This window comes from Dunckerocampus dactyliophorus, chromosome 5 (genome assembly GCF_027744805.1).
Source record: "Dunckerocampus dactyliophorus isolate RoL2022-P2 chromosome 5, RoL_Ddac_1.1, whole genome shotgun sequence".
NCBI classification, from domain to species: Eukaryota; Metazoa; Chordata; class Actinopteri; order Syngnathiformes; family Syngnathidae; genus Dunckerocampus; species Dunckerocampus dactyliophorus.
In genome coordinates this window covers 5934991-6182341 of record NC_072823.1, presented here as the reverse complement: position 1 = coordinate 6182341, position 247351 = coordinate 5934991, and the positions used below count along the sequence as shown (strand labels likewise).

The 247351-nt window shown below is 39.8% G+C and overlaps 9 protein-coding genes and 1 long non-coding RNA gene across 21 annotated transcripts; 5 read left to right on the top strand and 5 right to left on the bottom strand.

The window, feature by feature from the left end:
• Nucleotides 1-22673: 22673 nt before the first annotated feature.
• Nucleotides 22674-72468, bottom strand: LOC129181621 (zinc finger protein 536-like). Of its 3 annotated transcripts, none has more exons than XM_054777054.1 (4): nt 72170-72468; nt 53581-55367; nt 37369-38133; nt 22674-23401 (listed from the first exon to the last, which is right to left on the bottom strand). In XM_054777054.1, the coding sequence occupies exons 2-4, from the start codon at nt 55169-55171 to the stop codon at nt 23178-23180; spliced, it is 2580 nt and encodes an 859-aa protein (XP_054633029.1). In that variant the 5' UTR covers nt 55172-55367; nt 72170-72468; the 3' UTR covers nt 22674-23177. The 3 variants fall into 3 exon arrangements, with proteins under 3 accessions (XP_054633029.1, XP_054633030.1, XP_054633031.1); XM_054777055.1 differs by lacking the exon at nt 72170-72468 and adding an exon at nt 70753-70809; XM_054777056.1 differs by lacking the exon at nt 22674-23401 and adding an exon at nt 33505-35807.
• Nucleotides 72469-73813: 1345 nt separating this feature from the next.
• Nucleotides 73814-76302, top strand: LOC129181753 (uncharacterized). Its single transcript, XR_008570492.1, has 3 exons — nt 73814-73859; nt 75528-75617; nt 75691-76302. It is a non-coding gene; the product is annotated as an uncharacterized LOC129181753 (long non-coding RNA).
• Nucleotides 76303-78211: 1909 nt separating this feature from the next.
• uri1 (URI1 prefoldin like chaperone) lies at nt 78212-93473 on the bottom strand. Of its 3 annotated transcripts, XM_054777337.1 has the most exons (12): nt 93099-93473; nt 90473-90546; nt 90356-90390; nt 87403-87481; nt 86644-86779; nt 85670-85761; nt 84405-84468; nt 84108-84303; nt 83848-84046; nt 83628-83779; nt 83308-83554; nt 78212-80424 (listed from the first exon to the last, which is right to left on the bottom strand). In XM_054777337.1, the coding sequence occupies exons 4-12, from the start codon at nt 87403-87405 to the stop codon at nt 80236-80238; spliced, it is 1278 nt and encodes a 425-aa protein (XP_054633312.1). In that variant the 5' UTR covers nt 87406-87481; nt 90356-90390; nt 90473-90546; nt 93099-93473; the 3' UTR covers nt 78212-80235. The 3 variants fall into 3 exon arrangements, with proteins under 3 accessions (XP_054633312.1, XP_054633313.1, XP_054633311.1); XM_054777336.1 differs by lacking the exon at nt 90473-90546 and having other exon boundaries at nt 78325-80424; XM_054777338.1 differs by lacking the exons at nt 90356-90390; nt 90473-90546.
• A 1085-nt stretch (nt 93474-94558) lies between these two features.
• Nucleotides 94559-96701, top strand: zgc:112052 (protein C19orf12 homolog). Its single transcript, XM_054777481.1, has 3 exons — nt 94559-94705; nt 94913-95075; nt 95206-96701. The coding sequence occupies exons 2-3, from the start codon at nt 94916-94918 to the stop codon at nt 95469-95471; spliced, it is 426 nt and encodes a 141-aa protein (XP_054633456.1). The 5' UTR covers nt 94559-94705; nt 94913-94915; the 3' UTR covers nt 95472-96701.
• Nucleotides 96702-97525: 824 nt separating this feature from the next.
• On the bottom strand, nt 97526-99003 carry LOC129181825 (cytochrome b-c1 complex subunit Rieske, mitochondrial-like). The gene is made up of 2 exons (XM_054777480.1): nt 98799-99003; nt 97526-98260 (listed from the first exon to the last, which is right to left on the bottom strand). The coding sequence occupies exons 1-2, from the start codon at nt 98908-98910 to the stop codon at nt 97650-97652; spliced, it is 723 nt and encodes a 240-aa protein (XP_054633455.1). The 5' UTR covers nt 98911-99003; the 3' UTR covers nt 97526-97649.
• Nucleotides 99004-99196: 193 nt separating this feature from the next.
• On the top strand, nt 99197-108554 carry rxylt1 (ribitol xylosyltransferase 1). 2 transcript variants are annotated; one of them, XM_054777478.1, is made up of 6 exons: nt 99197-99439; nt 99546-99731; nt 102220-102322; nt 102399-102713; nt 105985-106155; nt 106226-108554. In XM_054777478.1, exons 1-6 carry the CDS (start codon nt 99295-99297, stop codon nt 106626-106628), a joined length of 1323 nt encoding a protein of 440 aa, XP_054633453.1. In that variant the 5' UTR covers nt 99197-99294; the 3' UTR covers nt 106629-108554. The 2 variants fall into 2 exon arrangements, with proteins under 2 accessions (XP_054633453.1, XP_054633454.1); XM_054777479.1 differs by lacking the exons at nt 99197-99439; nt 99546-99731; nt 102220-102322 and having other exon boundaries at nt 102607-102733.
• Nucleotides 108555-109953: 1399 nt separating this feature from the next.
• On the top strand, nt 109954-204082 carry srgap1a (SLIT-ROBO Rho GTPase activating protein 1a). Of its 4 annotated transcripts, none has more exons than XM_054775368.1 (22): nt 109954-110507; nt 140208-140403; nt 157242-157404; nt 164678-164740; nt 166327-166506; nt 168454-168582; nt 172097-172318; nt 172434-172535; nt 176838-177035; nt 178339-178423; nt 179887-179914; nt 182178-182283; nt 184972-185032; nt 186314-186391; nt 186532-186666; nt 187970-188075; nt 188164-188388; nt 190527-190606; nt 195697-195877; nt 197032-197169; nt 200088-200472; nt 202010-204080. In XM_054775368.1, exons 1-22 carry the CDS (start codon nt 110444-110446, stop codon nt 202415-202417), a joined length of 3333 nt encoding a protein of 1110 aa, XP_054631343.1. In that variant the 5' UTR covers nt 109954-110443; the 3' UTR covers nt 202418-204080. The 4 variants fall into 4 exon arrangements, with proteins under 4 accessions (XP_054631343.1, XP_054631346.1, XP_054631344.1 ...); XM_054775371.1 differs by having other exon boundaries at nt 200088-200548; nt 202010-202159; XM_054775369.1 differs by lacking the exon at nt 182178-182283 and adding an exon at nt 182737-182770 and having other exon boundaries at nt 109955-110507; nt 202010-204079.
• Nucleotides 204083-204169: 87 nt separating this feature from the next.
• On the bottom strand, nt 204170-208369 carry ccdc113 (coiled-coil domain containing 113). 3 transcript variants are annotated; one of them, XM_054775374.1, is made up of 9 exons: nt 208233-208369; nt 207790-207922; nt 207302-207463; nt 207072-207212; nt 206670-206780; nt 206478-206576; nt 206311-206418; nt 205235-205390; nt 204171-205154 (listed from the first exon to the last, which is right to left on the bottom strand). In XM_054775374.1, exons 1-9 carry the CDS (start codon nt 208313-208315, stop codon nt 205047-205049), a joined length of 1101 nt encoding a protein of 366 aa, XP_054631349.1. In that variant the 5' UTR covers nt 208316-208369; the 3' UTR covers nt 204171-205046. The 3 variants fall into 3 exon arrangements, with proteins under 3 accessions (XP_054631350.1, XP_054631349.1, XP_054631348.1); XM_054775373.1 differs by having other exon boundaries at nt 204174-205154; nt 206670-206783; XM_054775375.1 differs by lacking the exon at nt 206311-206418 and having other exon boundaries at nt 204170-205154; nt 206670-206783.
• Nucleotides 208370-208689: 320 nt separating this feature from the next.
• On the top strand, nt 208690-224577 carry parp12a (poly (ADP-ribose) polymerase family, member 12a). Its single transcript, XM_054776550.1, has 11 exons — nt 208690-209177; nt 211968-212103; nt 212672-212936; nt 213009-213143; nt 216064-216253; nt 219146-219302; nt 219409-219647; nt 221717-221786; nt 221882-222009; nt 223253-223404; nt 223506-224577. The coding sequence occupies exons 1-11, from the start codon at nt 208858-208860 to the stop codon at nt 223760-223762; spliced, it is 2049 nt and encodes a 682-aa protein (XP_054632525.1). The 5' UTR covers nt 208690-208857; the 3' UTR covers nt 223763-224577.
• On the bottom strand, nt 223871-235140 carry tbxas1 (thromboxane A synthase 1 (platelet)). Of its 2 annotated transcripts, XM_054776551.1 has the most exons (14): nt 235010-235140; nt 234330-234489; nt 233301-233394; nt 231588-231640; nt 231390-231486; nt 231141-231257; nt 229737-229825; nt 229516-229664; nt 228919-229049; nt 228521-228844; nt 228357-228445; nt 228145-228282; nt 227509-227671; nt 223871-227417 (listed from the first exon to the last, which is right to left on the bottom strand). In XM_054776551.1, the coding sequence occupies exons 2-14, from the start codon at nt 234422-234424 to the stop codon at nt 227328-227330; spliced, it is 1629 nt and encodes a 542-aa protein (XP_054632526.1). In that variant the 5' UTR covers nt 234425-234489; nt 235010-235140; the 3' UTR covers nt 223871-227327. The 2 variants fall into 2 exon arrangements, with proteins under 2 accessions (XP_054632526.1, XP_054632528.1); XM_054776553.1 differs by lacking the exon at nt 223871-227417 and having other exon boundaries at nt 227525-227671; nt 228145-228226.
• Between the last annotated feature and the right edge of the window lie 12211 nt (nt 235141-247351).

Genomic DNA, 247351 nt, shown 5'->3' with positions numbered 1-247351 from the left:
TACAGGTGTTCCAAGTTCTGGAGTACGTACTACCTCCTCAGTCTGCATAAAAACAGTGTTCGGAACACACTGTGGTACTGTACCCTCGTGAACATCAGTTGAACAGCATTGTACTGGAGAAAGTCATTTGTTGCTATAGAAATGGCAAGAAAAAAAGGGAATTAACAATAGAAGAGAGACAGACCATTTTAACACGCTAGAGTATATATAACTTCTTATATAACATCTCAAAGTGGCCCTTGCATCCTTTCATTTTTCAGTATGTGGCCCTTGATGGAAAAAGTTTGGACACCCTTGGTCTAAGATGTCATATTCCCTGTTATTATGTAGGTGACTATAGGGGTGTTATTTCATGCCTAGAGGGCTCTATTAATGTTAAAAAACATATTTAGAAGGTCGTAAACAGGGTTCGTATGCTCTACCCACAAAAATATTCCAAATATTTACAAATAAGGACTCCTACTTCACGGGAATACACCTATCGTGGTCAGTTCTGGAACCAATTAATGGCGATAAACGAGAGATTGCTGTATTTCTTATGAGTTGATTCATACAATTCGGTTTTCTACGGACCTTTTGGTTTGGTTTGGTTTGGTTTAATTTTTGTAATGAACTAATGACAAAAACTGACTTTCCACTGTACTGTTCGAATATGTTCAATTTTCAGTCAAAAGTGAGCATTATCATCGTCTTTTTAAAGGCACATTTTAAATCCATCTTGCTTTCACCTCATTGGGTTGTCTGTGCCTAACGTCCGCACCACGTTGTGGCCAGCACGTGTAGGCCAAAATGCACTTTGCACAATATCCTGTGGCTTGCAGTGACAGCACTTAATGTTTGTCCTCCTCTCTGACTCATTTTCTCTCTCCGCGATGCTCTTTGCCGGTGATTGATGGATGTGTCAGGTATGATGGGGCATCGTGGCGTCATGTGACTGCAGCAGATGGCACAACTGAGTATCAGAGCGGGTTCACCTGCTGTTTGCTCTCCTGCATTACTGCGATCAAATGCCGCCCAGGGAGGGAAAGGAGGGAAAGGAAAGAGCAGGCGGGGAAAGTTACAGACGAGTGACACAAAAGATTGGAGATACGATGACAAAGTTGTGGGGGACGACTTGCGCGGAGGTGATGCAAAAGAGGAGGAAACGGTGTAATTAAATGCGCAATATCAATGATCTCTGTTCTTCTTCTCTCTCGGCCAGTCTCAAATAATCATCTCATAATGACGGGATGTGCTCTAGCAGCCATTTAACACCCGTTCCAGACCAGTGGATAAGTACAGATAGAGGGGCTACACAAAGTAACTATGACTGATCACTCAGCCTGGTGTCTCCAAGGGACATCCTCTGTGTAATTCTCTTAGTGTAGCCTAATATCATTTATCCTACAAATAGACATATGACCCTGCAATAACCGTGTCACTCGGAGTTCAAGACTGCACCGTGAGTGCATTCAGAGGACACGGCGCACAATTAATATCATTGGCTGCGGTTCGTGCACGTGCATAAACACACACTGTACTTGGCGCTATAGTGCGCCGCCTGAACTCACAGAGACACAGATAAGGAACGCCATTCACACATATACATTACATATGCATAAGAGAGCAGTGCCGAGGGCAGTGCTGACTAATAGAAGCACTCTGTGAGTGCCCGTGAAAGTATTAACGTGTTATCAGTGATGAATTTCACCACGGCGACCCACCTTGACGGCAGTCCAAGCGCCATCCTCCTCTGCCGCTATCTGCCCTCTCCAGCCCCGCTCCCATGCTGTCGGAGAGTGAGTGGCAGCTGTGTGTAAACGCTGCTGCCAATATGTCACCGCTACCAATCTGCACTCCCCGGGGATTCTACCGGGAGTTCAGCCTGAGTATCACACCGCAGAGAAAACAATTTCTGCTGCCAATACTCCCACGCACATGAGAAATGTTTTAATATTTGCCGCTGCTTTATGGCCGCGCCTGTGACAGTGATGGAGAAAATGTCAGCTTTTTTCCGCCCTTAAATGCCACTCTTTGTCTCCGTCTGTTTCTTTTCATTGATCTCTGCCTCTGCCTCCCAATCAATACCGCCGAACAGTCCACCAAACAGTTTCTTGTTTGGTCCCTCTCAAACCTTTCAGCCATGCAGGTTTTCACATTTTCCTTTCTTTGCTAATTAGTTGTCCAAGAGGCGCAACAGTCTGTGCAAGGCCAAAATGGCACTTTAGTTACAGACAGCAGTGTTTTGATGTGAAATGGTGGCACACCAAAAACTACGATCTTACTGTGGAATTGTTTTTCAATCTTTAAAACAGCAAACAATTGCACACAATTTGCAAAATAATGAATTACCTTGTATAAGCCAAATAATAAAGATCATATACTGTACTCTAGCCATGATAAGAAAGTCCTCCCCAGAAACCCACATTTTTAGGTCAGAAAAAGTGCTATAAAAATAAAAAAAAATTGTATATTTTTTTCAGTTTCTGCCGTAATCACAACTATCATTTTAAAAATTCATTTTCATCACGTGTGTATTTATGCATTCATTTTTATTTCTATATATTATTGACAATTTATTCGTATTTTATCCCTTTTATTACATTTTTATCTTATTCTTATCCTTATTTTTTCCACATTTGCACAAGAGGAGACACTTGCAGCAGCCTCATCTTAGGTTTCTGCCCTGTATTTGATCAGGAAATGTGCAAATTCACCAATTTTGACTCATGAAAATGATGAAAACAAATGGGATCATAGAGAAAATATCTTTGTAATGCAGTTCAGTGGATGGATGTTAACCTTTCTTTTCTGTTATCGTTATTCTTTTTTTATTTTTCAGCAGTTTCTCATAATACTATGACTTTGGAAAATAACATCTTTTTTCTTTAGTATTTCAAATTTATGCTTCTAAAAATTACATGTTTTGTCCTCAGAATATTACGACTTTATTCTTGTGAAATTACAACCTTTTTTTCCTGTAAAATGGCAACTTTATTCTCCTGATATCATCACTTTTTCCCAACTTAATTTTCCAAAATTTGCAACTTCATTCTCTGTTTTGTTTTGTTTTGTTTCACATAATATTACAACTTTCTAAAATAACATATTTTTTGTTTAGTATTTCAACTTTATGCTACTAAAAATTATATGTTTTTCCTAATAATATTATGACTTCATTCTTGTAAAATAAACAGTATATATTTTTTCCCCTACGAATTCTCCCAATATTTCAACTTTATTCTCGGAAAATGGCTTTTGCTGTTCTTATCCTGTTTAATTGTATTGTCAGAATGTGCTGTGGGCCAATAAAAAAACTTGCGCGGGTCCCAGGCGGCCCCCAGGCCGCACTTTGGGCACACGTGTAATAACACATTAATATTCAATTCAGGTTCGCCGTAAGGTGGAGAAAAGCGCTGAGTATTCTTGACAGAGGTCCTAGAAAATAGTAGAATTTCAATCCGTTTTTTTTTTTTTTTGTGGCAACCCATATTTGAAACATTCAATTTCTATATTGGAAACGTTTTTCAAATATCCCTCAAATATGACATAATATAATATAATTATAGAGCAGTTACAGTTTTTAAGAACAAGACAACAATGCTTGAAGTTGTGAGCGTTTTGCTAAGCTGTCATCTTTTTCCCAACAATAGCAGCTCAAAAAGATCTGCGAGAGAAGGGTTTTAAGACAAAAAAAAATGTCTTCATACGCCTCGTCTCCTTCGACGCCACAACATTGCCTGTTTGGAATTTGCACAAGAGCACCAAACATGAAAGTTTTATTCTCTGATGAGAAAAAATGTAACTTTGACGGTCCTGATGGCTTCCAAGGTTACTAGCATGACAAGGAGATCCCACCTGAGATGTTTTCCACACGGCACAGTGGAGGGGCGTCATCATGATTTGGGCTGCTTTTTCTTTCAATGAAACAATGGAGCTTCAAGTTGTGCAGGGGCGTCAAACGGCAGATGGCTATGTAGAGATGTTTGGGGGGTTTTTTTGGTTTTTGAAATATCCCTCAAATATGAAATATATTATAGAGTTTTTAGGAACAGTTAACAATGGTTGATGATGTGGACGTTTTGCTAAGCTGATGTCATATGTTTTTCCAGTAACATTTTCCAAAAAGAACAGCAATGTCTCCTCTCTTCCCTCCAGCCGCTGCACAGTTGAGGCTATTGATAGTAACTGACCCAAACTTGCACCCTCGTAGGGTGAAGGGTAATTCAGTCCCTGTTGTCACCCAGACTCACTCCCCCTGGTGCTGCAGCAAAGAGAAAGCGACAAAGACAAAACAGTTTAAAGCTTCACTCGGATTCGGGATGTGCTTCATCAATTGTGGCCCCCAGGAATTAGATGGTGACGAGCGCCTGTGTCTACCCTGATCCTCCTGACAGAGTAAGTGGTCGTTTTGTTCTCTTTTTTTTTAAGTCAAAAGATGATTGAAATGTTAGGATCAACATGAGAGCAACAATAGGTCCATTTAGCTGAATCGTCCAGGGTCATTCAGGGGACATCAGGCGGAGAGATGATAAAACAAAACGCATCGCTTCCTTTACACGTTGACACCACAGATAATTAATGCTTGTCCTTTCAAAAAAAATGTCTTCCATCTCTGAGGGTCAGAGAGGGAGCGAGAGGGGAGGAGTATGAAAGTGATCCAAGACAGTGTTTATACACACGCGTCGATACATACATACACATTAAGTTTATAAAGCGTATTGCAGCGAGCCAAAACACGCAGTGAATTCATTAGCTCGTAAAATACAACAATAGATAAACGGTAAATCTTGAAGGGCATCCATAATAAAGACAGGAAGCAGATGTACAATACCTGGAAGCACCAAAAGTTGACACATTCAGCAGGTTGACGCTAGAGCAAACAGCACTTTACAGCTCACTCGCACCATTTGAATGTTTTCCCTGCGGTCCACTACAGCTCAATCAATATTTACAACATGAGCAATGGTCTTCTAAATCCTGTGTCACAGCTTGCAGGTCCGTCCTCACAGCAGTAGAACAACAACTACCATGCCGTACATCAGCAAACACTAAATGGTTCAGGGACACTCATGGTGACATACTGATATATTTTCTAAATACTAGTTTGAGCCCCACAACCTGCTAAACTCAGGTACTCACATCAGTTTTTCCTTTAGCGTTTCCAAGAAAATACGTTCCGCTACTTAATTATAGGTTATTTTCAATTTAAAATGAACTGATCATGAAAAATGATCAATTCATATTTTCCTGTTCCACAGCGTCCATCCATCCATTTTCTGGACCGCTTGTCCTCACTCGGTTCATGGGTATACTGGGGCCTATCCCAGCTGTCTTTAGGCGAGAGGCGGGGTACACCCTGGAAAGGGAACATATAGACAAACAACCATTCGCACTCACATTCACACCTATGGACAAGGTAGAGTCTCCAATTAACCTTGAGGAAGCCGGAGTACCCAGAGAGAACCCACGCATGCACGGGGAGAACATGCAAACTCCAGAGATGTTCCAATGGATATACAGTACAAACCCACGATCGCCTGACTGTGAGGCCAACATGCTCACCACTAGTACAAATATTGAGTCCATTTAACATGAAAATTCAATTGTCTGGAGCATGTTGACCCAAATTTTATTTAAAGTTATTGAAAGCTTTTTTCATAGTTTTCAGAAACTTTTGCCATCATTTGATTTATTTTTATTTTTTTTACATCACGTTTTAGTGAGTATTAAATGGGGTGCATTCTTTAATATCCACACAGCATGAAAAACAGGAAACCATCAGCTAGTTAGAAGGGTACTTAGTGGTGCTGCCAAGGTGGAAGGACTGTGGTCTGTGTATCGGCAGAAATGATTCCTGGCAAAGAACAGTTGAAAACATTTCATTTACACGGTCACATGTGCAAAAATGAAAGTGTATTCATGAAGAAAAATGAATTTGTTCTGCAGAGTCTCGAGTGGGGTTATGAAATAAGCACACACGATTGTATTCATAACAAAAGCTGAGGTACCAGAAACAGAAATTCGCTGGAATTTACAATTTTGCACTCCTGGATCTTACGAAAAGAAGAAATTGGAGTGAGACAAAATGTGTTTTGAGTAAGCAACTTATTGCAAACAAGCATTAAAGTGAAATAGGCTGTTCATCAGCTGATCAAAGGTTTAAGACCATAGCTCAAAAAGATCTGAAACCACCTCCTAAAATACAAATAAAATGTTCAAAAAAGGAGGCACTAAGGAGTGGCTGCACCATTCTTGTTAATCACCTGAAAAACTGGTTTGGGCATGCTTGATGCCAGTGTTTCCAGCAGGCAAAATCTTGGCAAAAATGTGGATTTAAAGTCATTTTCTGTCAGTTATTCACAGTGTCATCATCTCTTGATGGTAAAGGCAAAAAGCTTTCTCCCTTTGAACGAGGTGGGATTGTCGAGCTGCATAAGCAAGGCCTTTCAGAGAAACCTCTGCTGAGGTTGGACACAGTAAGACATTTGACATTTCTTCAAAGATCCTGAGGTTTATGGAACAAAAAAGTCAAGCGGTAGACCCAAAAAAATGTCACCGGCTCCGAGCTGGAGGATCCCATTGGCTGTCTGTCAAGACACGGAACATCCTCAGCCCAAATGTAGGTTGTTATTGGTGCAGAGTGCATCCCAGTAACCATCAGATGGGTTTTAAGAACAAAACAATGTCTTCAAAGGCCTTTTTCTCCTTCACCGCCACAAAATTACCTGTTTGCAATTTGCACAAGAGCACCAAAAATGGCACGTTGAAAGTTGAAAGGAGGTTTTATTCTCTGACCAAAAATGGAACCTTTATGGTACTAATGGCTTCCAAGGTTACTGGCATGACAAGGAGATCCCACCTGAGATGTTTTTCCACACAGCACAGTGGAGGGGGCGCCATCATCATCTGGGCTGCTTTTTTCTTCAATGGAACAATGGAGCTTCAGGTTGTGCAGAGGCGTCGAATGGCAGCTGGCTATGTGGAGATGTTGCAAGGGGCATTCCTCATGACTGAGCCCTCGTCTGTGTGGTAATGACTGGCTTTTTCAACAGGACAATGCTGCACTTCACAATGCCCGCCTGACAAAGGACTTCTTCCAGAGGAATAAGATCACTCTTTTGGACCATCCAGAAATCTAAATGTGTGGCTTTTTATTATTGTTTTGGGACAAAATAAAGGTCTTAACAGTTTTATATAATATAGTCTTTTGCTGGTTTTAAGTAAAGTACTTTAGGTTTTATTGTAAGTTGCTACGAGTCCGTTTTTGCAGCGGAACTCAATTCTTGGAAGGAGACGAGCTCTAGAAGTATCATGTCAACGTATATGGTGAATATTTGATTTTTAAAAAATGTAATGAGATTATTCATTCAGCTGTGGCGTCTTCATGAGAAGTATTTCTGCTCAGTAGGAGACAAGTGTGACTGAGGATGTAAGTGATGACTCAGCTCTTTTCAAGTGGGCCTGTAAGCTATGACTAGAAGCCATCATGCACAACCCTAAAACCAAGCCACACTAAACGGCTTTTTCATTGGATTTTTTTTACCGCCTTGCTGTGTAATGCTCTATGTTCAGATGTCAAAAAAGTATTTGGACTTTATTGTAAATTGTTTTCCGCTCTTTGCCGTGACGATGACCTTGTCCATCAGTTCAGACTTAATCATTCCTCCTTAGAGGTTAGTGATTTTCCATGACACACACACTGTGCCTGAGACCCACTCCGCATGAGGCCATTCATCAAGGGAACACGAGTAAGAGAAGCTGATGGTGTGTGTACACAGGGTCCTGTGAACACCACAACAAGGTGGCGCAGCATGTCAAAGCAGCACAGTGTCAGGAGACGGCAACTCTGGCGGAAATGGACCGGTCACGTCTCGGACGATGAGCCACAGGCCCCGGCTTTGCCCCCCACCCCCTGCTCTAACCCCTCCATCACAACTCCAAACAGCTGCCTGCTGCTGTCACCGTCTGCTAATGTGACTCCGCATGCACGTCTGCTTTCACTCTCTTGATGCCTATCATTCACACTGTTTTGGATTGTCAGCGCTTCATGGAACCAGACACTTTTAGTTCAGGCAAATCCTGCAAGATACATATTTTGTATAGATTTGTCATCCGTATTACCAGTACTAGTGAGTAACGCTCTTTTCCAAGGCCTGTGGTTCTATCCGTTTTCCACGCCACTTGTCCTCATTGGGGTCACGGCTGAGCTGGCGCCTTTCCCAGATGACTTCGGGCCAGTCACCAGCCAATCACAGGGCATATACAGTCGTCTCTCGCCACTTCAGTTCCGACTTTTGCGGCTCCACTCTACCATGTTTTTCAAAATATATTCATTTTAAAATATCAATGATGCAGCTAATTTATGGCTAAAAGAACTACAGTTCCCATAATGATTGCTGCTTCGGGAAGTAGTGAATATGATGAGTGACGTGGACACTAATATCAGGTTTTGAAGTCTTATGCAGCGATCGTGTTTTGATCTGACAAATCTTAAGTAAGTTTGATCAAGTGTACAAGTGTAGAATTACTACAGCTTCTGCTTGGACTGCAGCAGCTGTTGAGAAACAGCGTTTCCTGTTTCTGAGCTAAAGAGTGATGCTGGGAACGTCGAGTGGAGGATTGCAAGGTTTATAGTGTACCTTTCTGTGTAAATGTCCCATGTTACAACTTGGACACTTGCCGCTCATGTGTTAAAATATTGTTTCGTCTTTAAATTTGGAGGGTACGTCTTATATTCTTGCTCATTTTTCCGAAAAATTTGTAGTATACAAGAGTGAAATAAGTGTATCAAATGAAACAAACCGTAGGCTAGGAGTATGTGCGTCAGTGTTGCCAGGTCTCATGAGAGAAACAAGCGACTACGTCTCTGATCCAGGAAACTCTGGATCCAGGAATTTTTTAAAACATTCTTTAACATTGCGAGATAGGAGCATTTTCAGCATTTGTGCATATAACGCCACAAAAAAAAAATTCCAACAGGTTCTACAAAATATCAAAGACTGATCCAAAAAATGTAGGATTATTATTGTTCTTATTATTTATTATGTATGAATCACAATGTGGGGGGAAACTCTGGTCCTTGGCGAAGGTCTGCGCTTTCCCAGTGCTTTTCTAGTTATCAAAATGACATTGAATCCACATTTTTGTCAAGATTTGGGCCTTTAAAGGCTGTGCTCTTAAACCTTTGATCAGCTGATAAACGGCCTATTTCACTTTAAAGGCTGTTTGCAATAAATTGCTTGCTCAAAAATAGTTTTTTGCCTCACTCCCATTTCTTCTTTTTGTATTTTGAAGCTCTACTTAGAACCTCATTAATATCCAACAGTGCAAAGTGTAAATTCTTTCAAAAAAAAAAAATTTAATCAGGAGTGTACGACATTGATTCCCAACCACTGTGCCACAGCAGATTAGTGTGCTTTGGGAAATGATCCAATTTCACTTAATTGGACTAAAAATTATTGTTTATTGTATCTTTGTCCATCTATTCACGCCAGTGACGTATAGCGACAGGCAGAACGATTTAATGCTCTTCCACTACATGCTAGAAGGTACTGTGTATCCACAAATAATGTGCCTTTACAATGCTCGCCTTTGAGTGTCAAAGAGAAATTAATTTAACATATTTGTTACTCTCGCTGTAGTCGTGGTGGTGCAGAGCAGCACTGCATCATGCTGAGATGTCGTACCAAAATATTAGAAGCATTTCTCAGGCTGGGATATAACTTTATCATAGTTCTGTATCTCCCTCAAAAATCCAACAGCAATGAACTGCACATTATACATCCCTCATCTGTGACTTGCAGGCTCTTAACTTGATTGTGAGCAATGATATTTTTTCACTGGATGCCATCACTCACAATAAAAGAAAACATTTGCAAATGAGTTATCTGATGCAACAAACCATAAATAACCCTTTTGGAAAAAAGAATGTCACCATGATACAACATAGTTTCCTGTGGCACACATCTTCCTCGTATTCCCCCTAATCCTCTTTCTCCCAGTCTTGTCTGGGAAAGGCCTTTCACTCTGGTGGCCTGAGGGACATGAATAATTGTTGCTACAGAGACTGTCTCATAAACTCCTAACACTGTAATCGCACTCTGACAGATGTAGGCCCACAATGTACTACACACACACACACACACACACACACACACACACACACACACACACATACACATTGGGGGAGAGATTTAACCCCATCTTCTCTTGCTTTCTTATCCTGGTGACTCATGGCTCCTATCAGTATTATGACCACAGCAGGATCCCGCCCACAGGGTTTGAGGTTTGGAGCCATACTGGACTCTGAATAAACAATCAAGGATGTATGAGGAGTGACTGGATGTGGCCGTAGACTGTAGTTTGGACTTCCCAACATGACGCCACAGTGACTGACATGATGTAAAAACAAGTCGATGGTCTGTTTTGGCTGTCGGGACCTAGCCTTACTTTTAGCATTTTCTTTAATTGCGGTGCAATATAAAGGGAATGACATCTGTGAGCACGTACAAAACAATAGCTGGCAACCTAACCTTTTGTCCCTCGCTAAGTGGCAGCATCCTGGTATAGATCCTGCAACGATGAAGCTTGAATAGTAATTGTTTACCTGCAGTTGGTACAATGTCAACAGTCCAATCCATCACATGGACCCTGTCGACTTATTTATAGACAAGGGAATAAATCAGATGAGTGGATGAAAGTTGAAAAGACAAACACAAGGACACAAATAGGAGCACTATGGATAATCCTTTAAACATTTTAATCAAAACGTCAGCGGCAGGGAAAGATAAATGAAGCATCTATCTATCCGTAATTAAACTTGTGCATCATCATAACATGATAAACATAATGTGATAAACCGCCTGACAGGCAGCCCGATGATATACTGATGCCTATAGTGGAGTGAAGGATTCGAGCTAAATCATCGCCTGATGTTTGCATTGTGCAACTGAAGGTAAACAATTTGAGCTTTATTATCAAAATTATATGAATTGGTGTTTGGTTGTTAACCTCTTTTGCAAATACATGTATGTGCCATGTAAGCTACCGAAAAATAACGACTGCAGGAGACGACACGCCAACCAACAACAACACGAGGGTCTCCTTTATTTTACTTTTCGCTGTGTGGCACTTGGAGACGCATTTTATTCAGGAAACTGAGGACAGGAGGCATACGGACCGCTGCAGCAGGGGGGACACTGTGGAGTAGAACGCGGTAGAAACAGCTAATCAGGTATTAGAAATAGTACCTGGTAGTGCCTGTTTATGCCAGTGGAAAAGCATGGCGAGCCATGGTGAGCTGGCTATGTGGAGTGGGACAGGGCATTAGTTGTGCTTGATCAGTGGTATGATCTTCAGATTGTTTTTGCCACATCGATGGTTTCCGTAAGTGATCTCGTCTTTTCTGGATGTTGAGAAAAAAGCCCCAGTATTTTCAGATCATATGTTTTAAATGTGAAAAATAATTGTGTATCCTTGTTGAGCAATGCTGTCATTTTGTGCTTGGATTGAGTTTTAATGGTATTAATAATATGGGAGGGACATATCATTTTATTATATACATTACACGAGATTCTCAAGTCTCCAGCTTACACAGGTAGAATATGTGTGTGGGTTTTTTTAATGCATAGTGAATACTTTTTCTTACACGTCATTATATTTTGTCTTGTAAAGGTATGACTATCTCATAATTTAGAGATTTTTTTGTTGGATTTCTTCTTTTTTTTCCTTATAATATCATGACTTTATTCTTGGAAAATGTTTTGAAAAATGACAACTTTTTAATGGTGCTTTATTCTCTGAATATTTTGTCTTTTTTCTCAAAATATTACTAGAGTAGATGCCCCACATACTCTACTTACAATTCACATTTTACAGCCCTACAAATTTGCAGATTTTTGTTTCAAAAATATATTTTGGATTTTTTTTTCTTTAACTATAGGCCATTTTTTCTGCAGAAAACACACTTCATTCAAACAGAGGAATCATTTATAAATATGTGACAGTGCCAGTAAAATATAATGCATACAAAAAGCCCACAAAATAAACTGTTTTGAGACAAGGCACTTTGTTCGACAGCCCTTGACTGCACCATAGTTGTTTGCTGTGACTGGCTACACCGCAACTCCAATTCCATCTGTTCAATGATTATCTTATTTACTAACGGTGAGTACCTATACATTTTATACTTTAAATGTGTTAAATAAGTGTGTGAGGCGTGTTTAGGCCTTAAACCTGGATTGTGTCACGAGTGGACAATGGCTAGCTTGCTAGCTAGCAGCGAGTCCCTGCAGCATAAGAGTTGTGGCAATGTGAGACATAAACACACATCTTGCTCTTTTCTATGTGTTCTAAATATTGGAAAACTGCTAGCACCAGGCAGCTACTGTAATAATCTAACGTAATGGGATTCACCTACAGTATTAGCTCTCCGTTAAAACACCTCTAAAAACTCCAACAACGTTTTATGGTTCAATATACATTCTGTAACCATGTAGTGACAGGCACATTCATGATAACATGTAATACTTACAGTATTTTTGCCGTAGTCTAGTCATTTAAGCATTACCAGAACTTCCTTCCTGGGTGCTTTGATTTCACAGAGCCTATAGCAACCAACGCCACTTCCGTCAACAACAGCAGCATCGAGAGAGCGTTTGCTACCACTAATCATGGCAGGCTATGTGAGAGATACTACTACTACTACTAGTACTACTTCTTACTTTTACACCCCCCAGGCAGAGAATAACATAGCTGGGTGCTAGGCAGACCCAGCTATAGTGAAACAGCAAACCATTCTCTTAGCGTTAGCATGTAGCGCTAGTGCTAAACGTTTCATGTCCGCTCTCACTGGGATGGCTGTATCTTTCAGCTCAAGACTTGTGCTCCCCGTTGAGGTGGAAAATTCAATTCAAACTCACAGACGATGCAGCAACTCCGGTAGTTTACTTTACCTGTCTGTAGTGGCGTGAGGCACCGTGAGCGCGGCGCTGTGTCACTACGCCAGAAAAGTAGTCCTCGGGTGTTAGCCCCTACAATAACAATGTCGCTGTAGCTTAGTTAATATGCAGGTCACGTTGTGTAAATGGAACATTGTTGGTGTTTTTTGGAGGTGTTTTTAGAGGGCTTTCTAGGTAGAATAGGTGCTTCCCTTTACGTGCATTGTTAGCTGCCTCATGCTAGCTGTTTTTCTGCATTTAGAACGCACACAAAAGGGAAAGACGTGTTTGTTCATGATGATGAGTTTTCCTGTCTGACAAATTCATGTTTGTATGTAAAGTATCTGATCTCATCATGTGACTCGTTGAACATTACTCTGTAAGACAGTGGAAGACCCTCGGAAAATCAGTTTGTAATGTGTTATTCTTAGTCCCTCGGACACTTTCAAACAAAACAGTTCATTATTTACCCAGAAAATTCCGTGTATATAAATAAGAGATAAGAAAAGACGTGTGCATACTTCTGGGAAAATTGCACATTTATCAATATTTTTCCACACTTTGAGAGGAACACTCTGTGTCACTCTTTTGCTTCCCTTCAAGACATGCCGTCGGGATGTGTTGTCTCCCGAGTCCTCAAATTTATGGGATAGGAGATGGCACGACACCTTCAGACGGTTAGAAATACAATATGACAGCAGGGGAAGGAATGAAAAGACAGGAGAAAACACAAAACACCTTTAATCAATGTCAGCTGTTCCCTTCAGAGGACGGAGATGAAGTTAAATCCGATTCTTGAGATTTTATAGCGCCATGCAACAAACTTCCCATGTTACTGGGTTTGTCTATGCGCTATTGGAGAAGGGTGGCGGGGGCTAAGATTACGCTGAATGTCACCCTAGCTCCTCTCTCAATCATCCACTTTCAATCCATCGCCATCCCGGGGCTTGTGAGACAGCTTGGCGATGATGCCAGTAAAATGGGATCAATAGCATCGGGAAAAAGGGAGTAGACAATCTCTTACCCCCTTGAACTTCTGTACCCGTGATTGATTTGTCCCCTGCCACCGCAGAGGAGACATTAGAGACATGAAACATGTGTGTGTCTGCATGTGTGTGTACACCTGCGTACGTGTGTTGAAAGCATGTTTTTGTAAAAGTGCTGCATATGTGCGTGCGTGCGAGTGATTGACGATCCAAAGTGCACACACATCATCAGCGAGGCATTTGCGAGGTGTGTGAGTCAGGGGCTGTCATCCCCCTCAGTCTCCCCGAGCAGAGGCCTCCCTCGGCGGCTGATTTATAGTAAATCATTAAAATCTGCTTATTATTGCAGCAGCTCATCGCCCTCCCCCCTCTCAATGTCCCCACTAACACCCGCCCCCCCAAAAAAGGTAAAAAAAATAAAAAAGGTTATGTGACCAGCCCACACAGAGTGGTGGTCAGCAAGCTCTGGCACAGTAAATCCATTTTTGATGCATGTTGGAAAATAAATAGCCAGATGTCTTTTTTCATAAACATCGCCAATGAAAGAAGCTGGCTGAGTTCCTGCGGAACAGCTGGAGCAGAGAGTCTGTCCTTAAAAAGTGGAATTGAAGGGCTCAAGAAACTTTATGACACACACACACACACACACCTGCACAAGCCCTATTCTCCCCCGTCTATGCAAGTGTAAATGTGATGTGACTTGAACAATGACAGGTGTGTTTGTCAGGGATGTGGCTGTCACTTCAAATCAGTGGACGAGGCCCTCTTACCGTGGAGGCTTTCCACATCTCGGGCTTTGAGTATCGCACTTGTGTGCATGTGGAAAAAACAGGAAGTGTTGTTTAGGCATCCCTGTTGATGTGCCATCATTAGGGATGCACATGAAAACTCAGGATGGAAAACCCTAGTAGCTATCGGTGCCTCATTACGGTGCTAAATGAATGCCGACTCAGCCACCAGCAGCAAGTGCTTGAAGGTGATATTGTGCAAGTAAGGTCTTGTAAGTAATGCACAGAGGAACACAGAGTCTCAGGGTCTTTTTAAACTTCATTGCCGACCTTAACACACCAACAGCAGCGCTCAGGTCCAACTTTCTCCGTCACCAGCAACACAACACTTCTTATTCATCCACCAATCACACTCATGGCGAGCGAGGTGCATTCACAGACCTACAGTATCTATGTAGACGCATCATTGAGTGGGTTGGCCCGTTGCTGCGACAGGTCAAACCCGTAAACGAATGGACCGAACTTTGTGAAGCGCTTTTCTGCGTAGTCATTTCAGTTGATGCCTTTTATTCACCCATTCACACACGACACCACAATGTGATGAGATGAGTTTAAATGTTTACTCCTTTTATGTTTCGGACACAGGTAAGCACCAAACCAACAACGTATGTATTTTTCGAACATTTTCGTTTCAGGCTCGTACGCTGCAAAAATGTATCCTCCGTAGCGGATACTTGTCTAGAACGAGTATCTGGCTCATCCCTCGTTGTTACACCATATCTCCGCACAATAAGTTAGCTATGGTAAGACTCGACAACAATAGAGAGTATGGAGTGATTTTTGGTCCAGTACGAATTTTGCTTTATTCAATATTGAGGTATTTCTTGCCACTTTATATTATATATTTTTAATGTGGGATTTGCAAGTCATTTTGCCGTTTATTATAAAACCTATACATTTATTTTCATTCACTCTGTCAATGTCCACGTCTATTTGTATTTGCATGAAAGTATCCTTCTGCGATTACTAAATAGCATTATTTTAGTTTTACTTAGGTTCAGGGATTCATCTGTTTTTGCCAAAACAATTTTGTAGTATAGTCATTTCATCTGTGATTTTTCTTATTAGCTCTTGTGTGCCCTCTCCACAACAGAATATGGTGGTGTCATCTCCAAATAGTACTAGCTTTAGGTCTTTAGCGGCTTTACAGATATCGTTTATGTATAGGTGGCACAGTACTGAACCCTGGGGTACGCCGCATATTATATGCCTGTGTTAACATTTAAAGAAGCTCCAAATGAGTCAGTGCCTCACATACCATGAACTTCAGTGCACGGCACATTGTATTTACAGTTGTCCCTTGCCACATCGCACTTTGAATTTGGCGACACATTGAATGTGGTATAAACAACAAGGAACTCTCCCAATGCTAGTATGTGTGAGTCTATATTATGTCTTAGTTCCTCTTATATTGGGTCATAGCAGTGTAAAGGTGACTATAAGGTGTTACATTCCTGTTCTGTTTAACTTGCATGTCACAAAGTTTCATAGAAATCATTTGTTTTTGGACAAACTTTGTATGTTTTTCTTTGTTTACGTACTGGTTGGGGCACCCAACCCAAGCCAGAATAAAAAAAATAAATAAAAAAAAACTCAAAGCAGTTCATTTGAGCGTCGGCCTCATGAGATAGATGATTGGAAAAGTGTGCACAGGTTCTAGTGACTCACACTGTGAAGAAGAAAATCATTATCTGGGCGTGTATCCATCTGAAGACCATTAGCAGCAACAAAAGTGAGGATCAGCGTTTGACGTGCTATTCAAGCAAGTTATAAAGGGAGCAGAATGAAATGATGCTGATTATTCCTGCGAAATAACTCAAGTGAGAATCACAGCTTGTCTGTCGTCGCCTTGGTTTGTCGCACGGTTTGTCAAACGCTTTTCAATTACAGACTTTAACTTGAGGCGCTCCCGCATCCCCATGAAGTGATTTTAATGGAGTTTTGGTGCAATTGTTTGTAATGCCAGACAGGTCTTCTCAGGAGGAAGAGGAGAGCGAAGGAAAGATAACATGATACAAGCGGGCGAGCAGGGTTTTACATTTTGTCACGTCCTGTCACCGGTATTTAACTGAACATGTGTGTGATACAATGGCGTGGCCACACTTAAAATATATTATATCAACAAAAGAATGGGATTCACATACTTGATTTTTGTGTGTGCAGCTGTTGGTGTGCATTTTGGACGTGTGCATATGTGGGTGTTTCAGGTGTTTCAGTTCAAACTCGGGTGGGCGGGTCGAGCCACATATTGATAGTATCAATACCAAGGGTAGTATTGATACCAGCGTGATGACAGCAGTATTTTTCTGTTATGTTTGCTATTTTCTATGGAAGCCCATTCCCGCTACTGAAAGAAAAAGAAATATTGCACATCACCTTGACAATGGAGCATAATGAAGCCTAAAGCATTGTGGTTGGAGGAAAGAAAAAAAACAGCACATCAGACTGTACTGTCGGCATACTGGTTTTCCGGATAAAAATGCCACGCAAGATACTGTATCTGCATTTCATTGACAGCCACAGCAATTTGGTTTCACTCAGGCCGCTGTGTCCCTCTTTGCTCCTTATTGATTTACACAAAAAAACACCAGCCTCGTCTCCATTCTGCCTCTAAAGCTCTGGATGGACCAAGCAGGTGCAGGACTGCCGGGCTACAAGCCTAAAGGCCATGGAAGCTGAAACAAGAGAGGCAAGCCTGCACGCAGTCAGAATAACAATGCCTCCATTTCTCACACTGACATAATCCCCATGTTTTATTTGTCCCCTTGTAATTCTTTTTATATCTCGGGCTTATGTTCCTTGGCATCCATTCAATCCCAGCCTCGGGACACACGGCTCTAGCGGGCCCATATGTGTGCCTTGCTCCAGTTAACGCCTATTAGTTCCATTGTAAGTGTGACTAAACTGGCACGTCTCAGCCGGGAGATGGGCTAGCTTTGACTGACAGTCCATGTCTGGATCCTGTACTTTGAGTCTCATGCAGTCTTGTCAAACACAGCCTGTGCCAAAGCATCCTTCACTCCGCCCGCCGAGCACAGGAGCCAAGCTGCTGTGCGCATCTGACCACATGTCTCTCAACGACTTCACATTCCACATCGGTGTGGGATTTTGTGTGAAGCCATGATGCGTCCAGGCGCTCTTCTTTCGTGTTCCTTGCCTTGGGAGTTTTGAAGCCGGTGGAAGAAATGATACAAGATTTGACTGCAAATCAGCCAGCTTTCCAATAACAGCCTGATATTAGGACAGCGGCGTGGTGATGATGTATGTTGTCGGCTGAGGAAATCTGTTAAGTCTGTGCCACGTGACGCCAACTTAAATATTGTTTTCACAACTGTGCAAGCTAATTACCTTTAATTTTTCATCTGTGCTCCGAGGGTTGTAAGAGACGGTGATTAGCGATTCATTACTTCTCATTACCTGACCTGTCAAACTGTTTCCGTTCCTTATTGAGGCTGATTAGGCGAACATGGCCCGTCTATCTCGGTGAGGCTGAGAAAGACCTCAAGCATGATCTGCAGATGAGACACTGATGGGGTGATAATGAAGGGATGTGCATAAAGAAAAGGAAACGTGGTTTTCTGATGGAAAGAAAGAAAAATGTACATAGGCATAGACAAATGTGTCAGACGAGGCCAGACAAGACGGACACAATACGGACAAAATGTACGACTGGACATTTATAGGCAAATATAGAGTTGTGTCTGTGGGACTTACTGTCCAAAAGTGCATTTATGAAGTCAAAGGACATTCATGTTGAACGGGAGGGCCTGGCTCACAATCTCTGTTCTATGGGTTCTGATAAAGGAACCTCATTGAAATAAAAAGTCCATGAAATGCCACGTCTTAATTTAGTCATGAAAAGTCTATGTCAAGACACGACTGATTTATAGCAGGTGAGCAGGTTGTCGTCATTGGCAAAAGGTCAAAGTGAGCCAAATGCATCCATTTTCCATTTCTTGTACTCACTAGGGTGTGAGCCAAATCTCAGGCGAATAAAGAACAAGTGTTTGCTGTTTCCCTCTTTTCCTTTGTTGGTCACACAACCTGGATTGATGTGTTCCAATTTTGCTGTAGGAAGTGATGTAAATCTAATTCATCCATACTAGATACCCAAAAATGTTAACACAAAACACTTTCAGTATGGAACAATTATAGTTTTCCATGCAGAAAACAATTCAGACTCCTGATCAACATTTTAAGAGAATTTATATTTTGCACTGTTGGCTTTTAAAGGAAAACGGCACTTATTTTGGAATTTTGTCCGTCATCCACAACCCGCATGTGAGACATGAACACTCTCTTTTCTGTGCATTCTAAAGATATAAAAACAGATAAAAAAGAGACAGCTCCTTACAGCACGTAATGGGATAAACCTATGCCGCCTACAAGACACCTCCAACAAGGTTTTATATACATGCTGTGATCATGTAGTAGTAACAGGTACATTCATGATAACATGTAATACTTACAGTATTTTTCCGTATTTTAAGCATTGATTTCACATAGCAACATAGAAACGAACGCCGACACCTAGCATTCACTTTCCCAAACTCAAAATGACCATGGCGCTGACGCATTGCAGGCAAGTGTGTGGTGAAGCCAGTGGCTAGCCGGCTAGTAGCTAGCCGGTGTGGTGTGGCAAGGTGTCAATACACCAGTAATGTAGTTCCATCGGCGTAACAATGTTAATAATTAATAATGTCGCTGTAGTTGGTTTGGGCATGCTTGATGCCAGTGTTTCCAGGAGGCTAGTGGGAATGTTGCTCCAGGTGGTGAGGATGGCTTCACGGAGGGCATCCACTGTCTGGAACTGATGTCCATTTTCGTAAAATTCGCTTGCCATCTGTCCCCGAATGTTCAATTGGAGTTCGATCAGGGCAACACGCAGGATGGTCCCAAAGAGTGAGCTTATTCCTCTGGAAGACGTTCTCTGTCAAACCGTCAAGGTTCCATTTTTTTCTCATCAGGGAATAAAACTTTTGTCCACCTTTCAATGTCCCATGTTTGATTTTGTCTTTTAAATGCTGCGGTCTTAAACTTTTGATCAGCTGATGAACACCTCGTGGGAAGTGTAGACTACAGTCCATTAAAGTCTTGTATTGCCTTAAACTGTATTTGTATTTGAGTTCATTTTGAACATTGTTATGCTTGAATGTGCTTCATTTAAGCCAAGAATACATAACATTTGCTTAAATACGCATTTTTTGGACTGATAGGCCGTAGTCAACCACAAATAAATGATCATTTACCAATTTATTATTTTTTGAAGAAACGCAATAGAGTGAGGGAGCGATGTCCGAACCACGGTGGAGAGAGGGACGACTGTGTTCCAAATTGGAAGACCTGAGTGGCATGTGACATCAGAGGGTCTGCTGTATGTGAGAACAAAACAAAAACATTTCGTTGAAAAGACAGTAGAGTGTAATAATGCCTTCAGTAGCGAGACATCAAGCTACCACATTCATCACCATTAGGAGTAATTAATCCCTTGTATTAATTAAAGGCTGTTGCTTTAAGGGATAGTGTGCCTAATTAGGAGCTTTGACAGGAATGACGCCCACATCTAGTAGCCTATTGCAGGAGAACAAGCAGCTGAGCTTTTGGAGCCTTTCAAAACTCTGTGTCCTTGGTCCAACTCAGAAGACGTGTCGGTCCTGGCGTGGTTCTGAAAAAGTATTGACAGGTATGACAGGCCTCCGATTAGCTAGTCAGCTGGAGGCCCAGACCTTGTCACCTGTCAGGTAGCGAGATGAAGGGTGACTGAGCAGCACAGAGGAGACTGGCATGCAGCATAGCCGGGACTGGGTCACCTGCAGAAGTGTTCGTGAGGCACTCCATCACAAAAAAAGGTGGGTGATGGTGACAAATGCGGATCCAAAGAATCTGTGATTGGATCAGGGATTAAGGGGGTGAGGTGTCTCTGAAGGGAAGGACACACTCAAAGGAAAGAGGACAGTAAACAAACGTCAGATGGCCCAGGCAGGCAGGCAGACAGACAGAGTGGCAGAGTGGGTGGGCTTTGACAGACACATCTCACACGGGCTGACAGCGCCGTCAATAGCCCCGGGACGGCCACTCTGATTGACAGCTAGCAGGTGGCGCATGAATGGAGTTGTCAGGACGACTGTCAGTCAAAGTCACATCACCGTGGCTGTGAGGCTTCATGTGAACAGGCGCACAGCTGCCCAAGGTGATCTCTGGGTACGGGGAGAATGTTGGCACGGCAGGCGGGGGCAGCTTGGATCATATGCTGAAATGACCACAGACGGCAGTGGCCTTTGGACCTATTTAACATGAGGCGACGAGATGTTTTTACACAACACGTGATTGATCATACCAAACAAGAATTCCATGGTGACTCTCCAAATCCAGTTGTTCCATTTTCTTGGTTCCCCGTAATTGAGCATTGTTCCAGCACCAGGGCATGAAGCATAGGAGTTAATGGGCAATAATTATATGTGAGAGAGCCGTTCTCCCTGGAGTGGAATCCAGAACAAATGGAAGCTCTGATGTGCAACATTCTACTTCATTACATCTGCCGCCATGAAAGCCCAAACATCTGGCACCACATCCTGACAGATAGACAAGACTTCTGGACTGGAAGGAAAATCAAGTGATATTTAGAGAGAACGTTACATAGGCGGTTTGCTGGATGAAAGAACAAATTCTTTGGTGCAGGCAGGGTACATTCTTCCTATCGGACGAGTCTTCAACTGATAGACCACAAGCTAGTGCACAGGTGTCAAACTCAAGGCCAGATTCGGCCCGTCACATTGTTTTTTGTGGCCGGGAAACGCCTGGAAATACTGTAACACACGTCAAAAACATGTTCTGTCAATTTTATACTCTATGCAACTGGAATTTTTGTTGTTGTGGTTAGGGATGCTCTGATCAATCTGTCACCGATTAGTATAGGCCGGTTTCCGCAAAAAACACATGATCGACATATGCCGTTGTGGATCCATTCTGGGTGGGTTGCAGACAGCAAGTCAATCATTAAATGAAAATATGTAACATGCAACTGATGTCTGACTTGTGTTGAAGTAAAATTGAGCCTTATTTCAGTCATCCTCCTCCTCAATTCCTTGTGTTAAAACCTAAAAAAAAATAACACAAATAAAAATGACTTAAAAGTGTAACAAATATAAATAAAAATGACTTAATAAAAATGTTTTTAAAAAATCCATATATAACAATAAAAAATGACTTGAATAAAAATGTAAAAAAATAATAAAAAATTAAAATCACTTAAATAAATCACAATAAACAATACAAAGAAATACAAATCAAAACGACTTAAAGAAAAGTGTACAAAATAAAAATAATAAAAATTAAAAATAATTAAGTATTGAATTAATGTATTTATTTATAATTTTTTCAATTAAAATATTAATGAAATAATAAAAAAATAATAAATATAACTTACATAAAAGCAAAAAACACAAATGACAAAAGTCTAAAAAAGTATTTAAAAATAAATAAAAATACAAATGCCTTAAATATGTAATAAAAAAGAAAGAAAATTACTAGAAATAAAAATGATAAATAAAAACATTTTAGAAAATCATAAAAATAAATAATAACTTCAAAGCATAAAAATAAATACAAATTCAAAACCAATAAATTAATTAAAAGTGTAAAAAGTAGTATAAATAAATAAAAATACAAATGACAATAGTGTAAAATAAAATAAAAAACAAATAATAAAATCACTTAAATCAAAGTGTAAAAAAATAATAAATACTAATAAAAATGACTTAAATAAAAATGTTAAAATAATAGAAATAAATACAAATTAAAAGTTTGCTAAATAAAAGTGTAAAAAAGGTTCCAAATGTAAAAAAAAATTAAATGACTTAACTAAAAGTGGGTCACCACTTAAAGACCATTCAAAAAATGTGGGTCTGAGGTTGAGTTCATTTGAGAACCCTTGTTCTAAGACAACCTGAACAGTCCAGTTATGCAACAATTCAGGCAAAGCTGCAGCAACCATACTTGTAATGTGGCCCAAGGTGAAAAGGAGTCTGACGCCCCCGAGCTAGTGGTTTGGGCATGTTGGCAAAATGAACTGCACGTAATGCTATAGTTACACCTTCACATCACAGTGGACTTTATTATTATTGTCATTATTATTATATGCAACTTCATTGCTACAGTTAAATACATACTGTGGATCTTCAAGAAACACTGGAATGTACATCAAAGTTTGCTGTTAAAGGGGATCTAGTCCTCCCGCATTGCACAGCGAAAAAATATCCTAATTTCTCTGACTCGTATTTTAGGCAACTCTTTCTGAAGGAACAATGAAGGGATGATAAACAGACAGCAAGTGGAGTCTCAGTACTTAGTGTGTGAACACCCGCAAGTGTAATATTATCATAGAACGTAAGAAAGTGCATAATAGACCCCTTAACGTCTCAGTCATTCCATAACCAAAGCAATAATAATAACTGTCTGTATCCACGGTTGCTATGACAACAACATCAAGTCCCACAGAGTGGCGCTGCGTTCATCTGCTCTCTGTTCATCGCCTCTCTGCTCGGAGGCGATCTCGAGGGCCTCTGGGGCGTGTGTGAGCGACGGAGGCGGCGGTCAGGGTACAGGCTGTTGTCAAAGGGCTTGCGGTGGACGCAGATGACATGCGTCTTCAGGTTGCCCTTCTGGGAGGCACTGTAGGGGCAGTATCTGCACGGGAATGGCTTCCGAGCTACAAAAAATAAAAAAAAAAAACAAAAAAAACAAAGGTTAACAAATAAACAAACGAGAAATATGCAAAGGAATATTCCGTAGCTCAGCTTGTGGTGAAATGTATTTTAAAGGTAAATAAACAGCAGCTGTTATCCTGGCCATCCATTCACCAGAGACTGGAGTCACACTCGAATACACACTATGACTACGACTGAAGTGACACCATACACCGGCAGGCTGCAATATTTTGCCTTTCTAATGAGATCCGATACTAGAACTGTATCAAAAATGCTGTCTTTACACAAATAATAATTCTCACTTTTTATTGACACTGTCAGAGAGTTGTTCATTTAACAATGTGTTTATTGATTTTGGTTGTAGAACTGCACTCCATCATACTGAGAGCTGATTCTCATATTTGGTTACCTAAAATTCTCCCTCATGCTTGGGAATATGCTGTTACTGTCCATGTATGGGAATGAACAAGGTACAAACAGTGGCTGGACAAGTGTTTGTCCCCTTCCTGATTTCTTATATTTCTGCATGTTTGTCACATTTAAATGTTTTGGATCAAATGTAAATCAAACAAACAAATGTAAATGTTAGTCAATGACAACACAACTGAACACAAAATGCAATTTTTAAATGAAACTTTTTATTATCAAGGGAGAAAAAAAAATCCAAACCTACACGGCCATGTGTGGAAACATGATTGGCCCCTAAACCTAATGACTGATTGGGTCACCCTTAGCAGCAACAACTGCAATCAAGCGTTTGTGATAACTTGCAATGAGTCTCTTATAGCGCTGTGGAGGGATTTTGGCCCACTTGTCTTTGCAGAATTGTTGTAATTCAGCCTCATTGGAAGGTTTCCCAGCATGAAGCGCCTTTTTAAGGTCATACCACAGCATCTCAATAGGACTCAGGTCAGGACTTTGACTAGGCCACTCCAAAGTCTTCATTTTGTTTTTCTTCAGCCATTCCGAGTGGACTTGCTGGTGTGTTTTGGATCATTGTCCTGTTGCAGAACCCAAGTTGGTTTAAGCTTGAGGTCACAAACAGATGGCCGAATAGTCTCCTTCAGGATTTTCTGGTAGACAGCAGAATTCATGGTTCTATTTATCACAGCAAGTCTTCAAGGCCCTGAAGCAGCCTCAGACTATCACACTACCACCACCACATTTTACTGTTGGTATGATGTTCTTTTTCTGAAGTGTGGCATTACTATTACATCAGATGTAAATGGGACACACACCTTCCAAAAAGTTCAACTTTTGTCTCGTCAGACCACAGAGTATTTTCCCAAAGGTCTTTGGATGATGTGGGGGTTTTCCTGACCTCTTGGATGAGTTGTCGCTGCACTCTTGGGGTAATTTTGGTTGGCTGGCCACTCCTGGGAAGGTTCACTTTGGTTCTGTGGAGTCCCAAAGCTTTAGAAATGGCTTTACAATCTTTTCCAGAATGATAGATCTCAATTAATCTCAGTTATGTTTTAACAGGGGGGCAATCACTTTTTCACACAGGACCATGTAGATTTGTTTTTTTTTTCTCCCATAATAATAAAAAGTTTCATTTAAAAACTGCATTTTGTGTTTAATTGTGTTGTCACTGACTAATATTTAAAATTTGTTTGATGATCTAAAACGGGCCGCACAGTGGCTGAGTGGTTAGCATGTTGGCCACACAGTCAGGAGCTCTGGAAGATCTGGGTTTGAACCTCCATTGGGCATCTCTGTGTGGAGTTTGCATGTTCTCCCCGTGCGTGCGTGGGTACTCCTGGTACTCCCACATTCCAAAAACATGCATGTTAGGTTGACTGGAGACTCTAAATTGTCCACAGGTATGAATGTGAGTGTGAATGGTTGTTTGTCTATATGTGCCCTGCGATTGGCTGGCGACCAGTCCAGGGTGTGCCCCACCTCTCGCCGAAGTCAGCTGGGGATAAGCGGCATAGATGATGATCTGAAACATTTAAGTGTGACAAACACGCAACAAATAAGAAATCAGGAAGGGCTAAAACACAATACTACACACTTTCACACTACTGTATATATTTTTTTGTTGTTGTTGTGAATAATCATTAATTATTTCTTGCTGAGTTTTGGCTACCACTTTATGAAACCCCTTTCCTGCTCACTATAAATGCACACACACACACACACACACACACACACAGATAAATAAACACACACACACAAGTGTTGAGTTGAGGAATGACAGACGTCTGCAGCTGAGAGGAAAGGAATGCCAACACTTCCTGTCTGTCCCATGCAACCCAACCCCACTCGCTCACTTTTAAGCACGCAAACAACAAAGCAGTTAATAGCTTCCATCAGTTGATCGGACCGTAATGTAAAACAAAAATCAGCACGACGCCAAAAGCACGGAGGCGTTGTGATTAAGCCGATGACTCATGCACCTTTGTGCTTTGACAGTCATGTGTCCTTGCTCACCGCTGGGCTATTCTGGACAAGTTAGCTCATAAAATGACTTTTTCCTGTCCGTCTCACACTTCAATGTGTTTCTCAGTGATTCATGGTTACAGTAAACCGTTATGTGCTGATGTCATTTGACATCACTTCCCAAAAACCGAGGGCCGTCTCAAGCCTTGTCGCCCTCCCTCCCTCCCTCGCCTCTTTTCCCCCTCTTTTCCTCTCTACCACGCTCATCATCAGAGCGGTGGACAGCTGCAGGAAGCTGAACACTCGGCCGTGCATCTACATAAAAATGTGTTTTGGGGGCGAAATTTGGGAAAACTCACAGAAGGTGTAAGCAATAAAAGGTAATGCTCCATCTGCTGGTGTATAATAACCTGATGGCCAATAAAGGACACACACACACACACACACACACACACACACATATATACTCATCAGGAAGACGATAAAGCCTGACACGTGAATATCATCAGAATGGCGCACAAGGTTTTGTGTGTGTGTGTGTGTGTGAATGTGTCGTGTATTAAATGTGAAAGAAGGGGGCTGTAAATAGTAAATGAAAGGGTGTGTTGAGATCACTTCTAAAAGCTTTCGTCAATGAAAATGGAAAATAAGGAAAATGTGGCAATGAGGAGATAACGTAAAAGTTCCCACAGTTTTTATGGAATTCTCCACTGTCTCCCATACTGGTGTGAAATCATAAAAAAAGATGTAATTGATGCCATCTTCATAAAGTCGGGTTAAAAGGAGTCAAAAGGGTTTCACGTCGACATCGTGCTTGTCTTTCGTTCCTCCTCATGGTCCTCCTCCCCTCCCACAGGAGGAGAGGGCAGGTCCAGGAGAGGGCAACCTCCAAATAAGTTCCATTAATCACCAAGAAGAGTCTAATGTAACTAATATTTTACAATTAGAGGAGACAGGAGTGGGCTCGGAGCCATCCATCTCTTCACTGCATGATCCTCTATTCATAGGTTGCTCTCGCCGCAGCTTCAGACCACAACACACACACACACACACACAATGTACACACAGTGCATGTGATCCTATACCTTTACACATGCACACGGACAGGGGCAAATAGATTTGAGGGGAAATGAGAGAGGAGGGACTGTGTGGTGCTGACAGAAAGAGAGATGATATGCCAATAGTAGAAGAAAGGCACAATGATTGCTGACTTGGTAGAAGACAGTGACCTGTATTATGTGGAAAATGACACGTGAGAATGCATGTGGCAAGCAAGAACCTGCTCATAATCAGGTAAGAAAACACATAAGCAAGCGGAGAGAATCTTTGCAAACTATAATGTCACTTTTCATACTCTTTTGGATCCAAATCCATGTCAAGTTCTTGTATTTCAGGTTGTAAGACTGAATGACTTCCTCACTGCACAGATCCCTGTATGGAATTTACACTACCATATTTTGTGGTATTTTGTAAGGAAGACCGTTTCTGCCACTGACAAAAAAAACATATCCCAATGGTAAGTCATAATTACGAGATAAAAAGTCGAAATTATAAGATAAAAAGTTGAAATTACGAGATAAAAAAGTCATAATTATGGGATAGGAAAGTCATAATTATGACATAAAAAGTTGAAATGATGAGATAAAATGTCATAATTATGAGACAGGAAAGTCATAATTATGAGATAAAAAGTCGGAATTACGAGATAAAAATTCATAATTATGAGATTTAAAAAAAAAATCTGAATCATGAGATACAAACTGCACGTGTGCCGAGTGCCATCTGACGAAGGCTCCAGTGAAGACGGCACTATCTCACACTTTTGAGCTAAAAAGTCAAAATTACAAGATAAAAAGTCATAGCTGTGAGATAAAAGCCCGAAATGTTGAGATTAAAAAGTCATAATTATGAGATAAAAAGTTGAACAAACTGTGCATGCAACTTTTTCTTTCATAATTATGACTTACCATTTGGGATATTTTTTTCTTTCAGTGACGGAAAGGAAACAAACGGGCTTCCATAATTTTGTGATCGGTGGTAAAAAAACAAAAAAAAAGTTGCAGAAAGTTGGAGTTAAAGAAAGATACTAATCAGTACGCATCTTCTCATTGTTTACATGCGCTGGTCACTACATACCATGGAGTCACTGATTATTATCAGCTTTAAAGCCCTCACTCCACATAATCACTAGCATGTGCTCATGCAAAATCTCTTTTAGGTTCATTTTAGCTTCAAGATTTTATCTGTCAGAAAAGTCACTTCAAAAGGGTTGCACCAATGTGCTCTTCAAGCAACTTAAAAAAAAAGGAAGAAGTTGCCTGAAACCAGCTACAAAGGGGTGATTCCTGCATATGCCGCTTCAAGCGATGTCTGCATGTGTGCACGGCACATTCATTGGACATGCGGCTGTGTCATATTGTGTATTTTCCAAGTTAAATAGGTGAAAATCTATGAAATCATTTCCCTTTTAAGCCCATGAAGCTGCGTAACTGCATGTGTGTGCAAATCTGGGAGGGTTACATTCAATCATAGCGGAAGCAGGACATTTAAGTGTAGTAATGGATTCTCCTTCAATAAAAACAAAAAGACCCCGACAACTTCAGAGGTCGACCTATTTGAACATGTGGGCCACTATTTGATACAAAACAGGGAAAGAATGTTAACTGCAGTGGATTACGTTCTGGGACCACCAGCCTACGCCCGTAGAAAAGTCTATTTTTGACACAAGGCTCGCTCCTCCCCCTCCAAACCCTCCTGCTAGCTTCACGTTGACGTTCTCCTCCGATTTTGGATCAACATTTGCAATAAAAGTGTCTGTTGCAGACATTGGATTTGATTCAGCTCCAGAACCCACCCTTTCTCTCTTCAATTGCCATTGTTTACTCGCAACACAATCGAGGTTGAAGCCCCAAATATGCCTCACACATATGAAATGTGTATCATATAATAATGAATGATAATGTAAGACGATTGATGAACAAATGGAATCAGAGTCACGGTGTAGCCAGTCACAGCACACAACTATGGTGCGTTCAAGGACTGCCAAACAAAGTGCGAAATCTCAACGCTTGACAAAAAACACAACAGTGAAGCATAAAGATATGAAAATGTAAAAATAGTTTTTTACCTGTATTATCGCATATTTATAAATTATTCTCCGACTGATGGGGGAAAAAATAAAAAAAATATATTTTTTTTATCAAAAATCCACAAATTTGCAATTTGCAGGTCCGTGAATCCTGAATCACGAGTGTGCAAGGATCCACTGTGTTTTCCCTGTTTAAAAGTGTCTTTTTTTGGCACTAATCAAAGGCAAAATCCATCACAATTAATTAATAGCAAATACATTATACTAGGGATGTCTGATAATATCTGCTGAGGCCGATATCGGCATACAAATATATTAATTTCGGTACCGGTTTTCTGTCGATAAAGATATCGGCACGGGAGTGATGAAGTCGTGCTCCACTCAGCACAGTATGTCCTTTAGTACTTGGTCTGGTAATACCCTTTAAGACTTGAATCGAATTAGTTTCATTCGTGCTGCGTTCGTGAGTGACGTGTTGAATTAGCCCAGTTTATCTTTTCACTGACTGTATTAGTCCAGAGTTTCATCTTTACTTTACTTTTCACTTTACTTTGTTCTTGTAGAGATGTTTGTGCCACGTAGAAATCTGCAGCTTTCCAAATCGCATCTTTGCAAGCATTATTGAATTAAATGCTTATTTGTGAATGTGTTGAAGTGCTCATGGCACTAAAACACGTTAATCTTGTTATGCTCTTCGCGTGCGTTCATGGCTGTGCTTGTTTGCACCTGGTTGCCAGTGTGACCTGCAAGTTTTCGCGACATAAATTGCTAGCAAAACATGGATTGTTGTCAGTTCTATTGTCAGGGTCTATTGTTGTCGTTCTAGCCTAGCTTCTAGCCTAGCTTGCAGTCGATCTGTCAGTTTCAGTGAGTAAACCCGTATTTTTTTTTAGTAGATGTATTGAAGGATTCTTAGAATAATAATATGGGGTTTCATTCCAGGGCTAAATAAGCAGCGACCGCTGCTCAACTCCTATTCACTCCTATTTCAGTAGTTTATTTCTTTAAATGGTATATATGTATTTATATTATATTTATGATAGCAGTATGGCAAACATGTTATATTAAGTGAGTACTTTCATTTTGGTTTTGTTTTTTACAAACTTGGTTTTGTGATTTTGGTTTCACAAGCACTTTATTTAAGACTCACGTGTCCTACTTGTTGATACTAGGAGAACATGTTGCTTGAATTGACTATTGGTCATGACCTTTTTTATGACTTTTTTTTGTTTTTGAGACAAAATGTTTAAAATAACTATGGCACTTTTTCTTATAACCAGTGTTGCATACTGCAGTATTTGTCTTATTTTGCACAAAGAGTGTTTATATGTGACATCACAGTAAAAGAAGCATCATGTGTTCATTCATTACACAAGCTGTGACCTGACTGTATCGGAGATCGGTAAAAAAAAAAAAAGCCAATATCGAGCATTTCCACATTTAAAATGAACAGTAGTTACTTTTGGAACATCTTCTGACTTAATTACTCATACTAAAAATGTTACACAAAACATTACCTGTATCAAGATACTGTCTTGCCAAATTTGGGTTGCTCTTGGACCACTTTGGGAATCCAATTGGGTATCTGTAAGTTGAGAATTTCATGCAATATTTGTCTTTGAAGTCCAAATCTTGTCATATTAAATGTTTATGTATTTTTCTTGTGCTTTCAAGTAATAAAAGGGCGACACCGCAGTGCTGAAACTGAATCAGCCGCAGTGTAAAAATGATAAAAACGATCATGACCCGCCTTAGCACCAAGTGCACATTTGTGTGTGAGTGTGAGATAATGACCGTGATGACAGTGGCGGGGCCGACGGGGGCCAGAGGAGCTGAATGGTGACGGATGACACAGTGCTGAGCTCTGATGGCCCACAGACAGTGAGTGATGACTGCACATCCTTCCCAGCGCTCCACCCTTCATTATCTCCATGAGGAGAGGCACGGCACAAAAGAGGGCCGCGTTGCCCTCTCGCTGCCCTCGCACGACATCTGCTCACGGAGACAGGCGCACTACTGCTCGCTCCTCTTTCACCCCGCCGTCACTCCATCTATCTCCATCTGCGGCCATCTTTTCTTGCTCCTCATCTCTAGCCTCTTCCCGGCTCCCTCCGCTGAGGGGACGCAGGGGTCAGACAATGAGATAATGACTCATCTCTTTCATATGGGAGCCTTTTCTTTCTCTCCATTCTTAATCATTTCTGTATAGATCTTCTCATGTTCACCGTGAGAGGCCGGGCTTTATCAGTTCATTTGTCAACTGCTTCAAAGTTATCCAAGGGCATCTATGTTATCAAAACTGTGCTGGGAAAGATGAATGCACGCCCTAAGAAAAAGTCAGGCGCTTTCGGTGCATTTTAGTGCGGTAAATGTTGCCATCTAGTGGCTGAACCGTGGCATCGCAAGGGATGAGAGGCTGGGTTCAAAACACAAGGGATCTTCTCTGGGAGACTAATGAGCATGCAGACAAGTTCACGCAGAGGTCACCATCTGGCCAATTACCACTGCTGGCACATTGGAACCGACCCGAGCTGTCAGCGCAAACGCATCACTCCATGTCCAAAGTGCCCGGCAATATGTCAGCGTGCCACTCGACATGCCATCCAGCGTGGAAAGGATGGGGGCAAACAGAAGACAGACCCGTGACAAAGCCACCTGGTCAACGCTGCAGACAGGACAGGCTGCGGGGGCCACCTGCTTTGCTCGTTTTTGGAGGACACTCCGCACACCCTCAATGTCAGTTATCTCTCTCTGTGTCCCGTTTGACTGACAGGCCTACGAAAGAAGGCTTCAAACAATTCCTTCCAGGGGGGGTGATTGCTGAAAACGATGAAATTATGCACCACATCAGGGGTGTCCAAACTTTTTCCAGCGAGGGCCACATAGGGAAAAATAAAAGGATGCAAGGATGCAGCAACACATGTACTAGATATGCTAAGAAGTATGTCCTATATATACTTAATATATATATATATATACATATATATATATATATATATATATATATATATATATATATATATATATATATATATATATATATATATATAAATATATTAAAATGATATTATTTTTCCCCATAATAGTACAAGCTTATTGTTGTAAAATTGCAACCTTTTTTCTCATTCGATTACAACTTTTTGTCATAATATTTTGACTCTATTGTCGGAAAATTACAGCTTTTCTTTCCATTTCTGCTTTTCTATTTCAGCTTTCTTCTTGTATATGTTCTTTTCGTCATTATGACTTCATTCCCATGATATTTTGACTTTATTCTCATAATATTATCACTTTTTCCCCAACCAAAAGTTTCAAAAGTTACAACTTTATTCTTTATTCTTGTTTGTTTCTCATAATATTCATAATATTCTTGTAGAATTACTGCTGAACATGTAGTTCAGCAGTAATTCTACAAGAATAAAGTCAAAATATTACTAAAAAAAAGTTGTAATCTAACCAGAAAAAGTTGTGATTTTACAATAATTTTTTTTTTTACAAGATTTTATTTTTTCAAGTCATAATATCAGAAACAAACCCAACAACAAAAAAAGTTGTAAAATGTTGTGGAAATTAGATTGTGGGAAAAGTTGTAATGTTAAAAGAATAAAGTAAAAATATTATTGGAATAAAATCATACTCATGATAAGAAACCTTGAAAAGTTTAAATAGTTGGAAAATTAAAAAAAAAAACAACAACAGCAAAAATGGTAAAAACAGCTGTAATTTTACAAGAATAAAGTCAAAATATTAAGAGGCAAAAGTCTTATTTAAAAAAGAAAAAAAGTTGTCCATTTCACGTGAATAAACTTGTAATATTATGACAAAAGACATGTCAATTTACTAGCGAAGAGCTGCGATATTAAGAAAAAATATGTTATGTTTTAGTAATAAGTTGTAATATTATGAGATGTCATTTTTGGAAAATTAGGTTGGGGGAAAATTACAATATTATGGGAATAAAGTCAAAATATGGAAATAAAGTCATAATTACGAGAAGAAAATGCACAAGAAAACACTTTAAATAGCTGATAAATTTATAAAAATGGGGAAAACAGCTGTAATTTTATGAGAATACGGTAAATACATTAAGAGAAAAAAGTTGCGATTTTATGCAAATAAAATGATGTCATTTTAGTAGCATAGAGTCAAACAATACAAAATAAAGTTGCAATTTTTGGAAAACTAGATTGGGGGAAAAGTTATAATATTGGGGGAATAAAGTGATAATATTAAAAAAAGAAAAGAAAGTTGAAATACTTGGAAAACACAAAATAAACAACAGAAAAATGGGCCAAAAGATAGTAGAGGCCAAAATTCATACTAATAATAGGCTTTTTCTCCTACCTGTATACTGTATGACATGCAGTTTTTTCTTGAAATATATATACAGTATACAGTATACAGTATACAGTATATATACAGTATGTCTTAGCAGCAAAGTGGCCCTTGCATCCTTTCATTTTCATTCAAAAAGTTTGGGCACCCCTAAATTACCCGCACGTGTGAATGAACGGCTAGTGACCCGTCCAGAGTGTACCACACCTCTGGGCCCAAGTCAGCTGGTATAGACTCCAGCTCACCCATGACCCTGAACTGGATAAGTAGAACATGAATAAATGAATGAATGAATGAATGAATGAATGAATGAATGAACAAACACAAAGTTCAAAGTCATATATTAACATCACAATTTCAAATTCTGCTGTACTGTACGGTAGCCCAACTCCATATATCTTTGTTTTGTTTTGTTATATGACATATATTATATTTAATTTATCAGATCAGGTGTCCCAATACGTTTGTCCTACAGCAGACTTGTTTTCACCACGGGCCACATCGTCGTCATGACTGCTGTGCACCTCAAAGATGCTGTGACTGATATGTAGTGTTCTACACCGGTCACTATGTGTCAGTAATTGTTACTGTAATGATCGGTGAGACACACAAGCACCAGACTTGGTCGCCAGAACAAAAGGCTTTTATTGCAGGTTTGAAAGATCTCACAAATGGCACAATAATCCCTACTAAAAATCCCTAATATGAACACGGGCTACTGTTGTGGCGCCCACGCCAAGCTAAATTTAACTCTGAACACCTGACCTCACTTCCTGTCCGCCCACCATTCAGGTTCCCTCGGGCAGAGATTCTCAATTGGTAGGTCGCAAAGCGAAAGTGGGTCGCAGAGTCGTTTTCAGTGGGTCATGGGGTTATGCCTGGGCAAAAAAGCTAAAATGATGACCTGCTGTCCGTGAACGCACCATGCCTACTTGTCTGTGCTATTCGCTTGCTACGCAGCCACGAGGCCATGTTTGTGGGCGACTTTAGGTTAAGCTGGAGGGGAAGAACATCGAGTGGGGACTTAACCTGATGTCTGTCCGACACACAGCTGCAGATATCTGCTGGAGAAGAGCGCATCATGAAGACAGCACAGTGTCTCACTGCTACCACTAGCATTGTGTTGCAAACAGTCCCTTTAAATATCAGATATTTGAGAAGTTTGACATTAAAAAGTTGGATCGCTGCTTGTCATTGAGTGGTGATGGTGGGTCCCGCAGCCAAACCAGTTGAGAACCACTGCCCTGGGGAACACATTTAGAGCAACACACACGAGCACAAGTCTTATTTATGCCTTAAATGGCTTATTTGCTCTTATTATGTCTACTATAAGGCCGCGTGGTGGCCAAGCGGTTAGCATCGTGGTCACAGAGTCAGGAGAACAGTCTGGGTTCGAATCTCCACTTGGACATCTCTGTGTGGAGTTTGCATGTTCTCCCCATGCGTGGGTTTTCTCCTCCCACATTCCAAAAATATGCGTGTTAGGTTAATTGGCGTCTCTAAATTGTCCATAGGTGTGAGTGTGAATGATTGTTAGTATATATGTGCACTGTGATTGGCTGGCGACCAGTCCAGGGTGTGCGAGATCAGCCGGGATAGGCTCCAGCATACCCTCGCCACCCTAGTGAGGATAAGCGGCATTGATGGATGGATGTCTACTATAACGGAGTGTAACGGTGGCTACAGGGGTGCTCATTCACGTCTAGAGGGCTCTAATAATGTTTAAGAAATGTATTTAGCAGGTCTTAAAGAGGTTTTCCAATTAACCAATGAACCGTGATAGACGAGGGGTTACAGCACTACTATACTACTATATAGTTAGACAACAAAAAAATCTTCAGAATATAAAAATAAAATCATAATAATACTAATAAAATAATAACAAAATAATAAAATATATAGAGCCCTAGCTGCATGCCTTACAAGTTTTCTGTCACAATTGAAAAAAACAATTTGACACCTGTGAATCTCCACAGACAGGGACGTTGCTTGATGCCAACTGTCGTACACTCAGAAGATTCTGAAATATGAGTCCTCCGACATGTCAAGTCAGGCTGATTTGTCTTTTTGAAATCCAAATGGCATTAGGTGCAATTACGACGGCGTGACAAGTCTGAGAGGCGTTGCAGGGGAGAGGCGCCTTTTGCCATATTGTCATAACCATCTGTGCACGGTGACACACAACTACGAGTAGCTGTTCCAATCGTAAAGAAAGGGAACAGATGTGAATCCCTAATGGAGTTGACAGGCACTTTCCTGTCTTTCACGTGAACATATTGAGTTTCAGAATCAAAAAAAGGGGGGGGGGCAGAGAAGGTGTATCATGTTGCACTCCTAATACATGCATATCAAAGACCCCAGCTGTTGGATCCCCTCTCATGAGAGACAGCATTATTAAATCTGCACTCAGCAAGCGTTGCACACCAGCACAAGAGCTTTAAGCCTCTCTGTCGGGGGAGCGGGGGGGGGGGGCTCAACTGGCTTGGGCCATTTGTAACCTATCACACAAGGAGATTATATCAGTCCTTAAAGCGTGCAGGTAATCAAGCGGGCACACCTGTGTCTTCCTTAGCTCAGTTTGAATCAGTTAGAAGTTTCAACTGGGAAGAAAGAAAGAGAGAGAGAGAAAAACTTTAAGTACCAATGAAGCGTGTTGTGTATAATTGGCGTGATTCGTTCACATGCACGCTTCACACCTTCCCTGTCAGGTGATGATGGCTCGGGATCTGCCATCTGCCAAAAATACTTTTTTCGGGGAGGAAAAGTGAGGGAGCTTGTGGTAGTATCTAACAAAGTCACACATTACGCAGGAAGCATGATGTGATACTTTTAGTGTCCCCTTCCCCTCCCAAAAAAAGAGAGCTTCAATTGGGAGACATTGAACCTATTTGTCCACTAGGTGGGAGTATACGCTTTCAAATATGAGGCCAGCACTTGCAACGTGTTGGAAAAGCCGCTAACGTCATCTAATACGGGGAACAGTGAGGGCCACGTAGTGAAGAATGAAAGGATGCAAGGATCACTTTAATATTTTGTAAATCAACACATGTAGATATGCTAACAAGTTTTATATATTTCAAGAAAAAACTGCATCTCAGCTTTGTGATATGAGTGAAAAAGCTCTTTTTTACCCCCATTTTTAATTTTTTTTTCAAATATTTAAACTTTCTTCTTAAACACTCTTTGCAAATTTTCTTCTCGTAATGTTTTGACTTTATTCCCACAGTATTTTAACTTTTTCCCCAACATAATTTTCCAAAAATGCCGACGAATTAAAATTATGTATTTTTTTTTATTTTTTTTGTATTTTTTCTTTCATATTTCTACTACTACAACTACTATTTGCTACTAAAATGGCATTATTTTTCCTCATAATGATACGAGTTTCTTCTTGTAAAATTGCACCTTTTTCTCATTACAATTTTCTTACTGTTTTTAAGTATGATTTTCGGTGTTTGCTCCTTTTTTCACATTTTGGTATGACTCTTTTCCCATCATATTTTGACTTTATTCGCATAATATTGTAATTTTTTCCCAACCTAATTTTCCAAATATCACAATTTCATTTGTTTTGTTGTTTTCTCTAATTCTCATATTACAACATAGAAAAATATATTTTTTTTCTTTAATGTTTTAATTCCATGCTGCTCAAATTACATTATTTTTCCTCATAATATTACAAGTTTATTCTCACAAAATGGCAATATTTTTTTCTCGTTAGAATACAACCTTTTTTCTTAATATTTCTACTTTAATTTTTCACATTTCTCTTGTTTTTTTTTTCTTTAATTTTCCAGCTATTTAAACTTTCGGCTCGTAAATGCTCTTCTCGTAATTCTCGTGACTTTATTCCCATAATATTTTGACTTTATTCTCGTCACATCATAACTTTTAGAACATCTTTCTTTAATATTTCAACTTTAAGCTACTAAAATAACGTTATTTTTCCTTATAGTATTACGACATTATTCTCGAAAAATTACAAAATTTTCTTCTTACTTTACAATTTTTTTCTCTTAATATTTTGACTTTGCTCTTGTAAAATTACTGATGATTTTTCCATTTTTGCTTGGAGTTGCTTGTTAAGTTCAATTTTCGGCCCCCAGGGCGCAACTTGGACACCCCTGATCTAACATGTACGACATGTCAGCGCACGCTCACCTGATGTGACATTATTCACGTTCCCCCCGCCGTTCAATATGGTCCTATGGATGCTGCCGCGGTTCTTCTGGGCCCTGAGGAGAGACAGAAGGCCAGCTTGCGGATAGGGGCTCATCGGCTCTGGAGTCAGGTTGTCAGGTGAGGACATGCTTGGTTGTGTTGGGGCCCACTGGCCCATCTTGTCGTCGGCCTGACCCACATCCTTCAGCATCTTCCACTCGATGGCATCTTCACCTGACCCGTCCCGCTTCTCTTCTTCCAGGGTTGCTTTCTCAACGTCACCCGTCGAACCGCTCACGCCTTCTTTTACTCCCAAAAGGTCACACGTGTACGCTGGTTTGGCATCCAGCTCTGCTGGGTAACTGTGAAGTGGATTGAGTCCATTGCTGAACATGCCAGACATTTGGAGCAGCAACGCAGGAGACATGGTGGGATGCGAGGACACAGACAAGTCTAAAGGCTCATACTGGGACTTGTTGGTGAGAGCGGATGAAGGACTATCACTGCCTGGATTCTTGTCAGGGACCAGCAGGGGATTTTCACTGTGGCTCTCTGCAGGAAGGTATTGACTACTCGCTGGGCTCCTGTCCTCCCTGGAACGTGGTCTGGGCTTTGGGTTGGGGCTCGAGCTCCTGCTGCCGCCGGTGGGCTGCAGAGGGGAGGACAGATCCCTGCTGTTCTGCCAGGGTGGGAAGTGGTAGCGGTCCAGCTGGAAACCAATGGCGGTGTAGTCAGCGGAGGGTGGACACTTGTAGGCATTGTCACCTAATGCACACAAAAGCAGCAAACACATAATGCAAATGAAATTGTGCGCATAGTAAGCACTTTGTTCCGAGAAAGGCACACGTAGCTACGACTGTTCTCAAACATGAAAAATGTTGCAATCCCACGCAGAGCTGAGTTGAATGATTTAAGCGCTGCCCTGCAGTAAATCAAGCTTGTAATCAGCTTTCAGCTCCAGTGATCCATCATTTTACAGTATGGCTGCCACCACCACGTGCAATAAATACACCCAAAGATGTTAACACTAAACAAGATTCCTCCAGAAATAATAAAAGAGTGAAATGGTAAAACATCCAAAAGAGGGTGTTGTTTGCAGAAAGAAAGGGAGGCAGGAAATAGGGTTCACAGCTCTGATTAACCACAATGAACTGGAGCTCCATTTATTTTTGCGTCACACTTAAAAAAAAAGCGCATTCGGTTCTTCTTCTTTTGCTTTAATCCTGTTTATCTTTGAATGACGTGTAATTCGTAACGTCTCCTTCTTGTGTTTACACACAATGTAATCGCCGTAGTGATGACAGAAACACCCTCCAGGGTTAAACACACTTCAGTGTGACCATTTGGAGTAAGAGATCGTCAGCCTCACACTGTCTTTAAACAGCCCAGCTGTTTCGCTGCCATTCCAATTACAGTAAAAGTCATCCAACGCCATTAAGCCACAAATATTGGCAGTTTATTGCCCAACACTCTCTTGGCATTTGAAGGTCAGGCCATACATTATACTGTGTCTTTTAGGGATGCGTCTGGGATAGGCAGATAAACCCACCACCATTAATTTAATTCCATGCATATTGATGCCTTATTGTTCTTCTTTAATGGACTAATATCTGAGTTACAACAGTGATTCATCCCCGCCAGAGAAATATCAATTTCATACACCTCAAGATGTGACCCTGAGGTAATTCTCCAGATCTAATGATCTGAAGTTGGCGCTTCACTTTGTTTCCAACTTTAATAGAAAAACTACAATTGTGCGGCGAACGGTAATAAAAGGACGGCTCTTTTTCTTTTATGTTTCAAATGTAGAAAACCATAAAATATCACCGTCCTTGAACAAAAGACATCCCCCTTTGTACGGTGCATACATACTCACAAGCCACAACATAGGTACACACCAATACCAGTGGTGCAGCACGTTTTCTAAGACCACCAGGGGCCACATGGTGGAAAATAAAAGGATGCAAGGCCCACTTTGATATTTTGTACACATCCTAAGAAGTTATAGACGCTATTTTTTGGAAAATCTGCATTTCAGCTTTGTGATAAAGGTGAAATGCTAACAAAGTAGCAATATTTTTTCCCATAATATTACGAGCATATTCTCATAAAATTGCAACTTTTTTCTTCATCCGCTTACCACTTTTTGTCTTAATATTGTAATGGTTTAATTCATCCTGAACACGCATACAAGTCACACTGGGGCACATCACACAGCACAATTCACAGTTTTGCACATCCAAAAAGGAGTAGGAAGAAGCAATGCTTTGTAAGACTACATGACAATATAGCGCAATGATAGCAGAGGTTTATACTTACTGAAAGGAAGCTACAGACTTAATGATACTAACTGATAAAATGGTAGACAGAATGGTAGCTTGATAATGAGTGAGTACAGACCATGTACTCGCCAGAATGAAGCGTTACTAGTCAGTGTAGTGGGGGTTAGATACAGTATTGTATGTCCACAGTGGTTCACGTCTCTTCTTCTTTGTATTTTGCAGACATCGACTGCTTGTAATTGTTCTTGAAATCACTCATTTTAGTCCATTGTTTGAGCTCCTTACTCAGTCCGTTCCACAACTTGATTCCACGTACAGAAATGCTGAATGTTTTTAGTGTTGTCCGTGCATGTAAGTGTTTGAGGTCTAATTTTCCCCTAAGATCATATTCCTCCTCTCTCGTTGCTAAGAATTGTTTTACGTTTGAGGGTAGAAGGTTATTGTTGGCGTTATGCATCATTTTAGACGTTTGAAAGTTTACTCGATCCGCAAATTTTAATAATTGTGGTTTTGTAAATAAAGAGTTTGCGTGCTCTCTGTAAGCGGAATTATGGATGATCCTTAGTGACCTTTTTTGTAGCATTGTGACTTTATTCTGGGGAAACTACAGCTGCTCTTTCCATTTCTGCTGGTCTATTTCAACTTTCCTCTTGTGAATTGTATTTTCATAATTATGACTTTATCCATCCATCCATCTTCTATCCTGCTAGTGTCGCAGGGATATGCTGGAGCCTATACCAGCCAACTTTGGGCGAGAGGCGAGGTACACCCTGGAATGGCCGCCAGTCAATCGCAGGGTAATTATGACTTTATTCCCACAATATTTTGACTTTATTATCGTAATGTTAAAACTTTTTTCCTCATGTGAATGAGAAAAAGAAGTAAAATTTAAACCATGCAACTTTTATGACCCTACCTTTTAAAAGTATCGGAATCGAGAATCGTTAGGAAGCGGAACTGAAACGAGGTATCGTGAATTGGAACCAGAAATATTCAAATTCAAACAATGCCCAACCCTACCCGAGAGCGTCTACAATAGGGTTGTCCAAACTTTTTCCAGCGAGGGCCACATCATACCAACAGTAAAATATGGTGGGGGTAGTGTGATGGTCTGGGACTGTTTTGCTGCTTCAGGACCTGGAAGACTTGCTGTGATAAATGGAACCATGAATTCTGCTGTCTACCAAAAAATCCTGAAGGAAAATGTCCGGCTATCTGTTCATGACCTGAAGCTGAAACCAACTTGGGTTCTGCAGCAGGACAATGATCCAAAACACACCAGCAAGTCCACCTCTGAATGTTTGAAGAAAAACAAAATAAAGACTTTGGAGTGGCCTAGTCGAAGTCCTGACCTGAATCCTATTGAGATGCTGTGGTATGACCTTAAAAAGGCGCTTCATGCTGGGAAACCCTCCAATGTGGCTGAATGACAACAATTCAGCAAAGATGAGTGGGCCAAAATTCCTCCACAGCGCTGCAAGAGACTCATTGCAAGTTACCGCAAACACTTGGTTGCAGTTTTTTTTTAATCCGTTTATTTGACAGGGACAGTGTACATTTAATAGCATTGCTGCAAATGAATACCAGAATTAGCCAAAAGGCTATTTTTCATCTGTTGCCCCTGGACAGATGTTTCAAACTGTCTCCCTAAAACAACAGTGAAAGGATTATAAAAAGAAAAATACAAATATAAAAAAAATGTAAAACATAGATGTAACTACACAAACCCGGTTGTCCATACAAAATTGACCACACTGCAAACATTGGATAAAATAACCAACAAATTTTAAAAAAACACTTAAAACACCCAAAATACTTAAACATAAATCATGCCAACGGAGACACAAGTGACAGCACAGTTGGGATAACATGAAAGAACTGATCCTGTACTATTAATTTTAGTACTAAATAGTACTTTAGTGGTAGCAATTTTAGTTGCTGCTAAGGGTGGCCAAGCAGTTGCTAGGTTTTGGGAGCAATCACTTTTTCACACAGGGCTAAGTACGTTTGGAGTTTTTTTCTCCCTTGATAATAAAAAGTTTAATTTAAAAACTACATTTTGTGTTCAGTTGTGCTGTCATTGACCAAAATTTCAATTTGTTTGAGGATCTGAAACATTTAAGTGTGACAAACAAGATACAAAATCGAAAGGGGCAAACACTTTTTCACACCACTAATATCAGCTTTCTTCTTTAATAATTTTGGTAAATGTTCTTCTCGTAATATTATGACTTTATTCCCATAATGTTGCAACTTTTCAAAATTCACAACTTTGTTCTGTTTTGTTTAAAAAAAATCTTTCTTTCTTTCTTAAATAGTTCAAGTCCACACTACTAAAATGATTATTTTATTATTATTTATTTTAAATTTTTTTCCTCATATTATTACGAGTATGTTCTTGTAAAATTGTGACTTTTTTCCCGGTAGAATATTACTTTTTTTGTCAATATTTTGACTTTATTCTCGCAAAATTACAGCTGTTTTTTTTTTAATTCAGTTTTTTCTTCCAACTATTTCAACTTTCTTCTTTTACATTTTCTTTCTTTTACCTTACGGTGTTCCCTTGTTTATCGCAGGGGATAGGTTCCCAAAATAGTGAAAAGTGAAATCCGCGAAGTAGCCAACTTTATTTTTTACAATGATTCTATATGTTTTAAGGCTGTAAAACCCCTCACCATACACTTTATCCACTTTTCTCAGACAGGCAATAACATTTTCTCACATTTCTCTCTTGTTTAAACACTCTCAAAAAGGTTTAAACCTTCGTTTGAATTTTAATGATCAACACGAGAAATGTTGAAGTCACTCACGCATATTTCACTCCTGTGACCGTGCCTTTTCGTCCTGCCGCTGTTCCGCTGTACTGTAGCGGTTTTGGATTCTTGTTAAAACATACTGCTGCAGAGAACCAAAGATTCATTTACAAGCTAGCAAGCAAGAAAGCTTGTGATGACACAGGAGACATGGCAGGACTGCGCAAGGAGATTGATTGACAATGGTCGATAGCCAATCACGATGCAGAAAACAAAGGGCGGTGCAATGCAATTCTTCTTAAGGGGCCAGGCTCGGCCTGTAACAGCATTCATACGCTGTAATAAAAACTAAAAACATCTGCAAAACAGCGAATCCACGAAAGGTGACCCTCGATAGAGCGAGGGAACACTGTTTTCCTTTAATAATATAACATTGTTCCCAACCTAATTTTCCAAAAATGACAACTTTATTTTGTTTTGTTTGTTTCTCATAATATTACTACTTGTATGTAAAAAAAAAACAAGGTTTTTTTTCTTTAACATTTCAACGTCACGCTACTAAAATGACATTATTTGTCCTCATAATATTACAGCATTATTCTGGTTATTTCCCCTGGTTTACAGTGTCGTATATGATCCTCTTTTATTTTATTGTGTGTTTATATACAGTATCAAATGTGCATAGAAACATGCATCGCGGATGTGCACGAGCGGGAAAGATGCCACACCCTTATGTCTCCAGTAAGAGACAAAATCCAAACTGCTTAATGGAAGCCTTTGAGATGCTCTATATATATCAGTTATTTTGCGGTTTAAATTACAGTGACGTTGCCGGTCAGCTCCAAATGCAGGAAACACATATCTGACCTCATCTTTCAGCATCCTAAAGCCATTTGCCCAGCCTACATGGGAGCAGTAAAACAACATAAAGGCTGAGGATTCTGCTCCTCCACCCCCCTCCTTTGGACGGGTGCCATCTTTGTGATTGCCTGGTTCATGCTAACTTAATCAGTTTAAGATTTACTTACACTGTCGAGGCTCACAATATGTGAGGGGAGTCATTTCAGAGCTTAGATTTATCAACCAAAACTCCAATTACTGCATCATTACAAGCCGCCGCCTCTCTCGCCTAACACAGAGCGTCTAATAAAGTGATGCATATGCGTTATCTGACCTTACTGGATGCGCAGAGAAAACTGTAAATAAATATATAAAAGGCCCCGGAAAGCCTGCAAAAAAAAAAAAAAAAAAAAAAGAAAAGAAAAGAAAGCCAGCAACCAGACTTGGGCAAGTGATTCATTTCATATGGAAATTGGCTTTAAGATTTATACCCATACATCCCCATCAATGCAATCACAGCCTTGCATAGTATATGCTTACACAGCCATTTGGCAGTTATATTGTCGACATCAAACTGTATATAGTGTGGCTCTGTCTATATGTGCAATCAAGCACCTGAGATGCAAAACAGTTATTCATGGTGGCTGGCTTGGTTTAAGATGAAACAGAGTGAGAGTCGCACGCCAGACTGGTGAGAAAAACAGGGGCGCCAGATGTTCTTTGATGTTTATAATAGCATATATTATTAATATTAATTAGACCACATAGTCAATGACGCATTTGGGACGTTTCCAAGTCAATTAAGCCACATGGCATTCAGGGTACAGTGGAAACAATATTTCAGGGCAGGTGTTCAGAACTCCCCGGGTAAATCTTTTTATCTGCATGCTAGGAAAACAAGCATTTTGAGCTTAATTTGAGTCTCATATCTGCAATAATAATTAAAAAGAGGATTAAATGACAGAAGTGCGGATGAGACGCTGAAAGCCAACAGGTAATCTGGCTGCTTAAACCGGTCTGACTGACATTTATGAAAAAGAATAACACCTTTCAAATCTGATTTTTTTTTTAAAAACACGTACATTGTTGCAACGGAGCATGTGAGGGAAAAAAATGCTCATTTATAAATCTGATTTTCTAAGCCATGCCAACTAAGCAATGCAATGATATCATTATGATATCATTATGCTACAGTGCTATAGCCTGAATAATAAACAGCTGGACTACTGTTGAAATCACATTAACGTTAATGTGAAACTAACTTTGTACGGTGAATTCATTCCCTGAATCTTCACCGTAATGTTTACGTCATCCGTCACTGATGAGTCGTGAATGTGGGACTACTGTCACTGTTGATAATAATCTTACCAAAGAGCTTGGATTCATGAAGATTTATACAGATTAATGAACAATAGTCAGTGTTGTTAAATCAAAAAGGTGCAGAGTCCACACCCACTCCTGATGTCTACATAGGAGTGATGTCACTCTTTTTTGGCAGACATTTGATAAGCATCTAGATACACGGGGTACGATACGATTAAAAAAACGGATCGATTTTAAAAACAGAACAATTCGATACAGTGTACAAACTATCCAATTCGATATGATTCCATTTGATTCGATACGACCTCTGGCGCATTGATAAAAAGCGCACTTAAAAAACTGTAAATAACCACATCAAATTTTATGTAAATGGGTATCTAGTGTGCCAAAATGGGCCATTATTTTATTCAAGACACAATATACAGTTAGAAATCCCAGTTTTGCATGTTTACTGTATGTTGCGAGAGCGGTGACCTGTCCCACTTTGTTCCACGGTCCTTGAATGCCCCATCTGACTTTCTCCCACGCTGCACAGACAAACTGCTAGACTGTATTTTTCCCGTTTTTCTTTCAATTCATATTTCGTTCCAAATGCTGGTACTACGATGGAGTATTAGGGCCACACTGAAAAAAAAAAAATCTGAGATTTCGAGAATAAAGTCGTATCTTTCCGAGAATAAATGCATCAATTTACATGACAAAAAGTCAAAATAGTACGAGAAAAAAAGCCATAATATTATGAGTAAAAATAGCACAAGAAAAAAGCCATAATATTACGAGTCTCGTAAATTTATGACTTTACTCTCAAAATCACAGATTATTTCAATACTCTGTCGTAACAGGCACTGCCTGAGACAGCTATGTAATGGGGATTTATGTGACCTTTGGCCTCGGGCAAAGGTAAATGTAAACTTTATTTCTTGTATGTTTACGACTTTATTCATTTAAAATTACAACTTTTTTTCTCGCAAATTTACAACTTTTTTATCGTAAATTTACGACTTTAGTCTCGAAAATTCATGACTTTGTTTTGGAAATCTGTGATTTTTTTTCACAGTGTGGCTCTAATACTCGGTCGTATGATACCAGGTGGGAATGCGTAAAGGTAAGACATGATGGTGTTACTGAGCGCTCATGTGAATATTTTTTTGTTCAATTTGTGCACAACCTCAAGTTAATTCATGCTAGCAAACAGCAACGTATAAACTTCTCTCTGAAAAACAAACTCCAGACTTGTACTGGTGGATGATGGCTCTGTATTCATTGGGTGCTTTTAATTTGATGTTGTTCCTGTCTTAGTTTTACTCAATACATAATAAATAAGATCACTGTACCGTACGCACAGCTACTATTTACACCCATTCTCGTCGTCAGTCATGGTAATCTACGGAGCATGCGCAACAATCCTTTCGCCGGCAGCCGAGGCTCTCGCGTTATTTAAAAGACGCCCTGTCAAGCGGTTGCTAGTCTTGCGATACCCGGTGCATGTCTCTACAAGTGATTAGTCTAAGGATTTATGGCTGATTCTTATCGACCCAGGAGGCTGCTCGGGATGCAGCCGTATCTCTCGCTTGTCAAACCGGATATGTGGTCACATCGGTTCAAAACCCTAATACAGAGAGAGTTCTAGAGCAGTGGTTTTCATCTGGTGGGTCAAGACCCAAAAGTGGGTCGCGGATCCATTCTGGGTGGGTTTAAATTTACGTTCAAATTAGGGCTGTCTATATATATTAAAATATTTAATCGCGATTAATCGCATTTTCCATAATGAAGTCGTAAGAAGTTTTTAACTAGAATAAGTAGGGCTGTAAATCTCTTTGTAGTAAACTATTTCATATGCATCTATATGGATATACTGTATAAGATACGATTCAAGACCAGTCCAGGGTGTACCCTCTCTCTGGGAGCTGGGATAGGCCCCAGCATACCCCCGCGACCCTAATGAGGGCAGGCGCCTTGGAAAATGGACGGATGGAAGATTTCAAAAATTATATATTTTAAAAACACACCGATTTGATACAGTGTACAAACGATACGACTCGATACCATTCAACGATTACATTTGTTGATGTAGACATTAACCTTACATCATAAAATAAAGAAGCCAAATGTATAAAAGCGGCGTTCTTACAGTATTTTCAAACGTGTAGAAGAGCACATCATATCCCCAAGCATGCTGTAAGGCAGGGGTCACCAACCACCGGGTCGCGGGAAAAGTTTAGGAGCAATGATTAAAAAAAAAAAAAATGTATGTAAAGGGATATCGATTTTGGAAATATGGGCCATTATTTAATTCAAAAATAATATACAGTTACAAATCCCAGTTCTTTCACCTTGAATTCATCATTTGTATGCATTTATATGCGTGTCAAATTGTTTTCTGCATGTAAAACTACAATTGTGAAGCTATAAAAAATGTGTTTCGTGTTAATATTTTTGGCTTTCTGGAAAGGATTAATTGGATTTACATTATTTCTTATGGGAAAAATGGATTGGTTAGAGTAGGACCTTCTGGAAGGGATTAATGACGATAACCAAGGTTCCACTGAATAATCCCAGTGTTGGGGAAGTCACTTTACAGTAATAGTTAGTACTTACTTTCCCAAAACAGTAACTGAATTAGAAATGGATTGTTGGTAATTAGTTAGCAGGGTTGCCTTGCGTTGCATACTTTTTTGAGAAACCTTCAAATATGCAAAAGAATTGGGACTTAGCTTTGTAGCGGCGTACGCTGTTAGGAGATCAGTTAGGCAATTCTCTCCCAAAACGCTAGGGGGCAGTGTTTTCCTGATCGTGAGCAACCACAACTCTTACTGACCAGCAGCTTCCTGTGCAGTCGACGGCGACTGAAGCAACATCGAAACCGGTAACTGCATTGTAACGTTTGAAATAGCAATGAATTAGGTTGGAAAGCTACGTTCGTAACGCAACGTTGTACAGTTAATGACGGTTTCATTGAGGCAAATACTTGACTTTAGGGCGGATTCATTCTATTTCCATGATTTCCTTTGGCGAAATATGGTGTCTGAAGTCAAGCAGCGCGCTGTAATGGATTATGTTTGACTTCAAAGGTTCCAGTGTGTCGTCACATTTAAAAAACAAACAGCGATTTGACACTTGAGAACCTCAAGATGTGACACTATTTTTTTTTTCTGTTTATCGTTAAATTAATGAACGATGAAACTGCTGCACCGATGCATCTGGGAGCATGCACTAATTTGGACATCTCTGTTATTTCATCCACGTTATTAGGGATTCATCAATTATTCATAATGATAGTAATTCACGGTTCCGTCCACATTCATTCCTCTGTAACTCGAAACTATTTTGTTTACTGCTCCGTAAAGGGTAACCGTTAACCTTTTTCCTGCCGTCAGTCACACAGGAGAGAGTCTGGTAAGAGGAGCAGTTCAGGGCAAAGTGATATTCATGCATTCTTTGATAGCCGTGTCAACTGGTCAAATCAGCAGGTTTTTACAGACAATCATTATTTCTTGCTGTGTTGATACTAAAACTTTAAAAAAAACACGCTTAAATGGAAGTAATGGAGGGAGGGGTGTCCCAAAAAACAATGTTTTTCCAATTTTGCTGTTTTTTCATTTTACAAATATTTCAACTTTCTTTTTAAATATTCTTCGGAAATTTTCTTTCATTATATTTTTACTTTATTCCCATATTATAACTTTTTCCCCGTCCTAATTGTCCAAAAATGGCAACTTTAATTTATTTCTCATAATAGTAGAACTTTAAACAAAAATTTTATATTTTTAAAATTGTGAAAAATATATATTTTTTAATATTTCAACTCTGTGCTACTAACATGACGTTAGTTTTCCTCACAATATTATGAGTTTATTCTGTTAAAATTGTGACTTTGACTGTTTTTTTCTGTTTCTGCTGTTGTTTTCTTTTTCATTTTGCCACCATCTCAACTTTCTTCTTGGAAATTTTCTTCTTGTGATTATTCCTTTATTCCCATAATATTTTTACTTTATTCTTGTAACATTATAACTTTTTCCACAACCTAATTTTCCCCCCAAAAATACAACTTTATTTGTTGTTTTGTTTGTTTCTCGTCATATTACGACTTAAAAAAAAACAAACCTTTATGCCAGTAAAATGACATTATTTTCCTCATAATGTTACGCCGTTATTGTCTTACAATTATACTTTTTTCTCTTAATATTTTGACTTTGTTCTTGAAAAATTCCTGATGATTTTTCCACTTTTGCTGTGTTCTTGTTAAATTCTGTTTACAGAATGTGCCACGGGCCAATACAAAAATCAGCCGCGGGCACAAACGGCCCCCGGGCCGCAGTTTGGACTCCCCTGAATTAAGGGGAGAACGTATGAGAAGACATCATCACATGGTGTCTGCTCATTGACCTTGAGGTTAAAAGAACTAAATGGGCGACTTAATTATTATGTGTCAGAGCATTTTAGGCTTGTTTGGGATCTTTTTCCTCTAAGCTGGACCAATGTAGGTCACAAGCCTTAAGCATGCATCCTTCATTAGTTGATCATCCTAAGCGTTACTCCTATGTGCATTTTCAAATCTGCCCTGATCAGATATTGAGAGAAGCAATTTGCCTCCTATTGAAAGCAGACAGTGATTTCTAATTTAAGATGCTATTTGTCGCTTAGAATCTAAATCCAGTGCGGTATCTGAACGTATCAAACAAAGCAGCCGTCTCTCTCCCTGACAGCCGTGACTGTACTATATTTGCTATCCATATTGAGAACATCAATAACATCATGACCACCATAGGCTATAGTATGAATAATGCAGCCAGTAATTCTGGACTAATCAATGTTCCTCAAGCTGAACATCTGGCAGTGGTAATTCTTTCTCAGCATCTCCGCTCTCCTGAATTAGAAAACACTTTCTCACTTCCTCCCTCCTCCTCTTCCTCGACGTCCAACCATCCAAACAGGCAGACTTGATCAGTAACAAAACCCCCGCCCCCTCCACTCCATCTCCGAAAAACTTATCCCCCTGTTATTAAACCCTCATCAAGTGGTGCGTGTTGGCCATATGTGTAGGATTTACCTATCTGTCCTGCAGCAGACCTGAGTGTTGAGCCCGGGCCAGCAGTGTGTGATTGTGTTAATTAATCTGTCATTGTGAGCGCGGGGAGCAGCTGCAGAGGTCTCAGGGATATATTGTCAGAGCTAAACAATGCGGTGCTAAGCCCCCAGAGTGAGTCTACCATTACACAGAACTAAGAACAGAGAGGAGAGGGCAAGGCCGGGGTGGGGAGGGGGGAGCCTGCCGGATTCATCATTGACTAAAGCAATGACGCCTGACCTTTACAATGAATTAGTTTCCATGCTTAATATTGACTGAAATTAGAGTCTGATGCTGAATGTGCCATCCCAGAACTGTGTGCTCTCAAATCCGAAAAGGTTTTCTTGCAAGTGACGCCATATGCCAGGGCTGGGTCCAGACTTTTTCCACCAAGGGCCACATACGGTACTGAAAAATGAAAAGATGAAAGGGCCACACACGGAGGTATGCTAAGAGGTTACACAGTTTATATTTCAAGAAGAAAATGCATCACTATTTTGTTTTCTTCTTTCTTTCTTTCTTCTTCAATAATCTTTGAGAAAATTGTACTCGTTATGACTTTATTTCCATAATATTTAGAGTTTATTCTGATAATATTAATAAACTGCAAGTTACAAATAAATTACAACTTAATTTTGCTTTGTTTGTTTTCCTTAATATTACGACTTATTATTTTAATATTAAATATTATTTTTCCTCATAATATTACGAGTTTATTCTCCAAATATTGAAACCTTTTCTCGTTAGAATCCGACTTGTTTTCCGTTCATATTTTCACTTTCTCTCATTTCTCATTTCTCATTTCTGCTTTTTCCCCATCTTTCAACTTTCTTTTTGTAAATTTTCTTCTTGTGATAATAAGACTTTATTTCCATAACATTAAAACTTTTTCCCCAACCTAATTTTCCAGAAATGGTTTCAATATTTTCCAAAAACAATAAACTAGAACTTACAAATACATTTCAACTTTATTTTGTTTTGTTTCTCAAACTTTTAAAACTTAAAAAAATAACATATTTTTCTTTAACATTTCAACTCCATGCTTTTAAGAAGACATTATTTTTCCTCTTAATATTACAAGTTTATTCTCGTAAAATTGAAACTTTTTTTTCACGTTAGAATACGCCTTTTTTTCTCTTAATACTTTGACTTTATTCTCATAAAACTACAGCTGTTTTTTCCTTCTCTGCTGTTTACTGCTCACTTTTCTTTTTGTTTATTTTTTTCTCGTAATATTAACACTTTTCCCCCCAACCTATTTTTCCAAAATTTACAACTATATTTAGTTTTGTTTCTCATATTATGACTCAATATTTCAACTTGATGCTCCTAAAATGACATTATTTTTCCTCATAATATTACAACGTTATTCTCCTCAAATTATGACTTTTTCTTGTTAGATCAGAACTTTTTTCTCTTAATATTTAGACTCTTGTAAAATTCTTGCAAAATTGTTGCTGTTGTTTCTTTTTTTTTTTTTTTGTTAGTTTTCCTGTTAAATTATATTTCGAGAATGTGCCGCGGGCCAATAAAAAAAACAGCCGTGGGCCGCAAATGGCCCCCAGGGGCGCACTTTGGACACTCCTGGCATATGCTGTTGGAGATTGGGGAGAGGTGAAAACAAACAGCGCTTAAACTTGTTACTTAAAGCTCAACTACAAGTGGATTTGGACGAGACATGCCAAACATTTACATGTAGAATATGCAGATCGCAGTATGTGCGCACAATGTGTAAACAAACATCTAATGAGATTAGACCTGATCCATTTATCTCTGCTGTACGGCCTGGATCAAGCCCAGTCCTGCAAGAGCACATCGGACTTCCATGGGCTTAACTTGGAGTGGAAGACAAAAAGCATAGCGACAAGCTGGAAAAAAAAAAAGGCAGCAAAGTACGGTTCAGTTTGCCCTCTCTTCGCTTAACTGTTATGGCTGTAATTTAGGCCCATGATAGCATGTTAGCAGGATGCCATGACAAGAATGGCATTTACCCAGAGAGCCAAATCATCCAAACCACCAGGTGGAACAGAAGACTATCAATAAAAATACCAGGTGGTAGATCAAATCATAAAAATCACTGGGTGGTATATATCAAATCATTAAAAACACCAGATGGCATGCATTAACATCTTGTGCCCCCGTAGGCAATTGGGTGGGGATATGACAGATATAAAATAGAGGGTACTAATTATCCCGACAATGCCTATGATGCCTTTATCTTTAAAAAGAAGACGCAGTCCTTGTGGATGACAGTAAATTTGGTGGTGCTGTTGCTGACCCTGCATTCCATGTCCACCTTCTCCTAAGCATGGAAGAAAGATGAAACCACCGCCGTCACTTGGCTGCTACAATGTTTGAAAAATGAAAACATATATTTCACATTATGAGATGCAGTCATTTGATTATTTTTTTCAACCCTGTCAAAGAGAAGACAAAGGAATCAGGCAAAAAGGCACGCTAACGTGATTCAGTACTTCGTGTTCCATGAATTTGGGGGACTTGCCAGGGACGTTAAAATATGATGTAAGGGCCTACAGGCTTTGACATGCATCACGTGAACATATCTGCACTTTAAATCTGCCTTGGACATTTATTACATGTTATTCGTCTCTCTCCACTTTTATCTGCATCGTTGTCGTTGAATTTGTAGTTAAATTAATGTTCTGCACTTGAGGTTTTAATGTTGAGGTTTGAGTGGTATTCATGTAAAAATATGTATATCTATACTGGTTGGAGAACTGTGCCGCCTCATACTAATAGCTGTTTTTAATATTTCCTACAGATACGTCACCAATATCTCGCAATTCTACACCACTAACCATAATTAGAGCTGCTTCTGCCACTGGGTGGCGCTGTGACTAATTCAGGAAGTGACCAACGCTTAGCTTCAGGGTGTCATTTTGTTCATACACACCAATTATGATCAAGATCTGACACGTCAGACTGACGATCAACGTTTCTCGTCATGCCCCGCCCCATCGTATAACATACGCTAATATGCTTCGTAATTTGTCATCGCCCATGTGTCTAGTATCCATGATTTTGGTTTGGCCTCATTTGGTCAAAGTCCCTCGGAGGAGTAGGTCAAAATATGACACCTGGTTTTGGGCCAAAATGGCAGATCCAAACTAAATTGGCCAGCTTCCTGTTTGTTTGTGAACATGGGTTCTTCAGACTTTTTTGTGCATCCTGTCATGACAGAGGTCTTCACCAAATTTGGTGATCATCGGGAAAACTGGTGGCAGGAGTTTGACGCGCTTGTGAACTGGTGAGTTTCCATGCACGTTAATGCCCTCAAAAACGGAATAATAATCATAATTATAGTTTCAGTTCCAATAGGTCCTCCGCACAGATATCGCCTGGTGCTCAGGCCGTACTAATATTGGATAAGACAGTGTCAAATCTGATCTTTAATATATTTGTAAAGGTACAACGTAAGGGGAAAAAAGTCTAGATTGCAGGTATTAGATGTCCTTTTAGTGTCCACAGGTGACCCTAATGAGGACAAGCGGTATAGAAAGTGGATGGACAGATGAAAACTCCAAACCCAATGTCCTGTGTGGTTGGGCGTGAGGACTTGCTCCTACGTTTTTATATAAAATGATGAAGATGATGCAACTAATGCATTACAATACAGAACCGCATGTGTGTGGGTAACCATGAACAAAAACTGACAAGTTCAAGAGATGATTTTCCATTTTTTTTCATGTCCACTATAAATAATAGAACATAAAAACATGTAGGAAAACACCAGCTATGGCCTACTTCAGGTGCTTCTAGATACAGTTGTATCTAGAAAATACTGTGGGATACTGTTTTCGTCCAAGAAAAGTTTGCTTTTCATTTCTGGGTCTCTCTTTGTAACCTTTTGTAGCCTAAATAGCTCTCTTTAGTCACACTAACCGAAAAAATAGATTACGATGTTGGTTCTCATAAACTAAGTTACCTATAGCTGAAGCTGGGGAAGAGGATCGTGGTCGACGTTCAAGGGCACTTCGAGAGTGGGTGTTCCCGATCTCTGGGGTGACGTCGGTTGGCCCGTGATGACTCAGGCTGCCTTTACTGCTGGGCCGGCTCCCCGCGTTGGCGTCTTGGTCAGCAAGACCTGCTTTCCCGTCGTCCACAGGGAGGCGTCGCTCAGGCAGGTAGGAGGAGCTGTGCTGATGTTGCTGATCTTTAGGGTTGAACATGTGCGGTTCAACCTGCAGCCCTGGTGTCATGATCTGCCAGCCTGGGTAGCTCACTGCCTCTCTGCTGGAGATGACCTTCTGCAGATAGTCCAGATTGGCAGAGCTCAGGGGAGGGTGAAGCTGATTTAAGCCCAACAAAGAGGAGCTCTTTGCATCAGTTGAAGGGCTAAGACCAGAGGAAACCCCTCTCCCTAACATCTCAATAACCTTCAAGTCAACACCGGCCGTGGCGAGTAATTGGCTGTATTCTGTCTGGTCAGCTCTCTCTGCAGTGAGGAACCTGTTGTGAATGCGGGAGATGTACTGTGAGTAAAGGCTACTCTGATAATCTTCTGCTGGGTGGCGCATTTTAACGGAGTTGTCATGGTCAGGCGGGAGATTACCCTTAGAAGCCAGCTTATTGAGGTGAACCTTCATGTGGTTCTTGAGAAACCAGGGTTCTTTGAAGCGACGGCCACAAATTTGACAGCAGTGCTCAAAAGAGTCCTTGTGTTTCCTCATGTGACCTTTGAGGAACCAGGCTTGGCTGAAGGTCTGGCCGCAAACATCACAGGGAAATTCACCAACAGGCTTCCCCTTGTCATTGGTCCCCGCCACAGGCTTTTGTCCTGAACTCGAATCGGTGGTTATGTGTGTCGTCTCAACATGACCGATGAGCTCTTCCTCGTGTGAGGCAGCAAACTCACACAAGGTGCATTTGTAGGGCTTGTGCAGGATCCGGATGTGGCGTTCAAGTTCCTGCTGCTTCCTGAACTTGCCCTTGCAGAATGAGCAGCGGAAGCCGGCGGGTGGAGGCTGGTTGGGCTCTTCGTGGATCATCGGGACTTTAGGGGATGTGGATGATACTGGTTGGCTATTGGGGAATGGGTTTTGTATCGGGGCCTGTTGGGGTTGTTGATGTTGGGTTATTACAGATGTTTGCTGAGGGCCAACATGACTGGCTCGCATCTGCCTGTCCCTTAGTATGGCCCTTTCTTCAAGCTCATGAAGCAACCTGTTCTCCTCTCTAATGCGGCCACGGCCTTTACCCAGAATGCCTTGCTTGTGGGTCCGCAGGTGTATCTTCAGGTTTCCCTTCTGCGCAGCCCGGTGGTCACAGTAGGGACACTTGAAGGGCTTTTCACCGGTGTGTGTGCGCATGTGAAGCGAAAGGATGCTGTTAAAGCGGAATCGCTTTCCGCACAACGGGCAAGGATACTTCCTGTTCTTGCGATTGTCATCCTGGACGGCGTTGACCTGGGTAACAATGCTTTGATTGGTAACCCTCAAGAACTGCGAGAGCTCAACTCTGCCATTCATGCTGCTGAGAATTCTTGCATCCATGATTTGATTGGCCAGAAGCGCCATCTGGCTCCTAATTGGGCGGGTGGGCGGCCTAATGAATCTGTCCTTTCAGTGTCTGGCTGAAGTTACAGACTAGTGGTCAGGGGTGTGTGAAAGGTCTGCAGTGAACTGTTTGCTGGCTGGCTTGCACTTATTCAGTTTAAAACAGGATGTGGATTCATGCTGATCAGATGAAATCGCGGCTTGTCGCAGCTCAGACCTAAAGAGAGAACAAAGGGAACATTAAGTGCATTCAAATTCTGGCAAAACAAAGAGAGCATTCACAAGCAAAAATCACTAAAAAAACGATGTGTATTCTTTCCGCCACTATACATTTGACGTCAGCAGGATGACTAATTATTGTGCAAATAGCATTTGCATCTTGTATGTACAATGCCACTGATGCACTTCAAATAGGTCAGGAAATAAAGCAAAGTAGGTTATGACTCTTCTCATCCTGTTAAGTATACCTGTGGTTGTACATTAACGTTGGAGACTGCGAAACTGCTGATTAAGTCTGACCACAAAGCTGAACTCATCAAACGCATCACCTCTACCAAGGGGTGAGATGGAAATCTTTGTCTTGATCTTATTTTGCACTGACATACAATATACCACACCAGCTCAAACTTCAAAGTCTGGCCTCTTCTACTTAGCGCCTCTTTTTTGCATTTCACAAATAACCGAAACACTTAGAAAAAGAAAGATTAAAGTACAAGAGTTAAAGCGGACGCGCAGGAGTAGCAACAAAAATAAACAACTTAATGATGCAAAAAATGCAAGCTCAGTTTAAGGGGGAAAGTATTCAAATTAAAAGCTAATTTTTTTCCTCCCCGGCACTATTATTTAATTCATAGCTGCAAAACAAAGCCTCAAATTCACATGGTGCCACAATGGTAGGGGTCACATAAGCAAGCCCCTGCGCTGCACCAAAGGGCACAGAACAAAGCCTTCACTGTCCGTGCTGAATTAACACAGGCTTACATCATCCTGGGCTGCAACCTCAGTCACTCATGAAAATGATGTACACAAAACCACACTGTTAAAGGGGAAGAACACTGGGCCAAATGAGCAGCATGACTGCACCCAAATATTGATCAGCAATCTATGTAACCATACCGACCTCATCTAATCATATCTGGCAGGAACAAAGAGGAATGTGCCTCATGTTACTTAACCTTATAGTCCTTCAAATCAAGAGCACAGGTGTGTGTGTGTGTGTGTGTGTATTTAGAGACAACCTCAAGGATTACAGTAATGCCGACTATTATTGCAGAAGCCTCTATTAACATTGCTACAAGACTGCAGCCTTGGACACGCAATGTGCTAAAGTACATCCAATCTGAAGTCTGCACCCCAATCAATAATATCGATCAAACTCAAGTTCGGCTGGCTTTTTGTCATGAAAACGTGGCACGGCTGCATTTATGATTGCTTTAATAGGCAATTCACAGATGCTCTTTCACACGGCCTGTAAAAAGAGTGCAACCCCCACCATCTCTTTTGGAGATGAATAAGTATCTATCTATCTATCTGTCCGTCTGTCCGTCCGCCCGCCCATCCATCCATCCATCCATCCATCCATCCATCCATCCATTCTGATAGACCGGGGATACATACTTAAAAAGGAAAGGATGCCAGGGTCACTTTGATGTTTAATTAAAAAAACAACAACTTATAACTTCAAGAAACAAATTGATCTCAGCTTTGTGCCTTTGGTGAAAAAGTTCATTAGTGTGAACTTTGGTCTTAGAATTTTTTTTCCCCCATTTTTGCTGTTTTTGTTTTCTTCATTTTCCAAATATTTCAACTTTCTTCCTAAATAATCTTTGTAAATGTTCTTTTGGTATTACGACTTTATTCCCATAATATTTTTACTTTATTCCCATAAAATAACTTTTAATAAAATATCATCTTTTTTGTTTAATATTTCAACTCTGTGCTGCTAAAATGACATTATTTTTCCACACAATATTAGGAGTTTATTCTCATACAATTGCTCATGAAACTTTTTTATCGTTAGAATGACTTTTTTCGCGTAATATCTTGACATTATTGCCATAAATTACAGCTGTTTTTGTATTTATTTCCAACTATTTCAACTTTCTTTATGTGCATTTTCTTCTCGTAATTATGACTTTTTTTCTAGGTTTTTATTTATTTAATTTTTCTTTTGACTTTATTCTTTATTCTATTTATTTTTTCATTTTTGCTTTTTTGTTGTATTTTTTTTTGTTTGTTTTCTTGTTAAATTGTATTTGTAGAATGTGCCCTGAGGCAACAAAAAAACGTCCGTGGGCCGCAAAAAGGCCCCCAGGCCATACTTTGGACACCCCTATTATACAGTATATACAGTCTTGGAAAAACTGATTAGACCACCCTTGTTTCTTCAGTTTATGGATCCATTTTAATGCCTGGTACAACTAAGGGTACATTTATTTGGACAAGTATAGTGATGATAACAAATACAGCCCATAAGAGTTGAATTTAAGAGCTGATATCGAGCAACTTCCATGGTTTTCTTGATAATGACCAACATCACTTAAGTTCTTACATGAATAGCTATAGCATTGTACTGCCAAAAAATGGAAGTCTTATGAGCTATTTTATGAGCTATCATTGTTGTCCAAACAAAGATACCTTTAGTTGTATCAGGCATTAAAATGAACAAGAAATTGAAGAAACAAGGATGGACTAATCATTTTTCCATGACTGTATTTCAAGAAAAAATTGCATCTGTCATATAGGTGAAGAAACAAATTGTTTGTATGAACTTTGTTTTTTGCTCTTTTTCCCCAATTTGTCTTCTTAAATAATGTTTGTAATTTTTTTCTCATAATATTTGACTTTATTTCTATATTATTTTAACAATATTTCTATAACATGAACACACTACAACTTAGAAATAAATTACAACTTTATTTTGTTGTGTTTATTTCTCATAATAATACAAATTCAAAAAAAAATCTCAACTGTATTATACTATACTTTGAAATATTACGAGTTTATTCTGCGACAATTGCAACTTTTTTTCTCGTTAGAGGACGACTTTTCTCTCTTAATATTTTGACTTTATTCTTGTAAAATAAAGCTGTTTTTTTCATTTTTGCTGTTGTTGTTCTTACTACTACTTTTATACAATTTTATACATTTTCTTCTTGCAATATTAGACTTTATTCTCATAATATTTTGACTTTATTCCCATAATATTATAACTTTTTCCCAAAACCTAATTTTCCAAAATAAAAACTTTATTTGGGGATTTTTTTTCGCATATGAAAAAAAATATATATATATTTTTTTTTCTTTAATGTTTCAGCTTTATGCCCCTAAATGCTCCTTTTTCCTGTTAAATTACGACATTTTTCTCTTAATATTTTGACTTTATTCTTGTTAAATTGAAAAATTCTTGTAAAATCTTTTGCTATTATTTTTTGGTTGGAGGTTCTTGTTAAATTATATATTTGGAATGTGCCCCAAGCCAATAAAAAAACAAAAAACGTTGGACATCCCTGTGATAGACGCACAAAAATCACCTTCAGAAATCAAACATGTTCAATCCGCTGCCCCGCTACTTGAAGATGCTGTACGTAAAAGCACCTGTCTCTGCTCGGAGATGAAATCAATATGCAGCCCCCACCAAATCACACCTGACACAGAGAAATATGATATTAGCAAATAATTCATCTTTCCAAAAGTGGTCCTCACCCGATTAACTAAGCATTGCAGCACAGAATCTTCACCTGTGTGTGTGGAAATGCAAGAATGTGTGTGTAGCAGCCATCAGGTGTTTTCCTTCTGTCAGTGTGCATTAGGCTCTTTTTGGAGCAGATCCACAGAGCGCTTGAACGCTATTAAACATCATCTCACAGCAGCACCTCTCAGGCATGGCGGCGCATTGACGAACAAGGAGCAGGTGCGATTACATGCGAGGCAATAAAGGGAAAAGAAATGTAACACAAATTTAAACCAGCTACGGGAGCTGCACAATCCAGATTACTTCAGTTCTAAGCGTATCAAAAATTGCCGCATTTATTTTTACTGCTGTCAGCCAAAGGAATTTGTAAGCTATTTAATCAACAAGCAAGTGGAGATGTAATCTTTTAACTTTGTTGCTGCGGTATATTGTCAGCTAGGATGGATGGACGGTATTGTAAATCCATACTGAGGTGACACCACTGAAGCACATGAATAAAATTTATAGATCAGAAGTGCATATTTCTTTTTTTTTTTTACCAGCAGATGCAAGGCATTAATAATTTGCTTGGTTGGTGGAGCAGAACACAACATGCACCGCAAACTGCTTCTGTAAACGGCAGAATGCAAATGATGCATAGAAATTAAAGCTTTATGAAGAAAAGCAATTATTATTTTTTTGGGGAAGACAAATAGTCAGCCCGGGAAAATCATGCTCAAGTCAATCAAGCCATTTTGTGACTTGGTGACACAAAATCTGGCAATGTAATCATGTTTCTGTGAAGCGGATTTGCTGTGGCAAATATGTTACAATTTAGGACACATGATCATTACGCCTGCAGGAAATGAATATTGTATTAATAAATGTTGGTTAAAATACGGAGTATGCATGACTGTCTCCATCATGTTAAGCCACTATTCCATTTGGATATATACAGTATATAATGTATACATATTTGCTCATAAACACATTATAATGGGACTGTCGTGTAGCTTGTGGTTACAACTCTGTACAGTAGATGGCACCGCACACACACACACTGTACCCCAGCGTATTATAACGCTTCTTTTATAATACGCTTCAATATGGTGCGATATTAGATGTACAATGACGTATACATTATCTTTCAAATCAGTGCACTTACAGTACATGGAGCCCAGGAAATGTCATCAATGATTTTTTTATTAAGGCAATATGAGGCACGTGTACCGCTGCACACAACTTCATAACTTCATGTTTTGTTGTCAAATAAGGTTTAAAAACATGCAATGATGTCATACATTTCTTATGAACACTGAGTGGGAGTTTTTGAAAACGTCAGGTTTGCATCACGGCCAATTACGCAACTTCAGTGATGACATCATTTTTTTATCCCGATGAATTGGTTCCAGAACCGACTGTGATAAGTGAATTTCCGCTAAGTAGGATTCCTTATTTATAACTGAAATATTTTCGTAGTTAGAGCATAGAAAACCAGGGCTGCACGGTGGCCTAGTGGTTAGCATGTTGGCTACACAGTCAGGAGATATGGAAGATCTGGGTTTAAATCGGCATTGGGCATCTCTGTGTGGAGTTTGCATGTTCTCCCCAAGCGTGCGGGGGTTTTCTCTGGGTACTCCCCTCCCACATTCCAAAAACATGCATGCTTGGTTACTTAGTGAATGGTTGTTCGTCTATATGTGGCCTACGATTGGCTGGCGACCAGTCCAGGGTGTGCCCCGCCTCTCGGCCGAAGTCAGCTGGGATCGGCTCCAGCATTCCCGCGACCCTAGTGAGGATAAGCGGCATAGAAGATGGATGGAGCATAGAAAACTTGTTTACGGCCTTCTAAATACGTTTTTTAACATTGTTAGAGCCCTCTAGACATGAACTAACACCCCATCGTCACCTTTACACGGATATCTAGTAGATATAATAGCAGAAAATAAGAAATGAATAAGAATGTTGCTATAATTTTGTTCACTAGGGGATTCCAATGGCGGGATGGACAGGAAGTTTTAGCTTGGCGTGGGCTACGGCTTCAACAGTTGCCTGTGTTTTTATTTTATTATAATTCAAAAAGCCTACGTTGGTTGAGCCACTTTCGCAGAATACCCCCCAATAACACAAAGGTTTGCTTTTAAATAGTGTATATATTTCACATTTCTCAGCCTTTTTACAAAATAAAAAACACATATAAGAATCTCAATGTGACCCCCTTGTGTCCTCTGATTTTTCAGTATGCGGCCTTCGGTGGAAAACGGTTTGGACACCCCGGACTAAAGTGTCACCTTACACATTTGTATTTGTCGCATACGTCCCTGTATTTGTATCGCATTCACTGCAGTTAGTTGTTATCTAAAAATACACACCATGAAGTCAAAGACTATAGAATTACTGCAAAACAATGTCAAGTTGTAGGAACCTACCTCTCTTAAACCTAAATGGAATGGAACCCTAATTTATGTTGCTGTCAGCCAAACTATGTATGGTTTTACCATCTGACAAAAATGGCTGCTGTGAAAGAAGTCATTCTAACACATAAGGTATCTGTGGCTTTTGCCTAGTACAGTACTAGTACAGTACTCTTTTTAAAAAGTTGAACCTATGTAACTATTCTAAATGTATTGGTAACATTTCAGAAGAAGCTTAGGGTCGTCTAAAGTGCGGCCCGGTGGCCATTTGCGGATCGCGGCTGTTTTTTTATTGGACCGCGGCACATTCTAAAAATAGAGTTTAACAAGAAAACTAAAAATAAATAAATAAATGAAATAAAAATCAACAACAGCAAAAATAATCAATTCAAGAATCAATTCAAAATATTAAAATAAAAATGTTGTAAGTGCATGAACTCGTCGTATTATGTGGAAAAATAATGTAGTAGCATAGAATTGAAATATAAAAAAAAATAAAATAAATAGATATGATACAATTTTTTTAAATTATAAGAACATGGTAATGTTATGAGGATAAATAATATTATTTTAGCTGCCTAAAGTTGAAATATTAAATAAATGTTATTTTTTTAAGTTGTAATATTATGAGAAACAAACAACATATAACGTTGGAATTTGGGGAAAATTTGGTTGCAGAAAAAGTTATAATGTTATGAAAATAAAGTCAAAATATTACGGGAATAAAGTCATAATTATGAAAAGAAAATGTACATGAAGAAAGTTGAAATTGTTTTATCATTTATCAGTTTATTTATCTGTTTTTTTCATTGTTAAAAACAACAGGAGAAATCGATAAAAAAAGCTGTTATTTCACAACAATAAAGTGAAAATATTAAGAGAAAAAAATGGTCTTCTAACAGGGAAAAAAGTCAAAATTTTACAAGAATAAACTCATCATATTATGAGGAAAAATAATGTGATTTTAGAGTTGAAATGTTAAAGAAAGTTATTTTTCAAAAGTCATAATATTATGAGAGAGAAACCAAATAAAATAAAGTTGTCATTTTTGGAAAATTAGGTTGAGGGAAAAGTTATAATATTATGGAAACAAAGTCAAAATATTATTTGAATAAAGTCAGAATATGACAGAAACAAATGTATGAAGATTATTGACAAATAAACTTGAAATATTTGAAAATTCGAACAAACACAGCAAAAATGGGAAAAAAAAGAGCAAAGACTGAAGTTGATACTAATAATAGGCTTTTTCATCTATATCATTTTCTTGAAATATAACTTCTTCGCATATCTGCATTTCCTTTTTCACTACGTGACCCTCAATGGAAAAAGTTTGGACACCCCTGGGTTAATTATTTTACACTGTACATTTTTTATCCTGGCCCGCTCACTTAATGTACAGTATGTGTATGGGAGTGTTCTATATAAAAATCAACAGTGTAAACGAGATTTCCCTCGTGGGACTCATCAAAGAACCTTCTTGTTCTTATCATATCATTTGTGGTACAGGTGCTATACGCGTTGATGCTGCAAACTCAACAACTTCATTTGAGAAAAAAAGCTCACTGTGTCCGCCTTCCCTGCCATTATTTAACAACTGTTTTATCAAGAATTACAAAGACAACTCATACGCAGGCTGCCATGTATCATACCCCACTTCACACACGCAGCAAATCAGCCATCCAGCCACACTGTGGACTGTCCTGTCAGGGTGCTGAGGGCAGTAGTAACACAGCTGCCCAGCCTGACCCGGACAAAAGATAGCACCCATATACTTTCTGACAACCAGATTAATGAAAGCCTATAGGAGCTTCTCTGTAGGACCCCCCAAATGCCTGACGGAGATAGAATAGTCTAACCAGCGCCATTCATTACTGCAGGAGCACAGAAAGAGCACACACAGCACTGACAAACTAGCTCCTTGTGAGTAATAGCTAAAGAACTCATAAAGGAATGTACACACATTTGTTGAGGATGCGATGAATTGATGCTTTTGCCGCTATTAAAAAATGTCTGTGGCCCTTCAGTCACAAACCGTGGCTCCCCGCACATTGGCCATTCAGCATTCACTGCCCTTTTTTTTCACTTTTCTTTGTTTTCTCCGACCATAAATCGCTAGTAATTCCTAAATACGTGATAATACAGATAAAACATACAGCATACATGTACGACTGTTGGAAAGCCATTCAGCGGCCCTGGAATGTGCCACAGTTGTGTAGTGCGAAATGCAAAAAAAGTTTGTTTCACTACAGAAGCACGAGCTTCGACAGTCAATCCGGCCTTAAAACTTGCAGCGAGGTGGACACAAGTTTATATTTGATTGGAAGTCGTTACTGGAATGACAACAGGCAAGCAGTGCGGATTATGTAGACCTGGCTTGGAGAAACGCCTTCTCCAGCCTGCCAGCCTGTAGCGCAACCTTTTTGAGCTCGAGATCCCTGGTCTTGGCCGCAAACCTATGCAAGATTATATTGCATTTATTTTATTTTATTAGTAGTATTTTTGATTTTTTTCTATTTTATTTAATGACAAATGAGCCACGGGCTTCACTTTGGGCTTTTAGTGTCACATTCATTTTATACTTGAAATCCGTTGAAATCAGGTTTGAGTCACGAGTGAACAATGGTAATTGAAGAGAGAAGGGGAGGGTTCTAGAGCAGAATCCCATTTAATAATTACAACTGTCACACCAAAATCTGACAAGAATGTCACCGTGAAGCTAGCAGGGGGGTTTGAAGGAGCGACCCTTGCGTCCATTTTTATGGGCATATTTTTATTTTTAAATGTGGAATTACTCACGGTTTTTCGCCATTTGCTGGTGGCCCCGGAGTGTCACCCCCGTGAAAAGTGGGAATCTACTGTACATGCAGTCGTTTGAGAGTGAGGTAGTTAAATGCAAAGGACCTTTGGGTTGTCCATCCGTCCATCCATCTTCTTCCGCTTATCCGAGGTCGGGTCGCGGGGGCAGCACCCTAAGCAGGGAAGCCCAGACTTCCCCGTCCTTTATCCAGCTCCTCCCGGCAGATCCCAAGGCGTTCCCAGGCCGGCTGAGAGACATACTGTAGTCTCTCTAACGTGTCCTGGGTCTTCCCCGAGGTCTCCTACTGGTCGGATGTCCCCCGAACACCGCCCCAAGGAGGCGTCTGGGAGGGATCCTGACCAGATGCCGGAGACACCTCATCGATCTCCTCTCAATGCGGAGGAGCAGCTGTTCTACTCTGAGTTTCTCCCGGATGACAGTGGACAGTTTGGGTTGTTTTGCACAGTTTTGCATTTGAGTAAGTTTGTTGTAAGACGAGACTGAAAGAACTGGATCCAATCTAATTGCATATAGCAGTGAGCAGCTGCATTTATGTTTGAAAGTGTTGCATTCCCTTAAAAGCGACCGTTATGAATGACTAAAGACAAAGTGAAGCATGCATAATGTCCTAACCTTGCAACAGTGTGTCAAATACAGTATAAGCGTTGCATTCATGAGCTTCCAGGGATGCCTGCAATAGTGCTCACATAAAGTAATACAAACACTGTCTCCTTAATACTCCCTCATCAAACACAGTGTCTTTGTGCATTCAAGGACACACACACACACATGCACATGCACACACACACACGCACACACACAGTCAAGCATGTGTATATAGAATGTATTTTAAATCACTCATGTGTAAACAGTTGCTGGTGTTTGCACAGGCCACCTGTTCTTCCTGGACACAAACAAAGCTTTTGGCGTAAGATTGGCTGTGTTAACAGTGTGGCGTGCGTAGGGGATGCCTTGCGCAAGACAAGCCAATCCACATGATGCCGGCCCGCATCAGATGGTTGGGCCCCTGCAGGATGGCTGCCAACTCCTGCAGAACTCACACAGATCTCAAAAGAATGGGGATCTTTTTGGGTCGGCAACAACACACTGACATGGTTTGTGCCACTTCCTGTCTCACGGCGCAGGAAAAGCCGGAGTGCCTCTGTAAGACTCCCATCACCATTTCATTGAACGCAGCGAGTGCTTTTGACTGCATTTGCATGATGTCAGCGACGCTCAATATTCGCAAAGCAGCACCGAGATGGCGAAAATGGAGGAAACTGGAGATGCGTCGGCTTTCACTTGCCAAAGCACTCGGAGGCACTAAAACAAAAGACATTAAACGAGTCATCACAAAACCACAGCAGGAGTCGGGTAATGCCACTTACAGTATCTCATTAAGCTATGGCATCTACAGGAAAAAAATGACAAACAAAGAGTATAATCCAAGGCACATTAACTGGGCCGATAATTCAATGAGCCCTCATTTGGCAGCCATTTTGCTTTCGTGATGGTCTTTTTTTGCCACAGCAACACACACACACACACAAACACACACTTAAATGCATATTCTTTCTCTCCAATCCACCCCGTCTCTCTTTTTCAAAAACAACAAAACATCCACCATTAGACAACGGGGTACCGACGTAATTAGAAAATGACTTCCTTTGCAATCCTAGCTAAGTAGTTTATACACTGTAATTACAGGGACAAAATCATCTTTTCATCATTTCACTGATTGAGCTCATCAACCCAGTGGGATCCCAGGACTGTGCTCAGGCAACATCTGGGCTAAGAGAATTAGCCCCCGAGTTTAGCAGCACAACGCACCTCGGACACCGCCGCGGTGCAACATCCATACTTTTTTTATGTAGCTTATCTTGTTCAGGGTCTAAAAACTGGCGCCTCTTCCAGATGATGCTCAGACTATTCCATTCACACTCATGTTGACAGCGAATCATCAAATCAGTGCCATTTGCATCCCCGGGAAATAAAATTAACTGTGCAATATTTGCATATCAAGCAAAGTGCCCTGCACATCGATCTGATTGGAAAAAGCACATTTTTTGCCTGTCCTGCATTCCTCAAATTAGACTTTTATGATAATTGAAATCCTTCACAAATGTTATTTTTTACATGTGTGTGTTACGCCTGATCCCAGCTCAATTTTAAAGTTATTTTCGTAAAAAAAAAAAGCTCAAATTCACACTTTGTCCCCGAGTAGTCTTTTAGCCTAACACATTAGCCCCTCTGAAAAATGTGGAATAATCTGCAGGAAGTTGCATCATAAAATCTCAGCACTGTTCTGTTAGTTATGTTTATAAAGATATTTCTTTTTCAGTACAATATCTGTTGAATCACTGTCATGTCCTTTGTGTCAACGTGCTATCAGCATGCTATAAATAGGGTGTCTAATTAAAGCATTTATTGCGATTAATTAATTACAGTCACAATTAGTCTGTTTTTTAATCACATTAATCTAATTTTTAACCCCTAACTTTATTTTGTTTGTTATATGTCAATAGTTTGATCTGCCACAATGAATTTAGGGCTTTTTTAGGGCAATTTATTTTACGTGAGATTAAAAAAAGAGATTCATTAGATCAATTAATTACAAATCATAGTTAATTCATCTCTCAATCTTTCCTCTTTTGACAGCACAAATAGGGGTGTCAAATTAAAGCATTATTGTGATTGACTATGCACATGACAATAAAACTCTCTTGATCTTGATTAAGTGTGTTATTTTTTTAATCAGGTTAATCTCATTTTTAATCTCTACTCTTTCTGTATGTGAGTTGCCTTTTTCTAAAATCCATTTTTAAACATTCTTATAGGCTTTTCTCATCAATTTTTGTTTAGAAAAGAGGAATATGAGCTTAATTAATTGCAGATCAAAATTAATTAATCTCTCCTTTTTGAATCTTTCGACAGCACTAAGTATAAATGCCCTGGCTATATTTAATGTAAATAGCTAATTCCGTGAGAAAAACTCAGTCCTGTTACATAAATAAGTCATCTTGGCTTAGAAAACTTATTCAAAAATGAAATAAAGTTGCCTGATGTGGGCTAAAGCACATTTTGAGTACAAGTACAAGTTTGAACACACTTCCTCATGCTATTGAGTGAAAAAGCCCGTCCAAACGTTTGACTGGTAGTGTATGTCTTATCAGATTTAGAGTTGAAAAAAAGGCAAATGGCACTGATTCGGTGGGACGGCCCACCCATTGTCACAAAGCAGGAATCAATGCAAAAGTCAGCTGTGCTAAGCACTACACTACGAGTGATGTAAAAAATATGCTTTTTGGAGGGGGGGTGAGGGTTCGACAGCAAGGTCGCTGAACGGCAGCTATCTCCATTTCACACCTCCAGTGGCCTATCAAACTTTTGCTTCCTGTACTCCACCGCAGCTCGACCTTGCTGCCTTTCAGGAGGAGCTCTGTTTATTCTAATTGAGAGTGTGTGTGTGTGTGTGTGTGTGTGTGTCCGTGGCCTTGACTTTCTAACAAACACACGAAGGTGAAGTGCCTTGTCGTTCTGTGTCCGACGTGTAGCAGCTCTGTGTGTTGGCAACAGAGGCAAGTGTTTAATGTGGCAGCTGTTAGCCTCGTGGATTTTCACTAATCACTCTCTCCTGATTACTCTGATGAGTGTATGATGCTCTTAAAAAATCAACCCGCAGTGGAAATAAAAAAAAAGAAAAATAATTATCATCATCTCCCTAAGTAGTGCAGCTGCACCCGCCTGCAATAATTACAACTAGAACAGGGGCGCCTTCTCCCATCACTTACAACCACTTATTATTAGAGGTAACGCTAATTGGTGCAGTGGTGGGCGACAATTCTTGGTGGGGTTTGTCGTAAAAAAGCCAAACCTTGAAAGTTATGGCACATTAGCGGTTTTCAAGCCAGTGTACTGTATTAAACATTGCATGCTGAGAAGCGCCAATAGACTGAGCCGGGGGGGCTGTAGACGCCCCTATCAGTAGCCCCCTGGTTGCACGGACTGATTTGCCCTCGCTTCACCCTCCCCCTTCTCCGGGTATCAGCCTGGCAGAAACAATTAACATTTTCATAAAAACAATTCCCTGCCTCCAATAGTCCGATGTAATTTGTTTTCCATCTCTGTTCATTAATCATTGTTTAAATCGGCGAGCCATCCCCTCCTCTCTGCCATCTGCACTCAGCTGTGTTACAGATATGACACCTTCCGCCTTAATGGAAGCTGACAGCCAAGGAGAGGAGGCCTGTGGAAAATAGCTTCCTGCGTGTGCACTTCCACCTCACACCGTGCCAGCAGGTGAGAAAGGGGGCATCTAATAGCTTCTGATTAGTCTCAAATGCAAACACGTTGCAGCCGACAGCGTGCAGCACTCGCACGTCTGTATTTAAACCACGGTGTGACTGGAAAAAAGATTGCAAAGATGGCGCGGTGAAAAGGAAAACTAATATACTTAAAAAGACGTTGCCAAAGTTCTTTACTGCTTCTTTGCGCCTCTACTTAAATGAGTGCAGCGCTCCGACAATATGCTATTGTTTTCCTGGAATTGGGAGCAAGGTTATTAATTATTCACTGTTGTGTTCTCATATCATGGGGCTATGCTTTTCACTGTATTGCCTCATAGATCAAATACTTAGGGCCATGGTGCTCCCGGAGGCAAAATCCTAAAGACATTATTACCACAAAGCAGGCGTTTGTGAGATGACAAGTTTCCTGAAGAGTTGGTGTGGCGAGAAAAGGTTAGGACAGGGGATCTCCAACAGGTAGCTTGTGAGCTACCAGTAGCTCACGTTGCTTCAACTCTTAGTGTGTTTATTCCGGTTCCATTCAGCTATTATGCTTCTATTTCAGGGGTGCCCATTACGTAGATCGCGATCTACCGGCACTGCGGGTCGATCGCATGTGTCGCCCACGTCACAAACGTTACTTTCATATGACACGAGACAGCTGACTCCCCTCCTGATTCGCACTTGCTTTCCTCAGCCGCAAAGTAAGTGGTGAACAGACGTCACAGAAGCGACACATGGAAATGCAACTTTCAGCTTTATTATTCTGATTACGGATGAACTAACGCAGCGGTAAAATGCCTATAACAAATGTTATCCATTCACTTGTAGCGGCTATTGTTTGATGGCTCGGCTTTGTGTCCTGAACCCTACTATAGAAATGTGTGTTTTCTACACTTTAGTTTGTGAAACTATTACCTCATGATGAAATAGAAAATGTGCCCAAATGCTAGCAAATGCTACCTGGATGTAGTACATTAACTGTATGTATAATGTACGCTACATAACTATTTGAAACTGTGAATGTCAAATAGTAATCATTGGTATTTAGTAGGGATGTCCGATAATATCGGCTCACTGATATTGGCATAAAAATGTAATATCTGTATTGGGTTTTTTCCCTATAATGAAAACCGATTTAAAAGAATGCTGTGTATAGGCCTATGGGCTCCTGTATTTTCCAGCGCGCAGATGATGACCTCATCAAACCGCGTCTGTAGCGTGTAAACAACCGTGGGTGGCTGCAGTAACAAGCTAGCTCGCTCCTGACTACCGTTATGCCTTTGGTGTCTCCTGCGGATATTAAACTTGCGATTTGCAATGGCTGTAAAGCGTTGGTTATGCGGGGCGGAACCAAGACTTCTTCCTTCATTACTTCCAATTCCCAAGCTATCAATCGGAAAATCATGGAGTGTATCGCACTGGATAACCAGCCAATTTCTATTTTGCAAGATGCTAGATTCACCAAACTTGTGGAGTTCGCCGAGCCACGCCTTGCCATGCCCAATCGCAAGTATTTCTCAGATGTTTGCTTACAGTTGTTCGATGTTGTTTACGGCCACCTCAAGAAGCTACTTGATGATGCTGTATCCATTAGCTTCACAACAGATACTGTATCTACTAATTCCACGACAGGAAATATGTGATGTTACACACATTGGTATCGGTTGATATCAGAATCGGAAATTGAGAGTTGGACATATCGGCATCCCAAGTATTTAGTATAATAGTTTCAAAGTTTACCGGTTAGATTTGATATACTATATGTTAAAGTAAGAGGTAGATCATTTTGACTCAAAGCCTAGGTCACAACGGGTCGTGTGATGTGCTGGTTTTCGAGCCGCAGACCGGCCGCGCATGTTTTTTGTCATGTCAAACAAACTCTACGGGCACTTATGTTTTTTTCGAGTTGCAAGACAAACTTACGCACTTTGTACGTTTTCGTGCGTCATCCCTACGGCCAACGTGATTATCGCAGCCAACGCGCGTTCAGATATTTTGTACGTCCTCCATGCGTGTCGAGATCTTACTCCTTCGTGGGCACCACGACTATGTTCTCCACGAACAAACAAAAAAAAAACACACAGCGATTTCGGGAATGGCAAAAATCACACGGCCAAAAAATCGTACGTCCGGGTGTGACCTCGGCTTAATGAAACTTGCATGCTGACAAAGTGTGGGCGCCCCTGATATGCACTGTACACAAATACTCATATTTATAAATATACTAAATATATATACTCTATGTTTATAGTAGGCCATAAATCTTTGGGACTTTTTAAAAGTAGCTCGCAGGCTGAAAAAGTGTGGGCACCCCTGCTCTATTTAATGACAAATGACCACAAAACAACATAAAGACGACGACCGCACTGTTGGAGTGGATGCTGAATGTTACCAGTCACATAAAAAAAAAAACACAAATAGCTCACCTCTCCTTTCTTTTTGTCAAAATAGTGATGAAAATCGGAGACCCCCGCTCTCCTCAGAAGTGCACAATAACTTTGCTGAACGTCTAAACAGCTTAGGCATTTCTACTGAGAGAAAATCCGACTCAGCGAGGTGCCAAAAAGTTCAAATGCTATTCAAATCATGTGCCCTGTTCAAACAAGTGTGTCCGTCGGAGGGTGGGTGGGGGGAGAAGCTGCCAAACCCCAGCTTTGTCATGGGCGCTATTGTGAGCATAATGAGAATGAGGCTGTGATGATACACTCTCATGTCCGTGCCTTACTTCCCCTCATCGCTGTCGCAGATGTAAACGGCCTCAGAAAAGAAGAACTTGAAGCAATAAATCATATCACACACGACCCCGTGAGTTACCGAACTCTTATTTGTGGGTTGCCACGACCGTTCTAACAAGGGCAGCAGCAGCACTAGTAGTAGTGGAGTAAATGATGTGTATATTCAAAGCTGAATATTTCATGTTGATTGATCGCACTGACTTCCACCCACCTGCTCCTCCTCCTGTCCCACCGGAGCTGGCATGAGGAGAATTCAGTAATTGAGAGGAGCAGAGCGTGGTCTCCCTTTGCTCATATATGACAGATGGGGCATCATCGCTTCAAAGGAGAGCATTTGGAAACAGGAGGGAGGGGGGCCAAGAGGCTAAGGGAGGCTTTGAAAAAGGGCCGTGCCACCCTGTACAGGTGACAAGAAGGGGTGGGCGATACTGCGAATTTTGGTATCAATCCGATACCGATACTTTTTACTTTGAACATTTTCAAGCTCATTGAATGATTTTGTGTTTAATTACTTGTTATTTATTTTGTATATTATTTTAGTTTCCATTTTTTTTCCTTTTTTAATTAAATTTTATTGAAAATTAGTTTTATCAGCAGATTTATTTGAATTTAATTTCACAAAATAAAGTTGAAAGTGTTAAATAAAAAAAATACAAATTACTATTTTGCCCCCTTAGGAGTTTTTAAACAAAATATAACAATGTTACAATATGAACAAAACAAAACCATAACAAACAGATTCATGAAAATAAACATAGCCCACAACTACAAAAATATAAATGTAATCTAATCTACCCAGCCCTTGGTATCAATACTATCAATACATGGATCGATCCACCCACCCTCAGTGACAAGGAGCACAATAAAGGTATGAAGCCTCAAACAAAAACTGATGATTTGCGTGACTTCACTGTACAAATACATCTCCAAACTTGATTTTACGGAACGTTGCCATGTAGAATTCTGAGCTCAAACAAATAAAGCAGACATGCAGTCCAAACTGCGGTGCGTGTTCATAACGAGCTTCCACACACTTGCTGCGATAACGACAAATATTTTTAAACTAACTTTTAACAAGAAACTTGATGAAATGTGAAGGGAGTCTTACCGGACTTGGACAGGTGTCGTCAACTGAATGGATGGTGCTAATGCAGAGCGGGATGACTGATACTGCAAGCTTAAAAAAACGGAAGTCGAAGACAATTTTCCTTGAAAAAAAAAGTGTTTTCAATGCTGTCGCCACACGAAAAGGCGCGCAGCGAGCCCTCTTTGCTCCCTGGTATTTCCGCCGGAGAATACGAGCTAACGCAAGGTTCCAAACGCTCTCGGAATACTTGCGCCTATGAGCCTTGTGTCTCCTTCATCTGGACGCTGACGTGCAAGTGGAACAGACGTGCGCCGTGCGTAAAAATGTGCAGCGGCGAGTCCACGGCGCATCATCCATCCCGCTCTTATGCGTCTATTTGAATATTTAATTAGCTATTATGCATGTCACATTTGATAAGAGCAGACACCGGACTCTTTGTGTGTGTGTGGGGGGGGGATAGACTGGGGTGGCTTTCAGCACTTTCGCGATTTGGGAGCTGTCAATGGAAATGATTATTTATATTTTAATTATATGGGTACGTGACGTGTGTTACTGTTCTGTGGTTTATGATTTTACGGTATGGATGCTGTCATCATGACCTTGATTAACATTGTTACATACTCTGACTCAGGGGTGTCCAAACTTTTTCCAGCGATGGCCACATTGTGAAAAATGAAAGGATGCAAGGGCCACTTTGATATTTTGTGAAGCACATGCTAAGAAGTTATTTATATTTCAAGAAAAAATGCATCTCAGCGTTGTGATATAGGTGGAAAAAGTGCATTATTAGTATCAACTTCACACTCTTTGCTTTGTTTCCTCCATTTTTTGCTTTGTTCCCAAATGTTTCAACTTTCTTCCTAAATAATAATAATAAATTAAGACATTTTCTTTTTGTAATATCATGACTTTATTCCTATCATATTATAACTTTTTCACCAACCTAATATTCCAAAAATTACAAGTTTATTTTGTTTTGTTTTTTTCTCATAGTATTAAAACCTATTTAAAAAATAACATGTTTTTCTTTAATATTTCAAAATGACATTGTTTTCCCTCATTACAGGTTTTATGTTGTAAAATTGCAACTTTTTTCTTTTATTTTGACTTTATTCTCATAAAATTGCACCAGTAGTTTTTCCATTTCTGCTGGGGGTTTTTTAATCAACTATTTCAACTTAATTTTTTCTCTCGTAATCATGACTTTATTCCCTTAATATTTGGAATTTATTTTCACAACATTCTAACTTTTTCCTAAACCTAATTCTCCAAAAATTCCAACGTTATTTGTTGTTTTGTTTGTGTTATGTGCTGCTTGAGCCACACTGCTGCCGCCTTTCTGCTCTGTGTTGCATTGCACCCGAGGGGCGTGTCTGAGGCGTAGCCATCTGGTCAGAACTTGGAGCAATCTCTCGTTAGCCCTTTACAAACCTTACCTTCCTGTTCACATGTTGCTATTAGTGTCCCCCCACTTTATTGAGCTTGGCCCTTTAAGAAGAAATGCATAGTGGGAAGTTGAGTGTATCCCTCTCTCTCTCCTTCCTCTCTCGCCTGTCTGCACCTCCATTGTTTTCTGCGTCCTGATTGGCTGTATACCATTGTCAATCAATCTCCTGCCGTATTTCCTGTGTCATTGCTAGCTTGCTTCCTTGCTAGCTTGTGAAGGAATCTTCCGATCAAAGGAGGAGGACTGCGACAGGAGTGGAATATGGTGAGTGACTTAATAATTTCTTGTGCCTAACTTGGAGGTTGGTCATTAAAATAAAAAAAAAAGGTTTGAACTTTTTTGAGAGTGTTTAAACAAGAGAGAAATGTGAGAAAATGTTCTTGCCTGTCTGGGAAAAGTGTATAAAGTGTATGGTGAGGGGTTTTCCAGCCTTAACACATTTATAATTGTGAAAAAAAAAAGAAGTTGGCTACTTTGCAGATTTCACTTGTTGCTGGCTATTTTGAAAACGTATCCCCTGCGATAAACAAGGGAACACCGTATTTAGTTGCTTTTTGGCCACTTTTCTTCCTGGAATATTGTGAGTACTTATGTTAGCTTATGCTATTCCTGCCTCTTGCTCCCTTTGTTGCGTTTTACCTGTAGCTTCGCCCGGTTTTGGGTTGTACTTTGACTGAGTAGGCTTTTTGTTAACACATTTTTGTTAACAATCTTTTGGTTGTCTCTGCTTGGGGTCCAATTCTGGCTTCCAGCCATTTCCTAACCGTTTGTTTTTCATAATATTCCAACTTTTGGAAAAATGACAGTGTGCATGTGTACCAGTACAATGATACAAAAGTACATCATTCCAGCTCTGGGTTGAGCCTTTATATTGTGCTGTGCTCCACTTAAAATGGATACTGTTTGCTGCATGACAATTCACTTACAATTTGAACATCTTTCTTCACATTTGTGAAACATGGAGTTGAAGCATCCATCTCTGTATGGAGTTTGCACGTTCTCCCCGTGCGTAGGTTTTCTCCAGGTACTCCGGCTTCCTCCCACATTCCAAAAACATGCATGTTAGTTTAATTGGCAACTGTAAATTGTCCATAGGTATGAATGTGTGGGTCAATGGTTGTTTGTCTATATGTGCCCTGCGATTGGCTAGCGACTAGTCATGGGTGTACCCCGCCCCTCACCCGTAGTCAGCTGGGATAGGCTCTAGCATATCCCCCGACGCTAGTGAGGATAAGCGGCAATAGAAAATGGATGGATGGATGGATGGGTCATCTGAACATGTTTTTACACCACCCGCAGCACATTGTAAAAATATAATCTAACAGGAAAACAGCAAAAATTGAAAAATCAGCAGTAATTTTACAAGAGTAAAGTCAAAATAATAAGAGAAAGATGTTGCCATCTATCAAGAAAATGTCATAGTTTAACGAGGATATTATGAGGAAAAATGATGTCATTTTAGGAGCATAAAGTTGAAATATTAAAGAAAAAAGACAATTTTTTATGGAATATGAGAAACAAAACAGCAAATAATAATAACAAAGTCATAATTACCAGGACAAAATTTCCAACAAAGTTGAAACAGTTGTAAAATTAAAAACAACAGCAAAAATTGAAAAAACAGTTGTAAATTTACAAGAATAAAGGTCATATTCTAAAGAGGAAAAAAGTCACAATTTTATGAGAATAAACTGTAATATGATGAGAAGAAATTTATTCATTTTATTAGCATAGAGTTGAAATATGAAAGAAAAAAATACAAATGTTATTGTGTAAAAGTCATATTATGAGAAACAAAACTAAGTAAAGTTATAAAGTTGTACTGTAATACATAAAACTTCATAGCATATGTGCATGTGTTGCTTTACAAAATATCAAAGTGCCAAAGTTGCATCCTTTCATTTTTCACTATGTGGCGCTCGCTGGAACAAGTTTGGACACCCCTGGTCTACACTGTGACCGATTAGTTGTGGAACATTCAACACTTCTTACCGAACGATGGAGTTATGCAATACTTTACAGGTAGTTATTTGGTAGCATGTGCTCAAATAAGCACATATACTTGGCTGCTGTTTAATGTCCTTGACATTTACAGGTTTGGCTCCCCCCTCTCAGGCTCCAGCACCTGTCTGGATAACAATACCTGTTCGAATCCATCATCACACAACATTTGAAATCCCTCTTAAGCCCTGAAATGTAGATTTTGTGCGTTTCATCCCAGTTTATGTGCTCAGTTTCTTTGAAAAGTAGTTCTGCTCTGTTCGAGCATACACCTTCGCAGCTTAACCTACATTAAAACCATTGATCTGTGTCTCACCAGCACAACGCCAGCATGTTAAGCATTGCCTAATCTGTCTCATGCTACCTGGATTTTCATATTGGAGTAATAATCCAGACGAAGGGAAATAAGGGCCGAGTCACCTCAGGATCTGTTTAAAAGCTTCTTATCAGAGACCTGCACTCCCACCGTTAAAACTAAAAAGGCAATGATAGCCTTTCAAGCTCACAAGCTACGGATTTAATCAAAGCAGCTTGGGCTAAAATGAAGCTCGGTGGCATGTGTGAGTTCAGAATCCTGTCCGAAAACAATGCTGATTCAGTCCACACCCATGTCAGGTCACGTGTCTGGAATTCCCCCCCCCCGAAGACTGAGAAAAAGGCCCTAAAAGATAGCGGTTGGTATCACTTGACAATATCAACGACTTGCAACTCGACTTGGACTGTCACATAAATGACTCGAGACTTGAAAATACTTCAGGTTTTTAGTGTGTGTGTGCATTTATAGTGAGCAGGAGAGGGGGTTCATAAAGTGGTAGCCAAAACTCAAAAATAGTCTGCAGCAAGAAGGAATTATTATTCACAAAAAAACAAACATACCATTTTGTAACTTATTTAAAGCCAGATATAACTTTCAAAGCATATTTTGCAAAGTATCTACTTCTACCATACTTCAACTACAAGTACTCCGCAAACTAATCCTAAAATATAGTATACAGTCGTCCCTTGTTTATCGCGGTTAATTGGTTCCAGACCAATTTTGTGAATTTAAAGGAAAGTAGGATTCTATAATAAATTTAATATTTTCATAGTTCAAACATAGAAAACCCGTTTATGACTTTCTAAATACGGGTTTTAACATTATAGCCCTGTAGACATGAAATAACATCCCGTAGTCACATTTACACTCCTATTATTCTTTGTAGACATCACATTGCGCAGGCTACAGGATCACTGCAGGGACAAAAAACAGCTGCCACTAGCGTAGCAAGCTACAAAGCTAACTAGTTAGCCTCTCCAATTTACTTATTCTAAACCTAAAAAAAGTGTTTCAAAAAGAGTGGGGATGAAGGACAAAGAAGCCCAAAACGTACCACTTCCACATGGAATGAGAGAAGAACCTTTTTTTTTCCACTCAATCTCAGGCATGGGATGTCTGCGCGCCTCCATGCAGTGTGAAAGGTAAGTAATGCCTCGTGACCAGAATACTACATATAACTATGTAATTGTTTTTTTTTTTTACTAATAATAGGCCAGAGTCAACCATGAACCAGCAATCATTTATTATTTTTTGAAAAAAATCAATATAGTGAGGGAGCGATATTCAAACTGCGCTATAACGAGGGACGACTGTATAACAGAGGGGTGGATATGAGTCACCATTCAAAGTATTCAACTAACGTCCAGTTATTCCGTCCAAATGAAGAACGAGGGTGTCTATTACTTTGTGTTGTGGTGGAGGGGGAGCTGAGACGAAAGGTAAAGCTCTCAGTTTACCCGTCGATGTACGTACGTAGCCTCGCCTATGGACATGAGCTTTGGGTAGCGACCGAAAGGACAAGATTGCGGATACAAGTGGCCGAAATGAGTTTTTTCCTTTAGAGATAAGGTGAGAAGCACTGTCATCTGGGAGAAACTCTGAGTAGAACCGCTGCTCCTGCGCATTGAGATCTGGTGGCTCTGGCATCTGGCCAAGATACCTCCCAGATCCCTCTTTGGAGAGGTGTTCAGGGCACATCCGGGTGGGAGGGGTTCTCAGGGAAGAAGACCCAGGACATGTTGGAGAGACTGTCTCTCAACTGGCCTGGGAACGCCTCGGGATCTGCCAGGATGGCTTCCCTGCTTAGGCTGCTGCCCCCGCGACCCGACCTCGGATAAGCAGAAGAAGCTGGATGGATTTTTAAACTGGCATTTTATTTGGGAAACACAAAACAGTGCTTATTGTGGAAGCCCGTTTCCGCCACTGAAAGAAAAAAAAAATGTCCCAATGGTGTCACATCGTGGCATGGTGATTTGTTGGCGATGAACTCAAGATGCAGCGTCGACCCAGTGCAGGTAAAAACTATTTCTTTTTATGAGCAGAAACAAAGAAGCTTGCTGCTGGTACATGAAACAAAAAGACAAAAGCAATGCTTACCACAGTCGTACGGCAAACAGGGACCAACCAAACACATTCAATGCTCTGACAAACTAACACGCCACCGGCTGAACTAAATAAGAAGAAACCAAATTAGCAACACGTGCGTGTCATAAGAAATGTAAAGCACACCGAGGAGATAGCAACACAGGAAGTATAACAAAATAAGAGCAGGAAACCGGAATTAAGGCATGGCAGTGAAAATAAACCAACTGACACGCAAACTAACGCACAGAGCGTGACAAATGGTATTCAAGATTCAAGATTCAAGAGTTTTATTGTCATATGCATAGTAAAACAGGCAGTTATACTATGCAATGAAATTCTTATTCTGTTCATTCTCCCAAGAAAAGAAAGAAAACACAAGAAAAAGAATAAGAACATAAGAAACACAAATACCAACATAAGAAACAAATACCATCATAAGAAACATAAATACCAATATATTAAGCAACAACAACAACAGAAGAGACATTAATACAGATGAATAATACAAATAAATGAATAAATAAATAAGTGAATAAAAGTGCTATGAGTGTGTGCGTGTGTTGCGTGCGGCGTGTGTGAGTGCTTCGTTGAGAAGCCTGATGGCCTGTGGGTAAAAGCTGTTCGCCAGTCTTGTGGTCCTGGACTTCAAACTCCTGTAGCGTCTGCCTGACGGTAGGAGTGTGAATAATGAGTGTTGTGGATGTGTGCTGTCCTTGATGAGGTTGTGTGTTCTTCGTAGGACTCTAGATTTATAAATGTCTTGCAGTGAGGGGAGGGCTGCCCCAACAATGTTCTGTGAGGTCTTGATCACCCGCTGGAGTGCCTTCCTATCACGTGTTGTACAGTTACCGTACCAAACAGTGATGGAGGCGGTAAGGACACTTTCCATAGTGCATCTGTAGAAGCAATGGTATGGTATGTCAATGGTAAATGGTATGTCATAATTATGAAACTAAAAAGTCGAAATTGAGATTAAAAAGTCATAATTATCATTTAAAAGTCATAATTATGACATAAAAAGATGAAATTATGAGATAAAAAGTTGAAATTCTGACAGTCATAGTAGTTATGAGATCAATTGAAATTACGATTAAGGCAGCACATGCGCAGTTTGTATCTCATAATTTTTAGGTTTTACCTCATTATTTTGACATTTTATCTCATAATTATAACTTTTTAGCTCATAAATAGGACTTACCATTGGAATATTATTTTTCTTTCCGTGGCGGAAACGGGCTTCCATGGCTTATGACTTGTGAAGACTGGAAAATGTAATAATGACTTGGGGCCTGACTCGTCCAGTCTTGTCCTGACTTGAGACTCAGACGTCTTTACTGGAGACTCGAGATTAAAGACTTGAGACCTGCAGAACACTGACTTTCTTCCACCTCTGCTAAATACTAGCTGGTTACACAACAATGAACCAAAGTCAACTTTGAAGGATTAAACAACAATGGGGATTAGGTCAATTTGGAATTGTGAAACTTAATCTTAGAAATAACAAGTCTTTATTTTTCAGGTCATATGATCGCACTGTCTTGTTTTGAAGGCTGTGTGTATTCATTTCAACTGTGCTGCTGTTGCCGCCTCTTCTCGACAATGTTTTTAATTTATCTTTTGAGAAATACTGTCGTTAAATATTATTGTTCCGCGTAAAGTTTGCTTGCAATTCTATTCCGGGGTAGTGCAGACAGGAGAAACAATTATTAGTAATGACAATATCAGACCGTAACCATTTACACTGGGAGCAAAACTGACACGCTATTACCATGCGGCATAACATCAATTTAGTTCCTGACAAATACTCACACGCTGAATGAAGAAGAGCTATATGAACCAAGCAAGGATCCAGTCAGGTGCGCCGAAAGATTATTTCTTGCAAGGAAAAACAGACAGCATGACTTGTAAGCAAAATCATTTATTTTCCTTCCCCCCCCCCCCGGTTAATATTTTTTTGTGTCTCATCACAAAGCTAGTCACAAAGCTACACGTACATTCATTAAGCAGGTCAAGAGCACGAGAAAGGTGAGCTACAGAAAGATTACAGTCCTACAACATCATCAACAGTTGAAAAGAGACCCAACATTTCAATCATTACCTTGCTTTTTTTATACTGATCTAAACCGTGTATGTATGTATGGTGGCTGAATGATGCTAGAGAGCGTAAAGAAAAGGGGGGGGGGGGATGTTTAGGGGTTCGTCCAACAAAAAGACTGTCGGAGGAAAAAACACACAGTATCATTTCTGCTGCATCCTGGCAGCTTTGAACTTTGACACCCGTTTAACAGGCTGCTGAGGGGGCAACATGTCGGGCGCTACCTCCTCCTGTTTCCACTCTAGGATGGTGGGCAGGGCCGGCGGGGCGATGGTCAGATGGGGAACAGCCAAGGGCATTGGATCTTTTTCCACCACTGTACCTGAGAAGGCCTGCACAACAAAGACAGAAAGAAAAGGAACAGCGTGGTGTCAGTTTAAGAACCGCCTATCTGATTTGCCATTGTTATTTCCTCCATGAAGACCACTGCACTTACATTTTGAACTGTTGGATCTTGTAAGTACATTCTAAGTAGAGCTTCAAAATGCAAAAAGAAGAATTCGGAGCGAGACAAAAAATGTTTTGAAAAACATAAATTATCAAAAATTTAAGACCACAGCTCAATCAACCTGAAATCCCCTTACAGTAAAATAGAAATATAATGTTGAAAAAGGGACTCAGTAATGACTAGCTGCACCATTCTTGTTAATCACCTCAAAAATTGGTTTGGTCATGCTTGATGCCAGTGTTTCCAGGAGGCTAGTGGGAATGTTGCTCCAGGTGGTGAGGATGGCTTCACAGAGGGCATCCACTGTCTGGAACTGATGTCCATTTTTGTAATCTTCCCTAGCCATCCATCCCCACATGTTCTCAATTGGATTTAGATTAATGGAACACACAGGATGGTCCAAAATAGTGTACTCATTCGTCTGGAAGAAGTCCTTTGTCAGGCAGCCATTGTGAACTACCGCTTGACTTTTTTTGTTCCATAACCATCAGGATCTTTGAAGAAGTTTCAAATGGCTGTCTGACTGCATCCAACCTCAGCAGCAATGGCCTGCTGCTTTGCAATCAAGAGATCACGACAGTGTGAATACCTGACAGAAAATGACATGCAAGCCACATTTTTTCCAAGATTTTGCCTTTTAGAAGCTGTGTTCTGAAACTTTTGATCAGCTGTTGAACATCTGATTTCACTTTAATGCTTGTTTGCATTAAATTGCTTACTCAAAACATTGATCAACACTGTTGATCGGGAGTGTACTTTATGACATGCATAACAGCCCCCTACAGGACTGCATTGGAACAACAATGGCAAAAACATTTCTATACAGTATCTTGTGTTTAGTTCAATCAATTGGAATGTGGCATTATTTACATAGCTCAGTGTTTCTTCTACATTCATGTATTCAAATAGATTTGCAGCATCCATCCCCCCCGTTGCCACAAATAGATTACAGTCCGGTGGGAAACACTGTAGCTGAAACAGCTATGATCATCTCCTTCACACCCACTGGTGGAAGCTTGGTGAAAATGAGGCTTACAGCAATTTGTGTAAGAAAAATACAGTCGGGCTGCACAAATATTTTTGTGTTTTTGTGTGCGTGTGTTCGTGTGTGTGTGGGTGTGTGTGTGTGTAATATAAACACAATGCGCTCCGGTTTACAGAAGTAAACGAGGCGTCTCCTGGCGCATTTGTGGCAATTTCAAGAATTTTGTGCAACAGGAGTCAGGACGGGTTGTCCAACCTTTTCCCACTAAGGTTCACATAGTGAAAAATGAAAGGATGGAAAGGCCCCTTTGATCATTTCCAAATATGCTAAGAGGTTATACAGTATGTATTTCCAAAAAAAATGCATCTCTCATCAAGATGAAAAAGCACATTAGTATGAACTTTGGCTTTTGCTCTTTTCCCCCAAATATTTCAACTTTCTTCTGAAATTCTCTTCATTAGAGCTGCAATGTGCAATCGATGAATCAATTATTAATCGATTATCCAATTAATCGACAACAACTATGGTAATCGATTAATTGTTTCATTTAAAAATGTAAATATCCTGATTTCAGCCTCTGAAATGTGACTGACTGTTTTATTTCCTTAGTCATCCATGAAAGCAGACCTATTGTCTTTGTGTTTCAGGCAAAACAAGATACTCACACCAGCTTTGACTGTCAAAGAGCAATCGACATTTTTGCCTCTTTCTGATACCTTGCAAAGCAAACCCCTGCAGAGATGTGTATGTACAGCATGCGGAAGAACATTCCCATGCAAAGTATGGGATTTATTCACTTGTACTTGTGTGTAGGAAAATGCATACATTTATGCACAACTCTTACCATGCGCACACACAAAACCTAGTGGTAGAAACATTGAAACTACAAATAGCTATGGCTGTGCCTGACCAGCGCAGGCCATATCATCTTGCTACGTGCTTCACAACCTGACCATCAAACAAGGCACCACCTCTCCCTCCAGAGCAGACGAGCCGATGCCAAACACAAAGCCTTCCCCTCACGTTTATTTATTTCTTATTTATTTATTGGAGATGCACGTGTCTGTGCCAGTGACTTGTTGATTTGCAGTAGAGCGTTCGTGATGTTTGTCGGTTGATTTTTTAATACTTCTCTACTTCAATTTCGGTGTTGGAGAAATTCCTCTTCCTCATCATCTTTGCTATGATTTTGGAGAGGGAAAAAGTCCATTCATGCATTCTTAGAAGGGAGTGCTGCTAAGAGGCGGAATTTTAAAATGTGTATTTTTTTTTGTTTTTTGTTTTAATCAGATTCATCGTTTAATTGAAAAAAAAATAATCGACCGATGTATCGATTTGTAAAATAATCGTTAGTTGCTGCCCTACTCTTCATGGTTTTTATTCCTCCTAATATTATGACGTTATTTCCATAGTATTTTGACTTCATTTCGATTATATTAATACGCTACAATTTACAACTTTATTTTGTTTTGGTTCTCATTATGACATAAAAAATAATTTGTTTAATATTTAAATTCCATTCAACTAAAATATTATTTTTCCATTTATATATCATATATATTCATTTATTTCAATTTTATTCTCCTAAAAAAAATTTTTCCCCTCATAATATTACGTTATTCTCCTAAAATTACGAGCTTTTTTCTCTTAATACATATTTAGACTCTATTCTTGTAAAATGGTTGCTGTTGTTATTTTTTGTATTGGGCCACGGGCCGCATTTTGGACACCCCTAGCATAGGAGATTGAGAAGGAAGAGGGCAACTAATTCTGCAGTCCTACCTCAAATCGTCCAGTGGGATGCGGTGGCATTCCTGTCGGACTGTCCTCCTCTGTAAGGCCGTCGCTGGCACTGTTGTCGCTGGGTGTAGCCTCGTCGTGGCTGAAACTGCGGCCCAGCATGCGCCGCTCTTCTATGTCTGCTGCGCTGCTTTCGCTTGTGTCGCTGCACACGCTGTTCTCCCGGCTTCGTGACTTCAGGATGGACTTCTTGGGGATGGGCTCTCCATTCCTCACGTCCACAAACAGCCTAAAAGGTGAAAAAGCTATGAAACAAACCTCTCATGTCGTCACTTGATGGCACAGGCATGCCGGGGCTCTACCTGTAGATGTCCGCAGGGGTCTGGATTTTGTGAACTTCGTGATGAGAGTGTCCGTTATGGTGACCGTTTTTCTTTTTCCGTTTTGAATGTTCTTTCTGTTCTTTCCTTTCACTGAACTTCAGCATGGTGTTTTTACTTGTGTTGATCCTCACCTAAAGCAAACAGAGACCAATTTCGCAAGGAACCTGTGAAAGGGAGCCTGTCCCGTAGTCACACTGACCTTCTTGGGCTCGACCGTGTGAGAAAAATAAATGGTTGGCAAACTGTCGTCTTCCTCGTCGTCTTCGTTTATGTCTCCACTAGGGGGCGCGCTACCGTGGAGTCCATTCACCGGAGGAGCGGCGTCTGCCTCATTCTGCTCCTCCGAAGAAGAGGATGACGATGTGTCCTCACCGACAAGGTCTGCATTGTCAGACAACCTGAGGAAACATTTTAATGACTCAGAAAAGAAAAGAACACAGGGAGGGTGTGGTGGTGTACCTGTCACGCTCATTGTGCAGCTCCTCCAGTTTCTCAAGTTCATCTAATCGAGCCCACAACTCCTGCTGAGTCATGAAAGCGTTTGTTGTCCCGTTTTTATGGGCCTCCTCTCCACTTTCGTTACTGTCCTCTTCCAGATCCAGCACAGTGTCCACCTTCGGCTTTGAATGTGGCTTGTGAGCCACTCTATGCTTCCCTGTTAGACAGAAGAAGGTATCGGCAAAATATGTTTAAGCGTCACTGTGATCTGAGTTTGGGTAGACTCCATTAGCGTGCTGGTTAAAAATTAAAAGATACCTTTAGTGAGAGTGGTCTCATGTTCCCCAATCTCCTCTCTGATGTCAACGTAGCCCCCTTTATTCTAAAACACAAATATTGTCTGTAAAGTTGGGGACGTTTTTTTCCTGTGGTGACTTTAATGTAAAATGTAAAAATAGAACAAGAAAAGAACAAGAGAACTAAAAAAAACCCACCAAAAAATGGAAACGTCATAATTTTACGAAAATAACATAATATGAGGAGCACAAAAAATTTGAAATATTAAAGACTTTTTTAAAAAAGTCATAATATTATGAGAAACAAACAAAACAATACAAGTTGTAATTTTTTACAAATAAGGTGGCAGAAAAAGTTATGATATTCCGAGAAATAAAGTCAAAATATTACGGGGATAAAAACAGCAGAAATGGGTAAAAAAAAAAAAGGGAATTCTATGGGAATTTAAATTATGTAATTTTATGTGAAAAGATAAAATATTAACCAAAAGTTGTACTCTAACAAGAACATTTTATGAGAATAACCTCGGAATATTATGAGGAATGAGTCATTTTCGTAGCATAGAGTTGAAATATTAAACTTTTTTTGTTTGGTTTTTTTTGGTCGTAATTTGTGAGAAGCACAAAATGTATTTGTAATTTTTGGAATAATAGGATGGAAAAAAAATCACATTATGGGAATAAAGTCAAAATATTAGAGGAATAAAGTCAGAATTATGAGAACAATATTTCTAACAATAAAGTTGAAAATTAAAAAAACAGAAATGGAAAAAAAAAACAATAATTTTCCAAGAATAAAGTTAAAATATTACGGGAAAAAAGTTGTATTCTAATGAGAAAAAAGTTGAACTTTTATTATAAAAAAAGTCCTAAAATTATGAGGAAAAATAATCATTTTAGTATAGTGAAAAAAATTTTGAAGTTGTAATATTATGAGAAACAAAACAAAATGCAATTTTTGGAAAAGTAGGTTGGGAAAAAGTTATAATACAGTAATATGTGAATAAAGTCAAAATATTATGGGAATCAAGTCATAATATTATGAGAAGAAAATGTACAAAGATAACTTAAAAGGAAAGTTAGATATTAAAAAAAAAAATTAAAAAGAAACACTGCAAAAATGGGGGGGAGCAAAGATGATACTGTTAATATACTTTTTCACCTATATCACAAAGCTGAGATGCGCTTTTTTCTTGAAATGTATATATATTAAAACTTCTTAGCATAGCATAATTATATGGCCCGTGCTGGAAAAGGTTTGGACACCCCTGATGTAAAGCAACATACAGATGAGATGTTCTCCCAGTCCTTCACCATTCCGACTCTTGCTTCAAAGTTTTTCCTCGTCTTGCACAAACCATCAAGTTCACTCTTCACATCTGCAACAAAATGTTTGGAAAGATCAAAATGAGCACTGTGGGTTGATGGTGGCAGACTGATGGAGTATAAACATGGCTGCAGGCCCTTATACATTTGAACCAAACATTCAACATAATGACTGAAATGTTTAAAAGTTGAGGGGGCAAATTATGACTCAAACCGTACACAATATCCTCTGCCCTGAATACCACTCCGGATCATTAAATCTTCACAACAATTAAGCCCTTTTACAAAAAGCGAGCAGAGAGCCCTTGTTTCCATGGCGATCGGGAGCCCCTTCAGCGTGTGCATCAAGTGGAAGTGAGAAAAGGTCAAACAGAGAAGGCCTGACAAGCCCGTCGCTGTCTGACACATTTCAGCTTGCTATGTTTGCATTACAGCACTTAACTCTGTAATAGCAGGGCAGGCTGGGGCACAAAATTTGGGGGGGGGGGGGGGGGGGGGGGGGGGTGAGTGCAGATGACTGTGGATGGGTGGTGGCAGCACACTTCTGCATCACTTAACACTCTAACAATGTTCTCATCAGAGACTGTTACATACACTCACTGGATCCGATATGACAATTTAGCTCTCTTCGTTCACTTACAATGAGCAACGGGGGAAAAAGGACAATTTATTTGTGTTTAATCTTTCAAAATGCCACTTGCAGGACATTACTTGATCACAAGGATGAAAGCATAAACTCAGCAGTTTGAAATGATCTAAACAAAAGAAGTTGCGGTCACTTTTCCACGTCAGTGTTTGTGTTTCCAGAAGCGCTGCAGTGACTAATGCAACAACGCCCTCTGCTGGTTTCAAAGGAGAATCGTTTGACGTCACCATTGAGTCAATGGGATGCTTTTCGCAGGGTGTGAAACCATGGGGGGATTAAAAAGACTCACACTTCATCCTGTGGTCGACGATTTTCTCAGCCTGCTTGGCAGAGCACTTAGCAAACCAGTTGTCACCCAGCAACACCGTGACTTCGTTAGAGTGCACCAGCTTCCCGGGCATGAAGGCCAGAGGGCCGAACGGCACCTGGAAAGATGGAAGGTGGATGAAAACCATACACATGGAGTTGGAATTGTGATAGCTTTCCAGTCAACAAGCAGCCCCACAAAAACAAACACCAACTTTGTTACTTAGTATGTATCCCTAATTTCTGGTGTATGTATTAACTCACTCAATCCCAGCCATTTTTCAAAAGACAACACCTTCAGGTGGCCATTGTAGATTATTTTGACTGATTTTTCAAGGCACACAGAATATTGTGTTCTATGGCTATATAAACATAGAACCTACCAAAATAAAGATTAGACTCTCGTCTTTCATCAGAAAAAAAAGCTTGTTTCTACATTCTTCCGCTCTTTAGTAATCAGCAGTAGAACACAGGTAAGTTTCAGGAAAATATCAGCTCCCAACAAGAAAAGGGAGGAAAAGCTTTTTGTGAAAAGATACATTTCAAGCATAACTTTCACTTTGACTAAAAGTGACATCTTTTAGTGTGCAGTTGCATCATCACTTCTTTTTGCCTCTCACGCAAAAAAAAAAAAAAATCATAAAAGACGTATAAATATGTATTTGTGATCGGACGTTTGGGTTTATAAAATCATATACATATGTCTTTGGTACTGAATGAGTTAAGTAAGTTGAACACTTACCATAATGTCGTACGACACTTGGTCCGGAAGAGTTTTGAGCCGGTCTTTCAGGGCTTCATAATCACCTGAGAGCTTCTCCCTGTATGTTGATAAAACGCAAAATGTTAAGACACCTTCTGTGATAAACTGTTGGCAACTACTTGGTTTTAGCTCAGTGAAAATGACACATCGTGGGTGTGAGTAGACTTACAGCACCTTACTCAACTGACCACATACTATCGCAGTTATTCATTTCATTTAACAATAATTAGGGATGCGCCGATCAACTACTGATTGGTATCAGCCGATTTCCTTGAAAAATCATGTGATCAGCATATGCCGATGAATGCGTTTCAACGCCGGTCACCTGTGGTTAGTCTAATTGCAGCCTGCAGAGATCCATGCGTGCATGTACTGCCTTGCCCTAACCGACGTCTTGGGCACCGTCCTCCTACTTTCCTTCACAATCTGCATGCGTGCCAAAACAAAAACAATCTTGTCTGCCTTGTGGAACTTAACTGCCAACACATGCCACAAAAACTATCTTGTGGGGGGCGGAGTGGTGTCAGTGAAACGGCAGGTAACGCAGCCATGTGGCGAACCCTCACCCTTATGTGCGTGACAGTCAGAAGGCTAAGCAAATAACCCAAAAAAATAATTTAATCATTGGACGAAATGACCGGCCTTTCTCAGCGGTGGAAGACAGCGGGTTTGCCAAGTGCTGTCTCACTTAGAACCCACCTACGTGCCACTGGAAGTCCTGCTAGGGCTCCACCAATCTACTCACATCTACTCGCATCCAGTGAGAGTACATTTAAGTCTCCTTAAAGAAGGCGTCTCATCCTCTAAGTTTCACAGGTGATATACTGTAAATTCTGGTAAAAAAGCCGCACCGGTGTATAAGCCGCACCCACAAAATTCAGAGGGAAAAACAGATTTGTTCTTGTATAAGTCGCACTATTGTATAAACCACACGTGTCCACGTCATAAAGTGGCATATTGTGGCGCGCAAAAGTCCATGAAGACCAGTCAGCTCTTTATTTGACAGGAGCCAATCATGAGCTATGAATAAACTCACAACGAGTGTGTCAACCCATTGGAAAATGCAGGAGGTCATTACTCAATATAACAGTATGACTCATGGTTTCATCTTACAAACAACATTAAACTCATCACACAGCAACTCACTCAAACGTTGTAGTTGTAGTTCTGAAGCAAAGGTGATGTCAAGCGATTAGAATTTAGCCATACACTGGCTGCACAGCAGGGCTCAGAGAAAAAAGTAGCGGTTTATACTGGAATTTATGGTATGTTTTCTTGAAAAGTAACTCAAACATGTTTTTGTCTAAATTAAGGTGATTTTATGGTTCTTTTTTTCCATATCATATAGCCAGTAGCAGGGACGCAGCCAGGAATTCTGGGTCCCATGAAAAAAATAATAATTATGAATTAATTACTAACTGTTTTAATAATTACCTATTTTTTTGGGTGCCCTAGCAGTCAAGGGACCTTGGAATAGTCCTGACTTTCCCCTTTATACGGTACCCCTGGCCAATAGCACTAAATTGAAAAATGTATAATTAATACAATGTTATTTTTTAATTATCAATAATATAATTCTATAATTGCCCTGCGATTGGCTGGCGACCAGTCCAGGGTGTACACCGCCTGTCACCCGAAGTCAGCTGGGATAGGCTCCAGCATACTCCCACGACGTTAGTGAGGAGAAGCGGCATAGAAAATGGATGAATGGATGGATAATTCTATAATTACTTAATTAAAAATGAAAACCTTCATTAAATAGTGTATAATAATTATACAAAAACTTACATTATGATTATTGATAATTGTTTAAATTGTAAATACACTTATTTAATAGTAAAATAAAGCTTTTTAAGAAATGATTGCCACATACAGCACAATAAATCTGAAGATCTTTAAAAAGTTAATTATTTCAGTAGTTTGATTAAAAAAGTAACACTCATATTCTATATAACCATGACACGTTTCAAGAAAATATTTCTTAATATTTTTGGCTAATTATAGCTTACAGCTAATAAAAAGCTCCAATTCAGTATCTCAGAAAATCTGAAAAATTGTTGAAAACATTTTCAACTACTGGTTCACGCTCTAATCAGCAAATGAACTGCAAAAAAACCCTGAGCTTGAATTGGTCTCTGTGTCTGAACTGAACTCCTGAAATCAAATAACTTTTGCACAATACTCTACTTTGTTGCGATACACCTGACGCGTCGCTCCCAGCGGCTTCCCGACACTTGTTTTGTAAAAAGGTGATGTGTTTTATTTCATGACACTGTGAGTCAGACCGTAATTGTGAGTGATGCCCTCTTGTCTGTTTGTTGATGAGTTAAGACACTTGGTTGGAATGTAATTCTGGACTGATGTGGCCCAGCCTCACCCAGACTCTACCTCCAGTGGCCCCTGGTTGCCTTGCGTTTGAGACCCCTACCTTAAGACATATTGTATGGCCATCAACCACGGTCGGTAAAAAGGATGAGCATGATAAACTCACAGGTGTCTCCACTACATCTACCTGATGGAGGGTCACCGTGCGTGACGAACACCCACTCCCCGCCGTCTGCTCATGTGAAGTACCACTTGTGAGTACCACAAGTATGCACGACAATATTAATGACGGCTGGATTCCATGAGCTGCTTTGCTTCTGTTGTGACAGCTTCCAGACCAAAGCTGGAGATAATGTGATTATAAACCTGTGTTCTCCATGCTTCATGCTGAAGAACATGTTCTCTAAGTATACAGAGTTTGCAGAAGATACACTACCATCAGAACCAAGGCATATCACATCTCAAATTGCTCTGTATTCAAAATAGTTTGCAAAGTTTGTTTTTTTTAATCATGTGGGTGTGACTGTTTGAGCGTGCATGTTTTGTACAAGGAGCTGTCGCATACACACTAATGCTGAGATGGCCACTCATTTTTAGTGTTGCTTACCAATGCTGAATCCGACGGTCGCAGTCCTTCACCACCTGTTGTCGTGTGGACAAACACACTCACATAAATTACACGATTTGTGGAATGCTGAATTCAAATGTGTCTTTGGAAAATTACCTCTTCACTAGTCGATTCTCCAGTTAGAAAAGGTTTCTCATCAACTGATAATGTAGAAGAGGCTACCTATTACACTGAGAGAGGCACGCAATGCGACCTTATCTTGTGTAATTACTGAAAGTTGACTACCAACTGGTTATTGGCAAATACAATCCACAGACGTAGCAATTTCACAAATATTCCTTGAACAGCAATGTACAAATAATCAATACACTCCTGGTCAAAATTTTAAGACCAGCTGAAAAATTGCAAGAATTGGGCATGCTTGATGTCATTGTTTCCAGGAGCATTGTGGGAATATTGCTCCAGGTGATGAAGATGGCTTCACGGAGGGCATTCACTGTCTGGAACTGATGGAACTTCCCTTGCCATTCATCCTCAAATGTTCTCAATTGGATTTCGTTCAGAGGAACCCGCAGGATGGTCCAAAAGAGTGAACTTATTCTTAAAAGAAGTCCTTTGTCAGGCGGGCATTGTGAAGTGCAGTGTTTTCCTGTTGAAAAAGCCAGTCATTACCACACAGACGAGGACCTTCAGTCATGAGGGATGCGCCCTGGAACATCTCCACAAAGCCAGCTGCCATTTCACGCCCCTGCACAACCTGAAGCTCCAGAAAAAAAAGCAGTCCAGATATGATGGCGCCCCCAATGTGCCACACGGACAACACCTCAGGTGGGGTCTCCTTGTTGTACCAGTAACGTTGGAAGCATCAAGGTTACATTTTTTCTCATCAGAGAATAAAACTTTAAGATTTTGTGGCATTGCAGGAGACGAGGCCTTTGAAGATGTTTTTTGTTCTTAAAAAGCTTCTCCCACAGATGCCGTCTGATGGTTATTGGACTGCACTCGGCACCAGCAACATCCTTCATTTGAGCCGAGGATGGCCCCGTGTCTTGACGGACTGCCAATCGGATCCTGAGACTGTGACATTTTTTTGGCTTTACCACTTCAGTTTTTTGTTCCACAGCCCAGCCCTCGGGATCTTTGAAGAAGTTTTCAAAAGACTGTCTTACTGTGTCCAACCTCAACAGCAACGGCGCACTGCGAGAGGCCTTGCTTATGCAGCTCAACAATCTGACCACGTTCAAAGAGAGAGAAAGCTTTTTTGTCTTTGCCATCAGGAGATCATGTCAGTGTGAATATCTGACAAATGACATTGAATCCACATTTTTACCAAGATTTGGGCTTTTAAAGGCTGTGGTCTTAACTTTTGATCAGCTGATAAACAGCCTATTTCACTTTAATGTTTGTTTGCAAAAAATTGCTGACTCAAAAATGGGTTTGTCTCACTCCCATTTCTTATTTTTGCATTTGAAGCTCTACTTAGAACCTCCTTAAGATCCAACAGTGCAATATGTAAATCTGGCAATTTTTCAATTGGTCTTAAAATTTTGATCAGGGGTATATGAGAGCTCCATCAACAATTCTGTCTCTACAAAAACAATGCTACTCAATTTTGATTAAGACATGCACAGAAGTACTGATTAGTGGTTCTAGTTTGAAGTAGTGTAGAATTATACTTCATCATTCTGTTGCCGTTGTTAATGTTTCCAAGTAAATGCAGTGCAGAAAAACACCACGGTAGATTACAAACAATGATAACTACAGATGGTACGTAGCAAATCGACTGAAGCAAAGGCTAAATGGAGTGCACTACTTGGCTGCAACCAGCAGGGGCGCTGTGGACCCAACCTCAAGCAGTGCAGCTCTTATAAACTGCATAATTTCCCTGTATCTACAATCTCACCAAAGTTCACAGACGTTTCACCAACTATTTTATCAGCTATATTGTTATGGAACAATCCTACAGAAATAAAATGTAGATATAACTTTGACTTAAAGATATGCTAGTTCTCATTCAACTATAGTGCTTGCACTAAAAAAAAAAAACATACAAAGCAAATCCACGGGAAAAAAAACACTAATAAAATTCTACACACTGATACCCGCCAACTAGGCCACCACTTCATATGAAACAATTAAAAGGAACTAGAGGGCGACCGCAAATAGAGCTGCAAAAAGACCAAATAATTCAAGAGAGTTAAGCAAAAATATACTAGCACCGCCGCTTATAATGCATATGCGGTATAGTTAGTATATAGTATATATTCTCTATGTATTGCACTCCCCGTGTTTTTATTGCGTCTTCTGAGTGTGACTTGTAAAGTAGAGCAGGGGGCGTTGACGTTCAAGATTTACAAGCTAACGTTAGCTCCTGTAGCCAGCTGGCTAACTAGCGCAGCCCTCGTTCACTTTCGTTTACCCTCACAAAACACCTAAATGTGAAACCCGCACCGATGGCGACGTTATTTACCCCGCATAGTTAAATGAAACCTGCGAAAAATACTTTCTTTTTGTGGCGGAAGTTCAGAGGCTGCCAACAAAAGAAGGAAGGTTATGGAAAATAGAAGCGTCATCGTGACAGACAATTTAAAAGGTGCCAGGCAGCGAACATTAGTAGAGCAATATGTTTATTTTATTGTTCACTTATTGTACAAAACGCACTAAAGCTGCTGACCCATGTGGCCCAGAACACCCACCCCCCGAGCCGACGCGTGGTCACCAGCTGCGACTGGACTAGTTCATTTAAAGCCAGCTAAGTGCTTTGTGTCTTAAACATAGTTACCTTTTCGTGTTCCTCTCGGAGCCTGACAACTCCACCGGGATCTTCCATGTTTATCATATTCCTTTCAGCCGTCGTCATCCCAAGCGCACAGCAAGGTTTTTTTTTCTTTTTGTGGGTAAACAAAGCTCAGGGGTTGTTGTGAGTCCTAAAGAAGTGTTTATGAATGCAGCAGAAGCTTCTTCTCAGACCCACTTTAGCAGAAGTCATCAACGTGGCAGCGTTTATTATCCACACTTTCGGAAGTAATAACATCTCACACTCTCATTTCAGGATTTCCGCATCATTCCCCCTCCCAAAAATAGCAAATGTTTGAAGATGTCCAGATAAAATAAGTCCTCGTCGACGTCGCTCTGCGCCACGCACTTACAGGACAAGTTAACTGTAGTCGAAGTGAAACATCCGGTTTCATTTCTGCTTTCTCTTCACTACAAAATAATACGAATGGGCGCTTGACTGTATGTCTGTGGGAAAATGACAAGTTTAATTGAGTGCTGCTTTATCAGAAGAAAGTATTTCTGGTCTTGTAAAGCTGTTTTGATCAAGATTTGATCCCGCTAATATGTCTTTAACGGGTTTGTAGAAATTGGTGTACGGGCGTTCTATAGCTCTTATTTTGAAGAAACATTATCGTTTCCTTTTTCAGACCAACTTCACCCAATAGCTTGTTGAAGTGTCTCCCAGTGTATTGTGGGTAATTGTGCAAATACGCAGATGTAAACATTAACAAACAGCTTTTGCAGCCACTTTAAGCAAATTTCAGTCACACAGAACGGCGACATGTTAGGATATTGACCCATTTCGATGACTAGAGCCAAACTTTATTTTGAGGTCATATTACTGTCGGTGCTTTCTTTAGCAGCCAGTATCGTATTACATGGGCTGATTCTCACAACAGACATGCTGCCAATAACACAAAGCATGGGTACTCATTAAATCACAAAAAATAAAACTATTTTTATTAATGAACACAATAACTGCAAATATATCCCAGAAAAAAACGACTCTTACAAGAGTAAATATTGCGCTGTTGCGTAATGGGCGAACGTCAACGATTGGGGTTGAGGGGTGATCCCAACATCGACGTTATGTATGCCAAGGTTTTTTTTTTTACATTAGTATCGGATTGATATTAGCGTGATGAGAAAGTTCACAAATATTTGTTAGTATTGTTATATTTATATATTAAAAGAGGGAACCATTATGTTATTTTCTTGACTTTGTTACATGCTCCTATATTGTGGTGTTTTCTATTGTTGAATGAAAATAAGTTCGTTTATATGTTTGTCCAGCTAAAATCATTTTAATTCTAATTTAAAAAAAATAACAAAATCACTCACTTAGTTGGAATGTTTTTTTATTTTTTTAAAAAAAGCATCCGCATCGGCAATTTTTACTATTTTAGTATTAAGTTGTTATCGAAGAGATACCAAAATGTGCAGTATCGCTCATCCCTACTGACGAGTCATGAATATTCCCATCAGGCATTGCGGCCACTGACAGACAAAAGTCGCAACAGAAATGGACACCGTGTCGGAGCAAAGTGGAAACACAACAACACGATGCCAAATGATTCATCGATGCTTCTGAGAAACTAGTAATTTAATAAGGTATGTTGACATAATTCACGTTTTTCAGGAAAAGACTACTGATATAAAACAATGTTGTCAGACACTTGCTGTATGTACACCAAAACTACTGTATTTTTCGATAAAGTTATGGCAATCATACATGTGACTAATATTAGCATAAGCTATGCTAATTAGCCGAATGTTACCTGAATTATGATGATAGCTTCTATCTTTTCCATAACACAGAGAATGTGTCAGAGGCTTGAAGATGTTATGAAACTGTGCTGCGAGTTATCTGCGGATCAGCAGATTCAGACCACAGTGAAGGGGTCTGGAAAGGGGGCAGCAGCAGCCGGAGGCCTGGCCTTTGCTGGTGGCTTGGTCGGAGGTCCGCTTGGTATTGCAGTGGGTGAGTGGAACAGATGCAACAGATTCTGGTAGTTATTGAATATTGTTTTAACTCACTTGGGACATTTGCTGGAGAGATACATTTGCATGTCGGGAAGGGTAAAGACACTTTAAACCTCGGCTCTCCTCAGGTGGGGCTGTCGGAGGCCTCCTTGGCTGCTGGCTGACCAGTGGCCAGTTCAAACCTCTCCCTCAGGTCATCATGGAGCTGAGTCCTCAGCAGCAGCAGAAGCTCTACGCCGATGTCGTCGCCATCCTCGGAGACGTTCATTGGACTGATGTGGCCCAGCTAATGGCTCTTGTGTTGAGCAACAGCAGCCTGAAGCAGCAACTCACAGCTGCCCTTCTTGGCTATGTCACCAAGGAGCTTCAAGCAAACGTACACTATGTGGATTAGTGTCTACGGGTCCACTGGTTGTGAGACTTTTAAATGGTAAACCCACACTGACAACACTGGCCTTATAGTGACAACACATTCAATTGTGAATTATGAATTGTGCCATTGCATTCATGCACAGTGTTTATTGCGTCAGAACCTACAGTGAAGACCAAATGTATTCATACCCTGATCAAGCTTTGAGTTAAAAATATAATAATAATTTGGGTAATATTATTTTTAGCTGGAAATGACACAAACAACAGGCCCATGGCACATTCTAAAAATATTATTTAACAAAAAACTGTAATGAAAAAAAACAGCAAACATTTTTTCAAAATCTGCAGTAATTTTATAAGAATAAAGTAAATCAATATTAAAAAAGGAAAAAAGTCGAACAAAATCTAACAAAACAAAAAATGACATCATTTTAGTAGCATGAAGTTAGTGTTCCAAGAATAAAGTCAAAATATTGGAATGAAGTCAGTTACGAGAAGGAAATTTACAAGAAGAAAGTTTAAATAGTTGGGGGGCGGGGGGGGGGCAGCTGTGATTTTACAAGAATAAAGACAAACTATTAAGAGAATAAGTCGTATTCTAACAAGAAAAAAAGCAGCAATTTGATGAGAATAAACTTGTAATATGATGAAAAATAATCTCATTTTAGTAGCATGGAGTTGAAATATTAGCTATTTTTAAAAAGTTGTCACATGAGAAACAACAAAAAATGTAATATTTTTGGAGAAATACTGTGGGTTTGGGAAAAAGTTACAATATGGGAATAATGTCATAATATTTACAAAAATAAACTTTACAATATGAATATTTTAAAAAACGAGCAAAAATGGGGTAAAAAAAAAAGAGCAAAGACTGAAGTTCATACTAATAATACTTTTTCACCTGTATCACAAAGCTAAGATGCAGTTTTTCCTTGAAACAAATACTGTATAAGTTCTTAGCATTGTCTTACAAAATATCGGTAGTCCTTGCATCCTTTCATTTTTTAGTATTTGCCCTTCGGTGGAAAATGTTTGGACACCCCTGTATTATGCGATTCATTTAAATTTAATTGTGGCCAGGATATGAATGCTTTTGTGCCTTTTTGTGTATATATTTTTTTTTATTATCGACTACCTTTGGTATGCGTTAAGCTGTGACCCAAATAGAGCCAGTTGCTGTTATATTTACTCTCTGAACTCCCACTTTACAATGCCAACTATGATGAGACAAATAAACATCACAGGTACCAGTGGACAATTGTTTTCTTTAAAAAAAAAAAGTTAAGATGCAGTGCACTTCTACACCATTTGCAGTGCTCATAAATAAGACACCCACACGGTAACTACTGTAGATACAGCGCGCACGGCGTTAGAATACAGTATGTGCCTCACACGCAGCTCCACTGAGGACGAATAACATCACAAATTAGTTAACATTATGCGCGTCATTATGTCCCCCAAGCTCTTGAAAAGGAAAGCCATCCACCATGGAAGTGAAAAGGAACTTCCTAACAAGCTCAGAGAGTACGCCCACGAACATTGTCCACACCGTTGCGACCAACGGAAAGGATGAAGCTCATATCCTTTGGCATGTTAAAGGGTCTGCTCCTATGAAAGCGACAGTAATAACCAAGCAGGTTAGTGGTCTCGTTACTCAGATGGAAAGGTTGTGAATGCTTTGGCTGGAAGACCAGAATCAACAATGCTAATGGATTGTTGGAAAACTAAGGCGTAAGGGTGTGAAAAGTGAAGTGTTTATATCCAGTAAGGTGTGGTTTCATTTGGATAACATTAAAGGTTCAGAGTGAAGCTGGTGGGCATGATAAAGCAGCAAATGAAGTTTACTGGTGCTGTTGGCTGGGTTTACAAAAGGGACACATTTAATAAGCAGATAATATCAAAATAACAAAGCTAATGACGAATCATTTAATCACAACCGTGTCTTAAATTATCTTTAAGATATTTTTTGCTATAGTTTTTTTTTTTTTTTTTAAGATGTACGATTAGCTCCAATACTTACTACTTTAAAGTAGCAAGACAAGCTAGACATTCATAAGAGAATGAAAAAAATGCAACTGTGGTCATACTGTAGGAAACAGGTCTTTATTAATTAAATAAATCATCTTTCACCTCTTTCAGAGAGCCTATTACATTGACGCATAATACAGTAGCGGATAGATAGCCGAGCCATAAGATAGATTTATCCCACAATAACCGTGTCGTCATCAGGGAACTCGTAGTAGGGGACCTCCAGGTTAAGAGGAGCCGGCCCCTTTCTAATTCTTCCTGAAGCATCGTAGTGGGAACCATGGCAAGGACAGTAGTAGCCTCCGAAGTCACCGGCGTTGGAGATTGGCACACAACCCAGGTGGGTGCACACACCAAGAACGATAACCCATTTGGGGTTGGAAACTCGATCCTTGTCATGCTGGGGGTCGCGGAGCTCCGCGAGGTTGACGGCCTCCTCTGTTGCGATCTCCTTCTCCGTGCGGTGACGGACGAACAGGGGTTTGCCTCTCCACTTGAAGGTCATGTTTTTGCCCTCGGGGATGTCACCCAGCTTGATCTCGATCTTGGACAAGGCCAGGACGTCGGCTGAGGCGCTCATGGAGGAGACAAACTGGGTGACCACTGTCTTGGCGGCATAGACACCGACGACGGTGGTCGCCCCAGTGACCAGGTAGGAGAAGGCCCGCCTCCCCTCGCTGCTGTCCTGGGAGGACTTGTTGGGGTCTGTCACCTCAGGACGACGGTAATCTGTGAAGTCAGGGATCTTGATGTCTGTGTGGGCGAGGCGGGTTCCTCCAGGAGCTGAAACCAAACAAACGACCATAGTTGGAGACATTAATGCAAAAAAATGTGAACGTCGTTACTGTGGCTGTTTCAATTCACACACCTCTGTAATTACACTTTCACATATACACTACGTAGTTAGTTCCCGAGGGCGCATATTTTGACAGTGTTGTGCTGTCGTTGCGCTCAATTGAACTTTAATTTAATCCCTTGCATTTAAAGGTCATCCAGTCACTTCTGCAAATAAACAAATTGATGTTGACTAGTTTCGCTGGTAACGTATAACAACACCTGTTTAGCTTGTCGTGTTCCTTTAAGTCTTGTTGACATGACTTTTCGGGTGTTGTCTTTTCATAGGTCGACATCACGGTTATCGACATGTACAAACTTCCCTGTCGTGCAACAACAAAAAATACCTGCCTACGACGAATCTATGTACTGTTAGATTCATAAATTCGCCGATATGCTGCAGTATACCAAACGCACGTAGCTACATGGGTAATATACTGCGAACGTTAAATTAGCCGTTAGCATCTAACCCGATAGGAAAGCTTACCAGTAGCACACGGCAAGTCCTTAACTCCAGGTAACACCATACGTTTGACGGATTGCTTTGTCGCCTGCAGCACTGGGGCAAAAGCCCCACAACGACCGGCGATGGTCATCATTTTTCTCGATAAACGAATCCCTCACCCCGTAGTTGGGGACACGACCTTGCATCGACAACTCTTCCGTGTCCTACTGTAATATGACGTGTCGGAAACAAGTTCTCCTTGTAGAAAGTTCCGACAGGAAAACTGCGCGATTTTGGTTGGTTTAAACCTCTGTTTTAACGGGTAATAATCAGAAAAATAAAATATGCATTTCTTTGCGTTTGAGATACATTTAATTTAAATACAGATATTTAAGCATTTTAATAAAATGACTTTTACAGGCATATACCAAGGGCAACTGTATTTGCGTATCCTCGTGATGTAAACAAGGGTCCTTTCACAAAAAATGGAAGAAGAGGTGCATAATGGTGACACAAAACGGAACAAAAACTGGGAAAAATGAAAATACCAAAGCGAAAACTATTTCTTTTCATAATCTTTGCATATGTAGCGTTCTCACTCTATGCTGCGTACAATGTATTTTTTAGCAACAAAATCATCTCCCGCGTTCACAGGGTAGTGAAGAAAGAGGCAGGACCCTCAGGTATTTTCACAAAAATACGATGCACTCGCTCTATATACACTATCTGGAAAGCTAAATTATTGTTTTGCATTTAAATAACAGTCAAGGCGATCTGTTGTGTTTGCAGGAGGTGTTCGAGATGGCGGGGCTGCTGCAGTCTTAGCAGACGAATGGAATCCGTGGGAGGATGAACAGGTGGAATACAACTCCGACCTGAATAAAAAGAGAGAGGCCTTCAAACAGCATATGGCACGGATCGAAAAGAACAAACCCAAAAGATATAAAGTCCAGATTTGGGGTAAAGCAGCCATAGGTGAGCTATGTTTCAATGACCCAGGTGCAGGCTTCCTCCCACATTCCCAAAAACATGAATATGAGGTTAATTGGAGACTTTTAAATTGTCCATGGTGTGAATGTGAGCGTCTACGGCAGGGGTCTCAAACTCAATTTCACTGGGGATCACTGGAGGTAGAGTCTGGGTGAGGCTGGGCTGCATCAAGTATTGGGAGTAGGGCTGGGAATCTCAGGGTACCTCACGATACGATACAATTCACAATACATGGCTCACAATAACGCTAAAGGGCCACCTCTCCCCTGGTCCACGTCATAGCACCACTGTTAGTTCAGTGTTGGTGTTTACTTGCCCCTGTAAGTATGTATGTAACACTGAGCTTGCCCGGATGTTTCAGGCTGCAGTTACACTAGTCTTTGATGTCCAGTCGCGGCTGCAAGATACGATTTGGTGGGCCACAAATGGCCCGCGAGCCGCGAGTTTGAGACCCCTGGTCTACGGTGTGTCTGGATGACAGAGGTGTGGACTCGAGTCACAATTTTGATGACTGTGGATTCGACATGACTTTCACATCACTGACTAAGATTTAACTCTGATGACTCAAAAATACTTGAGCTTTTTTTACACAAATTTCTTCAACATGAAAACCCCTAACTGTGCAGTGGTTTTTTTTGCGTTAATGCACAAATTAAATTAAAATCTGACTAATTTTAGGATAAATGTTGTTGGTCACTGCAAACTTGTTCAGTCTCAGCTCCACTTGATGAGAGTGATGGGTTCAGCAGCCACCTTTTTCTTGATTTTTTTTTTTTTATTTTTGCCTTTAGGATCTTAAGCCTAAGTCACAATTGGACATACAGTTTTTTTGGGCCGTGTGATTTTTGCTGCATTTTTTTGTTTTGTTTCTGGAGAACGTAGCTGCGGTGACCATGAAGGAGTACGATCTCGACGAACGTGTCTCGAATGTCTAAACGTGCGTTGGCCGCACTAATTACTTATGTGGGCTGTACGTGTGGCACAAAATTGCCATTGACCAGCAAAACATACAAAAGACACACAAAGACGTACAACGTGCGTAAGTTTGTCTTGCAACCTGAAAAAAACATAAGCACCCGTAGAGTTAGTTTGACATGACAAAAAACCTCTGCCGCCAGTCTATGGCTACAAAATGAGCACGTCACACACGCGTGTGGTCCTTGCTTTTTTTGTACGTAGACCAGCCATAGGAGCCCGTGCGACCGGTTGTGACCTAGGCTTTTTTCCTAACTTTCCATAATGTTTTTTTGTTATAAACACTTGACAGTGCTTTTGACTTGTAAGGACTGGAAAATATCAAGCCTATGACTTCGGATTTGACTGAATCTGTTGTCTTGACTGAGACTTGACTTGGATTTGCATGCCTTTACTTGAGCCTTGGGATGACAGTCGTCCCTCGCTCCATTGCGGTTCGAACATTGCTCCCTCGCTCTGTTGCAGTTTTTCAAAAACGTGTTAATAAATGATGGCTGTTTCGTGGTTGACCACGGCCTATTTTTAGTAAAAAAAAAAAAGCATATTTAAGCAAATGTTACGTGTTCTTGGCCTAAATTAAGCATTGTCAAGCATAAAAATGAACTAAAATACAAATGCTGTTTAAGGCAATACAAGATGTCGATGAAATTGTACTACACTGGCCGCAGGGTTTGACGAGTAACACGAACCAGACTTGATAGCCAGAGACAGGCTTTTATTATTTTACAATTATTTATCCCACAACAGGCACAATAATAACGTAATAATAAGTCACAGAATAGTCATTATCATCATCATAATAATAACGTGTGCTACTGTTGTGGCCGTACTCCCAAGACATTTATTGAAACACACACGAGCACAAGTCTTATTTGTGTCTTAAATGGCTTATTGTATCTGATTATATCAACTATATTAGGAAATATGAGTGTAAAGCTGACTATACTGTAGGTGTGTTATTTAATATCTAGAGGGCTCTAATAATAAAAAAAATTGTATTTAGAAAGTCATAAACAGGTTTTATAAGCTCTTACTATGAACATATTCAGTTTATTAGTATTGACTCCTACTTCATGGAAATTCACTTATCACACACAGTCTGGTCTGGAACCAATTAACCGCGATAAACGACAGATTACTTTTAAGACTTGAGACTTGCAAAACACTGACTTTCTTCCGCCTCTGCCGAATGGTCTGTCTTTTTGTGCGATCGATTGGCAACCGGTTCGCGCTTCTTGCCCAAAATCAGCCAGGATAGGCTCCAGGTCACCCATGACCCCGAATAAGGGCAAGCCGTGTAGAAGATGGGTGGGTGGATGGCAGTTAAATTGTCTTTTTAAACTCTGAAACACTAAGTAAGTCTGTGTGTTAATACGCTAACCAAATAATCTCATTGTTCTTACGTTACATACATACATTTTTAAATGGTTTAAAAATCCCAGCACAATGTTACTGCGTTTTAATATGAAATGATACGGTTACCATCCCTTATCTGCAGGGCTTTATCTTTGGGAACATATTTTGGAGGGACCCCTCAACCCTACTGACAAGGTAGCACAATGGAGAGAAGGCGAGCTCCAGTCAGGAAAAATTGATTTCAGGTAACAAGTCGCACACGATATCACTTAAGTAGAGCGACATAACCACAATGTTGATTCATTTCCTCCGTCGCTTTAGTTTCTACACAGGTCCGGCCGTCGTCCAGGGTCACGTCCCCCTGGATATGAACAGTCTGGTTGTTGTCTTAAACGGTCGCGAGGAGCAGAAGGTGGCGTACTCCACGCGCTGGTTGGAGCACGTCCAAGCTCTGGTTCATTCCCACACTGTGTCTCACGTGGCTGCCGTCCTGCTGGGCAACGAGCACTGCAACAATGACTGGATTGGCCCGTACCTGAAGAGAAATGGTGGCTTTGTGGACCTGCTCTTTCTCGTGTATGACAGCCCTTGGGTCAACGACAGAGATGTCTTCCAGTGGCCCCTCGGTGTTGCCACGTAAGTTCTCCTTTTTGTCAGTAAGTACGCCACAGCTCGTTCATAATCGACAATCCTGCCTGCATGTCATGTCAGTGTCACGGTGGCCACCACAAGCTGCTCTTTAGTTGCATTTCATTTGCTTATTGATTAACTGTATGGAAGTGTACACTTCACTGCTCCAAGGGGTTTGCTTGGTTGCAGACAGTACGCACACAATGGACAATAATTGCATAGAATTTGTAGGGCTGTCAAAACGGACACTCCGAACATCAAAAGAATGTTTTATTAGTATCAACTTTGGGCTATGTTTTTTTTTTTTTTTTTTTTTTTTTTTTACTTTTTTTATGTTCAAGTATGTCAATCTTTCTAATTGTTCCTCTTGTAATATTAGGCCTTTAGTCTCATGATATTTAGACTTTATTCACAGATTATTCAAACTGTTTCCCAACGTAATTTCCCCAAAATGACACCTTTTATTTTGTTTGTACGACTTTAAAAACAAAACAAAACAAAACAAAACATATTTTGTCCTTAATATTTCAATTCTGTGCTACTAAAATGACATTGTTTTTTCTCATAATATTAGGATTTTTTTCTCGTTAGAATATGACTTTTTTTCCTAATATTTTGACTTTATTCTCATAAAATCGGTTATTTTTTTCATTTCTGTTGTTTGTTGTTGTTTCCAGCGATTTTAACTTTCTTTCTGTAAATTTTCTTCACGTGACTTGATTCCGATAACATTTTTACTTTATTCTTGTATCATTGTAACCTTTTCTGCAACTTTATTCGTCGTTTCGTTTCTCATAATATTAAGATGGAAAAAAAATGTATCTGTTTAATATTTCAAATTTAGGCTACTTAAATGACGTATTTGTTTTGTATCATAATATTACAACATTATTCTCCTAAAATTAAGATTTTTTCTTCTTCAATTGCAGCTTTTTGTCTTGTAGTATTTTCACTTTATTCACATAAAATTACTGCTGATTTTTTTATTTTGTTTGTTTTCTTCTTAAAGTACATTTTCAGAATGTGCCGTGGGCCAATAAAAACTGTAACTCTTAAAACACCTGGCAAAAATTATGGAATCACCAGTCTCGGAGGATGTTCATTCAGTTGTTTTGTAGAGAAAAAGCAGATCACCGACACAAGACTAAAGTCATTTCAACACGAAACACTAAAAGAAATGAAGAAAAACAATTGTGGTAGTCGGTAACGGTTACATTTTTAAACCAAGGAGAGGGAAAAAATTATGGACTCACCCTGTCAATTTTCATTGGTAAAACTAACATCTGCATCACAGGATTATGAAACTTCTTAAAGAAGGTAAATCATCACAGAATTTAGCAAAAGATGTTGATTGTTAACAGTCAGCTGTGTCTAAAATCTGGAACAAGCACAAACAACATGGGACGGTTGTTAAAGGCAGACCAAGGAGCCGACAAAGTGTCAAGAGAGGAAACTTAAAACAATATGTTTTGAAAACGGAAAATGTACAGCAAAACAAATGGGAGGAACCTGGAGTCAAAGTCTGTGACCGAACTGTAAAGAAGGAAATGGAATTCACATACAGAAAAGCTAAACGAAAGTCATCATTAACACCTAAACGGGAAAAAAACAAGGTAGGGGTCGGCTACCCACGGCTCTTCAGCCTTCTTGTTGTGGCTCCCTTCGCACTGCTGGAATATTTTTTAACACACGGGTGAGGAAAATGTGCATTTTTGAAAAGAGTTGAAAAATATCAGACTTTCTGTAAGACCATGAATGCATCATGGCTGAGTTCTGACTGGTCATTGGATGAGCACGAGGAAGGGAGGGAAAGCCGGTATTTGCCTGCCTGGTTGAGAACGTCAGACATGACAAAAGCAACCGCCCCCAGTAAGCTCACCATTAATTTATCCCCCCCATCTCAGAAGAAAATAGTTTTTAATTCTGCACAGATTCTTTTGTCTTCTCCGTCAACGTTGCTGGCTTACCAGTTTGCTTGATATGTGGTGAGAAACAACAAAAAACGTCGAAAAACATTTTCAAAACAAGCACTAATTTTCTTGAAAGGTAGTAATTTATTTCAAAGTACACCTACACATTCCAGTTGTCCCTGTAGTACAGCCCTGCACACGCTGGGCGACCACATAAGTCCACTGATTGATCATTAAGTCGAACAGCGTTAGCCAGCGGCTGTCAATCACTGTGCTGCACATTTTCTTTAGGCTTCCGGTAGCGAGGTAACCAAAGTACTATCACAACCCCGCTGCTTGGTATCCGTTACACGTGCACACTCTACTTACGTCTGTTGTATTCTATTGTAACAGGTAAAATTAAGAAATATTAAAACTTTTAAAATGTTATAATCTATGTTTTGCAGCTACAGACAGTTTTTCTTCAGTGGGCGAGGGGACAGAATGGCTCTTTTGATAGTCAGGGTTGCCGACCCCTGGGCTAAGGAAAAGCAATGGTGGACTGTGGATGACAGGATGAAAGACATATTCAGTGATGAATTGCGAATCTGCACTGGGCAAGGTGATGATGCCTGAGGAAAGCATGCTAGCTTCCACAGTCATTGATGATATGGGGCTGCATGTCAGGTAAAGGCACTGGAAAGATGGCTGTCATTACATCTTCAATAAATGCACAAGTTCACGCTGACATTTTGGATACCTTTCTTATCCCGTCAATTGAAATGATGTGTGGGGATGATGAAATCATTTTTCAAGATGATAATGCATCTTGCCATCGAGGAAAAAAAGACACATGTCAATGTCATGGCCTGCAAATAGTCCCGGATCTCAATCCAAATGAAAATCTGTAGTGGATGTTGAAGGCAATGGTCCATGAGGAGGCTCCAACCTGGAAAGCTGATCTGGCAACAGCAATCAGAGAAAGATGGAGCCAGATTGATGAAGAGTACTGTTTGTCACTCATTCAAGTCCATGCCTCAGAGACCGCAAGCTGTTAAAAAAGCCAGAGGTGGTGCAACAACGTACTAGTGGTGCGTTGAAGTGTTCTTTTGTTTTTGATTTTTATGATTCCATAATTGTTTTCGTCTTACTGACTACCACATTTTTTTTCTTAATTTCTTTTAATGTTTTTTAAAGCCAGAAAGTAGCCGTTTGAAATGCCTTAAGTTTGTTTTTCTACAAAATTAAAGAACTGAATGAGCATCCTCCGAGACTGGTGATTCCATCATTTTTCATTTGAAAACTGTGCATTAACTGTGCGTTAATTTGATTAAAATTTGTAATCATTTGATATTTAAATCCATTCCATTGTCTTTGATCTTGCGCAGGTACCGGCAGTTTCCCATGGTCAGGCCCAATGCCGAGATGATCACCTCCGAAAGGCCATACCTCTGCAATTTCCTAGGAACTGTTTACAAGAATTCTTCCAGAGAAACACTCATGCAGGTTCTGAAACAATCTGGCCTGGAGAAGGATTGCATTACCTCTGCCAGGGAGAAGTAAGTCAAAATGTCATTTGACTGGGACGCTTTACTTTTAAACTCATAAGCATACCTTCTGTGCCTCAAGGTGGCTCCCCCAGGAGACAGCAGAGAGTCTGAAGCGCTATCAGACGTCTCTGGCCCAGAGCGAGCTCACCCTCTGTCCCGTCGGCGTCAACACGGAGTGCTACCGTATCTACGAGGCCTGTTCTTACGGCTCGGTGCCCGTGGTAGAGGATGTGCTGACGCCCGGGACCTGCGCGGCTGGGGCCAGCTCCCCGATGCGTCTCCTGAAAGCGGCGGGAGCACCCTTCGTCTTCATCAGCGATTGGAGGGAGCTTCCAGCCATCCTGGAGAAGGAGAGAGGAATGAGCCAGGAGCAGAGGGTGGACAGGAGGCGGAGGTTGCTGGAGTGGTACGCCACCTTTCGTCAACAAATGAAGGAGAGGTTCACCGAGGTCATCGAGGAGAACTTTTTCAAAAGTGGTTGATTTTGTTACCTCAGGGCGTACTCGCACTAGGACATTCATGCCGTGCCGGATTTCCCTTTGCTTGTCCCATCATTTCTATTCTGCTACAATACTGCAAATCCCCCTAACTTTGTGGATTATTTCGAGTTGTTCCGATTATATAATTTTGCAATGTGGCGGCTGTCAATAATTACTTGCGAGACGAATGATCATATTAATTAATCACATCGTGCTGCAGGTTTTGACTTGTGAATGAGTCTTTGTATTTGACTTCTATTACTAGGATGTCCACAGTGCGGCCCGGGGGGCCATTTGCGGCCTGTGACTTTTTCTTTACCGGCCCACGGCACATTCTAAAAATATAATTTAACAAGAAAACAAAAGCAGCAGTAGCAAAAATGGAAAAAATGAGCAGCAATTTTATGAGAATAAAGTCAAAATTTTAACAGGGAAAAGTTGTAATCTAACAAAAAAGTCATAATTTTAGGAGAATAATAATATCCTAATGTTATTAGGAAAACTAATGTCATTTTAGTAGCATAGAGTTGAAATATTAAAGACAATTTTTTAAAGTTATAATGTCACAAACTAAAGAAAAAAAAGTTGTATTTTTAGGAGAATAATGTCATAATATGAGGAAAAATAATGCTATTTTAGTAGCATAAAATAATGTCAGACATAATATTATTAGAAACATAACGAATAATGTCATTTTTAGAAAATTAGATTGCAGAAAAGGCTATGATGATACAAGAATAAAGTCAAGCTATGAGATTGAAGTCATGATTGCGTGAAGAAAAGACAGTTGAAATTAAAAAAAAAAAGGCCAACAGAAATGGAAAAAATAACACATTTTATGAGGAAAAAGTTACAATTGTATGAAAACAAACTCATAACATTACGAGGAAAAATAATGTTTCAGTAGCATAGAGTTGAAATTTTAAAGACAAAATATGTATATATATATTTTTTTTAGTCATAGTATTGAGAACCAAAATAAAAGTTGTATTTTTTGGAAAAAGTGATTCATAATATGGGTATAAAATCATAATATTCAGAGAAAAAAATTGAAATATTTGACAATTTTAAAAAACTGGAAAATTGAAATAGTTGAAACTTTTAAAAAAAACTGGGAAATTAAGAGCAAAGACCGAAGTTGATGCTAATACACTTTTTCACCTACGTCAGAAAAGCTGAGGTGCAGTTTTTTTTTTCTTGAAAGTTGTATAACTTCTTTCATATCTATACAAAATATCAAGGTGGCCCTTGCATCCTTTCATTTTTCCTTATGTGGCCCTCGCTGGAAAAACGTTTGGACACCCCAGCTGAATTATATTATGACTATAATTAAAGTACTTGTGAGGAATGTTTTACTCATGCATGGATATTCCAGTTGTGCCAGAGGAGGGAAGTACGGTACGGTATGATATGCCTACTGTGAATACGCCCTGAATGTCTCAACACTGATTTATTTATTGTGTGGGCAAGTGGAGAAATGTGGTAGACTTTTTGTGTAGTGAACCTGGTGATTTATCAGTATTCTGTGCAGGCGATTTGAATAATAGTTATGTATTTTGTGAATTAGCGAGAGACTGAGACATGTTTTGGTGTTTATACAATATTTTAAATGTCGACCGTGATGGAATTGTTGAGTCACGTAGATTTATTGGAGCACGAGATGCCTTTACATGCCGAGCTCCGTATATTTTAATTGTATTTTGTACACTTAATCGCCTGACTTTGAGAAAACGCTGCAACACAGCAGTAGAAACAGATGAACGTTGTTATGTACTTGAGCATTGTTTGGAAAAATCGATTTTGTATCGGTGTGTTGAAAGTGGAGAAATGGATGTTGCATGTGTAAATTATTTTTTGTTAAAAAGTGGCTTTATTTATTATCGGTGCTGTGTTGCATGGATGTTTTTTAGTCGGTGCAATAAAATCAAGGTGAGCTTCTATGACAGCTTCAGGAGTATTATTTTGTCCTGCAGATGGCGCCACGGTCCAATGTGCGACAGGAATGTTGGCGATGAATCCACTTTACACCATAAATGAACTCATTTAGCTTCCTGCCAACGTCAAAAGAAATTCACATTATAGTTTGACTTTATTTTCGACCTTTTTCGTAACCAAATTTTCCAAAAATTACAATTTTTTTTGTTTTTTTGTTTCTCATAATATGGTTATAAAATATATTTTTCATTAATATTTTAACTTGCTACTAACATAATAAACTTTTCTTGTTAGAGTACAACTTTTTTCTCTTTGTATTTTGACTTTACTCTTGTAAAATTATTAGAGATTTTTCCTTTTTCACTGTTGCTCTTTTTCTGTAAGTTGTTATACAACATAAAGTGGCAAGAAATACCTCACTACTGAATATAGCAAAATGTGCTCTGGACCAAAAATCACTCCATACTCTCTATTGCTCTCTGGTATTACCATATCTAACTTATTGTGTGGCGATATGGGGAAATAACTATAAAAGTACATGTCACTCGCTAACTGTACTACAAAAAAGGTCAGTTAGGATCATTCATAACGCCGCTTATAGAGAACATACTAGCCCTTTGTCTAATCACTCTATAGACTTTTCTCAGACATTGCTGCAGACGAACCAAAGATTCATTTACAAGCTCGCAAGCAAGCAAGCTAGCAATGACACAGGAAACACGGTGGCACAGTGCAAGGAGATTGATTGACAATGGTCTACAGCCAATCAGGACGTAGAAAACAATGGGCGGTGCAGACAGACGAGAGAGGGAAGAGATAGACACTCGACTTCCCACAATGCAATTCTTCTTAAGTATATATATATACTGTAATAATACTGTAATTAAAAAAGCACTAAAAAAATCATCAAAATCATCCAATTATGTTACTGTCAACTATTAACCTTTTCATCAGTTAGAATTAAATATTTATTATTATTTATGATGACTGTTGTATAATTTATTTACAGTCACTATAAACATTGACTCCTATTGTACCACATTGTTATACTGCCTTATTATTTTCCTATGTATTTTAAAATTGGCAAAGAAAAAATGTTATGTTTATTGCTATTATGTTACGTGAGGCATACTAGTGGGATATATTATTTAGCTTTTATCAATGTATAGTCTTAGGGAGGGTTCCAATGGAGTGCACAGCATGGTATGCATGTAAATCAATACATGTGACCAATAAACTTGAATCGTGACTCTTGAACTTTCCTGTGTGTGTGTGTGTGTGTGTGTGTGTGTGCGTGTGTATGTGTGTGTGTGTGTGTGTGTGTGTGTGTGTATGTGTGTTGATCCCTCCCTCCCTCTCTCTCCCCCCCTCTCCCAGTCTGCCTGGCTCTAGCTGCTGAGTTCTGCAGCAGTCAGTCCACCGGGCCTTCCCACTCCGCCGGGAGTTACCAAGGGGTGAGAAAGCTTCCAGGGAGAGGGGGAGGTGTTTGCCTGGCTGTGTGTGTCCGAGCTGCAAACAACCAAAAGCGGACATACACGACAATTTAAGTGGATTTCAATGCGCGTTGACGCTGTGTTTGGGCACTACTTTCCTACGCGGTGCTAACTGCGGACGATGCTCCTCCACCAAGCCGCTGAAACTTGCGTGATTGTGTGATTTTTTTTCACCCCCCATTCTCTCTCTCTCGTCACACTGGTGGCAAAGAGATTGGAGCTGGATTTGCACACTAAGAAGGAAGATTATCAATCAAGAAGTGATCGGTTTTTTCTTTATGCTGGGGAGTTCATCATTTTGTCCTCGCTTGGGATGCATCGCTGGTTGTAGCGCCTCCAGCTTGTTGACAAGCACTTTCTGAGCGATTTTTCAACAACAACAAGCAGAAGATGTCTTCGCCGAGGTTCAAAAAGGATAAAGAGATCATCGCCGACTACGAGAGTCAAGTGAAAGGTAAGAGACAAGTGGAACGTTAGTTACAAGTGCAGCCAAGCTAGTGCATCACCGAGGCTAGTAAGCTAGTGAGTGAAAAAGTTTGGAATGCATGACCACCAGCAGTGTTCTATCCTAAAGACGCACACATTCTTTTAAAATGTAAAAAAACCCACATTAAATAGCCTGGCCTGTATACATTAGCATTTTCCTGCGGAGTCTGTTTGTGCTTTAAGGCCACTAATGTCCCTAAATGTTTCCTATCTAACCTCACCGCTCATCTAATTGTATTGTAAGTAAATGGGTCATTCAAATTGGTTGAAGTCGTCCCAGCATTGTTCCTTTCTGAAAAGGAAAAGCACATGTTGAAGCAGTACACCTGTATGGAGATCCGGTGTACTGTATTACTCAGGGGCACTTCAGAGGAGATGGTGTTTCTTTTGTTTACCACTGTTGCACAAATCCCTGCTTGGAGTACAACTTAGTTTCCCCAAAGTTTACCCAGCCGAGGCACAGACCACGCACAAAAAGTTTGGGATATTCGACTCTCAGGTGAGATTTCAGGATGAAGTTAAATTGCACCTAATTTGGCCTTCCATAAACTTCTGAAGGCACACGTCCAACTGTTCAGTGTTGCAGTATTTTTTTGCACAACTTGCTGCTCTCTAACGAGAGACTGAACAACAACATTGACAACACGTGTGTGATCCAGGAGTCCACCAAAGTGGACTGTTTAAAAAAACAATTCTAATCCAGCCAGAAAATGTATTGGTCGATTCACAGGTTACACACCCGTTGGGGAATTTGACAGTCATTTTTTGTTGTTGTTGTTAGAAGACAGCAAGTTGTGCAAGAAGTACAAAATTTTAGGTTTAAGTGCACATTTTTAGGAATCACTGACTACAATGCTATCCTAGCCTGCCCTTTTCTTTCTGACATATAACTTACTCTTAAATACATACTGACCGACACAGGAAAAAGGCAATTGGCTGCTCCAGGGTTACCATGGGGACTTGGCTTTTATGCAATCAGCTCTGTTCATCTGCAGGCTAAAACACAGTAGGACACAGGTGTCAAACTCAAGGCCACGGGGGCCAGATTTGGCCAGCCATATTGTTTTATGCAGCCCGCGAAAGCCCAGAAATAATGCACGTCAAAAAATTAGAATATCTACAGGCATGTCAAAAAGACACATATGTTTTTTTTCATTATTTAAATGTATTATTTTTTTACTATTATTTAACAAAATTATGTTTTTGTATTTTTTTTGTAATTTTTTTTTTCATCTTCTTCCACTTGTGAAATTGTATTTGTACTTTTTAAAAAATATATTTGTATTAAGTTAAAATAATAATTCTAAAAAGCCCTGAAATAATGCACGTCAATAAGACACATATTTTAAAATTATTTAATTGTATTATAAAAAAATATATACTTTTATATATATATTTCAAATTTATAATTTTTTTTTTTTTTTTTTTACTTTTGACAAGATATTTATATTAAATTAAGATAGAAACAATAATTTCAAAAGCCCTGAAATAATGCACGGCAAAAGTCACATATTTTTTAAATTGTTTTATTTTATAATTTTTGTATTATTGTTTTGAAATATTTTTTTATATATTTCAATTGTATTATTTTTTTACTGATTTTATTATTCACATATATATATAAGTCACATATTTTTAAAATTATTTTATTTGATTGATTTGATTATTTGATATTTGGTGTTATTTAAAAAAATATTTTTTCTATATTTAAATTTTATTATTTCATTCATCCATCTTCTTCTGCTTATCCGAAATTGTATTGTTTTTACTTTATAAAATATATTCATACTATATTAAGTTAAAAATAATAATAATTTCATAAAAGCCCTGAAATATGGACTTTAACTACATATTTTTACAGTTTTATTTTATTCATTTTAGTATTATTTAAATATATATATATTTATATATTTTAATTTTATTATTCCATTCATCCATCTTCGGCTTATGCGAAATCGTATTTATTTTTACTTCTAAAATATATTTATATTATCTTGAGTTTAAAAATAAAATAAAATAAATAAAAAAAAAACACTTCATCTTCTTGCTAAATGTTCTGTCAATTTATTGCATGCAATTGGAGATTCTTTTTTTTTTGTCAAACACCATTTAAATTGAATTATACTGTAGTTGTGCATTCTGCTTGGCATTTCTTTCAATGTAAGTTTGTTGGTAAAACAATACAAAATTAAAATGATAATAATCCATCCATTTTCTATACCGGGGGTATGCTAGAGCCTATCCAAGCTGACTTCAGGCAGGGTACACCCTGGACTGGTCGCCAGCCAATCACAGGACACATGTAGACAAACAACCATTCCCACCTATGGACAATTTAGGCCCTGTCCACACGGAAACGTTCCTGGGATTTTTATTTTGTGGGTTGAAAAAAATTGCGTCAACACTGTGCCGGATTAGTAAATAGCAGTATCCAGACGGGAACGCATCACTGGGTGAAAACGATGTAATACACAAGGCACACCTATGTGCGGCGCTGTAAACAGACACGCAGACGGAGCCACATGACACACCAAACTATAGAAGAAGAAAGAACGCATGCGCATGAGTCCGCCGTCTGGTTTCCAAAGCTCATCTAGACTTACGACGAAGTGAAATTACTTTGGGGTGAGTCGTGTCCTTCGAAATACTCAGATATTATGTTGGCTTGTCAACATAATATGGGATGTGGGAGTACCCGGACACCGAGGTACGAAACCATATGTTTCAGATCTCCCGACTGTGTGGCTAATATGCTAATGTGGTTTCACAGGCGGCCCTCTGAGGGTAACCGTAACGGCACTGTTAGACGCCCCTGCAGTAAAACCTCTGAGGTCAATACACTCCAGGCGGCGGTGAGCAGGGTGAGGGTCTAAAGTGAACCGTGCTGCTTGAGGAGTTGGGGTATTTGCATGTGCTTGAACAAAAGGCTGTCATTGCAAGAAATGCTGTGAGGCTGATCAAGGGATGATGATTCACAGTCATAGGGGATGTTGGTTGAACCTGATACGGCGATGAGTATCTTCCCTATTGGTCATGCAACATCAACCTGCTGCTCAGAATAGCTGTTGTCAGGTCGAAGATAGAAAATCTTGATTAATCGCCTTAGTTAATATTTATTAAACGAGAAGCATACGTACTACAAGTAAGTGGTTTTGTTCATGTGTCGTAGCACAGTTCAGCTCAGATGCACATGCACGTGGGCTTGTTGTAGATTGAAAGTATGTGGGGAGCATTTATAGTGCAGATGCATGCCGCTAGCTATTTGCTTAGAGCACCGTTTCAGCTGGTCAATATTTGACGTCTTTGAGTGTTGTCTTTGGAGAATCACACATTGTGAGGTAATATAGGCAATATTAGGGTGTATGTTGACAATGGAGACTTCCAGTGGAAAATCTGTTGAGATGAAAGCATCGTTTTATTGTTCCTGTTATTTTTCCCCACAGATTTACTGACATTGGCCTTGCAGGAGTAGATTCATGAAAAATAGCTGTGCTGCTTACTCACTGTAAAAGTTTTCCATTTGTGTGTGGCTCTCTGGCAACATAATCCATTTGGTTTGAGAGTAAAATTGATCCACAATGGACTTGTTACATAAAGCTGGTCACTGGTCATGGCTGAAGGCTGGCAGCAGGATAAAAGTGGTTAAAGATGAACAGCATATGCACTCCTGGCAGAGGTGCCCTTGAGCAAGACACACGCTGCAACTCCCCCAAGTGCTTGTCGGCTACTGGAAAGCTCAGACATTGTTTTTGAGGAAATAATTGCAAGGTTTCAGGTCCAAGGACTTGGGGATGACATGAAGTATTGTGTTTTCATAAGGCTCTTGATTTAGCTGCGGTAAAAAGTTTAATGAGTTGCAGTGGTATTATGCGCAGTGGCATCTGCTGTGAAGATACCCAGAGGCTGAGTGTGTTGAACAGACACTGTTTACTCAGGCTGGGAAAAACAAGCAACCAAGAAAACACTTTCCGGTCCATTCTCTGGTCCACTTGTTGTTTGGTCTCATTTTTCCAATGATCTAACTGTATGATGACTCCATTTGCATAACTCCATTGATTCATAATCTGAGGGCTTTTGAGATTTTGAGTGTGGACATGTGACATGTGGTCAGATATGACAAAGGAGCTATGTGACAGCATATTCATTCCTTTTTTTCTCCAAATTCTCCCCCAAAAAATCAACCAGCATCTTATTTACTACAGACAGTAATGGCATTACCTTCTGTCTAATCTTATCGGAGAAGATTACTTATACTGTTGTTAACTTCACTCAAAAATAATAAAGTGGAACCTTGGTTAGGGTCCTTAATCTGTACGGAAACGTACTCTAACCAAATACATTTTCCCCAAAACAAATGATGTAAATCCAATTCATAAGTTCCAGAAAACCAAGGACCGTAACACAAAATCGTTGTGGAATAGTGCATAATATAGACCAAATAGAGTCCTCAATTATGAAAAAAAATTCTAAAAATGCATAGAATGATGGTTGCGGAAGCTAATTGGTGATTATTACTGATGTTATCTTTAATGAATGTGTGCAGTTTGATGAGTTTCTGTCCTCTGGGAACCGATCCATTTTGCCATTGTCTGCTTTTCAGAAAGTACTGAACATCCGACGACTAGTAAGAGAGGGCAAAGTATAAATGAGCAGACTCACACCCATAAATATACCCGTAAATATTGTTAAGGATCTGTAATGTATGATGATGTTGTTTTCTTTGAGCTGTTAATTATACCATGTTACCTAAATGGAATGACTGGCATTCTTTGGTTTGTTTTTATTACCAGAGTTGTAGTTAAACTTTTGAAGTGCGCGCGCGCATGTGTGTGTGTGTGTGTGTGTGCGCGCCCATGTTTAATTCTTTTGAAGTGCGATTGAAACGTGTGTCATCTCAAGCGCAAAAATCCACACAAAAATCCCAGCACAACCTTGAGCTCATGTTACTTTTAGTATAATTTACACAGAGACAAAGGTGCAACAGGCTGCTGCACCGATAAGCCTTATGTAGCTTACTGGCACGGGCCAATAAAAAAAAAAAAAAAAGCCGTGGACCGCAAATGGCCCCCTGCTGCACTTTGGACACCTCTGGCTTAGCAGTAGGAATCGTGACACCTCCTGAAGTGGTTCTTTTGAACATCACACACCACTAACACACATACCATCTGTTTTCACTATTCCTGCATCTAACTGTGAGCGTGTCTATGGTGCATTTCCACTTTGTGGTATGGCATTGGGTGTGGTGTTGTGTACAAGCGTGTGCATGGGTGGTTGAATGATGTTATTGACAGCACCATCTGTGGCCACTCGCACTTTCTGCAACTTTAATCAACTCTGCAGAACCTAACCAAAGCCTCACTTTTCCTGCTGCGCTTCTCAATAAAGCCACAAAGGCCACCAGGACATTGAGGCGCCCCTCCCCCATCACCTCCCCCTCCCACAAAAGTGCAAACTGGCCTTTTCAATAGCCTACAGATTGTGCAACATCACTATAATAGCAAGCCCACCATCATGCACCCTACTTTTTAAAACAAAACAAACACTGGCATACACCGTATTGGCGATTTAGAATTATAAAGCGAACAGGAATTTTAGGGTTGTAGACTCCATTTCAACAGCTGCAATGTAACTGGCAAAGGTTGATTCAGTCAAACTCACTGTGATGGCACACTTGGTGGAAAAAGTTCTACTTCTGAATGAATAGTTCAGAAACAGAGGAAGTACTGTATATACACTGTTCTTTGCTAGTCTGGTCCTAGTCTCTCTGCTGTTGGTGTCGGGACATGGAGAGGGATCTCGCAACGTGCCGGTAATTAGCTGGATGAGATTCAATGTGCAGCATTGCCTTGCAGTAGCTGACAGAAAGTACCACCGCGTTAATAGAATTTGGACTGAGATTGGAGAGAAAGTAAATGGAGGAATTAAAGTGATGAGAGAAATTAACAGAAAAGCAGGGAGAGAGGGGGTCTAAGTAGGATTTTGAGAGATTTTTGCTACTTTAATTCCTTTGAATGGCTGCTGGACTCCAAGCAGATGGAGGGACATGAAGGCAGACAGACACAGTTTGACCATCAGGCCATTCTGCTGCCTGCCTCCTCGTAGTACTGGATTAGTGGCAAGGAAATTGCAGGGGGAGGGGGTGAGGCGATATGAGGTCAGTGCAAGAATAAGTGGTGGGTGTCTTAAGCTCCGACTGGTATTCATCTGCCACATTTAATATGTCTTGTGTTTACTACTGGTTTATAAATATGAGTAGAAATGTGCAATCAGCCCACAGTTTTCAGTTTTTTCGGGTCAGGCGGTGGGGGCATTCTAAAACAGCATTCTAAGAGTTATTCTATGAAATGCCATATAAATAGGGCAGCAACTCACCAGTAGTAGTAGTAATAGTAATAGTAGTAGTAGTTGTAGTAATAGTAGTAGTAGTAGTCCATTAAATCTTAAGCTTGTTTCGATCAATCGAGTAATGAGTTAGGCCCTAGACCAGGGGTGTCCAAAGTGCGGCCCCCGCAGTGTATTTTTGAATGGCCAGAGGCACAATGTAAAAAATAAATAACAAAAAAAAGAAACAGCAAAAATTGCAAAAACAGAGCAAAAGCGCAGAACTTTTACCCCCCAAAATTGCAAAATTTTTATTAGTCTTTTTTTCTTTTTACAAAAATGTTTTGATGACGAGCCACAACTGATGCCACCTGGCAGTGTAGTCATGTTTCTTAAGCCTTCTCTACTGATTTTAGATAAACATTCGCAATAAAAGTGTTGTCACACATCAGTTAGTCTCAGTTCCAGTACCACTCTCTGACAAAGCGACAAAGGAAGCTAACAAGCTAAATAGTTGACCAACGTCATGGTTTCTTACTGAGTTGACTCACCAGAAAACACTGCACTTGGGATTTGCACAGCACACTACAACGCAGATGGCATCAGAAAAGGCGGCATAATGACTACACGGAAGCATAAAACAGCTGACCAAGCAGATAGAACAGAATAAAAGAACACAAACATAATAGGTGAGAATCCGATCGATTGGCATCGACTTCCGTAATTTTGGAGGAACGGCGATCGACCGATCCTTACATATGAAACAGATCTTATCCACTGAGCTTATCTACCTCCGCAAAGGTCTGAAAATCCGCCACTGTCACCTTTTACTCTGCCATATTGGCAGCTAGCAGTTGTTAGGATGGAATATTTTCCACTCTGTTTTAGGTAAGTAACGTAACATTACTTACTTCAGAAAGATAATGCGAACAAAAGGTACCCTGTTCCTTTTAATTAATCACACACACACACACACAGTTTTGTTATGAGTCGGGCTGAGATGCTCAGCCATCCGAACCAAGGATTGGCTGTAACCAAATCAGACCAATGCACCAACAAATGGTTAACAGGACGTTTCCTGATCATTGGAACCGCCTCAGTAGCAGGTGGATGAGGAAGAGGAACTCAGTTTCACTTTAGAGATCGCTTGGTTGGTGGGCTGACCGATTCTCTCCATTGTATCCGGCATTGTATCCGCTTCTTTTTAATATATAATTGTAAACCTTACTTGAGACTCATAGCGTTATTTGATAGCTGGTAGAACAAAATAATCTTAGTGGACTTCACTCTGCTGAAGGCTAAGGTTGAAGCAGCGGTCGGCTGTTAGCACGTATGAGCGGTGAAAAGAGCAAAGCTACTACGAGGAAAATGATGGCGTTCATAGCATTGGACGACCAGCCATTTGTGCTCCTTGTGCACTCAAATCAAGTCTGTAGTGTAACCTGTTTTGTTTTTAAAATGTAGAACAATAAAGACTAAAGGAACTGATGTAATTAGTTTGGACAGCAATGGTGTAAACTTTTCATTTATACTTCAGAGACCTTCCTCATGTACAGTTAAAACAACAAGTTTGTGTTGTTTCACAAGCATTGTTCAAAGTTTTTCAACAAAATAAGGTTTGAACATTGAAGGTGTATGCTGTCCTGTAAAAAAATCATCAGGTCAAGCTTTTTAAAGATGATCAGTGTTTGACCAGAAACTTGTAATGGGTGCATCTCGGTCTATTTTCGTGGATGACAAAGGAATTTTTACAAATATTTCACGTTTGAGAGGCTGGAATCAGAGGATATTTACATGCCAAATAAATACCAAAATAGTTGTCGATTACCATAATTTCCGGTGTATAAGCCGCTAGTTTTTACTCATGTTTTCAACCCTGCAGCTTGTACAGTGATGCGGCTCATTACTTCAGGAAGTAGTGACGTGGACGAGTGAAATGGAAGCTAATATTATGTTTTCAAGTCTTATGTAGCAGTCTCTCACACGTCTTCAGTAAGTTTGATTACTACATCTTGTGTTTGGACTGCTCGCACCGCCAACTGTCCACTCACCAAACAGGTTTTGAAAGGCTGGACTGAATAAAGACGATAGCTTATGGTAAATGGCTCAAAGAGCAAGAGAGACGGACAAAGCGTGTGACAAAGGCATTGTGAGATTGTTCAATGGTGATGCTGAAGAAGATAACTTGAGTGGTTTTAGTTCCCAGGAGGAGGAGGAGGACAGCGATGAATGGCTTTTCTGGTAGGCTACTGTTTAACGATTTATGTTACACGCACTGGCGAAACAAGCATTTATTTGATCAAAAGTTTAAAAGAACTTTGTGTCACATCTTTCTGTGTACTAAATATCCCATGTTATGGACTCATATCTTATATCTCCAAATGTTCTTTCCTGATCTGGTCTGCCCCCACTACTCTTTCGCCATCCATAAACTCTTGGGAACGCAAGTTTAATTTACTGATTTTGTGACTCTCCTTTCTCCCCTCCCCCATTGTTCCTTTCTACTACCGTGACATTACGACCTAAGTGAGGCCGGCTTCTTGCCGGCTGCCCTCTTGATCAATAACCAAAGACCACCCTGTGAGGAGGACTGCTATGCTGGCTGGATGGATAGGCAGGATTTTGTCTTGTGAAAAGCAACAATAGAAATTTGAATCTCAACCGAGGGCATCCTAGACGTTGCATCTGCAATCTTCTATGTCGTATCCCTTAAATCAAGCTACTAACCTTATCTTTTACTTTCAAATCTAATCCAATGTCATTGCTAAGACTACTTTTGAAATTACATTGCTCAGCATCCCCATGACACAATCAAGGCTCCCAGTTGCATGCACAAGGCAGAGTGTGTGCTGCTATGACTCACGTCTTAGCAGCTTTGCTGTGCTTCCAGGCATGAATATACTGTATGGAGGCTTGGAGTCAAGTCAAGAGGAAAAGAGCAGATTTTGGATAAGGATCTGTCAGCCATGTTCCACTGTGTCCATTGCCACAGGTCATGCATGTTAAAACCTAGAATTCATCCGGGGGTCTCTTTTCCTCGTCTATGTCTCCAAAGTTGTTTTTTTTTTTTTTTTTTTCTACTGCAACAGGACATTGAAATATATCATGTACATTCTGGAGACATACAGTATGTAGTATTTTCAGTGCAGTTTAATACTGGTACGACTAATAGATTACTGTTACACAATATAACAGCTTAGAGCAGGGGTGTCCAAACATTTTTCACTGGGGGACACAGCGGAAAAATGAAAGGATGCGAGGGAGACTTTGATATTTTGTATATATGCAAAGAAGTTATATATTTCAAGAATATAAAAATTAAAATGGTTTGTTTCCCATAATATTAAAAAAAACAACTTCTCTTTAAATTGTCTTTAACATTTCAACTTTACGCTACTAAAATGACTTTTTGTCATCCTAATATTATAAAACTTATTTTTGTGAAAGTGCGACTTTTTTGTAAATATTTTGGTTTTATTCTAGCAAAATTAATGCAGATTTTTCAATTTTTACTTTTTTTTTTTTTTAGTTAATAGGTATTGTTTTTTTTTTTTACTTTTCAACTATTTCAATTTTCTTTTTGTTATTATGACTTAATTAATGTTTTGACTTCATGCTTGTGACATAATTTTTTTTCCAAAAAGTACAACTTTATTTGTTCATTTATTTGTTTTTCATAATTTTATAACTTTACAAAAAGAACATCTTTCTTTAAAAATTCCAATTTATGCTACTAAAATGTTTTTTTTATGCTCCTAAAATTTTGGTTCATAATATTACAACATTTTTCTCATAAAAATCTGACTTGTTCTTGTTAGATTACAATGTTTTGTTTGTTTATTCTTATAAAATTACTGTTGACTTTTCCAATTTTGCTGTTGTTTTTCTAGTTTACTTGTTAAATTATATTTTTAGAATTTGCAACAGGCCAATTAAAAAAAAGAAAAAAAAAACCTGCTGCGGGCCAAAATGTCCCCTGGGCTGCATTTTGGACACCCCTGGTATGCGGCCTATGATGTGAAGCATTGGTGTCCATTTTATTTCACAACTTGCTCCTGTTGTGTAACACTCGTCAGCTGTTTTCATGAGTAACACAATCATTTTATTGTCTTTGGACATCAAGTCATGTGGTTGTTATGCAAAGGTGATATACTGTATAATGTAGAGGAAATTGAGCTGTTAATTCCAGCAAACGTCATAGTCTAATTCGTCACAGAAGGTCAACTGTCTGCATTTTATAAACCTGCATCATTTGGTGTCCAATTTCAGCCTGTCCTGCTCCCCCTCTGTCTCACCGACTTCCTGTTGACGGCTCTTTGTCCAGGACAGCTTGACCCTTTGGTCACAAAACTACTGACCTCTGAAGCAGTCCTCAGTCGTGGTGTCTCCCTACTTTGTCAGTCTTTCACCAACACACCGGGTCTTCATTCTGATGATGTTAGTTACATTTATTGTGTTTGTTCTAATTATGCACAAAGGAAGAATGTGGAATTATAAAGATTGCCTCTAAGATGATGCTGTCATGCTTATGGAGAAGACTACAAAAGTGCTGCTAATGCTTAAGTGATGATATGATGGAAAAAAAGTCACTTGCATACAAAAGCAACGCCATGAAACTACCTTTAATTACAGCTGCAACAATTAATCAATTAATTGACAGCTGTTTTTTAATTCAATTAATCATTTTTTGATAAAAAAAAATGTAATATTCTTTGATTTTAGCCTCTCAAATGTGAATATTTTTGTTAATTTACTTAGTCATCCATAAAAGCAGAGCTATTATCTTTGTGCTTTAGGCAGAACAAAATATTCACACACATCAGCTTTGACTTTGGAAACCATCAATTGACATTTTTGCCTCTTTTTCTGATATGTTGCAGACCAAACCACTAACTGTATGCGTTTGCTTCATATTGATTTGGTCCGTCGAGGGCCTCACCGATTACTCACATTGTGGAAACGACAAGCTTCAGATTAATCTGGAGTCCATCCAGCTCACACAGGGTGAAAGGCCACGAACACCCTTGTCGGATCACCAGTCACATCACAGTCACAGGACTGACACATGCAGTAGATACAAACGATCCACACTTACTTTCAATGCCAAGTTAGCCTTCAATTGACTGAAAAGACGTATTTTTAGACTGTGGGAGGATGTCCTGTTATCCGAAGAGTTCCCTTACCAGCACAAGGAGGACATTGCATACCCAATCGACACTAGTTAGAATCCTCCTTGCAGTCAAGCAGCAGTGCTAACCACTCAGTCACAGTGCTGCCACAGAGTTACACCTTGCCACTTAGAAATCTTTGTCGTGTCATCTGTCTCTGTTGAATTTTTCATGGTAGCATGCAGTGCAGCTCTCTAAGGAGTCCCTGCATATTCGTGACAGCCCCTTTTCAGAAACTTTTTAGAGGAGCGACGTTATATACAAAGTGAAGGAAGATTTTTTTTTTCTTTCTTAGTTCAAATAGGAATTAAGTCAGGGGTGTCCAAATTTTTCCCAGCGAGAGCCGTATAGTGAAAAATGAAAGGATGGAAGGGCCACTTTGATATTTTCTAAAAACATGCAACAAAGTTATATATATTTCAATAAAAAAATGCATCTCAACTTTGTGATATACAGTAGGTGAAAAATATATTATTAGTATGAACTTTAGTCTTTGCTCTCCCCCCATTTTTGCTGTTTTTTTTATTGTTCAAATATTTAAACTTTCTAAACTTTCTCCTTAAATTAGGACTTATTTAATAACTTTATAAGTATTAATAATAATGTAATAATTATTAATTATTTTCTCATACTATGAGTTTGTTCTCATGAAATTGCAACTTTTTTCTCAATAGAATATTTTTTTTCATAATATTTTGTCTTTAGTGTCATAAAAAACTGTTTTTTCCCATTTCTGTTGTTTTTTTTCCAACAATTTCAACTTTCTTATAATTTTTTTCATAACAATTAAAACTTTATTTGTTGTTGTGTTTGTTTGTATAAAAAGTCTTTCTTTAATATTTATACTTTACACTACGAAAATAATGTTATTTTTCCTTGTAATATTATGACATTTTCATAAAAGTATGACTTTTTCTTGTTAGATTACGACTTTTTTGCTCTTAATATTCTGATTTCAATTCTTGTAAAATGAGTGTGGAGTCTTTCATTTTTGCTGTTTTTTTTAGTTTTCTTGTTAAATTATATTTTAAGAATGTGCCGCGGGCCAATAAAGTGGCTGCAAGTGGGCCCCGGGCCGCTCTTTGGACACCCCTGAATTAAGTAATATTTCTGTCCCAGTCTCTTCGAAAAACCCCATGAAAAAAATGGTCAGGATGCTGGATAACTTGCTTGCCACTGTACTGTATGTGTGTGGTAAAGGTTACGAATGTACGCTTGCTCAGTGGCCTGCTCATCTTGGCCACGTCCACGTGGACATGCCTCGTATATCTCACTTTTTAATCAGGCCACGTCGAGGCCACTGCCATTCCCTCAGGGCCCTGCGTTAGTGGTGTTCCAGGGAGTTATGATGCACAGCAACCTGGCCGCGTGTGCGGCACATGCATAACTCTGCTGCGGTCTTGCTGTCACGAAAGGCTGGCCTCTTTCTCCCGGCTCTGTGGGAGACAGAAAAGAGAAAGGCCTAGTCTTGCTTGCCATAGTGTAGAGAAACAAAGAGCACTGAAAGCTGATCTGTCTGTTATTTTCTGTCTTTTTTCCCCTCCCTCTTTGTTGCTGTGAGCAGCTGCCCTCAAGTCAATCACATTCTCTGGCCGTGGCTCCGATCGCATGCGGTAATCCAAAAGCATCGGGTGGATTTGCGCGGCCCATGACGATAACTGGCGTGTAGTTTCACCTGTCCAGTCTTGTCAGGGTTGTGCTCATGCTTTAAAGGTTACCAAGGCCTCCTAATGAGATAGTATGACAAACAAGACATGCCATCTCATTGCCTGAGAGTTAGCTCTAAGAGTTGGCTGCTGATACTCAGAAAAGCGGGAGATGATTGTCAGTTAAAGGCTCCCCGAGGGTAGGTGGGAGAAGATAACAGCGTGCAACTCTGTCACTTCCTCCGTACCGGTAGACTATAATTATGTGGATGTTTGGCCTTTAGAAGTCTCCTTGCTCTCTTATCCTCTTTCTCTGAGTGTGTATGATCATTCAGTCTTTTGTTGCCTCTGATGCCCTGTGGGTAAAAAGGAGTCATCATTGTGGACATTCCCCACGGCTTAGTTTTCACCGCAGATAGCTTGTGAAAAAAAATCAATCACTGCTGGCTGTGCCTGGGAGAGGACTGGATGGGCTGTAGAGCCTGCACACAAGGTGGGGGTCATTTAGTCTGAAACCTGAGCGAAGGGGGAAGATTTAGTTTGGGATCTTAAATGTTTGGTCTTTGAAAGCAGGGCTTGATGAGGAAAAGGCTTGTAAATGTTAAACCACATACATTTTGCATTTATACTGTGATTGTCCTTTCCAAGATTTCTTGCATGATGCTAAGGTTTGGGGAGAGTGTTATGAATTTGTACCCACAGCTCACTTCCAAACATGAAATTCAGCTGCACTGCAGCAGGCTTTCACAACCATTGCAGCCTTATTGTTATGCCTTCTCGGTGCAGGTTTGCTTCCATAGATGTTGCGTCAGACTGGGGTGCAAATTCACTCTCTGACAATTTGGAGACTTATGCTTGCAAACCTGGCTCAGGGTTTGCAACAAATTGAAAGAAAAGTGGGGGTGCGTAAAGCTGGGATTGGAAGAATTAGAAGAATTGGTTAATATTTTCGACGTATAACAATCTCCAACACAATTTATTGATGCATATCCAGAACCTTGGCTCACAAAACACAATATACAGTAATCCCTCACTTTTTTTCACACAAATATATGTATTAAAAAAAAATCATGCTGTGTTATATATACTTGAATACGGCCTTATAATGAAAAATGCATATTTAAGCAGATTTTAATATATTTTCATCTTAAATTAAGCCTCATCACAACCGGTCGTATGGGCTTGTATGACCGGTCTGTGGGCAAAAAATGCAAGAAACGCCCGGAGGGTACACTTGTGCTGATTTTCGAGCCGTAGACTGGCTGCAGACCGGCTACAGAAGTTCTTTGCCATGTCAAAGAAACTTTACGGGTGCTTGTGTTTTTTTTAAGTTGCAAGAGAAACTTACATCGTACGTCTTCGCGTGCCGTCCGCACGGCCAACGTGTGTCTTTCGTACATTTTGCTGGTGTCAGGTTTGGGCAAAATGTGAAGTTGTTTCTTTTTGGTTGTATGTCACACTTACGGACTCCGACGTGTGTCGTACGCCACACATGCACTCCACATAAGTAATTAGCAGAAAACGTCCAATACATTCTCCATGCGTGTGGAGATCTTACTTCTTCTTGGTCACCACAACTACGTTCTCCACGAACAAACCCCCCCCCCAAAAAACGCAGTGATTTGGGGACCGCCAAAAATTGCATGGCCGAAGATCGTATGTCCGATTGTGACATAGGCTTTAAGCATTTTCAAGCATAAAAATGGCTAAATGAAATTGCATACAAATATTAGGCATTCAGAAGATGAATTCAAAGACGTTGAGATGATATTATTCTACACTGGTCACTAGATGGCAGATGTTAAGATGTTGCGGTGAACTGCCGGGGGGTAGTGAGAGGCATGGACTACTTTCAATGTTACTGCAGACCTGCCAACATGTACAAATTTATCGTACTCAACATTCCTGTACCCTAGTGCGGGGGCATGACAGAAAATAATTGAGAACCACTGCTGTAATGTTCTGTGAGACACACAAGCACCAGACTCTGGCTCTTATTGGAGATTTGAATGATTTCACAACAGGCACAATAATCCCTGATGAAAATCCCTTATAAAAACAAGGACTACAGTTGGGGCTGTAACCCAAGGCAAGCTAAAACGCACCTCTGAACCTCCGACGTATAGTCCTGTAGCACCGGCACACATTTACAGAAACACACACGAGCACTAGCCGTATTTATGTCTTAAATGGCTTATTTTTTGTTATTATGTCTACTATACAGTGTTCCCTTGCTACATCGCCGTTCAACTTTCGCAGATTCGCTGTTTCACGGATTTTTTTTAAGTGAAGTTTTGCATATTTTTTTAACAGAGTATGAATGCGCATCATGTTCTGCATCCTTGTGGTGTATTAGAGAAGGGAGAACCCGCCCATTGTGTTCTGCTTTCTGATTGGCTGCAGACCATTGTCAATCTCCTTCGTGTCGTTTCCTGTTGTAGTCAATAGACACTAGCAAACTAGCTAACTGTGTGAGCTGCTTGCTAACTGCCAATAAACAATAGAAGACGCAGAAGAAGCAGAAGCTAACTGGATTAGGAGTAGGACGAGGAGGGCGATGACTGCAGGAGCAATATGTTTTAAGAAGGATACAAAAACACTGTAGCCGAACAGCGCCAGGACAAGGCACGGTCTGAGGAGTGAATACGCGTGAGTCACTTAATACTTTCTTGTGTCCAACCTAGTAGATTGATCATTAAAATTCTAACGAAATTTGAACTTTGAGAGTGTTTAAACAAGAAAGAAATATGAGAAAAAGTTAATGGGGTTTTGCAGCCTTAAAACACATACAGTATTATAATTGAAAACAAAAAGTTGCCTACTTCAAGGATTGAAGTACTTTAGGTCTTGACGTCTTTAATAATGTTAAAACAAGGATTTAGAAGGTTGTAAACAGTTGTTCTCTGCTCTATGAAATATTTTGTATTTCGTGGTACTTCACTTATCACGGTCGAGTCGAAAACCAGTGAACTCGCAATAAACAAGGGATTGCTGTGTATTATAAACAGCTTAAGGCATGCTCTTAACAACATTCAATATTTTAAAAAGAGCTTTTTAAATGTTACCATGTGGCAAACTTCAAAGCAAAAGCAGAGAGTACAATCAAAGGGTTATAATTATGCTCGTGTGTTTCTGCATTCATACTTAATGAGCACACTCTTTGAGAACTGCTGTTTTAAATGAATCAGCTCTGAGAGAAAAAAAGGCCATCCTTAGTAAATATTCATTGGCATATTAGCATCATGCAAGTTTCAAAAGTTCCCCAAATATTAAAGAAATACTAAGAACCTCATCTTTATTTTTAACCTGTTACTCCTCATGGTTCAGAGGCGGCCTGTCAGACACGCTAGCCTGCTATTAATATCTCATAAAGGTGACAGGGAAAAATCAGAAATATGTACAGCAGTGGCGGAGCCGGAAATTTTTCATTGGGGTGGCCAAGTTGAGACTAATACTCGCTTATGTAGCGGTAAGTTCAAGATGCAAGGGCCACTTTGAACACCAACACATGTAGATATGCTAAGAAGCTTTATATATTTCAAGAAAAAAATGCATCTCGGCTTTTTGATATAGGTGAAAAAGCCTATTTTTAGTACAAACTTTGGTCTTGTATTTTTTTTTTTTTTTTTTGTAAATTGTCTTTTCGTAATATGACTTTATTCCCATAATATTTTGACTATTTTCTATTTTGTTTGTTTCTCATATTACGACCTTTAAAAAATAAAGTAGTTTTTCTTTACTATTTCAACAATTTTTTTTTTCCTTATAGTATTATGAGTTTTATTCTTTTAAAATGGTGACTTTTTCTCATTTTTTTTACTTGTAATATTTTGACATTATTGCTTCAAATTTCCCAGCTATTACAACTTTTTTCTTGTAAACTTTCTTCTCGTAATTATGACTTTTTTCCGATAATATTTTGACTTTATTCTCGTAACATAACTTTTTCTGCAACCCGACTTTCAAAAATGACAACTTTATTGTTTTGTTTCTCATTGTACTACACTTTAAAAAGTCTTTTTTCTTTAATATTTCAATTTAATGCTGCTAAAATGACGTTATATTTCCTCATAACATTACCTTGTAAAATTATGACGTTTTCCCATTCCTTTACGTCTTTTTTGCTTAATATTTGGACTTTATTCTTGTAAAATTACAGTTTTTTTTTTAAATTTAGTTTCTTGTTAAATTTTTAGAATTTGCCACAGGCCAATAAAAAACTTATTGGCAGCGATTATACTTCACATTCCCAAAGTGAATATATTTACATGAGGCTGCAGACGTCTCCACCAGTGGGTTATTTCAGCTGTCACAGAATTGAACCCCAGGTGGGAAAAGATGGACTGTTTTTCCTTTGAGGACTTTGTGGGAAGTTCCTGTGCGGTGTTCACACTCCATCCACTGTTGAGTTTAATTTAGCTTCGCCTCATATGTACCCGTACGCTCTTTGTGTTCTGCACTTCCTCCTTGTTGCCACTTATAAATAGACCTGTAGCTGCCTGCTGATTCAGCATGTGCTGTTGAAATAGTTCAAACAGGGATTTCGGAAAAAGTTATTAATAAGATACTTCATCATAATGGGCAAAAATAAAGTGAAAAAAGTAACAGAGAAAGGTGGCTGCTGGAGTTTGCAGTGACCAACAACAAGCAAAATTTGTATAAGTGCCCAATTATTCAATAAACACCATAAGTATACTGCCAGGACTACAAAGCATGGTCTATTGTAAGAAAATGAAATGGAAAAGTAACATAAAAGAGGAAAAAAAGTCTGCACTCACAGTGTTCTTGTCATGAACACACATTTTCACCTGTGTAAGACGGATATTATTAGAAATAAGCCAGTGTTCTGGCAATTAGGTTCACACAGTTAATCTAGTAGCAAATATGGACCGCCCATGTTAACTGCAGGCTATACTGGGAAGCAACTTAACAAGATAGCAAGCAGGTTGTGTATATCAAATTAATGTTCATACTACACCTCCATGGAAAAACAGTGCAGCGGAATAATGGAGGACACATTCAAGAATGTATTCATGCAGAATGATTTGCTGTTAGAAGCACTATTTTCATCTCCTACATTGTGGGGCGCGGAAGTTTGGCTTTATGCAACACACCATGCACACTCACACAACTGGAGCAACTGATTTCAACGACAGGCACCGTTATTCATTGTAAATTGCCGAAAACTGTACAAAGACACTGAGTGTGTATGTGGCCATCATGAATGTTTGTTTGCCCTCCAGCCGAAGACAGGAAGAGGCGAGTACTGCCTCTAGGTGTCGTGGTTGCAACCCTGCAATTATCACTTGCAACGCTGGTGCACAAGGGGCGTTGTTGTCAGGGGTTTTGTAAGCTTATTTTTACACACGATAATGTGTCTGTGCGGTGTGTTTTATGTCCAGTGTTTGTCAAACTTGTGATGTTTTGGCTTCGGCAGCTGCTTCTTTATACAGTAGATGCAAAAAAAAAAACATGTTCTAAGATGAAAAAAAAACAGATGAGTTCTGGAGAAGAAGTGGATGCAACCAATGACGTTGATGGGAGATGGGAGAGCAGACTCTTGTTTGTTTGCACAATGAGACAGTGTCCAACGCTATTATGTTATTACCCTCTGATTACATACAGGTGCGTGCTTTCTAAAAATCATCACAAATTCACCTCTGCCCGAGTCAGCGAGTGTGTGTGTGTGTGTGTGTGTGTGTGTGTGTGTGTGTGTGTGTGTGTGTGTGAGTGTGTGTGTGTGTTGTGGTACCAATAAACATAGTTATGCTTTTGCAGCCACGTCCAGTGAGGTGCTGGTCTAGGTTTTACTGTTAGTAAGCATTCAGGTTACCTTGACAATAATATCTACACACAACCTTTCTGGTTGTACCACTCCCTTTTTTATAGCAGGCTTACAGTGAGTGCGTGTCCTTGCTTATGGAGTTACAGGCCTTGAATAGTTGGGTTGTTCTCCCCAAGCCCTCTATCTAGCTCCTCTGCTGGTTTAGCCCTATCAAAAGCCCACAAGCCACACATCCAGCGAACAGAGAGATGCTGTTCCTTGTGGCAAGGCAACGGGAGGAGTACAGCAATGGGTGGTCGGTGGTCAGATGGAAAACACACGAGCAAAGGATGCTGTTTATCTTTGCTGTGTCGTGGGTACAGAACAAGTTGTAAAGAAAGGCGGACCTTTCTAATGTGGGTTTATGGCACGTATTCAATATGCGATTGTATGCAAACTTGAGGTTTAATCACTGTAGGAAAATGTCTTTTTTATGTTTTACTCACACAAACCACACTACTCTGAACAATTATCCAATCATAGGACAAAAACTTTAACATTTGATTTATTTATTTCTAAATAAAATGTCCATGTTGGGAGGTTCAACCTTTTTAGAGTTTGAAAACCACAAGGTACGTAGTTTAGTTTTCTGTAGATTACCACAATAAGCCAGAAAAACAACAATAATTAGAATGTAACATGGTTTGCATCTTTGGGATTCTAAGTTCCAGAAATAAATGGGTTTTCATGAGATAAAATTGGGGAAGACGGAAGGAAATTGGTGCGAGCCAATGAGAGGGTTCAATGCGGATGCCGTTTCTAATTACACTGCATGCTGGGAGAGAGCCATCGAGGGAGACAAAGTTCTACTTTGAACCACAATGCCAGTCACCATGGTTGTGGTATGCCAGGAATGCCCTGCTTTGTGTGTATTATATGCTGTTTGCTCCAGGCTGTTCTAAGGTATCAATGTCAAATTTCACAAAATGTGAAATTTCTGATGAAAAACGTTTGCAGGAGCAAACATTTTTTACTGAGGGCCACATAGTGAAAACTGAAAGGATGCACCACATGTAGATATGCGAACAAGATATATATATTTCAAGAAAAAACTGTCTCTGAGCTTTGTCATACAGGTGACAAAGCGTATTATTGGTATGAACTTTATTTTTTTTTCCCCATTTTTGCTATTTTTTTTTTTTTTAATTTTCCAAATGTTTCAACTTCATTCAAAATAATTCCCCAAATTAATTTTAAAAAAATGACAACTTTATTTATTTATTTTTTTTTTCATATTAAACTTAAAAAGATTGTAGTTTTTCTCTAATACTTAAACTCTCTGCTATTACAGGGATAGTTTGGATTTTTTGACATGGAGGTGTATGACATCCCCATCAGCAGTGTAGTGCATCAACAGAGACTTACCACCCCCCTTCATCCTGTGGGCCGAGTTCTCGTCGGATTTTGGCGATGAGGAACGTAGTTCCGGTTAGTTGGTTGGGGGCATTTACGTAAAGAGTTTGGCTTCTCAAAACAATATGCGTTGAAAAGAGTGATACATTTGCATCACAAAAACGCCTCCTAACAAAACATGTGGAACACATACACAACAATGGACAGGCGGCAGCGCACGTGATACGACGGCAGAGAATGTAATGCTGAGCGATTGTGAGGTCTGATTTTTTTTTTTTGACGAGGCATTTTTGTGATGCAAATGCATTACTCTTACGAACGCATATTGCTTTAAGAAGCCAAACTACGTTCCTCATCACCAAAATCCGACCAGAACTCGGCTCACAGGATGGAGTGGAGGGTAAGTCACTGTTGATGCACTACACTGCTGATGGGGATGTCTACGACTTCATGCCCAAAAATCCAAACTATTCCTTTAAAACGACATTATAATAATAATATTAGTAATATTACATATAGTAATATTACAGCTGTTTTTTTCATTGGAATACAACATTTTTATCTTAATATTTTTATTTTATTCTAAAAAAGGCAGCATTTTTTCATTTTTAAATTTTTTTTTTCAATTTTCCAACTATTTCAACTTTCTTCTTGTAAATTTTCTTCTCGTAATTATGACCTTATTCCCATAATATTTTGACGTTTACTCTCGTAACATACTGTAACTTTTTCCGTAACCAAATTTTCCAAAAAATTGCAACTTTATTCATTGTTTTGATTGTATCTCATAATGTTACGACTTACGAAAAAACATCTTTTAATATTTCAACTTTATGCTCATAAATGACGTTAATTTTCCTCATAATATTATGTTATTCTTGTAAAAATATGACTTTTGTCAATAGATTAAAAAATATGACATTTTTCTATTTTGCAGGTTTTTTTTTTTTTTAAATGTGTTAAATTATATTTTTAGAATGTCCTGCAGGCCAATTAAAAGACAGATGGCCCCCGGTGTGCACTTTGAACACCCCTGGATAAAAGTATTGGGGAATAGGCTGAAAATTCACCTCAATTGGTACTTCCTGTATTTTGTCACTGCATCCTTGAGCAGTCAGTAATTAATATGCTTCAGACTTGTACAACCTCCATGAGACTCCATGAGTGTTAAAATAAATGTAATTTACTCGGTATGTGATATCTCTGCAGTTGCTATTTTAACACAGCAAAACTGTTTTGAGTTTAATGGAGGTGATAGTGTTTGCATAAAGGTTCTACGAAAGCCATGTGTACACAATCAGATGCAAAGCTGTAAAATATGTACAGTATGTGCGTATGGTTCGGCCCGATCCTGATTGATGCTGTGCAATCTATTACACACAATAAAGCAGAAAGCTTTCTGCATCAAGTTAAAACGTTGGGCTCTGCCTTTTTTGAATTTGCTGAATGCAGTTTTCCTCTTCTGGTTGGCTGTTTGTGACTGAGTACTCCATCTTTATCAGTGACACGTCAGCCGAAGCTGTGTTCATCACCACCTTGTCGTGAAACTTGTCTACCGCCTCCAGCTCGTAGGGATTCCATCCAAGTCTCAGGCCAGCTCCAGTGTTTCCACATTGCTGTGTGAGTGTGGGAAAAAATGGTTAAACACGTTTAAAACAGTGGTGAACAACCTGTAAAAAACAAAAAGGTAAATCTCTCCACTCCACGAGGAAAGGCGTCAACAGCTTTGGTTGAGACCAACCTGTCCAGCGTGCAGTGAAGGGAATTGACGTCAGGTGTTGCATATCTAGTCGACAGACCCGGCGGGACACCCTTCTTCCCTCACTATTTGTCAATTCATATATCCCTTGTCTTCCAAACATTTTCCAGCCAGAGCCACATCCTGAAAAATGAAAGGATGGAAGGGCATTCGATTTGCTAAGAACTTATACAGTCTATATGTCAAGAAAAAAAATTGCATCTGTCATATAGATGAAGAAATGTATTATTAGTATGAAATTTGGTTTTTACTCTTTTTTTTAATATTTCAACTACTTACTAAAATAATTTACCTTAAAACATTTGGGTTTATTTTACTAAAAAATGTCTCTTGTCAGAATACAACTTTTATGTCAATATTTTGACTTTATTTTCACAAAATTACAGTTGTGTTTTTTTAAAATTTTATTTAAACTTCCTTCTTGCACATTTTTTTCATAATATTTTCACTTTATTCCCATAGGTTTTTCCCCCAACATTATTTTCCTAAAATTGCAACAATATTTTTTTTTGTTTTTTCTCATTTTATAATGTAATGTATAATGTATAATATTTCAACTTTATGCTCCTAAAATGACGTTATTTTTCCTCATAATATTACTACGATATTCTCATCAAATTACGACTTTCCTTGTTAGATTTAAACTTTTTTCTCTCAATATATTGTCTTTATTCTTCAGTTTTGTTGTTAAATTATATTTTTAGAATGTGGAGCGGGCCAGTTAATTTAAAAAAAAAAAAGAAAAAGAAAAAAAAAAACAGCAGCCGCCCACGGGCTGCACTTTGGAGACACCTGTTCTACATATTTGAAAATAGGAAGTGGTGACTGTAGCCACAATTATTCTTTCATTTTGAAGCTTGTTGTGATGCCTTTTTTAAAGGTTTTGCCCAAAACAAAAACCACAAACTGTAAGCGCTGACGGCTTGTACAGCCCAGTCTTTTGCCTGAGGCTAGCTTTGCAGAGAAAAAGAAGCTGCCTCGACATTTGAGCTTCAGCCGCTTTATCTCCCATCACTAATATCCCCAAACAAAAGCACAAACGCAGCCAGATGTGGTTGAGGTGTTATTTTACTTTATTTTTTATCAGGATGACAACACAAGAATATAAGCCTACAGTATACAGTATCTCCTCAAAACACAGTAATAGTGTACAGTAGTGCACTTTGGGAGCAGTATTAGGAGCAGTAAATGTGACTGACAACATCATACAGAACTTTTCAATGTTAATCCACAGCTGAACAAACAACTTCTCCGAGTATTCAGCGCCCGACTCTCTCATTTAGTTTGGATCAAAACTTACCGACCACCACAATGTCACTAGTGATTGATCTATTCGCCATAGGCCTGATTTCTCAGCAGAGGTCGTCCCAGCAGCCGTGTTTGTGGGCTCATATGCCATTTAGATCGGATTTGCTGGCATTATTTGATATTTCAAACACAGGGGGATGACTTATGTGTTTTCTTGTTCCACCAGACCCATCAAACTGATGTTCTATAATTGATGTCTATTATGGTCTCTCTGCTTGATAGATTCAAACGGGTTGGAAAGTCTACTGTAGTCCTTTTTGCGTTTGCTGCCCGCTAGACTACTAGGGCCAACACGAAAGTTGAAATGAGAGAAAGGGCTATCCCAAGTGCGGCCTGTGGGCCATTTGCCACCCACAGCTATTTTTTTTGGTTAAATATAAATTAACAAGAAAAGTGAAAATAAAAACACAGCAAAAATTAAAAAATCAGCAGTAATTTTACAAGAATAAAATGAAAATATTAAGTGAAATAAGTTGTAATCTAAGGAGAAAATGTTGTCATTTTACAAGAATAACGTAATATGACGAAAAATAAAGTTTTAGTTGCATGAAGATGAAATACTAAAGAAAGATGTTTTTTTAAAGTAATTTAATGACAAACAAAACGAATTAAGTTGTAATTTTTGGACACATATGTTGCAAAAGGTTAAAATAATATGGTAATAGAGTCAAGTTTAAACAGTTGGAGAATAAAAATAAACAAAATTGCTGTAATTTTACAAGAATAAAGTCAAAATATTAAGAGGAAAAAGATGTATTCCAATGAGGGGAAAATAAGTTGCAGTTTTGAGAGATTAAACTCATAGTATTAATGAGGAAAAATAATGACATTTTTGCAGAATAGAGTTGAAACATTAAAGAATAATTTTTATTTAAGTAATATGAGAAACAAAACAAAGTTGAAATTTTTGGAAAATTAGGTTGGGGAAAATGTACAATATTATGGCAATAAAGTCATAATATTACAAGAAGATAGAAGACTATTACTATTACAAGAAGACTATTGAAGAAAAAAGTTGGAATATTTGGAAAAAAAACAACAGCAAAAATGAAATGGAGGGGGAGAGTGAAGTTGATACTAATTTTAGCCTTTTTCAATAACCTACATCACAAAGCTGAGATGCAGTTTTTACATATATTTATGTATATATAACTTCTTAGAATTTGCTTTATAAAATATCAAAGTGGCAAAGTTGCATCCTTTCATTTTCCACTATGTGGCGCTCACTGGAAAACGTATGGACACTCCTGAATTACAGCAACTACTGCATTAGTTGTGTTGTGGGTCTTTTTACGTCCTTTTCAGTTGCATGGAGAGTTGTCATTTATTGTATAGTGTAATAGTAGTACTACCATAACCGATGAACAAAACTTGCTGCTCATGTATGTCTTATGGAGTCGGTGTGCACGGGACATAGGGAAATGCAGTTTTGCACAGTCTCAGCAGTTTAATAGAAACTGAGGATTCTGGGTCAAGCTTAATTTCCACTCTGATTTAACACTCATTCTCAGGATCACAGTAGCCTGCAAATGCTTCCATTGGAAATCTGCCTGTGGTTTTGAAAGCCACGAGCATGTTAGTTTGATGTCGTAATGGTTTTTGTAGAGCCAACTCTCTAATAGTTTGTGATAAAATGCTTTACAAAGCAGCAAGTATGCTGTGTGTAGTTTGTTGCTACCAGTCACATCTACTGTTTAAAAAGGCTGTGATCCTTTACTACAAAACCTAAAGTGGGATTGATTGTGTGTGCATATACCACAGATGATAGTGACAACAGAAGTCATTGTCCGACCAAGCAAACCTGGATATCATATACAGAGCACTTGCTCACTTGCACTCGATACTTGAAAGATACATTGTAATTTTTACTAGCTATCTAACCATTTGAAGAAAAATTGGCTACGTTTACATGCTCATTTTCTGTTTTTTAAAAACCCGAATACTATCTCGTCAAAAAGAACATTAATTTGTGTTTTGCGTATGTTCTATTCGAAAGGAATCTTGTGTCTTTAGCAGGAACTACGTCTAAACATGATCACACGCAAAACCCCTCACTTTTGGAGCGAGGGGGAAACAGCCACCGCGTTAGTGTGGTGAAAGACAGGAACATTATGTCTTTCATTGACGGTAGAAAGTACAGCAATCGCCAAATCTATCAGAAGGTGAGCAAGCAGTTACAAGCAGGGTTTGTACGAACGCATCTTCAAAAGTGTCTGGGGGGGGTGTGGGGATAAAGCATGGATGTGGGATGGCCCAGCTCCAGCTCCATTTCCCATTTCTTCACGTTCTCGCCTTCCATTAGTGAAGAAAGTGAGACAGAATAGTGTCAAGTAGTGGTTGGTCAGTACCAGCACCAAAACGCAAACAAAGACATTCATTATCTACCGTGGCGGTGCTGTTGTTGTTGTTTTTGGAAACAGGAAGAAGAAGTGGAAATGACGTGCATTGCGTCATGACGTTTTCCGTGCGTTGAGACATTGTTCGTGCTTATTTTTCCCCCCACATTGCACATGTAAACGGGTTATTCCGAATGCTTCAGAAACCGGAATATTGATCTCAACCCAAATATTGACTGCATGTAAACGTAGTCAGAGTTTATGCTTGTTGTCGTAGCCTTCCATGTCTTTCCATCTGGAGAAAGTTCAGATGATAGAAGATTCTGATATTGTCGGTAGCTCCAAGAATTAAGGCCAAGAATCTCTTGAGTGTTTACCGTATGAGTCTTCCTCATCTGATAGCTTTGCTGCATATCTTTTCTTGTATTTATTCGTATGGTATCAATGGAAATGCGTGCCAGTAATCCCAGTGTTAACTAAAAATGGGTTAACCAGTAGTGCCATCTCTCCTGGAGCCATACAAGAGCGTTAACCCGGTCATTGGTCGCTAGAGCCATCTTTTCTAATTTACAATCTGGCAAGTCTTGCTTGGCGTGTCCACGTTGCGGGGGTGGGTAGCGCGGTAGCATTGGCTAAGTACAAGCAGGGACCCAGTTTCGCAGGGTATAATGCAAACCTGTTGTTAGGGATACGGCCGAAGACCAAAACAGCAGATCGGGCGGAAGAGGTCTCACCACTCAACAGCTATGAAGGCGAATGAGAGCACCTGCTTGCCTTGTTGGGAGCATCAAGTCAAGTGGTTAACCAGATCAACTTTAACCTGATTGATTGTCATTGTACAGACACTGTGAAATAAGCAGTTTTAGCCAGTTAAAAATAAGTATGAATTACTTCAGGTTCAAAGATTTGTAAACAGGACCAATAACTTGACTAGAATTAAATGTAGCCCTATAGCCTTGCCTGATTGATAGGAATGCTTAACATTTGAAAACGTATATTCAGCTTTTTTTGCCACGTTATTGTACTCACACACTCAATTGAAAGCACTGTTGGAGTGCTACGTAATTAGAATTGATGCCGACTAGCAATTCTCAAACGAGGAAAGTACCAAACCCACGAACTAAGTGTGGCAAGGCAATACTCCATCTCCTGCTGCTGAAGAGCAACTCTGCAAATGCAATCCCACATATGATGTGGTTCCACGTGTCCTAGATAGTTGCCGGTAGAGACTGTAATTAATTTGGGGAAACTGTAAAATCTCTTTTGAGAGTTTGCCTTTTCATGAAAATGCATTTCTGCTTTCACCACAAGTAATGTTTTGGAAACTGCAAGAATGAAGTATAAAATGCTGTGTCTGACAGTCCAATGGTAGGTGAACTGCGTGAAAGCTCTGCAGATGAAGCTTGTGGACGAGTACCATCTAGCTTACAAGGCAGTTTCTTGAACAAAAGAACTGGCATAGTGTCTATTTTGAAAATATTTGTCACTATGAAAGTGCCAATGGGAATTATGTGATGTGGCCTCCACAGGGACATTTGGATATCATCCAGTTACGAAACAAAGGGACTATAGTCCAACCTGATTACCACAGAGACCAAACAGTGCTCTTTCATTGTCCGTATCAACACCGTGCGTTCTCTGGGGCACACTGACTCGCAACTCTATCAGTCAGCTGGATTTGTTGCTGACAGCTTTATGGCCCGTTCTAATTCTGCAAGTCACTATCTGCTCCTGTCAACATGACAAAAATGCTACATTATAGAAGCGCACCAAGCTTGTGTAGATTGTACTGTGATAGATAGTGTTGGGAACATCAATTGTCTTTTGACTGCATTGATGTTTATCGGTATCATGGACAGTAGAGCCTTTTGTCAACACGTTTTCCAGGCAGGTGCTCTTATCTCCTCTCAACCTTCTTGTTTGAAAGGGATCACAGGAGGCTTTCATGTCGTACCCTACACGTTCTGTTCCATACCAAAATCCCTCATCACTGAGGCCTCCAGACACATTTACCATACAGAGGATGAATTGTATCGAAACAAAATGATCGATGGATTTATGACCTTGGACCGCAGGAATGCATAATGTAATAGTAGTGGAACGCTTACCATGACAAAAACACAATTTAAAAAAAAAAAAGATCTTTCTAGAAATTTGGTAAATTGTTTAAGGCCCTATGTATCATGCTTTCACATGATAAATTAAATATTGTTATGGTGCTCCCTCCGTTGCCCCAGCACAGTCGAAAGAGGGGCAGTAGACTGTGGCCATACACCATGGCTGCATGTTTTATGTAACATTTGTAATATTTGATAACTGCCACCTTGCATAATAGAAATACCTTTTTGACGTCAAATAAGCCAGCAAGTCAAAGCCCAGGGTATACTCATGAGCACATTGCAGTCGTCTCTTGCCACATTACGGCTTGAATTTCCTTGCTTCACTCTGTCATGGTTTTTCAAAAATATATGAATTACTAAATCATTTTAGTCATCACAAAAAGTCATCATATTAGTCAAAAATATGCATATTGAATCAAATTCTACATTTTTTGGCTAAATTAAGCATTTTCAAGCATAAAAATGGCTAAATGAAGTAAAGTACAAATTTGAGGCATTCAGAAGATGCTGTGAATGATATGTAGTATTCTGGACTAGACACTAGTTGTCAGTAATGTTTGGTGAGGCACACACGCACACCAGACACGATCGCCAGAACAACAGGCTTTTGCTGCAGGTTTGAATTATAGGTGACACACGTGTGACATGCTGATTTTCGAGTGATAGACTAGTCGCAGAGGGTTTGTTTCAGGTTGCAAGAGAAACTCCTGCACTTCGTACGTCTTCATGCGTTGTCCGAACGGCCAACATGTGTCTTTCGTATGTTTTGCTGGTGTTATTGATATGTAGTATTCTACACTGGTCAGTAGGTGCCAGTAATGTTACTGTAATGTTCAGTGTGACACACACACACACACACCTGACTTGATTGCCAGAACAACAGGCTTTTGTTGCCGGTTTGAATGATCTCACAAAAGGCACAATTATCCCTAATAAAAACCCCTATTAAAAACGGGTTACTGTTGCAGCCGTAACACAAGCAAAGCTAAAACTCAACTCTGGGAACACATGTATAGCAACACACACAAGCACAAGTCTTATTTACGTCTTAAATGGCTTATTTACCGTTATGTTTACTATATTGGGTAATATGAGTGTAAAGGTGACTATGGGGTGTTAGTTCATGTCTAGAAGGCACTGTTACTGTTAAAAACTAGGGGTGTCACGAGTCACCAAACTCATGAGATGAGACGATACACGAGAACACTGACTTTAAGCAAAGTGCAATGAAAAAATAGGACTGGGCAAACTTTTTCATTTAGCCGAGACACAAAACCTTGCAGGGGGGTTAGGATTTTGATCTGAGAAATCTAGAAAAATGTAAAATTACCGCAGCGTCTGCTTGGATGTTAACACGCGCGGTGCATGTTCAACTGCGATGGGGGGAAAAAAAAAACATCCACATGACACAGGAAACTTGTGCATGGTTTTGCACTCAGCTGCAATGTCTTTTTACTGGCACCATATATACTATATTATATATTCGTTTTTGCTGACATCAGTCCGGTATTAATATCGGATCAGGACACCCCTAGAGTCAGAACTTCTGGAATGGACTAATGACACTAGCCAAGCTCCCACTATTATTGTTTACAACTGAGGTGTCAGACTCTTCCAGCGAGGGCTGCAGATGGACAAAATATGCCGAGGAAAAATGCATGTACTAGTACAGGTTGTAGTCGCCCAATTGTAAATGTAATTTTCTCCCCCACGTGCCTAGCTTGGATACAAAATGGATATCCTCTGAAGTCCGATATCTAGCAGTGTGACTGTGGTGTAAGCAGTTTGCGATTCTATCCTGATGTATTGTATTTTGTGTTTGTTCTTTATCAGAGATCCGGGCACAGTTAGTGGAACAGCAGAAATGCATGGACCAGCAGACAGAGATGAGGGTCCAGCTGTTGCAGGACCTTCAAGATTTCTTCAGAAAGAAGGCAGAGATTGAGATGGAATACTCCAGAAACCTTGAGAAACTGGCTGAGCGCTTCATGGCCAAGACTCGCAGCACTAAGGACCACCAGCAGTATAAGTGAGTTGACTGTTGCTGTTTTTATGTGTGCGCTTTAGTTTAGGTTGTCACAATTCTGCGTGTGTGAGAGTGTGAGACACAGTTTTAAACAAAACAGCAACACATAAGACACTCAAACATATTTGAATATCTGCCACAAAAAAGAGTTGTTTAAAAAGCAGCCTTTGCAAGTTAGTAGAGGCAAAATATGTTGTAACAAATACCATTAGAACAGGGGTGTCCAAATGTTACAAGAATAAAGTCAAAATATTAAGAGAAAAAAGAATAATGTTGGAATATTAGGAGGAAAAATAACATAATTTTAGTAGCAAAAAAATGAAATATTAAAGAAAAAATATATTATTATTTTTGTAATATAAGTCGTAATATATTGAAAAACAGTGAATAAAGTTGTAATTTATGTAAAATTAGGTTGCAGAAAAAGTTATATTACAAGACTAAAGTTAAACTGTCATGGGAATTAAGTCATAATTATGAGAAGAAAATTTACAAAAAGAAAGCTGAAATAGTCGGCAATAAACAACAGCAACAATGGAAATGGAAATAATAAGGAAAAAAGTCGGAAATGAATGAGAAAAAACTTGTAATATGATGAGGAAAAATAAAGTCATTTTAGTAGCATGGAATTGAAATATTAAAGAAAAATCAAGCTATTTTTTAAAAGTCGTAATATGAGAAACAGTATTATATTATTATATTATAGGAATATTATAGAAATAAAGTCACAATATTATGGGAATAAAGTCATAATATGAAAAGAAAATTCTTTAAGAAGAAAGCTGAAATATTTGGAAAATTAAAAACCGCAAAAAATGGGAAAAACAGCCATAATTTTACAAGAATAAAATGTAAATATTAAGAAAAAAATAATAAGTCTTGTAATATTATGAGGAAAAATGTCATTTTAGTACCATGGAATTGATATATTAAAGAAAAATTAGCTATTTTTTAAAAAGCTGTAATATTATGAAGAACGAACAAATTATAATTATAAGAGTATAGTCAAACTGTGGAAATAAAGTCATAATATTGCGAAAAGAACATTGACAAACATTATTTAAGAAAGTTGAAATATTTAGTAAATTTAAGAAGAAAAAAAAAAGAGCAAAGTTTGAAGTTCATACTAACGGGCTTTTTCACCTTCTGTATATCACAAAGCTGAGCTGTACTTTTTTCTCAAAATATACAGTATCTAACTTCTTGGCATATCTACATACAGTATGTTGCTTTACAAAATATCAAAGGGGCCCCTTGCATCCTTTCATTTTTCTGTATGTGGCCCTCGCTGGAAAAAGTTTGGACACCCTTCCATTAGGAAATCTTCTAAGTGTAAAATTGATCAGATGACACCATTCTGATATGATTATTGTATTACCGTGATTTATGCTGAAAGTTAAGGCAGTTCATAAAGAACACGCACAAAGGTGCTAACTGCTGTAATAATTAGTCTACTTTTTATTTTTGCACTATCTCTTCCTTCTCCTCCCTCTCTTGACCCACTTTCCACTGATGAAGTGCACTTGTTAAAATGCAGACATTAGCATATTGTTTCAACTTGTGGTGAACGTAAAAATAAAACTTATACTTTTCCTTCCCTCCTGTAAATAGATTTTGCTTGCTGTACGAAGCCCCAATAGCTCCAGCAGCTGGTGTTGCCCAGTGAGCGGATTGGCTCTGTGGTTTTCATTGCATGGTGTATGGTCACAGGAGCATATTTCTTAAACAAATACAAGAAGTTGAAATAGCATTAAAAATCCTCCTGTGTGTTTTTTAAACCCCGAGGTCTATATTTTACAGCACACGCACAGTAAAGCCTTTGTGATCACGTTCTCTGGCCTGTTTTTGTTGGACAGATTTGTCTGTGGTGTGAAAAATGGCTTTTCGCTCGGTCTGTAGCCTTTAGTCTGTGTTCATATGGCAGGTCAGCTTGGCAGAGTAGCCAAATGTTAAAATAGCACCACAATGACCAGCAAAATTTCTGGGTAATTAGTCTAGACAAGCAACACTCTGTGGGGAGCCCCTGCTGGGCCTGTCAGAGGAGCAGCAATTCTGTAGCAAGTTGAAATAACATACTTTGACGTGCTCTAAGTCAATATGTGACATATATTTTTTCAGGAGGACAATTCTGTTCTTGTTCTCTGCAATACAGAAATGCTGAATTCAATGTGGAACACCCTCCTTCATACACATAAACCAGGGGTGTCCAAACTTTCTTCCACAGAGGATCAAATACTGAAAAATCAAATGGCGCGGAGCAACCCATTGAGATATGCTATGCTATATTTTAAAAAATAACATGCAATGCATCTCAGCTTTGTGTTATGGGTGACAAGCATATTATTAGTACGAACAAACTTTTTCTCTTTGTGTTATGCTTTTTTTCTAGTTTTTTTTTTCATTTTTGCTGTTTTTTTTAAATTTATTTTTCACAAATACTTTCTTTGTTTTCATTCTTTCTCTTACTCTAATGGTTTTAATATTTAGACTTTATTAGCTTTTACCCAAACTACATTTTCTAAAACTGCAAATGTATTCCTTGCTTTGTTTATTTCTCATAATACAACTGTTAGTGTTTTTTGTCTTTTAATATATCAACTTTATGCTCAAAAGTATGACTTTATTCACATCAAATTACTACTCTTATTTGTTGTTTTTTTATAAATTGTATTTTTAGAATGTGCTGAGGGCCAATGGAAAAAAAGTGGCCCCCAGCCGTTAACTTCCAGCGAGAATACATTCCCCTTATTGTCACTTTTTTTTTTTTTTTTTTTTTTTTTTTTTTTTTTTCCCCCTGTCCTGTCCAGCCTTTAAAGCAGATAGAATTGTATACCTAAATGCCGTCAAGTGCTCAACAGATTTACTCTGCCAGAGAGAAGTGTGATATACACTTCCCCTGTCATACAAAATTTATTCGACCTTGATGCTTGTTATAAAGCAAATTTGGAGCGCCCGGACCGGAGCAGGAGGGGACAGAGAAGAAGAGAAAAGGAAACGGGGGGGGGGGGGGGGGGGGGGGGGGGGGGGGGGGGGGGGGGGGGACAAAAACAAAAAAAAGAGAGACAAGAGACAAGGACAACAGCAGCAACAACAACAATTGTGACAGAACAACAGAAACATACCGAACGACATCAGCAAATAAATGTCCGTGACAACTATAAAGACGAACAAGGATAAAGGACAAATCAATATCAACAACCACAATGACAAAGCTGTCAATGACAATCAGACATAATAGCAGTCATGAAATGATGACCTATGACAGTGATCACAATGACAATACTGCATTGAAACAGTCGCACACAATAGCAGTCATGAAATGATGAATTATGATAGTGATCACCATGATAATACCGCATTGAAACAGTCACACATAACTGTAGTAATGAAATGATTATCCATGATAGTGAATAGAATCAAAGTTACTGTAATGCACATCATTGTAAAAAAAAAAAAAAATACATATACACACATATATACATACATACACATACATAAATACATATATACATATATATATATATATATATATATATATATATATATATATATATATATATATACATACACATATATACCGCACATACACACATATATATATATAGTCATACTGCTGAAATCACCGTCGCTGTAATAAAACCAACAACATAATAACACCCTGGATAACTCAGTGAGTAATGTGGGGAAGTACGTATGTACTGTGAGTGTGCATATGTACAGGTATCTCTGTATGTAAGGAAGACTTCATATATATATAAAGGTGCAGGAATGTGTGGGCGTGTGATTGTCACTGAGAGTGCATGAAAGGAAAGGGGCCGCCTTCCACCTCCCAGAGAGCCCCGCCCCAAATAGCAAGGCCGGGCCCCGGCCGCCAGAAGGCCACCAGGCCCATAGGGGCAGGCAGCACAAAGAACAGTGCCCCAAGAGCCAGCCCAGAGAGCCCCCCCCCCCCCCGGGAAGACCAGTAAGGGGCCGAAGAGAGGTAATCCCAGCCAAGGACAGGGCGCCAGCGGGCCGGAGGACTGCCAACCCCCGAGACCAGCGAGAGATCACACCCCACAAAGGCAGACGGGTACCGGGGGCCACAAACCGGCAGGCCCAGAGACGCCTCCACAGCTGGAAAGAAGCCCGCCCGCGCCGGAAGCGCCAATTCTCCCCCACCGCCACCCCCACCCCCAGGGAGCGGAGCCCGGCCCGCCCCGGGCCAACCCCCGCCCGACCCCCGACACAGGGCCGCCCCGCCAAGGGATGCAGGAGGCACACCCTCCACCCACCCGGCGGAGGCACGGGCGGCAGAGATGTATCGCCCAGCACCTGACCCCACGGAGCAAACCCCTGTATGCCCCCCCCCAAATAAATAACTAAAATAAATAAATAAATAAAAATACACACACGCACGCACATACACACTCCTACGCACCCACACACACGCACATAAACGCTCCTACGCACAAACACACCCCTATGCGCACGCTCATACACACTCTTACTTACTCAAGCGCGCACACACACACACACACACACACACACACACACACACACACACACACAGTGGTCGACTGCCCGACACCCGGAAGCCCCACCCTATCCCCCGTTGGTAACCCAAGGAGCAGCGGAGCCGGGGACCCCGGGGTCCCAGACATACGATTCAGAACCCAGGGGCGGAGAGCGCAGACTGCCGGGGAGCAGGAAGACACCCGGCCACACCCCCCCAGCGGTAGGACGCCGCCAGCGAGGCAGACAGGGGAGTCAGCGAGGAGGAGAGCGGGAAACCGAGCAGGCAGGCGGGAAAACGGGCGAGCAGCCAGGCGAACCACCACACAGCGCCAACCGAGACCCGCGGGCCAGCAAACCCCGAAGAGAGAGCGGGAGCACCACACCCCAAGCCGCAGGGAGGCCAAGCACCAGCGCCGAGAAGGCGAGACCAGCAGCCGACCAGCCGACGGCCCCCACATACCACCAGAAGCCAGACCAGCCACATGCCACCAGAGCCGACAGCGCACCACCCGCGCACCGGAGCCCCACCCCCGACAAGCCCACAGACAGACCGGGGGAGGCGAGGACACAGACAGCGGCCCGGCAGCGCACAAAGCGCAACGGCGACAGACGCCCAAGCGCCCGGCAGAGCACGACCCCCCCCAGCGAGCCCGGCCCCAGGGCACCCGCCCCCCCACCCCCACCCCGCCACCCAGGCCCACAGTACCCGCAAGCATGACCAAGCCCCAACCCACCAGCTGGCCCGGCGCCCCAGCAGCCGCCACAGCGCAGCAACCACCGGCCGCCGCGACAGCACACGGGCCACCCGAAGCACCAGCACCGCCCCCCGGAGACCGCCGAACCCGCCCCAAGAGCGCAGAGGCGCCCGCGGCACGTGTCAGTCCAGGGGGGGCACCGCAAGCCGCCCCCCCCGGCGCAAGCCCCGGCATCAACAGGCCCCAGAGGGCCACCCCAGGGAAGGGCAGGCGAACCAGACAAGGGCACCCCACAGGCCAGGCCGCCCCGGGCGAGCCACCGCGACGGCCAGGCCCCCGGCCACACCGCCGACCCTGGCGGGCAGACGCCGAGGTGCACGAGGCACCCCAATCCAGCCCGCCCCACCCGTGTATGTGATAAGGTGTGATAGTGTCTATGATGCAATTAAAAAAATAAATAAATAAATAAAATAAAATAAAAGAGGATGGTGTATCTGTGTGCATGTATATGGAGTGTATGTGGATGATAGCTAATGATGCAATTAAAATCGGGGGACAGCTGCCGCTCGGAGGGCCCCTCACCTGGCCAGCCCCCCCAAACCCTAAGTGTCTACTCTGCGATTAAAATTGGGGGGCAACAGGTCAGTGGCACAGCAGGAGCAAAGGAGCCCCGCAAGGCAGCTCCCCTCCCCAATCACGCCCGACCGTAGGCCACCCCCCAATGTCCTATATATATGTGAGGTGGTGCAGTGGCACAGGAAGGACGGGGGCCCCACACCCCAACGCCGCCCAAACCGAGCAGGGGGGGGACCAAGGACACATGACCGACCGGCCGCCCACCACAGCCCAGGCTCGGGCGTGCCGCAGGACACACCACAGGCCCTACCCGGCCCGCCAGGATGCCCAGTCCGGCCCACCCAACCCCCCAGAGGCGATACCCCCAGTGCCCCCCAACACCGGAGCCCCACCGGAGGTAGCGTTCACAGCGCCACCCCCAAACCGCCAAACACCACGGACAAGCCACACGCCCCCAAGGCAGATCCGACCGCCACCAGGACAGCGGGAGCCGCGCCCACGCGCCCCCCGCATACCACCACGGCCGGCAAGGGAGCAACACCACGACGACCACAAGAGCACCGGACCCCACATAGAGCGGAGCACGGCCGCACCCACGAAGCACGCAGGCCAGAGGCGCCAGGGAGGGACAGAGAAGCAAGCACCGCACGACCGGGCCCGCGAGAGGAGCGGCCCCCGCCCGGCGCCCAAGCAGATGCCCCCGCCCGCCCCGCCCACCGCCACGCCACAGACCGGCCACCGCCCCACCCCCCGCCCATCCACCAACACGCCAAGGGGGAAACCCCGGAGGGAGGGAGACAACCGCCGGCCCGGAAGCAAGGACCAGCCCGACACCAGCAGGCAGCAGGGACCGCCCGCCAGCCCCCCGCCAGCCCGACCCCCAAGCCCCCGGCCAAAGCCACCCCCCGACCGCCCCACCCCGGAGCAAGCATCCTCCCGCCGATCCCGGGAAGCACCACGCAGATGGACACCACGCCGCCCGCCCCACCGCGCAACCCGCCCACGGCCCCCACACGCCCCACCCACCGAGCCACAGCGGCCCCGTCCCTGAGGGGAGAAAGCAAGGGATCCCCCCCACCCCAGCACCACGCACCCCCCACCCCGAGCCCAAACCGCACATCCGCGACCCCCACCTCCGCGCCCCCCGTCACCCGGGGGACAGCCACAGGCGCCGGAGGATAACAGGCAGCTCCCACCTATCACACATACACCACACACATAAATCAGCGAAATAAAATAAAATAAAATAATTTTAAAAAAAAATAAAATAAAAATAAATAAATAAAAAGGGGCAACCCAAACCACCCTCCCACCCAGGGGAGATGGCTCCGCGGGGGCAGCCGGGCTCAGGCACCCGCGCCCCCACCAGGGGGAGAGGCCGGCCCCCACACCCCACACCGGACGGCCCCACGCGGCAGCCGAGCAGGAGGGCCCAGGGCAGTCCCCGCCCCACCCCCAGAGGCAGAGGAGGCGAGGGAGAGCCAGCGCCACCAGCCGCACACGGGCCCCCCCAGCAGCAGTAGGCGCCCGGCACCAGCAGGATGCAGCACCCCATCCACCCACCACTCCGGAGGCCAACCAACGCCGCCCCCTGGGCGACCCCCCCGACCCCGCCCCCGCCCCATCACCCAACCCGGACCCCTCCCCACCCCCACCCACCAGCCCCCCCAGGCAGGCAGCCCAGCAAAGAAGACCCGGGACACCAAGCCCGCCACCGCCCGCCCCCGAGGTACCAGGCCCACCCAGCGACCAGGACCACACCCCACGCCAGATGAACGAGACCCCCAGGGGCAGAGACAGATGCCCTCACCCCCCTGAGAGTCAGGTCAGGGAATTAATTATTGGTGCCCATATAGACTGAAATTCTGACATTTGTTCTTTAGATTCAGCAGACATTCTCTCCATAGCTATATGATCTAACAAAAGATTTTTGTAAAGAGCTATGTTCAGTTTCTTCCTTGATTTCCAATTGATGAGAATGGTTTTCTTGGCGATGCTTAATGCAGTGATGAGAAGCTGTGTTTGATTTGTTTCTACATCAATTGTGGAGAGATCGCCCAGCAGGCATAGTAAAGGAGAGGTAGGAATGGAGAACCCAAGTGCCAAAGATAGGTACTCACACACTCCGTGCCAAAAATTTTTAATGGGAGCACAGGTCCACATGGAGTGTAAGTAGTCATCTATTCTATGGTCTGAGCAGTGTGTACAGATGTTAGAGTCAGTTAAGCCCATTCTAAACATTCTATGTCCTGTGTAGTGTACTCTATGAAGGATTTTAAACTGAATCAGCTGTAGGTTGGGATTATTGATTAACCGGGAAGCATTAAGACATATTTGCTTCCAAAATTCAGGGTCACAGCTTGTAGATAAATCTGAGCTCCATTTGGAGATTGGTACTCCAATTGTGTTGTCATTTTTTGAAAGTAGAATATATAATTTAGATAATGTTTTAGGGGCAGATATTTTTAAAAATTGGTCAATAGTGGTATTGCTTTCCCATGATATGGTCCTGAAACTTGCTTTAATTATGGATTTAATTTGTATGTATTCAATAAATTTGTTATGATTTATTCCATACTGTGTAACAAGGTCGTTAAATGAGATAAAGTTGTTTCCTATAATTATATTTTTCATACAACTTATTCCTTTTTCGTGCCATGTTGGGAAATTTAATGGTTTCTTTTTAAGCAAGATGTCAGGATTATTCCAAACGGGAGTGTATTGGCAAGGAGTGAGCGAGAATTTTGTTATTTTTAAAAATTCCCACCAAGCTGTCAGAGTGTTGCTTATATTTATACTTTTAAAACAATTATTTTTTCGGAGGATTTGGCTAATGAAGGGCAGGTTACAAATTGGGATTTCGTGGCTAAGTGATTGTTCTATGTCTAGCCATAAATAATCCAATGGGTTAGGGTTGATCCATTTTAAGATATACTGTAACCTGTTTGCAAGGAAGTAGTTGGAGAAGTTTGGGAGTTCTAAGCCCCCATATTCTTTAGATTTTTGTAATGTTTTGAGACTTATTCGTGCTGGCTTATTTTTCCAAAGAAATTTATTTATATATGAGTCTAATGACTTGAACCAAATTATAGATGGTTTAGTGGGGATCATGGAAAATAGATAATTAACCTTGGGTAAAATCATCATTTTCACGGTGGATACTCTGCCTGTAAGTGAGATGGGCAAGGTTCTCCAACGTGCAAGATCATCTTCTATTGACTTCAATAGTGGAGTATAATTCAAGCGGATCAGGTCTGACAGGTTGGAGGAAATGTTAATACCCAAATACTTAATGTTCCCTGAACACAGTGGTATAGAGGGGGTGCTCTGGAAACCAAAGTTAATGGGCAGTACTGTGGATTTAGACCAGTTAATGGAGTAATCTGAGAAGGTGCTATAATTGTTAATGAGTGAGATAGATTCGTGAAGTGAAGAATGTGAATTATCCAGGAAGAGTAATACATCATCAGCATAAAGGCTTATCTTATGATGAACATTTGTGGTGTGGATCCCTTTAATATTTATATGTTGTCGAATTGCAGCTGCAAGAGGTTCGATAAAGATAGCAAATAGTGAGGGAGAGAGTGGACACCCTTGCCTAGTACCTCTTTGTAAAGTAAATTCTGGAGAGATGTGATTGTTGGTCTGAACAGAGGCCTTCGGGGTGTTGTATAGTATTTTAATCCATGTTCTGAATGAGTCTCCAAAGCCAAATTTATGTAGTGTTGCAAAGAGAAATTTCCAGTTTACTCTGTCAAATGCTTTTTCAGCATCCAATGAGACAATTGTGGTTTCTAAATTATGGATGATAGAGTAATCAATCAGATTGATTAGACGGCGTACATTGCTAGTTGAGTTTCTCCCCTTAATAAATCCTGATTGATCAGGGTGTATTATATGAGGGGTAACTTTTTCCAGCCTTATAGCTAACGCTTTGCATATTATTTTAAGATCTGCATTAATCAGTGAAATTGGACGATAACTGGAAGGTAGTGTTGGGTCCTTATCCGGTTTCAGCAGGAGACTGATTGTAGCTGAGTTCATGGTTGGAGGCAAGCATGAACTGTCTTTAATTTCCAAAACCATTCTAAGAAATATTGGAGATAGTAATGGCCAGAATGTTTTATAAAACTCGGCAGGGAAACCGTCAGGTCCTGGTGCTTTATTATTCGGCAACCGGTGTAGAGCGTTATGGAGTTCTATTAATGAAATGGGTACATCTAAGTTGGTCACCTGTTCGTCATTTAATTTTGGTAATTCTATGTTGTTGAGAAATGTTTTGATATCTGGGAGAGATGGTTTAATCTGAGGTGTATATAGATTTTTATAAAAGCTCCTAAAGACAGAATTAATTTCTTCCGGGAGGTGAGTGATGTGACCTCCTGAGTTTCTAATGGAGGAGATAGAGCTTTTTTCTTTATTGACTTTTAGCTGGTTAGCTAAGTATTTTCCGTGTTTATTGCCATGCTCAAACTTTTCCAAACGTAGTCTCTGCAGTTGGAACTGAATTTTCTTGTCAGTAATTTCTTTTAAGTCTAGTTTCAGTTTCCTTAGGTTACTTAGGATATGCTCATCCTTTGAGTCAGCATGAGCGGTTTCGAGGAGTTGGATTTTTTTCTCCAACTCTGATTCTAGTAATCTCTCTTTCTTTTTCTTATATGATGAATATGAAATGGTTTTTCCGCGCATTACTGCTTTTGCTGCCTCCCACAGAATACTAGCCGAAACACCGGGTTGGTCATTGAAGTCTAAAAACATTGTCCACTCTCTTTCAAAGTATTTTAGGAAGTCTGAGTCTTTTAGTAATGATGTATTTAATCTCCAGCATCTAGTAGGAGTGCTCATTGTTTGGTTAGTGAGAAAAAGAGAGACTGGGGCGTGGTCACTAATGGTGATAGGGTGTATGTGAATGTTTGAGATGTCTGATATGACTGAGTTGCTTGTCAAAAAGTAGTCAATACGAGAGTAGGTGTGGTGCACTGGTGAGAAATAGGTATATTCCCTGTGAGTAGGGTGATAAGAGCGCCAAGCATCACAAAGACCAAAATCATTCATGTATTTCTTCAGTATCGATGTTGATTGAGACTCACGATGTCTCCCAGCTGGGCTAGACCTGTCCACTTCTGGGTTAAATACTAAGTTGAGGTCCCCTCCCAAGATCATATTTGTATCCAAATGTGCAGAGAGAGAAGAAAAGAAGGCATGAAAGAAGGAGGGGTCGTCAACATTCGGACCATATATGTTGGCAATGCAGAAATGTACATTATCAACAGATATGTTCATAATTATATATCTCCCTTCTGTGTCTGTAATAGTGTTGTGGAGTGTAAAATTCACCCTCCTGTTAATTAAAATAGCTACCCCTCTCTGTTTGGAGTTGTAACTTGCTAAATATGTGTGTGGGAACTGTGGTGAGTGAAGTGTATGGACAGCTGACTTGGACATGTGAGTCTCTTGTAATAAGACAATGTCTGCTTGGGTGTTCTTCAAATGATTAAAAATTTTTTGTCTTTTTTCTATCGACCCAACTCCCCTGACATTCCAAGTGACAAACTGCAGTGAGTTCATCCTACACTAGCTTTTGGTGATGTGTGTGTAAACAAGATCAAATGCAAAGTATGTGTACCTGGAAGTAAAATTAATGGGAGTATATACAGTACATAATGTATGCTTAATTTGTACATAGGCAAAGTGTAACATAGTAATCCTGAATGAACTAAGACAACTAAAGTGAGGACGTGATGTGGGTTTATGCATAAGTGAGATGAGCGTGCTTGTGAGTAGTTGTGATATCCGTATCAATAGTGGAATATGATGTGTATGTGTAGAAGAATGCGTGCACGTGTGTGTATTTGTGTGAATAGCTTGAATTTGGTTCGGGATTGGACTTTGAGGGTGTATGATGTCACTGTGAGGAGATGCTGATGAAGGAGACAGCTGGCAGACAAGAGGATATGTGACAATATGAGGAGGGGAGAAAACGTGAGACAGAGGGGGGAATAGAAGAGGAAGAAATAGAAGAAGAAAAAAAAGGACAAAAAAAGAAGAAAGGCTGTGCATTTATACAGTGGGATAGAGAGAGAAAAAAAAACGGGGGGGAGGGGTAAAGTGGAAGCAGACAGTAACATTGTAAACGCTACAAGTGTGCGCGCTGCGAGATAGAAAGAAAAGTTACCTGTTTGAGATAGATCATTAGTTACCATATCAATACAGCCACGGTGTTACTTCCCGGTCGCGGTAAAGTTGTCCATTAACGAAGAGTTTATCCACCGTGATGACAGCTCGGCATCCCTCGTTGATGAACTTCCTCCGAACAGGGAATAGGCGTCGGCGCCTGTCGAGGATTTCTCGGGGGAATTGATCGTTGACGCTGAAGTCCGTCCCCTTCAGCTCCCGACCTCGGCCCTTCACCTGTTCCTTCTGCTTGAAATGTTCAAATTTCGCCACGATGGGTCTCGGCCTACGGTTCTCTGGCTTCTTGGCTCCCAAGCGGTGAACGCGGTGAAAAGTGATGTTTTGGATGGCGTCCGCTGGGAGTTTGAGTTGTTGCGCCATGAAGGCCCTCACCGCTTCTTCCGGGTCCTCCTCAGATTTTTCGGGAATTCCCGCGAAGACCAGATTGTCCCTCATGCTCCGGGCCTGGAGGTCTAGAATCGTCTCCTTCATGGTCTTGTTTTCCTGGACGAGTTGTGAAACTCCGTCGGTGAGGGACTTCACCGACTCGCGGAGGGTGGCGTTCTCCGTAACCAAGGAGACGATCTGGTTTTGGCTGAATTCCAGAGATTCACGGATGGCCTGGAATTCTTTGTGAAGTACCTCGACGAGAGCGAGGCGGCCGTCCAGGCAAATCAGCCTCTTGTCGATGGACTCAAGGATGTCTTTGATGTCAGTGCCTGGCGGAGATATTCCTCCAGGTGAGTCTTCTGGACGGCTCCGTTTGGGGTTTGGTGTCTTCGGTGATTTTCCCATAACTACACGTTCGAAGCACCCGTCGATGTACTCCTCCAGATCTTCCAGTTTGGGTTGGTTAGGCGTCTAAGGTGTTTAATTTGCTGGTTTTGTGTCGAGATACTTTGCGGATGTTTTAATAGTTGATTGTTTGTCTTTTTTTTTCCGAGCGCTATGTTCCGCTTGTCTGTATTCCGCGCGTCACGCACACTCTCGCGAGATTACAGCATCACGTCACGTCACCATCCACGGAACACCTTATTGTCACTTACTTGCAGCATCTCACGGAAGTGAGAACACCACTCAAAGTTTAGCAACCGTTTTATTATTTCTTCTCAAATACTATAGAAATTAAGCTTTGCTGTTACTTAGAGTAGTCATTGTAAAGCTTGGAAAGCACAGTAGATGTATTAACCACTAAAATGTAGCGAACACAGCGTTCATTACTAAGGAAGGACTCGCTTCTTCAGAATGTCATAGAACATTCATGTTTCCCTCAATGAACCAGAGTTCCCCAGTGCCGGCAGTACTCATGCAGCCCCAGACTGCGACGTTACCATCACCGTTCTTGACTGTTGGCAAGGCAAGACCAAATGATTTTGCTGTTCACTTGTGTTGCCACCTATTCAGACAGTAATGGCTGTGTTGAGTCTGGGTAATGTCCTGGTGTACAAGCCCTACACTGACCATAACAATAACAATCTCTCATGTCTACTATTAAAACAATTTAAGTTTAAATAGATTTTTGCTGTCTTTGCAAGGTGTTGAAAACAAATCATTTGGACTTAATTTGGGGGAAAGCATAGAAGTGAAATGTTGGTTCCTGTGCTGCAGCTGCAAAAGTTTTTTTTTTTTTTTTTTAATGAGCGACATTATCAGAGAGCTACTAGAGGACTTTGCCATTTTGTCTTGCTGTTGATAAGATCTCATGTTTCAATGTCCTGCAGTCCTTTACTTCCAGCCACCCGCTATCCTCTGGCATTCTACAATGTTGACCTCCTTGATTTACACTACGTGAAGGACCAGAACACACACTGAAAACCGTAACAGCAGTTACAGTTTAACATGGAGGTTATTTTCACTCCTTTCACACCCTTTGTGGACAGTTGTTTGTATTATAAGTGCATAGACTCTACTTATGGCCCCCCATCTATCTGTCTGTCTGACCCAGTTCCTGCTCAAGCCAAGGAGGAAATGATGACATTGGGAGATTTTCCTGGTATTATGTCGGGTGAGCAACTCCCAGTGTTAGTCCTCTGGCCAAGTCATGTCATGTAAAATACAGAATGAACATGCCCCAGTGTGTATGTAATTGTATGGTCATTGTCTCAGTTGTGTTATTTTACTTTCCTTGAAACCTTAATTGTATTGGATTCAGTTTGGGGACCCAATCGAAGTAGATGTGGACTATTTGGGAAGAAGCACGGATTGTACACTCCTGATCATAATTTCAAGACCGGTTGAAAAATTGCAAGAATTTACATTTTGTATTGTTGGATCTTAAGGACCCGCACGGTGGCCTAGTGGTTGGCATATTGGCCACACAGTCAGGAGATCAGGAAGATCTTAGTATCTCTGTGTGGAGTTTGCATGTTCTCGCCGTGCGTGTGTGGGTTCTCTCTGGGTACTCCGATTTCCTCCCACATTCCAAAACATGCATGTTAGGTTAATTGGCGACTCTAAATTGTCCATAGGTATGAAAGTGAGAGTGAATGGTTGTTTGTCTATATGTGCTAAGATTGGCTGGCGACCAGAGGTGTACCCTGCCTCTCACCCATAGTCAGCTGGGATAGGCATACCCGCGACCCTCGTAAGGCGTCATAGAAAATGGATTGATGGATCTTAAGGAGGTTCTAAGTAGAGCGTCACAAGTTTAAGACCATAGCTCAAAAAACAGAAACCCCCCTAAAATAGAAATAAAATGTTGAAAAAAGGAGTCAGTAATGAGTAGCTGTGCCATTCTTGTTAATCAGCTGAATCATGCTTGATGCCAGTGTTTCCAGGAGGCTAGTGGGAATGTTGCTCCAGATGGGGAAGATGGCTTCACGGAGGGCATCCACTGTGTGGAACTGATGTCCATTATTGTTAACTTCCCTTGCCATGCATCCCCAAATGTTCTCAATTGGATTTAGATCAGAGGAACAGACAGGATGGTGAAGAAGAGTGAGCTTATTCCTCTGGAAGAAGTCATTTGTCAGGCGGGCATTCTGAACTGTAGCATTGTCCTATTAGGAAAAAGTCTGTTATTGCCACACAGACGATGGCCTTCAGTCATGAGGGATGCCCCATGCAAAATCTCCACTTAGCCAGTAGCCTTTTGAGGCCCTGCACAACCTGAAGCTCCATTGTTCCATTGAAGGAACAAGCAGCACAGATCATGATGGCGCCCCCTCCACTGTGCCATGTGGAAGACATCTCAGGTGGGTTTTCCATGTAAGCCATCAGGACCGTCAAGGTTGCATTTTTTCTGATCAGACAATAAAACTTTGATCAACCGGTCAATGTCCCATGTTTGGTGCTCTCGTGCAAATTCCAAACGGACAATTTTGTGGCTTTGAAGGAGACAAAGCCTTTGAATATGTTGACAGAAAATTGAATCCACATTTTTGCCAAGATTGGACTTTTAAAGGATGTGCTCTTAAACTTTTGATCAGCTGATGAACAGCCTATTTCACTTGAATGCTTGTCTGCCATAAATTGCTCACTCAAAAAATATTTAGCTTCACTCCCATTTCTCGCTGTACCACAAGTATCTCATTTTCTGATAGCTGGATGCCATGTTGCCGTGTGAATATCAAAATTCCACATCTTACATTTCAAGTATTTGATTAATGTCTTAATTGCTTTTTTTGTCTCACACCCATTTAATCTTTTTGCATTTTTAAGCTCTACTTAGAACCTCCTTAAGATCCAACAGTGCAAAATGTAAATTTGTGCAATTTTTTCAACTTGTCTTAAAATTTTGATTTGATCAGAAGTGTACTTCATCCAGAGTCATATCTGTGGCCACCTGGACATTATGCATTGGCATGTGCAAAAGGAAGTATGTATTAGTAAACATACACACACACACATGTGCTATCTTTCCTGCAGAGTGGCTCAGCTGGTACATAGTGCAGGAAGGATTTATGGTAATTGCTCTTTGACAGAGGTGTCTGTGATGCTGTCCAGTAGTGTATTTTGCCATTTAGCTTGAGTCACTTCAATTATTCATTTTGTAGTGTGCTTTTTTTCTATCCTTCACTCCCTTTGCACGTGGCTAGTTTGACCATGCAGCACCAGTACATCAATCTGCCTCGGCTTTTAGCAAATGGAATTTACATCCTGTTTTTACAGTTTTTCAGTGAACATTTCACTCGTTTGTTTATCAGTTCTTCAGGAATGCCTACTTTTTGCCCCTGCAACAGATGGGGTACCAATGCTAAATGCGAGGTCAAGGCCGGGTCACTTGCCAAGTTCTGGGTTTTTCACCTGTTGTGTTGACAAGGGCTGCCTGTCTGTGTAAACTGTCCTCGTGGGGGCAGGAGCAGAGGCGATTCTCCATATGGTTCCTGTAAGACTTGACCCCTTCCAGCCTTAAAACATTCCCCAGTGACACGCACAGATATTCACACTCCTATTCTTTAGACATAGATGAACCCAGATGACGTGAGCCTTCAAGCCAGAGTGATTACAGAGCCCCAAGTCACTCTGGTCTGGATAACTTACTGCAAAACAGCTTTTCAGTGCATCACTTCGTTGCCTATGCTTCCCATGTGCCGTAACGTATTATCCATGTCTCCTGTGACAAGTCTTACACAGTACTGTATATAAGAATACTCCCACAGCTTGTCTACTAAGAGAGAATACTAGGAGTATTTAAGGTGTGCTTGGCTGCATGAGGTCTGCCCCAGAAATGTCATGGACACAAATGTGTCACACTTTATAGTGCTGTCCTTGAAATCTATTGCAGGACTTTTAGGCCCAGAGCCGCTTGTATCTGGGACATTTAACACCAAGGGAGGCCTATGACGCATTCATCCTTTTGGCCCTGTTATTTTCTGAAATCCCGCTCATTGAGAAGCTGTAAGAAACTACTAGTTAAAATTACACAATGTTCTGAATGGAAACTTCCTTTTTCCCTAGAAAAGACCAGAATCTGTTGTCGCCCGTCAACTGCTGGTACCTGCTGCTGAACCAGGTGAGGAGGGAGAGTAAAGACCACGCCACTCTCAGCGACATCTACCTGAACAATGTCATTATGAGGTTCATGCAGGTTAGCGAGGACTCCACACGACTACTAAAGAAGGTGAGGTCTATTATGTGTCTTGCATTTTTGAACAAACATTTTGCATTTCTTTACATGAAAACATCTCTTATGGTGAAACACTTATCTTGGGATTTCTTGGGAGTGTGTTTCTGGTGCAACATGGCTCAGGTTTAACAATTAGCTCATCACTAATTCAATTTCCTCAGCTCCAGAAACTTGCATAAGCTTGAATTTGATTTCAAATATATCATAAAAATATTGTTTTGGCTGTTCGTTTCTATGACACGAGCATTTTGGAGCCTGGAAACAGTATACAGTGTTCCCTCGTTTATCGCGGGGATAGGTTCCCAAAATAGCCCGCAGTAAGTGACATCCGTAGCCAACTTTATTTGGTTACAGTTGCTGTCATCTTCCTCCTCATCCTAATCCTTGAAACAAAGATTTGTTTAACCTCTTTAGCTTCTTCTTCTTCTTCTTGTATTGTTTATTGGCGGTTAGCAAGCAGCTCACGCAGTTTGCTAGTGACGGCACAAAGGGGATTGATTTACAATGGTCTACAGCCAATCAGAACGCAGAACACAATGTGCAGGTTCTCTCTTAGCCGATAAAGACTGATGTGGCTCTACTGTATATTTGGCCGGCTATTATCTGCTGTGGGTTCTTAATTGCTCATGCAGGCACATAGACTAGGTGCACACGTCTTCAACATGAGTAAACAACAATCTCTCCTGGTAGCAGTAGTAAATATAATAACAGACATTCAACAGAGCACCAATAAATCACTCTAATACACTACAATGACACAGAACACAATGCGCGTTCATATGCTGTTAAAAAAAGTCAAAGTTGCATTTAAATAACACGCGAAACAGCAACCCCACGAAAGGTGAACCGCGATATAGCGAAGGAACACTGTATGCCAACACAGGGGTCGGCAACCCGCGGCTCCTCAACCTCTTGGTTATAGGTCCCTTTGCAAAGCTTGAATATTTTCCCGAGTGCAGAAAATGCACGTTTTTGAAAAGGGTTAAAAATATTCAACTTTTTGTAAGACTGTGAATGCATCCCACTTGAGTTCTGACTGGTGATTGGATGAGCGCAAGGAAGGGCGGGGGTGGCTGCCTGCATTCGTTCAGACATGAAAGAGACATCTTCCCTCCCCCAAAAAGAAACATCTCAAGACAATACAGTGTTTACTTCTGCATGGACAGATTCCTTTGTCTTTGCAGCGATGCTGGCTTACAACAACAAAAAAACGTTGAAAGGCATTTTCAAAACAAACACTCGACATTTATGTTATGTTTTGTGGCTTTTCTTTTGTGGGCCAGAAGGCAAAATGGCTCCTTTTTGATAGTACAGGTTGCTGACCCCTATCCCAACCTGTGTTTTAAAGTCACATACTGTATGAAGTAGATCTTCGTTTTTCGCAGGGGTTACGTTCCGTGGCCACCAGTGGATGCCGGAAAACTGCCAGTTATTGATACACCCATAAAAATGTTTATTTTTGAAACACACGTCGTGACGTTGCCCTGGGATTCCGATCAATATTTGCAAAAAAAAATTGCCTTTGCTAATTATTAAATTAGATTCAGCTCCAGAGCCCTCGCCTTTTCTCTTCGATTGCCATTGTTCCCTCGCAACACAAGAGCAAACATCAGTGAATCATAAAGGCACAAACATGTAAGAATTGTAGTATAACAGTGGTTCACGCACAGCTCAGGTGTATTATGACTTAGTTATAAATTATTACTGACGTATGGTTAATGGGTGTTTTTTTTAGTTTTTTTAATATTCCAATGGTAAGTCATAATTATGAGATAAAAAGTTAAAATTATAACATTAAAAAGTCGAAATTATGGGATAAAAAGTCCTTATTATTATGAGTCATAATTATGCGATAAAGTTGAAATGAGTTAAAAAGTCAAAATTATGAGGTACACTGCGCATCTCGTAGTTTTGACTTTTTAACTCATTTTGACTTTTTATCTCATAATTATGACTTTATTTCATAATTCTGAGTTTTTATCTCAAAATTTTGACATTTTATCTTATAATTGGTCCTAATTATTAGATAAGAGTCATAATTATGCAATAAAGTTGAAATTATTAGATAACAAGTCATAATTATGAGATGTGCAGTGTATCTCATAATTTTGACTTGTTATCTTATAATTTCGACTTTTTGGCTCATAATTATGACTTTCTTATTTCATAATTATGTCTTCTTATCTCCTGAGTTTGACTTTTTATCTTATAATTGACTTTTTATCTTAGAATCATGACTTCCTTATCTCCTAATTTTGACTTTGTCATCTCCTAATTTTGATTTTTCATCTCATAATTATAACTTACCATTGGGATATTTTTTTTCCTTAAATTTCAGCAATGTAGTCTTTATCGACATTATTTCAGATAAGTAGAGCTTCTTCACTCTACTGCATGAAGACCGCAGCTTGATGACCAAAACCGGTCACCACCACAAAGATGACAACTCCCTAGTGGATTATGAGTTCCTTTGCTGTTGGAGTCACATGAACTCACCACAGACCCAAATTACAAAGTGGCTTCGCCTTAGAGGCATGCCTTTGTGTCAGCTTAGCCTGGGTGACTATTTCTATCTGTTCTGTCCATCGGTCTGTCTTTCTTTCTGGCTCTGAAGTCCTGCAAGCCATAAGTCATAAACCTTTAAACCCCCTCCCCCGTTGAGGTAAGGTTCTTTCATTAATGTCTACAGAAACAGGAAACTGCTGCTCCCATTTCCTTTTGGTGTTTAAAGTGTCACTGATCTTTTAATGGTGCCAGATTTGACAGAGCTATTTTACAGATATGTCTGTCGTTGCCCTTCCTGTTTGCACATATTGAATGCTACAAAACATGAACATGTTTAGAATGCTAGGCAAAATCAGTGGACTTTGTTTCTTAACAGTCATAGTAAATAGCAGGACAGATAGTTTGCCAGTTTACGCACACACACAAAAATAAAACAACTATGGTGATCCACTTTTTTCCCAATTTGGTTTGAGCTCTACTGAGTTATTATTCTCATAATATTCAAACTTTTAGTTGTTTGAAGTTTGAATAACATTAAGACATTTTTTATTAATATTTCAGCTTTATGCTACTAAAATGACATTTTTCCTCATAATACTACAAGGTTATTCTCATAAAATTGCAATTTTTCTTCTCGCTAGAATACAAATTTTTCTTGTTAATATTTTGACTTTATTCTCGTAAAATGGATTTTTTCCTTTTTTCCAATTTTTTAATGCCTAAACAATGCCTTAACAATGCCTTTCTTTAATATTTCCAATTATGTTATTTTTACTCATAATATTACAGCATTATTCTTGCAAAATTACTTTTTCTTGTTCGATGACAGCTTTTTTCTTTTAATATTTTGACTTTATTGTAAAATTGTTGCTTATTTTTCCATTTTTGCTCTTTCATTGCAGTTTTCTTGTAAAATGACATTTTTAGAATGTGCCGCAGGCCAATAAAAAAACAGCAAATGGTCCCAGGGCCGCACTTTGGATACCCTTGCTCTAATTAAAGCCTCTCAGAGTCTTTGATCCCAACTGAGCCTCAATAATGAGGCACAAACAACACAAAATTTCCAGATGTTACGTGGGCTCTTCCACAGTTTTGAGGAGGCAGCTGTTGTGTTGTCATCCTTGCATCAAAGAGGTGTTTTTATTTCCTGGTGTTCTCAAATTTCAAGCAGCATAAGACCCCAGAGTTACCCAGCCTGTCTTCATCAGGTTGACCCTTTTGTTATTTTCTTTCTGGATTGAGGACATTTTAAAGGAAAATACTGCCATAAATTCTTCAAAGAACAGGCGTGCATTTGTTTCTTTTCTTTCCTGCCAAGCCAGATCGTATCACATGTAGCCACTTTACATTATTCATACCACTGGTCGCTTGTTATACACTGCCCTCCTTTATTTATAGAAGTCACGTTCTGCGACTGCAGCCACCAGCTTCAACGTTTCAAGGAAGGTTGGAGGATTTCTTTTTTTTTCTTCTTCTTCTTTTTTTTTTTACATTTTCCATTGGCAAGCCACGCGATTTGTGGCTGAGGTGTGGTATGATTTGTTAATCTGAAATGTAGAGTCATATTTCACAGGGGACAGTATGTCACGAGGAAGATGGCTTTTTAACCCCTCATTCCCAGCTTCCTTAAGGTAATTTAGCAGTCAGTTTACATCTCAGCACTTATTCACGGTCATAAGTTTTTGGTAGTCAGCGGAACAATAAAATTGCTGCTAAGTGAGTTTCCTCTATAGTGCGGCTTGCACTCTTCCTCGCACTGCAACGTGATGCACTGCTGCAAGGATCCTGTGTTGAGTTTTCTCTCACTGCCCGTTGAGTGAAGCGCCCTAGAGAGAGGGAGAGAGCCTTTACTCCTTGACTGAAGCAGCAGCAGCTGAGTACATCTGCAGCTGCTTTGCACTACAATGACTCAGTTGACTCCTGAGCGACAAAAGCGGTATTGCGAGACATGCAGGACTTGTGTGAGCTTGTACCCTTTTAGAAATTTGGAGTTCAAACATTTTATGAAACCATCAATTAAGTGTGATACTCTCTGATGTGTGTCTGAATGGTTTTTGCCCTCTCAAGCTGAACTTCAGTGTCTCACACATACAGGCTATGTGGGGTATACAACCGTCAAAGATATGACAAGACAAACATAACAATGCAAGTGCGTTTAGAAATGTTTATTATGCCACAAATTCATGCTAGAAGATATTATCGTCAACTAATATTATGATATAAAAATATATCATGATGCAATATTTCCTTGAAAAGTTGTGGGCGTCTGTGACATGCATTGTCCTACTGTAATGACTACTACCTTGCATTGGGCCTCACGAGGCTCCACTCTTTTGCTGTGTGTGCATGCTAGTGGCCCCGCCCCCCCCACAGAGACAAAGCGACCGTATGGTTGATGAGGTCTGTTTGGAGGTGAGAGAGGAGGAAAACAGACACGGATGCACATGGCAATATATGGAGGCTGGCAAAATTATCGAGTTCATTTTAATTTATCGTCTGATTTAATTTATATATTATTGCGGGAGGTTTTTTTTCCCGAACAAGAAATGTTTTCACATTTTACGAGATCTTGTGACACCCCTGCAACCTCCATATAGAAAACTGACTCATAAAATCTCCTTTTTGCATTTCCTATTTTAATGAATGAGACCATATCAGTTTAATGGTACAATGGGCAAATAACAAATGCCTCATTTAATATATGCAATAAATGTGGTCATTTTTGAACATCAAAGCTTAACTGTCAGTCTCTGCCTCTGAACACATACTGAACACAACATTATGCTTGGCTTTCTTTCTTGTATTTACCTCTCATGCACACTCTCTCAGCTTATTTGATGCTGTGAAGGTCTTTCATTGAGCTCTGGAACACTTCCAAGGTTTCTTAATGGAGGCGAGTTGATGACTGTTAGATCTGACAGTCAAATGTTCAGTCCTCTGAACTGATGCTTGTTAATGGATTTTCCCTTTTGACAAGGCACGTGTCATTCCGACAAGTCTATTTTGCAAGAATGTAAAAAAATAAATGCAAATTTCTCAGATGTTGTGGTGCTACAAAGACAAAATATATAGTATCTTTGTGTCTTTTTTGTTGTATCTCAACTATAGAGGTTTCACTATAGTTAAGCAGAAATCCAATATCACACTTTGGCTCGGTTATCGACAATTGATTTACAAGTACGCGTGTGGTTGCCTGTCTCCAAGTTTGGCCTCTGGTTTATCTAGCTTTATAGGCTCCTCAGATTAGACAAGAGCTGCAAGTTGGGAAATGGTCCAGGATGATGATGCAGGCTAGTTTACCCAGCACGGTTCCTTAATTCCAGACACCAGCCTGGCAGCCTGTATAAGAATGTAATCCACTTTGCTGCGTATTGAATCGGATCCTCCGCCACACAGCTTTGTGAGGAATGTGTCGAGAGCAAGAATGCAAAGCTTGTGCATTTTTCTAGGCTTTTTCCAATGTCAATTTTTGGTGACCTGAGTTGCGTGGTGTTCGATTTTAATCATCTTAACCCTTTAAGCGCCAAAGGCGCAAAATTGCGACAAGCAGCATTGCTCAATTTAACAAGCCATGTCGTGTAGTTAATACACCGGGAGATGGTGGACATCTGTAACTTCAATCTGAGCAGCATTTGTGGGCGTTTCTATACAAAGTTTATACGTTTATTGACTTTGAAGCCCTTTGTGCGTGTGGCAGCGCGTCTGCTCGCCATGACAGTCAGACGGTGGGTTGTCAAAACAAAACAACAAAAAAAAAACGCGGAAATAGCGGCATACGCGGTACGATCCGCGGGAGACTGCTTAGTAAAAAATAGACTGCTAATAGATAGATATAATATGACCTGAGAATACAAAGACCTAGATGAATGGGAATATTCACAGGCATAATAGACAGACAGCTAGATACTTTATGTCTATCTATGTAATAATAGCAGTAATAACGGTGGTGCAGGCAGCAGTGGTGTTCAAGATCCCGCTGTAAATGACGATGATGATGGCGGGGTTTGCTTGAGAGATGACGAAGAGTATCACAAGTGGATCAGACATTTTGATGAGCCGGTATCGTGGAGACGGGGATCTGACAAATTCTGAGCCTGGTGACGTCCTAATATGCGAATTAGATGAGTAAATTTACTTCCATCACAAATTTTGGGTCATCCTGATGATTTTTCTAATTTACAGTATGCCTTTATCTCGAACCATTTTCAAGCTACCGCCTTTTGAATGAGTAATGTCAAAACTGAAAACGACTCTGGCGCCTAAAGGGTTAAAAGTGCTGTTACGCACCAGGCCACGCTCAGGATGGTGCTTTTCTGGAGTGGGGCCCAAGCAAGCGTCAGTGGTCACATCCAAACTCATTTCCCCCAACCCTGGTTTGGACGAAGGGGGCGTCCTGACACAACTTTTTCTCTTCCGAAATGATACCATTTGTAATGTGGAATGTTAGAAAGGGCTCAATCAAATGATACTACTCAGACAATAATAGTCAGCAACAGTAGGTACGCAGCTTCTTTTTTTTTTTTTTTTTGTCTCACTCCCATTCCTTCTATTTGCATTTTGAAGCTCTACTTAGAACCTCCTTAAGATCCAACAGTGCAAAATGCACATTCTTGCAATTTTTCAACTGGTCTTAACATTTTGATGAGGAGTGTATATGCTTTCATTCCCCGCGTGCAATTCCATTATTTAATCCAGTAGAAATGTGTTAAGTCATTTGCGGTGTCATTCTCATTGGTTTCCCCATTCTCTTTTTTTCCCCCAGAGCAAGGAAATCGCATTTCAGCTTCAGGAAGACTTAATGAAGGTCCTTAATGAGCTATACACAGTAAGTAGTAATGATTTCCCCTTTTCATGCTAATGTGCTTTAATGGCATTGCCATGCGCTGGATTGCTCAGAAGGACTGACGGTATCTATTTGTTCAATTGCATTACAGGTGTTTATTCATTATAATGTTACATTTTGAAGGTGACACACCATAAAACCAACAAAATGAGAATTAAAGATCCTACAACTTATAAACTATAAAATAATATACCGGTAAGTGCACTTAGAACAGATTGATCTGTAAACCAAGGCAGTGGACTCACCAAGGAAACAAGTTGGTACTACAACAGTGTTGATGTGGTTCAGCCACTACTCCTGCGTCAATGTCTGTCGATTTGATTTGACCTGGTTTCACCCCTTTGGATAGACACATGCACACAAACTTTGACTCCATGCACGCCCTGGTAAGCTATTGCATCAGACATGCAGAGTCCCAAAGTCTGCCACCACCAGTGAAATAACAGGTCTGGTCTGTCTCTAAATATGTCCATCTAAAAGAAGCAACAAAGTCAACACAGCAGTGCCAGATTCCAGACCTCTAAATGAGGACTACATGGCCCAAGGTCAGTTAACCATCTGTAAATTAGCGTGAGCTAAGCCAAACCTCACCAAAGGCAAAGGCCACCGCTCTGTTGTTCCCGTCGTACAGAAATAACTTGGGAGAAAAATGTTTCGATTACGAGATGGTTGCGTCTGAATTTGTGCTAAAGCTGAGATTTTGTGCACGTGTCCTGCTTACACACGTCACGGAGCTAGATGTATTTTGCAGAGGTTTACTTCACTGCTTATTTAATCAATAAATAACCTGCGCCGACCCAATTTAGAGGTGAAAACAACTTGGTAAACCAGAGAGCAGAAACATTCTTTGTCTATTCTTGATGACCTACCCAATCAATGTCCATGCTTTTACGATTTCTAGGGATGCACGGTATTTTTTTCTCTCAAACCAAGACAATAACTTTTTGCTTCTCAAGGCTGATATCAAAAACCAATAACTTTTTAATAGCTATTAGTTTTTTAAAATTTTGATTAAACTGTATTTGGAAAGACTCTCAAAAGTGAATTAGACAAACTGTACCTGTGGATCTGTCCTAAACCAGGGCTAACATGAGGGGCCATTGTTTTGGCTATGTGATTACATTGCATGTACTGTATGTGCCTCACATGCTACCGTAGCTAAGGGTGGACTCAGTATCGCAAGATTTTGTCTTGGGGCATGATCCAAGATTGCTGCGTAGCCAAACCAAGAACAGAAGTCGAGGCAAAATTAAGCAAAAATTCTGGATGTTAACCGAAATACGTGCTACCGTGGCGGACGTTAACCAAGGTACCACTGTAGTAATGTGTGGTTGTTTAGTTTGTGTGCCCCATGTATAAATACATGATTGAAACTGGCTTATTTTGACCTTTTGGGTCAAAGGATTGAAGAAGTTTAGTTTTGCATATGAAAGGTAGTCCTCAAATCGAACGGACACTTTGATCTATTAAACTCCTGTCCCGAGACGTGAATGAGACATGGATTTCACCGTGTTTCAAATCGGCATTAACAAATGGTTCTTCACCTCCCCTCTTTCCCACACCTCCAGGTGATGAAGACCTACCACATGTACCACTCGGAGAGCATTAGTGCAGAGAGCAAACTGAAGGAGGCTGAAAAGCAAGAGGAGAAGCAGATTGGCAGGGGAGATCCGGTTTTCAGCATCCGGATGGAGGACAAATACCAGAAACGCAACTCGGTGAAGAAGATTGAGAAGATGAAGGAGAAGGTAAAACAGGCTGACCACATTCTTCTACGGGTTGATACAATTTTAGCATATCTGTTACGTCATGTATATGGGTCGATTCTTCCCCCCCCCCCCAGTCTTCTTGAAGTTCTGTAGTAGGAAGTATTAAAATATAGATGATATTCAAGTGTGTGCATCAGAGCACATTGGTCATTCGATGGTGACTAACAGCCTTCTGCCTGTCTGCTTGAGAGGAAATGAAGGCTAAAGATGAATAGTCCAGGAGTGCAAGTCTTCTACCAGGGGTGTTCAAACTTTTTCTAGCGAGGGCCACATACTGAAAAATGAAAGGACGGAAGAGCGACTTGGATATTTTGTAAAGCATGCTAAGAAGTTAATGATATAGGTGACAAATACATTTTTTTTTTATATTCCAAATATTTCTTCTCAAATAATCTTTGTAAATTTTCTTCTTGTAATATTGTAACTTTATTCCCACAATATTATAACTTTTTCCCCAACACAATTTTCCAAAAATTATGACATTAAAAAAGACGTATTTTTTCTTTAATATTTCAACTCCATGTTACTAAAATGACATTTTTGCTCATCCTGTGAGTTTATTTTTTTGTGAAATTTTCTTATTGTTTTCTTTTAATATTTTGGCCTGATCAAATTACGTCTGTTTGTTTCATTTTGACAGTTTTTTTTCCCCCCAACTAGTTCAGCTTTCTACTCATAAATATTCTTCTCATAATTAGGAACTTATTCTCAGTGTGTTTGTGTGTATTTGTTCTGTTTGTTTTTCATCATTTTAAGGCTTTTAAAAAAAGAACTCCTTTCTTTTAATATTTCAGCTTTATGCTATGAAAATGATGTTATTTTTCCTCGTGATATTGCAAGATTATTCTCAACTTTTTTCTCTTAATACTTAGACTTTGTTCTTGTAAAATTTTCAATTTTTGCTGCTTTTGTAAAAGTTTTAAAGTTTTCCAAATATGTCAACTTTCTTCTCAAATAATCTTCGTAATTTTTTTCATGTAATATTTTGACTTTATTCCATTTTATCACTTATCCCCAACATAATTTTCCAAAACTGACAATTTACAAAAACATACATATTTTTATTAATATTTCAACTTTATGCTACTAAAATGACATTATTTTTTCTCATAATAAAATGAGCAAACCCTTGTGAAATTGAAACTTTTTTTTTCTTGTTACTATTTTCTTAATGTTTTCTTTTAATATTTTGACTTCTGATTTCTCATAATATTACGACTTAAAAAAAAGTTTAATATTTTAACTTCATGCTACTAAAATGCCATATTTTTTCTCATAATATTTAGACATTTATTCTTTTAAAAGTACAAGTTTTTCTCATAAATTTTTTTTCTTAATATTTTTACTTTATTCTTGTAAAATTGCACCTTTTCCCTCCCATTTCTGCTGTTTTTTTCACTCTTCCAACTATTTCAACTTTCTTCTCATACATTTTCTTCTCATAATTAGGAATTTATTCCAATAATATTTTGACTTTGTTCTCCTAACATAATTTTTTCCACAACTTATTTTCCAAAAATTACAACTTTATATGTTGTTTTGTTTGTTTTTTGTATTATGACTTTAAAATAATTATTACAACTTTTTTCTCTTAATATTTTGACTTTATTCATGTAAAAAAAAATACATCTTGGTAAATTATTTATTTTTATGTGCCACGGGCCGATTAAAAAAAAAAACAAAAAAAAAACAGCCACGGGCTGCAAATAGCCCCCAGGCTGCAGTTTGGACACCCTTGTGTTATACGCTTATTAACTATAACTTCTGCTTTTCATGAGCCAAAGTTTTGTCTGTAGATTATACTATCGGCTATGCAGAGACATAAACTCGTCAAAAAAGCAATTCTTGACTCATGGCATCGTTCATCACTCCTCTGAAGCACTGATGTTGACTGTGTGTGACTCTTCCTTCCAATTTTCTCATTAGCGGCAAGCCAAGTACTCGGAGAACAAGATGAAGTCGATCAAAGCGCGGAACGAGTACCTCCTCACACTGGAAGCCACCAACTCGTCTGTCTTCAAATACTACATCCATGACTTGTCAGACCTAATTGATGTAAGTATGAAACCACATGCCACCACCTTCTAACCCTGCACCGGTTTAAATGTCAGCCTCGAAAAAGACTACAATCATTTATTAAAGGGTCATTTCTTTAAAAAAAAAAAAAAACCTTCATGGTGTTTCCTGGGCTGCATGTAAGGTTGTACTGATTTTAAAGCGAATGTACACATCATTGTATACCTAATATTTCACTATATTGATGAACAGATTAGCATTATAAGGTGTGGCCAAGTCAGTTGTGTGTATGTGCGTATATACAGTGACTATATACTGATGCCAGCTCGCTTAGCTGTGCGATACCCTAGTGCAGGGGTGTTAAACTCACTAAAGCAGGTGATTTTAATGATCAACACCTTCAGTTTGAGGGACGGAGCTCATCAATTAAATCACCTGCTGGAGAAACTGGTTGGAGAGAAAACCTGCAGCGTCTCGGCCCTCCAGGGCACGAGTTTGACACATGTGCCCTAGTGCATGGGGGTCCAAAGTGCGGCCTGGGGCTTTTTTTTTGTTGTTGTTAGCCTGCAGCACATTGTAAAAATATAATTTAACAAGAAACAAAAAACAAACAAACACAAAAACAGCAGAAATAGAAAAATCAGCAGTAATTGTACAACAATAAAGTCAAAATATTAAGAGAAAAAAGTTGTAATCTAATGAGAAAAATAAATTTGACGAGAATAAAGGTCTGAATATTATGAGGAAAAATATGTCATTTTAGGAGCATAAAGTTAAAATAATGTTTTAAAGTCATAATATGAGAAACAATGAATTAAGTTGTAATTTGAGGAAAATTTGGTTGGGGAAAAATTATAATATTATGGGAATAAAGAGAAAAATGTTGCAATCAACAATGTCATTTTAGTAGGTAAAATATAATTTTTTTGTTTTTTTTAAAAGTTGTAATATGAAAAACAAAAAACAAAATAATGTAATTTTTTGAAAAATTTGGTTGGAGGAAAAGTTATAATATGGTAATAAAGTCAAAATATTTTGTTAATGTCATTATTTAGAGAAAAAAAGATTCACAAGAAAAAATGTTGAAATAGTTTGAGGGGGGAAATAGCAAAAATGGGAAAAAAAATATAAGTGGGGTGAGGTAGGATGGGGGGGGCGAAGTTCATACAAATACTGTAGGCTTTTTCCACCTATATCACAAAGCTGAGATGCATTTTTTTCTCGAAGTGTATATAACTTCTTAGCATATCTACATGTGTTGCTATAGCAGAGGGGTAATGACAAGCTTCACACACACAGTCCCATTAGAATGTGTTTAAGGGCAATTTTCCACAATTCACAGTTTTGTACTCTTTGTCAATAGTTCATCGAGATTTCGCATACTTTTACATTAAATGTTATTTATAAGGCTTTAGAATGATTTCTTATTTTGGAGAAAAATGTATGCCATTTTTGCTGTGCCTTTTTTTTAAGGGAGTGAGACAAGGCTGGATCAAGCAGTTGAGATTTTATATTCCAGGCAGGACTGAAGGAGACGTGTAATACGCAGCATGCTGTGTGCTGAAATCACTCCGCCTTGCTCACAAGCCTTCACATCTCTCCTTTTTTTTTTTACTGTGGGATTTTATATGCAATGTTGTCTGCGTGAGCTGTATTTGCAAGCTTATAAACACATTTGTTTATTAAAGGATTGCAGTGGAAATGTGGCGTCCGTTTGCCGGTTTGACATTACCACGTTTTAAACCTTATTTAACTATGTACTATATCAATGTATCATGTATCAGTATAAAATATCAATTAATATATTGTAGCGTTGAGGGTAGTTGCTGCTGGAGTACCCGACATACCTTGCGGGCACTTTGTAAATAACAGTTAAAGCTATGTGTTTGTTGTTAGCACGTAGTGGTTGTTTCTCACATGGAATGGTAGTTTATTGTTCGTACTGTGCATAAGACTGTTGTTCTGTTTAATGGCCGTCTAGCCGTTTGCGCAGTGTCGTCAAGCTAGTTGTTGGCTGTTGCTTGCAAATTGAAGAGTACTGTGCGGAGTTGACACAATTACTGCTGATTTTTCTGGGGGTTTTTTTTGTTTTTTTTTACTTTTCTTGTTAAATTGTATTTTTAGAATGAGCTGCGGGCCAAAAAAAAAAACAGCCGCGGGCTTCAAATACCGTGTTCCCTCACTACATCGCGGTTCACCTTTCGCGGATTCGCTCTTTTGCTGATTTTTTTAAGTTCAATTTTGCATGTTCTTTTTAAACGCCGTATGAACGTGCATTGCGTTCTGCGTCCTTGCGGTGTATTAGAGTGCTCTATCTGTGCTCTGTTGCATATGTCTGTTATTGTATTTACTACTGCTGCCAGTAGATGGTGTTGTATACTCATATGAGAGTTCGAGACGTGCCCGGTTCTTCAGTAAATATAGAGCCACAACAGTCCTGATTGGCTAAGGGAGAACCCGCCCATTGTGTTCTGCTTTCTGATTGGCTGTAGACCATTGTCAATCAATCTCCTTCGTGTAGGACTGCCTGTTTCCTGTTGTATGATCGCTAGCAGCTAGGATCATACATGCTGAATGAAGGCAGAAGTTAAGCGGCTGTAGGGCACCTGGAATACCGTAAATGACTCTTCGGTTCACGGAGGACGACGATGTTTTAACAAAGATACAAAAACGCTACAGCCTTACGGTGCCAGGACAAGACAAGGACAAGTCACTTAAATTCTTGTGTCCAATCTCCGAAGTTGATTATTAAAATTCAAATGAAATTTGAAATTTGGCAGTGTTTAAACAAGACAGAAATGTGATAAATGTTCATGTCTGTCTGAGAAAATTATCTAAAGTGTATGGTGAGGGGTTGTACAGTTTTAAAACGTATACAATAATTGTACAAAATATAGTTGGCTACTTTGCGGATTTCATTTTTTGCGGGCTATTTTGGGAACCTATTTCCCGCGATAAATGAGGGAACACTGTGTTATGACTTTTTCCACAACCTAATTTTATTTTGTTTTGTTTCTTATCATATCATGACTTTTAAAAATATTATTATATATCATTAGAATATGCTTTTTTAATATGTTGACATTATTCTCCTAAAGCTACAGCTGTTTCTGCTGTTGAGTTTTTTAAAATAAATTTTCCAACTATTTCAACTTTCTTCTTGTAAATTTTCTTCTCATAATTATGACTTTATTACCATAATATTTTGACTAACCTAACCGCAACCTAATTTTCCAAAAATTACAACTTTATCTGTTGTTTTTTTTCCATAATATTACAACTTAGAAAACAACAACACCGTTCTTTAATATTTAAACTTTATGCTACTAAAATTACATTATTACTGTTGATTTTTCCATTTTTGCTGTTGTTGTTTCGTGTTCTTGTTAAGTCATATTTTTAGAACGTGATGTGGGCCAATAAAAAAAAAAAAAAAAAAAAAAAACAGCTGTTGGCCACAAGTGGCCCCTGGTCGCACTTTGGACACCCCTGATTTAAAATGACCGTCACCGTCCTTCTGACCAAAAGTGCTCCTGTTAATCTTTTCATCTAGTGCTGTGATTTGGGATACCACGCCAGTTTAAATAGAGCCTTGCGAACGTACCTGTCAGCTGAATACAACTTGGAGACGTCTCGCCACGAAGGTCTTGACATCATCGAAAATGCCGTAGACAGTCTGGACCCAAGAAGCGACAGACAGCGGTTCATGGAGATGTTCCCGACGGCCTTCTGCCCGCCTGCAAAATTCGAGTTCCAGTCTCACATGGGCGATGAGGTAATATCAGTCATAGGTATCTTGCAGTGTCACTCATAATCGTGCATGGTATACCTTATTTGAGGATATGGTTTGCATCGTAGATGTGTCATTTTCTGTTGATTTCTTTCCCCAGGTGTGTCAGATTTCAGTGCAGCCTCCGGTGAACGGAGAGCTAATACTGAGATTCCAGCAGCTGCAGTCTCGTCTCGCGACTCTGAAGATTGAAAATGAAGAGGTAAAACTGTCCAGATTTTATGTTGGGAATTGGATATCGCCAACAGTCAATGCAGGACAAGATGTTTTAGCCATCTGCGGATTCAGTGTTCCCACAATGCTAGTCATAATAATTATTTAGTCGATGCTGATAGCGTCCTGCTTCTCAAGGCCGATACAATAACTTTTTATACCTCTTATTTTTGTAAATTGAGATGTAACTGTAGTTTGTGCACAGCTGGAGGCAAGAACGATTCAAACAAAGTTGGATTGGACAAACTGTACCTGTAAACCAGCGGTATCCAAAGTGTGGCCCGGGGGCCATTTCTGGGCCTGGCTGTTTTTTTTTTTTTATTGGCCCACCGCATATTCTAAAAATACAGTGAAATGAGAAAACATAAAAAATTGGAAAAAAACAGCAGTCATTTTATATTAGGAGAATCAAGTCATAAGATTGCTAGAAAAAAAGGAAAAAAAGTCATCATTTTAAGTTGAAATATTCAAGAAAAAAGATGTTATTTTACTTTGACTGCAGATGAGAATGGAAGTAAATGGTAGCAATGCATGTATTATAGCAATCTAATTTATCATATAATATGTATTGTGTAAAACTAAGACAGGAACAATATCCAATTAAGAGCCATCATCCACCAGTACAAGCCTGGAGTTTGTTTGGTCAGAGATTATACGTCACTGTTTGCTAGCAGTCAATAACATCATCAAATCTCACCCTTATGCATTCCAACATAGTATCAGCACAAAAGGGGGAAAATACAGTATAGTAGTCTATCTGTGCAGCGTGGGAGAAAGTTCAAGGACTGTCAAACAAAATGAGACTTGCTTGCAACAAACAACATATGCAAAACTGTGGGCGAATTCTAACTCTGTATTATTTTTTGAATCAAATATTGGCCCATATTTCCAAAATTTATATCCAATTGTGTAAAGTTTTATGTAGTTATTTACAAATATGTTTTTTTTTTTTCAGTGTTTTCGTTAATCATTACACCTGAAAGTTTGGGCGGTTGGGTACGCCTGCTTTACAGCATGCTTCGGAATATGATGTGCTCTTTGGAACTTTTGAAAATACTTCAAGAATGCCACTTTTATAGAATTGGTGTCTTTATTTTATAATGTAAGGTTAATGTCTACATCAACAAACATTAACCATCGAATTGAATCGTATCGTTTGTACACTGTGTCGAATCGTATCGAATCGTTCTGTTTTTAAAATATGTCCTTTTTTGAATCAAATCGTAACCTGTGTATCTAAATTCGAATCAAATCATATATCACAAAGACATTTCCATCCCTAGCGTGGTCATCCAGCGCCATCATTTCCATTATGAAATCATAGATTGCTTTTGCCCTCGGCTGGTCTCTGGCGTACTTTTTGGCACTTTTCAAACGCTGTAGCGATAGGAACAAGCCCAGGGCATTGTAGTGATGCTGGCGTTTCAGGTGGCTGATCAGGTTTGATGTGTTGAAGCTTGATGTTTTTTTTCCCCTCATCGCGGAATGGTTGACAAATGTCTTCCTCTGAAACAGTGAAGAAGTCCCATGTTTGTTTGCAAGTGGGGCTAAATGGATGTTACCACAGGCCGTTTGCAGCACATCACAAAAAAGGAGCGCTTGATTTGCTCACGCTAACGCACCTACAGCACAGCTCGGGTAATCTGACCTCATTGGAGCTATTTTTTAATGTTACAAGATGTCATGTCATATTTCCTTTTATATAATTATTAGTGCACCCCTAATAATAATGTGACATCACCTGTCTATCATTGCATTGATCATTTCAAAGTGCTCTTTCGCCGCAGGCACATACTGAGCTTTCATCGATAGCATCATTGATAGCAGTTATACCCAGTGATGATGAGCAATATCTTTTTGTGTAGTTAGCATTTTTTTCTGCAAGCGTTACAGACCAATGTGGTCAACCCCACGTCACAGCACACTTCCTCACAGTATGTACAGTATCGCTGCGAATAGGCTGTGTCCGCGTGCGTGCGTGCATGTGTGTGTGTGTGTGTGTGTGTGTGTGTGTGGAGGGAGGAGGTTATGATGACAAGCCTGGTGTCCTGGTCTGTGGCCTCCTTAAGTGCATGTTCTGCTGGGTGGAAATAGAAGGGCGCCCCTGCCTTGTGTTATTATTACCAGATAGCTTCTCTTCCCTGGCGGAGTGTGCCAGATCCATCCTTGAAAAATGAACTTTAAAAGCGTTTTGATGACCTACAGTACAAGCATAAACTGTCAAATGTAGAGAGCCTGTCTTCATCCGGCCGGGAAAAGCTTCAGGGCAGTGCTTGACAGAAGTGCAGCTGTTTCCTTTTGCTCTTTGGCTGCTGTGAAAGGGGGAAAAACATTGCTGAATGATTCACTTTGCATTATTTTAAAGAGTAATGTCTGTCAGTTGGTTAAAGGTCTGATGTATGGTTCTTTTTAAAAAATGAAAAAAATAGTTTGCCAAGGACACTTCATACGGGTTTCGAAATCTATTGACTGCGCCAAAGAAGACGAGAGGACCATTTCTTCCTTTGCATTCTTCTCTCACCCCATACTTGATACCAGAACACTGAAACATTATTCTTCACTACATCTTCATTCCTCAGCAGGGAGTACAGTATTTGTTTTACCCCAGATAAGAACGGCATTTGAGCTGTAGTTACTCGATGACCAGATTATACATTTACTACATACAACTGTCTTGTAGAATAGCATTAATTCACAACTGTAGCATGTAGATAGCACAGGGGCGTCTAAACTTTATCCAGCGAAGGCCACATCGTGAAAAATGAAAGGATGCAAGGGCCACTTTGATATCTTGTAAAGCAAAACATGTAGCTATATAGCGTTGTGACATACAGTCCCTCGCATACTTGGCATACATAACTTGCACTACAGCCATGGATGCAGAGTCCGACATGACACAAAGGGGGAAAAAAAGTTCTCCTCCCATTCTGTGTGGAAGTGGTACTTTTTTGGCTTCTTAGGTTGACACGAAATAAATTGAAGGCTAACTAGGTAGCTCGGTAGCTTGCTATGCCTGACTGCGGCGGCGGTCACTTGTCACTTCATCGATCCCGTAGCCGTTGCGCAATGTGGTGTAAACAGAGAATAACAAGAGTTTAGGGGGTGTTAGTTCATGTATCTAGGGCTCAAATAATGGTAAAAAACATATTTAGAAGTTTGTGAACAGGTTTTCTATGCTCTAATTACGAAAATATTGTATTTATGAAGATTGAATCCTACTTCGAAATTCACTTTGCATGGTCTGGTATGGAACCAACTAACCGCGATAAATGAGGGGCGTCTGGTGAAAAGTGTAATTAGTATGGAGATTAGTCTTTGCTCTTTTTTCCCCCATTTTTGCTGTAATCTTTGCAAATGTTCTTTACCTTTTCCTTTTTTCCTTAATAGTATGATGGTATTCCCATAATATTTAGACTCTATTCCCATATTATACATTTTTCCCCAACCTAGTTTTCAAAAATTACAAATTCATTTTATTTTGCTTGTTTCTAATAATATTCTGATGTTTTAATCTTTCTTCTTTTTTCTTAAATATTTGAACTTTATGCTAAGATAACATTATTTTTCTTCTTTATTCATCGTTTTGTTTCTCATATTAGGAAAAAAAATGCATATTTTTTTCTTTAGTATTTCAACTTTATGCAACAGAAATGACATTCTGCTATTCTTGTAAAATGATTACTTTAATATCGTTAGATTTCAAGTTTTTTCTCATAATATTTACACTTCGTTCTTGAATAAAATAAAATTACTGCTAATTTTTCCATTTTTTGGTTATTTTTTGGGCCAATAAAACAACAGCACTTTGGACATCCCTGCGATAGCACAAACTTTGATATTTAATCATGGTATCTAATCTGGTTGAAAGAAATAAACCGGTGCACGACTGTGAGGGCACATGTGAGTAATGTCCAGCCACGCTAAAACCATTACAAGATAAGTAATTTGTCATCTTCCTTATCACTGACAAACCCAACAGTTTTTGCTGGAGCTGTTAACATGCACGTGCATGAATAAGGTTAGTGATACGGTCGTCAGTTCATCACTGCTCTCACGTCTCATGTCTGCCAGTTTTGATAACCTGCCGTTGAAATGAATGTTAATCTTGCCGTTTGGTATGTTGCATCCTGTCCTTTTATCATCAAAAGGGGAAGCACAGCCAAGTTCTTAGATTTATAATCCCAAAGAAAAAAAAGCACTCAAGCTGTTATGGAAATTCTCCTTAAAAGCCTTCACCTTCGTGGCACCATCTTCTATTCACCTTCAACCCTGTCGTCTCCTTGCTGTACAGGTGAAAAAGACATCCGAGGCTACCCTCACCACCATCCAGGACATGGTGACCATTGAGGATTATGACGTGTCCGAGTGCTTCCACCACAGCAGATCCACCGAGTCAGTCCGGTCCACTGTGTCGGAGACGTACCTCAGCAAACCAAGCATTGCTAAGAGGAGGGCCAACCAACAGGAGACAGAGCAGTTCTACTTCATGGTGAGTCTAGATGTGGAAATATGCGAGCAAAAAAGGGACATACTGTAGTTTAGAGCAAGGGTGTCCAAACTTTTTCCAGTAAAAAATGAATGGATACAAGTTACTGAGTTATATATATTTCAAGGAAAAAATGCAGTCATTTTCTTATAATTGGAAGAATTTATACAGGTACACCAGTAGATATACTTATTGCCCAACCCTACTTTTTATCTCCCAATTATGACTTACCATGGTGATATACATATATATCTATATATACAGATATACACTAGGTATCCGACTTGCGAACATTCGCGGATACGAACACAAGCCGACTGGTCTATATTTTATTTTATTTTGCCTTGTAGTCGCTCCATCAGTATTTATACTGCTACATGCTTGACCAGTAGAGGGCGCTGTGACACTGCTAATGGGACCAACAGGTGAGAAAGATGAGGAAGAGGGGAGAGGAAGGCTAAGAGTTGTATGATACAACCCGGACAGAGCGTGTGATTAAAGTTTATGAAGAGTTAATAGGCCTGCTTAATTCTACACCACCCACAGAACACTACCTCTTTTAGAAGAGTCTACCGACGACAATGATTTTTACTTTTTTCAATAACTCCTCCTTCTCCACCACCACAACGACGTACGCTCGACCACTCCTCTTCAAAGGTAAATAACATTTATCATTACGTATTATTATATCATTTTTATTCTTGTTTTTTTCATTAATTATCCTCATTTAATATTACTATTGCATCCAAACTCATATTTGCATACATACGCATATACTGTATATGTATACACATACATGTAGTACCTATATCATTGGTAATATTACCTTTTCTCCGACTTAAGAACAAATCGACTTGCAAACGGTCGTCTGGAACCAATTGTGTTCGTAAGTTGGGGACTTAGTGTATATTTATTTATATATTAAAAATTTGATTTTCAAAATGTGCCGCTGGCCGATTTATTTAAAAAAAAAAAAAAAGGTGTCTCTCTTGTAGATAGATCCTCACCAGTTGATCTTTGTATTTTACAGTTAACTGTAAATGATATGTGTTTGCTACCCACTTAAGAATGACTCACCCATCCTTCCTCCCTCCTCGTCTGGCAAAGGTGAAGGTATCACAGACTAATCCCATGATGTAATCCTTACTGCTTTCTTCTTCCACTCTGAAGATGGACATGTTCTGATGAAGGTTCAGAAAGTCTCCCTGTGTACTTTGACCTTGGTTGTATTCATAGTAATATATTATGAGTGGGCGATGTGGCTGTTACTTCAGGCACCTGTATAATCACTCTACATTCTTGACAGAAATTCCGGGAGTTTTTGGAGGGCAGCAATCTCATCTCCAAACTGCAGGCCAAACATGATTTGCTGAAGAGGACACTTGGCGAAGGTACGCTCGCATTCCCCTTGCTGACCTTCTTGATATTGTGAAATGTCCTTGTTTTGTCACAGTTAAGCATTTGACTTTTATTCCTCACTCTGTTGTTAGGCCCACTGTAATAAAATCACATTTTTTTGTAAATGCAGTCGTCCCTCGCCACTCCACGGTTCGAATTCCGTGGCTTCACTCTCACGGGTTTTCAAAAATATATGAGTTAATAAATTTTGCTGTTTCGTGGTTGAATACTGCCGATTATTAGTAAAAAAAATATGCATATAGAAGCAATTTATACTTTTTTCCCTAAATTAAGCATATTCAAGCATAAAAATGGCTAAATGAAGTAAAAATACAAATATAAGGCATTCAGAAGATGCATTCAAAAAAGCTGTGAATGATGTGCAGTATTGTACACTGGTCACTAGGTGTCAGTAATGTTACTGTTATGTTTGGTGAGGCTTTTATTGCATTTTTGTGATCCTAATAAAAATCCTGAATAAAAACACAAGCTACTGTTGCGGCCGTAACCCACATCAAGCGAACTCAACTCTGACCCCCCGACACTTAGTACTTCCTGTCTGCTTGCCACTCAGCTCCTCTAGGGAACACATTTACAATAACACACACAGGCATTAGTTTTATTTATGTCTTAAATGGCTTATTTTCTCTGGTTATATATACTATATTGAGTAATAGGAGTGTAGAGGTGACTATAGGGGTGTTTAGTCCATATCTAGAGGGCTCTAATCATGTAAAAAACTGAATTTGGAAGGTAACCAGGTTTTCTATGCTGCATGAAAATATTCCATTCGTAAATGCATTTCTCAGAAATTCACTTATCATGGTCTAGTCGTGATAAACGAAGGATTAATATATTTGTATTCGAATGTGACTCATCGTTACTTGCAAATAATTTATACTCTGCCGCAACTACGAGATGGTAATTCCTCACTTTAACCGAGTAACCCAGAGTTGAAGGGAATGATGAATTTGTTCTACTTCAGTGCAATGTAAGGCAATTTAATAGAGGGGTGGCAGTTGTTACAATGGTATTCACTTGTACTACGCTGGTGGGACCCTCAGCTAATCCATCTTGTGTCTGTGTGTCACTGTGCTAAATAGTAGACATGGTGGTCTGAATTAAACTGCCAGTCTTGGTAAGTAATCGCACTGCGTGCTAACGAGGAAAAGTCTCCCAAATTCCTCCTAATCATACTGATGGCAATGAGCCGAAGCACTGCTTGCCTCACTCAGACTGGTCAGATCCTGGTCACGGAACACACAAAAACCCCATTTGGAAGCTATTTGGTTTCGTCGGCATGTCCAAATTGGCTTTGCGTATTACTACAAGTCCATGTCCAGCTGTGCACCTGCTGGACATTTACTTGTACTGTCACTGTCACTGTCACGTTTCTGCAAGGACCTCATAGACCTCATAGATCACCAAGCATCTTCATTCTGTTTTATGTCTGCAGGTCACAGAGCCGACTACATGACAACAAGGTAATGCACAAACCCCAGCACACTTCAGGACCGGCACTTAGACACAGTTTCTATTCATGTCCACATGTTAAAGGAGACGAGGCCTTGCGTACACTCTTAAGTCTGCAATATTTTTTTCAATAATCACATTCGACTCACACTTTCAAAACAGAAGGTCAGAGTGAGACCACTTCTCACATTAAATATTCATGCCGCATACATCAATAAATTACCTTTTTGGGTCTCTTCTGAACTCCTATTTCCGTACAGGTGTTCCTCGTGTTCTGATATTCCATGGTTGTAAAACAGGAGTGTCCTAAGTGCAGCCCAGGGGCCATTTGCGGCATGCAGCTGTTTTATTATTTCCCTGTGGCACATTTTAAAAATATAATTTAACAAGAAAACCTGGGAAAAAAAACAACAAAAATGGAAAATTTTACAAGATTAAAATCAAAATATTAAGAGAAAATAGTTGCAATCTGATGAGTAAAAGTCATAATTTTCAGAGAATGTCGTAATATAAGGAAAAATAGTGTCATTTTATTAGCATAAAGCTGAAAAGGAAAGCCGTTATTTTTTCAGGATATTCAGAAGTCGGAATATTATGAAAAGTAAACAAAAAATATGAATAAAAGTTATAAGAATAAAGTCAAAATATTATAGGAACAAACAAACTACAAGAAGAACATTTATAAGAAGAAAATCAAAATAGCTGTCATTTTTACAAGAAAAAAGTCTCAATTTTACAAGAATGAACTATAATGTCATTTTTGTAGCATAAATTGAAATATTAAAGAAAAAAATACTGTGTATCTTTGAAGTTGTAATATGAGAAACAAACAGAACAAAATAACGTCATTTTTGGAAAATTGTGTTTGGCAAAAAGTTATATGATGGCAACAAAGTCTAAATGTTTCGAAGATTATTTGAGAAGATGCGGCGTGTACCTCGTGCTGGGCGGAAGTTACACTGAGGAAGAATAACATTGCTTATTAGTTAGCTGTTTACACTACATTACTGTATGTCTCCTTAGTGGCAGTGCGCCAAGGAAAAGGAAAGCCATCACCATGGAAGTGAAAATGCACACCAATTTTGGCCACCGTTTTGGTCCGAACCGCTTGACTGTTGCAACCATCATTAAACATAAAAATGATTGAATGCTAATGAAGGCGAGAGGGTTCATGGACTCCGTGTGCCATTACAAGGAGCACTGGGAGGAGGTTTTCCTTCAGTCTAGCCTTGGACAATATTATGAAAGTAAGGACTTGTTCTATATTTTTATTACGATTTCATTTAATTCTTGTATTCAACATTTTTATTACTTTTATGTCCTTCATTTGTGTGTGACTGAGGAGTTAATGTAGGTGTAAGGTAGCTGTTCCTACTGAAGCTAAAACTGGACTTGCATCACAGGCTAGGACAGCAGTTCTCAACTGGTGGGTCGGGACCCAAAAGTGGGTCGCAGACAGCAAGTCATAAGTTATTGATTAAAATATGTCATATACAACTCATGTCTGACTTACTTATAAGTAAAATTGAGCAATATTTTCTCTTCCTCTAAAATGCACTTTGGACATGGAATGACGATATGTGGATTGATGTTTCAAAAGATGACAGGTGACTTAAAAAAAAAAAACAAATACATTTGCCTGGTTTGACTTAAATAAAAGAAAAAAAAATATTTCAAAAATAAATAAATGATGCAATAAATAAATATAAAAAGTCAAAATGACCAATAAAAAAAGTGAATTTAAATTAAAAGTCTAAAAAAATACATTTTAAAATAGACTTCAACATGTAAAAGTGTAAAAAATAAAGTAAAATAAAAATTACTTCAACATGTTAAAAAAATACATAAATAAAATATGAGTAAGTGTAAAAATTTATTTTAAAAAAATGACTTCAACCTTAAAATAAATAAAATGTAAATTTTAAACAAAAATTTATAAAAATTAAAGTTAAGTAAAAAAATGGGTCGCAAATGAATGCCCATCAGAAGACCTGGTCTAGGAACAGAACTCGTTCGTAGCACGAGGAGCACCTCGAATCAACAGCTCCACTGCAGGTTGCAGCCAAGAAGAATCATTCACTGAATCGCCAATCAATGTCGTGCCATTAATGACCAGGAGATAAAGTCAGTGATTATTATTAACCGCTTTTTGTGTGTGATAGTCCCGTGTCGTGACAGAAGACAGGATTCTTCTTGGGAACTCGACTCTGGAGAGTAACATTGCTGAAGAAAACTGCATCCTCTTCTCCTTCTAATGCACTTTTTGTATTCTAGACATTCCAATGGGCTGTTCAAAACCCACACTGGCACCCGGCGGGCTAGACCCCGCTCTGTTTTTAATGTTAGGTTATTTAACGGAAATATGGAGTCATATATCAAGGTACTGATTACCGCACTGCCCACTCGACATTGCTCCCTCCTCCTCATTTTCTCTCTCTTGCTCCAGCTTTCTGGCCATTTTCACGGGATTCCCTCCCCCAAAACCACTCAAGCTTCAGTTAACCTGCAAAATATTTGCACCCAAGGTGTAGCGGTGGCATTGATAGATTAGAAGGCTAAAGGTTTTGTCTCGGTCAGCTCCCATTAAATCAGTGCTGACTAGACTTTGTTGCGTCACTAGCGAGATGAGCGGAGTAAATGGCGTATCTCTTCTGCTCTTTTCACTGCCACAACTGGTGACCAGTACCGTCGTGTTCTGTCCGCTTCTTTTTGGTTCAATGCCAGTCCAAAGTGGATCGAGGGTGCACTCGTAGCAAAAGCTTTGGTGAGCAGCTGCTGTGGTCCTAATCTGGGTCTTGCTTCTTTCTTTCTCTTTTGCAATGCCTGTCTGTAGCCGCGGACGACGGAACTCACATGCTCGTCATCAGGTTAGACGCCTTGAAGCATCTTAGGGAGCCTCAACTGCTTGCCTGCTTTCTCTAATGCCGTGATGTGTTTGTGTGTACAGTATGTCATGTTCATCAGCTGACACAGACAGATTACAAAGGTTTTTCTGTAAAACGCTACAGTTTAGTACAATCTCGAAATAGACACTTACACGCTAATATACGTGCAAAACTACACTATTTTATGCAAATGTATAACCAACAAGGTATGCTGGGAAGCCCACACACACGATTTCCCTACAGGAAGTTACCCAGCATGCTCTGCGGGTTACATGTTTATATAAAATAGTATCGTTTTATCTGTATATTAGTGTGTAAACATTTATTTCGATGCACGCATGCAGTAATTCATTGTTTATTGCGGTTAATTGGTTCCAGACCCGACAGTGATAAGTGAATTTCTGTGAAGTAGGATTCCTTATTTATAAATGGAACATTTTTGTTGTTAGAGCATGGAAAGCCTGTGTACAACCCTCTAAATACGGGCTTTTAACAATATTAGAGCCCTCTAAACACGAAATAACACCTCTATAATAACTTTTACACTCATATTACCCAATGTAGCAGACATGATAACAGAAATAAGACATCTTAGACATAAATAAGATGACATACAGTAGACTCACACGTTAGCACTGACAGCATACTTCCTGCAGTGGCTTTTATCTCAATCAAAGTAATGTTACTGACGCCAAGTGACCAGTGTAGAATACTGTTTGTGGTTAAGGGGAGACCCACGATGTACTTCAGTCTCTTGAACAAGTGGAGAACACATACTGTATATGAAGTGGACATTCACACAGGAGCTGCTGTCGGACACAACTCACGCCAGTCACTGCATTCTCCACAACATCTTTGCTACACTGCTAACACTCAGCTAACACAGTAAACACTAGTGAGCTGACACACATCACTTCCATAAAGGTGCACACAACGTCACAGATATTACACTACATACCGTGTTTTCTGAATGCCTTATATTTGTATCTTCTTTCATTTAGCCATTTTCATGCTTAAATGCTTAATTTAGGCCAGGATTATGTACAATTTGGTTAACTGTGCATTTGTTTCTACTAATAGCCCGTATTCAACCACAAAGCAGTGATCATTTGTTAATATTTTAAAAACCGTGATACACCGAGGAACGACTGTAGTTCGCGCGGTGCAGTTTCATTGTGTGTTCCACACGGTACCCGTTATTTTTTTGGTTGCAACATGAGTGAGTGGCGTATGGTTTGATGACACATCCTCAAGCCCATTGACGTTAGGTACAGTAACGCCACAGACCTAGCTCAGGCTTGAATAGAGTGTCTAAAATAGCCATTTTTAAGGGTTCCCGAAGTACATTCGCAGGTGGTCTTGGACCGTAACCCAAGCAAAAAGTGAGGCTACTGCCTACAATTACATAATCCTGCTGCACCAGAGCTGTGCATCAGCTCCACTTCAACAATTGATAGCCCCAGTATTGGCACAGACTCTGTCGGACTATGTGAATACCCTTGAGAGCCGTAAACACATTGAAAGCATGCGCTGCCTTTCTGTGCGGGACTCCAGCAGCAGCAGTGGCGGCTGGCACAGAACCAGAACAAGAGTGCGGCCCGCTTCTAAGTGCATTTGGCAAATGTATCTTCATAGAATGGATGCTGCTGCTGCTTCCCTTCTGAATGATAAATGATCATCACTTCAGGCAGACATTTGATGTGATTACTGTCAGAGACGGGAAGTATATACGACTTTACGATGAGTTACTACCGCCATGCACCCAGCAATCGTAAGCTCAGTTGCTGGAATTCAATATTCCATAAACCAAGATACTGGTAATGCAGGCTAACTGCAGCTGATCGTGTCAAATCTGTGTGAGTCAGCATGAAAGCTATCTACTAATCCGCACTTCCTCTCTTAACACACTCCCGTTACAGAAGATGTGCATGTTTGTGTGTGTCGTTACTATGAACTTGTGTTTTCACATTTGCAGAAACATTTTTGTGGCTTTGTTTTGATAATGCATTGTATATTTTGTATTTTGTGTTTTTTCTACGAACACAATCACACCGATGAATCGGTGAAAAGGTGCAAATGTTAAAACACAGGCAGGAATTAGTCACCTACATGATTAGCTTTTGTATGTCCAGCCGAAATGAAGACATTATCAAACTTTCTCTCTTTTTTTCAACCTTTAAAAGGACTCTGGGCAAGCTATTCCTCGTGTGGTTGAAAGCTGTATTCGCTACATCAATTTGTACGGTGAGTTTCTTATTGTTTCTCTCGTCATTCATCGGTACCACATATTGTTTGTTATGCCCTCCGCGTTGTTAGGTGGTCTCATTTGACTACCACCTACTGTAAGTTAGAAGTTGTTGCAGGCATGGAAATGCATGCTTTGCTGATGAAAGTACGAAAGCATAATGGAAAACAAAATTGCCTTACAAAAATACATCTAAAACTGGGGTGTCCAGAGTGTGCATTACATTCTTAAAAACTTGGTTGAACAAGAAAACTTCTTTGATTAAAATGCAGTAATTTTACAAAAATAAAGTCCAAATATTAAGAGAAAGTTGTAATCGAAAGAAATCGGAATTTTACAAGAATAACATGTTATATTATGAGGAAAAATAGCGTCATTTTAGTAGCATAAAGTTGAAATATTAAAGAAAAAATACATTTTTTTTAAAACTCATAATATTATGAGATAAGAACTATTAATATATAATATAATATAGTATAATATAATATAATGAGAATAAAATCAGGATTACGAGAAGAAAATTTATAAGCAGAAAGTTGAAATAGTTGGAAAAAAACAAACAGAAATGGAAAAAGCAGCTGCAATTTTACAAGAACAAAGTTCAAATATTACGAGAAAAAATGTCGTATTCTACAGAGAAAAGTCGCAATTTTAAGAGAATAAACTCTGAATATTACGAGGAAAAGTAATGTCATTTTAGTAGCACAGAGTTGAAATATTAAAGAAAAAAAAAGAAAAAAGTTGTCATTTTTGGAAAATGAAGTTGTGGGAAAAGTTTGATTTGATTGAATCAAACCAAAACATTATGGAAATTAGGTCATAATATTACAAAAAGAACATTTACAAAGATTATTTAAGGAGAAAGTAGAAATATTTGGAAAATAAAAAAAAAAACTGCAAAAAGGGGCCACCAATATCACAAAACTGAGATGCAGATTTGTTTCTACATGTGCTGCTTTACAAAATATCAAAGTGGAAAAATTACATCCTTTCATTTTTCACTTTGTGGCCCTCGCCGGAAAGAGTTTGGACACCCCCACACTAAAAGGAGACAAACAGCAGGCTAATTATGCTTCACTTTGAACCTTGACCTGTTGTTAAATCCTAATCCTAGTTTAAAGACACTGCAGTAGTCCTTAACTTGAATAATCCTTAACGAGGAAAGTGGGAGGATGTGATGAGGAAAATGTGACTTTGAAAAACAAGGAAGTGAGCTAAAACGTATGAGATTGTTTGCCCTTCTGTTGGTTTCCCCTGACAGTCTTTGTGTCTCTGTGCAGGCCTCCAACATCAGGGAATATTTCGAGTGTCTGGGTCCCAGCTGGAAGTCAACGACATTAAGAACTCATTTGAGAGAGGTACGCAACGCCTGCGCCATTCCATTTACCTTTTTTTTCCCCCCCCAAAGCATTTTGAACAAATGTGATCCGGATGTGATGCTTTTAATTACCACGCAAAAGTGCGCTCCAGTTGACCGGTTCGTGTTTCTGTGTTAAAGGAAATGACCCTCTGACAGATGATGAGAGTAACCATGACATCAACTCGGTGGCAGGTGTTCTTAAACTCTACTTCCGTGGCCTGGAGAACCCTCTTTTCCCCAAAGAGAGGTTCAATGATCTGCTCTCCTGCGTCCGTAAGATGATTTCACTTACCATTGCTTTCCTGTTTAACCTTTTTATAGAGTAGATTCCCGTGAAAGGCGAAAAACTGCGAGTAACTGAGACGCCCATAAAAATGTCCGTTTGACACTCTGAGCAAACCTGCAAACCAGACACTACAGTACATAATACTTTATTTACAATGAATTACACGTGTCCCAAGTGCGGCCTAGGGGGCCATTTAGGTCTGCAGCACATTGTAAAATATAATTAAAGAAGAATTGTTTTTAAAGAGAGCAAAAATGGGCAAAAAACCCCCACATTTTTACAAGAATAAAGACAATTTTTTAGGAGAATAAAGTCACAGTGAGAGAAAATGTAGCATAAATATTTTATACTCATTTATAACCCGCAAGGCATGCTGGGTAACGTCCTGTTGGGGAAATGTGCACGTGGGCTTATTATTGTCCATGTACACTAGTGTGTCAGCACTTACTTCAATACCCGCTTGGTCCGTGTGGTACAGTTACATGGTGTGTGCTGCATGTGTTCCACGTTGCTGTTTTCGATTGCACCGTGAGTGAGGTAGGCGTTTGGTTTGAGTACAAAAGGGGTGGGTTTTCACCAAAAAAAAAATAATAATAATAATATATATATATATAATGCTTTGACCATTTTGTCAGTAGAGGCTCCTCTTTTCAGTGACATTCTGATTGTGTATCTGGCCAGAATAGTTACATTTGTGACTCTCTGTGTGGTCTTTTTTTTTTTTTTTTTGAACTTTCAGGATATTACATGGGTGGCTTGGCAATGAAACGTGTTTGTGTGTGTGTGCCCTGTGTGACTTTGTGTGGGTTTTATGTGTTCCTGGGTGTACTTGAGCACACTTGTGCAGGACGAGTGATGGAGATTCCTGTTTACATTCCCCAGCTCAACATGAGCTAAGTTTTCTATTCATGTCCTCTTGGTTGAGAGTTTCTCAGCAGCGTTACAGCTACTCCTGTCTGTCATTGCGGAATATGTGCTGGGGATGTTTTGCTTGAGTGTTGTGCACAGGCAGTGGGTGATCATGTGCAAGCTGCTATTTGAGTCTACAGGGGGACCAAGAGTTGTGCAGAATCTTAGGTGTTCAGTTAGATGTAATGCTTCACAAGTATCCCAGATGCTACAGAGTGGCTGGAGGGTGACATCGCTATTTTTAGCAGCTGCTCGGCCAAATAAAATAAGCGGCCACAGGTGCCACAATGGAGCGATGAAGATTTCAATAAAGGACATTGTTTTGAATCTGCCTACCTGTGGTACGGACTTTCTCAAATATTTCCACACATGTTCCTGTAGGAATGGACAACCTCTATGAGAGAGCTTTGTACATCCGGAAGATCCTCTTGACCATTCCCAGATCAGTACTCGTCGTGATGCGTTACCTCTTTGCATTTCTCAACCAGTAAGTTGATTAGTACTAATCTGTAAATCCACCCATTTTATTATTATCGTTTTGAAATAATCCAATATTTATTTACTTGTTTTCCCAGCCTGTCGCAGTACAGCGATGAGAACATGATGGACCCGTACAACTTGGCCATTTGCTTTGGCCCTACACTCATGCCCACACCAGAGAGCCAGGACCAGGTCTCCTGTCAGGCCCATGTCAACGAGATCATCAAGACTATCATTATCCACCAGGAGACTATCTTTCCTGATGCCAAAGAGCTGGATGGGCCTGTCTATGAAAAGTGCATGGCAGGGGGGGACTATTGGTAAAGTATAAAGACTGGAGTTGTCACCAACATGGGTTGTGGAATGTTTTACTGTATGAGGCACACGCTTTGAAATTTAAACTTTACTGTCCAGGACAGGGGGGTCCAAACTTCCATACTGAAGAATGAAAGGATGCAAGGGTCACTTTGATATTTTATAAAGCAACACATGTAGATATGCTAAGAAGTTGTTTACGTATATTTCAAGAAAAAAAACAGATTTTTAAATAATCTTCGGAAATGTTATTTTCCTAATATTTTGACATTATGCCTATATTATTATGTTTTCCTGAGCATAATTTTCCAAAAATGACAACTTTATTTTGTTTTGTGTGTTTCTCGTAATATTACGGCTTAAAACAACTATTTTTTCTTTAATATTTCAACTTTATGCTACTAAAATCACAGATTTTTTCCTTGTGATATTATGAGTTTATTATTGTAAAACTGCAGCTTTTTTACTTATAATTTTCTTACTGTTTTTTTCATTATGTTGACTTTATTTTTGTAAAATTAGAGCTGTTAGTTTTCCAACTATTTCAGCTTTGTTCATAAAAAAATTTGCTTCTCTGAATTTTTACTTTCTTCTCATAATGTAACGTTTTGCACAACCTATTTTCCAAAAATTACAACTTTATTAGTTGTATTGTTTTTCTCATAAAATTGTGACTTTAACAAATTTTTAAAAATATGATAATAATAATATTAATAATAATATTAATATTTCAACTTTATGCTACAAAAATGACGTTATTTTTCCTTGTAATATTCTAGTAAACTTTTTCTCCTTAGATTACAACTTTTTTCTTTTAATATTTTTACTTTATTCCTGTAAAATGTTCAATTGTTGCTGTTTTTAGTTTGATATGACTGCTTTGTCAATATTTTGACTTTATTCTCAAAAAATCACAGCTGTTTTTCCCATTTCCGCTGTTTTTTTCAATTTCCAACTATTTCTTCTGAGACATTGTTGTCTTGTAATTTTGACTTTATTCCCACAATATTTTGACTTTGATCTCATAACATTACTTTTTTTCTGGAGTCTTATTTTCAAAAAATGATGTTATTCATTGTTATGTTGGTTTCTCATATTTCACTTAAAAAAAAAAGCTTTATTCAGTATTTTAGCTTTGCGCTACTAAAATGTTGTTTTTCCTTGTAATATGACATTCTTGTAAAATAGACTTTTTTGTCTTTAATATTTTGACTTTATTCCTGTAAAATTTTCCATTTTTGCTTTTTTTTAAAGGTTTCTTGTAAAATTAAAAATGAATCAATAATTAAAAATAAATTTAAAAAAAGATTACAAAATGAAAAAAATAAAATACCAAAATTAATAAATTATTAGTTTTTTTTTTAATGCACCGCGGCCAAGGAAAAACAGAAAATGGTCCCCGGGCCGCACTTTGGACACCCCTGGTCCGCGAGAAGAATCATGTCACACTTTTTCTTAAGGCTTGCGGTTAAACGTTCATCTGGCAACGAGTCAAAATGCATGTCATGTGGGCGCTGGAAGTAGATCCATGTTGAAGGTGGGGGTTAAAGGACACACGGTACATTTGATGAACCTGGTGAGTGGCATGAAACAATCACTGGAGCACAAAAGGAAGGAGGCCATCTGCTTGGGGTGTGATGAGGTGATACATATGCGATGCGTACCGGGTTTCCTTCTCGTCGCTTGTGTCCCGCTGCTCTCAGGTTCCCCCCCGCCTCGGCTAGAGCTAATCACGCATCTCAGCACGAACGCACACTTTAAGCAAAGCGCATGAAGCCCTTGGGAGATTTGTGCTCTTGACTGCCTCGCTTCTTGTAAAAAAAAGGAGGCGGACGGTGACATGTTACCATGGGAGGAGACAGTCAGGGGGTAATCTATTCTGCAGAGATGTGTTTGCCAGCTCTCCCATGATGTCAGAGGGAGACCATGTAGGAAAAGGAGGCCAAACCACATATGGGGAACCTAATCCTCATAGAATACGTATTATAAGCACCGTTTTCACTTCCTCTGGGAACAAACTTTTTATTTCTTAGTGACATGAAGGTAAAAGTAAATAAAGGTCCAGGTTAGATGTGGAAAGAAAGAATAGATACTATTACATCATACCTACAGTACATGGCTGTTTGCTTGTGTTCCCCCACAGTGAGAGTCCCTACAGTGAGCATGGAGCCCTGGAGGAAGTGGACAATGAGGGGGGGGCAGAGACACACACCAGTGAGGATGGTGAGTAAAGACATACAGTATATTTCAGTATCAATCATTAGTCCTAGTCCTTACGTCAAGCGCACCACCATATTCATACCATAGGTGTTGGGCCAAATTATCCACGCAGGTCACATGTGCTTACCTCAGGGTTAAACCCAGCTCACCGCAGCTAATCCCGCCTTTCAGCCTGTTCAATGCAGTGCCCTTGAAGAGCCAGGGTACTGGGCTTTAAAGGGACGGACGGCTATTAGTATTCTGATGTTTCAGCCTCTTCCTCGGGGCCTTAGAACACCTCCACATTCCCTTTATTCTCCATTTTGGTCAGCATTAACTGAGCCCCTTCAGAGACAAACCATGTGTTTTTAGGTTTAGGGTCACATTTTGGAATTCTTCCTTTGTTTTTTTTGGTGTTCCACTAATTTCTAAAGAAACATACATAGTATAGGTCATGGGTGTCAGGTTTTATTCCCATTTGATTCGTTTCTGTTCTTCACCTTTTAACCAGCTTCCCCGTGTGTCCAAGAAAAATATGAAGAACTTGAAGGACGTGCAGTAATGGACACTGCTCTGGAATAGTGGAATACATTCAAGATGTGTGAACAGACTTGTGTTCCTTAGCTGTGGTGAAACAGATGCCACGTCTGGTACCGATTTAAAAAGTGACGGAATTAGTTGAGATGAGAAGGCCACATCTTGCTGTTGTCATTCAGATTACAGTAGGAAAGATAATAAAAGGTGTGAGTGTATAAAACTAGACCAACCTCCTCAGATACGCTCATCCTCCATCATTTTTGATTAGTGTGAATAAAAAGCACAATAGATTGCTTACATTGGAAAGGTGGTTTGGTTCCTAGCCATACGTCAGCTTTTCATCAAGCTACCTCCACTGGATGACCAGTTACTGTAGTGCATTGCTTCTCATGTACACAATGGCTCACAAATGGCAGCAGTGGACTCTTCAATGAAGGTGTTCCGTGCAACCCTTTTAACGGGGCATCGGCTGTAAAATACGCCTATGAGTCCAAAGTTATAGTTTTGCAATGAATTTTAACGAGGGTGAGTGCAAGCGATCACAATGCCAGCACTGGAGAGAGCGATCAGCCGCCAACCAAAGTCTAGTGAATTCCGATCGATATCTGAAGAGGAACGCTCTTCCTCCTCCTTTTGACTTGTGTCAAAGAGGTGGTTGAATGGGTGTAAACTTCCCAAGTGATAGTCAGTGTTTCCCATCCATTAATTTATTTGTGGCGGGTTGCCACAAATAAATTGTTTGATTATTGACATTTATGAATTGATTAACAATCGGCAATGTCCGCATCGCCATGATTATTTCTCGTGCCCCTAGTTGTGATGGTAACCAGCATAGTCACTGTGTAACAAAAATAGAATCCAGGACAACTATATGCAAATGAGATGACCTTTGCCTTGACCCACAATGTGAACTTCAGAGTATTTGCATGTTATTTCTCTGTTGTTTTCGTCAAAATTCAGACAATAGCATTTATAGTGATAGATACAGATCAAGGTTCCCCAACGACCAGGTGGAAAACTTTCAGGTGCAATGATAAAAAAGTACACTTAAAAATATATATATTTTTAAATGACATCAGATTTTATGTACACATATAACAGTTTTGGAAGTAAAGGCTAGTATTGTATTTAAAAAATAGTATACAGTTAGAAGTTATAGTATTTGTTGTTTCGTTTCATTGTGCGATCCTTCTCATTTTGTTCAACGGTCCTTGAACGCTCCATAGTTGTGTTCTCCGACATAAGACTTATGCTGTACTTTTCCCGTTCGTCTGTCACCTCATATTTGTTTCCAAAGGCTGATACTGTGTGGGAATATGCATAAAGGTAAGATTTGATGACATTACTGAGTGCTAATGTGCATATTTGTCACACCACACGACGCCGCTATGAAAACAAACTCCAGGCTCGCACTGATTAATGGTTTGTATTCATTTTGTGCTTCTAAGTTGATGATGTGGACGTCTTAGTTTTTTTACACAATACATAGTAAATAAATGAACAGCACTGATGACTCCTGCAGCCGAGGAGACAAACTGTCATACAAACAGTCATACCTTGTCGTATTATCTGACTGGAGTGCGTAGGAGCTCATTAGTCTAATAGACCATCTGGACTTGTTGGGGTCACATTGGGCCACGCATACTGGAAGCGAAGTAATACGATGCTAACCTTTTATCGTGTCTTACTGGAATGAAATGGAGAGAAGGACCATAAAGGATGACTAATGACATAACACGGTGCTCAGTGACTTGACATGCGCTGACATCACTAGTGTTCTGTCTCCCACGCCGTCAATACATTGATGCTGTAGAAGCCCCTCGATTGTGCCACAAGGTCAAAGGTTGAACAAGCCGGCACATTGATTTGTATATCACGTTGTAGGAGGACACCACCACGATGTCCTTGCTGTCTGATGCCCCTGCTGGCAAATGTTTTTATTGGCTTGTGCACGTTGAAGGACAATTCTGCTTAACACAGAAGCGGTTAAAAAAAAAAACAACAACAAAGTTTTTGTAGTTATTTATATGAAATAAATCCTATTATCACGTCTCATGCATTGCCTCGTGCAACTTTTCTCCCGGTCTGTGTTTGTAACTTTGGATGGTTAAATGGCACAAGGATGAAAGTTTGCAGACTGAAACATGAAAATTGAATGCGTATAATAGAGAGAAGCAGCAGCAGCAGCAGCAGGAGAAATTCCATGTGCCAATGAGGGGTCGGCTTTATTACCAGCCTGTCCGCTGCAGTTAAGCCCAGTTAATTCAGACAGTAAATTCCAGCTTGTCACATTTCATTGAAGTCACGTCACATTCAGTGCGTCTTTCCCGACAACGCAGTGAGGCAAGAGGCTGCTAGCGAAGGCTTTATAAAACCAAACAACAAAAAGAGATGCAAAGTAGAAATCAATGAGATGGCCAAGGATGTGTCAGAGTGTGCAGAGTGGAGGTTACTCTATTTCTCAGAGTCCCTCATATACTCCCATGAAAAATATATAAAAGCTTTTTCCTAGCCAATACAAGCTCCAACCATCCCCTCCTATCCTAGCAGTATACCGACAGGATGTGTGTTTGGGTAAGGCTGCAACTGTCCAGGGACCACACTTCTGACTTGAAGTGAGATGTGGGAAGGGAGGGCAGGGAGGAACAAAGATTCTATTTTTAGACCTGTGTTGCTGTAGTGCACATTGGCTTGTACCTTTTTACGCAGGACCATCAGCAGTACGAGTGAGCGGACAGACTCCCAGTATTTGTCCATGTTCACGTTTGTTTAAAAAACAGGCTTTGCTACACATCTTAAAATAAAACCTGTAGCTCTGCCAACTATACGCATTTTTAAACTGTCTATATTCCGACATTGAGGCTCGATTTTTGGCAACATACACACACAAATATACCTTTTTTATTACTGTTACGGGACCTTTTTAATGTGATTGAGCAAACGTTTGTTCCAGTGAAAGAAGTACGGGGACTTAACCAGAAGTGTTATAATAATAATGAAGAGGATGAATATATGGCAGGTCTTTAAAGGAGACAGCAGGTGCTGCGTTTGAGTTCATTTGGGACTTTTTTTCAAAAATCAAAAACAGCTTGTCATATTACAGTGGAACCTTGGTTAGCGTCATTAATTCGTTCCAGAAAGTCCGACTCTAACCGAAACGGACGTTAACCGAAACAGTTTTTCACATAAATCATGTAACTCCAATTCATCCGTTTCACAAAGCCAAAAATGACAAAACCTTTCTAGTTTTATGTGCAGGAAAAAAAATTGAAATGCATTTAAATACACATTAATGATGAAAAAAAGGGATAAATGAACATTTAAGGCTACTTTTACCTTCATTGAAGATGCGATGCTGTTTGTGACTGTTCTCAAAGACACGATGTGGCAGCGACATCAACCACCACCACCTTCCTGTTTTGCCATGAATTGCTTCTTGAGATCAACAGGGTTTCTCACCTCAGCAACAACAGCCTAAAATGGAGCCAAACAAAGCTGCAAGTGCCAGCATTTTGACAAAGAAGGTAAGAAACACTATTGAATTAAAAAAAAAAAAAAAATCACTCATGGCAAAACAGAAAGGTGGTGTCTGAGTGGCGTCTCGTTGTCCCATCGTGTCTTTAGGAACAACTTCAGTGAAGGTAAGCTCAACCTTAAATGTTCATTTATCCCTTTCATTCGTCATTTATATGCATTCAGGATTGTTTTATGCATGTAAAACTCTAAAAACGCGTTTAGTGTTTTTGAGAGCCAACCGCCGATGACCTCGTAGACAAGCGACGTAAGGAAGCTAAGTTCGGGTTGCCATTTTATTATCTAGCGAATAGGATGCTAACAAGGAAGGACGTTTTTTGATTGAAAATACACAGTTGGACTCACGCAGTGTGTTAACATGACAAGACGCGTGCCATATTGTACACTAACTGGAAAATGTACGCAAACTGAGCCATACATTTTTTTTTTGTTAACCAAAAAAACAAAAAAATCTGACCGGTAAATTATACTGGTATGTTGTTATTATTATTATTATTATTATTATTATTATTATATTTAGTTTAATGATGATGATGACTGAATTTTGAAGAAGTTACTATCGTTAAAGTGTTTTAAGCTTAAGGAGCACAATTATATCATTACAATGAATTATCAGCGGTACACTACCACAGACGTTTATTGTCTGTGTTTATTTCCCACGTCAGTGATCCAGGGGTCCACTTGTACAGTTATCAGCTCAATCTAATAATCCACACACAGTCATGCCCCCGAGTCATCTCGATCTCTTCTCACCAGCGTCTATAAATACAGTGTGTTACTTCCTTGAGGCTCGTGCTGTGTTGTCGAGCTAAAATAACCGACTGGCTCACGCAGTCGACGCACTTCAACTCCACGTGCGCCAGCTGTCGCGCTCGCACGTCTACGTGTGCGAACATCTGCAGCACAGTGTGTTGTGAGTGCATTGTTCGCATCAGACCAAATCATCCACTTTGCTTTTTCGAACTTCACGACATGCACCGTACGTAATAATATCTGTGTCTTCCGGATGTCACCTGACCTGTCTAACCCTCTCATGTTGACAGAGGGCGAGCCCATTGAAGCCATTGCCAAGTTTGATTACGTCGGGCGCTCTTCCAGGGAGTTGTCCTTCAAGAAGGGCGCCTCGCTGCTGCTGTATCAGCGGGCGTCAGAAGACTGGTGGGAAGGACGGCACAATGGGATCGACGGCCTGGTGCCACACCAGTATATTGTGGTCCAAGACATGTGAGTAACTTGTGCAAACGTACAGCAACCTGATGAGAGCATGAATGATTGAGATGAACTGGAGTACATGTACAGTAACCTGATGTCTAACCTGGCAAGGCTTTTCATCAGCAGTTGACTCTCCAAAATGTTAATAGAGTTTTACATGCATAAAATAATTCTACTGTAAATGCATATAAATGACGAATGAAAGGGATAAATGAACATTTAAGGTTGCTTTTACCTTCACTGAAGACATGATGTGATGGTTCCCAAAGACATGATGTGGCAGCGAGATCAACACCACCTTCCTGTTTTGCCATGGGTTATTTCTTGAATTCAGTGGTGTTTGTCACCTTCTTTCTTGAAATGCAGGCGACTTACTTACTTTCTTTGTCTCCATTTTGGGTTATTGATGTTAGAAACACTATTGATTCACGAAATGCCTGATGGCAAAACAGGAAGGTGGTGGTGGTTGATCTCGCTGCCACATTGTTTTTTGGGAACACTTCCAATGTGATAGCAATGTGATACTCCCAGAGTCATGAACCAGCCACTGTGTGCCCGAACACGCTTACCTGACTACTCTGCCATGTTTGCTGCTGGTGCTGAGTGAACTGATTCACTGTCTTGTTAGGATAGAAGCATACTCACTCCAATGCCCACAAAATGGCCATTTAGAGTACTTGCTGTGCTCATGTCCTGTCTCTGTGCCTCTATCCGTAAATCACCAGGAGGGGCACTGCTGATGTCCTCTTGCTTAATGAAAAGAGCAGGAGGATTTACTGCTGTCCGGGTAGTGCCGTCACACCCTGCTCTCTAAAGCAAGAAGGCACAGAAGCGCAAGTGCATGATCTTTACATATCCCATAAAAGGCTCAGAATAAAACATGCATCACAGAGACCATTTCAACACTCCATCTAATGCTTGCGACCTCCTTAAGTTTATATATTATATCATACATGTATTTTGAATCGGGACCTGACTTTGCTCTCGTTACTCGAGAGCCACCGTACTGTAACACAGCTCACGCGGTGCATCATCATCATCATCATCAATCCTGAAAGACGCAGAAATGTGACTCATAACGAATCCCCGGCCTTTGGGAAGCTGAGACACATGCTGACTCTGTCTGTCCTCCTCTTTCTGTCTGTCTCAATGTCTTTGTGTCCCAGAGATGACAACTTCTCAGACACTCTGAGCCAGAAGGCTGACAGCGAGGCCAGCAGCGGCCACGCTGGAGAGGATAAATGCTCAGGAAAAGACATCAGCTCACCCGCTGACACCAGGATCTCTGAGGCTTTCATCGCCAGGTTGGTACAATACATGTGGAGGAATCTTATACTGTCTACTAGTAGATAGGACACGCTGCAGACTGCCACTGACATTACTGTCTTGTTAAACTTATGGCATGTTGAGGTAATTTTTATATATATAGTTTCCTCGAAGGTTAACTCTTAACGTCTGCCAGATGACAGAACATTTTTTCTTAGTTTGTTTTCATATTGACTATCTTCTTTATTGCATTAGCTGACGAACTCTATTTTGCCGCACTCAAGAGCTCTGACAAAACCACAGATTTTACTTTGAGTTGTAAAATGTTAAAACGTATGTATCACAATATCATCACCTAATCACATACGATATTGGTACTTGCCTTTCATAAAAACATGGTTTCGTACTTGTTGGCAAGCACAGACGCCAAACGTTTCTTCTGGTTGGTCACCAGGGTTGTGCACTTCTCGGGAAGGATTTTGGTTCACTTATCTCTCCAAATCCTGAAGGTCTTGAGGGTTTCCCTTGGCATCTCCAAGTTTCAGTTTCCTCCCCCACAGATTTTTGATGGGAACAAGGTCCCGAGACTGGCAAGGCCCCTTCAGGATCTTAAAGTGCTGCTTCTTGAGACGTCCTTTGTTGCCTTGACTGTATGTTTATTGTCATGCTGGAAGACCCATCCGACCATCTTCAGTGCTCTGGCTGAGGCCAGGAGGTACCTGGTACCTCCATGGTACCTGGCCCTTCAATGCGGTGAAGTCTTCCTGTATCATTCCTGTATGTTTCCACCTCCGTGGTTGTCGTTAGGGATGGTGTTCCAAACATGACGAATCCAGGTGATGCCAAAGAGCTGCATGTTGGTCACATCTGACCACATCACATTCTCCTAAGGCCCGTCTGAATCATTCAGGTGTTGACTGGCAAACTTCAGATAGGCCAACACCTGTTACCGTCTTGACTAGTGGGACCTTCTGGGAACTGCAGGATCTCAATCCAGTACAGGAAAGTGTGTTAGCGTTGTTTTTCTTGGGGACTGTGGTCCCAACTATGTTTAATTCTGGGCTGATCCCTCAGCTTTCTCAGAATCATCCTTACACCAAGAGGTGAGCTCTTGCATGGAGCTCCAGACTGAGGGCGATTTGCTGTTATCGTGTATTTCTTTCATAGCGTGCCAACAGTTTATCTCACCAAGCTTCTTCTAATTTGTGTGTTTCACAAGTACATACAGTAAGCCTGTTTGTGGGTTTTTTTGTTGTTGTTTTTTTTAATCGATATTTTGTCTCAGTTAGGATACCATATCTTTGCATGAGGGTAAACTTCCAACATTATTAGATGATCAAATACTTGTTTTCCCCGTCATTCTTGGTTGGTAGGAGAACTCCCAGTGTCACAGGACTCTGTTCGTTCAACGTTCATGGAAGGTTATCACAGAATCTGTTCATTATTGTACTGTTATTTTACACATTTGTATTTGGACGCTAACAAGCCTCCTGCTATTAAGGTGAGGTACACAGTACACACCAATTGTAGCCTAATCACCTCTTAGGGCACAGGTCTCAAACTCAAGGCCCAGGGGCCAGATTTGGAAAAGAAAGCCCAGAAATAATGCACGTCAAAAAGACATGTCATTTTTAAATAACTGAGTAATTTTTAGTTTTTTAAATTCAGATATATATTTTAACTTTATGGTTACATCCAACTTCTTCCGTTATTTGAAATGTTATTTATTTTAAATTTTTGAAATATGTTTATATTAGTTTAAAAAATAATTATAAAAGGCCCAGAAATAATGCACATCAAAATGACACATATTTTTAAAAATATATACATTTTTAGTATTAAAAAAACAAAATCTAGCCATCTTCCTCCGATTATGAAATTCTATTTTGTTTTACGTTGTAAACATGCTTATATTGTTAAAAAAAAAATCAAAAAGACAATTTTTCTTGCTAAAAGTATTCGTTCTGTCAAGTTACTGCATGCAATTGGAGTGTCGTATTTTTTTGTTGTCAAACCCCATTTAAACTGAATAATACAATAGTTTTTGCTTGGCACCTTGACTTCTTTCAATGTAAGTTTGTTGGTAAAACAATACAAAACAAAAACGATAATAATCAAAATGTGTAATAATATCATGAGGTGATTATACATTAATGTGGTTTCACAGGCTGCTCACTGAGGGTAACCAACACTGCAAAGTGGCTCACGGTGAACGCGGGTTTGATGCCCCTGTGTTAGAGAGATAAGACTCCTTCTACCAGACAATTCCTCTTGGTAATGGTGCTGCACATTAAGTGTTTTTGTCAGCAGGAGTTTGTCATGTGCGTGTATTTTGTCTCCCCGGCTCTTCTACTTCCTCATTGCTACATTTGATGACCTTGAAACGTGTTACACACATGCACACACACACTCATTCCCTCACCACACTGCCTCTGCTTCACATTTGCTGTTGAGCCTTTCTATTTGAAGTATTCACAGTTCACACTATTCCAGTCTTGCATATTTAGGTTAACATGTATTATTATTAGTCATCATAAATACTGCGTGAGTTGGTAGTGATGTGGCTTAGTTGCAGTACCTCTCACTCCAGTGTAACTTGTTAAAGCTGATTGCGCCCCCTGCAGGCTACTAATAGTTACTGCAGTTGTTTTTCTTTCCATCCTGCTCTGCTCCATATTTGAGTGTTGGTTATTTCAGTCACAAGTATTTGGACAGTGACGTATGCCCTTTATAAAGCACCTTGTGTGCAATTTCAATTGCAATTACATCTTCATTGTTTTATTTTAGTAATCTTGTGAAAATGAGGGCTATTCTAGTCCTTCCACATTCCAAAACCATGCATGTTAAGCTAATTGGAGACTGTGAATTGACCATAGATGTCATAAGCTATTTTTTCTAAACGATTAGCACGTGTGACAGTGTTAAAGAGCCGTTTCCTCTTCATTTCCTTTTCCAGCAGGCACAGAAAAAGGTCAGATCCACCATCACGCCGCCCTCCTGCCCGCCCCAGCGATGTCCACTGTAAGGTCCATCCCTCCCAGCAGGGTCACCCTGCACACGGAGGCACCCCCGAGATGGGCTCCCCAGTCCTAGGCCACTTCAGTCCGCGTGACATGCTGCGGAGTCGCAACCATTTGCCCGTGGATAGCCCAGAGCGCCGGCGCCGCACCGGCCACGGCAGCCTGACCAACATCAGTCGCCATGAGTCCCTGAAGAAGATGGAAAGCCCACCCATCCGCCGCTCCACCTCATCGGGCCAGTACACGGGCTTTAGTGAGGTCCACCACCGCCACCATCACCACCACGGTGGCAAGCCTCTGGACCCGGAGACCATCGCACAGGTCAGCGCGGGAAGAGCGGCGACGTGACCGCAGCTCCCTCCACCGTCAAAGCCCCGCCCCGCCCTGTAACAACCTAGTCAGTCCCTGTCTTCTGCTACCGTGTCTTTGTGTGCTAACTACACGCAAGAGAGCAGCTTGACTTGAGGGCTTTTCTTCACACATTATGTGCACTAGTCCACATTACACAATAATAACCCTTGTTAGATATATTTGCAATCTGCAAATGGGACTGACCGTAAAGCACCGTGTATAAACCACACTTTTTTTTCACCTCCTAAGAAGCAAAAAATTGGGGTGCGGTTTATACACGCTGACAGGTCTGTGACCAGACTCGGACTGAAAAGTAATATCAGACAACTCTTCTACAACGCTTCAGTGGAAGATCACTCGTACTACAAGCCCAGTCACACCGCCTGAACTTTGCTGTAGCGTTCCTGGAGCGGTGAAAAAAATTAATCACCGTTTAACAGAAGTTGGACCCCGTTAAGGCAACGCCGTATCCGCTCGGCCACCGCTGATGGTCCCTCCTACCGCTCAAAGTTTTGAGCTGCACAAAATATTACAAGCGGCTAATTTTCCGCCACGGCAAAGTTCATCACCGCTCCAACAACGCCCAAAGTTTGGCGCCGCTAGACGCAAGTTCGTGGACGCTTGGGTCCGCTAGGCCAGAATTTGGCTATAAATACCGGGAGAAATTGACCAGAAGCGCATCTGGGAAGCCGTCTGTGGGTCAGACAGTTGCTTTGACTTTAGCGCTCTCTGCTGTACAGTTGCTGAAAATGCTTGTGTATGCTTGAATAAACATTGGAGTTTATTCAAATTCACACTGAAGCAATGCAGCATTATGTAATTCCATTGCAGATGAATTGATGGATGGCAGATTTCTCCTTTCTTCTTCTTTTTGAAATTGCTTAGTACCTTTACGCATGTTGATTTGAGATGAAAGAGTTGGCAAGCATTTATGAACTAAAAAAATTTTTCCCCGCCGTGAGCCTGAAAATGGGGGTGCGGTTAATACACGGGTGCGGTTTATACACGGTGCTTTATGGTATGCACGAATCATAGATCAGGGGTTTCCAGCCTTTGTGACCTCTTGTTAATAGGGTCATAGCGGAAGACTGAAAAAAAAAAAAATATAGTAGAACTAGAAGTGGTCATGTTCAAACCAAAGGGATGCAGCCCAGCCCAGAGTGTACCCTGCTTCTCCTGCAAAAAGTCAGCTGGGATAGACTCCAGCATACCCCAGCCACCCTAGTGAGGACAAGTGGCATAGACAAAGGATGTATGATGCTTTAGGATTAGTGGGAGAACTTATGCTTGGCAAAGCATGTTCTCACCACCATATCTTCTCTGCATACTTTGCATAACAAAGCCTTGCATAGGAGAGGATACCCATGCAAAGTTAAATGTTTTTTGTTTTTTTTCTTTTAGAATGTGCAATGCATGCTGGGTGTTTACATTCTCTCTGTCACGTCATTATTATCACCACCACCACCTCCCCCTCGTTCTCATCATGAACGTGTTTTTATTCCCACAGGACATAGAAGAAACAATGAACACCGCTCTGAATGAGCTGCGTGAGTTAGAGCGCCAGAGCTCGGCCAAGCACGCCCCCGACGTGGTGCTGGACACCCTGGAGCAGCGGCAAACCCCCGGGAGCAGCGGGGGCCCCACTCCAGCCAGCTCCAGCGAGTCCCTCGGCCCGCCTATCCACGGCGTGATATTGAGGTCCACCGCAAACACCGAACCGCCTTTCCGCCGCAGCACCAGCGCCTCCAGCGATACCATGAGCACCTTCAAACCCGCGGTGACGCCCCGCATGGGAGTGCAGCTCAAGCCGCCCGCTTTGAGACCCAAACCCATGGTCGTGCCCAAGTCCAGTCAGATACCGCACCCTCCCGCTACGTCCCCTCAGGATCCATTGGACAAATCCTGCACCATGTAAGCTTTGGGAATGAAAACAACTTCCACAGAGGCTGCACAATGCATGCAGCAGAGATACTACAGTCACAGTTTTCAAACCATGGACTGCTGGAATTAATGTTCGTAGGTAGCCAAACAAAACTTCTTGTGTTGATACGTCTAGAATGAACACCAACAACAAATCACAAAGGCTTCCCGTAATGTTGCATAGTAGTAGTTAGGTGAAAGACAACTAACACACCATGGTGCATGTAACACGTGTTTCTCACGGATTAGCTGGCTGCTCCAAGGAAAGGTGTTGTCAACTGCCTCTAACATATTTTACACACACAAGTTGCCATCATAAAGCTGCTGTGACCAGATTTGACTTTCTAGTACTCTAGTGCTGCATCACCTAGTCTGTGTATATTGCGTCAACAGTTGGAGAAAACCACTACTTTATGAGCAGCATGATACTTTTACATCTACACTTCCTGAAGTAAATATGAAATATGCACACAGGTTGTGGAAGACAGCGTAGCTTAGTTGGCACCATTTAGCCAAAGCATGGACGTGGACTCTCCAAAAGATGTACTGTATAGTAATAAAGGACTCACTGGAAGGTTGCCGTGGACCTAAAGATGACAGCTCCCTGTCAAGATCTTCCATGCTGGGATGAGAACGGGACGAAAACACTCCGAATCCCTTCCTGTGTGCCAGGACATGTGTGCGTGTGTGTGTGTGCGTGTGTGTGTGTGTGTGACAGCTCTGGCATGTCGAGGGGTCTCGTGTGCCAGTCAGCAAGCAGATGTGAGTTCCAATCTGTGTGTGTGCGTCATTTGTATATTTAAATCTCTGTCGGTTGTTTTGGAAATGTTCATCCGAACACTACAAACAATTGGACTGAATTTGCAATGCTCTCTAACTGCAGGTTTACGCCATGTGTGTATTCATCAAAAGCTACATAGATTTCTGAATTACTAACTTGTTGTTTTTATAAAAATGTTTTTGTTTCAAATTAGAACTGACTGATACCTAGAGAGCAAATAATGTAGAATAATTAAGCAAGCAGTATAAGAAAGTGTGCTTTCATCGTACTGTAATGACAATGACAGTAGAACTGTACTGTGTACTTGTGAAAGTGCCTTCTAAGATGTTTCCGGACATTCATTCATTCATTCATTCAATCGCTGTGTACGGAGCAGATATGCTGCAGTAAGACACATTCATACAAGTACAGTCATGATGCCATCCTCCGGAGTTAAAGTTGGTATTGAAATAAACGGATCACCCACTGCACTTTGACGTACGTAACTGTATATAAGGCATGTAACATCATAACAGGTCCTCAAGGGACTTCTTTCTAATAAATGAAATAGTTTGTCCAGTCTGGGGTGGAGTTATTGCGCAGCGTATGACTGAATTGAAGTTGCTGTTTTATTCACTATATTGCAACATGAAAGGAAAGATCTTCACTCTGAATGAAGGCATTTGCATCACATTTTGCTTAATTGTCTTTTATATGTACAATGTAGAGCAGATGTGTCCAAACATCTGCTCGACAGAGGGCCGCGTACTGAAAAATGATAGGATGCAAGGGCCACTTTGGTATTTTGTTCAAGAAAAAGGGTATTACTCGTATGAACATCGGACTTGTTTTTTTTTCCATTTTCCAAATATTTCAACATTCTTCTTAAATCATCTTTATTCCCATAATGTAACTTTCTCCCACAACCTAATGTTTCTCATAAAATTATGACTTAAAAAAAAAATTCTGTAATATTTCAACTCTGCTACTAAGATAACATTATTTTTCATCATAATATTACAAGTTTATTCTCATAAAATTACAGCTTTTTCCCATTAGAATACGTCTTTGTTGTTTTTTGGTCTTAATACTTGATTCTTGTAAAATATATTTTTTTTAATATTTCAACTTTGCTACTAAAATGACATTTTTTTTCAGCATTTATGTTCTTGTAAAATTATGACATAGCGTTAGATTTCAAGTTTTTTCTCTTAATATTTGGATTGTATTCTTGTTTGTTTTTTTTTTGTTTTCTTGTTAAATTAGATTTTTTTGAATGTGCCGTGAGCTCCAAATGGCCCCCGAGCCGCACGTCGGACACCCCGATGTAGCGCTTAGCCTGACATGCATGTTTTAGGTGTGTGGGAAGAAGCCACACAAACAGATGTTCCAATGGTGGTTCAAACCCTCAATCTGGATGTTAATATAGCTACACGTTACACAAGAAAATGTGAGTAATGCAATAGAGTCATAGGGAATACTGCAATACAATACTGCAATTCAACATTGTTTTTGTTGTTCAATTAACACACAAAAAAAGTTATATTCTGAAATAAATCAAGATAAAACATGATCTTTTATAGTTATATTTTTGTTTTCATTTCTGTTATTAGCTTGCACAAAATTATTCAGCCATCATCGCAAATTATATTTGTAAAGTTTATGAACTCATAGCATCATTGTCATTGTCATTGCCATAAAAAAATGTCAAATTTTGAAGGTTTCCATCAAAGATTTCTGAAAATTTGAAACCCAAACAAGCAACTAATATTTAACAGGATAATTTAAAAAAGCAGTTGTCGAATTTTAATGAAATAGCTATGAACCTGAGAGGTTCTTTTCTAATTTCTAAAATCATCTGACACTACACTCTGCCATCCTGTGCTATTTGTGGCAGCTTCAATGTTCCAACATCTGCACTGTTTACTGGAGTGCCTCTGGGTTTGCTCCGGGATTTAGTCTTTGAGGTCATCTGGGCAGAGCAGAAGGGTTGGTATACCAAAATACAAATAGAGTACAACAACAATGCATTATGCCAAAACCCCCCCTTACCTCAGCAATCCCAACCTTCCTCTGCCAGGTGTGGACGCTCTGCTGCAGCTTCTTGTGTTCGTCCTTGACGTGCATGTACTGGGCAACGTCAGGCGCCTGGTGCTCTGACATCTGGTGGCGCAGCTGCTTGTTGAGACCCTCAGCCTTCAAACGCTCCTGCAAGAAGAAATAGTTGGGGTTCAGATAAGGAAACGCTATAAAAAAGGAATGCAAAACAATGATGTCTGCACCAACTCATTGTAATGTATTTTTATTTAGCCACAATGAACACTTAACACGTTAGGAACATGCATGTTAAATATTACGTGTAGGGAGAGCACATACTGTATAAATAACCGTTTACACTCAAACACTCTAACATGGATGTTTCTGGACTGAGGGTAGTTCATAAATGAATAAAAACAACAGCTATAATTACACGAATAAAGTCAAACTAACTAACAGTGGGGAAAAAAAGAGAAACGAGAAAAAAGTCGCAATTTTACAAGAATACACTTGTAATACTATGAGGAAAAATAATGTAATTTTAGGAGCAAAAAATTGAAATACTGAAGAAAAAATAAGCATTTTTTTTTACATCTAATATTATGAGAAACAAACGAAACTAAAAAAGTTGTAAAGTTGGAAAACTATGTTGAGGAAAGATATAATATTATGGCAATAAAGTCAAAATATTTTGAAAATTAAATTTACAAAGATTATTTGAGAAGAAAGTTGAAATATTTGGAAGTTTTAAAAGAAAACAGCAAAAATGTGGAAAGAAAATACCAAAGGCCGAAGTTCATACTAATAATAGGCTTTTTCACCTGTATCACAAAGCTGAGATGTGTTTTTTTCTTGATTTTATATATATATATATATATATATATATATATATACACACAGTATACATATATATATATATATATACATATATACATGTATATATAAAAAACATCTTAGCATATGTATATGTATTGCTTTAGTAAGTGGCCCTTGCATTCTTTCATTTTTCATTATGAGGCCGTCAGTGGAAAAAGTTTGGACCCCCATGGCATAGGCAGAAGTGTAATTCGTCCCAACATGTGTTCCACAACCTCTTCAGCACGCAGCATGTCCTCCTCCATTTTCTCCAGCATCTCCTTCCTTCTGGTGATGTCACTACTCAGCTCTATGGACTCCTGGGTCACACCCTGAAGCATCTCCTGTCCACACATTTGTTAAACACCAGGAGCTAATGTGTGCACTAATGTGTGTGGGCTACCTTGTGAGAGTTGAGGACACGCTGCGCTTGCAAAAGTTTGACCCGCAGCTCCCCGAGGTTGATGTCCATTATCGGCTCACTGTACTCCGTGAAAATGTCCTGGATGCATCAAGACAGAAGGAATACAGTGTTCAACCATCAAATTCACATCACGCAAGTGTATTCATGTGTATCACATCATGTCCTCCCCACCTCATGTCCTGCTTTTCCCATGTCTCTCTTCTCCTGCAGCTGCTGCTGGAGCCTCTTCTCCTGCACCTTCAGGGCTTGGATCTTCAGTTTTAAAGTCTCACACTGTGTGCCCTGCTGGGATCGTGGGAAAGGATAGCACCAATTCATCTCTGAATATGTAAAAAAAAAGCAAATACGTCCACAATATCTAACCCTTTTTTATGACAAACGTAATGACTATTGACATTATGACTTTGGCTATGGAGGTTCTGTTTTCAATGCCGTTTGTAGTCCAGTGCACACTTAGGCATACAGATCATTTGTACTGCAATGACTAAGCACTAACCAAGACAGGTTATATATATTTTCATTTTTAAAAAGTACCTGATACAGTATGCTCTGCAGTTAAGCAAACAGATGTACCTTACTCCTGATGTACTGGAGCACCTTCTCTGGTCCTCTCATGTTGGACATCTTCACCATTGGTTTGACTAGTCTGTCTTCCAGTTCATTCTTGGCACTGCGGATGTCTGCTCGCTGTTGCTCTGTTTCTTTTAGGGAGGCCTTGAAGGCAGTAACAGGAGGTGAAAACGTGGTGGGTGAGTGTGTGTGTTTCTTTTTTTTTAAATGTTTAATTACTTTGCGGCACGAACCTTGTAGTTGTCCTTAATTTTCTCAAATGTATCTTTGTGTTTCTCTTTTTCTTTTATCACCTCTGCTACTTCCCTTTGTGCTATGCTGAGTTTCTGGTCCAACGTCAGTTGCAAAAGGCCATCGGGCAAGTTGCACTGAGATCTCCGCCCCCATCTTTGACCCTGACAAGGCAATACACACATACATGTGTGTAGTGTATCTTTAGAATGTACACGGGACCAACCAATTTAAAAAAACGGCCGAGTGCCGTAAATGGCCCCCGGGCTGCACTTTGGACACCACTGGTGTAGGGATGTATAAATAAACTCAAAATTGAAGGACGCTGGGGCCACTTTGTTACATTTTGCACCTTACAAATGCTAACAAATTATCTCATTAATAATTATTTTGCTTTATTTTTACATATGCCGAGTGCCAATAAAAAACTAACTCCTTTCCAAAAATGCAGCATTTTGGACACCAGTGCTGTAGGTCTTCACATGCTTACCACCCTCTCAAGCTGAGTGGTTCTGGTGTCTCCCAGACTCTCAGGCGGGGTCAACAACAGGCCTTGAGGGTCCAGGCGGGAGATAAAACGTTCAAACATCTCATTCTCTGCCAAGAGTGCTGCAATGGAACATCTAGTGGCCACAAGATTAAAGTCTGCGTTATGGGGGCTTCACTTGAGTCACAGTGATTAATTGTTAAAGTAAGATAAAGTGCGTATTATGTATTAGTTATGTGACATGTTCAAGAAAACTACTCTGTTTACTCACAAGACTATTTAACTTTGACTATTTTAGCTGGTTAGCATGAAACCGTTCAAAAATGGACGACAAGCTAAGCTAGCATCAGCGTCCTTCTCCCGTTGCTAAAGCTCCGGAAATTAAACGTCAACATTCGACAAATGTCACTTCTTTTCACTTATCCATTTAAGTGTTGTTGAGTTACTGTAGTTGTTGAATACGAGCGTCGACGAGTTCTTGTTGCTCCTGTGGAATTTTCGTCTCCATTAGGGACAGTTTTTCCTCCATGGTTGCGACGGTACACTGCACTGGTTGCTAAGGGGTGGGAGGATCGATATAAATCGATCCAGTGTAATGATACCACGGGTAGCGTCAGTATCGGTACATGCTAGTGTGATTTTAGAAATGTATGTTTTTGTTGTTATTCATATTGTTGAACTGTTGTATTTCTATTGTATTTAGTCAAAAAGTAGTGTTGTTACAGTCGTTTTGCCTTTATTTATTAACAGTTGTATGCAATAAAATTGAATCGGTTATTAGGGTATAATATTATACTCATGATCAACAAATTAAAGCCAAAATACAAAAAGTATCGGTCTCGGCAATAGTTGTGCTGTATTTATCTGCGATCAGATCGATACGCAAATGTGCAGTAATGTTGGTATGGCGTCCACGAGAACTTTTGTGTCGACTTCCGTGATTTGGCGAAATACATTATTGGGAAGGAAGGCGTAACCCTATGCAGGCGTTTCACTTTCATTTCTCCATAAAGCAGTACAGCTCTGGATCTAGACTGACCGAGTTCATTTACCGAGAGAAATCAAGTGAAGATGAGTTCCAACGTATCTAACTTCATCATCCAGACCCTGTGTGACAACCAGGGCAGTATGGACTTCAAGAGCCTGAGTGAGAAGTTGCAGCAGAGGTTTACTGTCGCGGCCTCGATCCTTCGCCAAGTGTTTTTGGAAAATGAGCAAATAGCCGTGCTTCCAGGCGTGCTTGCTGTCGGTGCAGGTCAAATACTCAGCCCGGACAGCGTGATAGTGGCTAAAACTGCCCTACGGATCTGCCAAAGGAATCCTAGCGATTGTACACAATGCCACAGTTTGCACCTGTGCAAGTTTTATGTTTTGGGGACCTGCGCGTTTGGGTGAGTAAATACTACATGTTTGTATTGTAATGGTTTTACAAAATGGCTACTATTAAATAGCAACTGGCTTTGTGATATATATGACAACAAATACGTAGTGACCGTTATAGCTACCAGCAATGGAAATTTCGGCTGTTGTTAGAAAAAAAAAATACATGACATCAAATGTTTATGATTTAAATGGTTTTATTTAAACCTTAATGAGCAGATACAAAAAATATTATAATATAATGTTATATTAAAAAGTACAAAAACAAAGCCCCGTCTCAATAGACAAATTAGGTAAAAATAGGAAAAACCTCTTCATGCAAATTTATCTTGGTATGTACAATCACTTTCTTTTTAGATAACAAAGTTTGTTCATAGCAGGAAGGACGCGAGCGTTTAGAAAACACATCCCATTTAGATTGTTGGTGTGCTAGTATGGATTGTGAGTCATCAGTAGAGGTTAATACAGGGCCAGTATTGGCAATACAGATACCAATACGTTTTTTTTTGCCTTTTAATTTGTTGATCATGATTGTAATCACAATAAAATATTTAAAGCAAGCTAAAATATAGTTGTATCAACACATGCTTATTTGTGAACAATTTATAAACAACAAAATGAATACGATATAACAATATCAACAAAATAATTAATTATATTATACTAATTAAGTATTCCCTTTTACTACATACAATTGTTTGCGCAAAATAAAGTCAATGGTGCAAAATTAACTACACAAAAGGAATTGAAACTGCTATTGGCTATTGGCTACTATTTTCATCATAATCATTATATTGGTCCCATCATATAACGCTGCGTGCCTTTTAAGAAGCTCAGCTGAGACAACCTCAAGGACTTCTAAATCAAACAATACTTTCTTTATACAGTCGTCCCTTCACCACATCGTGCTTCAAATTTAGCGGCTTCACACTATCACATTTTAGACAAAAAAACATATTCGTACATTCGGTATATAAAACGCACCGGACTACAATCCGCACATGTCCACGTCATAAAATGGCTGAATCACAGTGACAACTTACAAAGAACTGTAAACTCATCACACAGCAACTTAACACTCAAAAGGTAGCAAGGTACTTGCAAGTTTAAAATAACAAAAATAACAAAAACAGCTATTTTAACATTTTCCCATAATGCATTTCAGCCGAGCAAAGCATTCCATTAGAGGACAAGTGACATAGAAAATGGATAAATGGATGGATGGCTGCCGAGGTGCTGCAGTGCTGCCTCTGTCCACCAGAGGGAGCCAGAGGAGCCCAACATCATTGTTGCAGCGCCCCGGCAGGCACCAATGAAATGCTTTGCTTAGACGAAATGCATGATGGGAAACATTCAAATATTCATTTTTTATTTTCTTTTAAACTTGTATTGGTACTTGTGTTATATATTTCCTAGCTACCTTTTGAGTGTTAAGTTGCTTGTGATGAGTTTAGCTTTCTTTGTAAGATGACATCGTGAGTCAGACTGAGTAATGACCTTCTGCGATTTCCAATCGGTTGACAAGCTCTTCGTGAGTTCACTGATAGCTCGTGATTGGCTCCTGCCAAAAAAAGAGCTACCGTTTCCTCGCTGACTCGCGTGCGGCACAGTACTTAAACGATTAGCAGTAGTTCTGAAGTAAAGGGGATGTCACGAGATTGGACCTTAGCCATGTATATGGCCTGTATAAGCCGCAGGGTTCAAAGTTTAAGAAAAAAGTAGCGGTTTATACACCAGAAATTACGGTAGCATATAAGCATGAAAATGGCTAAATGAACTAAATTACAAATATAAGGCATTCAGAAGACTCATTCAAATACAGTATGTTGTGATGATATGTTGTATTCTACACTGGTCACTAGGTGTCAGTAATGTTACTGTAATGTTTGATGAGACACAGAAGCACCAGAACAACAGGCTTTCATTGCAGTTTTGAATTAGTGGCGGTTGGCGCTTGCTGGGGCGTTTGATCGGCGGAGTGAATGTATAGTGCCGGTCGGCGCGAGCTCGCGATGCGCAGGGTATGTGAAGTGGTGACGCCCCCGCGATTTGTAAGTGCTATAGTAGGCATCGTTTGTGCCTCACACAGATACGCTACACTTGAGTACCATCTAGTGGCTCAAATGTGACATGACACAGTGATCATTGAATGATAAACTTAATGATAATATGGTGTAAAAAAAAAAAAAAAAAAGGTTGAAATTATCGATTGTCGTCCTTAATTTATAGCAGAATTATCGACCAGCAAAATTTGTTATCGTGACAGGCCTACGAGCTACTGTTGCAGCCGGAATCCACGGCAAGCTAAAACTCAACTCTCAACCTCCGACGTCACTTCCTGTTTGCGCCAACGGAATATATTTACAGCAACACACACGAGCACAAGTCTTACGTATGTCTTAAATGGCTCATTTACTCTTATTATGTCTACTATGTTGGGTAACATGAGTGTAAAGGTGAATAAAGGGGTATTATTCCATGTCTAGAAGGGTCTAAAGTTAAAACAGTGTATTTACAAGATCATAAACAGGTTTTCTATGCTCTAACTAGATAAATATTAGATTTATAAAATAAGGAAATCTACTTTGAGGTCGGGCCTGGAACCAATTAACCACTATAAACAAGGGATTTTTGTATTCATATGCATTTTGAATAATTTTCCGCATGCAAAACTATAAAAATGTGTTTTGTGTTAACATTTTGGGCTTTCTGGAACAAATTAATTGGATTTACATTATTTCTAATGTATTTTTATCACAAAACGTCCTTACTGAGGATGCTGCATGTATGTCATTTTATAGGTTCAGGTGTAAAAATCCACATGGGTTGACCGGGCCACACAATGTAGCACTGTTGAATAAATTCAACCTCCAACACCTGACAGATAAACAGCTGTTCCAGCTCTTACTACAGAATGATCCCTACCTGCTCCCTGAGGTAGGTGTTACAGGGAGAATGAGGTATGTGTGCGCGTCCATCCTTGTGGGAACCACTTGGTGAAGAGCCTTTTCTGTTCCACGTGGAAAAAGCAAGGTCTGTAAAGGCATAATTGGATGGGTTTGGTGTGGAAGAACCTCAGAACCTTCGACTAGGGATGCACCCAATGCACTCAATTTGGATATCTGCCGATACGATACAATTTTGATACCGGAGCTCTGTTTGCTTCTGTATGCTTCTATATTCCAGAATAATATAAAGATTTGCTGATATTCTTTTAGCTACATGGTATCAGCAATTTCTGATGAATTATACTGGTATCAGAACCTGATTCCGATACTGGATCAGATCAGCCTCATCCCTACCCTCAAGCCCATCCAAACACAGTGGAGGTGAACTTGAATAAAGATTGTGAGTCTCTGGGGTCCAACATCAGTGAACTCTGACCCCACAAACAGACAAAAGTCCAAGGTCTTGTAGAAAGTCCTTAGAGAAGAGAGGAAGATGCACATGTAATACAGGATATGTTTATTGCCATGCCAAGCTCACAGTCTTTGCCTTTTTCTAGATATGCTCACACTACAATATGGGCAAGGGCCAGCACGGTTCGTGCAAGTTTGCTTCTGCATGCACCAAGCTTCACATTTGCCAGCCCCATTTGACCGCGGGAGCCTGCAAACTGGGCTCTTCCTGTTGCAGAAGCCACAATATGGATGTAAAGTCACACAAGAGTTTTGAAAAATGTAGTCAAGAGATGGTTAACAAACTTCCAAAAATCTACAAAAATAAATGTATCATCACTGATCATCAGAGCCCAGCTTCTGCTTCTGCGGGTAGGTAATCTGAACGTGATCATTTGGTCATCGCCTTTGGTTTAATATGCACGTCTTGTCGTAATGGTCAAGGGGCTTTGAGAGGTCCTGCTCGGCACCTTCCAAGCAGCAAACCAACTCCATCTGTGGGGACAGCTCAACCTGCCAGTGATCCCAACAGGAAGGACATCTGCCTCTTCTTCATCTCTAAACGCTGCAGCTTTGGCGGTAACGTTTCTACATTTTGTAAATATGAAATCAAAAACTAGTAGACTACCAAACATTTAGGTAGGTTGCATACCAGTCAGGAAACAAATATGTCATAATAGTTTACTTTAGTTTAATTTCATATTTTAGATTTTTAGGAGATTATTGTTCCTTAGTTGCAGGGGTTCTCAAATAGTCTCAACCTGGGGCTCACATGTTCCAGTGGTCATTAAGTAGCAATACACTTTTATTGAAGTCATTTTTTTGGATTATCTTTTAACACTTTTATTTAAGCAATTTAAAATTAATTTATTTCTATTATTTTTATGTTTTTATTTAAGTCATTTTTATTTATTATTTTTTAAAACTTTTATTTATTTATTTTTACACTTCTGTCATTTTTATTTCTTAGTATTATTTTTTTTTTTACAGGTTTATTCATCATTATTTTTTATTTTTATTACCTCTGCCAAGCGCAAGCGCAGAGGTTATGTTTTTGCCGGCGTTTATCGTCTGTTTGTTTGTGTTCAAAGTAAGGTGAAAAGTTCAGAATGGATTTGGATGAAATTTTCAGGAATTGTCGGCAATGGAGTATGGCAGAAGTTTTGGGGGTGATCCGGATCACTGTCTGGATCCATGAATTTTTTTAAAGGATTCTTTAACATTGCAAGATAGGACAATTTTCAGCATTTGTGCATATAGCGCCACCAAAAAAGGTCAGAGCACTTTGAAAAAAAATACAGGGAAAGTTTCCAGCAGGTTCTACAAAATATCAAAGACTGATCCAAAAAAAATGTAGGGTTATTATTTTTTGGTGTGAATCACAATATGGAAGGAACTATGGTGCTTGGTGGAGGTCTGCGCTCTCTGAGTGCTCTTCTAGTTTCTGTTATTTTTGTGCTTTCAAGTGATTATTTATTTTCATTATTTTTTAATGTTTGTATTTGCCCTTTTTTATTTTTAATAATTGAATTTTTTACACTTTTAAGACATCTTTATGTATCATTACGTATTTTTACACTTTTAAAGCATTTTTATTTGTAATTATTTTTTGTTTTTATGTAAGTTTTTTTTTCATTTTTATTTACGTCAGTTATTTTTATAAATTTTTTAAATTATTTTTTACACTTTAGTCATTCGTGTTTTTTACACTTTTATTTAAGTCATTTTTTATTTTTGTATTTATTTTTTCTTTCACACTTTTATTTAAGTCATTTCTTTTTTTTTTTGCACTTTTAAATTATTATTTTTTGTTTTATTTAAATCATTTTATATTTGTCTTCATTTGTTTGTATGTATTCTGTATACAGTCAAACCTGTCTATAGCGTCCACTGAAGGGAAACAGCAAAAGTGGCCGCTATAGACAGGTTGGCGGCCATTTTGAATTTGTGCGCACAGATATTAACATGTATTCACAAAAAGACTGGAGCAAAACCAAGAGACATAGGGGAAAACGCTCTGTTGACACATAAACAGGTAGGTAAATGTAGGTAACAGCTCCGGTGAGGAAACTAGTAATATCAATAACAACAATGAACCAGCGCCGCACATTCGGCGGCGCTGGCCTTTTATCTGCCACAAATGTTAATTGACCACAGCTGCGCGGCCACCAGGCATGAAGCGGCTGCCTCTTCCTCCCCGGAGAAGGCACATGCATCAGGCTGTCATGCGCATGCCAAAGTAAAAGGCGCTGCAGCCATGGACTCTTAAGGCAGTTTTAACCAAACATGGCGATTCACAGGAGAAGACACATGTGAACTGCTAGCTGAGTAGCGTTACTTTTCGGTAGTTAATTTCACATTTGTCAGCAAAATTTATTGAATATATAAATGAAAATGGATGAAACATGTTCATTATTCAAATGTAGCAGATGTTGATTATCACTACAATGCTGTGAAGTGTAGTTCATTTTATTGGTCAAGAAAGAACTCCATTGGCTGTGATGCTATCATTGCTGAAATAATTCTGTGTGTCTGGGAAATTGTCCTTGTTTAATTGCCTCCACAGCAGTAGTTATGCAGCACTAGACAGGCATATATAACAGGGAAGCTGTCAGCGTGCGGGCGAGGCAGCTCAGTCAAATGCAATCACGATCTTCTTGCCATGTGAACATTCCCACACCATTCTTCCAAAGTAACGACATGCTTGTGAAAGTTGTTCTCCAGCTAGAGGTCCGATTGGGTCTTGTCCCTAATCGCCATCATTTGCGGGAGCGTTGTAGCCATTTTACAGAGCAAAACAGCAGCAGTAGCGTCATCCGAAGCCCATAATGGCACTTTTGTTTGTCACTGTCAAGCGAAAATAGGCATATGTTTATTCTTACACACACAATAAGTCATTTCAGGATGCTTAAAAGCAGCAATGGAATGTTTGCCATTACACACATTAAATAATACTTCTCTGATATGGAAAAAAAACGGCACATTATTGTTACGTCATTTGCTGGCAACTAGTCTTCACCGTCCACACGCATACGACTTCCTTCTGCATCCTCTCATGATTGATGTCACCACCAAATTTTGTGACGATCTGTGAAACAAGTGGCAGGGGCAGATTTTTTTTTTCAAAATTTAAAGGGGGAACTACTGAGTGAGTTTTGTGGGTTTGTGTTCGGGACCCAGTTTTCACCAAACCTGACACACAAATTTTGGTGTTTTTTCATGCATGGCAAGGCCTTCAAAATGAAAGAAATGTAGCAGAATACAGATACAGTATATTTAATATAAAGTAATAATAAACATAAACATAGCAGTTTCAAGAAGGCCTTTGCACAACCGTACTCGGGCCCTAATTTCATGTACCGTTACACCTCCAGTGAAAGCCCAGATGTAGAGATTGAGACCAATGTGAAGTGAAGAGAAACATTTTGTCTCCCTGTGTGAATACCTCTGACTAAAATGTCATCTGCGTGTGTATGTGTTTGTTTTTCTAATCCGGCAGACAAGTGTATCTATGACCACTGGCACTTGCCTTATAGATGGCAGGTTTTAGACAGTGACGGTGTGACCTGGAAAGACTTGACCGATATGGAGGCGATTGAGAAGGCCTACTGTGACCCAGCACAGGAGTCAATCTGCGTGGACCAGTCACTAACACTTGATTTTTCCTTCTTGCGGCCAAAAAAAAACAGGTACACTATATTGACAAAAGTATTCACTCACCCCATACAAATGATTGAATTCAGTTGTTCCAATTGCTTCCCTGGATGGCTAGAGGTATTTAAAATCGATGTCCTAGGCATGCAGACTGCTTCTATAAACATTTTGGTTTGGCTTGGTTTGGTTAAATTTTATTTGAACATGCATGAAGGTTACAATGGAATACATCACATGAATCATCATTTCACAGTTCCACATGTCCAAAGCTTTTGGAAAGAACGGGTCACTCTCAGGGAATTCTGGAGTTGTACTGTGGTAGGAAAGGGTGACCATATTTTGATTGGCGAAAACCAGGACACTCGGCGGGATACTTCCAATGATACTCGAAGATGTCTTAACATTTTAATACATTTAAATATTATCGCAATATTAAGACAAACAAACAAAACAATAAATAAAGTTGCAATTTTTGGAAAATTTGGTTGGGGAAAAAGTTATATAATATTATGAGAATAAAGTCCAAATATGGTAATTCACAGTATTACAAGAAAATATAATTAGAAATATTATAAGAAAAATTGTACTCAAACGAGAAAAAACCCCTCATATTTTTATGAAGATAAACTCGTAATAAAAAAAATATAATTTTAGTCGCATAGAATTAAAATATTAAAGGAAAAATGTTATTTTTTAAAGTCATACCATTATGAGCGCAAAACCAAATAAACTTGTAATTTCTTAATTAGGTTGAGGAAAAAGTAAAAGTATTATGGGAATAATTTCATAATGTTACGAAAAGAAGATTGATGATTATTTAAGAAGTATTTGGAAAATGTGAAAAAAAGCGCAAAGACCAAAGTTGATATTAATCATACACCTTTTCACCTGTATTCCAAAGCTGTGATGCAATTTTTTTCTTGAAATAACTTCTCAGTATATGCTTTACAAAATATCAAAGTGGCCCTTACATACTTTCATTTTTCACTATGTGACACCGCCGTATTGTAGAGTGTCTCTCCTTTTTGCCATGCAACCCTCAATGTCTGCCCATTATAACCATACATGTCTTTTACATTTATTAATGACATTGGTATATTTATGGCATCATATCAGCAGATATACATGTTGTATCATAGCAAATAGTTTCCCTTAACTCTTAACTTCACCAGTTACCCACTGGGACTGGGACCTTAGACGGGTACTATCATTCCGGGTCAGAATGATCCCGAGAGCAATGATGATAAAAGGGGTAGCTCCACTTTCCCCAAGTTTCTTGAACAGCCTCATCACCGGATGCCTTTTTAGGTCATGCCCCGGACCAAGTTTGTCCTCCAAAGTCCCTTGTTATTGTAGGATTCTTGACAGTATACCTCTTCTGTATGGATAGAAAATTGTTATTACAGAAATACAGTTTATGACTAAATACACATATATACATACATACATTCCAAAGGAAAAAGGTTCAAAAACCGGCGTGAAAATGAGGGAACCTGAGGTCAAATGCTTAAATTTTGGAACGGCACCTGTATTTTCGGGAAAATTTTTCCCTCTATAGTTGCAAAAACTTGTGAATTTGAACCACCGTTGTGCATGATGTCCCCATTATTACGAGACTTAAACTCTGCCAGAATCAGAGGATTAACTGTTTTGCTTTGTGTTTAGTTGAAATTCAAAAAGCCTTCCATACGGAAGCCCCTCAGGGATGACGTTACATGCATCAGAGCGCCCTGAGACCATTCAGTTTAATGGCCCAATGAAAACCATTGAGACCAAGACATTTTCATTAGTGATGTGCGATACCACAGATTTCTTTTCCGATACGATATAAATATTCAGGCTGGTGTTGGCGATATCGATCGGATACTGATACTTTATACAACTATACATAATGTGTCTAGAAAATGTTAAAAAGTTGTGTATTTCAAATCAAAGCATAGTTCATAGCATAACGAATACAATACATAAAAACATTTAGGTATTGATGTAGCAGCAGAATTTACAATACAGCCAAGCTACTACACCGGGGGTCATTTGTGGCCTGCGGATGTTTTTTTTTTTTATTGGCCCATGGGACATTCTACAAATACAATTAAACAACAGCAAAAACAGTTTGGTCCATAAAGACATGGATGGGCAACTTTGGTGTGGTGTGGAAGAACTGGACTGGCCTACACAGAATGCTGACCTCAACCCGATAGAACACCTTTTGCATGAATTAGAGCGCAGACTGTGAGCCGAGCCTACTCGTCCGATGTCAGTGTCTGACCTCACGACTGTGCGTTCGCTAAACCTTGTAGAAAGCCTTCCCAGAGAAGTTAAAGCCGCAGAAGGTGGGCCAACATCATATTAAACCCGATGGATTAAGAAGGGAATGTGTGTAAAAGCAGCTGAGCAAATACTTAGCAATATAGAGTATCTGCGTACATACACTTGTTATGTACACCTCCCTTTTTAGACGTCCATCCATCCATTTTCTATACCGCTTCATCCTCATTAGGGTCGCGGTGGCATGCTGGAGCCTATCCCAGCTGACTTCGGCCGACAGGCGGGGTACACCCTGGACTGGTCGCCAGCCAATCGCAGGGCACATATAGACAAACAACCATTCACACCTATGGGCAATTTAGAGTCGCCAATTAACCTCACCTGCATGTTTTTGGGAATGTGGGAGGAAGCCGGAGTACCCGGAGAAAACCCACGCGCACATGGGGAGAACATGCAAACTCCACACAGAAATGCCAACGTGCTAACTACTAGACCACCGTGCGGCCCCCTTTTTAGACATGTCTTTACCAAACTTAGATTTTGGGTAGATTCGTACAAGCTGTCATTATTATAGAAAGGCAATACATGATGTATTTTTAAAAATGTGGACCCTGCTGATGTACAAATTGTAATTTAATCATATTTTCACTTTCTTTCAGCAGACTAGTGGACTTCATGAGGATGACATACAAAGACTCTGAAGTGCGTCGCCTGTCTACAGCCTCCTCTGTCATGAAGCCCCCTCATTTCATTCTCACAACACAGTGGGTCTGGTACTGGAAGGATGACAATGGTAAATGGAAAGAGTTTGGCCAGGTTAGTCACAGTTGCAGGCGTTGTGTTTGCAGTTAAAAGTTGAGGGGATTCGTCAAACACATTACATTGAAAGTCTTTCCCTCATTGTCGTTTTATGTCTCTTCAGAGTGATGTCAACAAGCCGGCTTGCCTCACTTCTGAAACTTTGGAGAAAATGTACGCAGCGGACCAAACTACACAGATTTCTTTCTCTGCTGGCGACCAACAGTATGTAATGCACTTCAGCGGTGATGAAGCAGGAACTCAGAGGATGTATCAGCAAAATGTCAAATATTTGACCAAGCGGGAGGTCAGGAGGAGGCCTTGCTTTGTGTCAGCGCATGATGTGGAGGACAAGCGGCAGCGGTACGTTTTTCCATCACACGTTAAGATGTTATTCCTCTTAGGGGCCGACAGACAAAATCCAGTGTCTACACTTTTTTCTTGGATGTGCCTCAAAACTTTTTCTTGCATCAATAGAATAGCAGCTCTGTACGTTATTATTGTATTGTATTGTATTGTATTGTACTTTATTAATCCCACAGCAGGGAAATTGCACATCAGACAAAAGTATTTCCTGATTTTGTATTAAGATTTAGCATAGACTGATGCACAATGGAATGAATGCTGCAGTCTACTCTCACATTTGGGTTTTATGGTAGTGCACTCCTGATTAAAATATTAAGAGTAGTTGAAAAATTGCAAGAATTTACATTTGCACTGTTGGATCTTAAGGATGTTCTAAGTAGCGCTTCAGAATCCAAAAGGAAGAAATGGGAGTGCAAACAAGCATTAAAGGGTCACTGACATGATTTTTCAACTTTGCTTAAATATGTTCTGTATTGTTTGGAATTGTGGGCTACGTCAGTCGTTTTTTGAAATCTAATGTTAAATTAATAAAAAATTATATTTAAAGTACGTGGCGGGAAATTGATAGCCATCTCGGAAAGGGGCGTTTCCGGATTTCGGGAAGTGACATCTTAGCAGACTTTGTTCGGTATATTTTTCATTCAAATAGTAGCCATGCCAAAACGCTCTGTTGCCGCTGGCTGTTCAGTGTCCGAGTGATACTGCAAGTTTGTTTGCTTCTACAAAAGACGAAGGTTTAGACTACAATGAACGAAGCAAGTACGATAGCCACCCGCCGTGGCCGTCGGGGAAAGTGCATTGTTGTAAGCGGACACATGCTGTTAGCAGCTCCGGGTGCAGCTGTGGATGTCAGGAGAACGTCACAGTATAGTGCGGAGTGAACTACCCGCCGTGGCCGAGGATGTCGCTCTGTAATAGGACGCATGCTGTGAGCAGCCCCGGGTGGAGCTGTGGAGGCCAGGAGAACCAGATGATGCAGCGGGGTGAGCCACCTGCCATGACCCGGGCGAGGTGCTTTGTAAGCGGACACATGCTGTGAGCAGCCCCCGGGTAGAGCTATGGATGTGAGGAGAACGAAGCAAGTGTTAATTTCTTTGTATGTAATATGGACCACCGCCTTGCGATCATTTCACTGACTGCTATGAAGAAACACCTTTACAAATACAGTATAAACGCATTTTGGATGCTAGGAAGGTAAAGGAGGAGAAAGGCATCAAAGTTGCCACAGAACACAATAAGTCATGTCTTATTACATATTGTATTGTAAATATTTGTGGGTGTACCACTTGACTTTTTTGTTCCATAACAGGGTCTTTTGAAGAAGATATGTTTTTGAATTGCAGTGTTCACTCGCTCTATTGAGGTTCTATCGAGATTTTCAAATGACTGTCTTACTGCATCCAACCTCAGCAGCAATGGCGTGCTGCGAGAGGCCTTGCTTATGCAGCTCAACAATCCGTCCGCGTTCAAAGAGGGAAAGCTTTTTTGCCTTTGCCATCAAGAGATAATGACAGTGTGAAATCCTGACACAAAATCACATTCAATCCACATTTTTGTCAAGATTTCGGCTTTTAAAGGCTGTGTCTTAAACTTTTGATCAATCAGCTGATGAGCAGCTTATTTCACTTTAATGCTTGTTTGCAATAAATTGCTTCCTTAATTTTTTTTTGTGTGTCTCACTCCAATTTCTTCCTTTTGCATTTTAAAGCTCTACTTAGAACCTCCTTAAGATCTAACAGTGCAAAATGTAAATTCATGCAGTTTTTCAACTGGTCTTCAAATTTTGATCAGGAGTATACTTGGCAAGCAATTTATTTTTGTACTTTTATGCCAGTTCAGATGTGAAATTGGTCTTAAATCATATTCATTATGGTCTTACTTGTTGAAACCTGCAGAGACCCTGCTTTTATTTGTATATGAAGTACATGCACCCATGTTTACACTGCATTGCTAACTATTGGCTTGACCTGTATTGTTTTATACTATAGTGTTGTGTAAATGTCCCTTCTTCTAACAGTAGTTGTTTGTATGACTTTGTATGACTTCATTAATGCATTGTCACACAGCTCCAGTTCCCTCAAAGCAGAATTCCCCGAATACTGGGCCAAGAAAGCCCTGCCTGACATCGGATACAAGGTGTCTTTAATGCTGAGATGTTTGAATTCGGCCAGACAAATTTTAATAACTTGGCTAACGTTTAATAACACGTTTCTTCTTCCCCACTCTGTCAGTTCGTTCCTCTCCCCATGTGTACCGAGTATCACAAGATTGAATGTTTGTTCAAGGCAACAATGCCAAAGAGTACCATCAAGAGCATCAGGAGGATTCAGAATCCATCTCTGTGGACTGCCTTTCAGTGGTAAATCTCATATCACAGAGCTTGATCATTAACAGACACATAACACTTCAAAAAGTCTAAGCAAAACTGAGTATCTGAATTCAAGGTCAAAATAGTTTTTGCTTTTGACTCACAGGACAGTTGTTTTCCCTACTATGTTACGTATATTAAGTAATATATATTAAGTATCTTAAGTAAAACTGAGATATATTACTTAAAATAAGCAAAATACAGTGGACCTTCGCCACTTGGCGCTTGTCCGTTGTTGACTGTGGCCTATTCGTCAAAACAATGCACATTTAAGCAAATGCCTACATTAAGCATTTTCAAGCTACAAGGAACAAGAACAAGGATACAAAAACGCTACAGTAAAGTGGAATGGCGCCAGGATGAAAGACACAGTCAGGGGAGTGACTTAATCATTTCTTGTGTCCGACCAGTAGGTTGATCATTAAAATTCAAACGAAGGTTTGAACGTTTTTGAGTGTTTAAACAAGAGACAAATGTGAAAAATGTTAATGCCTGTCTGAGAAGGTGTGTAAAGTGTATGGTGAGGGGTTTTACAGCCTTGAAACATATATAATAATTGTAAAAAAAAATTAAGTTGGCTATGTCGTAGATTTCACTTATTGCGGGCTATTTTGGGAACCTATCCTCCGCGATAAATGAGGAAACACTGTATCTCACGACAGGCACAATCATCCCTAATCAAAACATGAGCTACTGTTGCGGCCGTAATCCACGCCAAGATAAAACTATACTCTGAACTACCGACGTCACTTCCTGTCCGCCACCCCAGTCAACTCCCCTAGGGATCGCATTTACAGCAACACACGCAAATATGAGTCTTAACTGTTAAATTTTCTGTTATTATGTCTACAATATTGGGTAATAGGAGTGTAAAGTTGACTTTAGGGGTGTTATTTCATATCTAGAGGGCTCTATTAATGGTCACAAACTATGAAAATATTCTATGTCTACTGTAAAGGAATCCTACAGCGCTGAAATTCACCTATCACAGTCAGGTCTGGGACCATTTAACCTTGATAAACGAGGGATTAGTGTAATTTCACTTGGCAAAATGGTTGAAACAAGTAAAATGGTGTTTTGGAGAGTGAAATGTCAAAAGTGTACGGTATATTGGATTTGAGTACATGTTACTTACATGAACTGCCAGGTAAGAAAGAAATCTCAGAGTATTTTTATGTCATCTTGCTTAGATGTCAGTTGTTTCAGTGGACATAAAATGTCTTTTGGCACTCAGGCAGAGAGAGCAGATGAAGAAGAGAAATGGAGGGAAACCTGTCAATGAGCAGTACTTGTTCCACGGGACAAGTGAGACCCTGATTGAAGCCATCTGTGAGCAAAACTTCGACTGGAGGATGAGCGGCGTCCACGGCACCGCCTACGGCAAAGGTACATTCATACACGATAATTGTAAAGTTGAGTTACAATGTATGATGACATTCAAACGTAGAACGCAGCATGACTGCTTAGGTACTGACTTGTCTTGACAGGAAGCTACTTTGCCAAAGAGGCCTCGTACTCACACCGCTATGCCACAGCCAGAGATGGTGTGAACAAGAGTATGTTTGTGGCTCTGGTCCTGGTAGGGGACTACACACAGGGACAAAGCAGCTATGTCCGACCCCCACCTAAAGGAAAGAGCACAGCCCTTTATGATAGTTGTGTTGATAACGTCAACGACCCAAAGATCTTTGTCATCTTTGAAAAACTTCAGATGTATCCTGAGTACATTATTGACTACTCTTAAAGTAGCTGAAGCATATACTAGTAGGGGTGCAGCAGGGTCATTGGGGTGCTTTTCTTGCTCAGCTTGGGGAAATTAAAGGCTCTGGTGTGTGTGTTTTCATTTAGAACTTGCAATATAATGGGTTCACACTTTTATTATAGTGGGATGTCACTTAACTGCGTGTCAGAATGTATTTCAATGATTAAAGTGGTAAAAAAAAAATAAACAGATACAACTGCATATTAAAATAAAGAGGAGCGCTTCAAACATTACTGCGGGATAAAACTGCAAAAACGACAATACATAATAAATACGGATAAACTTAGCTACAGTGGAACCTCTACGCAATTAAGGTATTCCACTTGAAAGGCTCCTATGCAAGCCCGTTTCGCCAATGAAAGAAAAAAAATATCCCGATCAGAATTACAGCCTGAAATAAAAAGTCAAAATAATAAGATAAAATGTCATAACTATAAGATAATTATGAGATAAAAACTCAAAATTCTGAGATAAAATGTCGAAATTTCAATATAAGTCATAATTAAGAGATAAAAGGTCAAAATTGACAGTTAAAAGATAAAAGGTCAAAGTTATGAGATACAAACTGCGCTTGTAGTTTGTATCTCCTACATATGATTTTCTTATCTCATAATTTTGACTTTTTATCTCATAATTATGAGTTACCATTGAGATTTTTTTTTTCTTTCAGTGGCGGAAACGGGCTTCCATAGGCTCCACTGCCAATTCCAATGTTACTACATATGTGCAAAGTCCCCGTCCTCGTCAAAAAAAAAAAAAGCATAAAACTTTCTGGTTCATTGTTAAATGACTTTTTTCACCTGCAAACTGACTCTTATAACATTTTAATCATGTTTTACAATGCATCCATCTTTTCTCTATGCCTCTTATTCTAATTAGGGTCACGGGGATATGCAGGAGCCTATCCCAGCTGGCTTGGGGCGAGAAGCGGGGTACACCCTGGACTGGTCGCCAGCCAATTGCAGGGCACATATAGACAAACAACCATTCACACTCACATTCATACCTATGGACAATTTAGAGTCTCCAGCTAACCTAACATGCATGTTTTTGGAATGTGGGAGCAAACCGGAGTACCCGGAGAAAACCCATGCCCACATGGGGAGAACATGCAAAATCCAATCGAGCCTTCATACCGCATGTAGTCAGCCTGGCATGTGCGACATGATAGAGTGAAAAAATATCCTCCCTTTTCGTGGGGAGGTGGTAAGTTTTTCGGCTTCTTACTTTGCCCTTCTTCCACACTCCGTTTGAAACACTTCCATAAGTTTAGAATAAGTAACTTGGAGAGGCCTACTAGTCAGCTCGGTAGCTTGCTATGCTAGCAGCGGCCGTCTTTTATGGCCCTTCAATGATACCATAACCCAGGGGTGGGAAAACTTTTTGACTCGCGGGCCACATGGGGTTAAAAAAATTTGGCATAGGGGCCATCTGTGTATACTGTAGGTGGCATCAAACAAAGACATACTCGCTCACGGTGCAAAGAAACGGAAACACAACACATCCACAGCAAGTTAACGCATCACTTGAATCAACAACTAATGTTAACTCCTTGTTTACTTCTCTGACGGCCTCCTCAACATATTCTGCAACCTAGCAAAAATGCGACACAAACGGCAAAATGTTGGGAGGAAGAGTACCACAAGCTACCCAGTATGCCTTGCGGCAGGAATATACAGTATGGGTGTTTTTTTTTTTACATGGGTATCGTGCATAGATATTTTTGTATGCCCACATGGTGCAGGAGGTAGGTTACTTTGTGCATCGTGCGTGTTGACGTGTTGTTTGGATGGCTTTTTGTACAAGCTAAAGATTGCATCTGATTATTTTGGCGACTCAAGCGTGCCATAATAGCACAGCAAGTCATGTTGCTGGCTACACTTTCCATGATTAAGGTTTAAAAAAGGAATGTGGAAATACCCCGGTGGGCCAGTTTAAGACACTTGGTGGGCCCGTTATGGCCCGCAGGCCACAGTTAGCTCACCCATGACATAGCCTGTGCAATGTGATGTAAACAAATAATAGGAGTGTAAAGGTAACTAGAGGGGTGTTATTTCATGGAAACAGGCCTCTAATAATACTTAAGATATTATAGAAAGTTATAAACAGGTTTTTGTTTTTTTTTATTAATATTGAATCCAAATTTGCGATAAACGAAGGACGACTGTCCAACCTATGTCACAGAAAGCCATGTTTTGCCGTGAGAGACTTGGGTAAAGATACACTACTCACCGATGTTGGCAAAACTTATCATCCCAATTTTTTTTTTTTTTTTTTTTTAAACGTGTCTGAAGCGGCTGACGGCAATGTTCCACCACTCCTAACTCCGACATCCACCCAGAGGTGGACAAGGAGAGCACAAATTACTTCGGTAAACACAAGGCAATGCGTGTGACGTGCTTTTACGCAGGCGCGTCACTTACTGGACACTTTGCGTTCACAATGACAAGTAAAGTGAACAAAAAAATCCGAATTGGACATAAAATCCTGGAATGTGAATGTAACCAAAATGCTGCTGTCATATGTCGATTAAATGCAAGTTCTATTTTCTTGTTTTCCCTGTACTGTAAACATTACAAGTTAACCAGGTGTTTCCTAAGAACATCTTTTTTCATTATTCTAGGACGAATGCAACTTTAAGTCAAGTATGTACAGTCATGGATATCATGAGGTTACAAAGATCTTGTCTTCCAAATGTTTTGGTGAGATGGAGTAGAAAACACTCAACATGAAAACTACTTGCATCTGCTGATTTTCAGCTGCAGTCTGATGAGTTCAAATATCAGATTACCAGGTACATGTGTGCAATTTTGCCCAAACATGTTTGGTTTTCATCCTGCATAACAGCAAGAACGCTGTTGATGTTTAATTATCACCGTGTAGCCATGTAAACTTCGAATTAAAAATGTTAAACAGAGTGACATAAAACTCACTTCATTTTTATTCTATAGCATTTGAATCATGAGTGAAATCACACATTTACGCACCACACTAAGTGCAGAATCCCTTTGCAGTCATTAGTTAAAATCGTGCATTACAACTTTTTGATCTTGTGAAAAAAAAAAGTGCAAATCTATCCTCAGTGCATCTTGGGTTAATTTTTGTCCTTTTTATATAAAAGCAACAGCATAGAACGCTCTGAGTGAGCAGATGATAATGTAAAGGAGGAAAAGGAATGGAAAATGTACCAAAATCCTACTTTTGTGTCAGAGTACTGTGTAGTGATTGTGAATTAGCTGACATTGCCAATGCAGGTTTAGGATAGAAACCATTTCCTCCTCCTACAATGATGTTGCCAATATATTCTTATGGACATTGTTAAGAACATGTGCAGAACAATACAAACACGACTTGTGTTGTATCATTTTCTAGGTGTAGCAGCATATCATGCACTGTTGTGACTATTTTGGTATCATCAAAGTACCTACTTAACCACACATCAATCATGTGAAGTTACCCTGTCGGGGCTCATTTTAAGTACAGTTAGACAATGTATTGATGGTCCAGGAGTGCTTCATTTACTCTTGGTTGGAGCAAGACATTAGACTCAGATTTCACCCTTGTCTCTTCTTGTGATCTTGACAAAAATGCCATTTTTGGGTCCGAGGGTGCTCGACGACTTCAACTCAAGTGGAACCTGGAGAAGGAAAAACAAACTTCGTTTTGGAATGCTGACATAAATAACCCCTATTGGGATGCAGAGAAGCAAAGCAAGTGATCCAGCCAACCTTTGTTTCAGAGCACACTAGGAGTGTGAACCTGTGGAAAAGACGAACCAGAGCCATCTTGATCTCCAGCTGGGCGAGCCTCATGCCCACACAGTTGCGTGGCCCGGCCCCAAAGGGCAGGTATACAAATGGGTGTCTACTGGCTTTTGCCTCAGGAGTGAATCTGTAGGGGAGATGCATGCCGTTTATGCTTGCATTCAGTGTCAAATGACTATTACGCAAGCAATGCAAAGACGATAAATACTATATGCCAGGGGTATTCAACTACAATCCAAATACGGCCAGATACAGAAAACCAAAATATACGATGAGCAGGATTCGGATGGACGGAATTACATGATGAGCCAATTCCACCAATGTGCACTATTTTTATGCTTGAAAATGCTTAATTTAGACAAAAATATGTTTAGTTTACTTCAATATGCATATTTTTTTGACTGATAATAGGCTGTATTCAACCATTAAACAGCACAATTTATTAATATATTTTTGAAAAACCATGATAGAGTGAAGCTGCTAACCGCGATGTGGCGAGGGACAACTGTACTTCTATTTGTCTTTCTGTGGTGTCAAGTGGTGTCAAGTCCATCGTGTACCACCATGTACCTGTGTTTGTGTCAGACACGAGCTGCATACCTCTCAGGGATGAATTTCTCGGGCTCGGGCCAGTGCTCCGGGTCGGAGTGAAGGAAGCCAGCAGGGATCTCCAATGAAGTTCCTTTAGGGAGCAAAACGCCGTTCACCATGCAGTCCTGCTCAATGTCTCGCGCAAACCTTTGAGTGAATATCGTGAAGCAAGAATATGGGTTTGGCCTCGTATTGCTAACTGTAAATGTTGTTCCCTTTACCTGAATGCAGGGGGATAGAGGCGCAATGCTTCACATACGACCATATCTAAATATTTCAGCTCCTGGACATTGGTGTAGTCGGGTGACTCCTACGGGGAAAGATGGGACACGTTGCTGAATCATCAACTTTTTTACCAAGACAAACCACAAAGCAACAGACTCACATGTCTGCGAAAGAAGTCATCCACCTCCTCTTGGACTTGCCGCTGACACTCCGGGTGAAGTGCCAGGAGGTAGCAGGTGAAGCCTAGCGTGTTGCTACTGGTTTCGTAGCCCGCCAGCAGGAAGACGAAAGCTTGGCCGACAATCTCATCTTCTGTCATCAGTTTTTTGGATGGACGCCGGGTGGGCAAATCCCGAGCGTGAAGACTATTCTCTGGGCTTGAAACAGATTGCTGCTCGGGGCTCACTGTGTCAAAGTGCTCCAAAGGGTCATATTCCTTGCTGCCCCGTGCATCCAACATGAGCTGAAGGAAGTCTCGACGCCTCTGCATTCGCATCCGTTCAGTAAGAATTTGAAACTGAATCATCTATAAATATGAAGGCCACTGTGTTTGAGTACCTGCTCAGGAGGCTGCTCCTCCCTCTGTCTGATGATCCTCTGAATGCTGTTGATGAAGAAGTTATTCATTTGGCTGCGCCGTTTATTAGGAATGAGTCCCGCCAGAGGAGCCACGATGTGCGGAAAAGCAACTGTGCACAAATCCACAGAATTATTGACATTTTAATTGTAGAACCTCATGCACATAAATTAAAAACTTCAACACGAGACTCACTCAGGAACTGATTAGAGTGGAAGAATACAAGATGTGCGGCTCGGATGTCACGACCGTCTTTCAGGATGAACGTCGTATTTTAACGTCTACCCGGACGCAAGAATGACGAGGAGGTGGTCGATCAACTACTTTACAGTGTGTCTGGGGGGAATTTTTTGTCAAGTGTTTTATGGGGTTGAGGTCAAGTCTCAAGGTCCTCCACACCAAGAATGTCCTAACTGTTCCCACAAAGTTAGACACATATAATTGGAAGATGAATAAGACGGAGGTGGAACTAAGGGGTGGCGTCTCCTTCTCATGACTTCATTCATCGATTAAGAGGCACTTCTGACTCCACCTTTCCTCTGAATGGGATAATTACCTGACACGCAGACTGGACTTACTAAAAAACATCATGATGGGCCTGAAGAACGAAAAGGAGAAGAACATCTGAGCGTGGCGGACAAACGGGTCGTCCGGGTTGTTCTGAGAGTCCACCTGCGTTGCGAACGCCACGCTGCCGATTACGTCCATAGTGAAGCAGCCGAAACACCTGACAGAGGAAAGACAGAAATAGAACGGGGTGAATTGCTTACGCTTTATTGTGTTTGAAATCCACATTCACCTGTGGATGTCAAAGGCCTCCCCTGATTCAGCATGGACATCTAAGTTGTCGATCAGGGCAGTCGTGGCTGCTTGGATGAGAGGAACCATCTACTGGACATACAAGACTTCTCACAACAATGAAGATGTTCTTCATGGACTAGCAATTTTAATACTTGAAGCATGTTAACATGATACATACAAACCCCTGCCTTCACAACTGAAAGGTTTCCGATGGTGTAAGGCAGGGGTGTCCAAACCTCTTCCATCAAAAAAAAAAAGACGTACACAGACAGAAACGGCTATGCTTATTTTGCACTGAATTACAGTACTGTTTCAGACCCTGTGCACTGAAGCTAAGGTCTTAAAATACGCCATGGGTGTCTGGAGTTTTGTTTTGTTTTTTGGATTGCAGGACATTCTAAAAATTAAATTTAACAAGAAAAAAACAAGAAAATGGAACAATCTGCAGTAATTTTACAAGAATAAAGTCAAACTATTAAGAGAAAAAACATAATTTTACCTAATTTACCAAATTTTACAACAATAATGTAATATTATGAGAAACAATGTAATTTTAGTAGCATAAAGATGAAATATTAAAGACTGACTTTTTAAAGACATAATATTATGGGAAACAAAACAATGACGTTATTTTGGAAAATTAGGTTACAGAAAAGGTTATGTTATGTCAAAATATGATGGGAATAAAGTCATAATTACGAGGAGAACATTTACAAGACTAAAGTTGACATAGTTGGAAAAAATAAAACAACAAAAACAAACTAATAAAACAAATTCTAGAGAATAAAGTCAAAATATATCCCCAAATTAAGAAAAAAAACTGTACTCTAACGAGAAAAAAAGCAATTTTATGACAATAAGTCGGAATATTATGAGAAACAAACAAAACTAAATAAAGTTAGAATTTTTGGAAAATTAGGTTCGGGAAAAAGTTATAATATTATGAGAGTAGAGACAAAATATTATGAGGATAAAGTCATAATATTACCAGAACAAAATTTACTAAGATTATTGAAGAATAAAGTTCAACTATTTGAAAAATTAAACAAAAAAAGGGAGAAAAAAAAAGCGGTCGAAGTTCATACTAATAATACCCTTTTTCATCTATATCACAAAACTGAGATGCAGTTTTTTTTGTATATATTTCACATCTTAGCATATCGACATGTATTGCTTTCCAAAATATCAAAGTGGTCCTTTTCCATCCTTTTATTTTTCATTATGTGGCCCTCGCTGGAAAAAAGCTGGGACACCCCTGCTACATGTACTTTGTGTATCATGTGTTTAACCAAACATATAGTATGTACTGCAGTTTACTCCCTTCAAAATAGTACAAATAAGCATTTTACAAATAAGCAACATTTGTGGTAGTATAAGGTGTCGTGCAAAATGCAGTTCTCACCTCTTTCATTTTGGCAGCACTGAAGGACGGGGTCAGGATACTCCGAACTCTCTTCCACTGTTCATTCCTCAACATGAGCAGACAATCGCTCATGGGTTTGCTGGCAAAGCGAATAGTCTGCATTTAAGGACATTTAAGGAGTTACAGTACATACACTCACAAAAAAACAAGCCACTGTCTCAGGTTACTCACAGTATTATGCAGTATTGTAAAACTAATTACTTAGTATTCATCAAAACTAAGACTCACCCCTCGGTTTGGAAAACTGCTGAACTCCCTCACCATCACTTGTCTGAGAATGTCAGGGTCTGCTACCACCACCACTGCTCTCCTTCCCAAATAGTATCTAAAAAACAACACAAATGTGAGCTCAGTCACGTCACACAAACACGGGAATGTCACCGATGTCAGAGATGATGCTGGTGAAGGACATATGTACGTAACTACCCACAAACTCTGCCATACGTCTTTATGAGGTCAGACAGAGGATGGAAAAAACCCTAAAATGCACAAGATGGAACAGAAAATATTAGAACATCCACTTGCAAAACACATATTCATGTTTCAAGTACAAACATTCTGATTTCTTCAAACAGGGCAGATGCACATGTTTAGAATTACTCAGCCTTGGTAGAATAATATATAAAACTTTAATAACGTACTTTACTGCAGTGACCCCCAACCGCTGTGCTGTGGTACATTAGTGTGCCGTGAAAGATCATCAGATGTGCTGGGGGAAATTATTCAATTTAACTAAATTGCTAAATATTTTATTATATTTAGTTTTTTGGAAATATTTATTTTCATCAAATAACGCACGGTGGTCTAGTGGACACAGTAACAGCCTGGAGATTGGGAAGATCTGGGTTCGATTCTCCCCTGGGCATCTCTGTGTGGAGTTTGCATGTTCTCCCCGTGTGTGTGGGGGTTTTCTCCGGGTACTCTGGTTTCCTCCCACATCCAAAAACATGCATGTTAGGTTAATTGGCGACTCTAAATTGTCCATAGGTGTGAATGCGAGTGTGAATGGTTGTCTATATGTGCCCTGCGATTGGCTGTCGACCAGTCCAGGGTGTACCCCGCCTGTCGCCCGAAGTCAGCTGGAATAGGCTCCAGCATACCCTCCGCCACGAGACTGGGCCGTTCCGGTTGCCGTATAACGTTCGTATCTCTCGGCCACACTCCAACGCGGTAGGTGCGGTAATGCGCCTCAAAGCTGCTTGCCACTCGACTACCGCCACCTGCAAGAAGAAGAAAACGCAACACCGCCATGCAGACATGTCCACGGTGTACTGTAGTGAAGTTCATTTCACGTTAGACGTCGGATATTCGGCTCCAGTGGTCCGCTACAGCGGTCGTTCTCCCTCACTGTGCCCGGACTGCTGTGTCATGGTGCGGGGAGCTTGCACGGGAAGTGCCACTTTAACGGCTAGTTGTTCATACTGGGGACTGTCAATAAATTACTATTGCATTGAAGAGAGTTTGTTAAAAAAAAAAAAAGTCATATTTCTAAATCCCATCACAAACCAATGTATAACCATGTCAAATGATTAGTCCTACCCTGAAAGTATTTTGCACGCCCATTTCTTCCAATTCGATCTTTGATTGGATTAACTCTCATGGAGTCTGTGTAGGCTCTCAGTCGTACAGGAGTTGTCCATCGAGGAAAAGGCTTCTTGAGACGTCATCTGTACTTCTACAGATGACGTCTCAAGAAGCCTTTTCCTCAACTCTCATGGAGGTTTGTTACAAATTGTTGGTCATGCTGTGTAATAAAAAAAGTAAATTCAGCAATACTTTGGCTGCATAATTTTTAATACTTTGAAGGGCTATGTTCATAACCATATTCAATTTCACAATTTCATGTTTGTAACAACAGCTTATTATTACAAAAAAAATAAAACAGAATCGGATCGGATTGGATCGGGAGCCACAAAATGAGGATGGGGACATCCCTAGTAAACATTTAACCTGTGCATATCCATCTGTTGGCATTCATACATTTTTGTTTGGTGGTGTGCTGTGATATTTTGCTCATGTAAAATACTGTATGTGCCTTGGCTCAATAAAGGTTGGGAAACACTGCTCTACTGAGTGCCACTATCACCATGTGATACCACCGCATGTAGCTATAAATGAAATCTTTACGTCCAAACTCACCTGACGAAACAGGAATAAGTTTCCAAAAAAAGGAACTGTCTTTGGATGTTTGATTCCACATCGAGCAAGGACTGAAAAAGGGTAGATGGAATACCTGCAGTGACAGGTAGCATACAGAGGGGGTGCTGATGAGTAATTATAAAGCAAGGGTGCTCAAATGGTCTCAACATGGGACCCTCTTTTTCCAATGGTCATTGAGTAATTTTTTTTATATATATATCCTGTATATATACACATATACATATACATATATATATACATACACACACACACTGTATATACTGTATATAGAGAGAGAGATATTTTACAGATTTATTTAGGGTAATTTTTCTATTTTTATTCATCTCTTATTTTTACACTTTCATTGAAGTCATTTCCTCCGCCAAGTGCAGTGCAAAGCGCAGGTGCAGCGTGGAGGTTATGTTTTTGCCGGTGTTTATCTGTTTGTTTGTCTGTGTTCAAAATAACATCAAAAGTTCTGAATGGACTTGGACTTTTTAAGAGTAGACATACACTCACCACGATCATGCTAGGTGTTAGCATGATAACATTGCTAGTATGCTAATATTAGCATAGTAGCATTTTTAGCCATTTTCATTGGTAGACACTATTATGCTAGGTGTTAGCATGCTAATGCTATCATGTTAATATTGCTAGCATGATAACATGAGCTTACTAGTTTTTTTTGCAATTTTCATGAATATGAACTTTAGCAAACACTATCATGCTAGGTCTTAGTATGCTAATGTTAGCATGTTAGCATTCCTTCAGTCATTCAAACCCTTCCATGGTGTGTTTTCATGGTCAAGGAATCTAAATATGTACATAAAATAAATGTATGACTAATATTTATGGTGTAAATCACAACTATGGTACTTGGCGGAGGTCTGTGTCTCCAAGTGCTATTCTGGTTTTGATTATTTTTAGTTTCTTTTACATGTTTATATGCCAATTTTATTTGTATTTATTCATGTTATTTTTACACTTTTTACAATATTTCACACTCCAGAACATCACGACCACACTCACCAGTATAGAAGAGCCAGGAAGAGGAGGCCGAGCGCCACAGATACTCCACTGGGCTGCATGTGGAGTATGTTGAGGAGGTCGACTACGACCTCCATGGCGTCGTTATTTTAAAAACAAAAAACACGATCAGTTCTCCACCACAAGCAGCCAGGCAGTGTTTCTAAAAGAAAGCAGATATTCTAGATTAAACACAATAATCTCGAGTTACCAGTTAGCAGCCAGAAGAGGTAGGTTAGGTTCTGATGATTCAAAAAAACGAATAATGATAACATAATAGAAATATTTGTCCACTGAACTGTATTATAAATGTACTTCCTGTATAATTCCAATCGTTTTTACAATCTTGTTTTCCGGATGCTTTGTCCAGTCACGTGATTGCTCACCTTTGCTCTGAATTTGTAAAACAATGTAACAGTTTGACCTCCATGTCTGCATTTTTACTCCAGTCGCCAGTCACAGGTCAGCCAAAAACCTGTCCTTAATACTGTATTTTAATATACTAAGTGCATACACTGTACATGTTGTTCGACAGCGTTAAACATCACCAGTGACGTAAAACAATGAATTGACATCTAGCGGGTTCAATAAGTGTGCTTCATGACGTATAAAATTGTCAAGTAATGATATTCAGAGCCATTCTTACTACCGAAATGAGGCAAAAACAATGTTTATTTACTCACGTTATGTCCCTCCGTCCTCACTTGATTTTTATTATTGTGTCTTCTTCGTCTTGTCATTGGCTTGCAAGCGAACGGGAAATACAGGAAAACACTGCCATCCTGTGTCCAATGTGGGTATATCAGTTAAAGTAAATCCAGTCACCTCACTAAGATGCACAGCATTTTGCTTGAAATGACGTTAGACGTTTTTAAATAATGTCAGCAGGTTATCAAAAGTAATTTATTTACAGTAATTTAAAATTATTTATTCACAAAAAAAACAAAACAAAATGCTTCATGACCTGCAGTTCTTCTTTTGGGCAGCAGAGGGCACCATCTGACCATTTCCGTCCAAATATTTCAAAATGAATGGTTAAATATTTTCTTGGGACTCTTGAACTAGAGCTGACGCAAAAGGTGATGGACAATGGCTAATCATTGGTAGAAGTATTCTCATTTGTTTGTATCCTCAGACTGGATTACATGGACTACAGCTTTGACTGATTTTCTTTTGTTGTTGGATGATTACTTATCTATTGCTCATGTGAAATGTCATCCAAAATGTGACCATGCAAAATACACAATTTTGGCCTGAAATTACTATAAAATTAAGACCAATTAATGATGTTCAGTTAAGTTAATATCAAAGGATATGTGCTTTTTAAGTGTGCAGGAGTAGGGCGTACTTACTGCTTATCCCCATCAGGATCGCAGGGGTATGCTGGAGCCTATCCCAGCTGACATTGAGCGAGAGGCGAGAGTGAGTCGATAGCCAATCACACAATTTAGAGTAGCCAATTAACCTTCAGAGTAGCCAGTTAACTTACTATGCATGTTTTTGGAGGAAACTGGAGTACCTGGAGAAAAGGCATGCATGCACTTCTACTTCTCCCCACGTTTGGAACCCAGGTCTTACGATCTCCTGACTGTATTGGCCAACATGCTAACCACTCGGCCCCTTTGAATGGGACTTCTGAATGCCTTATATTTGTATTTTAGTCCATTTAGCCCTTGTTATGCTTGAAAATGTGTAATTTGATGGAATATGCATTTTTTTAAAACTAATAATTGGCTCTTTTCAACCACGAAACAGCATGGTTTATTGCTGAACATGTTTTTGATTCGCAGTGCAACTTTCCCTCATATTCTATAGCAGTGTTATCTCAATGTAGCTGTGGCCAAAGTGTATTTTACTGTGCAGTGTATTTGATATATATGTATTTTTAAAATCTGTAATTCATATCATGGCGGTATTACTACTTATATTAATAACTGAGGCATGCCATGTCACTCGCTTGAGACACAAAGATGTAAATGGAACCTGAACAAGTGGAAATGGAAACCTGCATAATCTGATTACTTTTCAGTGCGTTATTCTTGTTTTCGTTTGACGTGTTACGCATTGTTACACATTATATCTTGGCTCAGTGCGTCAGTGCTGTAGGTATTTAAAGGGGATTTTTTTTGTTGTTGTTAAGAAAGCCGCAGTGAAACGACAGATGGGGGATGGCGTCTCACTGTCACTGTCATCAAGGGCAGCGAGCAAAGATAATGCAAACACAATTGACCATGCATGATGAAAAACACTTCATAAGATGCGGGATCCTTCTTTTTTATTACTTCCCGACTTAGACGTCAAACTGTTACTTGAGAATCACATTGGATGACAGTGTGAGGCTCATCTAATAACGCAGGGGCCACTTTGATATTTTGTAAAGCAACTCATGTAGATATGCTCAGAAGTTATATATTTCACGAAAAAAACTGCATCTCAGCTTTATGATATAGGTACAGTATAAGAGCCTATTAACTCATTCACTCCCAGCCATTTTTCAAAAGACAACCCCATCAGTACCGGCCGTTTTAGACGATTATGACTTGATTATGACGATGATTTTTCAAGGCACACAGAATATTGTGTTCTTTGGCTATATAAACATGGAACGTACCGAAATAAAGATTAGACTCTAATCTTTCATCAATGCGAAACCTTCTGCACGCTACACTCTTCCATTCCTCCATGCTCTTCTACTTTCTCCTTGCTGTCCAGTGTGTTTTTGCATGCAAAAGATCCATTCCGAGGTCTTATCAAATGCACTTCTGCCACCCTGTGGCCGTTTGTATGGCTTTTATGTGCTGTTGCGTCGTCACGTCTTTTTGTCTCTCGCACAAAAAAAAACGTAAAAGACGTATAAATACGTCTTTGGGATAGGGCGTTTGGGTTTATAAAAACATATAAATATGCCTTTGGTGTTGAATGAGTTAATATGAACTTTGGCCTTTGTTTGTTCTTTTTTCCCATATATTTGCTTTTTTTTCAAATAATTAAACTTTCTTCTTAAATAATCTTCATAAATGTTTTCTCGTAATATTATGACTTTATAAATTTTCCAACAATTACAATTTTATTTTGTATTGTTTGTTTCTCATAATATTAGGACTTTTAAAAAATAACATATATTTTTAATATTCCATGTTTATACTGTTAAAGTGATGTTATTTTTCCTCATAATATTACAACTTTATTCTCATAAAATTATAAATTGACTTTATTCTTGTAAAATTACAGCTGTTTTTTTTTTATTTTCCAACAATTTCAACCTTCTTCTTGTAAATTTTCTTGTCATAATTTTGACTTTATTCCCATAGTATTTTGACTTTATTCTTGTAACATTATAACTTTTTCCGCAACGTAATTTTCTGAAAATTACAACTTTTTTTGTTGTTTTTTTTCTCATTTTACAATATTTTAAAAAGATAACATCTTAACAATGTTTTTCATGAAAAATAACATCTTTTAAAAAAATATTTCTTTAATTCTTTTAATATTTAAGGTATTGAATATTGAATATTTATTTAATATTTCACCTTTTTGCTACTAAAAATGATGTTATTTTCCTCATAATATTACAACACTTCTCGTAAAATTCAGACTTTTTCTCATTTGATTCTTGTTTTTTCTCGTAAAATTTGGATTTTTTTCTTGTACTGTAAAATGGATTTTAACTGCTTTTTGCTGTTTTTTTTTTCATCTTGTTAAATTACATTTAAAATTTTTTTTCTTGGGGTCAATAAAAAAAAAAAACAGCCGCATGCTGCAAATAGCCCCATGCCACACTTTGGACACCCGGTTTCTGGTGGCTTTCAGAGAAGGACTCAACATATTTGTTTTTTTTAAATGATCGGGTCATGTTTTGGATTTGAATAGAAATGTGTCAAGTCAAAATTGACTGGTATTCATGAAAAAGGGCTTTTGTGAGCCATGCAAGGGTGAAAAGTGGCTTTGTCCTCGTCCGATAAGACCTGTCTTGGATGATGCTGCATGTGTGAATAATGCATTAGAGATGACAACCCCTCCCTGGCTTAGAGATGGACAGAAATAACACTGACGTCAGGATCAGGGCCTCATGGTACCAGTGGGCATTAAAGCCTGCACTCTTTCTCAGGGATCAGCTACGCCTCTCAATCTGCCTGTCTGAGTGTGTCTGCGTTGTGCACTCCCGCTTTTGTCTTTTCATGGTGACGTGGTGGGGGAAGAGACGGAAGTGCGGGAAGGTGTTTTTGGTGTACAACCGTCCCTCATTTATCATGGTTAATTGGCTCGACCGCGATACGTGAATTTCCGCAAAGTAGGATTCAATATTAACAAATAGACATTTATGGCAGAGAAAACCTGTTGACGTTCTTCTAAATACGTTTAACATACAGTATATAGTAGACCTAATCAGAGAAAATAGCACATGTTACATAGACATAAATAAGGTAACATAGACTCACACATTTCTCTTTCCTGTGCATTCTACATGTAACCCCGCTGAAGGCGCTGTAGCTCTCGGTGGTGCAGGTCTCCTGAGCTCTGCGTTGTGTTTGTTGGTGGGAATTAACAGGAGGCTTGGAGCTTGCTGCAGACAGTGACGCCTTTTATTTCCTGGTGTGAGACAGTGTGCACTGGTCAATACCGTGAGGCTTGTGTTACATATTCGGGTCACAGGGATGATGAACTGAAGTTGTAATGACACCCTGCCCTAGCCCATGAGTGAGAGAGGGCGCTATTAAGCAGCCACGCCAAGCATTGATAGAACAAGTGGAATGACAATAACCAAAGCAATCCTGTGACATAAAGATATAAAAACAGATGAAGAGGCAGCTGAGAATGCACGTAATGGGACGCAACTATCAAGCCTTTTTGAAAAAACTGCCAACAATGCTCAATTTACATAATGTGACCTGCTTATTAACCAAGCTACAGCGTAATTGTTATAATTATTGTTATTAATATTGTTACGACAAAGAACTACTTTACTAGCGTAGTGACACCTCGCCACATCACACCGACCAGCGACTAGCGTCTCTACACGCTCACAACGCCTCAGGACACTACTGAAAGGTAACGCTACATGTTGGAGCTGCCGCCACTCCTACTGTGTTTTTGAGTTTGGAAAAATGAACGCTAGGTGTAGTGTTCGTTTCTGTGTTGCTATGTGAAATCAATGTGTCCAGGAAGGAAGTTCCGGTAATGCTTAAAATGACTGAAATATGGCAAAATACTGTAAGTATTACATGTTATCATCAATGTACCTGTTACTACATAGTCACAGCATGGATATAAAACCATAAAAACGTTGTTAGAGGTTTTTAGAGGTGTTTTAATAACGGGCTTTGTAGGCAGAATAGGTGTGTCCCGTAAAGTGCATGAATGAGCTGCCTCTTTTTAGCTGTTTTCATATCTTTAAAACGCACAGAAAAGAGAGAGCTATGTGTGTTCATGTCTCACATAAGGATTGTGGATCCATCCATCCATCTATTTTCTATGCCGCTTCTCCTCATTAGGGTCCCGGGGGCATGCTGGAGCCTATCCCAGCTGACTTCGAGCGACAGGCGCAGTACACCCTGGATGATGGGCAAAATTCGAAACATGAGGGACGACCGTAATATTTACTTGTCTCTCTATTACTCACATTCATGATCTCTGGATGTTGAATGATGTCTTTGACCTCTCAGGTTATGTCCAAAAAGGCTACAGAAAACATATTTATCCAAGAAAATATATTAGTCATTCACCCACGGTTCTTACAAAGAAATTAATCCTTGAATTAATCCGCATAAATTTGGCATTTTTATACCACATTCTTAAACACAATACGGTCAGGGATGCTGCTCCAATCCAAAATTCAGTGTGAGTCGTCTTCCCAGGGATTCATTTCCCTTGTTTTCCTGGAAAATGTTCCTCAGTTTCAAATGCAAATGCCGAGTGCGTGCTTGTATTGGTGGAGGAGAGATGAAAGAGCATCTGACGACGGTCACCGAGACGTCCTCATCTTGTGTTTGATCCTGTCCTCCAGTCAGCTCGCTGCCCAGACACGTAGCACAGACAACCAGGGCCTTGGTGAGGGTATAAGGATGGAGGAGAGGACAGTTTGTCTTTCATGGACTGCGAACCCGTTCCCAAGGGTGCACAAGGCACACATTGAGAACTACACCATGTCTCAGACAAACAAGTGCATTATCTCCATTTTAAATACAAAGCACAACACACCTGGACTGCTGCATAGAGTGGTGACCAAGTTAAGACGGTGTTGTTGCATTGTTCTTAGAAATCACATTGTTACCGTCCATGTGACAACTACAGTAATCCCTCGTTTGTTGCAGTTAATTTGTTCCAGACTTTACTTATCTACTTACGTGATAAGTGAATTTCCGTGAAGCAGGATTCCTTATTCATAAATGAAATATTTTTGTAGTTAGAGCATAGAAAACCTGTTTAGAACCTTCTAAATATGATTTTTAACATTATCAGAGCCTTCTAGACATGAACACCCCTATAGTCACATTTACACTTGTATGACCTAAAATAGTAGACATAATAAGAGAAAACATCCTTAAAGTCATTCATCTTGTTTGTTTCTCATAATATATATATATTTTTTAAAGTACAACATTTTTCTTTAATATACCTGGCGTCCACATGTGTGGACATCACATTTTTGGTTGTCAAAACTACAATGTTAAATTTTGGACTACAAGGGCCTGGCATCCACTTATGAGGACATTAAACTGCCACCTAGTGGTGGAAGAAGAGTGTAACCAAGCACATGTAAAATTCAAGATGGCTGACAACCCACCCAAACATTCAGATGGCTCCTCCCAATCCAAAAGTTGACCAGATAAAAAATTCAAACAAATTTCAGGGCTGATTCTTGCTCAGATATGTTTAGAAGTGTTCAATGTGTGTTGTGGAAGTTGAATTTTGCAAAAGTAAGAAAATTTGACGATTTACCATGCTGCTAAACTTGATGTACACATATGTGGACAGAGGGACTTAGTTTTGTTGATTTTGTTGAACATGTCCACAAATGTGGACAGAGGGAGTTGGTTTAGAATTTGTATTTTGGGATGATTTTGTTAGAAAACGTCATTTTATACAGTACAAACAAATATGACATGTTTTAAAAATAAATCTATGTAGATTTGTTTTTGGTTTGAAACAAATTGGGTTTTTTTCCAAGAGCGTTATTCTCTGCAACAAGTAATGGAAATGCTGGGGTTAATTGGTGGAGACAACTCCGAGGTGGAGGATTTATCAGTCATCGATGATCCTGTGGGAGATGCTGAATATCAACCTCCTCCCACCAGCAGTGAGGAAGACAGTAGTGGGTGTGAGGACCACAGCCCTGTCAGCCTATCAGGGGACGCAAACGTTTGCGCAAGGAATACGAGGGATATCGGTCAGATCGTGACATTGCCACATCACGCACCCCCAGGCTTCGCTCTCAGACACCGCAGGAAGAGGCTGATGTCTCAGGCAATGTCTCTGAAGATACAACACCAGGACTCAGTCATGTAGAACAGTCCAACAAAGGGTACCAAGTGGTTTGACAATAAACCAGTGTTGATGTCTACTGTACTTGCTCAAGAGCCAGAAGACACGTGCCAGAGATGGGACAAGAAACTGAAACGGTATGTGACCATCTCTCGACCATGTGTTATCCGTGAATACAACTCCAAGATGGGTGGAGTTGACCTTGTGGATAGAATGATCAGCTACTATCGAATGAGTGTCCGTACAAAAAAATGGACATTGCGGATGCTGATGCACTTTACCGATCTGGCTTTAGCCAACAGCTGGCTACTGTACCGCAAAGACCTCACTCTGAATGGCACACCAAAGAAGAACATCATGCAGTTTCTTCAGTTCCTCATGGAAGTGGCCATGACCTTCTTGGCTCAGAGAGACAATGACAACTCTGACTTTTCGGAGCAGGAAGATGACACAGAAGTTTCAGTCCAAGGGAAACAGCATCCAGTGCAGGCAGTGCCCCACATCTCATTCTGCAGGAAGGCTAATGCACATCTGCCAGAAGTGGTACACTCAAAGAACGCATCACGATGCAGAGCAAAAGGATGCTCAGGCAAAACTCAAGTGCAGTGTGTTACATGCAAGGTGTTCCTCTGCTTACAGGCAGATCGCAACTGTTACGCTGCCTTTCATACATAGGCATGAACATTTTCCCAAGGGGAAAAAATGTTGGAGCACTTTTGGTGTGCAAGTTTCACGTTTCACACCATGTTCAGAAATTGAAATGAATAGTTCAACAGTAGCAATGAAAAATATTTTTGAAGGTTTACTTGTTTTATATCTGTCCTCCTGCAACTGATAGCAGCACTTCATATGACTTGCGGAAAGGGGCACAAGTTGTTGCTTTGAATTTTGTTTTTGCACTTGGAAAAAATGCTGCTGTGTTCAGGCAACAAATAAAGTTTTGCACATCATTACTCAATTGTGACGTTATTGTGTTCACTCAAATTTAAAACGAATGTCCTCATATGCGGACATCATTTTTCTCAGAAACTACATCATGTAAAAAGATAATTCTTTGTTTTTACACTCATCAGGTCCCAATTAGCCTAAATATCAAAGAGAAAATAAAAATGCATGCCTTGAAAGAGTTCGGGTCTTAGGAGGTTAAACGTTATGCTACTAAAATTACGTCATTTTGTCTCATAATAATTTTGTCATTTTGTCTCATTATTCTCGTAAAATTAATACTTTTTCTTGTTAGATTACAACTTTTTTCTCAGAATATTTTGACTTTGTTCTTGTAAAATTCCTGCTGTTTTGTTTTTTAATTTTCCAACTTTTTCAACTTTCTTCTTGGAAAATTTCTTCTCGCAATGGTGACACATTATACCCATAATATTTCATATTTTATTTTATTTACTATTTCAATGTTATGCTCCTAAAATGACATTATTTTTTCTCCTAATATTCTCACGTTAGTCTTGTCTTTATTCTTGTAAAATTACTGCGCTATTGTTCAATTTTTGTTGTTTTTGTTGTTGTTGTTTTTTTCTTTTTTTTTTTAATTTTCGTGTTAAATTATTATGCGAGTCAATTAAAAAAACAGCTGCGGGCCTCTATTGGCCCCAAGTCCGCACTTTGGACACCCCTGAGCTAAATCCAAAGCCTCAAATACAGAGCATCAACAATGTAATTTTACTCTCTGCAACGTCCTATACTTGGCACACACACACACACGCACGCACATGCACACACACACACACACACACACACACCAGCAATGTAGCAGTTATTTCCAGTGCAGCTGCAGTGCTAATTTACTTTTTTAATGATCATGCCTCAAAAACATTACCATCTGCACTCAGGCTTATCATCAGTGGCACCTGGACTAATGACACATGGACAGCATTCACAGGCAATTATCGAGGAATGGATGAGAATATAATAAGGGAGAATCTTTTCTTTTCTTTTTTTTTTACACTGAGATTTGTACTTCTCTGTATTTAACAGCAAATTACAGTGGAAACCGATTAAGTCGACGCAACTTGTCCAAACTTTTTCCACCGAGGGCCACTTATGGAAAAATGAAAGGACGCAGCAATGCTACTTTGATATTTTGTAAAGTGAGACATGTATTATTTCAAGAAAAAAACTGCATCTCAGCATTATCATATATGTAGGTGAAAAGTCTATCATTAGTATCAACTCTAGTCTTTGCTCTTTTTTTCCCCTTTGTTGCTGTTTTTATTTCAATTTTCCAAATATTTCAACTTTGTTTTTAAATCATCTTCATAATTTTGTTTTATATTATGACTTTAATCCCGTAATATTTTGATGTTATTCCCAGAATGTGATAAGTTTTTCCCCAACCAATTTTTTTGAAAATTACAACTTTATTTAATTTAGTTTGTTTCTCATAATATTATGACTTTTTTTTAAAAGTATTTTTAATGTAACATTTCAACTCGATGCAACTAAAATGACATTACTTTGTTCAATAGTGTTTTTCAATAGTGCAAGTTTATTCTCGTAAAATTGCGGCTTTTTTTTGTTTGAATATTACTTTTTCCTCTTAATATTATAATATTTTCATAAATGACATCTGTTTTTTGCATTTTTGCTCTTGATTTTTTTCAACTTTCTCCTTTTAAATTTTCTTCTCAAAATGATGACTTAATTCCCAAAATATTTTGAAATTGTTTTTGTAAATTACAGCTGGGTTTTTTTTGCATTTCTGCTGCTGATTTTTTTCCAAAAATTTCAACTTTGTCCTTGTAAATTTTCTTTTTGTAATTATGACTTAATTTCCATAATAATTTGATGTTATTTTTGTTACATTATAACAAATTTTCCAAAAATTACAACTTTATTAATTGTTTTGTTTGTTTTTCATAATATTACGACTTTAAAAAATGACATCTTTTTTCTTTAATATTTTAACTTTATAAAATTTTTTTTTCTTCATAATATTACAACGTTATTTGCGTTAATTTACAACATTATTCTCGTTCAATTACAACTTTTTCTTGTTAGCTTACAACTTTTTTGTCTTAATATTTTGACTTTATTCTTGTAAAATTACTGCAGATTGTTCCATTTTTGCTGTTGTTTTTTTAAAGTTTTCTTTTCTCTGGGCAAATAAAACTCATCCATACCTAGTCCACCATGTTCTTCTTATAACTAAAATGTGCCGGCTTAAGCCGACATCACCGAGGTTGACAAAAAATTAAAGATCCAAAGGGGTCATTTCTATGAGAAATCAATACGTTTATGTTGACGTGTTGTCTTATTGTTAACTTCATCATTATCGCACACGTGTTTTTGCAAAAGTGGTTGAGTCAAAATGCAACTGCCACCATATTCGATCATGAAACATCATGATTTATTAATTTATTTATTTTTGAAAAACCATGACAGAGTGAAGCCGTGAAATTCGAACCGTGATGTGGCGAGGGGCGACGGTAGTTGCGAAGTACACACGTCTATATGGCAGTTGCTGCGCCCCTCTAGAGAGTGAAAGTCAAAATTAAGCACGTGTAGAAGTGAAAGTTAAGCTTGTGTGAGTGAGAGCAATGCATCCATTGTGTGTCTGCCTTTTCCAATATTTTCCTCATCAGTCATATGTAAAATTTGCACAACTCCGATTGTGCTATGTGAGTGTGCGTGTCAAGAAAGCCTTCTATGAGAAGCTACTAGACTGAAAACGCTAATATAATATAATCTATATTATAATCTAATATATTGTATCTAAAGGTGTAATAATAACATTTAACAAATTTACAATGCATTTTAGTTTAGTCCTAGGGGGAACGGCCGAATGGTACAATGCAAACGCTGATTTGGATGTACAGTTTTTACGCAGTGCATGGCAAACAATGTTTTATGTAGTTAATGATCAGCTGCTTCACTCACCTTTGTCTGAGGAGTGCAGGCCACATACAGCAGCTAAATCAATTAAAATCCCATTAAAGTCTGCACCATTATTGAGGTCATTACCATGAGGGAGAGATGCCTCCTGATGATGGTGGATCAAACCAGTTCAAATTAATTCATTTATTAATTAACATGCAGCTGTCGTGCCTGGATGGTTAGTGCAATATAATGAAAATGGAAGGTGCATTAGCAATCTCTTGCCCAAACATTCAGACATGACATGAAATGGAAAACACAAATATAAGCCGTTAAGACATCAGTTGCCAGTGTGGAACATTAACTGTCCTGTCAAAGGTTTTCAGCTGTGTGGAGGTTTTATAGAGAGATAGAGCAAAGGAAGTAAATGCATAGGAGATGAAGGAAATGAGGCATGAACAGGATGCACCGTGTTTTATCTCCAGCCAGTGGAGTTGTGATTAGGAAATATTAACGTAATGATCCCTTCTCGGCTCAGCAAAGAAAGGAAATGACAGAATCATATTTTTGTTTTTTTCCGTACCCCAGAGATGCGCATGTGAGTGAGGGGAGAGCACTGTCTCCCACTTGGAGAGAAGCGGCGATGTTTCGGTTCTTCCCGCTCACTTCACCTCGCATTCACAGCACATCGGACAGAGGTGTGGGTGAGTCTGTATGTCCTGAGAGGCCTGGGCTATTTGCGTGTTTTCTAAACATTTATATTATATTCAAACATTTTTAATGTAACTTTTATATTTAACATTTATATTTAAGCATTTAGACTTAGATTTAGCATTTAGATTTAACATGTTTTCATTTAACGTTTGTATTGACTATTTAGATTTAGATGTAACATTTATATTTAAAAAAATTTTAATTTAACTTTTATACATAACATTTACATTTAGATTTCACTTTTTGAAATGCAACAATTACATTTAGGATTTAGATGTAACATTTCTATTGAACATTTTTGATTAAAATTTGTATTTAACATTTATATTTAGCATTTCGATTTCAATGAACATTTTTATTTTAACATTTAGATTTAACATTTACAGTACATTGAACATTTTCTAATGAAACTGATATTTAGCATTTAGATTGAACATTTTTTGATTTAACATTTCTATTTAACATTTCTATTCACCGTTTAATTTCTACCTCAAATGTAAAGAAAATGAGATAAATATGACAAAAGTGAGCTAAATATTTAAAACGTATGTATGAAAAACGTTTCACAGAATTTTTACATTCAGCACCTTACTAAGGTGCGCTTTAGTTTGCATTTTTAATTATGACTTATCCTTCCTTTTTTTCTTCACTTAACTGGCCAGCAATCATTGGGTACTGTTTTAAATGAAAGCTGATTTTAACAACGACTGACACAATGTGATTAATTCCACACGTTGCACAGCCCCTAATCATTTCCTCAACTGAATGACTTTTACGGCCTTGCTCTAAAATAATACCATTCTTTCACTTCCAGATGGATGGAATTCAGTGTAAGGCAACTTGAGCATGAGTGAAGGTGGACCAGGTTAGAGGCTGGGGCAATCGAAAGGGAGGAGTCGATGAAGAAGAACAGGTGAGCTGATTGAACGTGACAGGAGCGGTCACGTTTCAGTTTCCCAAATGAAAATCTATATGGCAGGACACTAGCAGCAGACCTCTGC

Bases quoted from the DNA above. Each gene is read 5' to 3' on its own strand.
- LOC129181621 (XM_054777054.1), bottom strand. From the start codon at position 55,171: ATGGCGCTTCTGGCCAATCAAATCATGGATGCAAGAATTCTCAGCAGC. The intron at 38,134-53,580 runs GTAACTTAGTTT...TGTGTGCATTAG, and splicing joins TTCCCCAGCTTCAGCTATAG to GTGACAATGCCTACAAGTGT. The intron at 23,402-37,368 runs GTGAGCGTGCGC...TATTTTTTGTAG, and splicing joins CGTGAATAATGTCACATCAG to CTCGGAAGCCATTCCCGTGC.
- uri1 (XM_054777336.1), bottom strand. From the start codon at position 93,176: ATGACGACGGCTGAAAGGAATATGATAAACATGGAAGATCCCGGTGGA. The intron at 87,482-90,355 runs GTAAGCAACACT...ATCAACATACAG, and splicing joins GACCGTCGGATTCAGCATTG to GGAGAAGCTCTCAGGTGATT. The intron at 84,469-85,669 runs GTATGTTGCTTT...TTTGTGTTTTAG, and splicing joins ACTGGGAGAACATCTCATCT to AATAAAGGGGGCTACGTTGA.
- zgc:112052 (XM_054777481.1), top strand. From the start codon at position 94,916: ATGTGTCAGAGGCTTGAAGATGTTATGAAACTGTGCTGCGAGTTATCT. The intron at 95,076-95,205 runs GTGAGTGGAACA...GGCTCTCCTCAG, and splicing joins TCCGCTTGGTATTGCAGTGG to GTGGGGCTGTCGGAGGCCTC.
- LOC129181825 (XM_054777480.1), bottom strand. From the start codon at position 98,910: ATGATGACCATCGCCGGTCGTTGTGGGGCTTTTGCCCCAGTGCTGCAG. The intron at 98,261-98,798 runs GTAAGCTTTCCT...GTTTGGTTTCAG, and splicing joins GGACTTGCCGTGTGCTACTG to CTCCTGGAGGAACCCGCCTC.
- rxylt1 (XM_054777478.1), top strand. From the start codon at position 99,295: ATGAAAATACCAAAGCGAAAACTATTTCTTTTCATAATCTTTGCATAT. The intron at 102,323-102,398 runs GTAACAAGTCGC...CCGTCGCTTTAG, and splicing joins TCAGGAAAAATTGATTTCAG to TTTCTACACAGGTCCGGCCG. The intron at 102,714-105,984 runs GTAAGTTCTCCT...GATCTTGCGCAG, and splicing joins TGGCCCCTCGGTGTTGCCAC to GTACCGGCAGTTTCCCATGG.
- srgap1a (XM_054775368.1), top strand. From the start codon at position 110,444: ATGTCTTCGCCGAGGTTCAAAAAGGATAAAGAGATCATCGCCGACTAC. The intron at 168,583-172,096 runs GTAAGTATGAAA...CTTTTCATCTAG, and splicing joins ACTTGTCAGACCTAATTGAT to TGCTGTGATTTGGGATACCA. The intron at 200,473-202,009 runs GTCAGCGCGGGA...TTATTCCCACAG, and splicing joins ACCCGGAGACCATCGCACAG to GACATAGAAGAAACAATGAA.
- ccdc113 (XM_054775373.1), bottom strand. From the start codon at position 208,315: ATGGAGGAAAAACTGTCCCTAATGGAGACGAAAATTCCACAGGAGCAA. The intron at 207,464-207,789 runs GTAAGCATGTGA...TTGCCTTGTCAG, and splicing joins CCACTCAGCTTGAGAGGGTG to GGTCAAAGATGGGGGCGGAG. The intron at 207,213-207,301 runs GTTCGTGCCGCA...ACTGCCTTCAAG, and splicing joins AAATTAAGGACAACTACAAG to GCCTCCCTAAAAGAAACAGA.
- parp12a (XM_054776550.1), top strand. From the start codon at position 208,858: ATGAGTTCCAACGTATCTAACTTCATCATCCAGACCCTGTGTGACAAC. The intron at 212,104-212,671 runs GTAGGTGTTACA...GCCTTTTTCTAG, and splicing joins ATCCCTACCTGCTCCCTGAG to ATATGCTCACACTACAATAT. The intron at 222,010-223,252 runs GTAAATCTCATA...TTTGGCACTCAG, and splicing joins CTGTGGACTGCCTTTCAGTG to GCAGAGAGAGCAGATGAAGA.
- tbxas1 (XM_054776551.1), bottom strand. From the start codon at position 234,424: ATGGAGGTCGTAGTCGACCTCCTCAACATACTCCACATGCAGCCCAGT. The intron at 229,050-229,515 runs GTAAGTCCAGTC...ATTTGTGCACAG, and splicing joins GCCCATCATGATGTTTTTTA to TTGCTTTTCCGCACATCGTG. The intron at 228,446-228,520 runs GTGAGTCTGTTG...CTTTCCCCGTAG, and splicing joins ATGACTTCTTTCGCAGACAT to GAGTCACCCGACTACACCAA.